General features: G+C 51.0%; 6 protein-coding genes, 1 long non-coding RNA gene and 1 other non-coding gene across 18 annotated transcripts; 4 read left to right on the top strand and 4 right to left on the bottom strand.

The window, feature by feature from the left end:
* Positions 1-15,476: 15,476 nt before the first annotated feature.
* INAVA (innate immunity activator) lies at positions 15,477-40,106 on the top strand. 4 transcript variants are annotated; one of them, XM_063597957.1, is made up of 10 exons: positions 15,477-15,884; positions 22,786-22,849; positions 23,865-23,989; positions 24,496-24,612; positions 25,329-25,551; positions 32,236-32,289; positions 33,121-33,334; positions 33,618-33,791; positions 35,818-36,502; positions 37,902-40,106. In XM_063597957.1, the coding sequence occupies exons 2-10, from the start codon at positions 22,795-22,797 to the stop codon at positions 37,992-37,994; spliced, it is 1,740 nt and encodes a 579-aa protein (XP_063454027.1). In that variant the 5' UTR covers positions 15,477-15,884; positions 22,786-22,794; the 3' UTR covers positions 37,995-40,106. The 4 variants fall into 4 exon arrangements, with proteins under 4 accessions (XP_063454027.1, XP_003823100.2, XP_063454022.1 ...); XM_003823052.4 differs by lacking the exon at positions 15,477-15,884 and adding an exon at positions 15,894-16,089 and having other exon boundaries at positions 22,701-22,849; positions 33,124-33,334; XM_063597952.1 differs by lacking the exon at positions 15,477-15,884 and adding an exon at positions 15,894-16,089 and having other exon boundaries at positions 22,701-22,849.
* An 8,844-nt stretch (positions 40,107-48,950) lies between these two features.
* On the top strand, positions 48,951-81,630 carry LOC100978719 (maestro heat-like repeat-containing protein family member 7). The gene is made up of 10 exons (XM_057301265.2): positions 48,951-52,751; positions 53,259-53,394; positions 54,220-54,308; positions 56,601-56,750; positions 61,511-61,662; positions 72,199-72,343; positions 72,804-72,979; positions 73,632-73,769; positions 73,867-73,981; positions 81,448-81,630. Exons 1-10 carry the CDS (start codon positions 52,434-52,436, stop codon positions 81,607-81,609), a joined length of 1,581 nt encoding a protein of 526 aa, XP_057157248.2. The 5' UTR covers positions 48,951-52,433; the 3' UTR covers positions 81,610-81,630.
* LOC112438296 (U6 spliceosomal RNA) lies at positions 57,678-57,780 on the bottom strand. Its single transcript, XR_003026753.1, has one exon. It is a non-coding gene; the product is annotated as a U6 spliceosomal RNA (small nuclear RNA).
* Positions 81,631-82,014: 384 nt separating the features above from the next.
* LOC134730184 (uncharacterized) lies at positions 82,015-90,776 on the top strand. The gene is made up of 7 exons (XM_063603499.1): positions 82,015-82,062; positions 82,206-82,375; positions 82,892-83,192; positions 84,485-84,586; positions 89,130-89,232; positions 89,809-89,868; positions 90,483-90,776. Exons 1-7 carry the CDS (start codon positions 82,015-82,017, stop codon positions 90,632-90,634), a joined length of 936 nt encoding a protein of 311 aa, XP_063459569.1. The 3' UTR covers positions 90,635-90,776.
* Positions 90,777-93,499: 2,723 nt separating this feature from the next.
* KIF21B (kinesin family member 21B) lies at positions 93,500-147,619 on the bottom strand. 7 transcript variants are annotated; one of them, XR_004667464.3, is made up of 36 exons: positions 147,248-147,600; positions 133,149-133,371; positions 132,648-132,830; positions 129,578-129,727; positions 129,341-129,475; positions 128,799-128,966; positions 128,373-128,488; positions 127,619-127,814; positions 126,195-126,384; positions 124,749-124,812; positions 124,422-124,640; positions 123,915-123,996; positions 123,381-123,498; positions 122,414-122,605; positions 120,227-120,426; positions 116,386-116,493; positions 115,761-115,829; positions 115,020-115,252; positions 114,679-114,826; positions 114,241-114,435; positions 114,045-114,146; positions 112,869-113,034; positions 112,596-112,647; positions 112,399-112,456; positions 111,094-111,299; positions 110,942-111,016; positions 108,936-109,049; positions 107,135-107,173; positions 105,056-105,192; positions 103,631-103,811; positions 101,307-101,471; positions 100,871-100,988; positions 99,594-99,764; positions 98,809-99,008; positions 98,103-98,293; positions 93,500-96,389 (listed from the first exon to the last, which is right to left on the bottom strand). XR_004667464.3 is itself a non-coding variant. In XM_034943381.3 (36 exons), exons 4-36 carry the CDS (start codon positions 132,804-132,806, stop codon positions 98,194-98,196), a joined length of 4,626 nt encoding a protein of 1,541 aa, XP_034799272.1. In that variant the 5' UTR covers positions 132,807-132,830; positions 133,149-133,371; positions 134,841-134,917; positions 147,248-147,600; the 3' UTR covers positions 97,537-98,193. The 7 variants fall into 7 exon arrangements, 5 of the variants coding, with proteins under 5 accessions (XP_003823096.1, XP_003823098.1, XP_003823097.1 ...); XM_034943381.3 differs by lacking the exon at positions 93,500-96,389 and adding an exon at positions 134,841-134,917 and having other exon boundaries at positions 97,537-98,293; XR_004667463.3 differs by lacking the exon at positions 93,500-96,389 and adding an exon at positions 97,542-97,680.
* A 234-nt stretch (positions 147,620-147,853) lies between these two features.
* Positions 147,854-167,294, top strand: LOC100983915 (uncharacterized). Its single transcript, XR_157484.5, has 5 exons — positions 147,854-147,990; positions 149,330-159,030; positions 160,176-160,357; positions 165,735-165,813; positions 166,734-167,294. It is a non-coding gene; the product is annotated as an uncharacterized LOC100983915 (long non-coding RNA).
* Positions 163,392-236,461, bottom strand: CACNA1S (calcium voltage-gated channel subunit alpha1 S). Its single transcript, XM_055109934.2, has 44 exons — positions 236,223-236,461; positions 234,109-234,214; positions 217,795-217,934; positions 215,864-216,006; positions 215,532-215,684; positions 213,151-213,356; positions 211,720-211,823; positions 209,332-209,477; positions 208,846-208,927; positions 207,050-207,210; positions 201,770-201,995; positions 200,811-201,018; positions 199,386-199,506; positions 198,399-198,513; positions 197,442-197,535; positions 196,651-196,720; positions 194,168-194,300; positions 193,369-193,498; positions 193,034-193,093; positions 190,779-190,885; positions 190,121-190,208; positions 189,730-189,837; positions 186,337-186,389; positions 185,819-185,965; positions 185,142-185,343; positions 184,533-184,691; positions 183,064-183,174; positions 182,283-182,366; positions 178,385-178,441; positions 177,339-177,467; positions 177,084-177,149; positions 176,433-176,524; positions 174,859-175,018; positions 174,264-174,391; positions 172,879-172,975; positions 172,458-172,560; positions 171,404-171,505; positions 170,994-171,118; positions 168,207-168,335; positions 167,160-167,410; positions 165,384-165,469; positions 164,502-164,593; positions 164,111-164,254; positions 163,392-163,962 (listed from the first exon to the last, which is right to left on the bottom strand). Exons 1-44 carry the CDS (start codon positions 236,372-236,374, stop codon positions 163,711-163,713), a joined length of 5,622 nt encoding a protein of 1,873 aa, XP_054965909.1. The 5' UTR covers positions 236,375-236,461; the 3' UTR covers positions 163,392-163,710.
* Positions 236,462-237,919: 1,458 nt separating this feature from the next.
* Positions 237,920-247,256, bottom strand: ASCL5 (achaete-scute family bHLH transcription factor 5). 2 transcript variants are annotated; one of them, XM_055109923.2, is made up of 2 exons: positions 238,578-247,256; positions 237,920-238,398 (listed from the first exon to the last, which is right to left on the bottom strand). In XM_055109923.2, exon 1 carries the CDS (start codon positions 239,384-239,386, stop codon positions 238,766-238,768), a length of 621 nt encoding a protein of 206 aa, XP_054965898.1. In that variant the 5' UTR covers positions 239,387-247,256; the 3' UTR covers positions 237,920-238,398; positions 238,578-238,765. The 2 variants fall into 2 exon arrangements, with proteins under 2 accessions (XP_054965898.1, XP_054965902.1); XM_055109927.2 differs by having other exon boundaries at positions 238,649-247,256.
* Between the last annotated feature and the right edge of the window lie 5,517 nt (positions 247,257-252,773).

Below are 252,773 nucleotides of genomic sequence, written 5' to 3'. Positions count from 1 at the left end.
GGCCCTTCCTATCCTCACTATTGCTCTCCGAGGCAAGAAATTATTTTTTCATGGGGCTGAGACCCCAGAATTTTCAGGGCAGGGAAGCTGATTCTCATCTGGGTTTGTGTGTGACAAGATCTCAGAGTACAGAGAAGGCACTTTTCTAGGCTATTGGGACTGAGCCCCCACCTCCACCCCTGCCAAGTTGCTGCTTCTGACTTACTGACTAGTTGAGTTCCCTGAAAACAGACAGGAAGAAAGAAGGCTTCTCCATGCCCTGGTGGGTTTTCGTCTCCCCTCCTGCAGTAGCTATTGAAACTCAGCATTCCCCTCCTGCTGTAGAACTCTGCAATGTGGAGAGACAGTTTCCGCCCTTTGTTTGAGTAGATCACGGAACTGGTCTACCTTGTGTCCTTTGGAAATTTTCACTTAAATTCAGACAAAAATGAAAGAGGATCAGTGAGCTCCCATCTCCCACTGGGGAAGATGAGGTTCAGATTCATCGAGGAACGGTTAAATGAGCATTCCCGCATACGTGGCTGGTGGGAGTAGATTCCTTTAGAAAGCAATTGTCAATCTTCATCAAGAGCTTTAGAACTTTTCATATCCTGTTTATTTAAAATGTTTATACCCTTCGACCCTGTAGTTTTGCTTCTGCCACTCTCTTCTAATGCAACAGTACTAAATTTAAACGATTCTGCACTGAGTTATAGAAGTTTTTTTGTTTTGTTTTTGTTTTTTGTTTTTTTGAGATGGGGTCTTGCTCTGTCGCCCAGGCTGGAGTGCAGTGGTATGATCTCGGCTCACTGCAACCTCCACCTCCTGGGTTCAAGCGATTCTCCTGCCTCAGCCTCCCAAGTAGCTGGGAATACAGGTGTGCACCACCACGCCCGGCTAATTTTTTGTATTCTTAGTAGAAATGGGGTTTCACCATGTTAGCCAGAATGGTCTCAATCTCTTGACCTCGTGATCCACCTGCCTCGGCCTCCCGAAGTGCTGGGACTACAGGCGTGAGGCACTGCACCCTGCGGCTGAGTTTTAGAAGTTTTTAAAGAGTTAAACCTGAAAGGAAACAACTTTAATGTCCAACAATAGTGTAATGTTTTTATTAAGATGAATGACTATTATGCAAATTTAAGATGTTCTTTAAAGAGAGATTGAAAAATGTTGACAGATAACTTAAAAGGGAAAAAAAGGTAAAATTGTATCTGTTAAACACACCCACACACTTCAAGTCTGGAGGATGTAACATGGTTAGCACTGGTTTTGTTAAGTAAAACATAACATGCTTCATAGTCCTTTTGATAAAAACGATCTTTTGCTGTTTTATTTCTCATAGCTCAAGTTTTGAACACTATAGGTATATCTCTTTTCTCTAGGTGCTAACTAATGGAATGCTGTCGATTTCTTTCTTTGCTTCTTGCTTCTCCCTCCTGTCAGGATGCGAGCTCCATGCATGCAGACGGTTTTGTCTGTTGGTTCAAGGCTGTGTTCCCAGTGCCTGGAACATGCCTGCACATCTCAGGCACTCACTAACTACCTGTTGAATGAATGATCATCAGGACCATGTCATGATATGAAATAATGTCATAGAATGTGAAGAGTAAAAGGAAGGCTATTGCATTTTATGTGTAACAGCTATGGTTTATTAAAGGACTTGCAAAAAAAGGCTAGGAAGAAATACAATAATCATTAATGATAATGATTGTGTATGATTGTGTTAGAGTAAGTGGATTTTAGATCCTTTTTCCCCTCCATTTCTTTACTTTTAAATGTTCTATGAGCCTTTTTTTTTTTTTTTTTTTAAAGAGACAGAGTCTTCCCGTGCAATCATAGCTTGCTGCAGCCTCCACCTCCTGGCCTCAAGTGATCCCCCAACCTTGGCCTCCCAGGGTTTGCTAGGATTACAGGCATGAACCACTGTGCCTGGGTTTATAAGCTTCTTTTTTTTTTTTTTTTTTTTTTTTTTGAGACAGAGTCATGCTCTGTCACCCAGGCTGGAGTACAATGATGGGATCTCGGCTCACTGCAACCTCCTCCTCCCTGGTTCAAACAATTCTCCTGCCTCAGCCTCCCAAGTAGCTGGGATTACAGGCTCCCGCCAATTTTTTTGTATTTTTAGTAGAGTCGGGGTTTCACCATGTTGGCCAGGCTGGTCTTGAACTCCTGACCTTAGGTGATCCACCCACCTTAGCCACCCAAAGTGCTGAGATTACAGGCGTGAGCCACCATGCCTGGCCCCTATAAGCTTCTTTTAAAGGGCAGTTAACAAATAGCAACGAAGCTGCCAAAGCACTGGAGCTCATAACAAGCTGCCTGTCCTTGGCCACCTCGCTTAGCTTTCTCGAGCCTCACTTTCTTCATCTAAAGGATGAAGATGATAATATCTCCTCAGGCTGCCTCACAGATCAAAGGAAATAATCTTGAAAGTACTTTGTAAGCTGTGGTGTTTTAGACAAACATACTGCAGGAGTTTTAGACAACATACCCTCAGGATTAGCTTGTTCCAGGCCGGGCTACCCTGTCCCCATCCTTGTAGCCATGGAGAGGAGATGGGGTGGAGCCACTCTGGGTTTTCAAAAGGTCAGCATCTAGGCTAAGGCTGGGCACACCGGCTGTGTGTGATTCTGATTTGCTTCTTGTGACTAATTCTGGGCTTCCTCCTCACCTCTCTCAACCCCTTGGGTGCTTTCTTGGGGCACAGTGTGGGAACCCAGGGCACTTGGGTTGATGAGTGATTTGGGGAGTTCAGCAGAATGGCAGAGCTCCAGGGGTGGCACTTGGTGATATGACTCAGCCCCACACCACTCTGAAGGCAGAGTGAGGACTCTGGACACTTGTGAGTACGTCTTGCTTGTTAGAGCTTACTGGGGCTAACTCCCTGTCCTACCTGGGCCGAGTGGCCACAAGACATACTTATCCCATCACCCCCAAATGATGGGGCAAAAGGTGCAAATGATGAAAAGACCAGGAAATGCTTGGGATGTGAGAGGAAAGGAGAAAGCAATGATGTGAAATCACCCCTCCTCTTCATCATCATGAAAATCAAAAAGTATTTATTGAGTGTGTAAGTACATCTTCCATGAAAGTGGGCACTGCCTGAGATTCATATTTACATCCATCACAGTGCTTTAAGGACAAAAGCTCATTTTGTCCATTCTGAGAATGAGGAGACTGAGGGCCAGAAATGGGAGTCACTTAAGGTAATAATCACCACTTATACCTGTGTAGCATATTGAAAAGAAATTCTTTTTTTGAGACAGAGTCTCACTCTGTCACCCAGGCTGGAGTGCAGTGACACGATCTCGGCTCACTTCAACCTCCGCCTCCTGGGTTCAAGCAATTCTCCTGCCTCAGCCTTCCAAGTAGCTGGGATTACAGGCACGCGCCACCATGTCCAGCTAATTTTTGTATTTTTAGTAGAGACGGAGTTTCACCATGTTGGCCAGGCTGGTCTCAAACTCCTGAGCTCAAGTGATCCGCCCACCTCGGTTTCCCAAAGTGTTGGTATTACAGGCATGAGCCACCACACCCAGCTGCAAATTTTTTAAAAGCAGCCTGGGCATGGGTAGCTCACATCTGTAATCCTAGCACTTTGGGAGGCCGAGGTGGGAAGATCGCTTGAGCCCAGCAGTTCGAGACTGGTCTGGGCATCATAGTGAGACTCTGTCTCTAAAAAAATTAAAAATGGCCAGGTGCAGTGGCTCATGCCTGTAATCCCAGCACTTTGGGAGGCCAAGGCGGGCAGATCACCTGAGGCCAGGAGTACAAGATCAGCCTGGCCAACATGGTGAAACCCCGACTCTACTAAAAATACAAAAAAATTAGCGAGGTGTGGTGTCGGGCACCTGTAATCCCAGCTACTTGGGAGGCTGAGGCAGGAGAATTGCTTGAGGCGGGGAGGCGGAGGTTGCAGTGAGCTGAGATCACACCACTGCACTCCAGCCTGGGCAACAAGAGCATAACTCTGCCTGAAAAAAAAAAAAAAAGACAAAACAAAAAAAAATTTGTCAGTTTGGTGTCTGCCCAACTTAAAAAGAAAATATTTGCTATCTTGTTATATTATTTCAAAGACAAAAACCTTTTATACATAATATCTCATTACAATATCCCTCTGAAGTAGGTGTCAAGATAATAGCTAATATTTACCGAGCGCAGTTGAGAGGCTCTGAGCTAAAGTTCTTACTTTATATATATATTTATATAATATTATTAATCCTCACAATAACTTTATGGGGTATATAATATTATTGTTTCTATTCTACAGATTAAAAAAAATTAGTTCTGGAGAGTTAATATAACTTTCCCAAAGTATCTTGCCTAAAGAACCTGTGTTATTATCCCCATATTAGATAGGAGAGTTAGAACTCCAAGAGCTCAGTTGACTTGCCAGGATCACACACACAGGGCAGGACTGAAAATTGTGGCTTCATGGGCCACAGCTCAACCCACCTTCCAACTTCCACCAGTTTTCTAGTGCCCGCTAACCCTGTTTCTCACTAATTGGTACTAAACCAAGTGTGCCAGAGTCAAGGCTGTTGCCCAGCATGGAAATTACCCCGCTTTTGTTCTAAAAAAAATCAGAATCCCTGTCCTATGGACATGGACAGTAAATTGTTGGGGCATTGGATTGAGAGAGAAATGGGGCTCTTCCCAGGGGTGATAGGGGCAAGACTGGGGAGAAACCCACAAACCCCAGGGTTGCCTGGTAGTCCCAGCAGTGAATGAGAGAGCTGGGGAAAGACGGGCAGGGCTTCGATGGGTTTCGATGGACCTCAGACAACAGCTGCCAGTGTCTGGGTGGAGGCTGTGGTTTGCCTCAGGGAGATGTGCTAGACAAGGGGTGATTAATTGCTGCCCTGCTCTGAAAATGACTGTCTTCATGCTGTGCATGCAACCATTTCTTTCTATTCATCATCTCTGCTTCTGAACCACCTAAAGCAAGCAGGTTGTGCCATGGGCTGCTCTTATTCTGGGTCCCACAAACACAGAGTGGCAGGATAAGGAAGGTCACAGGGCACTCTGAATTCCGTTTCTTTGTAGGCAAAGTCTTATTCTTTATATAGCCAATTGTCCCAAATCTTCGTAGGTTTCTTTTTCCTTTCTTTTCTTTTTCTAAGAAATGGGGTCTTGCTTTGTTGCCCAGGCTGGAGTGCAGTGGCACAATCATAGCTCACTGCAGCCTCGAAATCCCAGGCTTAAGCCATCCTCCTGCCTCAGCCCAAGTAGCTGGGACCACAGGCACACACACCATCACTCCTGGCTAATTATTTAAAAATTTGTTTTGTAGAGATGGGGTCTGTCCATCTTGCCCAGGCTGGTCTCAAACTCCGGGGCTCAAGCTATCCTCCCATCTTGGCCTCCCAAAGTGCTGGGATTACGGGTGTGAGCCACCGTGTCGAGCCTTCTCAGGTTTCAATTTCTAAAATTATTATTATCATAAAGAGAGAAAATATAATATCAAGAGTTAACTAACTCAAGATCCTGCACCCTAATTGCAATAATTTTCATTTTTGCCCATCCTCTTAACCCTTCTCCACATGGTCACATTTTACATTGCTGAGATCGTGTCGTGTCCAGCTTTATTATTTTGCAGAACATATTGTAAACATTTTCCTGTGCCACTATATAGATTTCATAGTTGTCATTTTTAAAGGCGTCATTCAGTGTATAGACCACAGTATAACTAACCATTCTTCCATGATTAGACATTTATGTTGCTCAGGAGCCTCTGCTTTTGTAAATATACCATAACAAACATCATTTCTATCTAATTTGGGACTAATTTTGAGTGTCTGTTTCAAACTGAAAAAATTCCCCTGCATCCATCACCCTCTTTTGGGTTCTTCCCCCTCACCACCCTGTGTGATTCTCTCGCCTGTTATGTATGTTCTCCTTCAAAAGATTGAAACCTCCTCAAAAGCAGTAGCTGTGGACTTGTGGAAAATGCACTTTGAAAAGAAATAGAGCACACTAGGCCAGGTGCGGTGGCTCATGCCTGTAATCCCAGCACTTTGGGAGGCTGAGGCGGGCAGACCACAAGGTCCGGAGATCGAGACCATCCAGGCTAACATGGTAAAACCCCGTCTCTACTAAAAAAGTACAAAAAATTAGCCGGGTGTGGTGGCAGGCACCTGTAGTCCCAGCTACTCGGGAGGCTGAGGCAGGAGAATGGTGTGAACCCAGGAGGTGGAGTTTGCAGTGAGCTGAGATCGAGCCACTGCACTCCAGCCTGGGCGACAGAGCGAGACTCTGTCTCAAAAAAAAAAAAAAAAAAGAAAAAAAAAGAGCATACTAATGAGTGTAAGTGCTTGTTAGTAACCATATATAGACGTTCAGGGCACAAACTCCAGTGCCACTAGCTGGGTTCAAGTTCCAGCTCTGCTTCTTACTGTCTTTGAGATCTTGGGTATGTTACTCACTTACTTTTCCCCTCGGGATCCCCCTCAGATCACAGGAGGAGGAGATGATACTTCTTAAGTCACAGAGTTTGTAAGAGGGTGAAATGTGTTGACTATGACTATCTGGCACATATTAAGCATTCTATGTTTGCTATAATTTTAAGAGTAAAATTGAATTCTACCATGGTTGTGGATTTCTCTTCTCTCTCTCTTTTTTTTTTGAGACCGTGTCTCACTCTGTTGCCCAGGCTGGAGTGCAGTGGCACGATCTTAGCTCACTGCAACCTCTGCCTCCCAGGTTCAAGCAATTCTCCTGCCTCAGCCTCCTGAGAAGCTGGGATTATAGCCGCCCACCACCATGCCCGGCTAATTTTTTGTATTTTTAGTAGAGTCGGGGTTTCACTGTGTTGGCCAGGCTGGTCTTAAACTCCTGACCTCAGGTGATCCGCCTGCCTTGGCCTCCCAAAGTGCTGAGATTACAGGTGTGAGTCACTGCACCCGGCCGGATTTCTCTTCTTAAATTCAATGATTCAAGAAACTTTCATTTTGCATTACTACCGTGCCAGGTAGGATATGCAAGACTGTGGGGCTAGAGAAATGAAAAAGACGGCCGGGCGTGGTGGCTTACCCCTGTAATCCCAGCACTTTGGGAGGCTGAGGCGGGCGGATCACAAGGTCAGGAGTTCAAGACCAGCCTGACCAATATGGTGAAACCCCGTCTCTATTAAAAACACAAAAATTAGCCGGGTGTGGTGGTATGCGATTGTAGTCCCAGCTACTCAGGAGGCTGAGACAGGAGAATTGCTGGAACCCGGGAGGTGGAGGTTGCAGTGAGCCGAGATCGTGCCACTGAACTCCAGCCTGGGTGACAGAGACAGACTCCGTCTCAAAAAAAAAAAAAAAAAAAAAGAAAAAGAAAAAAAAGAAAAGAAAAAAGAAATGAAAAAGACTCCCAGCTCTCCTGCAGAGCAACCATGAATAATTTGTCTCCATCCCACACCAAAAAAGAAATGGAAAATGTGGGCTTGTGTGGATCTTTTGTTTTGGGTAAAATGTTATTTTTCCTTTCCTATCTCTTTTTCTTGAAATTAAAAACCATACAAAGAATTCCATGATGTGAATCGGTTGCTTTTGTATATCTTTGATTTTTGGAGATCAGTTGGTCAGTGTGTCCCCACAGTGAAAGACTGTGAAAGACTTTGTCTCTCTGTCTGGGAATTTCCTGCCAGAGCCCAGAGTGGTCTCTGAAATGAGTGAGGCTGTGTGCTTAATCCACAGCGACAGTTTTGTAGCGGTGCTATCTATCTACAGACAAGGCCCCAGCACTGGGTGGGGGTTGGATAAGGAGACCTCTCTGATCCCTGTCAGCCCTAAGATCCCCAAATCCTTTGACTGTAGGCCTAAGCCTGTTCTTTAGAGACTTGTCTAGTTTATTGCTTAAAATTATTGTTTAACATTTAATAAAATGGACCCATCAAAAGGCTAGAAGCAGACAATCATCAATTAAAAATCAAATAATCAGATCAAACAATCAGGCAAAACAATTTTAAAAACCCATCCATTACTATGAACAACCCCATCAATAGGAGACCAAAGAAAGAGAAATAACTGACAGCACTTAGCGAGTAAAATACACTTATCAGCCCACTTAATACACACTTTGTGACATGTAAGAGCCTGATTCTATGTGGTCCTGTACCAAGAGAGATATGTGCACACATACTTTATGCATTCTCAGAGATTACGGTCTAAGGAAGACAACAGAACAGAGTTGGCAGAGGGCTCTCCAGAATGCGGTACTAACAAACAGGGAAGTTATTTTTAATACGTAATAAATCAATACGGGTGTCTTTATGGGATTCTCTTATATCACAAGCTGAATTTGGAAGCTAGATCAGTAAGAAGCTGATTGATCACATTTTATGAAGTTTATTGCTTTTTAACAGTAAAACTCATTTTAGTAGAAATAGCAAATCGCCTTTTGCAACCTCTAATAAAATAATTGATTCAGGCAAAAATCATCAATGGCTGCTAAAACCATTGGGTGAGAGGCTTCTGGGGAGCTGGACTATTGCAAGATGTCAACATGTTGCCCCACAGATTCTCTCCCAGTGAGAAGGGGGAAAATGCAAGATGATGATGGAGGGGTCAGGCTGTCAACATCTGAACCCACTGATGTACTTAGCATTGCTAAAAGAGGACAAACAGACATGACATGCTTCAGAGTAGGAGCAGGATGAAGCACCCAGCATTACCTGTGAGGTACTTGCCAGAAAATGATAAACCTGAATGTTTGCAAGCCTTTGGTGCTAATTTCCATGTTTTAGGAAATATAGGGGTTAGGAGGAGTTAAATGACAATGTGAGGACACAGACAGATAAAACAGAATTTAGGACATTTCATGAGACAACTGACCCGATTTCTTTAAACAAGTCACTGACATGATTTTAAAAGTTGGGGGCTGCGGGGCAGGGAACAATACCAGATTAAAAGAGCCAAATGCCATGTGTAGATCTTACTGGATTTAGATACAAACAAACCAAAATTTTATTTTATTTTTTTGAGACAGGGCCTCACTCTGTTACACAGGCTGGAGTGCAGTGGTGGGATCTCAGCTCACTGTAACCTCGACCTCCCTGGGTTCAGGTGATCCTCCCACCTCAGTCTCCCAGGTAACTGGAATTATAGGAGTGTGGTACCACACCCGGCTAAGTTTTGTATTTTTCGTAGAGACAGGGTTTCTTCATATTGCCCAGGCTGGTCTTGAAGTCCTGAGCTCAAGCATGGAGGCCAGCCCAGGCCTCCCAAAGTGCTGGGATTACAGGTGTGAGCCACTGTTCCCGGGCTAACCAACTTTAAAAGACAGTATGAGGACAACTGGAGAACTTGGAATATAACTTGGTATTAGGTGAGATTAAGAAGTGATTGTGATAATGGTCAAGCGATCATATAAGAAAAATGTCCAATTATTTTCAGAGATACATTCTGAAACATTTATTAGTCATATGTCACCACGCCTGGGATTTTCTTTAAGATATTTCACTAAAGAAAGAAATAGTCCCGGTGCAGTGGCTCACACCTGTAATCCCAGCACTTTGGGAGGCCGAGGCAAATGGATTGCTTGAGCTCGGAAGTTCGAGAGTTGCCTAGGCAACAAAGTGAGACCCTATTTCTACAAAAAATATAAAAATTAGCCGGGCATGGTGGCGCATGCCTGTGGTCCTAGCTACTCAGGAGGCTGAGGTGGGAGGATGGCTTGAGCCTGGGAGGCAGAGGTTGAAGTGAGCTGAGATTGTGCCACTCTACTCTAGCCTGGGCAGCAGAGCCAGATCCTGTCTCAAAAAAAAAAAAAAAAACAAAACAAAAAAAACAAGAAAAATGAAAGGTAATAAAGAAAAAAAAATTATAAAAAAGAAAAAATAATATAGGGAAATGTTAATCTTTACTAAATATACTAAATGTAGGTGATGGGTAAATGGGAGTTCATTCCATAGAACTGACTTTCCTGCTGAGCCCTGTCTCACCACTGCCCGAACCCACAGGGCTGTGAGAGCACCTACAACTCTTTGGTGCACATATTTTTGAACAAACGAATGAAACTGCATTGACCTAAATGAACCAATTGCAGAGGGGTGTGGACGAGTGTGGGTTGGGGGCAGAGCTCTGAGGAGAGATGGGGAAGAGGTCACACGTAGCTGGGTTTATGGACCATTTCAATGGATTTAGACAGCATCTGACCTCAATTAAAACCCTCCTTTCTTCAAAAACACACTCCTTTCTCATCTCTTTGAGTATTTTAAGACAAGGCAAAGGTATAAGGTACTAATTTGTTTTTATATAACCCATGCCAAGGCCATAGGCCCAGGCCTGATCACAGGGGGAGATTGGTCTTTTGAAGCCCCAAGTTGTTAAACCACAGGAAGTGGAACTTGGTCACCAGTAAACAGGTTTGGACCATTTAATTTGTAATTATCATGAGTAAATACTATCTTGTTTTTCCTGGGGGTTGGGTGTGAGGAAGAAGAAAAACTTTAAAAAAAAAAGATAATTTGGAAAACATCTTCTTTAAAAAACCCTGCCATTTTATTGGGTGCTTACTATGTGCAAAGCACAATGCTCAAAAGCATTTTATCTGCATGATTTCATTATCCTCACCACAGTCACGTGAGTGGGCCTTCTCATGCCCATTTTACAGATGAAGAAACTGAGGCGATCTGACTACAAAACACATATTTTAAAAGTTTCCCCCAAATTATGTACCTGAGCCACGCACTTAACATTCACAGGATAAATTGATAAAAAGCCCCAAATTGTTCAGGTGCTATTTATTTGTTTATTTTTATTTTTATTTTTATTTTTAGATAGAGTCTTGCTGTGTCGCCCAGGCTGGAGTGCAGTGGCACAATCTTGGGCTCACTGCAACCTCCACCTCCCAGGTTCAGTGATTCTTGTGCCTCAGCCTCCTGAGTAGCTGGGATTACAGGCGCTGGCCACCACGCCCGGCTAATTTTTGTATTTTTAGTAGAGACGAGGTTTCACCATGTTGGCCAGGCTGGTCTTGAACTCCTGACCTCAGGTGATCTGCTCGCCTTGGCCTCCCAAAGTGCTGGGATTACAGGCGTGAGCCACTGTGCCCGGTCTGTCAGGTGCTATTTTAGAGGGCACCTCCAGCCCAAGGTCTTTGAAAAATGCAACTGCTATTAGTGGTATTAAACAAAATTTATTGGAGGTCATTGATTTGGACTGACCTCCTGCTCTAGGCTCAACAGAACAAACCAAAATGGTGTCACTTATGCTAAAGTTTGATGTCACCAAACTGAAACTAAGTTGTTTATCTGACCTTCCAAGAAAACAGGAGAGAGAGAAAGATAATAGCCAAATCCCCAGCTAGGCCAGTTTTAGCCAGCATGATAAGAAGTCCCCTCTGCTTTAACCCTTACGAAGAAAGTTAACTGAAGTTACCTGATGCTAACTGGTTGCTTTTTGTTCTGATTCTGCTTTCTTCAGCCCTTTTCTGCCTGTAAAGCCAACCTCCTCTGCTCAGCTCATTGGAGCACTTTTTCTCAGTTTTTAGAGAAAAATGCTACCCAGCTTCATAAGTCACAAATAAAAGCCAATTACATCATTTAACTAAATTTGTCATAATTTTGTGTTTTGACAGAGGGCTAATAATCATCCAGCCCTCAGACCCCCGACACGGTGTCTTCACCTCCTGCCAGTGTTTCAGGCTTCCTGAGGTGCAGCCCAGCTGGGACGTGGAAATTCCCGACCCCACACACCACCGCCCGACGGGAAGGAAACATGGACTTGCAGCAAAGTGTCTTTACTGTGTGCCATCTGATTGCAAACAGAACTGGGCTTTCCAAGAGAAACTGAGGAGGACAGTGGAGAGCTTTTATCTCGAACCCGGGAGGTGGAGGTTGTAGTGAGCCGAGATCGCGCCACTGCACTCCAGCCTGGCGACAGAGCGAGACGCCGTCTCAAAAAAAAAGAGCGAGAGAATGGCCACAGAGGCCCGGGCATTAGGGCTTACTGGACCAGGGATGCTGCAGGGGGCTTGGGCTTGCGGTTAGAGAGGGGCCAGGTTTTGCTCTCCCCAAAGCAGGGGTCCAAGTCTCCCCAAGTGGGGCCACAGAAAGCAGGGGGCTCCAGGTTAAATTAGAGCCTCCAGGCCACCCCACACCCCGCTCTCTACCCCCAGCACTTTCACCCTTAGGTTTTCTTCCTCCAGGGCACACAGAAGAGCGGATTTCTGGCAACTGTCACCCCCAGGGGTCCCGCCCGGGAGAGCGAGTTACAAGAAGGGCAGAGGTCGGGGAAAGCGTGTCAGGGGCCAGTGCTCTCCATGGGCAGTGCGAGGTCACTGTCCTGTGGTCCCTGAAATCTTCTGGGAGCCCAGGCAGCCAGGATAGAAGAGCTGTAGAGGAAGGGGGAGGAGGAAAGAGAGAGAACAAAGGAAAAAAAAAGTGAAGAAAGAGAGGAGGCGGGGAAGGTAGGAAGAGGACCCTAACTTCCTGGAGAGGACCTGGGAACACTGAGAAACCAGCCCAGGATTGCTGGCCAGGAGGATGCTGGTGTGTCTCTGGGGAGCAGGCTCCTTTCCCATCTCATGCAACTCAAGAGTCTGAGCCCCAGTGATGGGCTTGCCCCTCTCCTCCAAGCAGCTCTCTAGATTCAGTATCCTGGACCCATTTGGGGGTTTTTCTTCCTTTGAAGCACTTTGAAGCAGCTGAGTGAGGCCCCCTGGCTGGACCTCCTAAGTCAGCTGTATGCGTTTCGCATAGCTACTCACCCGCCTGCAGCCCAGCCTGCACCCGATCAGTGGAGAGGGATCTGGTCCACAGAGGCTGAGGCCAATAGAGGACAGTGCCCCTTCTGCACCTGCCTCTGGCTGTGAGCTGCAGGATGCGGTCAGGAGAGGAAGCGAGGCCTAGGCCCGAGTCATTCTGGGGTTTCCAGAGAGCTTCTCACCGAGGGCATTGACAGGGCACTGTCTGGGTCTAGGCACGCCTCCCTCTCCTCATCCGGCCCCTGGAGCAAGGGTGGGGGGAAAGGGAGAGTGGGGAAGTTGAGCCTCCTCCCCCTCTTCCTCTGCCTGGCCAGAGAGCCTGAGGATTGTGAAATTGGACCAGGATAGCTCCCTCTGGGCAGGGAGAGGGCTCAGTGAGTCCCTCTACTGCGTATGGGGGAGGATGGTGCTTCAGGGTGCGAGCAGCTGCCCAGATACCATGCAGCTTTTAGAAGCTCAGCTAAGGACATCCAACTTTGCTTCCCTTTCTCCTGCCTAGCAAGAACTCAAAGTTTTTCCCCACTTCCCTTCCACTTCCCAGAAAACCCCATCTGACGGAGAATGCTTGCCCCTTCAGCCAAAGTGGGAAGGAGAGAGAGCTGATGGGGGCTTAGCGAGCTCTTCCAAATCGCACCTCCTTCCTTCCCCTACATGGGCTGAGCGGTCAGTTTCCAATGAGGACTCTGGTTTGTGCTTCCATGGTGCCTGCTTCTGAGGCCCTTGACCTCTTCCCTCTGCCTTTCACCCACTCTCTCCCCACTGCCACAACAGGAGTCTAGGCGCCATCACCCTCGCCTGCACTCCTGCCTGCCTATGCTTTCTCCCCACTCCAACCACTCACATGCCACTCATCTTCTAAAGGTCAGTTTGCCCAGTTCATCTCCTGGGTCAACATTTTTCAGCAGTGTGATAGTTAATTTTACATGTCAACTTGGCTAGGCCCAGTGCCCAGATATTTGGTTAAATATTTTTTCAGATGTTTCTAGACAGTGTTTTGTTGTTTTGTTTGTGTGTGTGTGTTTTTTTTTAGATGAGATTAACATTGAAATTAATAGACTTTGAGTAAAGCAGATTACCCTCCAATCTCTGGAAGTCCTGGTTGGAACAAAGTCTGATCTCCCTGGAGCAAGAATGAATCCTGCCAGCAGGTTGCCTTCAAACTTGAACTCCAGCTCTTCTCTGGATCTCCAGCCTGAGAGTCTATCCTGCAGATTCTGGATATGCCAGCTTTCACAATCCAATGAGCCAGTTCCTTAAAATCAATCAATCTCTCTCTTGCATTCTCTCTCTCTAGACATAGCTATCTATACATACACATCTTACTGGTTCTGTTTCTCAGAGAGTGCTGATTAATTCAAGTAGCTTCTCTTCAACTTCAGTATAAAAATCTTAAATCCTCACCTAGCCCACAAGGCTCTTAGTCATCTTACCTCATATAATGCCTTTGTACAAATTAGAAAAAGCCACCCTCTCTAGGCAGATACAGCTCTGACCAAACATAGGGCCACGTGGGTGGAGAATGGTGAACCTTCCCTCTTAGTATAGTGCACAACCTGGACAACCACATGGAGTTGCCTTACTTTTGTTTGTTTGTTTGTTGTGTGTGTGTGTTTTTAATTGAGACAGAGTCTCGCTCTGTCACCCAGGCTGGAGTACAATGGAGTGATCTTGGCTCACTGCAACCTCTGCTGCATGGGTTCAAGTGATTCTCATGCCTCAGCCTCCTGAGTAACTGGGACTACAGGCTCCCAGCACCATGCTTGCTAATTTTTTTTGTATTTTAAGTAGAGATGGGGTTTTGCCATGTTGCCCAGGCCATTCTTGAACTCCCGACCTCAGGTGATCCGTCCGTCTTGGCCTCCGAAAGTGTGGGATTACAAGCGTGAGCCACCGCGCCTGGCCATTCGTTGTGGGTTTCTTTTTGTTGTTGTTGTTTTGAGACAAGGTCTTGCCCTGTCTCCCAGGCCGGAGTGCAGTCTCGGGATATTGGCTCACTGCAACCTCCGCCTCCCTGCTCAAGTGATCTTCCCACCTCAGCCTCCCAGGTAGCTGGGACTACAGGTGCGTGCCACCACTCCTGGCCAATTTCTTTATTTTTTGGTAGAGACAGGTTTTCACAATGTTGCCCAGGCTGATCTCCAACTCCTGACCTCAGTCGATCCTCTGGCCTGGGCCTCCCAAAGTGCTGGGATTATAGGCGTGAGCCTCTGCGTCTGGCTGCCCTGCTTCTGGATGAGCCACTGACTGAGGAATTAGCCTCGTCTCTCTTCCATGTTCTTTCCCTTTACTCCTTCCTCATCCCAAACCCTAACCTCCCTGCAGCTCCTGGAACTTGCTGTGCTCCCTTGCTGCTGTGCTTTTGTACACCTGTCACTGCTGTTTCAAGTCCCTCTCTTATTTTCTGGTATTGCTTCCTCTGGCCAAGTTTTGCCGAGGCTCAGCCTGGGTCAGCCTTCCCTCTTCTTGCCCGGGGTCCTAGCCCTTACTTCAGGTACTGTGCTGCTTCATCACTCGTCTAGATTGGAGAATCCTCCAGTGAATGGGGCTTGAGCTTTGATCCATCGTGCTGGGCACTAGTAGGTGCTCAATAAATGTTTATTGAACAACTGGAAACCGGGAAGTGAATGAATGGATGAACGGGGACATAGCAGCTCGCAGCGGGCAGCAGGAGGCGCTCGCCGGGAGGGTGCTCCTTCCCTTCAGCCAGCCGGAGTTCAGACAGCGGGCCCGGGGGGAGGAGTGGGAGTGGGCCGGGGCCGGGGCCAGGGCCGGGGAGGGGGGCCATCCCCGAGCGACCCGCACGCCCGGGCTCCGCGGCCCGCAGCGCCGCACAGCGAGGGAGAGGGCGCCTGCGGGGAGGACAGGGTCGGGGGAGCGCCCTTCCGCAGGCTCCTTTCATTCTTCCACTTGGGGGTCTCCAGGAATGAAAACTGGCCCCAGCCAGGCCAGAGCGCGCGAATGAAAGGCGGCACTGGGACCAAGAGAGAAGCTTCGTCCCGCCTGGGCTGCGGAAACTGGCGGCGCGGGGGGTGTCCCACCGCGCGGGCGTCCGAAAGCGGGGCAAAAGGGACAGCCTCGCCCCTCGAGCGGTTGCTCCCGCAGCTCGCTCACCCCTGCGGGTACCTCCTCACTCCGCGTGCGGCCCCGTCCCGACTCTTGGATCGGACTCTTCAGTCCCTTCTTGCGTCTTCCCCTCTTTCCTCTGGGCCTTGGTATGCCCCAGGGGACAGATGTCTTGGGATCTTTAACATTTGGGATGCTGCAAATGCCGAAGTTAAATGAAATACCTCCGGGGAGGGCAGGCCGCAGGGAGGCTCGTGGGGAGGGAAGATGGCCTGGACAAACAGGTCCTGAAGCTGCGAGGCTGGAGTGGAGGGCGCAGGGGCAGGCGGGCGGCGCCAGAGCTCCATGGGACAGGTAAGCGGGAAAACTTCGGGGCACCCAGTGCGGGTGAATTGGGGCGGGGGATCGGGCCCCTGAACCCACGGTCTTCAGCCTTAGCGGAGGGTGCCCTACAGGGAATGGGGTAATTTTTTCAAAGGGGCAGGAATTCTGAGTTCCTACCAAAAATGCACATTTCCAGTCCCTCAACCTTTCTCCTTCGACCTTCTTCGTGCCTGTGGATCTTCCTGGCCAGGTTCCGGGAAGCCAGAAAGCAGCCAAACAAAAGGAGCAAAGTCTCGGGCCAGCCTGGATGTGGAGGGCGCAGTGGGGGAGGGGAGCAGGGTGGACAGGACAAAGGGGCTTTTTAGAGAAAGCCTAGAGGTCTCATTTCAGGGCGCATTCCAAGCTGGCTTGGAGTTCCCCTGTCCCAGCCCACTCCACCTTTGCTTAGTGGAGGCGAACACCTTTCCTAGTGAGCAGGGAGCAGATGCGAGTAAGAAAACAGTGAAGGAACCATCTCCTACCCCTCTTGCCTGGAGGGTCCCGGGCTATTTCACTTCTTCCTTTTTTCACTGTTGTCTCTAGCGCTGGCCATTGATTCCTTAATTCTTGAAGTAAGATTTTAGCAGTGCCTGAGACTACTTTGCTGGGGGCTGTTGGGGATGTGAAGATGGTAGGACGAGGCCCTTGCTTTAAAGAACTTCCAATCTGGTGTTATCAGAAGACCCTAAAAGAAGGAACTTTTTAAAAAAAAAAATGGAGAGTGGATGGCTACAGCGCTGGGGAAGAGTCTTCTGATTCGGGACTTTTCCTCAGGAAACGAAAACACTGAAGAGGTCCAGTTTCTCTTCCCTGGGGAAGGGCTCTTGTCTGCAAAGATCAGATTCCAAGTACTATAATGTTTTGCAAGGAAATACCACTTCCTCACCAACTGGTGGTCTGGACGGCACTCTGGGGTTTGGGGCTGGGGCATCAGTCCCCTGACTCCCCGGCCTGGCTGGAGTGGGGAGCTGTTTCAGATTCCCAGCTGGCCTCTGGAGTGCCCACCTCCCCCATTGGTATTTTGAATTGAATGACATGGCCATCAGAGAGCTCCAAGGATGGCTCCCCGGGGTTCTTGGCAGGAGGTTTGGTTTGCCAGCTCCCTTCCAAACCTCAGATTCTGCAAGGTTGGGAAATATTGAGCGTGAATTTGGGGGAGCAAGGTGTTTTTGAGAATTCCAAAGGATCAATGCAAACAGTGAGATTGAGCATCTGTATTAACCTCCCCTGAAGTCAGAGATGGAGGATTACCTGAGGGCAGGGATTCTTAACTGGGTTCATTGGCATTAGGCATCTGTAGATAGAATTCAGAGGATGTGTAAACTAGGTGAGGCAAAAAAAGATATCATTGTTTTTCACCAACCTTTAACAGATTTTAACATCACCTTTAGTTATGAAGACAACAAATCACAGTAGCATTGGCAGTACCTGTGACTTTGCCATTAATAGAATTCATAGTTTCATATCACACTGCAGTCACAGCAGTCTTGAAATATTGTTTACACTCAGCCCTTGTGTGAAATTACCCACTGCTAGACCCTGCTTAATGTTAATAAAGAAGCATATATATTGCTATGTTTTTATATTTTTAGAACTTTATTTCATATAATTGATTTTTTTAGTGATCTTCTTAATTTTATTTTATGCTCAAGAAATGTGAACTGTGAGCCAATTCACAGCTGGTAGAAACTTCCACCAACCCCCACCTGGAGCTGGAGGTGGGCAAGGTGGAGGAAGGGCCGCTTATGCCCAGAGTCAACCCCTCTCTGTTTGACTTTGTAAGAAAGTGCCAAGCCTCTATGGGGAGGGACGGTGTGTCACGGAGGACTGGGGAAGGGCAGGGCTGCAGGCTCTTTGGGAGACCCAGAGAACAAGCTCCCAATGGGGTGGGGGGAGGAGGAACTGTCCCCTCTTAGGGCCCCTCAGCCTCAGCCTGGGCAGAAAATGAGGTGGTCAGCCTGGAGCACTCTGGGGCTAGCATTGTTTGGAAAAAGGGTGTGTACAGGAATGTGAAGGTGTGCTGGGTGTGTGTACCGGAGCAGTGGGGGATGCTGGGGGACTCCAGCCCCATGAGTTCCGCTCCACAGGAGATGCCTGGTGAAAGCAAACTTCCTCTGTCATCCCTGCACTTGCGGGTAGGGAGTGGGGACAGGACTTTTTAGGGGCTGGGGGAGGGGAAGCAATCCAGACATATATTGAGGCACTGGAATCTGGGTGGGGGGAATGGTGGGAAGATCAGAGAGTGGGGGGAAAGGGAGGTGGTAAGATGAAGACTTGAGGGGTGCAGCCTGCTGGGGACAGGCCAGGCAACAGTCAGCATTAGCTCTGCTTCTGCCTTGAAATAGGCTAGATTCCAGTTTCCCATTTGCTTGGGGGTCGGTGGGATGGGAGACCTTGAGGCTTATTTTTTATAGGAAATAAGTTCCATTTTGGTCTCTGGCTCCTTGCATTTGGGGAGTGGACTTAGGGTCTGGGGTCACAGTGGACCTCCTGTGGAGTAGGAAACAGGACTTGGGCTCAGGTCAGTGCCTGTCAGTGCCCCATGAACATGCGTTGCTGGGGGATGGATGTAAATAATCAACAGAGAAGTGATGGCCTCGATACCCCTGGGGGACAATGTCTGGGATAAAAAGAACAGCCTGATCCTCTCTCTCTAGGATTCTAGAACTTCTGCATATTGGAATTCCAGCTGCCTTGCCTGAGGTTTTAAAATCCTCACTCGGGAGAGATAAAACCCAGGCCTTGGTCTCCATTTCCATCTGTGGGGAAGAGCAGTGACCCATCCCTGTCAGTTTGTAAATGTCCTGCTTGTTTTTTCCATGGACAGTGGACATTCCACCTTGCTTCCGGGGTGCTTAACAGGCCTCAATTTCTGGAAAGAGAAACTGAGGTCAAAGGAAGGCAGGGAGAGCCGGGGTCAGGACAGGAGGGCACGCAGGTACCTCACAGCTCAGAATGTTGTACTAGGGTCTCTTGAGGCCATGAAGACATGACTCTTGTTGTTGCCTTCTTTGGGGATTCCTCCATGGGAGCCCCTTTTTCCCTGCTACCCTCCTGCCCCCCGGAAGTGCAGAGGCCCAGGAGCTGCCTGCTGGCACCAGTTGCACGGGATTAGTTCAGGGAAGGACTTGCTCACCTGCTCCTCCCCTCTGACTCAAGTCATAACAAGTAACCTGGTTCCCCTGGCCCGGCAGCCTGGGAGGGACGGCAAGGTAGGCAGGTGAGCCGAGACGGACGGACGGCCAGCAGCTCCGTCGGCCGGAGAGAGAGCACAGGCCTGTGGCTTGGGAGACCCTGAGGCGACATGTGAGGGCCCTGAGCCCCCTGACTGGAAGCAGGGGCTGTTTTTCAACTCCTGGACTAAAGCCCAGAAGCAGGTGAGGGCAGGGGAGGTGGAATGGGTCTTTGGGGCTGAGAGCAGGCTGGCCTGGGAGTGGAGGAGCCCAAGCAGTGGCCATCACCCCCCTCCGACCCCCACCCCCGCCAGCCTATGTCTGGGGTGTAGGGATGACAGAGGGGTGCTGGTGGGCTTGGACGGGAGCCTGTTCTTGTGGTTGCCCAGGCCTTAGTTTCCACCAGAGGGAGAGCAAGCAGAGATGAGCTGGGACAGGCAGGCCTGAGACCTGGCTTTGGGGGACACACGGGATAGAGGAGGATCCCCCATGGCCCGGCCTGAGGGAAGGCGCTCTGGAGTTTCCCTCCCTCCCTCTGTGCCCCTTCTGGTCTCCTCTGCCTTTTTCTGGGGACATTGTTCAGCTGGGTGGGCTGCTTTTTAGGGCCCAGTACTGGAGCTTGAAGAGGTCCAGGAGGGATCCCTGTGTTGGGGAGGGGGTGGGGATGTTACCTGAACTGCCTTTATCTAAAAGCTATGCCTTAGACACTTAAGACTCATAGCCTCCTGGGTGGGGGTGGTGCCCTCGCTCTCACCTGTTGACTCTGGGGCAGGTTCCCTACAGCTGTGGAGGGCGGCCTCGGCAGAGGCAGATGTGAGGGTCCGCTACGTGGCTGTACGGGTTTCCTTCTTGGCCTGACATTGACCAAGAGGTCGAGATTCAGACCGGGGACCTGGAAAGGCTTTAGACACTGTGCAGTCTTTATTGTGCACAGGAGGAAAGGAAGCCCCGGGAGGCCTGGTGACTTCCCCAAGGTAGCACAGACCGCAGCAGAACCAAGCCTTGAGCCCACAGCCGGGGGCTCTGGGCATCTGACGCTGTTCTCTTTGCTCTACTTGGGGCGGCAAGTCATCCCAGAGAGGACCCAGCATCAGGCTGGGACCACTGGGAAGATCAGTGCCTCCCCTTTGATGCTGGCAGTCAGAGACTGGGCTGAGCTGGGAGAAGGGGAAGCTGGCGGAGACAGGAGGCGTGCTAAGGTACCCCTCTGTCCCTGTAAGTCCTCACTCCTCTGCAGCAGTCTCAGAGCCCCTGAGAAGCAGAGGCTGAGTTGGCCCAACTTTCCAAGGCAACTACTTAGTGGTTAATAATTAATTAGCAAGCGTGACTAATTAATGGCTTCCCCTCCCACATTACTTCCTCCTCTGTGCAAAGCAGACACACTCAGCGTGCTAGCTGAGACCACCTTGCTTCCTACCTCTGGCTGCACCCTGCTCTTGGCTTCTGGGGAGGGTGGGGGGATGGCTAGGGTGGGTGGGAAGGGGTGGGGGTGAGCTGCCTGCTCCTCTGTCCTGTTCTTATCTCTACGAGGGATAGAGTTTGGGACAGATGGACAGTGCAGAGCTAATAGTCATCCTAAGTATCCTGCGGGGTGGGGTTCCAGAATATATGGCCAATCTTTCAGAACTTTGGCATGTTTGCAAAGGCCTCCCATAAAGTTAAAAAAAAAAAAATTCTCCCATGCATTCTCTAGACTTCCTTGAATAATTGAAATTCCAAAGTGCAAGGTACATGTTGCTTTCAGGGCTTTGTGTTTGATTGTTGCTGCCTGTGATTGCTGTGTTGTTTATGTAGGTCTATAAAAGTTCTTGATCGTCCTGCTCTTATCATCTTGATGGGTGGAGAGGTATCACCGGGGACCTGGCTGACAGCAGTCCCCTCTCCCTGTTGGCCTTGCTTTGTTACCAGCTTTCCCAAGGCCGACTTTTCTGTCGTGTTGGCTGCCTGTGGAGGGGTGGAGCTCACCTCCCCCACCCTGCGGCCCCGCGCTCTGAGGAGGCAGGATAGGCTCCAGACAGAAACTCGGAAGGACTTTTGGACTCTTGCTCAATGGGCTGACTCAGTGAGGAGGTGGCTGGGCTCTCTTTCCAGACCCGACCGCCTGCATGGGCTCCGCCCACCCCTCCCACCCCTGCTGCAGCCAGCAGCTGCCGGGCCCTGGCCAGCTGGGACCCCAACCAGGGGTGTGGGTTGGTGAGGAGGGAGAGGGGGTGGGCACAGGTGTTATCTGGGTGACTGGTCCCTAGCTGAGCCGACACAATGGGATGGCACCTGTACAACCCAAGTGTTCTCCACCCCGAAGCAGGCAGAGGAGCAGGTGATCTCCTTTCTGTCCTTGCGCAGCTTCTGCTCTAGTCACTGCTTGCCCCTCTCCTGTCAACTCTTGGCAACCCTGATAGACACAGCTCTGGGTCTCCCCTGGCTGTGGGGTGTAGGGGATCCAGGCTGATTCCCCTTCAATGGTCTCCCAGGAGTAACTGATGGCTTGAAAGTTGTTTGAGGGCTTTGGGACAGCTCTCTGGCATACAGTGGCTGCACATATCTGCAGATGATGTGAAGTTCAGAGTCCAGGGCGCCAATTCAGAGAGTGGGCGTCCTGGACTTCGGAGGCCCCAGACCAGGGCCTTGGCCGTGTGCCTGCCCACTTCTTGAAGTGTCCTCAGCCACTGGGGCGTAGGACATGCCTCACACCTCCTGGGTTCTTGGGTTGAGGATAGCTGTGTCCCATAAAGATGTCTTCCCCTTCCTCCTTTCTTTTTTTTTTTTTTTGGAGACGGGGTCTCTCTGTTGTCCAGGCTGGAGTGCAATGGCGTGAACATGGCTCACTGCAGCCTTGACTTCTCCAGGCTCAGGCAGTCCTCCTGCCTCAGCCTCCTGAGTAGCTGGGACTACAGGTGCACACCACTATGCCCAGCTAAGTTTCATTTTTGGAGAGATGGGGTCTAAGTTGTCCAGGCTGGTCTTGAACTCCTGGGCTCAAGCTATCCTTCTGCCTTGGTCTCCAGAAATGCTGGGATTACAGGCGTGAGCCACCATGCTGGGCTTCCTTCCTCCTTTCTTTGTTATCCCATCCCATTTTTTGTCCCCTTCCTTTTTATCCTGTCTCTGCTCTTTTCCTTCTTGCCCTTCTCCCCAGTCGAGCGGCTCTTGTGGCTACCACAGCTGTCGACCCCCTTAAGCCTAGAGGACTTTGGCCCAGAGGGGAGCTAGGCTGGGCCCCTGATAGCCCACTGAGAACAGGGTTTGCTGGTGAGGCCCACAGCCCCTTCTCTCAGTCAGCACCCCCAGTGCCAGAATCTCCTGCCCCAGATGGTTCCTGAAGCACAGTCCTCCCTTCCACTCCCCTGCTCTCAAGCATCTATTCAGCTTTTTGTAACCAAGATGGTTCATATCTAGCTTTTTTGTTATTGTTCTCTTTTCTCTTTAAAGCTGGGGAAACTCCAGGCTACCTACACAACCTGGCCCAGGCTGGTCACGGTGTCCCCCCTCCCTGCTCTGTGCCCTCTCCTTCCAGAAATCCACCATGGAGAGTAAGGATGAGGTCAGCGACACCGACAGCGGCATCATCCTGCAGTCTGGTGAGTGTTCAGGGAAATCCCCCTGCCCTAGTCCCTAGTCCTTGGTCCCTGGTGTCTGGCCCTGACTCCTGAGTCCTGAGCCCCCAGGCACTAGGGCTGGCTGGGCTGAGACTCCCAAGGGCTGAGAGGAAGGGGAGGGAGAGGCCTCTGCTGGGAGGAGGGGGAGGTTCTGGAAGGGCTGGAGCCTCAGGGACATGTGGAGTTTTCCTCCCTGGAGAAAACTGGCTTGGAGTTTTGGTTCTATCTGGAAGAGGGATCTGCAATGTTCAACTTTAGCCCCAGCTGAGAAGTTGAAAAATCTCAGGCAGGCACAGTGGCTCATGCCTGTAATCCCAGCACTTTGGGAGGCCAAGGTGGGCGGATCACAAGGTCAGGAGATCGAGACCATCCTGGCTACCACATAGTCCCAGCTATGTGGGAGGCTGAGGCAGGAGAATCGCTTGAACCCGGGAGGCGGAGGTTGCAGTGAGCCGAGATCGCGGCATTGCACTCCAGCCTGGGCGACAGGGCAAGACTCCGTCTCAAAAAAAATATATCATCTGGCCAATGTGAAGGTCTTGCCTCTCTGTTTGGCCAGACCTGTGGGCCTAGTCTGGCCTAGTCTTGACAGAGGACAAGAAAGAAGAGGCTTATGTGTGTGTGCAAGAGAGAGGGGTAGTGGGGAGAGGGAGAGAGAGAGACAGGAAGAAGAAGGAGAAGGAAAAGAGGAAGAAGAAGGGAGGAGGAGTGGGGGGAGGACTGCACCGGCAGAACTCCCTCCCCTGCACTCCCCCACCGTAGGTCACCTGGTGGGACGACCCTCCCTTCTGAGTTGTAACATTTGTGCAGCCAAGAGATGTGGTGTTTTGTGGCTGTGACACAGGCCACAGCAGCCAGCCTGCAATTTGTGGGCAGGCATGAGATGTGTGTGTGTGTGCATGTGTGTGCATGTGCATTCCCCTAGGGGTGGTCAACAAGTAACGGAGGAGGCTTCCATCTTCAGCCTCCCTGAGCATGTGCCCCCCAACCCTTGCAGGCCCCGACAGCCCGGTCTCCCCAATGAAGGAGCTGACCCATGCAGTGCACAAGCAGCAGAGGGCCCTGGAAGCGAGGCTGGAGGCCTGCCTGGAGGAGCTGAGGAGACTCTGCCTTCGGGAAGCGGTGAGGCCCCAGCCAGCACACACAAGCATCGGGTTCATCTCAGGAGCTGTGGAGCCACGTGTGGGGATGCGGGAGCTGGGGAGAGGGAGCCCCATTCTTGAGGGAATTCTGGACATCAGGCTGGGGGCTGGGGCCCAGAGTCCCCATGATGCAGTGTTTGACCTTGTGCTGGATGGAGAAGAGTCAGACCCAGGCAGGGGCCCAGGCACAGAGAACAAAGTTCATCAGGGGCTGCAGAGGGACTGCATGGACATAAGTGCATATGAGTGCTGTAACCCGGGTCGGTGTAGCTCTGGAGGAAGTGATCAGAAAGAGGTCTGAAGGGAAAGGGGAGGAGTGCAGAGTGGGTCTGAAGACAGGAGAGACAGTGTAGAGGATGGGATGAGGTGGGGTGGAGGGTGGTCCCACCAGGGCTTCTGTGGAAGGCAGGCACATGCAGTGCAGGGGCCAGTGAGCCAAGTCTGGGCAGGTGGAGAGGACCTGGCTGGTCTCTGCTTCCTCCCCAGGAGCTGACGGGCACCTTGCCAGCGGAGTATCCCCTCAAACCAGGGGAAAAGGCCCCCAAGGTTCGCCGCAGGATCGGAGCGGCTTACAAACTGGATGACTGGGCCTTGCACAGAGAGGTGAGGAACCTCAGGAAGCTGCCAGTACCCCTCGATCCCCAAAGCTGATCACTGAGACGCCACACCTCAGCTCAGTACCCTGGCAGGTTCCCTTCCACCCTTTCACACCCAGTGAGGGTGCTTGGCTGCCTGTTGGTGAGGGACACCATGAATATGTAGCCCAAATGGCTGTGGAGAAGGGGCGCCACTAAGGAACCGAGAGCTGGGAGCTCAAGGGAGGACACTGGGTTTGACCCCATTGGGCAGAAGATCAGTTAAGAGCACCAGCCACCAACCCAGTGGGCAATAGCCTGCTCAGACAGGTTACTCTGGCCCCTAGGGCTGTCCTCCTTTCTCAGGAGGAGGTGGGGGCAGTCAGGCCCTGGGTGCCCTTCCCCTGTGGCGTCAATGGCAGCAGTTTCCCATGGGCCAGCCTGCCCCACCCTTTGGGGTCAGGAGGGAAAGTGTCCCACTTGGGTTCCCACCCTGCCCGGTTCAGCAGGCGGGCTGGTGGGTGGGTGCCCATGCCAGCTTTTCAGGCTGACAAGTTTGCTTTTCGGCTCCTCCCACTCCTTCACCCTCTGCTCCACGTCCGTCCATTGGTGCTGCTGTCTGCCTCTCTTCTGTCCTCAGGGCTTAGGACTGGGACCTAGAGCACTGTGTCAGGGCCGCTGTCCACCCTCTGGGCCCCCAATCTCCCTGCCTCTCTCTAGCCTCACTCCTGCCCCCTCTCTCAGGACCCCCTAAGCAGCCTGGAGCGCCAGCTGGCCCTGCAGCTGCAGATCACAGAGGCAGCCCGTCGGCTGTGCCTGGAGGAGAACCTCAGCAGGCAGGCTCGGCGGCAGCGGAAGCACTCCATGCTGCAGGAGGAGAAGAAGCTGCAGGAGCTCCAGCGCTGCCTGGTCGAGCGGCGGCGCAATAGCGAGCCACCTCCGGCTGCTGCTCTCCCCCTGGGCCGAGGTGAGCCGGCTGCCCTGAGGGGGGCCATGCTCCTTAAATGAGCTTTTGAGGGATGGTGGGCGCACAGCCCCGTGCCACTGCCTTTGCATTTGGCTCCAGCTGGGTAAAGCTGATTCTTGGGTTCAGCTCCACCCCATCCTGATTCTCTCCAACTCCAGCAAGGCTTCCCCATCCTGTGAGGTCTTCTTCTCCGTCTCCTTAGAAAACACCCTACTCTCTCCTTCCGTATCCTCCTCAAATACACTACCTTCAAGAGACTTCCTACACAGAGATATTTCTCAGCTGACCCTGAGCTGAATCCAAGGTGTATTCAACTGGGTAGCCCAGGCTGGCCCCGCTGCCCTCCAGGCCCAGAGGGTGATGGCGTCCCTGGGTCAGGATAGTGTGAGGCTCCCGTGAGCCCAAGGCTCTGAGCTGATGTGTAGTCCCCTGGCCTGAGTTAGGCAGCAAAGGGTTTGACGATTGCTATGTGTAGTAACACATAGCACTGAATTGATCACTGAATTGTTTCAGGGGCCCACAGCTACTTAGGAGATGTTCAGGTTGAAATCCAGCAGGACTGGTGCCACACCCCACAGCCCCTTAAGTATCTACAACCACCCTGGTCAAGGGTGGGATCCTTCCATGTCTGTTCTCTGCCCTCCTTGTGTCTGTAGTTCAATCCCTCAGCTCCTTGGCCCAGAGACTAGTGGCCATGGGGGCACCTAGTGAGTTGTTGATGCCCAGGTGCTGCCACATCACATCAGTGTGTCCACCACAGGTTAGCTTCCAACAGGTGGTTCTGAGCCCTTAGGTGTGACTGTTTTCCTTTGTCCTGACCCAAGGCCAGCCTATCAGGTCAGGACTTGCATCTCTCCATTCCAAACCCCACCGCAGCAGGCCCATGACTCAGCTCTGCCCCCCGTCTCTCACATGGGACCCAGACCTCCCTGGCTGCCTCAGAGGGAACCAGGAGGGAATGAGGCCGTGGTCCTGCAACAGAATTGGATTCAGAGGTCTCGGCCTTCATTCACATTCTCAGGCTCCCATCCCTGCATATCGTGTTGGCTTTTTGCCAAGACTACTCCTCAGCCTGGGAGCAGTCATGGGGAAGCTGGAAAGCCCTTGCTAGTCCCTGTGCCCTGCGGCCTATGCCTCAGGCAGGGAGTTATCTCAGCACAGGTCTCAGAAGTCCCTGCTCCCATCCATGGCCTCTAATTTAGGGTAGAAAGTGCGTGACCAGACACCACCCAGGTCACCTCCCGCAGCCAAGAGTAGGTGATAAAGGAGGAGGTGCCTCCATGTGACAGTTAACTCAGTAAACTCAGAAGACAGTGGGGCTGACCCAGGGAAAATGGCCAGACCTCCGTCTGGTTCCAGTGGTTCTGGCTTGGCCGCAGAACAACACTCCCAGTCTCTGAGGCTCTAATGGAAGACAAGTTCTACAACCTTACTCCACTCTCAACAGGGATCCCAGGACTTGACAGCAACCTTGAAAGGTAGCTGCTGAATTGGACATGGAAGCCCCTAAGGGCCAACTTGCTCTGTGCCTGCAGGGAGAGGTCAGGGTGGTGAGATATGCCCGTTGGTTGCAGCGCCTCCTGCTCCCCGGTCCAGCCTCACACTGCTCAGCAGCCTTCCCTGGGGAACCTCCCACCGGGGCTGCCATTGCTGGGAGCTTCTGCCCATGATGGGTGGCAGGGGAGTGTGTCACCCTGATGCTGCCATTGTGACCCATAATGCTTCTTGTTGGGAGTCAGGAGCAGGCCAGGACTGGCCTGGGGCTCTGTGGAAGGCAGGAGGATGAGGTTCTGAAACCTTGGAGCCCTCAGTACAGGTGAAGACAGATCTGTGGAGAGGAGACAACTGGTGTAGCTGCTGACTTTCCCACATCAGGAATCAAGACCCCACTGGCCAACTTCAGGCCCTGGGATCTAAAGTCCGGTCATGAGAGCACAGAAGGGATCAGTTCTAGACAAGTAATTTCTGTTTTGTGGCTCCTCTGCCCAGCCGAGCCCTCCTAGAAAGGAGGAAGTAAAGCAGAATTATTAGTAGCTGAGGTGTTTTGAATTAAAAAGGGAAGGCCGGACACTGTGGCTCATGCCTGTAATCCCAATACTTTTGGAGGCCAAGATGGGCGGATCATGAGGTTAGGAGTTCAAGACCAGCCTGGCCAACATAGTGAAACCCCATCTCTACTAAAAATTAGCCAGACATGGTGGTGCATGTCTGTAGTCCCAGCTACTCAGGAGGCTGAGCCAGGAGAATCCCTTGAACCTGGGAGGTGGAGCCCAGGATCAAGGGAGCCGAGATCGTGCCACTGCACTCCAGCCTGGCGACAGAGTGAGACTTTGTCTCAAAAACAAAAAACAAAACAAAACAAAAAAACAGGAGGCCAGGTGCAGTGGCTCACACCTGTAATCCCAGCACTTTGGGAGGCCAAGGCGGGTGGATCACTTGAGGTCGGGAGCTCAAGACCAGTCTGACCAACATGGAGAAACCCCATCTCTACTAAAAATACAAAATTAGCCAGGCATGGTGGCGCATGCCTGTAATCCCAGCTACTCGGGAGGCTGAGGCAGGAGAATCACTTGAACCCAGGAGGCGGAGGTTGCGGTGAGCCGAGATTGCACCATTGCACTCCAGCCTGGTGACAAGAGCGAAACTCCGTCTCAAAAAAAAAAAGGGAAAAAAGCAAACAAACCAAAAACCGAAATAAAAAACCACCCTGCCCCCTTGGGCTCCATACAAGGGTAATTTAGTTTGGAAAGTAACTGCTAGGTGAGAGTCATCAGCCATACTTTGCAGTGGCAGGGAGCAGTCAGGTGTTGAGCTCATTTACTAGAGTGAACCCCATGAGGGCCACCCAGCACCCACCTGTGCAATGTAATAGGCACTCTGGATGCATCTGTTGATCAACACCACCAGCCATTAGCCACATCCTCATAACATTTTTTTTTTTTTTTTTGAGACGGAGTCTTGCTCTCTTATCCAGGCTGGAGTGCAGTGGAGCCATCTCAGCTCACTGCAACCTCCACCTACCGGGTTTAAGTGATTCTCCTGCCTCAGCCTCCTGAGTAGCTGGGACTGCAGATGCGTGCTGCCACGCCCAGCTAATTTTTGTATTTTTAGTAGAGATGGGGTTTCACCAAATTGTCCAAGCTAGTCTCGAACTCCTGACCTCAAGGGATCCTCCCGCCTTGGCCTCCCAAGTGGTGGGATTACAGGCGTGAGCCACTGCACCTGGCCGCTCATAGCATTTCTGAGATGGTGGAAGTGTTCTCTATCTGTGCTGTCCAATACAGTAGCCACTCGCTGCATGTGGCTATGGAGCATTTGAACTGTGCCTAGTGTGACTGAGGAACTGACTTTATTTAGTTTTAATGAAAATAGCCACATGCGGCTAGTGGCAACTGTGTTGGACAGCATAGCCTTGGGGGAAGCTCAGCATTTTTGAGTAAAATCTCCACCGTTACCCCTCTGTCTGGGGTGTCCTGCGATGCTGCTGCAGGGCAGGGGAACGCTGAGCTAGGGCAGGGTTGGGACAGTTGCTGAGATAGTGAGCAGCTCTCAGAAACCTGAATCTTTTTTTTTTTTTTTTTCCAATCTTTTTAGAGACAGGGTCTTGTTCTGTTGCTCAGGCTGGAGTGCAGTAGTGTGATCATACCTCACTGCAGCCTTGAACTCCTGGGCTCAAGTGATCTTCCTTCCTCAGCCTCTAGTAGCTGGGACTACAGTCATGTGCCACCACACCCAGCAAATTAAAACAAAACAAAACAAAAAAACTATTTTAGAGATGGGATCTTGCTATATTGCCCAGGCTGGTCTCAAACTCCTGGTCTTAAGCAATCCTCCTGCCTCAGCCTCTGGAGTAGCTAAGATTATAGGTGTGCCTGGCCCAATGAAAATCTTTATTCCTAAGGTTTTTATAAAAGATCAAAGGCAGGAGACCAGAATTCAGTAAGAGGGGGTCTCTTTAATTGAACCCTAAAGCAAAGGCTACTTGTGAGCCAAGCAAAGCATGGGTTGGCTGGCTACTCAGGAGTCAAGCCCAGCTCCTGGCACTGTATGTCCTACAAATCTACTGCCTGCTCTGGGTAAAGATTTTTTCATTAAATTGCGGAGCAGGCTGAGCATGGTGGCTCAAGCTTGTAATCCCAGCACTTTGGGAGGCCAAGGCAGGAGGATCTCTTGGGCCCAGGAGTATGAGACCTGCCTGGACCACACAGGGAGACCCTGTCTCTACAAATAACTAAAATAAAAAAAATTGGATAGGCATGGTTGTGGACACCTGTAGTCCCAGCTACTCAGGAGTCTGAGGTGGGAGATTGAGCTCAGGAGGTCAAGGCTGCAGTGAGCTGTGATCGGGCCACTGCACTCCAGCCTAGGCAACATTGTAACAACCCATCTTTAAAAAGATGGGTTAAACCTTTGTGGAGCAAAGGTTAACAAACTTTTCCATAAAGAGCCAGACAGTACATATTTTAGTCTTTGTAGGCTGTTTGGTCTTTATCACAACTGTTCAACTCTGCTACTTCAGTGCTAAAACAGCCAGACATTACATAAACAAATTCATAGCCCTGTTCCAATAAACATTTATTTATAAAAGCAGCTATTGAACTGGATTTGACCCCTGGGCCATAGTTTGCTAACCTCTGTTGTAAGGGATTTCAAGATGGTTGGAACTTTTTACTTTTTTTGAAACTTCCTGGGCAATGCCCGTGCATTTGAGATGCAAGCTCACAGGGGAGAGCCCATAAAGGGTTGTGGTTAAGAGCAGACTCCAGTCAGACTGTCTGGGTGTGAATTCTGACTCAACCACCTTTGTTGAATGTACAACCTAAACCACGTTACTCAACTCCTCTGAGACGTGGTTTCCTCAACTGTCACTTGCAGATGATAATATCTACCTTACGTGGTTGTTATGAGAATTACCTGAATTAATATATATAAAGTGCTGTATTTAGAAATGTATTGGCACAGTAGAAACATTAGCAATTATTACTTTTTCCTCATCTTCATTCTCAAACACAGTTGAAAGTGTTTCGTGAGTTCCATCCAGGTCACTTTAGGCTTATTCTCAAGATCTGAAGGCCTGGCCGGGCGTGGTGGCTCACGCCTGTGATCCCAGCACTTTGGGAAGCCGAGGTGGGTGGATCACCTGAGGTCAGGAGTTCGAGACCAGCCTGGCCAACCTGGCAAAACCCCGTCTCTACTAAAAATACAAAAATTAGCCAGGCATAGTGGTGGGTGCCTGTAATCCCAGCTACTCGGGAGGCTGAGGCAGGAGAATCGCTTGAACCTGGGAGGTGGAGGTTGCAGTGAGTCGAGATCACGCCACTGCACTCCAGCCTGGGTAAGAGAATGAGACTCCATCTCAAAAAAAAAAAAAAAAAAAAAAATCTGAAGGCTTAAGTTTCTTCAAAAGCAATAGCACAAATGAGTTCCCTCTGATTTCTTAGGTAAAAAGTGCTGCTATACCATGAAGTAAAGTCACACTGAATTTCCTTCAGGTGACTTGCCAGATCACCAACTGAAGAAACTTCCCTGGGGCCAGCTGGCCAGACCTTATCTTAAATTCAAATTCCTACCTTGCGTTCCTCTTGTTGTTGGTAACACAGGAGGTCTCACATTGGGATCTTTGAATTGTGTTTGTGATGTGAGATTATTATACAAAAGTTAGACTGAAATTCCCTTTTTTATATTTGAGACAGGGTCTCACTCTGTTGCCCAGGCTGGAGTGCGGTGGTGTGATCACGGCTCACTGCAGCCTCGACCTCCCAGGCTCAAGTGATCTTCCCATCTCAGGTTCCCAAGTAGCTGGGACTACAGGCATGCACCATCTTGCCTGGCTAATTTTCGTATTTTTTGTAGAGACCAGATTTCACCATCTTGCCCAGGTGGGTCTTGAACTCCTGGGCTTAAGCCATCTGCTGCCTTGGCCTCCTAAAATGCTGGGATTACAGGCATGAACCACCGTGCCTGGCCATGAAATTCTTTTTATCCTAAGGGCCTTCCAAAATGACCCTTTGTCTTTCCTTTCTACTGCCAAGAAGCCCTGCCAGAGGACACCCTTTTTCTTTTTTTTTGACAGGTGGGGAAACTGAGGTATAGAGCATTGAAATGGTTTATTCAAGGTTGCATAGCTAGTATCAGAGTCAGGATTAAAATCAGGTTTCCTGTCTCCTAGCTCTGCCTTCTATTTTTTTCTACTTCCATGTAGTAAGTTTACAGCCAGGCCAGGCACAGTGGCTCATGCCTATAATCCCAGCACTTTGGGAGGCCAAGGTGGGATGATCACTTGAGCCTAGGAGTTCAAGATCAGCCTGGGCAAGACAGCAAGACCTCTTCTCTACAAAAAAAATAAAATAATTTAGCTGGGTGTGCTGGCATGCCCCTGTGGTCTCAGCTACTTGTGAGGTTGAGGTGGGAGGATCCCTTGAGCCTGGGAGGTCAAGGCTGCAGTGAGCCATGATCACACCACTGCACTCCAGCCTGGGCCACAGGGTAAGACCCTGTCTCTTAAAAAAAAAAAAAAAAAAAGAATCACTCCCAATGTGTATTTAGCTCACAGAGCGTATTTCCTCATAACTGATGCTGTCCTGGGGGAGTGATCAGGCCTGAGCTGCTCAGCACTGCTGGTTACTCATATCTGTTTGTTCATTTCTTCACTTCCTTCTCTTCTCTCCCCTTTGTCTTTCGCAGAGCTCAGTGCCTCTGATGACAGCTCCCTGTCAGATGGGCTCCTCCTGGAGGAAGGTGAGAAGGACGTTTGGGGGACTATTGTCAAGGCTGGACTCCTACTGCAAGACCATGGGGTTTGGGCAGTTTGCTGGTGTGGAATTTAAGTGGGAGTGAAGGCTAGGGTGCCAGGCTTAGGGTTTCCGCTTGGACTTCATGTCAATTTCCACATGTCCTTGCACATGCTCAGTTGAAGATGGGGAATGTGCGATCATCTCCCATTCTGGAAGCTCATTATTTTTACAGGGAAAGGAAAGGTGAACTCCAAGGAGCTGATCAACCCCAGATGTCCCTCCTTCACCCTTGGGTGTGATTTCAAGATGCACCAGTCAGAGCCAAAGAGCAATCTGCCCACAATCATTGCTGTTTTTTAAAAGAAGGGAGCAGGAAGGAAACACAAGTCTATAGATTAAGAACCCTGTGTACAAACCATGAGGATGCCAGGGTCAAGGTGGATCGAGAAGCTGTTACAGTCCTGCCCAGGGGAGTGCCCAAGCCAATAAGGAAATAGGCCATATGGGCATGGCAGGAACAAGAAAAATAGGTAAACAAAAGATAACTGCAGACATGGTACCAGGAACAAAGGTTAGAAAGTGGAGCACTGTAAGCCCAAGAGAGTCAATCTGGGAGGCTTCTTGAAGGAGGAAGGCATAAAATAGGGCTGTGTTGGAAGGAGTAAGTCCCAAAGGAGAAGAAAACATGTTTGAGCATCTAGGGCTGGAGCCATGGCCTGCAGCAGCTGCACAAGCCAGCATGGGAGGGAGAGCGAGGCATGGGCTGTGGTTTGTGGAGGTTCTTGTTGGGCCGGTTCCCCCAGCCTCTGGCCTTACCAGGTTTCTTTTACTCCAGCAGAGGAATCCCAAGTGCCAAAACCTCCTCCAGAGTCCCCAGCCCCACCTTCTCGGCCTCTCCCACCCCAAACCCTTGAGGGTCTGCAGCCAACAGGACCTGAGGCTGGGGGCCCAGAACGGGCTCCAGTCCAGAACAGCCCCTGGAAGGAAACCAGCCTGGACCACCCCTATGAGAAGCCCAGGAAGTCTTCTGAGCCCTGGAGCGAGTCCAGGTCAGGATCAGGGGGAAGGGAGAAGGGCAGGGCAGGGCAGGGAGTCGGTGGGAGCTATGCTGGGGATGGCTATAGGCTGGGCAGATGGAAAAGTGGAAAGGTGGAGGAGAGAGCTCCTGCAGTCGTAGGATGGAGGTGTGAGCCTTGGTAGTTCCCCAAGGGTGCTGGCAGTTTGCCCCACTAACTTTGGGAGCCCCTTCCACTGCATCCCCATTCTTCTGCACCTCTTGAGCCCCTGAATGGAGGCATTCCTGCCACTGACCTGTCTCTAATCCTTTTGCAGCAGCCCAGCCACCACACCACAGGATGGGCCCAGTGCCTCCAGCCTGTGGCTTCTGGAGCCTGCCTCCTACCACGTGGTTCCCATCCGTGGTGTTCCTGGCCAGTGGCAGGGCCGCACCAGTGCCCCAGCCACCCCTGAGATACAGGGGAGGAGGGGCCAGTCGCAGTCTCTGAGGTAAGAGACAGCTTCCCCAGAGAGATGGGGGACCCACTTAGAGCTTATCTTTGGAGGGTGGGAGCTCCCAGGACACAGGTGGGACAACCCTGGGTGACACATGGCTAGTGCCTTGACGTCTCTTAGGATCTCTTCTTGGGGCGCCTCTTGACAGAGAATGCACTGCACCCCACTAAGCCAAAGGCCATCCATGAAGCAAGTGGTTTTGTTCCAAAGACTCTAGTTTTGTCTTTTTGCATAACTTGATTCAAATTTTCTACCCTTGCCATGTTTCCTTGTGCTGGTAGATTATTATTGGTCACTGACAATAGGCAACTCACTTTTTCAATTGATGCACAGTTGATTCTCATTATCTGTGGTAGTTATGTTCTATAAAGTAAAATTGACGCAAATCCTGAATTAGCAAATACTGAACCCTTGCCCCTGGGGAAATATAGGGTTAGGTTCCCGTGAGCCTTTGGTCACGACATTTTGCATCAACTGATTAATATATAACCTTGTGTTATGTGAGTTTCTGCTTAAGGACACCTTACTTAATATGGGTTGTTGATTCATTAACTCATGGCCAACAGCACTGTAACTCATACCCAGATGAAGCTTACCTAGCACACATATTTTCTCCATAAGGCACACCACAGCCTTTTCCCAGTATGCCTTAGGGAGGAACAGTAGACAGCACTTCGGCACTGTATTTGGGGGCATTTTAAACAGCAGAATCACCAATCAAAGCAAAAACACACACAGTACATAAATATGCCACAAAAAGGACACTGTGCTTACAGCATGAGAACTGAAACATGAGGGCAGAACATGGCCTCGTTTAACCTCAGAACTTAAAGAGACTCAAATTTGTCACTTTTCTGCAGTGTCCAAGAATGACCATGAAAGCACTGTGTATATTGCTTTGGGGATTAAAAATAAAGTTTAGCAACTAGGAAAATTACAAATACTGAATCTGCAAATAATGAGAATTGACTGTATGTTACTTTCTAAGTCATCTGCTACTTGGTAATAGTTTAAATGGCTAAGCGTTGACAGGCAGTATTGGCCATACCATATGGGGACTGGGGCACCATGAAAGCACTGCTGAATTCTCCATCAGCTTAAATTGCCTGGTCAGGCAGCACTGAACTGGGGGCAGCTTGGGACAACTGCTCTCAAGTAAAGCAATGGATTTTGTTTAATTTTTAAATTTTTTTTGAGGCAGAGTCTTGCTCTGTCGTCCAGCCTGGAGTATAGTGGCGCAATCTTTGCTCACTGCAACCTCCGCCTCTCAGGTTCAAGCGATTCTCCTGCCTCAGCCTCCTGAGTAGCTAGGATTACAGGCGTCCGCCACCACACAGCAATAGATTTTATATTTTACATGCTACGAGGGCCATTTTACAAACCATGCCTTTGTGCAAATTAGGAAAAGGCAGACACAGCCCCATACCTGGGTGCATTAGTAGAGTGAAGTGAAGGCTGGATTTCAGCCCCTGCTGGTCTTGGGCTGCAGGTAACTGCTCTGGGTACCACATGACAGCTTTTACACGTTCAAGTGAGGTACCTGGCAGTGCCTACCGAACAGATGCTGTGGATGATCTGCCACTGGACACGGTGTACCTAAGCTGAAAGCACTTAATGTAGTACTTTAAAAAAAGTAGTTAATGTAGTACTTTAAAAAAAGTAGTTAATGTAGTACTTAAAAAAAAGTACTTAATGTAGTACTTTAAAAAAGTACTTAATGTAGCACTTTAAAAAAAGTACTTAATGTGCTACTTGATGTAGCACACTTTACACGAATCACAAGCTTGTGAATGCAGCAGGAACACATTTGCACACAGCGAAGGAATGCGTTGCACCCACGCAGCCCGGCAGAGGGTTTGTTGGTTTGCTTTGGGAGACTTGACCTAAGACCCTTGCACGAGGGCCATGCTTGGGCCTTGAGGTAGAGCAGGACTCACCTGTTTTAACTCCACCTCGCGCCCCAACCCCAGTGTGGAGTTTCTGCCCCCCATACTCAGAATGCCTCTCTTTCCCTCTTCAGGGTGGATTCCTTCCGGGCGGGTCCTGAGGGCCGAGGTCGCAGCGCCTTTCCCCGCCGCCGCCCCACTCACTACACGGTGACAGTGCCAGATTCCTGCTTTCCCGCGACCAAGCCCCCGCTGCCCCACGCCGCCTGCCACTCCTGCTCAGAAGACAGTGGCTCTGACGTCTCCAGCATCTCCCACCCCACTTCGCCGGGCAGCAGCAGCCCCGACATCTCCTTTCTGCAGCCTCTCTCCCCTCCCAAGACCCATCGTCACCGCGGGGCCTGGGTCCCAGCCGGCAGCAGAGAGCTGGTCGCCCACCACCCCAAGCTACTGCTGCCGCCTGGCTATTTCCCGGCGGGGCGGTACGTGGTGGTGGCTGAGAGCCCCCTGCCGCCTGGCGAGTGGGAGCTGTGCCGCGCAGCCCCGGGCCCTGCTTACGAGGAGGAGGGCACTCCCCTGCGCTACCAGCGTCTGGTGCCCTCCCGCAGCCGCATCGTGCGGACGCCCTCCCTGAAGGACAGCCCGGCAGGCCGGGGGCTCAGCAAGGCCGCCGTGTCCGAGGAGCTCAAGTGGTGGCACGAGCGTGCACGCCTCCGGAGCACCCGCCCCCACTCACTGGACCGCCAAGGAGCTTTCCGGGTCAGGAGCCTGCCCCTTGGGAGAGAGGGCTTCGGGCGAGCCCTGGGACCCCGGGCACAGGTACGGCTGCTCTGGAGGGACCCCGGGGCCAGGCAGGAGGGCTGTTTTGCTGGGGAGGGGCTGCAATTCTAGTATGTCCAAGGGTAGAGAGGCATCAAAGCAGCAACCTAGTGGCCGGGTAATCCCCGTCTAGGAAGAACAGGCCAAAAAATCATTTCCTCTTGGCTTTGGAAGGCACTCTTGGCTTCCCTGGGGCACCTCCTAATTTTGCCTGCCATGTCTAGCTCAAGAGCATATACACTGGTGGAGATGATCCCCGAAGATAGCTGAGACTTTTTCCCTCCCTAAATGATGATGCACAAAGCAGATAAGCCTCTTCATAATCAAAAGTCCAGTCCAAATCAGCCCCTCAGATTTCCATTTGAAGGTCTAGGACAAAGGGAGAGTAGGAAATGAGTTGCAGAAGCCAGAACCTGTGATTTTCTGGGCATCAGCATCCTCCCTGACACCCCTCCTCACCACCAAGCCGAGAAGAAGGGTGGCATCAGAGTTAAGAGCACCCACCCTCAAGCTAGACCACCAGGTTCAAATCCCAGTTCTGCCACTTACGAGCTGTATGATTGGGCAAGTTACTTAACCCCTTTGGACCTAGTGTTTGCTCCCCTGTGAAATGAGAGTAGTAGAGTACCTATCTCATAGGGCGGCCAAGAGGCTGAAATGATTAGAGCAATGCATGGTAAGCGCTAGATATGTGATATTATTATCATCTGGGGCCACAGAGGCCAGGGAGCAGGCTGGAGGGTAGTATATAGGATAGAGCACCCTGACACTGGGTAGGGTGGCAGCCTTGGTTTCCTTGGCCCCTATGTCTTCATTCTGGAAGTGGGGAGCCACACACAGGAATCCTTTCTTTATTCTTTCTCTCTGGTACGGAGGGCTCTGCAGGGGATGTGCTCCAGAAGTTACCAACAAGCTGCTTCTTTGAGACCCCAGATTCCCAGCAGACCCAGCTGCGTGTCCCTCCCCCACCCACGGTTCTTTGGACTGCAGCTGGCATCCTGGGCCTGGCAGCACCCTGGCCCCGGTCCGAGGCCGCGCCCTCCAGCTGACGTGCTTTTCCCTTTCTGCGCGCTTGGGCCTGTCCTTGGCTGGATAGACCCAGCCCATCCCAACGTGCCAGACAGGGAGGGTGATGAGAAGTGAGCCCAGGAAAGGTGGGGGAGGAGGAGGTCAGGGCGCCTGTCACACCCCAAAAGAACCTGGAGGAAAATGTGTAAAGGGGGTCCCTGAAGAACAGAGAGCCTCCTGGGAGGAAGGGACTGAGTGCCAGGGCCTGCTGCTGCTGCTGCTTCTGCTGGTCAGTGTCCCTAAGGGATAAGGATGGTGTAACTGTGCCTGCTGTCCCCGCTTTTCTGCCTGGTTCATTTACCCACCTGTCCTTTCTTCCTGACCCTGGCAGGTGCCCACAGTGTGTGTGCTGCGGAGATCGCCTGACGGGGCCCCTGTGCAAGTCTTTGTACCTGAAAAAGGAGAGATCATCAGCCAGGTGTAACTCTGCGCCCCATGCTGGAAAAAACTGTTTCATAGAGGGGCTAGGCTGAGACCCCCCCACCCCTGAGTGCCTCTTTCAGCTCCCCCATCCCCATCGCAGGCCGATGACCTGGAGCTGAGACCTTTTATTATTTTTTTTTTACACGACTTTTTTCAGAAGCCCTGACCTAAGGATTTATATATGTGGATTGTCCTCAATACCCCTGTGATATGATTATGTTTTATCCCCCAGAGTTTGGCCTACTGGACTTAAGGCCTTGCCTGTCTGACTGACAGCCTCTATCTCCTTATATAAGACAAGTGGCAAGGGACGAGTGAAGCAGAGTGGGCCACCTTGGGAGTTCTCCAACGCTCTGTGCTCTGGTTCCAAGAAATTCCCTGGGGAACTGCCCCTGGCCCTCCTGTCCCACTATTGCTGGAGGCTGGACATGGTACATACTCATGCACATGACTCTCCCCCATTTCCCAGGTCTCTGGGTACCCCAGCCTGGGCTGGGGGAGAATCTCTTCCCCCTTTCTAATGTGCTCTGTGATGCACACACCAAGTGGTAGGTCAAAGGTCAGTATATCCCGGTGGTGTATTGTCTTGCTAGACCCTGCTATTTTCCTGACCCCCTAAATCCTCTTTAGGGACCCAGTCACTATACCCTGTCTATGCCCTGTGGGCTCCCAGACCCCTGAGCTTTGAGTCAGTGGCATCACAGTTTGTAGCCTCAGGGGGTCCGGCTGGGGGCTGGTCCATGCTTGTGGTTAGTGGACAGCAGCCACCCTTTGACAGCTACCTCTGGGCATCTCAAGGACTTGCAGCCCCACTGCTCCTTCTAACATTTTGTTTGTTTTTGAGATGGAGTCTCGCTCTGTCGCCCAGGCTGGAATGCAGTAGCAAGATTTCGGCTCACTGCAACCCCCGTCTCCCGGGTTCAAGCGAATCTCCTGCCTCAGCCTTCCGAGTAGCTGGGATTACAGGCAAGCACCACCATGCCTGCTAATTTTTTATTTTTAGTAGAGATGGCGTTTCATCATGTTGGCCAGGCTGGTCTCGAAGTCCTGACCTCAAGTGATCCACCTGCCTTGGCCTTTCAAAGTGTTGGGATTACAGGCATGAGCCACCGCACCTGGCCCTTCTAACGTTTTTTTCATCATAGTCCCAAAAACCAATACTTTACAAGTGGTTTTGGAAAGGCACCACTTTTGTGGCATGTTCTGGTTGGGAGAGGGAGTCACAGTTCCTACTACCCCCACCAGCTATGCTTCTGCTCTGAGAAGGTGGTTATTTATACAAACATGGACATACTCACTCCCAAGGGCTGATGAGATGCTGAATTTTCTTTGGGGGCATTCATTAATTGTCCCAGCTGCAGCGACTGGAGCAAGTCTGGAAGCTGCCTGTGCTAAGACCACCCAGCTGTCCCTGGGTTCTCATCCTAGGGCCTTCTTTGCTTCCAGGTCAGGGGACCTGCTTCAATGAGAAAGCAACTGAATTGAGGCTAGGAGAGGTAGGGAGAGCTGAGTTCTGACTTCACCTGTGCAGAACTCTCTGCCCCCCCCCCATGTTACCTGGACTGGAACAGACTGTGAATATAGCAGAAGGTTCCAAGAACTCTGGTGTCTGACCTAGAAGAGGCACAGTTCTCTCTACTGGAAAGAAAACGATGTAGCCGATTGCACAAGGGTGCCAAGGGAAGACCCAGGATGGCCCATCAAAGGAACCTGGGGGAGGATGCAGGAGGCTGAAGGGATGCACCTGGCATTTCTCTCACTGTGCTCTTACCGCATCAGCAACCCCCAACTTTTGGGCCTACTCTGCACCCCATGCGTGAATACCCTGCTTGGATGCTGTGCTTTTCCGGTTTGTCTCTAAGCCCCTTTCTCCAGGGCATGTTGGTTTCCCTGGCCTCTCAGTGTCCTAACTGGAGCCCAGAGTGCCTTGGTCTGAGCCAGGAGACGGCTGAGCACTGGCCCTCCACACCTAAGCGTCCTTTACATTAACTTATTGGTCTTGTATAACACCTGGTGCCATTGCCAAGTGGCTATGTCCTCAGCTACAGAGCTGGAATTGTGTGGGGTTTAGTGCTAAATACTTCAATAAAGTCTGTTTTTTGTGATTGGCTGAGCTGGGGATGAGGGATTTTTTTATTTTTATTTATTTTTATTTTTTGGTGTGTGTGTGTGTGCGCGCGCACGCGCGCGCCAGGTTTCCTGAGCAGAGGCTGAGCCCGGCCCCCTGGGCTGCCCGCCAAGGTGGCCAAGTTGCCCAGCCCCTCCAGCTGGTCTGGCCAGGTCCCTGGGGAGCTGGTGTGATGGGTTGGGTGGTAGAGGGAGGCTCTCAGATTCTCTGCTTCCGGGGCAGGGTGGAAGCCAGCACAACCCCTGTCAAAGCTCCTTACAGCCTCTTCAGCTTGAGGAGCTGGCCTGTGGGAGTCACTTCCCCAAGGACAGGGCACTGGCCAGGCAGAGGGTAGAGATGGGTGGCTCAGCGCCTCCAAGCCATTCCTGGACCTTTGACTGCCCGGAGCCCAGGCTCATGAGAAACAGCCCCTTCCCCATACCTGGAAGACTGGGACCCCTCCTTGGGGTGGTGAGGAGGCGGGGCTCTCCGCAGGCCCCTCCCCCATCGGCAAGAGTGCCCACAGCCCATCCGCTGCCTGGGGTCCCACTGAGGCCAGGGGCGGGGAGCGCCACCTTGGACACTTCCGTGCCTGCCCTGCAGGGACCGCTCCAGGGCCCCGGAGCACAGCGCCCCCTGGAGAGGCTGTGCCCGGACCTGAGGCGCCGGCGTGTCAGGTAAAGGGTTCCCCCTTCCCGCCAGTTCCCTCCACAGCCAAGGAAGGGGCGGGGAAGGGCCCCGGCCCTCGCTGCCCAAGGGGCGCCTCCAGCCTTGCCTGGGTGCGGCCCTGGGGGCCGCGGGGATCTGTGGGCCTCAGGGGTCTGGGGCACTCCATTCTTGGGGAAGGTAGGGGAGGGGAGACGGCTCCAGGGTCTCTGGAGAAGTTGTGGGGTATCCTGATCTCAGACCTGAGCGCTTCGACCTATTATTTGTGGGGAATGGGGCGCTGGATTCTGTATTTTAGACGACGGTGAGTTAGGCCCGGGGAAAACAGGGTGAGCAAGTTCCCAGGGGATGACCTGTCCGAGGGGCAGCTCCCAACAACAGGACAGACAGAGACCAGCTAAGAGGGGGGATACAAAAGAGACGGACACAGGGGCAGAGCAAGGCCCTTTAAGGCAGTGAGCGATGGGACGCGCCCGTTTGGGGACCCGAAGTGCAGGGCGGTGAGAGAACCAGGTTGAGCAGCAGTTTCTTCCTGGTCCACCAGCAGGCTTCCCTGGGCCATGTCTGGGAGGGGCAGACATGTGGGGGCTCTTAGCTCCCCTACCATAGGGCAGAAGTAAGGTTATGAATTAGGGGGTGGGGACAGAAGCCTCTGGGAAGAGGGGACCTCGGGATTTTAGCAGCAAGACTCCCAGAGGCAATTTGGCCTGGAGGCAGAGGGATGGCCACTGTGACCTAGGAGCCCACCTGTGAGTCTGAGATTCTCTATGCTGGAAGATCCCAGAATGGAAGACTACTAGGCAAATCAGGAGGGACCAGGGCCCTTCAGAGGGTCCCGAATCTTCCCATGGGGAAGAAATGGGAAGCTGACCCTGGAACCCGGCACTGGCCCTACTCAACCAATTCCTTTTGTGGTAAATGGGCAGGGTCTGCCTCCTGCAGCTTCCCCCTGGAGTGAGTGCAGAGGCTGTATCCCCAGGAAGGAGTATCTTACACCAGGCCTGCCCACTGTTCTCATCGCAAGCTGCAGGCTGCTGCCCCAAGTGTACAGATGAATCCGAGTTCTAACAAGCGAAAACCAAACAGAGTAACCTTTGAACCATCGACATTACAAATCTCTTGGAAGTCCAACTTACCGGGTGAGCAGTTGGTTCTGTCTCTCAATTAACTGCGGGTGCTCAGAAGTGGTGGTGATTGCACAAGCCCTCGCTTGAGGTGTACCTAATGGGCACACATCTGCCCACTTCTGGCTACCCCTGTCACAGCTCTAGTCTCTGCATGCCTGTGATTTTTCAGGCCTGCCTCCCTGAGAAGCCTGGAGCTGAGCCAGGAACAAGACATTGCCTGAGACTTTGAGTGACACCTCCTCTAGCTGACAGCTGTTCAGGAGAGCCAGAATGCGCGCTCTCTCTCTCTCTCTCTCTCTCTCTCTCTATATATATATATATATAAAATTTTTTTTTCTTTTGAGACATGGTCTCATTCTGTCACCCAGGCTAGAACGCAGTGGCACCATCATACCTCTCTGCAGAGGTATGACCTGGGCTCAAGCAGTCCTCCCACCTCAGCCTCCCAAGTAGCTGGGAGTACAGGTGCGTGCCACCATGTCCAGCTAATTTTTGGTTATTTGTAGAGATGAGGTCTCACTATGTTGCCCAGGCTGTTCTCGAACTCCTGGGCTTAAGTGATTCTCCCACTTTGGCCTACCAAAATGCTAGGATTACAGGCATGAGCCACTGCACCCAGGCAGAGAAATCTTTAGATAACATCTACATGCCAACAATTCCCAAATTGGTATCTGCAGTCCAGATCTGCAATTCTGGAATTCCAGGCTCTTACATCCGACTGCCTATTGATATCTCCACTTTGATGCCTAGTAGACATCTCAAAATTAATATATTCCAAACTGAACTCTTAACTTTATTCCCAACTGCAAATTTGTTCTGTTCCCCACATCAGTTAATGGGAACTCAATCTTTCCAGTGTCTCAAGGCCAAAATTCTTGACTTCTCTCTCTCATACTCACATCTAGCCATCAACTATTCCTGTTGGTTCTACCCTCAACATGGATACAGAATCTGATCATTTGCATCTAACCACCTCCCTTGGTGTGAACCACCGTCTCACCTCTGTATTATTGTCATAACCTCCCAGTTGGTCTCTTGCTTCTGCCCACACCCCATGCCATTCTCCACCTCTACTCCTGATCTATTCTCAGCTGAACAGCCAGAGTGCTGTTGTTAATCAAAGTCAGACCACTTTTATTCAAAACCTGCCCAGGGCTCCTGTCCCCAAAGCCAATTGTCTTTACAATAAGCTACGAGTCCCTCATGATCTGCCCCATTACTGCTTTACCTTCACCTCCCACCACTCTTCCCTGCTCCTCCCATTCCAGGCGCCCAGGCTTCCTTGCTGTTCCTTGAGCTTTCCAGGCACGATCCTGCCTCTGGGCCTTCACACTTGCTATTGCCTTGGCTTAGAATGCTCTCTTACCAGATATATAAATGGCTTGCCATTCACGTTCTTCAAGCCCACTTAAATTCAATGAGATTTTCTTTGACCTCTGTGTATATACAAACCCAAATGGGCAAATACAAAATAAAAATTCTTTTAGAAGGGTAGTTCCTATGAAGGAACTCCCTGGTGTGTAAGAAGCTCTGTGACAGCAAAGATTATTGTCTCTTTTGTTCCCTGATGTGTCTAGGAGAGTCCTTTTACATAGTAGGTGCTCAATAAATGTATGCTAAAGAATGCACTCCTTGATTTCCTACTATATGCCAGGAAGCATTCTAATTTTTTTTCACATATTAATTTATTTAAATCCACAACAATAATAGATACTGTGATGATCATCCCCAGGTTAAGATGTCAGAACTGAAGCTTGGGGGATTTTAGTTTGCTCAAGATCACTTCTTACATGTATTAAGACTCATTGTTCATTTAATCCTCAAATAATAACAGATAGTATCATCTTCCCTGTCATACAGATGGAGAAGGTAAAGTTGACAGAGTTTAATTTGCTGGAGATCACAGAGCTGATGAAGCAGAGGAGCTGAACTTGGAACTCATGCAGTTTGGTGCCAGGGTCATTGTGTGTAGCTCCCGTGCTTTGGGTCCAAGTCCTATTCTGAGAGGCTTTTCTTGCAGGGCAGTGTGAGAGGGCAGCAGCAACTTGAACTCAGGCCTGTGTCCCATGCTGCTTTGGAGCCCAGTGGTGTCACCAGCTCCTTCCTCTTGCTTTACCTTCTCCCGACTTCACTTGGGGCAAACAGGCTGTATTCCTGGCCTCAACCCTCAGGCTCAGGGAGGCATGCCCTGAAGGCTGTGCCAGTCCAGTTGGCAAAGAAGCCTCCCAGGCTGACTTGGGGTTTCAAGTCCATTCGCAATCAAAACTTTCAAAGTCAGTCTAGGACAGCCCTAGAAATTTGTGGCCACTGGGAGTGACTTAAAGGTCTCCTCCCAATTGTTTTTCCATCCCGGGCCATTGGGCCATACCTGATGCAGAAAGTCTTTTTTTTCTTTTCTTTCTTTCTTTCTTTCTTTTTTTTTTGGAGATGGAGTCTCACTCTGTTGCCCAGGCTGGAGTGCAGTAGTGCGATCTTGGCTCACTGCAACCTCTGCTTCCTGGGTTCAAGCGATTCTCCTGTTCTCCTGCCTCAGCCTCCTGAGTAGCTAGGACTACAGGTGCATGCCACCACACTCGGCTAATTTTTTATTTTTAGTAGAGATGGGGTTTAACCATGTTGGCCAGGCTGGTCTCGAACTCCTGACCTCGGGTGATCCACCCACCTTGGCCTCCCAAAGTGCTGGGATTACAGGCATGAGCCACTGCACCCGGCTGAAAATCTCTTATCTAGTCCCCACATGACGGCCTTTCCACTTCGGCTTCCATTGGCCTAGAGAAGCTGGTTCTGGGGACCCTGGTAGCTTCTGGGCCTTCTTGGTGGACAGGAAGGGAGGGGGAAGATGACTCTGCCTTCCTGTTCCATCTGGTGGAATCAGCTAAACTCCCCCAACGACATCCCTTTTCAGGATTGCGCCAATCAGAAAGAGAAGGCTATGAGTTCATAGTGGAATTTCTAGAAGAAGAACATATGGTAAGAAAGTTCTCTGGACCTTTGTGTGAACTGAGGCGGAAAGTAGAAAAAAATAAGAGGGCTTATGCCTACTTGGGTTTTGAGTACCAGCCCTGGCTTGGAAGCCACCAGATACTCAGCCCATTGTTGCCTCGTGACTGGGCAGATCTTTGGTGGCTAGGCCACTGGACAGGGTGTCTAGGGCTCAGATCTTGCAGTTCCCTTCCTGTAGGAAGGATCTTTGTCAGAGATCCTTAGCCCCACTGTCCTCCAGAGCCCTACACAGGTGGCCAGACATTGGTGAGCAGCAGTCCTGGGGACAGGGACATTGCACTGAGAAAATCAAGTGAGCAATCCATCCTTTGGCCTAGTTGATGGGAATCTGGGCTGGGTGTGAGGAGCAGGGGTGGGGTGTAGGTCTCAGGTGCTGCCTGTGGGCAGAGCTAAGGGCTGAAGCCCAGCTTATGGGCAGCAATCTGTGTATTGTGTCCTAGTCTGAGTTCACCAAGCTGAAGTTCCTGAGAGCTGTGGAAACCTTGAGTAGTGCTGTGCATGGCCAAGCAGATGGCAGTATGGACGATTACTATCCCAAAGCCATCCTGGCCAAGAAAATTGAGGTGAGAAAGACCCAAGCTCTTCTGGGAGTTGGTCATTCAGGGATGAGGATGACAAGTCCCGGACCTGAGGGCTGGCATCTCTCTCTGAGGGGGGTTCTTGTTTTTTTGTTGTTGTTGTTGTTTGTTTGTTTCCTGGCCTTTCTAGATACTAATTCTTGAAGAATCCACTGAGATTTTGATGGGCAACATGCGTCAGCAAGCCATGCTCTGCATCGTGGCGCTGAGGTGCCTTTCCTGCTCTTACCCCCTCAGAGCGCCTGGGTCTCTGGTGCTCAGAACATTTGGGTTGGGAGGAAGGGCAAGGTTTGGGGACTTAAATTTTGGCCTGTGGGTGGCATAGCCCCCGTGTCTGCCACTTTATCTGCCTGCATCCTTGGGTGGAGGGGGTGTTCTCCAATTGTACTTTTGGAAGCCTATTAGGACGTCCAGTGAGGGAAGCTTCCCTAGCAGCCCAGGCCCTCCTTCCCTGGAGGAGAGGCCATTAGAAAGTGTTTGGGGGCTCAGATCCCCACTGTTTCCTGCATCTCAGAAACAGCAGCAGAGCACATTCTCCCAGAGGCTCCCAGTCTCTCCCAGGGACCCCAGAGCCACTTGTCATTCCCTGCCTCTCCCTGCAGTCAGGTGAATCCACCATTCCACTTGTCCCAGAAACTAGATCTGGTAAATGTGGGCATCTCCAGCCTGTTCTCTCTGCCACCTATCGTGCCCAGCCTGTACCGAAGAGACAATGCGAGTCTCTACCTCCAGGTAATCCCCACCTCTTCATGGAGAGCTCCACGGGGAGGTTTTGTCTTTGGAGTCACCTCTTGCCCTTTAACTCCCCCTCCTTTCTCCTGCTCTGACCTCTCTGCAGAGCTCTTGGCCCCCTGTTCCTGGGGCTGCTAAGAAGCACTCCAGCTGTCATACCCTCACCTGTCTTTCCAGGGATTGGCCCATGCTCCCACCCTATCCATGTCCTTGTTCACTAAGGCTCACAGCAGCCTCAGTCATGGGAGGAGACAGTCTGATAATAAAACCCACAGATACTGTGGAGCAACTGACCAGTAGACTGCCAAATCTTCCCAGGGGCCTGTAATTTTTTATTTCATTTTTAATTTTTAAATTTTGAGACGGGGTCTCACTCTGTTGCCCAGGCTGGAGTATAGTGGTGCAATCATAGCTCACTGCAGCCTCAACCTCCGGGGCTCAAGCTATCTTCCCACCTCAGCCTTTGTAGTTTTAAAAATAGATGTGTCCTGGACCCAACGGAATGAATCTAATGCGGAGAGTCCCACGGGGTCTGGCTTTCTTGGGGAGAATGGCCCAATGCCTACATTTCACCAATGGGCTCACAATTTGGGCTGGACCTGGTCCAGTCTTCACTGAGGCCAAGAAAAGTCAGCACCAAGGAAGATCAGAGTGTGGCTGGCCATGAGAGAGAGACTGCCGGGGGTGGCAGAGCCAGGCTGGCCCCACTTCCTTCCTCCAGAGGTAGGGGACAAGGAGATGGAGTGCCCCCAGGGAGCCAAGCTGGCACTGTGGCAGTCTGTTCTGGACACTCCCTGTCTCTTCACTTGTCAGAGGGTCCAGGCCTTAGACAACATGTTGCAGGCTCTTGTGATGGACAGGATGAACCCTAACATGCTCATACTACAAAACTTCCTGGAGGTAAGTGGCTGTGGAAATCAAGGAAACTGAAAGTCCATATTAATTCTAGTATGTTTGGGAGGAAAGGAAAAGAATATCAGGATAGCCTAGGTGTCATTCTAGTCCAAAGACCATCGGTTCTCAAGCCTCAGCATGCATAAACATCACTTGAAGACAAATTTCTGTATCTCCCACGAAATATCATTTTGAGGATCACAGTTTTGGAAACATAGCCCACTAAGCTGAGGACCCATTTCTGCCCAGGACTTGGACATATTGGGGCTTCAATGGTAATAACATTTATATCTGTGCCAGACTTTAATCTTCAAAGTATTTTCCCCTTTTGCAGCATCTGCCATTGCTCTGTGATAAAGAAGACCTCAGTGCTTAACCACAGGCTACTCTTATATCCCTTAATGTAATCCCCACCAGAGACTCATTGTACTTCTTTAACTGTCTTTAGAGCTTCAGAGCATTTCAAATATTCTTAGTTATGACAAATTGTTATCTCCTGAGGGTAGCTGAGTTGGGGAAACAGCCAAGAATCACTTGAAACCGACTTTCATGAACACGATGGTAATCAATTACGGTAATAAAATTTTGCATAAAGCATTAGGTGTGACTACAAAGAAGGAGACAAGATTGCCCAGGCATCTTATAAAAAGACCTTGACAAGGCCAGGTGCAGTGGCTCACGCCTGTAATCCCAGCACTTTGGGAGGCCGAGGCGGGTGGATCTCTTGAGGTCAGGTGTTTGTGACCAGCCTGGCCAACATGGTGAAACCCCGTCTCTACTAAAAATACAAAAAAATTAGCTGGGCGTGGTGGTGGGCACCTGTAATCCCAGCTACTCGGGAGGCTGAGGCAGGAGAATCTCTTGAACCCTGGAAGCGGAGGTTGCAGTGAGCTGAGATCACGCCATTGCACTCCAGCCTGGGCAACAAGAGTGAAACTCCGTCTCAAAAAAAACCCTCCAAAAACCCAAAAAGACCTTGACAAGGGCTTTAGCTAGAGGGAAATTTGTCCACATTTGGATGAGTGACATAGTTCTTTTGGAATGTATCATCTCTGGTATGTTTGTTGAGAAGGATTTTTGTGCTTTTTAGACAACCTTGCTATAAATGTAAGAACAAATGTTCTGTTGTTCTTGGAGTCTGTGGGGAACAGAGATGCAAAACTTTGGTCCTGGTCAGGGTACAGTCTTCAAGAGATCCATTACTGGGGTTCTCATTATCCAAAGATAAATGATGCCCTGCAAAATTACCACCTGAAACAGGTTCCAACATTTTGTATAAAATAGTGGAGGAATCAATTTATCTTGATAAATAAAATTAAAAGTATAAAAATAAGTTATTTTTATGCGAACAAAATGTATTTTTGCTACTTTGAGGTAATTCTCAGTCAAGTGTGTATATATTTTAGACATATTTTTCCTACAAAATGACATGATAGCATAATACAACATCATTTATTTCACATTTGACTTTGCAGAGCTGGATCAGAAAGGTCGAATTTGAGGGCTATATAGTTTTCTTAAGGGCCCTCCTTTTTCTTTTGTCTTCTTTTTTTCCGTTTTTAAATTAAGGTATAATTTACATATAGTATAATTCAGCTTTTAGTGTGTAGATCTGTGGGTTTTGACAAATGCATGCAGTCCTGTAACTACAGCCACAATTAAGCTATAGAACAGTTCTATCACCCCCCCAATTCCCCCATGACTCTATGGTCAACCCCTTCCCCATTCCCCATCCCTGGCAATGGCTGATTTGTTTCCTGTCCCTATAGTTTTGCCTTTTCTAAAATGTCATCTAGGTGCAGTGGTTCATGCCTGTAGTCCCAGCACTTCAGGAGGGCGAGGTAGGGGGATCACCTAAGCCGAGGAGTTTGAGACCAGCCTGGGCAACATATGAGACCCCGTCTCTACTAAAAATAAAAGAAATATATTAGCTGGGCATGTGGTGTGTGCCTGTTGTCTCAGCTACTTGGGAGGCTGTGGTGAGGGGATCGCCTGAAGCCTAGAGGTTGAGGCTGCAGTGCGCTGTGATCATGCTACCGCACTCCAGACTGGGCAACAAAGCTAGACCCTGTCTCGAAAATAATTAATTAATTAATTAAGATAATTAAAATGTTATCTAAGGCTGAGTACTCCAGCCTGGGGAACAAAGCGAGACCCTATCTCAAAAATAAATAAATAAAATAATTAAAATGTTATCTAAGGCTGAGTACAGTGGCTCATGCCTGTAATTCCAGCACTCTGGGAGGATCACTTGAGCCCAGGAGATCAAGACCAGCCTGGGCAACAGTGAGACCCCCATCTCTACAAATAATAAAAAAATTATCCAGGCGTGGTGGTATGTACCTGTGGTCCCAGCTACTTGGGAGGCTGAGGTGGGAAGATCACCTGAGCCCAGGAGGTCGAGGCTGCAGTGAGCTGTGACAGTGCCACTGCACTCCAGCCTGGGCAATATACAGGGAGACTTTGTCTCAAAAAAAAAAAAAAAAAAAAAGACATCTAAGTAGAATTATCCAGTAGACAGTCTCTGGAGTCTGTCTTCTTTCATTTAGCATAATGCATTTGAGATTTATTCATGTTGTTATGTGTATCAGTACTTCGTTTCTTTTTATTTTTTAATTGAGTAGATGGATCACAGTTTGTGCATTAATTTTCCAGTTGAGGAACTTTGGGGTTGTTTCCAGACTGGGATGATTACAAATGAAGCTGCTATAAATCTTTGTGTGCAGGCTTTTGTATGAACACAGGTTTTTATTTCACTTGAGTAAATTTCTTGGGGTGGGACTGCTGTGTTTTATGGCATGTGGATGTTTCACTTTATAAGATACTTCCCAGTCCAGCGTGGTGGCTCACGCCTGTAATCCCAGCCCTTGGGGAGGCCAAGGAGGGTGGATCACCTGAGGTTGGGAGTTTGAGACCAGCCTGACCAACATGAAGAAACCCCATCTCTACTGAAAATACAAAATTAGCCGGGCGTGGTGGCACATGCCTGTAATCCCAGCTATTTGGGAGGCTGAGGCAGGAGAATCGCTGGAACCTAGGAGGTGGAGATTGCTGTGAGCCGAGATTGCGCCATTGCACCTCAGCCTGGGCAACAAGAGCAAAACTCCCTCTCAAAAAAGAAAAAGGTGGGGGGGATACTTCCAAAGTGTTTTCCCACGTGGCCATTTTCCACTTCCACTAGCAATGTGTAAGAGTCCCAGTTGCTCTGCATCCCTGCCAGCATGTGGTATTGTTAGTGTTTCCTTTTAGGCATTCTTATAGATGTGTAGTGGTATCTCTTTGTGGTTTTAACTTGCGTTTCCTAGTGACTAATGTTGGGCACGTTTTCATAGTCTTATTTGCCATCTACATATCTGCTTTGATGAAGCGTCTATTTAAATCTTTTGCCCATTTTTTTATTGGGTTGTTTTCTTATTTGGGGGTTTGAGGGTTATTTTATTTTATTTTATTTTATTTTATTTTATTTGAGATAGAATCTCACTCTGTTGCCCAGGCTGGAGAGCAGTGACACCATCACTACTCACTGCAGCCTCGAACCTCCCCGAGAGACCTTCCCACCTCAGGATCCTGAGTAGCTAGGACCATAGGTGTGCACCACCATGCTCCACTAATTTTTGAATGTTATGGGCCAGGCACAGTGGCTCATGCCTGCAGTCCCAGCACTTTGAGAGGCTGAGGCGGGTGGATCACTTGAGGTCAGGAGTTCAAGATCAGCCTGGCCAACGTGGCAGAACCCCATCTCTACTAAAAATACAAAACTTAGCCAGGTGTGGTGGCATATGCCTGTAATCCCAGCTACTGAGGTGGCTGAGGCAGGATAATCTCTTGAACCTGGGGGGAGAAGGTTGCGGTGAGCCAAGATCATGCCACTGCACTCCAGCCTGGGCGACAGAGCGAGAATCCGTCTCAAAAAAAAAAAAAAAAGAAAAAATTTATGTAGAGCTATGGTCTCCCTATGTTGCCCATACTGGTCTCGAGCTCCAGGGTGCAAGCAATCCTCCTGTCTTGGCCTCCCAAAGTGCTGGTATTACAAGTGTGTGAGCCACCATGCCCAGCCTTGAGAGCTCTTTGTATATTCTGGATATAAATATTTTGTCAGATATGTGATTTGCAGACATTTTCTCCCATTTTGTGGCCTGATTTTATACAGTGTCTTTTTTTTTTTTTTTTTTTGAGACAGAGTCTCACTCTGTCGCCCAGGCTGGAGTGCAGTGGCATGATCTCAGCTCACTAAACCTCTGCCTCCCCGGTTCAAGCAATTCTCCTGCCTCAGCCTCCTGAATAACAGGGATTACAGGCATGTGCCACCACACCCAGCTAATTTTTGTATTTTTAGCAGAGACAGGATTTCACCATATTGGCTGGGCATTCATTGAATGCCCACATCGTGTTGAACTCCTAACCTCAGGTGACGCACCCACCTCAGCCGCCCAAAGTGTTGGGATTACAGGCGTGAGCCACTGCACCCAGCCCTGGCCACTCTTAACAGTATCTTTTGAAGAGCAGGTAGTTATTCATTTTGATGAAGTCCAAATCATTATTTTTTTTTTATGGTTATACTTTCTTTGTATTATTTAGGAATTTTTGCCTCCCTTAAGTATTTTCTCATTTTCTTCTAGAATCTTATCATTCTAGATTTTAAGTCTGTGGTCAATTCTGAATTAACTTTTGTATTGGATGGTCAGGTACACGTTGTAGTTCATTTTTCTTTTTTTGGCACATGAATGTCCATGATGGGGTTCAATGCTCTGGGAGAAAGGCTACCCTGAAGGACACCTGTCCAGCAGCTATGATACGGGACACACTTTCCCAAAAGTTTGTAGCAAGCAGGACACAGGCCTGTCTTCCCTGGTGGGATCTCAACCTAGTGTGGTAATAATAACACTTACAGGGAAGTGTTGTTATGGGAGGATAGAGTGCATTATTCTATTCAGAATACTTACCTGTGTCACTATTATTATTAACCTCCAGAAATGAATGGCTCTGAATCTCATCCTTCAGAGACCACTTTACCCCTTCCCCTGGCCTAGCAGGTAGGGGTTTGCATGGATATGCCACCAAGAGAGCCCTGTCTCCCCATCTTATCCCATTCCTGCTTACCCACTGCTTTGTAATTCTACATCTAAGGCACAGCACTGTCTTTAAACATTCCTGTCAGAAGAGACCCAGAAGGTAGCAGGTGAAGCCCCGGAGACTTTTTTTTTTTGAGACAGAATCTCACTCTGTTGCCCAGGCTGGAGCGCAGTAGTGCGATCTCAGCTCACCGCAACCTCCGCCTCCCAGGTTCAAGCCATTTTGCTGCCTCAGTCTCCCGAGTAGCTGGGACCACAGGCATGTACCACCACACCCAGCTAATTTTTTGTATAGCCCCGGAGACTCCTAAACACACCTTTGCTTTGCCAAGTTCATGGGGCCGTGTGCTCTGGTGCCTGGCACAACTCCCTCCTTTTTGTCTTTTTAGCAGTCAGAGATGTGGAATTGAGAAGGAAGGGAGCAGCACTCCCACAGAAGGTGTTCACAAGGTCTCTTTACTCCTTTTCCAGATCATCTTACCTTGGTCATTACTGTCAGACAAAGTGCACGAACAGATGCGGGCCTTGGGCACTATTTCCTGGCTGCTGAGGTTTATTTGCAATTTCCCCGAACTGTCAGTGAGTGCTTGGAGTGGGGGGAAAGGCTGACCCAGTGGGCCCTGCTTCTCTGCACATGGGGTACCTGAGAACCTGTGGTTCTGCAGGGGGTTACTGGGGGGTGGGCGGTCAGAGTGTCCCTCTTTTTTTGCATTAGTGCCTTTTCTGTTCCTATGGGGGAAGAGGCTTAACTTGTTTGCTTGGTTTGCCCTTGGCCAAGTGAGTTTCAATTGGCTGGACACATCTCAGCCTTGTTGGGGGACCTTGGCCTAAACAGCTGGGTTGGGTCCACAGCTTCCCACTGGCTAACATATTTTAGGGATCTGGCTGCCCCATTTCCCTGGGTGCTGCTTTGAAAGGTTTTTCTTGGGCAGGGAAAGAGTGTGGAGCTGGTGTGGTGAGGGGATACATGCAGGCAAATGATTTAGTGGTGTAGAGGGGTGGGGAGTTGGAGAGGGATGGTGGCCACAGTATGGGGAATTTCCTTTTGGGGTGATGGGGAGTTAACCAGTTTCCTCTTCTGGGCAGCACATGGAGGAATTCTCAATGAGTGGGAAACTGATGAGCATCTTCGGCCTGTTCGTCATGGGCTGCAACCATGAGATCAGCATAGAGGCATCAGAGGCGTTGCATTACCTGTTCAAAATCCTTGTGTTTCAGAGAAGTAAGCAACATGAGCCTGAGTGGCCACCGGGCTACAGCCGTGGGGACCCATGAATAACAACAGCATATAAGCACCGTTCATTGAATGCCCACATTGTGTCAGGCACACGATGAAGGGCAGTTCCTTCTCATGAGGGCAATGGAGTAAATATGCTATGATGCCCCAAGATGAGGGATCCCTGTTACAAGTAGATCTGGAAACTTTATCTGGATGAGCTCCAACCCCATTGCTGATGCAATGCCCTCTTGTAAGAGATTCTAAGAGATTCTCGGGGAAAAGGGGAGCTAGGCTTGCAGCCACCTGTGGAATCAACTTGGATACTCAATATTTCCCAGTGGTCTCAGCCTTACTGCTAGGCCTAAGACTGGGAAAATGAACATCTTTTCTTAGGGAACAAATTTGGGAGTCCCAGATTGAGACCCTCTTTGCTCAAGGAAAACAAAAAATACAAACAGTCACACACGCTTACAGAGGTGCCAGGAGGATTTGCAAATATCCCTAAAAGGAGTTTCAGAAACTCTGACTTCTCATGGTTCAACAGGGCATACTTCTTATAAGGGCATTTGCTCAGCACCCACGGGTAGAACAGTCCACATTCTGGCACAGCGCAGGAACAGCTGCAAGGACCAGACTGAGTCCCCAGCCACATTCTCCCTCCACCCATTGGCCTGGTGCTGGGGAACTCTTCCCATTCTGTTGAGCAAATGTTATTTCACCCATTTCACTCTGTTGATCTTCTCTGAGGTTTGGAGGGGAAATAAAGAAGGGTGTGTTCCTATTTCCCTGTTAAGGCCCTGCCCCTTAATTGTTGTTTTTGGATTGAAGGTGTGAAACAAAAGACAGAGACTATCCTGAAGGATTTGCAGAAGCATTTCCGTGGAGCATGGCTTGCCAGCCTGCAGGATCTAACACTGGTAACCCTCACTCTCCACAGTGCATGAAATGCCCAGATGGGGAGCCATGACAGGGAAGAAAGAGAGCTGGGGTGGGGAGATTGTAGAGGGCCTGGGTGGGGCCACAGAGGAGTACTCCTTCACCCAGGGGAGTGTCTCCAAAGCTCAAGGTCTCATGGAGAGCAGGCTGGAGGGGTAAGATTCATTCCCTAGCTGCACTTGAGTTGACTGAGGCTTGAGGTCACTGAGAGAGTTCTTTTTTTTTTGAAATAGAGTCTTTCTCTGTCGCCCAGGCTGGAGTGGCATGATCTCAGCTTACTGCAACCTCTGACTCCTGGGTTCAAATGATTCTGTAGCCTCAGCCTCCCGAGTAGCTGGGATTACAGGTGTGTGCCACCACGCCCAGCTAATTTTTGTATTTTTTAGTAGAGATGGGGTTTCACCATGTTGGCCAGGCTGGTCTCAGACTCCTGACTTCAGGTGATCCACCCGCGCTGGCCTCCCAAAGTGCTAGGATTACAGGCATGAGCCACTGCACCTGGCCAAGAGAGTTCTTTAAAAGAAGTATAGTCAACCCTATTCTCCTCCTACAGATTGTGCCCTTGTACCTTATTTGTAGCCTAGCCTTAATTTTTTTTATTCAGTAAAGATGTATTGGTTGTCTTAGCTGGGCGTGGTGGCTCATGCCTGTAATCCCAGCACTTTGGGAGGCCGAGGCGGGTGGATCACGAGGTCAGGAGATCGAGACCATCCTGGCTAACATGGTGAAACCCCATCTCCACTAAAAATACAAAAAAAAAAAATTAGCCGGGCATGGTGGCGGGCGCCTGTAGTCCCAGCTACTTGGGAGGCTGAGGCAGGGGAATGGCGTGAACCTGGGAGACGGAGCTTGCAGTGAGCCGAGATCAAGTCACTGCACTCCATCCTGGGCGACAGAGCGAGACTCCATCTCAAAAAACACAAAAAGATATATTGGTTGTCTTAGATATGGTGTCTCCAGGCTCAATCAACTCAAATCACTACAGTCAGAAATCCAGGAGTCATCCCTTGCTCTTTCCTCTCCCTCACTCTTCACATCCAATTCAACACCAGGTTTGTTCATTCTGCCTCCTGGATAGCTCTTGAATTTGTCCACTCTGCTCCAGCCCCACTGTGGGGCCCCCAGCATCTCTTGCCTGGGTCACTCCAGCAGCCCCTTACTGATCATCCTGTTTCCAACTGTGCTTCTTGTCACATCACTTTCTATGCTACAGTCAGAGAACTGCATTTCTAAAATGCAAATGCTGAGATGTAGTATTCCCTTTCAGACTGCATTGAATCCCCACTGTCCTCATTCTAAAGTCCAAACTTGTTCACTTGACCCACAAGACCCTTCATGATCTGGTCCCTGCTGTAACTGTCCTGCCTCATCTTGTCTTAGTCTCCTTTTTCCACCTGGCCCAGGTCTCCCTTGCAGGACACAGTAGTTAGGCTGAACTTCCTTCCACTCCAGGCCTTTGCATATTCTGTTCCCTCTGCCTGGAACTCTGTCCTTCTTTTTCCTTGGGTCTGAATCATGGCGGTAGGGGAACCAAACACATCCTTCTTCACATGGCAGTAGGAAGGAGAAGTGCTGAGCAAAGGAGAAAACATCCCTTATAAAACCATCAGATCTTGTGAGAGCTCACTCACTATCACAAGAACAGCATGAGGGTAACCACCTTGACACATGGGGATTATGGGAACTACAATTCAAGATGAGATTTGGGTGGGAATACAGCCAAACTGTATCACTGACATTGCACCATAACTGCCTGTTTACTTGCCCTGACTTGATGGTAAATTCCTTGAGGGTAAAGGCATTGTATGTCTTAGTCGCAGTTGTCCTGAGCTCCCAGCAATAGAACCAGGCACAGAGCTGGGCCTCAATATTGTTTGAGTGAATGAGCTTCACGTGGATATGCAGGTGCAGGCTCAGAGGCATGAGGCATGTCTGCTGTACATAATAGCACTCCTACTTGCTTTGGAATGCTGCAAGCTCAGTAAACGTCAGAACTAATTTCCAATGGACTCACTTGCTTGCATTCCAAATGGAAGTAGAAAAGCCTTTTGCATTGTCCTCTGTATCAAGTTGTCAGGACCATTGCTCCTTCCTGGAGACTTCAGAGCTGGTGGCACTCTGAGGCTTGGCTCACACCACGGAATAGCCAGATGCTGACCAGGGGCTGCCTCCACTGGCCCCTGGTTGATTAGTCTCTTTGGAAGCCAGAGGCTTTGGGGCAGACCCAAGTTGGGATGCTGACATTGTGGAGACAGCTGTTCTTCTTTCTTCAGTTCTTCAAGAAATACCTGACCCCTGAGGAGAGAGCAGATATGATCACGGTGAGCATGGAGGCCATGACCAACACCAGCAGGCGTGACATCTCTGCAGCTTCCAAGATGTTAAAGATGATCCTGAAGTACACGATTCCAGAGATCGGGAAGGTAGCAGCTCTGGGGGACCTAATGGCTCAAGGTCAATTTAAGGATTCTTCCTTTCTGTTCTGTTTTGGGTCTTGTTCTATCTCCTACCAGTTTGAGTTTAAAGAATCACATGCTTCAACCCAGAGGAGAAAAGGCTAAATGAGGAGTTGTGATTGTGGAAAAGACTCTTCTTTGGGAAGGGTTGACCATCTGGCTTCCATCTCCACCAGGATGGGAAGAAGAATTGAGTCAAAGCTATAGCAGACTGCTAGGGCCTGCTAGGACCAGGAAAGACCACAGTCATTCTTCCTGCTTCCAGACAGTATTTGATATGTTAGATCTATAGGTGCCTTCTTGTTTATTTAGGAGGGATAATTCAGGGGTGTGTGTGTATATAAATATAAATATAATATATATCCATAAACTTGTGACACACTAACATAAATAGAGATGAAATACAGAGACTCCTTTATGAGAGCTGGGACTGGTTCTCAGTAAAATTGAGACAGCGTAGGGCTGGGCGTAGTGGCTTACACCTGTAATCCTAGCACTTTGGGAGGCTGAGATGGGGGGGATCACTTGAGCCTAGGAGTTTGAAACCAGCCTGGGCAATGTAGCAAGACCCCATCTCTTAAAAACATTAATAAAAAAATTAAGACAGCACAGTTTAGCTGTCCTTTTTATCATAGTATTTTAAAATACCTGATGGACTGATGGAGTCCCTCTTCTTTTAATGGCCTAACCCACTTCTCTAACTCACTTATGACCTCTCCACTATAGGTCCTATGAGCAGTTCCAGGATCTTACATTTTCCACTTCTCTGGCCTGGATTGCCTTTTGATTGAATGCCTCAGAGCAGACCACTGATAAGTTGAAGGGGGCCCCAAAGGTCAACTACTCTAACTCCCCACTTGATGCTTGTAATCTCTTTTTAAGGTTTTAAATCTATTTTGTATGGAATGCTTCACGAATTTACAGGTCATCCTTGTGCAGGGGCCATGCTAATCTTCTCTGTGTTATTCCAATTTTAGTATCTGTGAAGCGAGCACAATGCTCGTAATCTCTTCGAGAGCACCCCAGACCACTGGACACCCAGATGGTGCTGAAAGCAATCTTGAGGCCCTCGCTACCTTAAACCATAGCTCATTTGTATTTGTAAATGACTTTCTTTTTTAAAAAAAATAATTTTTAATTTACAAAAAGGATATATATTTATGGCATACAACATGATATTTTGAAATATGTATACATTGTGGAATGGCTAAACCAAGCTAATTAACATATTGATTAACTCACATACTTTTTTTTTGTAGTGAGAACATTGAAAATCTACTGTCTTAGCAAATTTCAAGTATAGAATAGTCACCACGTTGTACAATAGATCTGAACTTATTTCTCCTGTTTAAGTGAAATTTTGTATCCTTTGACCAATATCTCCCCAATCCTCCTCACCTCCAGCCCCTGGTAACCACCATTGTACTCTCTGCTTCTATGAGTTTGACTTTTTTAGATTCCACATCTAAGTGAGATCACCCAGTATTTGTTTTTCTATACCTGGCTTGTTTTGTTTTTCAAAACAAAACAGGTTCATGTATACTGTTAAATGACAGGGTTTCCTTCATTTTTAAGGGTGAATAGCATTCCATTGTGTATATGCCACATTTTCTTTATCCATTTATCTGTTGTTGGAAGCTTAGGTTCTTTCCCTATCATGGCTATTACAAAAAACGCTGCAATGAACAGGGGAGTGCAGATATCTCTTCCAGACACTGGCTTCATTTTCTTTGGCTATATACCCATAAGTGGTATTGGTAGTTTTACTTTTAGTTTTTTGAATAACCTCCATAATGTTGGAATTTTCCATAATGGTTGTGCTAATTTACATTCTACCAACAGTGTATAAGGGTGAACCACTTTCCTTATCTAAAAGTTCTAACTTACAGCACACTGAAGTCTGCATCCCCATAGTTTCTAGTCCCTGGCCCAAGTTTACCTTCTTGGGTTATGCAGAATTCAATTAATATTCAAGTGTTACTAATGCTAGGTGCTATATACTGTGCTAGTTTCTTTTACATATTCTTGTATTGAATTCTTACAACATATCTGTTGTAAGAATTATTTTCTCTTTAGAAACGAGAAGGCCAGGTGCAGTGGCTCACACCTGTAATCCCAGCACTTTGGGAGGCCCAGGAAGGAGGATCGCTTGAGTTTGGGAGTTCAAGACCAGCCTGGGCAATATAGTGAGACCTCATTTCTACTAAAAATCAAAAGCATTAGTTGCGCATGGTGGCACACACTTGTAGTCCCAACTACTAGGGAGGTTGAGATGAGAGGATAGCTTGAACTCACGGGATGGAGGCTGCAGGGAGCTATAACTGCGCCACTGCACCCCAGCTGGAACACCAGAGCTAGACCCTGTCTCAAAAGAAAAACAAAATGAGAAAAGGCTCAAAGACGCCATGAGCCTTAATTACTGAAGTTTCGTCAGCAGTTACTAGGTAACAGACACTGTTCCAACCAATTCAGATGCATTAACTCAGAACTGTTGATTTGGGTAAAATCGTCCTCATATTTTGCGTGAGGAAATAGAGCGCAGAGGATGAAAAGCTTTCCCAAGCTCACACAGTTGGTAAGTGGGGAGGTGAAATTCACATCCAGGTAGTATGACTTTAGAGTTCATGCGGACCACCACCTGTTGCCTCCACCCCACATGGCCAGTAAACAGCAAGGACTGACTCTTCTCTCCCTCCATAATAGTCTTGAGACCATTCGGAGGCAGCAATCCTATGCCCTCTGGCTTCCTCTCTCTAAGTTACTCATCCTTAGATTCTTCCTTCATTCTTCATGACATGGTTTCCAGACATGGTTCTGGTCTCCCCTGGCTGCTCTCTATTTTGTCCCTCTTAAAATATGGGGTCTGTTCCGTGGTGGGCAGGTCTGTATAAAGCTACCCTTAAAATCCAAGGAAGCTGAGAGGTCAAAGAAAGAGGTTGATGAATCCAGTTTCTGAGAAAGAAACTACTCCGGAGGCAGAGGCAGGAGAATTGCTTGAACCCAGGAGGCGGAGGTTGCAGTGAGCCCAGATTGCGCCACCGCACTCCAGCCTGGGAGGCAGAAGGAAACTCCGTCTCAAAAAAAAAAAAGACCCGGCGTGGTGGCTCACGCCTGTTATCCCAGCACTTTGGGGGGCTGAGGGAGGTGGATCACCTGAGGTCAGGAGTTTGAGATCAGCCTGACCAACATGGCAAAACCACATCGCTACTAAAGATACAAAAATTAGCCGGGCGTGGTGGCGTGTGCCTGTAGTCCCAGCTACTTGGGAGGCTGAGGTAGGAGGATCACCTGAAACCGGGGGGTGGAGGTTGCAGTAAGCTGAGATTGCGCCACTGCATTCCAGCCTGGGCGACCGAGCCAGACTCCGTCTGAAACAAAACAAAAAACAAAACAGAAGCCATGTCCCAGGAGGCTGCGAGATGAGATGGTGGACCCCCCAGCCATCACCCACCATGGCCCAGGGCTTCTATACAATAGGAGTCGGACATGGTGGGTGTGCCTCTAGTCCCAGCTACTGGGAGGCTGAGGTGGGAGAATCACTGGAGCCCAGGACATCAAGGCTGCAGTGAGCTATGAGCATGCCACTACCCTGTCTCTAAGAAACTAACAAATATACCTTAGAGAAGGAATGTGTTGGGCAATTAAAATCAACCCCTCAGGAAAAAGCAAGAATGCTACGCAAATCTGCCCTAAGGGCAGGATTTATGGTAAGGGTTGTTTCGACCTAAGGACAGGATTTACAGCAACAATAGATAAAGTAAGTCCGGGCACGGTGGCTCACGCCTGTAATCCCAGCACTTTGGGAGGCCGAGGCGAGTGGATCAGGAGGTCAGGAGATCGAGACCATCCTGGCCAACATAGTGAAACCCTGTCTCTACTAAAAATACAAAAATTAGCTGGGCGTGGTGGTGAGTGCCTATAGTCCCAGCAATTCGGGAGACTGAAGCAGGAGAATCTCTTGAACTCAGAAGGTGGAGGTTGCAGTGAGCTGAGATGGTGCTACTGCACTCCAGCCTGGCGATAGAGCAAGACTCTGTCTAAAAAAAAAAAAAAAAAAAGATCAAGTAGAAATCTTAGAGGTATTCTGGGAACCGAGATTAATCAGAAGTCAATATGGTGACCAAAACGAAAAGAAAAGGAAAAAATTAAACAAAAAGAAAAAAAAGAAGTCAATATTGTAGGCCAGGCGCTGTGGCTCATGCCTGTGACCCTAGCACTTTGGGAGACCTAGGTGGGCAGACTGCCTGAGCCCAGGAGTTCGAGACCAGCGTGGGCAACATGGTAAAATCCTGTCTCCAATAAAAACACAAAAAAATCAGCCGGGAGAGGTGATGTGCACCTGTAATCCCAGCTACTCGGGAGGCTGAGGCACGATAAAACCCAGGAGGTGGAGGTTGCAGTGAGCTGAGATCTCACCACTGCACTCCAGTTGCATGGGCGACACAGCGAGACTCTGTGTCAAAAAAAAAACAACAACAAAAAAGTCAATATGGTGGATTAGCATCCAACATGGGGTTGTTTCAGGCCCCATAGGGTCCAAGACAGTCCACAGTCCTGAGGGTATGGCCTGACCAGAGCAGAGTGCAGTGGGACGGTGACTTTTTTGGTCTGGGCATGCTATGTGTGCATCATGTGCAGCTCTACAGGTGAAGTGGGTGCCTAGTTATGTGGATGCTGGTGAGCTGGTGTTGAGTGTCTGGAAAGAACCTCCTTTTCCCTCATTTCAGGTGCCAGAAATCATCCAGTACATTCACTACCACATGAACAGCATTACAGAAACCACAGCCCAAAAGACCATTAAGAAGATCCTGTATCTGCTGTCCCAGTACTACACTGAAGTTATCCTGACACTATTGAAGATAGCAGATCAGTCACAAAAGTAGGTGACTTTCGATCCCACAAGTACATGCCCCCAATAGTCTATTTGCTTCTTCTTAAAACATATTCAGGACCTGAGCAGGGGCTCACTTCTGTAATCCCAGCACTTTGGGAGGCCCAGGTGGACAGATCACCTGGGAGTCAGGAGTTTGAGACTAGCCTGGCTGACATGGTGAAACCCCGCCTCTACTAAAAATACAAAAAATTAGCCAGGCATGGTGGTGGGTGCCTGTAATCCCAGCTATTCAGGAGGCTGAGTCAGGAGAACTGCTTGAACTTGGGAGGCAGAGGTTGCAGTGAGCCGAGATCACGCCATTGAACTCCAGCCTGGGCAACAAGAACGAAACTCCATCTCCAAAAAAAAAAAGGAAAAAAGTAGCGGCTGGGCACGGTGACTCACGCCTGTAATTTCAGCACTTTGGGAGGCCGAGGTGGGTGGATCATCTGGGGTCAGGAGTTCAAGACCATCCTGGCCAATATGGTGAAACCCCATCTCTACTAAAAATACAAAAATTAGCCAGGCATGGTGGCGGGGGCCTGTAATCCCAGCTACTCAGGAGGCTGAGGCAGGAGAATCGCTTGAACCTGGGAGGCGGAGGTTGCAGTGAGCCGAGATCGTGCCACTGCACTCCCGCCTGGGAGATAGAGTGAGATGCTGTCTAATATATATATATATATAGATAGCTGTTCTAACAAGTGTGTGGTGGCCTCTCATTGTGGTTTTAATTTGCATTTCCCTAATTCAATTGCAACTAATGATGATGGGCATCGTTTCATGTCTTTCTTTGCCATTCATATATCTTCTCTAGTCAAGTATCCAAGTCTTTTACCCATTTCATTGTTGGGTCGTTTGTTTTCTTATTGGTGAGTTTTGAGAGTTCTTTATATATTCTGTATACAAGTCTTTTGTCAGATATACAATTTTCATGTATATCTCCCATTTTGTGGATTGTCTTTTCATTCTCTTAAGAGTTCAAAAGTTTGTAATTTGATGAAATCCAGTGTTTTGTTTCTTATGGATCATATTTAGAGTCATAGGTATTTCTTTCCATGATTTCTTCTAGAAGTTTTAACTTTTGTGTTTTATATTTATATTTCACTTTTACTTAACTTTTTAGAAAGCGTGAGGAATGGGACTAGGTTCAGTTTGTTGCATATAGAAGTCTAATTGTTCCAGCACCATTTGTTGCAGAGATTATCATTTCTCCACTGAATTGTCTTTGCACATTTATCAAAAATCAATTGATGGCTGGGCGTGGTGGCTCACGCCTGTAATCCTAGCACTTTTGGAAGCCAAGGTGGGCGGATCACTTGAGGTCAGGAGTTCGAGACCAGTCTGGCCAACATGGCAAAACCCCATCTCTACTAAAAATACAAAAATTAGCCGGGGATGGTTGCTTGCACCTGTTATCCCAGCTACTTGGGAGGCTAAGGCATGAGAATCACTTGAACTGGGGAGGTGGAGGTTGCAGTGAGCCAAGATCACACCACTGCACTCCAGCCAGGGTGACAGAGTGAGACCCTGCCTAAAAAAAAAAAAAAAAAAAAAAAAAATCAGTTGACAGTATTTGTGTGCCTCTAATTATGGGCTGTCTTCTGATCCATTAAGCTATATGTCAGTTCTTTCATCAATACCGTACTGTCTCTAATAGTGTAGTTTTATTTTAAGTATTAAATCAGGTAGGATGAGTTCTTCAATTTTATTACTTTTTTTTTTTTTTTTGAGATAGAGTCTGACTGTCACCCAGGCTGGAGTGCAGTGGTGCAATCATAGCTCACTGCAGCGTTGAACTTTTGGGCTGAAGCAATCCTCCCACTTCCACTTCCTGAGTAGCTGGAACCACAGGCACATGCCACCTCACCCAGCCTTTTTTTTTTTTTTGGTAGAAACGGGGTCTCGCCATGTTGCATGGCTGGTCTCAAAACTCCTGAGCTCAAATGATTCTCCCGCCTCAGCCCAAGTGCTGGGATTACAGGGTGTGAGCAGTTGCACCTGGCCTATAACTCTTTCTCAAAATTGTTTTGGCTATTTTATTTTGCTTTTCCATATAATTTTTTTTTTTTGAGACAGAGTCTCACTCTGTCACCCAGGCTGGAGTGCAATGGCATGGTCTTGGCTCACTGCAAACTGCACATCCCAGGTTCAAGTGATTCTCTCACCTCAGCCTCCCAAGTAGCTGGGACTACAGGTGCGTGCCACCACACCCGGCTAATTTTTGTGTTTTTAGTGAAGATGGGGTTTCACTATGTTGGCCAGGCTGGTCTCAAACTCCTGATCTCATGATTTGCCTGCCTCGGCCTCCCAAAGTGCTGGGATTACAGGCATGAGCCGCCACGCCTGGCCCACTTTTCCGTATAAATTTTATAATTTAAATAGAATATTTATTTATTTAAAAATATGCTGGTGATATTTTTATTGGGATTATGTCGCATCTATAGATAAGTATAAGGAGAATTGACAACTTCACAATATTGAGTTTCTGGTCCATGAACATAGCGTATCTTGTCATTTATTTAGGTCTTTAATTTCTTTCATCAGTCTTTTGTATTTTTCAACACACAGATCTTGCGAATATTTTGTTAGTTTTATACCTAAGTATTTTTGTGCAATTGTAAATGGTACATAATTTTTTTAAATTTTTTAATTGTTTACTACTGCTACATAGAAATAACATCAATTTTTGTATATTGACTTTCATTGACTTTATATCCTGCAATAAGTGAGGTTTCACTTATTAGTTCTTGGAGCTTTTTAATAGATTCACTGGAGTTTTCTACATAAACCATCATATCATCTGTAAATAGAAGCAGTTTATAGTGTTTCTTTTTCTTCCAAATTTGTGTTTCTTTTTCTTGCTTTATTACACTGGCTGGGACTCCTAGCATAATGCTGAGTATGGGTGATGACAGTGGACATCTTTGCTTTATTCCCAATCTTAGAGGAAAAACTTTCAGTCTTTCACCATTAAGTATGGTGCTAGATGGTAGGGTTTTGTTGTTGTTGATGTTAGATGTCGTTTATCAAGTTAAGAAAGTTTCCTTCTATTTCTAGTTTGTTGCGAGTGTTTACCACTAATGGAGATTATCACAAATGTTTTTACTACATCTATTGAGATAATTGTGTGGTTTTTCTTTTGTATTCTGTTAATATAATAAATTGCATTTTTGACCGTGGAGGCAGTCTTGCATTCCCAGGATAAACCCCATTTGGTTGTGATGTATTATCTTTTTAACATATTGCTGGATTCGATTTGCTAATATTTTGTTGAGGACTTTTGTGTCTATTTGGTTGAGGATTTTTTCATGGGAGATATTTGGTCTGTAGTTTTTTCTTTCACTCATTTATTCTTTCTCTTTTTTCTTGTACTGTCTTGGGTTTTTGTGCCAAGATAATGCTGAACTCAAAAGATTGTTTTGGGAGTATTTTCTTTTTCTTTTTCTTTTTCTTTGTTTTTTCTTGAGAGACAGTCTTGCTCTGTCACCCAGGCAGGAGTGCAGTGGGACGATCTTGGCTCACTGCAACCTCCACCTCCCAGGTTCCAGCGATTCTCCTGCCTTAGCCTCCTGAGTAGCTGGGACTACAGGCATGTGCCACCACACCCAGCTAATTTTTGTATTTTTTAGTAGACAAGGGTTTCACCATATTGGCCAGGCTGTCATCAAACTCCTGACATCATGATCCGTCTACCTTGGCCTCCCAAAGTGCTGGGATTAATGGAGTGAGCCACCGTGTCCAGCCTATTTTCTTATTTTCTATTTTTTGGAGGAAATTGTGTAAAATTGGTATTACTTTTTTTCTAAACATTTAGTGGAATTCAATACTGAAACCAACTGGATCTAGAGTTGTATTTGTTGGAAGTTTTAAAACTATGGATTGAATTTATTTAGTAGTTAGGGTCATTCAGATTATCTATTAATTTGCTCATCTTCTTCTAGTCACTTAAGGTGGAAATGTAAATTACTAATTTGAGAACTTTCTTCTTTTTTAAAATAAGCATTTTTATGCTATGAATGTTCCCCTAAGCATAGTTTTACCTGCATCTAACAAATTTTGATATATTGTATTTTCATTTTCATTTAGTTCAAAAATTTTTTCTAATTTTCCTTGAGTCTTTTTCTCTCACCCACGAATTACTTAGAAGTATTGTTGATTTCCAAATATTTGTGGATTGTCCAGGTATATTTCTGTTACTGATTTCTAGTTTAAATTTATTAAGGCCAGATAACATACTTTATGGGATTCCTATTCTATAAAATTTGCTCAGATTTGTTTTGTAGCCCAGAATGTGGTATATTATGGGGAATGCTCATGTGCACCTACAAAGCATGTGTATTCTGGCCAGGCGCAGTGGCTCATGGCTGTAATCCCAGAACTTTGGGAGGTCAAGGTGGCTGCATCACCTGAGTCCAGAAGTTCAAGACCAGCCTGGCCAACATGGTGATAACCTGTCTCTACTAAATATACAAAAATTAACGAGGGACGGTGGTGCACACCTGTATACCCAGCTACTCAGGAGGTTGAGGCAGGAGAATCACTTGAACCTAGCGGGTGGAGGTTGCAGTGAGCTGAGATCCCACCACTGCACTCCAGCCTGGTGACAAAGTGAGAGCCTGTCTCAAAAAAAAAAAAAAAAAAAAAAGGATGTGTATTCTGCTGTTGTTGCCTGGAGTGTTCTGTAAGTTAGGTTATAGAACAACACAGTGTTGTTCAGGACTTTTATAACCTTGCTGAATTTCTGTCTACATATTCTGTCAGTTACTGAGAGAGGAGTGTTGAAGTCTCCCAATATGCTTATGGATTTATCTATTTGTTCCTTCGGTTTTATCATTTTTTGCTTCATGTATTTCATTAGGTGTATATACATTTAAGATTGCTACATCTTCTTGATGAACTGACTGTTCTATCATTAATTAATGTCCCTCTTTGTCCCTGGTAATACTCTTTGTTCTGAAGTTCCCTTTGTCTGATGTTAGTATGGCCATTTTTGCTTTTCAAACAGTTTGTATTTGTGTGGTATATCTTTTTCCATTCTTTTAACTAATATGTATAATTATATTTAAAATGTTTTTTTAATATAGCATATGGTTGGACTTGTGTTTTTATCTAACCTAACAATCTCTACCTTTTAGTTTGTGTATTTAAATCATTTATAATTAAAGTAATTAATAATATGTTTGGATTTAAGTCTACCATTTTATGATTTATTTTGTTTTTCCCCTTTGTTTTTTATTCCCGTGTTCCCCTTTCCTGCATTCTTTCAAATTGTTTGAATTTTTTTAAGCATTCTATTTTAACTTATCTATTAGATTTTGATTCTTTGTACCAATTTTTAGTAGATTCCTGGGCATTTATATACCTAAAGTTTTATAGTCTACTTACATACCTAAATTTCCATAGTCTGCTTAGAGTTAGTATTTCACAATTTTGAGAAAATGTAGAAGCTTTCACTATACAGCTTCTTTTACCTTACTTACTTTTTTTTGAGACAGAGTCTTGTAGGCTGGAGCACAGTGGCACGATCTCGGTCACTGCAACTTCCGCCTCCTGGGTTCAAGCGATTCTCCTGCCTCAGCCTCCCAAGTAGCTGGGATTACAGGCGCACGTCACCATACCCAGCTAATTTTTCTATTTTTAGTAGAGATGGGGTTTCACTATGTTGGCCATGCTGGTCTTGAACTCCTTGAACCTCAAGTGATCCGCCCGCCTCAGCCTCCCAAAGTGCTGGGATTACAGGTGTAAGCCACCTTGCCCGGCCCAATTTTTGCTTTCAATAGTCATACATATTTTTAAACTTAAGAGGAGAAGAACAGTCTGTTACATTTACTCATATATTTGCCATTTCTGTTGCTTTATCTTCATTGTTAAAATTTCAACTTTCACTCTGATACAATTTCTTTTCTGCTTGAAGAACTTCATTAGCATTTAATTTAGAGCATGTCTTTGAGCGATAAATTCTTAGTTTTCTTCCATATGAGAATGTTTCAATTTTACCTTCTTTTTTTTTTTTTTTTGAGGCAGAGTTTCACTCTTGTCACCAGCTCTTGGCACCCAGGCTGGAGTGTAATGGCATGATCTCTGCTCACTCCAACCTCTGCCTCCTGGGTTCAAGTGATTCTCCTGTCTCAGCCTCCTGAGTAGCTGGGATTACAGGAGCCCACCACCATACCCAGCTAATTTTTTTGTATTTTTAGTAGAGACGGGGTTTTGCCATGTTGGCCGGGCTGGTCTCGAACTCCGGGCCTCAAGTGATCTGCCTGCCTTGGCCTCCCAAAGTGCTGGGATTACAGGCGTGAGCCACTGTGCCCAGCCAATAAATTTCTGTTTATTATAAATTACCCGGTCTATGAGATTTTGTGATAGCAGCACAATACAAACTGAGACAATGGCAAAGGGGCTTTTTCAGCTAAGAATCTTGAGAAAGGGAGATTATTGTGAATTACTCAAGTGGGCTCTTAATGTAATCACAATGTGTCTTGTGATTGATGTATCTTGTTCGAACTTCACTGCACTTCTTGAATCTGTAAATGTATGTCTCTCACCAAATTTGGGAAGTTTTAGGTCATTATTTCTTCAGATATTTTTTTCTGTACAAGTCTCTTTTTCTTTTTATAAGATTTCAATGACATGAATATTTGACTTTTTAATGGTGTCCTATAAGTCCCTGAAGCTCTGTTAATTTTTTTCTAATTTCTTAGTTCTTCAGATTGGTATAATTTTTATTGATTCATCTGCAAGTTCATGAACCCTTCTCTCTGCAATCTCCATTTTCCTCTTGATCTCATCCAGTGAATTTTTGTTTCAGATATTGTGTTTTTCAGTTCTAAAATTTCCATTTGGTTTTTTTAAAAAATAGCTTATTCCTCAGCTAAGAACATGAGAAAATCCGTCTTTCCACTTCTTTCTTTGTTTCTTTGCTTCTCTCTCTCTCTCTCTCTTTCTTTAGTTCTTTTTTGAGACAGAGTCTTGCTCTGTTGCCCCAGGTAGGGTGCAGTGGCATGATCATAGCTTACTGCAGACTCAACCTCCCAGGTTAAAGCTATCCTCCCATCTCAGCTTCCTGAGTAGCTGGGATTACAGGGATATGGCACCATACCCAGCTAATTTTTTAAACTTTTTGTAGAGACAGGGTCTCTCTATGTTGCCCAGGCTAGTCTTGAACTCCTGGGCTCAAGTGATCTCCCGCCTCAGCCTCGCAAAGTGCTGGGATTACAAGTGTGATCCACCACTCCAGACCTTTCCATTTATTTCAGTTATGTACATCTTTACCTCATGCAGCATGATTAAAATGTCTACTTAAAGTATTATTATTATTATTTTTAGACAGGGTCGTGCTCTGTTACTCGGGCTAGAGTGCAGTGACGTGATCATAGCTCACTGCAACCTAGAACTCCTGGGCTCAAGTGATCCTCCTGCCTCAGCCTTCAAGTAGCTAGGACTACAGGCATGTGCCACCATGCCTGCTATTTTTTAAATTCATTTTTTAGAGAATGGATCTCACTATGTTGCTCAGGCTGGTCTTGAACTCCTGGCCTCAAGGGGTCCTTCTGCCTTGGCCTTCCAAAGTGTTGGGATTATGGGTGTGAGCCAATGTACCCGGCCATCTCTCAGAGTTTTAGCTGCCTGTGCTGCTACAGCTGCACAACTGGATCTGGCTTCAGGGTGATGAAATGAGAAAAAAGAGAGAGAGAGAAAAAAATAGCGCTTCCCCCACCCCTACACTCAGTGGGCCACAGTGCCCTGTGTTGTGTGCTTTTGTTGCTGCCCCAACTGCTTCTACTGTGCAGCTCTGCATCTGGACTCACTCTCAGGACAGAGCTTGGGAGAGGAAAGAGACAAAGAAAGAAAGAAAGATTCCACCCATACTTCTCCAACTCACAAGGACCCATTTTCCCAGTCCTCTGGCCAGAGAGACAGAGTTTTACTAAGAGATTTTGTTGCCTGTGCCTGCTGCATAGTTCAGCACTCGGGTCACCTTCGGGTCAAAGCTGGAAGATAATAGAGAAAAAAGAATTCTGGGAAACTCACTCAAATGTTGTTTTTCCAGTGTTGGGAGGTAGTTGCTTTTTGTATTTGTCCAGTGTTTTTAGTTTTAACTGGTGCGAGAGCTGGGCTGGAGTGGACTTGCTCTGTCCTAGCAGATTGTGTAGACTCTCTTACTAGGGAAATTAGGATTGCTTGTTGTTAATTTCCTTTATCATGAGAAGGAAGTGTCTTTCTAGTCTATATCTGCTGAGTATTTTTTTTCCACTCATGTGGAATTGTTTAATAAAAGGTTGATATCATATAATTAGAGTGTTTTCTTTTGGGTCGGGGGTGGTTTGAGACAGAGTCTCGCTCTGTAGCCCAGGCTGGAGTGCAGTGGTGCAATCTTGGTTCACTGCAACCTCTGTCTCCTGGGTTCAAGCGATTTGCCTGCCTCCCGAGGAGTTGAGATTACAAGCCTGTACCACCATGCACGGCTAATTTTTGAATTTTCAGTAGAGATGAGATTTCATCATGTTGGCCAGGCCGGTCTCAAACTCCTGACCTCAGGTGATCTGCCTGCCTTGGCCTCCTGAAGTGCTGGGATTACAGGGTGAGCCACTGCACCCGGCTGGACAAAGTTATAATCTGATAGGAAGAAAAAGTTCTGGCATAGTAGAGTGACTGTGGTCAACAGTAAGGTATCATATATTACAAAACAGCCAGAGGAGAGGCTTTTGAATGCTTTCAACACAAAGAAATGGTAAAATCTGCTGAGTTTTTTGAAAAATAAAAAATAGGCTTTGAAATACCAAATGCCATTACAACATCTAATGACATATTTATACAAATGTATACAGGTTTCTTTCTTTAACCTTTTAATTTCCAAGTGGTTAGATATTTTGATCATCTTTTTCTAGTTTTATTGGATGATAACTGGAAAATATGATCTAAATGTCTTCTCCTTTTGAGAATGTGTTGAGGGGTTCTTTTGTGTGTATAGACCAGGAAGATTAATGTTATCAATTTTACTATATGTTTAATGGCTATTTGAAATAAATTTATATTCTCTACTGCATGCAAAGTCATCTATTAGACCAGGCTTGTTTATTTATTTATTTTCCTTTTTTGTATATTTTTCAAGTACAGATGGGTCTCACCATGTCACCCAGGCTGGTCTTGAGCTCCTGGGCTCAAGCAATCCTCCCTCCTCGGCCTCCCAAAGTGCTGGGATTGCAGGTGTGAGCCATCTCACTCAGCCAGACCAAGCTTATTTAATTGTTTTATAATATCTCATTGTACGATAACTACAAACTTATTTTACCCATTTTTTTTAATGACTATTTGTTGTTTCCAGCTTCTTGCTATTATTAACAGTGCTGTTATGCTCATTCTTACTCTAATATTGTGTTTAGATTTATAGGCATATTTACCATTTTATTTGCTCACCATCCCTTGCACCTCAAACTTTCCTTAGGAAATTATTTTTCTTTTCCCTAAATGGGAAAGAGAAAACAATACCTCTAAAGGTATTATTTAGGAGTTTATCCTCTAGCGAGGCTCTATTGATCAAACCATCTATTTTTGTTTATCTACAAATAAAGCAAATCTGCATTAAATGATAGATTTGCTGGGAACTTGTGGGTTGATGTTTATTTTTGTTCCACACTTGGAAGGTTTATCCCACTGTCTTCTGCTCTCCACTGTTTCTGTGGAGAAGTTGGCTGTCAGTCTCATTGCCATTCTTTCACTGATGACTCATTTTTTCTCTCTTGTTTTTGTCCCCAGAGCATGCGTGTATTGTTTGCCAGCTGTGAAAGTCTGTCTTCACCTTTTATCTCACCTTCATTTCCTCAATGCTTTCCCCTCCTGTTTCAAAAAGGCCATGACTTCTTGAGGACATTAAGCAAATTTTCTTAAAATTTTATGTTATTTGTAGCAAATGCTTTTCAGATATGTACTTTTCTTCTGAGTGTGATTTTGCCAGGTAAAAATGAGAGGGGAGACATGGTAGGCAAAGGGAAAGGCATGTGCCCAATGATAGAGGAGAGAGAGCTTGTGTATGGGGTGAGGCTGGGGGTGCTGTGCGGGGCTGGTGATCAGACCTGGCCTGAAGAGGGGTGTGGTCATGCTGGGTATTAAGGATGACAGGGGAAAGCCTGGAAGACAGATGCAGTGGTCTGAGGGTGGGTGGGTAGTGAAAGCTTGGACAGGCCAGAGAGAAGGGACCCACAGGGAGGCTCTTCTCACTGATCTGACACATTCAAGTGTGGACAACAAGCTTTGGCCTCAGATATTTTCTCAAACCAGGTTCACAGACCAAGTGAACATTTCCAGATTTGTGTGAGATGACAGAGAACAGGGAGGTCTGGAGGTGATGGCAAGATGAAAGGAATAGAAGGAAAAAGAGAGAGGGGATAATGAAGAGAGAGACAAGAAAGGAGGAAAAAACCAGGGGAGCTAGGGGCCTGGGCAAAGGAGCCTAGAGTCGCCTCCCCTGGAAGCACTGTGGGGCCTGTGGAGAGTGGGTTACCTGGAGTGGGTAACTGTGTCCGTGGGTTTCTGACTCTGCAGGGGGGTTTGCAAACCCTGGGAAATCCTGGCATCCTTCCCCAAAGGCTACGAAATGATCGTGGACTACCTGCTCCAGAGGCTGACTCCACACTGGAGACCAAAGGACCAGGAGCCCAGCCACAGAACAGAGATCTCACCATTGATTGTATGGAAAGGCCAGCAGAGGGGGGCCGGGGTGGGGAAGGGGACTCCCTGCTGTCCTGTTCTCGGCTGCCTTGGGCTCTTTGGCCTTGACCTTTTAGGTATCGGTGTTTGGTAGAACAGTATAATGGCAGTCTTGGAGTTGGGTTGCAGGGAGGGTTTTCCAGTTAACTTTGCTTTGTCAGGGAGATAGAAGAACTGGATTTCCCAGCTGCTCTTTAACTCTCAAAGATGGTAAGAGACTAAAACAACCACCATGATTAGAAGAGCGCTTTAAAACAATGACATTCTAGAAATTGCCCTTTATTTTTCTGGCTCACACTAATTTAGTCTTCACTTGCTCTAGCAGCATGGGTTTTACTGGGCAAGTCTGTCATGGTGATGGGTTGTGGAAAGAGATTTCCTGGTGACAGGACCTATGAGTTGAAGATACGATAATGCTTCACTCTCCTCCTCCCTCCAAGGCCACCAGGGCCATCCATGAGCTCCTGCTGGAACCCAGTTGGCAGATGGAGGTGCGGTCCTTCTTCTCCTCCTTGTTCATGGCCCTGCTGTTCCAGATCTCCTTTTTGGTGGTTGAAGGGGACACTGAAATAAGCCAGGATCAGCAACACATAGCTGAATGGATGGACCCCATAAGGTACCTTTGGTGTTTGCTAGTGATTATGCTCCAGGGACCATCAGCTTAGCACCTTTGCCTGACTTGGTGTCAGCCTACTGAGCCTGAATACCCTCTGTACACCCTCCTGCCAGGGCATTTAACATGTTCCCCATGCATCATTTCAAGAAGTGTCCCTGGGCTTAAAAAAATTATATTTTATTATTTTATTTTTTTAGAGACAGGGTCTTGCTATTTTGCCCAAGCTGGTCTTGAACTCCTGGCCTCAAGCCATCCTCTTCTCTCAGCCTGCTGTGTTGCTGGGATTACTGGTGCGAGTCCAGCTGTCTGGACTTTTTAGAAAAGACTCCTTCTTTAAACCTGGCCTACTAGGCTGATGCAGAGATTCTGCACCAAAATGAGATCAATACTGTGGATAAAACACACATCTGGGTCCACAGACCTGGATTGCATTCCTACCCTTCTGCTGGCTCGCTGTGTCACCTTGCAGATGCCACATCTCTCTTGGCCTCAGTTGCTTCACTTGTAAAATATTAGCCTGGATCTCTGGGGGCTGTCCCACCACCAGCAGTTCATGATCCTGAGAAAGCTTTGGGAGTCGGGCAGGTGGTCAGTGAGGGAGAGGAGCGCAGATGGTGAATGACTTAGTATCTGTTTTCGGCCCTTTCTCCAGTTCTACCATGGAGGCCCTGAAGACCTTGATTCAAAGTTCTGGATATGGGGACTATGTGTCTTCTATTCAGAGACATGGGGTCTGGGGGCTGCTCGTCAATCCTGAAAGACACTATGACGGAGTCACTCTGCTGGCCAGGTGAGCTGCACCTGGGTCCATGGCTGGAGGGCTGTCCATTCACTTGGCCCTCTCCTGCGGCCCAGGCCTCACCTGAACACTGTGCTCTTGTTGATAGGTCCCTGGTCATCAATAACTGTTGGCACAACCGCCCCCTCTTCAGCTCCATCATCAGGTTCCTCCAGGACCCAGACTGCAAGAATCACTTAACGGCCCTTGTGTTCCTGACAGAGGTGACTGGCTCTTGGCGGGAGGGGGCAGGTGAGGGTGATCCCTCTGTGAGACAGCCACGTCCAACAGACACCTCCTGGGAAGGCCACTGATTCACTGCTAGGAAGGGTTGGGGGACATGGCTAATGGCACTTGATTTGGTTACCTTGAGCCGGGGGCTTTGGTGCCTCCTTGAATCTCATGGCAGTTTGACTCTGCCCTGACTTTACAGAAGAACACAGCTCTCTCCTTCAACCACCTCAGCCTTGAGCAGCCTTTTAAAATTAATCCTTGCTTAGTGTTCCTGATTGACTCAATATAATTCAGCCACCTGACAGAAAAAAAATAGGAAATTTAGAAAATATGGAAAAGTATATCAAAAATTATAAAACCATCACTAAGCATAGTCCCCAGAGGAAACCATATTCATTCAGGTTTTTGCCTGTATACAGGTTGTGTGCGTGTGTGATAGTTGAAATCATTTTCTACTAATATTCTGTATCCTGCTCTATTCAAATATCTGTATATGTCATTACATGTTCTTTGTAACATACATTTTTAAATTTTGTTTTATTTTATTTTTTGAGACAGGGTCTCACTCTCTTGGCCAAGCTGGAGTGCAGTGGTGTGATCATGGCTCACTGCAGCCTCCATCTCCTGTTCTCAAGTGATTCTCCCACCTCAGCCTTCTGAGTAGCGAGATCTACAGGCATGTAGCACCACGCTTGGCTAATTAAAAAAAAAATTTTTTTTTAATATGGAGAAGTGGTCTCACTATACTTCCCAGGCTGGTCTTGAACTCCTGGGCTCAAGTGATCCTCCCATCTCGGCCTCCCAAAGTGCTGGGATTACAGTTGTGAGCCACCATACCTGGCCTATAAACATAAATGTTAATGGTGATATAATGTTTCATCACAAAGATGATCTGTAATTTATTCGACATTCTGTTTCCAATTTTACACAATTATAAATAACACTTTAATGAACATCTCTGCGAAAGTTTTTGCCCATATTACAGATTATTTCCTTAACTATTGAATATAATAAGTGGAACTATTGGTTCAAAAAATATGAATGTCTTCTATAACTTTTAACAATAATGCCAAATTGCTTTCCAGTAGAGCTGTACCAATTTAGACTTCCACCAACAGTGTTTGGGAGAATTTCAGAGTTTCTGACCCACTACAGCTTTAAATGGGATCCTTTTAAAATTCAAGCCACCTGATTTTTTTTTTTTTAACAGAGGCTGGACTACTTTTGAACATAACCACAGAGATAGAAGATAATGCATTACTAATACTAGGATGTAAACTGATGTTATCCCAGTGTGTCATCGTGTGCCCTTATGTGGATTACAGGACATTGGTGTCTTGTTGGAAGGTGTCCACTGCTAGAGGCTGATCTGTACATGTTGGTATGGGGTGCTGAGATACACATTCAAGGATATATGTCATGTTGGCAGAACTTTTGCTCAGGGTATGGGAATGAGACATGTAGGATTCAGAACCCTGACTGGAAGGGGATGGCTCAGTCCAGTGGATCTCGATAATTTATGAACTTCATATCTCAGGGAAGCTGTTTAAAATGCAGATTCCTGGGCCCTGTCCCCAGAGACTTGGATTCAGGAAGTCTGGGGTAAGGCCAAGAAGCCTTTTTTGCTGGTGGTGGTTTTTTTTTTTTTTTTGAGATGGAGTCTCTCTGTCACCCAGGCTGGAGTGCAGTGGCATGATCTCGGCTCACTGCAACTTTTGCTTCCCAGGTTAAGCAATTCTCCTGCCTCAGACTCCTGAGTAGCTGGGACTACAGGCACGCACCATTACGCCCAGCTAATTTTTGTATTTTTAGTAGAGAGGGGGTTTCACTATGTTGGCCAGGCTGGTCTCGAACTCCTGGTCTCAAGGGATCCGCCTGCCTTGGCCTCCCCTCCCAAAGTGCTAGGATTACAGGCATAAGCCATTGTGCCCACCCTCCAGAAGTCTTCATTTTCTTTTTTTCTTTTCTTTTTTTTTTTTGAGGCAGAGTCTTGTTCTGTTGCCCAGGCTGGAGTACAATGGCACGAACTTGGCTCACTGCAGCCTTCATCTCCTGGGTTCAAGTGACTCTCCTGCCTCAGCCTCCCGAGAAGCTGGGACTACAGGCATGTGCCACCAGGCCCGACTAATTTTTGTACTTTTAATAGAGACAGGGTTTCACCATGTTGGCCAGGCTGGTCTCGAACTCCTGACCTCAGGTGATCCGCCTACCTTGGCCTCCCAAAGTGCTGGGATTACAGACGTGAGCCACCACATCCAGACGAAGTCTTAATTTTCTAAAAGTACTCCAGTGGTTGCTGTGCCACAGGAAATTCTTGGACCCAGCTTTGGGAAACAGTACAAGGCACAAACCCGGGTGGACAGGAGGCCACCATGAGATAGCTGCCACTCTCTTTAGAGCAGTAATTGGGAACCCTGGCTGCGTATCAGTATCCTCCCTGGAGGTTTCAAAAATGCTAATGCCAAGCCCCCACCCCGTCCCTCACTCTCTGTCAAATTTTTCTATTTGAATCGATCTGGGATGGGGTCTAGGCATCAGTTCGTTTTAGAAGCTCCCAGGTTTAAAGGGATGCTCTAAAATACAGCTAGGATTGAGAATCACTCTAGAAGTTCCCCCAAGTGTCTGATACCCAGCTGAAACAAGGGGACACACGATAGAGCGTTTGCTCATCTGCCACTCTGATTGGGGTTTCGGGCTGATAACGGGGAGGGGAGGTCAGCATGCTTGGGAAGAGGCTGGAAGGAGCACCCCAGTAGCGAGATGGGTGAACCCCATTCTTAGCAATCAGAGAGAGAAGCAGTAGATTCTAAAGTGGAAAGCCAATGGGGTTTTAGGTACCAGGTAAGTAAGTAATTCAAGATCTGTTAAGTGAGAGACCATGGCTAAGAAAGCTTTCTAATATTTCACAGCCTTTGTCACTCCCTGTTTGTTGCTTCATTATCTTTATTCATTTCCTTGAGATGATCACAAGTAGAAACGTTTAAAACAGAAAAGGTCGTATGCTTTTCTTCAGTGTACTCAAGAAACAGCAGAGCTCTGTTATTTTAATTCTCTCTAATTCTGTGAAAAGGGTGTTATTTACCTCTATTTTGTAGAGAACGAAAGTGAGGCTCAGAGAATTTAAGAAGTTACTTACTCAACTAGAGGGTAAATTAGGGTGGTGGATCTGCCTGACTGCCAATCAAAGACAGATGAAAACTGCTGAGATGTTAATGAAGACTTCTTTGCCATTTTATTAACATGTAAATGTACATTCATATGTGCATGCATACATGCACACTAAAGCAAGTACATATATTTTAAATGTATCTGATTGAATTTTGGCTTTTTAAATGTTATTTTATTATTTAAAAGATATTTTCTATATCACAAGTCATCAAGCAATAAATGTTATTTAAAATAATCTATATACACATATAATACGAATAAGTAAATTAAACCATGCAAACTGTTTATTTTTTTATTTTATTTTATTTTTTGAGATGGAGTTTTGCTCTTGTTGCCCAAGTTGGAGTGTAATGGCGCAACCTCAGCTCACTGCAACCTCCACCTCCCGGGTTCAAGCAATTCTCCTGCCACAGCCTCCTGAGTAGCTGGGATTGCAGGCGCCTGCCACCACACCCAGCTAATTTTTTGTATTTTTAGTAAAGACGGGGTTTCACTGTTGGCCAGGCTGGTCTCAAACTCCTGACCTCAGGTGATCCACCCGCCTCAGCCTCCCAAAGTGTTGGGATTACAGGTGTGAGCCACTAGGCCCAGCCTATTTATTTATTTATTTATTTTTGAGAAGGAGTATTGCTCTGTTGCCCAGGCTGGAGTGCAGTGGCATGATCTTGGCTCACTACAACTTCCACCTTCCGGGTTCAAGTGATTCTCCTTTCTCAGCCTCCTGAGCAGCTGGGATTCCAGATGCCTGCCAGCACGCCTGGCTAATTTTTGTATTTTTAGTAGAGACAGGGTTTTGCCATGTTGACCGGGCTGGCCTCAACTTCTGACCTCAAGTGGTCCACAAACTGATTTCTTAAGTGCAGTCTTTTTTTTCTCTTCTACTTTTGCCTTCTCCCCTCCTACCACATTACGTCTATACCTCCACCTCTTCATCTCCCCAGTATCTCAGATGCAAGCAACCAAGTATGTATCCTTCTGCATGCTCAAATAATCACACACACATAATAGATGTTGACAGATGGTTTTCCAAAGAAGCACTAACAATTCACATTTATCTCAGGGAAGTGTGAGAGAACGGTGTCTCTATCTCTTCCAACAACAAAGCTTAACTCTTTTTAGATGTTTGTCCTCCTGGCAGGTATAAAGCAGGGGTGTCCAATCTTTTGGCTTCCCTGGGCCATATTGGAAGAAGAATTGTCTTGGGCCACACATAAAATACACTAACACTAATGGTAGGTGATGAGCTAAAAAAAAAAAAAAATCGCAAAAACCTCATAATGTTTTAAGAAAGTTTACAAATTTGTGTTGGGCCACATTCAAAGCTGTCCAGGGCTGCGTGGGGCCTGTGGGCCGTGCGTTGGACAGACTTGGTGTAAAGCAGTATCTCATTGCTGCTCTGGTTTGCATATCCCTGGCTTCTACTGATTTTGAACATTCTGCATATAATTTTGTGATTTGGATTCGCCTTTCTGTGAATTCCTTCCCATGTCCTTTGCCCATTGTCCTATTGAATTGTTTGGCTTTTTCTTGTCTACAAGACTAATTTAACTTCTGATTTTCCATTTGCATGACTACACATGTTTTTCCATTGCAATGTTTTCCATCACGTGCATGCTAGTCTATTTTTAAACAGAGTGCATGCCAGGCTGGTTTATCCAGGTGAATGTACTGATATGTGTAAGTCTGAGCCAGCCTACCTGTGCAGACTCAAGGTGTCCATCTGGCATGTTCATTCCAAAGCATGTGCACTTAGAGCAGGAGTTCTCAACCCTGGATGCATATTCATATCTCCAGGAGAACTTACACTAATACTTGGGTGCCAACTCAGTACAATTAACTCAGAATCTTGGGGGTGATGTGGGGTCCAAGAATCAGCATTTTTAATAGCTTTGCAAGTGACACTAACATGCAGCCAAGGCTGACTGCCTTGGAGTCAGCATCGCTTTTCGATATCACCCAGCAGAGCCTGGAGTCCCCAGTGCTGTTGAATGATCATTACAAGGGTTTCTTTCTTTTTCTTTTTTCTTTCTTTCTTTTGTTTTTTGTTTTTTGTTGAGGCAGAGTTTCGCTCTTGTTGCCCAGGCTGGAGTGCAATGACACGATCTCAGCTCACTGCAACCTCCACCTCCTGGGTTCAAGCGATCCTCCTGCCTCAGCCTCCTGAGTAGCTGGGATTACAGGCATGTGCCACCACACCCGGCTAATTTTGTATTTTTAGTAGAGATGGGGTTTCTCTATGGTGGTCAGGCTGGTCTCAAACTCCCGACCTCAGGTGATCCGTCTGCCTTGGCCTCCCAAAGTGCTAGGATTACAGGCGTGAGCTACTGCGCCTGGCCGACAATGATTTCTTAATAATTCTCCTTTTTCCCCCTCCCTTTAAAAAAGTTATTATTCTAGGGGACTGTCTTTGACTTTTCTCTTTTGCTTTTTCAGCACGTCAGTAAATCTGACTAATACGTGCTTTGCAGTGTTCTTCAGGGTCATCCTTTCTCCATTCCCACTACCCTGGCCTAGTCCAGACCCTTATTACCTGTGCTTGAAGCAATTATTTTAACTTTTTTTAGAGACAGGGAGTCTCACTATGTTGCCCAGGCTGGTCCCCAACTCCTGGCTTTAAGTGATTGTCCTGCCTCAACCTCCAGAGTAGTTGGGATTACAGGTGTGAGCCGCCACAGTTGACTAGAGCAACTCCAAAAGATAACATGCTGATCTCTCTCCTCCTAGGACCTTCTGTCAACCCAACACATTTCCCACGCCCAACATTTCTTGCCAATGGGATCCTCCTCTGGAGTCGGGCCAGCACCCAGTTGCCCTTCCCTCAACTACATTACGCTTAGCTTATCCCTACATTTCGCCCTTGTTTTGCTATACCCACCTTTTCCCGTTAAATACACACATGTTTACGTTCCCCTCCCATCTGCTCATTGAAGTTCTCTTTATTCAAGTTCAGTTCAAGTTTTACTTCTTTCTTTCTGTTTTTTTTTTTTTTTTAATTTTTTTTGGAGACAAAGTTTCGCTCTTGTCCCCCAGGTTGGAGTACAATGGCATGATCTTGGCTCACTGCAACCTCCGCCTCCCGGGTTCAAGCGATTCTCCTGCCTCAACTTCCCAAGTAGTTGGGATTACAGGCGCCTGCCACCATGCCCAGCTAATTTTTTTATTTTTAGTAGAGACGGGGTTTCACCATATTGGCCATGCTGGTCTCGAACTCCTGACCTCAGGTGATCCGCCCACCTCGGCCTCCCAAAGTGCTGGGATTACAGGCATGAGCCACCACACCTGGCCAAGTTCTACCTCTTTCACAATCTTTTCCTAGATGAATCAACACCTGTTTATAATAATTTTTTACTTGCTTTTAATTCGTGTAGTATTGTTATTGCCTTGAAATGTTCACTAGGTCGTTCATGTACCTAAGTCTTGACTCTCCAGCTGAATTGCTAGGATCTTTGAGGGCAGAGTGCATTTCTTACTTTTATCTCCTGCAGTTTCCCTTATCAAAAATGCTTAATGGGGCTGGATGTGGTGGCTCACACCTGTAATCCCAGCACTTTGGGAGGTTAGGCAGGTGAATCACCTGAGGTCAGGAGTTCGAGACCAGCCTGGCCAACATGGTGACACCCCACCTCTCTACAAAAAATACCACATGCCTGTTGTCCCAGCTGCTCGGGAGGCTGAGGCAGGAGAATCGCTTGAACCCGGGAGGTGGAGGTTGCAGTGAGCCGAGATCGTGCCACTGCACTCCAGCCTGGGCGACAGAGTGAGACTCCATCTGGAAAAAAAAAAAATGCTTAAGGGGCCAGGTTTGTGGTGGCTCATGCCTGTAATCCCAGCACTTTGGGAGGCTAAGGCGGGTGGATCACCTGAGGTCAGGAGTTCAAGATCAGACTGGTCAACATTCTGAAACCCCATCTCAACTAAAAAATACAAAAATTAGGTGGGCGTGGTGGCACATGCCTGTAGTCCCAGCTACTCAGGAGGCTGAGGCAGGAGAATTGCTTGAACCCGGGAGGTGGAGGTTGCAGTGAGCCGAGATCATACCACTGCACTCCGGCCTGGGCGACAGAGCAAGACTCCATCTCAAAAAAAGAAAATGCTTAAGGAAAACTTGGAGAATGAATAAATGACGTCTGGGATGACAGGTGCAAATTCACCCTTAAAGCTTTGGCCTCTCTACCAATTCTAAACCCTTAAGAACATTTCCCTACTAGTGAGTAGGAACCTAGTCCAAAGTCATTGAGGATTTTTCTTTCTCCTTGCCCACCTGTCTTTCTTGGTCTCCCTTCCCCAGCTGCTTCAGTGCCCAGATGTGGCAGCCTTAGTGGATGACTTCACCACCTGCATTCTGGCAAACTGGTTCAAGAGTGAGGAGCCAGCCACAGTGAAGCCATTGCTGCAGATGCTAGAGGTCTTTGCGAAGCATGAAAACATGGTAAAATGGGGCAGGGGCTAAGGGTGTGCGCTCAGGAGATGTAACCAGGAGAAGGAACATCTGGTGTGTCCAGTTATAGATAGGGTGGGACACACTCTTGGGATAAAAGAGAGCAAATCCTCATGAGGCCAGTACACCACAGACAGGAGTTGGGGCTTGAGCCATTCATGATTTCTCCCTCCCAGGAAAGGTCTCCTGAGGAAGTTTTTTCATGGGTCATTTCAGAGAATAGACCAAGCTAACCCCAGGATCTCACACATGTCATCCAGGTCCCTTGGAGATTGCTGTCATCATCAGGGATGAGAAGCGCAGTGGCGATGGAAACTTACAGTGTAGTGGGAGGAGGGGGCCTCCTCTGTTTTCTCCCCTTTCCTCATGATGGACACAAGGTACCTCCCCAAATGCCCTCCTGGGCAGCTCACTCCGATGGCCACCCAGATGCTGGGCCAGTCCCAGCTCTGGAATGAAAAAGCAGTAGAGTGTGGCTCTCAATTGTGGGGCTGAATTGACTTGAAATGAGAATTCATTTCAATAACTCCTTGGCAGGAGTTATTTCCCCAGCTCCCCATTCCCTGAGCCACTGTCTCCCGCAGGTGAGGCGGCTCTGAATCCTCCAGCCCTATGTGCTGAACTGCTGCTACTCCTCGAACAGCAACATCGTACTGGAGACTTTGCTGGTGCTGAAGAATCTCCTGAGCCACCTCACCTGGCAGCACTCCTCCTCCTTCCTGACCCAGCTCACCTTCACGCTGGTGCCCTTCTTTGAGGAGGTGAAGGCCTCTCTGGGGTCATTTTCTTTCTCTAGGCATCTGTAAAATAAGGGAGTTGGCTGCGTGTGGTGGCTCACACCTGTAATCCCAGCACATTGGGAGGCCGAGGCAGTGGATCACATGAGGCCAGGAGTTCAAGATCAGCCTGGGCAACATAGTGAGGCCTCGTTCTAACAACAACAACAACAACAACAACAAATTAGCTGAGTCCGGTGGTATGCGCTTGTGGCCCCAGCTATTTGGGAGGCTGAGGCAGGAGGATTGCTTGAGCCCAGGAGGTCAAGGCTGCAGTGAGCTGTGATCGTGCCATGCACTCCAGCCTGGGCGACAGAGCGAGATCCTGTCTCAAACAAAACAAAAAACAAAACCCCTCACAGAGTTGGCAGAATGATTCAAGGTCGTTCACCTTGAATACGATACTGTTCTGTAGGGACTTGATTGCTCCTGCCCTCCTTGTATCTTTCTGAAGGGGTGAGATGGAGCAAGAGAACAGAGCACAGCAGGCGGGGGTCAGAGCAGGTCATTTGAGGGAGCGAATGGACACAGGAGTGTGGGGTTGGCGGGGGTGGAGCTCAGGTACGTGATGGCTTCTGCTTCCCCACGCATGCGTGTCTTCTCTCCCAGGTGTCAGAGCATCTGCGGTTGGCAGCCTTTGAGATCTATGGGAGTCTCTTGACCAAGGTCAAGAAGAGGGGCCTTGTCTTCCCCTTGAAACACCAGATCCTCAACTTGCTAGTCCCCCTGGTGCTCCACCTGAGGGACGTGAATACCGATGTGGCTCTGGTGAGAGGCCAGGCCTTGGAGCCTGGTCTTCAGTCCCCGTTTTCATGGGAGGTAAATGCTAAACATGTTGAGTGCTTAGGCAGGGCTGTGGCAGTACTGGATGGTGCTGAAGGAGTCAACTAGTCTCTGACCTTGCAGAGTTTTAGTGAGAGACTAGAGATGAACAGACGCTTTCACTAAAGGTTTTTTTTTTTTTTTATACTTTAAGTTTTAGGGTACATGTGCACAACGTGCAGGTTTGTTACATATGTATACATGTGCCATGTTGGTGTGCTGCACCCATTAACTCGTCGTTTAACATTAGGTATATCTCCTAATGCTATCCCTCCCCCCCTCCCCCCACCCCACAACAGGCCCCGGTGTGTGATGTTCCCCTTCCTGTGTCCATGGCTTGCACTAAAGTTTTCTCCAGCTTCTGGCTCCATCCGGTTGGCCACTGACTCCCAGTGGAATACTGTGGGTGTTTCTCCTGGGAGGAAAGTCTCATCGACGAGCAGCAGTCCCTCTCTCTGCCTCCCTGCCTGTGGCTCCAGGGGCCCCCTCTCCATGCTGCTGTCTGCATACTCTCTGCCTGTGAATAGAGACAGAGTTCCCTGGGTCGGGAAGACCCCGTGGGAGGCAGTGTGGTGGGCAGAATAGAGACGGCCTGGAACTGGCCTTCATTTCGGAATGAATGAGTCCAGCTTTGAGCCCAGGAGACCCAGGAACGTGAACTGCAGCTTGAACACTTGAAGACTGGCTGACTTACTCTGTGACAGGACACCTTGTTTCCACAGAGCAGGCTACTCTGCCGTCACTGAGGCCTCTTAGGCGCATCTGAGGCCGGCTGGGCAAGCGATTGAATGGGGATATTATCTTTGCGCGGGGGTGTCCCACCGGTGAACTCAGCCGTGGTATTCCTGACAGAGCCAGCCCTGATTTAGAACAGTGACCACCCAGTTGGGGGATTAAGACTTTGGGGAAATTTGTTTTCAGAGAGACTGTTTTGTGGGGCAGGGAGGATGGGGGGGCGGCGGCGTGGGAAGCCATGTCTCTGGTGAATAAGGCTCTGAGCTGGATAGTTCCAGTGCTCTGGGTTGCAGTGTCACAACACAACAATTGGGAAAATTGTTAGAACTGTAATTTTTAAACTTCTTATTAGTGGGAAAAGGGGGTTGTAAGTAGAGCCAAGCTGCCTGGACCTCTGCCTTTTTCCTAAGCCCTGGATCCCTGTCGATTCACCAGTGAGATTTCCATCCCATCGAGGCTGAATGTGATGCTGCTTGTCTCCGTTTTTTGCACCCCTCCGTGTCCCTGCCCAGTGCCATCCCCAGCTCCTCATGCTGAGCCTCCTTGTCTCCCAGATCTGCCGGTCTGCCCTCTGCCACACAGCTGCTGTGCTGGGCTGGTCAAAGCTGAAAGCAGTATTTGCAGAGAAAGATGTGTGGAACATTCTTGGAGCCCTGGTAAGCCAGCAGCTTGCTCACTGTCTGCCCCTATGCGAGGGAGGGTGGCATCCCCAGCGGTCTAGGTCCTTTTCCTGCAGCTCTGGGGTTTGCAGCAGTAGTGGCAGCGGGCAGCAGCAACAGTTCAACGATGAGATACTCATTAAGCACCTACTTTATGCTCAGCACCTAGATATGGTTCCTGCCCTCCCCTTGTTTCCTGTCTGAATTGGGGAGCTAGGCACACAAGTAGACAATCCCAGAATACTTTGGGAAAGGCAAAGGAGGGGTACCCAGCACAGTCTGGGAGTTGAAGGAAGGCTTCCTGGAGGAGGTGTCATCTTCAGAAGGAGAAATAGAAGGCAGGGTAACAGGCAAAGGGACGGAATCAAGAGTGCAGGCCAAGGTGATGCTGTACACAGGGGTGTGGAGCAAAGCACTCACTCTGTTCCAGGGACTTTGCACACATTATCTGGTATGATTTGATCCTCACAACCATCCTGAGAAATAAGGGCAGAAGGGCCTGGTGTGGGGGGAGCTATTAATATAAGTGCCTTGGAATCATTAGAGCAGGGGCAGAAAAGGCAAATGCTTACAAGGCCATGCAGGAAACACTAACCAGAGGTCAGACTGGGTGGGCCCGGAGGAGAGATGTAGGCCCCAAGGCCCAGCACAGGCAGCCTCCTCAGCATGGCCAGAAACCACACACCGTTGTCACAGCACACATTTAGTGAAACCACCTTTACTCTCCTAAAGTGAAATTCGTAAATAATATCCTCTACCTTTGCATATTTCCAAAATAAGTAATATAATGCCCTAACACCAAAGGAGAAGTGAAAGTAATCTACAACAAAATAATCTGTATGAATATATGGAACACAATATAGCATAACACAATATAATAATAGAAAATAAATACTATATGTAAATGCTTGGGCCAAGTTACTTTTTATTTATTTATTTATTTATTTATTTGAGACAGAGTCTCGCTCTGAAGCCCAGGTTGGAGTGCAGTGGCACGATCTCAGATCACTGCAACCTCCACCTCCCGGGTTCAAGCGATTCTCCTGTCTCAGGCTCCCGAGTAGCTGGGATTACAGGTGCTTGCCACCAGGCCCGGCTAATTTTTGTATTTTTAGTAGAGACGGGGTTTCTTTTTATTTTTGAGACGGGGTTTCATCATGTTGACCAGGCTGGTCTCAAACTCCTGACCTCAGGTGACCCGCCCACCTCAGCCTCCCAAAGGGCTGGGATTATAGGTATGAGCCACTACACCCTGCCAGGGCCCAGTTACTTTAGAAGAAAATGATGTGCATGAATCCTTGCCCCTCTCCATAGAATCAATGTGAATGGATCTGCTACAAATGCAGAATGTTATAGGAGTTGGAGACTCATACCACAAGAAGGGTCACCGTTGGTGATGGGACTTCCAAAACGATTATATTAATAGCTCCCCCCACACCAGGAAAGTCTGATTAGACCAGAAAGTCTGATGACTTTCTGAACAAGATGAAGTATAGTCTTTGATGTCTATTGCAGATGCATTCCTAGAAAATCCAGTATGTAGTTGAACTGTGAAAAAGTTCTCTGTTATCTAAAAAAGCCAATTTCTAGGCATGGATTATTATAAGTAGGTTTTTGATAGACATAAATGTGTAATGGGATATTAGAAATAGGTGTACCCCCACTCATCATTTTGAAAACCATAAACATCCCCCAGTTCCATAATTCCCTCCACACAGTACAGTCCCCAGTTGAGAACCCACCAATTGTTTCTAGGAAAGTGGCTCAGGATTGTTAAGAGAAGCAGGAAATCGATGCCAGGTGCGGTGGCTCACGTCTGTGATCCCAGCACTTTGAGAGGCCAGGGTGGCTGGATCACCTGGGAACAGGAGTTTGAAACAGCCTGGCCAACATGGGGAAACCCTGACTCTACTAAAAATACAAAAATTATCCAGGCGAGGTGGTGGACGCCTGTAATCCCAGTTACTCGGGAGGCTGAGGCGGGAGAATCGCTTGAACCCAGGAGGCAGAGGTTGCAGTGAGCTGAGATCGCGCCACTGCACTACAGCCTGGGTGATAGAGCAAGACTCTGTCTCAAAAAAAAAAAAAAATTAAAAAAGAAAGCAGGAAATCCTGATTGGGGTGAAATTTCCCCCATTAATGTTGGCAAATAATTTAAAATGTAAAATGCTGCGTAGATCAAACAAAAAAAAATATCTTCAGGCTGGCTTTGCTCATGGACTGTCAGTGTGCAGTCCGGTCTGCGCAGGAGGCACCAAGCAGGAAGCAGGAGGCTGGGCCACACTGTGCTGTGGAGGTTTGGGCCCAGTGAGGAGCAGGACTTGAGGCTGTAGGCAAGGGGAGTTGTTGAAGCGTTTTAAGCAAGTGGGTAGCATGGTTACAGAGCTGTGCATTTCACACAAATCACCCAAGCTACAGATCAGAGAAACATTCCCAAGGGACGGAATTGGAGCCTGTGCTGGAGAGTGTCTGGGGAGAAATGATGAAGTCAAGAAGACAAAGGCATGGGCGGGATTAGCTAGTTGTGGAGATTGATTTGATGTGAACTGTGAAAGTAAAGTTGCCTCTTGGCTTCTGACATGGGTGAATGCTGGTGTCCTGGACTGAGGTCAGAAATACAGAGGGAGGAACAGGTGTGGAGGGGAAAGTGGTGGCTTGATTTTGTGCATGTTGAGCTTGTAAAGTCTGTGAGAATGCTAGTACATCTATTCCATTGGAAGTTAGATATGTATCACTGAAGCTTGGAGAACAGGGCTGTGTTTGGTGAACGCTGAGCATACCATTGGGTGGTAGATGGAGATTGCAACCCTAAGCCCAGACATGCTCTCCTAAGGAAATTGTGTGGTGGGAGGAGTATGTGAGTCAACACTGAGATTCCAGGAGACATCAGTTCCAAGGATCCCACAGAGGAGACTAGAAAAGGAAACCAGGCAGAAAGTCAAAGGAGGACAACAAGAGAGGAGAGTCACGGTCACCTAGGAAGGACCATGACCAGTTTCAGGAAGCAGTCAAGGGTACAAAAACCCAAGGGTTTCTCGGGTAACTTCAAAAGATGGGAGAGATGAGCAGGCAGGCTAGGCTCAGCCTCCCCACCTCCTTCAACCCAAGCAGCCCCACTTCTCCTTCTCTTTCTCCTTCTCCTTCTTTTTTTTGTAGAGACAGGGTCTTGCCATGTTGCCCAGGCTGGTCTCCAACTCCTGAGCTCAAGTGATCCTCCTGCCTTGGCTTTCCAAAGTGCTGGGATTACAGGCGTGGGCCACCACACCCGCCCCCCACCCCTTCTGTTAGTTTGGGATATTGGGTTTCCAGTTAAGATTTCTTTTTGAAGAAAAGATCCTGTCAAAAGAAGTTGGGAAAAACCATGGATGTAGCCTTCTGTTTTAAGAACTTAGACTGCAGAGTGAAAGAGGAGAGTTAGGATCAGAGCTAGGAAGCAGATGCAGGAGATGGGGTTTGGGTTAGTGGTTGTTGCAAAGGGAAGGACACATCATCCTTTGAACCTTCAAGGATGGAAGTCTGATGAATGCAGAAGGGGCTGCATTCCTAGGCAGGCGATGGAGGATATGAAAACACGTAATTACATGCAGCACTGCTAGGCTCTGTTATTTTTATTTATTTTAAATATTTTATTGTATTTATTTATTTATTTATTTTTTGGAGACAGTCTGGCTTTGTCACCCAGGCTGGAGTGCAGTGGTGCGATCTCGGCTCACTGCAACCTCCGCCTCCTGGGTTCAAGTGATTCTCCTTCCTCAGCCTCCTGAGTAGCTGGGTCTACAGGCACACACCACCACACCCATCTAATTTTTTGTATTTTAGTAGACATGGGTTTCACCATGTTGCCCAGGCTGGTGTTGAACTCCTGAGTTCAGGCGAGCTGCCTGTCTTGGCCCTCCAAAAATGCTGGGATTACAGGTGTGAGCCACTGTACCCGGCCTATTTTAAGAATTTTAGATTTGGGGGTGTGGGTGCTGGCTTGTTACATTGGTATATTGTGTGATGCTGAGGTTTGTGCTTCTAATGTTCCCATCCCCAAGGAGTGAACATAGGCCATAGGTAGTTTTTCAACTCGCCCCGTTCCCTTCCTCCTCTTTTTTGGGATTCTCAGTGTTTATTGTTCCCATCTTTGTGTTGATGTGACTAAGGCTCTGCTTAAACAGAATGCTGTAGGCATGATCTTTTGCAACCTAAAGCATATGACTTTGAGATTGAAGATTTAAACTAAGATAGAAATAAACAGGATTTAAGCAACAGGGTTCACTCTATTGTTGGGAGTAGGAGAAAAAAATGTATGAGCCAAACAGTGGGGCCAACCTCTTATGAGTTTCATGCTCAAACTGGGTCAAGGCCAGGGAGTATGATCTCTGTGGCATGTTCAGTCCAGGAAGGCTTCATGAAAGAAAGAAGATTTCAGGAGCCGGGGTAGGAGGGGATGGAGAAGGAGACGGTTTTGACAGATTTTTGCCCTCAGGGGATGGCTCCAGTGTAATCTCAAAACTGTCTGAGGGTCCCTGCCATAATCTGACACCTTTTCTTACAGCTGGATCAGGAGACAAACAAAGCCCTCTGGTTTCTGAAGCAGCGTGTGGCTCTCTTCAAGAGCCCACAGGTTCCCATCCGCTGGGCAGCTGTGTGGTTTGCAGGTATGGCCTTTTGTCTTCTTGGAGCCACTGTGTCCTTGTTGTAGGGTCCCTTAAACAGACTGGGCACCCAGGACATGAGGACATACAGAACCCATGGGAATTATGTTGGGTGGTGGGACTGGAGGTGGGAGTGCCTACCTGTGCCTACCTGCTCCCTCCCCTGCAGGAAGCTCCTGGTCGGGTTGGGTGGTAATCTTCCTACAGCAGAATGTGCCAAGTCCTACGAGCCAGCAGAGAGACAAAGGGTGGGGCATCCGGGGTCTGGGAGCTGCTCAGTGGGGGAAGTTCAGAGATAGGTGGGGGACTGCCTCAGATCACCCCAGGGAAGAGCTCTTCAGGGCAGAGGAAGATCCACTCCTTCACCCAGCCCTATTTGCTTAGAATCCTTCAGAGAAGCAAGGGACACAAGTTTGACTTTATGGGAAAAGTCCAAACCTGAGGCTGGTGGCCAGGGGAGGGAAAGACAGGAAAAAGGAGGGAATAGTGAGTGTCTGGGAAGGGGGCCAAGAGTACTTGCAGCCAGGGCCCCACTGATTCCTTGTGGGGCCTCTGAGGTGCTTTTGTGTGCTCCTGTAGGTCAGATTATCCAAACCCTAGACTTGGAAGAGATCGATGAAATTGAGGAGGCATACACAGGTGAGTGGCAGCCCAGTCGCCCCCTCCTTGCATCTTTTAGTGGCACCGGTGTTGGTGGGGAATGCTCAGAAGTTAGGAAAAGTGAGCGGATGGACTCACAAAAATGATCATCCAGACGTGTGAAAAGGCAGGCTCATCCCCAAGGTGCTTAGGTTTTGAGGTGCTGGTCAGAGCCCTCCTGCCCCATGTTCACTCACACCCTCACCACCACGGAGCCCATTCATCAGCCAGGAGGGTCCCTTGGGTTTCTTGTAGGAGAGACAGTTTTGGGCTCCCATGTGTGGTCGAGTCCCTGGCTGCAGCTCTTTTTGAAGTCAGAGAACTTCACACACAGCTATTCTATGGGAAAGAGAGGACGCAGGGCCAGGGAGGGGCAGTGGAGAGGAGTGAGTGGGTTGGTAATGGGTGTAGGGTCAGGAGCAGGTGGGCCTCGCATCTCCCTGTGCTCATGGCAGCTATGTGGTCTTGCTTGTAATGGAGCATTGTGGACTCCTAGAAGAAACTCTTGCTCATAGTTTAAAATCCACCAGTCCGGACCCCATTGCCCAGTACATCTCTGCACCACAGGGCCTAGGCCCTCCTACCCAGCCCACTAGCCTTTCTCTGTGTTTCAGCCCTACGGCACATGCAGAGAGACTCCGACCCCACGGTCAGCTGCCTCACCACGCAGACTTTCCATATCCTGGAAGCCAAGAAGAAGCGGCTACTGGCCAAGCCCCCAACCTCCTGCTTCTGCAGGAGGAGGCCCCAAAGGCACTACTTCTGAGCCTGCATCCTTGTGTCTCAGATGTAGGCCTGGCCATTAGACCCTGTGACAATGGGGCCAGATTCCTGGGTCCTGCACTAGAAATGGAAGGTGTATCCCTGCACAATCTTTGTAATAAAAGGAAAAAGTATGCACCTTTGTGAAAATAGCTATTATGTTGTCTTTCCAGTCAATTCTTGGCCTTCTGGGGTAGAGCCACTTGTAAACCGCCTTCTTGCCTATGCACATCTGGGTTAGGCTGACCTCTCCCTGCTCTGCCCCTCTGTTCCCTTCTCCCATTCAGCCATGGGTCTGAGGCCAGAGCCAGCCATTTCTTTTGAACCAACTTCAACTATGAGCCGAGGGGGAAGTGATGTTGGCACACATGAGGTGTTCTAGAATGCAGTTGTAAGCAACAGAGTCCACTCCAGTTGGCTTAAGAAGGAAAGTGATTTATTAAAGGATTGTTTGTGAAAAACATCCCAGAAGATCAGAGAGTTTGGGTACCACAGAGCCAGGGACAGCACTGCTCTATAGAAACACCACCATGGCTGGCCCTTGGCACAGCCCAAACCACACCCCAAGCATCAACACTCAGGCCTGGATACTTGCCCTGCAGTGCCCTGCCTCTGCCAGGGCAGTTTTGCTTTGTTACAAGCAATGATAAAAGATAGATCTTATTAAAAATCTATTAACCGGTCAAGTGCATTGGGATGAGACCCACTTTAAAGACTGTTCTGACACCCCCACAAGTCACCCCCTCACTTTGGTCAAGCATAAAATAATGAATACAAGGAAAGTAATGCATAATGAATGCATGGAAAGTAATGGATTCTAGGGCCATCTCTGTCCCAGGATGATTTTGGCCAACTCTGTTGGCTTCTCTGGGCCTCAATTCTGTAGAATGTAAATTTATAAACAGAGAGTTGGAAAACATTATCTTTGTTTTTAAAACTCAACTTCAGAGGCTGAGGAAAAGATACCTTTAAGATGCCACCTAGTTCTGACAACTGAATGGCTCTTACCAAATTCTGAGAGGTGCCATTCCCTTGTGCCTGGGAAAGCTGCCCCATAGCTTATATCCTAAACGGGATTTTTCTTGACACTCTTGCTTTCCAAATTTTCTAAAGTAAGCAGATATTATTCATGTAATCTGGAAACAAAACAACACCCCACATTAAAAGAAGAAAAGAGTCTCTTAACCCAGTGTTCCTGTCCCCCACCGCACCCTGCAGGAGCCTTGGCATCCTCGAGAGACAGGGTGAACTACAGTTGGAAAAATTACCTTGTGCTGCAAACTTTCTGGAGGGTGCAGGGAGGAGCGCAGTGGCAAGAAGGAACCAGATGGCTGGAGTCCACTCCAGGTCTGGCCCATGACCAGTTCCCCAGTGGCCGGTCTCTGGGTCTTGCCCACACACCCTGCCCAGTCTGCAGCTGGCCATGCCCAGGTGTCACTTCCTGCAGTTCACAGTGGGCTCTTCTGTCCCACTGTCAGGCAGGATCCTATGCAAAATATGGACCTGTGGGGAGCGAGGGTGGGGCGGGGAGTGGCATGGGTGATGCCGGGTCAGCCAGCCAAAAACAACTGTCCGCAAGAAGCCACCCTGCTCCTGGGGCAGGAGGCTCTGTGCCTGCCAGCGGGGCTGGCAAGTCAGGGCAACTCTGCCCACTTGTGTCTCCCTCCATGGCTCAGGGTCCCTCTCTCACACACCAAGGCCTTTCTGTTTGAGGACCAGAAGCCTCTCTAGGGGAAACCTTCCCCAGGAAGCTTCGCCCTCCCACCCACGGTGACTTCTGCCTCCTACAGACTCCAGGAATTCCCTGGCCAGAGCACCTGTCACATCCATAAGTCTGGACAAACAGCAGGGGACCGGTGCAGGCTGAGGAAGCAATTTGGTTTTATATTTGGGAAACAAAGCAAAGAGAAACCCTATTATATTCCTGATACAAATATCAGGAAGTTAAGCTTTTTAATCAGTTGTGGCTGGTGATGAAGATGTGGATTCTCCCCGAGGGGCCTCTCTGCCCAGGGGATGGGCCGGAATCTCCAGGAGTTGGTGAAACAATTCATGGTTATCAAAAGGGAATATGGGTTCTTAAAGACTGAAAAGCACTGATCTAGGACAAAAATCATGGTGAGGCACAGTGACTCACGCTTGTAATCCCAGCACTTTGGGAGACTGAGATGGGAGGTAAGGCTTAAGCCCAGGAGTTCGAGACCAGCCTGGGAAACATAGTGAGATCCCATCTCTATTTAAAAAGAAAAGAAAAGACCTTTGTAGAGCTCTTTTCTTGTATGATCTTTTTATAGTCTTGCCTTCTTTCCATAAGTGGCAAGGGACCGAGATGCGTTTGGCGTGCACCACGCACAGCGTAGTCCAGGCCCTAGAGAGGTACATGTTACGTTAGCAAAAGGCAAAGGCTGCTGTGGTTGGGGAGGTCTAGATGCAGATCCTGGCTCTGTCCTTACTAGCTGTGATCCTGGGAAAGTCACATCCATCCCGAGACCTTTCTCATTTCATAAAATGAGAATGTCACCTGTCACACAGGGCAGTGAAGACACAATGAAAAATGCTCTGAACAGTGCCTAGGATATAGCAGTTGGTCCACAAATGCTGCTGCCCACTCTTCCAGCAACTGCACCTGCCTCCGGAGACAACATATGGAGTCTGGAGGAGAATGTGACGCTCTCAAAGCTCTCTGCTTTCTAACTGGTGAAGCCCCAAACTCACAGCTCAGGAAGTTCTCATCAGGCTGGGCCCAGCCCCAGAGGCCTGCTGCACCCATTCACCCACCCACCCACCACCACCACCAACTCCCTCTCCAAAGGCCCCAGCCAAAAGTCAGCAGCCCCCTGGAAGGGGACAGGGGACACCTCCACAGACATTGGTCATTCAGGTTTTATTTATGACAACTTCTTAGAACACACACATCCAATCTAGGAACAGAAATGTACAACATGAGGCTTAAATAACTTTCATACACTATGTACAGCCATCGGCAGAGGTACAAAACATATATACACCTTGTGCTAGTCACATCATGGAGGACAGCAGGAGCCTAATGAAGCCTGCAGCCTGGGCAGGGCATGATTGCTAGAAAAGAGTTGGTGGGCAGGGCAGGGCCCTGATTCATCTCAGGGGTCTTCTCTGATCCTCGGCTCTTTGTGGAGGAGTTTCTATTTCCTACTTCCCTGCAAGGCCCTCAGGACATGGTTCACAGGACTGAACTAGGGTGTGATAGGGGCTTCAAGATCATGAGTGCTGGGGATGGGGCAGGGGACAGAACAAAGGTATCAAAGAAGAAACAGAACTTTCCCTGCAAAATCTGTCCTTGCACATAAGAGGGCAGGGAAGGATCTGGGAGTCAGGAGAGGAGGGCCAGGCCCAGGAAGGCCTGTGGGGCATTGGCCACTGACCAGGAGGCTATGCCAAGCAAGGAGAGCAGCAAGCAGTTGCCTGTTTGGGATGGCAAAGGGACACATACCACAGGTCCGGGACACACAGTGGGAAGAAAGTCACTGCTCCTGCAGGGCAGGCTCTGCCCACACAAACACGATGGTGAACAGACCAGGCACAGGCAACAACCAGGGGATATGCCTGCTCCCAGCCCAGACCACATCGGGGGATGCCCCCCAGAGCTGAGAGCTAGCAGGGCAAAGAAGTGTTATGTTCCCTAACGTCACTGCAGCCACCTGCTGGTGTCTCCCTCCACCACATCAGGCACATGAGAAAGTCCCCGCGACCTTGTGTTTTCCCCATGTGGTTTTGTGCTTTAAACTGCCCTCTGCCCAGGCCACACATCCCCAGACAGGCAGCAGGGCTGGGCAGCTGAGGGTGAAGAGATTCCTAGGCTGAATCCAGGGTGAGGCCACTCCCAGATCCACCGCTGTCCCTTCCCAAGGGGCTGAAGGTGGCACTCTGACCACCTCAAAGGCTTGGGTGTGCCAGGCTCCGCCTGTTAATCTTTCCACCTTCCTTGGAAATCTCGCAAGGCAACTCCACGCGCTGCCTTTGAGAGTTCTGGCTGCTTCAGAGGAGTCCGCCACTCACGTGAAAGCAAATACTGAACTGACTGATAGTGAGGACAGGGCCCTGGCACAGGACTATGCTGAAGAGGCCCAAGGGCAGTGGGGATGGAAGACTCCTATCCAGGGAACCCGCTCATAAGCTTCGAAAGCACAAAGTGGGGCTTGACCCAGGAGACTGGGAATCAGTCCAAGCTCTTCAGGCTCACTAGGGCTAGGACTCAGCCTGAACTCAGGCGTTTAGAGATTTGGGGTGCGGGGTTTAGAGAGCGCTTTACTCCTGGTCCCATGGCGTAAAGATGTGGCTGGGCCTGACAAGGCTCAGCCTCCAGTCTTAAGATGGGCACAGAAGGGCAAGAAGTAAGATGACGAGTCCCAGAATTAGGACAAGCCATGAGCCAAGGCCTGGTCTGAGCAAGGGCAGCCCCCTGTCCCAGACACAGGCACCCCCAATCTCACTTTGGACAGAGCCAACGTGGGAGGAACCTCCCGGGCCCGGGTCTGTCAAGTCTGCCTGCGAGACCCTGCCATTGTGCTCAAATCACAACCATTTTGTGCTTCCAACATTTACGGTGCTTGTGCAGTGAGTGGAGCTGGGGGCCTGCCCCCTAACATGGACCTTGGACATCCCTGAAAGAGTGGGCAGAGAATCCAACTCTCATGAAGCACAACTCGGGGTGTCTCATGGATGTTGGGCTCAGGGCTCCTGAAGGACTTCAAGTTTAGAGAGTCAATGACACTTGCCAGGACAGCAGAGCTGGCCCCGCCGTGAGGTAGCTGACCCATCAGAAACAGCAGAAAATGGGCAATGATGATGAGCACCTCTCGCAGGGCCATAAGATCACACTTCGTGCAAGAACACGCCTTGCAGCTACAGTGCAGTCACCCCAGGTGGGGCATCCCCGGCCCGGGGGTGGGAGCTCAGGGGACAGAGTCTTATGTGTTTCTATCGCTTGTAAACAGTCATGCGGACGGATTCTTTCTTACAGGTTGCAAGGTCAAAACTTCCTGTTCAGGTTGGGGGGGAGGAGTGGGAAGAGATTTGTGGCCACATCTTAGAGCTAAGGGGGTTGCCCAGCACCCCCGGGGTGGCCAGAGGAAGAAGGATTTCCAGCCATTGCTGACAGACTGTTCAGGTCCCAGGAGACCAGCATCCAAGGGGGTCTCCTTCCTGCTATCAGCTGCCCCAGACTTCAATACCACATCCAGCAGGGCCAGCACCAGCAGGACAGCCGTCTTAGCCTCTGTGGCAGCTCCGAGGAGGGCACGGGGAAGGGACCAGGCCTCACTCAGCCTCCACTGGAGCCTGCCTCCCCCCAACACTGGGCGCCACATGGAGAGGGCTCCAAGTGCCCCGGCCCAAGACGGAGAGGAGCCAAGGGCAGAAACACAGAACCACCTCTGGAAAGTCCAAAAGTCACTGCGTCCTCTGAAGGGAGGTGGGGCTGGCTCTTGGCTCCCAGACTGAAGCGGGAAGCACAAGACCAGCGATGCAACGGAAAAACAGGGTGGGCAACTTTGGGTGGGGGTGGGGCGGGGGAGAGGGATGGAGCTCAGTCCCCGCCAAGGCCCACTCCTGTAATTCCAGAGTTTCCCCAACAGGGGGCGCCAGAACACTGATTTAACAATTTCCCCGGAGCTCCGCGTCCCCAGCCCCGGGGCAGAGAAACTCTGCCAACTCTTCCTTGATAATTTTCTGCAAGGGAGGGCCTGCGCTCCATGCCAGTTTTAAGGCCGAAAATGTGTCTCCTGAATAACCAGAGAGAGAGAAGCTGGAGAGACTCCCCGGCCCAGTGGGGGACTGCAGGGCTGTGGAGGGGCGGGGGTCAGGGTGCCGGACTGTCCTCCCCATCCAAGCCACCTCCCAGCAGACACAGCCCCCACGCTGCTTCCTACGTGGCCCACGCAGGACTCTGGGGCAGAACCCCGGGGCCTGGGCTGTGGGGTGAGCGCCCCCGCCTTCCCGGGGGCGCTGGGCACGAGACCTCGCGAGTGAGAAGACACATGTGGTGCCGCGGGCATGGCTGGTGTAAGGCTGCCCAGCACGGGTGCCAGGCCCCGGAACGGAGGAAGGCACTGAGCGTCAGGCGGCCTAGAGGCCAGGGGTAGCTAGAAGACTCCCTGGGGGCTGTGTCGGGGACAGGCCTGAGCTGCACAGTCGAAGGAGCAGTTCCCTCCTCCGCAAAGCAAACAGAGGAGGCGGCCCTGGAGGGCCGGGGCAGCGGACTCCCTTTGGGATTTCTGGCCCCCAAGAGCTGAGGGAAAGAATATAGGGGAAGAAACTTCAAGTCCGTTTCCAGGAGGCAACAGCAAAAAATAAAAATAACAAAATAATAAATAACTGAAGTATTTCTGACCATCTCCCCAAAGGAATCTTTCCAGCAGCTCCACCTTGGCCCCATCCAAAAGGGACCCCAGGGAACTGTTGGGGCCAGTTGGGGCTATCTGTGGGTTGCCAGAGGGTTAAGGGTTAGCTGCAAGGCCCAGCCGCCCACACCTGGTTTCCTTAGCTACCTGAGGACTATCTTTTTGGGCTCAGAGGCAGGTGCAGTGGCTCTAGAGGCTGGGCTGGGAGAAGCGGGGAGGCCAGCTCCTCGGAAGGGTGGGATGGGGCCAGGCTGCTGCACCTCCTGACAGGGCCCCACTACTGGGCCAAAGGCCTGAGAAAGGGGCAGAGCCGGTTCAGCAGGAGACAATGTGGCCACGACTGCCAGGAGGGGAACAAGAAGGGATAATGCCCTTTGGCTTCACAGCTTAATTTCCTCCCCAGCCTCTCTCTCACCCAGAGGCTCCTGAGAGGCAGGGGAGGGATGAGGGAACAGTGTCCTGTGGGAAGGCCAAGGGAGAGGGAGGAGGGCAGGAGAGGGGGCCATGCCCTCTGTCCCCAGAGCAGCTGGCCCCATCGGCCGGGTCACAGCTTCCCTTCCATGGTGTCCAGGCTGCTGGGGTCGAGGGTCCGGGGGCATCCCTCTGACCTCACTCCTAGGGTGGGCCGCTGTGGGGTAACCGCCGGACACTCCAGAACTTCACCGTCAGGTCACTGGGGTGGAGGACAAAGTGGAGGGGTGCCGGTCAGCTCTTGCAGTGGGCTTGGCTGGCTGCCCCCAAAAGTAGAGGATGAACTGGATTCTCCAAACTCCCCAAATGTGGTTGGGGCTGGGAGGCAAGCATGGCTTACGGGGAGGTGGACTGCAGGTGGTGGGGTGCTGGGCAGATGGAGAGGCCTGTGCACTCAGAGGCCCCCGGGGGAGCTTTGTCATGGGTTTTCTTTTTTTGGGGGGGTGTTTCGTTTTGTCCAGGCCTGAAGGCTCCCCCTTCTGCTCCCTGGCACCCATCTCCTGGGGCCTGTCCCACTGTTCATGCTTGGAAAAGGACGGTGGGTGCAGGAGGGACAGGCAGGGCACCTCTCTGGGCCAGGCAGGACAGGAAGGGAGAGGAAGAAGGAGTAAAATAATCTCATACCGTTAAGAAGCAGCTCAGATCGAAGTGGGGAAAGAGAGGGAAAAGGAAAGAGGGGAAGAATGAAAGAGGAGACAGGGAGAGATGGGGAGGGTCAGGGCAGGGTGGTGGCGCGGCCCTTTATGGCCAGGACTCGGCGAGGAAGGCAGGGGGTGAGTCCAGGGACGTAATTCCACAACTTTACCCGGCAGTCACTGTGGGGGGAGAGAGGCGAGGACAGAGAGGAGAGGTGGGAGGAGACGGGAAGGGGAGGGGAGAGAAGGGACAAAGTCGGAACAAGAAAGAAAGCCATCTGAGTCGCACCCCATGGGACAGAGGGCCTGGCTGCTCCCCACACAGGGGGCCAGAGCGGGTGGGTGGGGTGTAAGAGGCGTGGTCTGGGGCTGGCAGGGCTGCTCTGTGCTCTGAGAGATACCTGCACGGGGGAAGACAGCCAGGGCAGGGGAGGGTAGGAAGGGCTTGGAGACAAGCGGGCAAGGCTTGGCCCAGGGCCCAGTACCTTCCTCCTCCCCTGCCTAGCGCAGTGCCCAGCACATGGTGGGCACTCACTGAAGGCTGGCACAGGCTAGGTATGCAAAGGAGGCCACCATGGAATCTGCTCTGTGAACCGAGCCTGCGGGGACAACTGCAGGGCCCTGAGCCTCCCAGCCTCCCCTGCCCACACCAGGAGATGAGGGAGCAGAGGCAGACCTCTCTGACCAGCACCCACCTGGAGGCTGTGAAGATATGCTTGGCATTGGTGCAGATGGCATTGATGGGACTGTCGTGGCCCTTGATCTCACCGATGGGTGTGAAGTTGTCCACGTTCCAGACCTTGATGACACCCGCACGGCAGGCGCTGAGCAGCATGGGGCGGCCCGGGATGAAGGCCAGGGCGCACACCCAGTCCTTGTGCGCATTGGGGATTTGCTGTGAGAGGATCAGGGCTGGTGAGGGCTGGGGGAGGTGATGAGGGAGAGAACCTGCCCCAGGGCCCCTCTTGCTAGTAATGGAGCTACTTCCAGGCTCCCCTGGCCTCTAGACCTGCCACACGGGCGGGTGACACTGGTTCTAGGAGCCATGCTGGGGTGGCCTGTGCTGTGGGCTTTAGGGGACCAGAGATGGGTCCCTCTGCTCTTCTTCCCAGGTTCAAGCCTAAGATCCTGCCCTGGCAGAGAACCCTTCAGCCCTCACACGGGTCAGGCTAAAACACAAATGCTCCCAGGAAAGGAATTGGGTAACTGAGCTTCACATGCAAACCCAAGAGCTGAGAGCAAAGGCTTTGCTGAGAGCGGGTTGCCTAAGAGGGAGATGTGGCATCAGGAGAGGCCGCGGGTAGGGAAGAAGGGAGGATGGAGACAGAGGAGGAAGAGGGAGAACGGGAGGGCTTGGGGAGCTGTGAAAACCGTCTGGCCTGGGGCCCGCGAGTCCAGGCCCCAGGGTCTCCAAGGCCCTGCGTGGGCTATGGAAACCGCCCTACCCGAGTCTACCCTCTCCCTTTCCTCCTGACCCCACCTGGATGAGCTCCTGCTGGTCTAGGTCCCACTTCTTGATGCCGTTATCTCGGGAGCCACTGAACAGGATGTCTCCCTGGATGGCGAGACACTCGATGCCATCGTAGTGCGGGGGCTCGAAGTTGTGAGTGGGGCCGATGGTGCCCGTCACACACTCGCCTAGCTCGAACATCTGTGGGAGGAGGGGCCAGTAGGGAGAGGCCAAGTGGGAGGAGGGAAGGCAGGGCCTACAGCACTGTGGACCCAGAGGCCTGAAGACCCAGGAGTCTGGCTAGGGTGACAGCCACTGCCCTCTGGGGAGAGGAGCTTCCCAGCAGGCGAGGGTTCCTGGAGGTGGGGCTGCTCCTTCTAAGGGACTGGGAACACGGAAGGTTCAGATCTTGACCCTTCCTGTGGATACTGGGGCAGGGGTGGAAGGAGACCAACTCAAGTAATGCAGGGGTGAATCAGCTCATCACGCCGAGACCCCACAGCTCAACAGGCAGCTGCTAAGGAGAAAGGTGGGTTTAGGGTGTGAGCCTCCCTCTAGAATTCTTTTGATTTTTACTAAATATTCACTATAATCCCACCACCCCTGAAAACCCTACTTCTTTCCAGTTTCTTTTTTGTTGGAGACTGAGTCTCACTCTGTTGCCCAGGCTGGAGTGCAGTGGTGCAAACTCGGCTCACTGCAACCTCTGCCTCCCGGGTTCAAGCGATTCTCCTCCCTCAACCTCCCAAGTAGCTGGGACTACAGGCGCCCGACACCATGCCTGGTTAATGTTTTGTATTTTTAGTAGAGACAGAGTTTCACCATGTTGGCCAGGCTGGTCTCAAACTCCTGACCTCAAGTGATCCTCCCATCTCAGCCTCCCAAAGTGCTAGGATTACAGATGTCAGCCACCACGCCTGGCCTGCTTCCTTTCAGTTTCTGACTGTGTATGGACAGTTTTCAATGGCATAATCAGAGAGCAAACAAATTAGTGTTTGTATACATCATGTTTGGTTTGCTATTTATCATTTTAATAGCTGCAATGCATCCCATTTAGTGGATTTTCCATAATTTGATTGTTATTCTACCCTTCAACATTTAAGTTATTATGAATTTTTCACCAGTTACAAAATAATGCTACAATCTATAACTTTCTACACATAAATTCTTGCCTTCTTTGGGGTGATTTCTTCAGCAGACATCCCCAGAAGTCTTATAATTTTTCATGGGTACTCCCAAGGCAACAGAGGGCAAAGATTGGGGAGAGTGGAAGACCAGCCCCGACCCAGGCCTCATAGCTGAGGTACCTTAACGTAGTGGTCCTTGGAGCCAGTCACCACGAGGTCGTGCTGGCTGGCCGTCTGGGTGACCGTCAGGCACATCACAGGGCCGATGTGGCCAGTCAGCTTGCCGACAGGCTGGAACCTGCAGTGGGAAGAGGCCCAGCCAGGGGTAGGTGAATTAGAGGGGACCCTGGGTTGGGGTGGGGTGTCTGCCCCAAAACAAATAGGCCTGGTCAGGGTACTCACCCTCCCCTCTCGCTCAAGGCAAGATCAAGAATCTAGACATGAGCTACCCTGCATCCCAGCAGTCTCACTGGAGAGGGCATAGGCCCAGCAGCATGGGGGGAATAAAGGTGTTGCTGAGGTCCTACCCACCCTGGGGTGGGTCCCCCTGAACCAAGACCTGGGGACCTTGCCTGGGAATGCCAAACCCTCCTCCCTCCCCAGGTATCACGCTGACCTGCTAAGCTCCCAGATGCGGACGGCATTGCCCGAGGCAGCGTACAGCATGGTGCCCGAAGGGCTGAGGGCGATCTGGTTGATCTGATGCTCGCCCTGAGCACTGGTGATGGCACGGGTGGATGTGGCGGCACAGGCATCCCCTGAGATCACCTGGCCCGAGGACCTGCCCATCGGAGAAAGGCAAGGCCAGAGGTCAAAACAATCCATGTGCACAGTGCAGGAAACCAATAAAACGTCACTAAGACCAGCCCAAATAACCCACTTCTTCCAGGAAGTCTCCCTTGACTGACAGAGAACAGCAATAGCTTCTCCCATAAGTGAGACCCAGGGGAGAGCTCCACTCTAGTCCCCTATGAGTCAACTCCCCATGTGGCCTGCCCATGTGCCTGGTCACTGGCTTGGAAAGATGGTAAGGCTCAGTCATGAGACTGGGTGTGAACATGGATCTTCCGGAAATCAACCTCTCTGAGTCTCGGGTTCCTCATCTGTTAAAAGAGGTGATTATATCCATTCTGTTTACTATTTTTTTTTTTTTTTCTGAACGGAGTTTCGCTCTTGTTGCCCAGGCTGGAGCACAATGGCGTGATCTCGGCTCACTGCAACCTCTGCCTCCCGGGTTCAAGCGATTCTCCTGCCTCACCCTCCCGAGTAGCTGGGATTATAGGCATGCGCCACCATGCCAAGCTGATTTTGTATTTTTAGTAGAGACGGGGTTTCTTCATATTGGTCGGGCTGGTCTCGAACTCCCGACCTCAGGTGATTTGCCTGCCTCAGCCTCCCAAAGTGCTGGGATTACAGGCGTGAGCCACTGCACCCAGCCTGTTTACATTTATTTATGTTTGTCTGTTTGTTTGAGATGGAGTTTCACTCTTGTTGCCCAGGCTGGAGTGCAATGGTGTGATCTCGGCTCACTGCAATCTCTGCCTCCCAGGTTCAAGCAATTCTCCTGCCTCAGCCTCCTGAGTAGCTGGGATTACAGGCATGCGCCACCATGCCTGGCTAATTTTGTATTTTTAGTAGAGACGGGGTTTCACCATGTTGGTTAGGCTGGTCTTGAACTACCGACCTCAGGTGATCTGCCTGCCTCGGCCTCACAAAGTGCTGGGATTACAGGTGTGAGCCACTGCGCCCAGCCTTGTTTACTTTTTTTTTTTTTAAGACTTTATTTTTTTTTTTAGGCCAGTTTTAGGCTCACAAGAAAACTAAGCACAAGATAGAGATTTCTCACATGCCCCTGCTCCCACACAGGCACAGTCTCCCCCATTATCAACACCCCCCACCAGAAAGCTGCCTGTGTTTCGATTATGAACCCATGTTGACATATTGTTATTGCCCAAGTCCATAGTTTATGTTAGAGTTCACTCTTGGTGTTGCACATTCTAAGGGTTTGAACAAATGTATGATGGCATGCATCTACCATTACAGCATCATACAGAATAATTTTACTGCCCTAAAAACCCTCTGTTTACTTTATTCATTATTATTATTTTTTGAAACAGGGTCTTGCTCTGTCACCCAGATTGGAGTGCAGTGGCACAAACATGGCTCACTACAGTCTCGACCTCCTGGGCTCAAGCAACCCTCCCACCTCAGCCTCCTGAGTAGCTGGGACTACAGGCATGCACCACCATGCTCAGCTAACTAAAAATTATTTTTTTGTAGAGACAGGGTCTCCCTGTGTTGCCCAGGCTGGTCTTGAACTCCTGGTCTCAAGTGATCCTCCTGCTTCAGCCTCCAAAATACCTGGGATTATAGGCATGAGCCACTGTGCCCAGCCTGTTTACTTCTTAAGGATCAAATTAATAGACTGTAGCTTACAGTGTTAATGTAAGGATGTAGCATGACTTCTGCTAAAAAAAACCACTTTATTTTGCAAGGCTCTTGGTCTCAGTTCTGCCTCCCCTGCCCTATGCCTGTGTGTCTGAGACTGTCGGGGCAGGGCTCAGGGCCATGACTGGGTGGTCGCCTACACAGGCAGTGGCCAGCATGGCTTTGGAGGCTCGCCCTGTTTCCTAGCTCCTCTTTCAGACTCATAGGATGATATCTAACACACCTCAAGGGGCAGGGCTTGGGGGACTGGGCTGTGGGTGGAGGCCAGGCAGGCCAAAAATTCCTCTAGTGGTGCTGCCCCAGACACTGTCTCCCAAACCAAGAGATCTCACCTTGTACCCCAGGGTCAAGCCAAGTTCATAGGCTGGTAATGGTCTCTGTGCCCATGTAGCCGGGCTGTGCTGTGCTGAGTGGGTCACTTGGGCTGGGAGCATCTGTACCCAACACAGCCTGCTGCAGCCGACCACTGTGAGGCAGGTGGGGGGTACTCACGTGAGAGTCCGAATGCACTTGGCCGAGTCCCGGATGTCCCACACCTTGATGTAGGAGGTGGACACAGAGAACACAAGCCCCGAGTGGCTGCAGTACTTGATGGAGACCACGTTGTTGGGGTGGCCCTTTAGAGCTGCGATCTCCTGTCCGGTAACCAAGTTCCACATCTTGCAGCTTCGGTCTGCGAGAGATGGGAGGAAGCCACAGGGAGGGGAGGGATGTCAGCCACTAGGGGGCGCAGCTCCACCTCTGCAGGGGCTGCCCAGGATAGGGGAAAGGGATCCACAGAGCTCCAGAGGACGGAGCTCCAGGTCTGAAGAGGTAAAAAACACATACACATGTGCTCACTGGCATGTGTGTGCTAGTAAAAAACTCAGGGAAGAGAGAATTCCCGCAGAACTTCAGACCAGGGTTCCTCAAACAAACTTTCCACTAACACCAGAGTTTTGTGAGCCATACTGCTAAGGTGTCCAGGGCTAAAATAAAATTCTTAAGCTTTTATGGTGCCTGTTCCTCCAAACACTAATTGCTGACAAAGCAAATGAACCAGTGCAAGCAAATGTTATGGGAAAACTTGGAATCAATCAATCACACCTAGATTGACAGCTATCCCCCTACTGCCGTGGAGAGCTATATTTATGCTTGTGTTATAGTATGCGTGTCTATTACAGACTAGTTCTTTCTGTTGGTAAAATGAATGAATGAATGAGTAAATAAAGAATTTTGTATTTGCTTATTGAGATAGGGTCTTGCTCTGTTGCCCAGGCTGGAGTGTAATTGCACAAACACAGCTCACTGCAGCCTTGACCTCCCGGACTCAAACGATCCTCCCACCTCAGCCTCCTGAGTAGCTGGGGCTACAGGCACATGTCAGTGTGACTAATTTTTTATTTTTTGTAGAGACAGGATCTCACTATTTGCCCACGCAGGTAGTCTCAAACTCCTGGGCTTAAGCAATTCTCTTGCCTCATGCTTCCAAAGTGCTGCAATTACAGGTATGAGCCACTGTGCCCAGCCTATCTGCTGGTAAAATGTTTGACTTTGTTGCTGTAATCAGGTGAGCGTGACTTTGTAAAGTGCTGCTGCTGAGATCATAGGGAGTGCCTAGATGTATGAGCTGGGGTGATGTCGGGCAGTGCAAGTACAGGTGGGGCACCCAAGAAGCTTCCTGAAGTTTCCCTGGAAGGTCTGGAAGGAAGTGCTGGATGGAGCCACCAGGTCAGGTATGAGGGAAGGCTTGGCCAAGGATGCATGGGATGGGGGCCTTGAGCCAAGGTAAGAAACAAGGGTAGTAAGCAAATAGACCCCATATCCTCAACTCCTGGGGGCTCTATGTTCTTTTCTCCTTCACAGACCACTCTGACAAAGGAAGCAGGGGTGAATAGGAGACCCCAACCCTACCTGGCTAGTTGGCGTTCCACATACCTTTGGACCCTGTGAATAGCAACTCATCTGTGGCATCCAGGCAGAGGATGGGCTTGGTGTGGCCTTCGGCCATGGAGACACACTGCAGTGGGGCCGTCCGTGCACCCTTGGCTCCTCCAACCGGGGAGATGATGCCCCTTCCCGGGAGAGAGGGAGAGAAGGCATGCTCGTCAGCCAGGGAGACTGTGGCCAGGCTGATCAAGGCACGTGTGTGGGATGGGGACAGGGCAGGGAGGGGATGAGGACCAAATAACAGAGACTTTAAGGACTCCAGCCAAATTCCACCAAGGTCTGAGAGCCGGGAACGGGCTACACAGAGTGGAGATAGCCTGTCTTAATCAGCAATCATCAGTTGCCATCCTGAGCACTTCTGGGGAAGCAAACCCCATGTTAGGCACAGCTAGAAGGTGCAGGAGGTGTGGGCTCTGTCCACAGAGAGTTCCTATCTGACAATGTCTGACCCAGATCCTGAGATGTGAATGCGCCCGGGTCCAGCTGGGCAGGGCAGAGGCCCAGGGGCTGGAACTGGGCCCTGTAGCTTCCACCAGAAGCTGCATGCTGCTTCAGTTAACCGAGTGTGAGGGAGGGGTGCTGAGAGGGAGGGTTGCTCAGGCCGTCACCCCCATGCACCCTGATCCCAGTAAACCCTTCTGCTGGTGACTGCCTCTGAGGTTAGCATCTTCCAAGCAGAGAGCCATGTGTACACATACACACTCCTTTTGGACCAGCGGGGTCAAACTTGTGACTGGCATTTACAAAGGGCTAAATCCCTTTGGGGCTGGCTTGGCTTTGGGTAGGAGGTTTGGGGCTCTCTGGAATGGGGCTGTATGGACCTGGAACAACACCTCCTCGCTCCCATGATGCTAGGGGAGCGAGAAGGAGGCTGGCCCAAGTGAGCGTGAGGATTTTGCCACATCCAGCTTCCTGAGGTTCTGAAGATGATTTTTTTCTCGGTGAGGGTCTTCTGGGATGAGACCCTGGCTGAGTCATGTCTGAAAATATATCCTAGCTTTGTTTCTTTTCCCAAGAGAAAGCTGCTCCTGACAGTGACTCTGGCCAAGGGTCTACTGAAATGATCAAGGTTTTGCCTGTGGCGCTTCTGGCACAGCTGCCCCCAGACTCTGCCAGGCCCACCCTTGAGGATGGTGGTCGGATACGTCCAGCTGCCAGCCAGGTGCCACACATGCACAAATAGCTCCCCAAGCTGCTCCAGCACCCTGCTTCTGACAAAGGTTTGGCTTCACTGCATGGCCACAGAACTATGTCAAAGGGATCACGCTCCCCCCGATGACAGCCTGGCCAGCTGGCTAACATCTTGTGGTGGCAAAGCCTCATGATTCGCAGTAAACCAGATGTCGACACTCAGGGCTGGAGGCTCAAGGAGCTGAGACAGCCCACCAGGAGAGCCGAGGAAGCTCTCAGCCCATGAGGGGCCCTTGGCTTGTCAGGGGCTTGGGACCCCAGGTCCTGAGTCTTGCTCCTCGTTGTGCGGTGTCATGCTCGGCTGGCTGGGAGAACCAGCCTCCAGCCATCCCACAGGCTGCGGGAAGGGGAGGTACCCACACATCTGTGTGCTAACAGGTGTGGGCAAGGGGCGCTGCCCCCATGGTGCCCCTCCCAGAGCCAACGTCTGAAAAGCTCACCCCCAGCACAAGCTGAGGGAATCAAAGGACCCAGAGCACACCACCGGCACCCCCAAAAGGAGCAGCCTTCAGCATTTCCCCTGCCTTCCAGTCGTGGAGAACTCAGCCCCAGCCCAGCATCCCCTAGGCCTCCATGCTGCGCCCCTCCCTGCCCAGGTGAGGAGGGAGAAGAGAACAGGGCCTGCGACAAGCAACTGTGCACCCTCCCCAAGCCCCCAGCTCTAGCCGGCGCAGTCCAAGGCCTTGTGGCCACCCTGAGAGAGAGGAACCATGGGGGCAGGAACAGGTCTGGAGAAGGGGGCAGCAGGAAGGGGAGTGGAGGGGCCGCATGCTGAGGACACGGGTGTCAGGCGGGAGGGATGCAGCGAGAGACAGAGAAGAGAGGGTGCCGAGAGTGAGAGTGGGGAACCAAACACGAGAGACATTCTGTGTGTACCTCAGGACCTCCGACAAAGAGGAGTCGCTGTCATCAGACCTGGGGAGGGCAGAAAATTAGCTGGATTAGGGGGTGAGAGGAGACACACACAGAGGGACGCAGAAGCGGCAGCAGTGTGTGGGGTGGTCAGAGGGCAGGTTATTCTCTTCCAGGGGAGCAGAGACAGGCAGAGGAATGAGGGCCTCGGGAGAGCAGGGGAGGAGGTGGGTGGGCTGGTCTGGGAGCTGGGACTCTCCCCCAGGAGTGGGCTGCCAGGGTCTCTCGGCTGGCAGGGGAGGAGCGAGGAGGGGGCCACGGGGAGACGTGGGAGCACCAGCCCCACACATGGGGAGACGTTTCCGGGGCTGTTTGCTGGTTCCAAGCTCTCTGGCTGCCCCATCGCACAAGCTGGGGGCACCTGCCCCACCCCAGCAATGCTCATACCTGCCCAAGGCTGAAGGAAGCCATGCCTGATCCTACCCCTCCCTGGGAGCTGGCTTCTTCCAGCAATTCCTCAGGGGCTCACTTATTTACAAAGCCCACTATCCCTAGGGGGCCCACTGGGACAGTGTCTAGAAGTTGGCTGTGCACCATGCAGGCTCCAAGACCTGGACCATTGGACAAGACCAAGGCCTCCAGAAGACCATCAGGCTGGGATGGGCACAGTCCTGCCCCAATCCTACCAAAAAGGGGACCTGTTGATTGTAACAACATGGAGATGGGCTAGGAGTGATCCATGGCTCCCCCCACAGCAGCCTGAGCCAAGATAGGTTTGGGGAAGGAGGTGTCTGGAGTGCCAGGTCTGCAGGGCTCTGACTCCTGGGCTCAGCATTCATCAAGTAGTATTTTGACCCAGGAAGGGGCATTTCTGTGGAGAGGTGGGGAGGGTGGACGTCAGGCACTAGGTACAAGGACAAGTATTTTCTAGTGTGAGACTCCCCTGAAGGCCACAGCACTGTCACCCCTGGGGCAGGGAAGCCTTCAGGGAGCTAAGAGAGGAGCCCTCTTGAGGGCTGCAGAGAGCAAAACAGGACCAGGGTGGGCCCAGCAATGCTGGGGAGCCCAGAGCAGCACATGGAGGATAGGGTCCTCCCCTTTCCTGAGGCACAGCAGGCAGGGGCTGGAAGTCCCAGGCTCTGGGTGCAATTCTGCCACTTTCTAGGTGAACATCCCTGGCTCCCTCTTTGAGCCTCATTTCCTCTTATGTGAAATAGGGAAGACAATTCTCGTGGTTGTTTCATAGCCTAATGAAATCACATATATGAAAGCAGGTTGTAAAGCACAGGGAGAAAGCCTGAATGCAGGGGAGGCTGTGAACATAAACCACACCGTTAGGCAGTAGAGTCTTGCATCAGGAGCTGTGAATATAGGTGGACCTGAACCTGCCTGAGGAAGGCAATTTGGGGGTCTGGTCTCTTTCTGCTGGGAGAATGCACAGAGAGTGGAGTGGTTGAAGCTGAAGGAAGGGGCTTCAGAGCAGACTCAAAGCAGCAACAGAGGTGGATTAAAGGGCAGCTCTGGAGAGCCCTCAGGCACCGGCCCCATGCGACCAGCCCACCTGACTGCCCGGCCCCAATCCCTGTGGCCTCCTTCTTGCCCTCTCCTGAGGTCCTGGCATTCTCAGGGGAGGAGAAGGGCCCATGGTTAGTACAGGAAGGAGAGAAATGCCAGGAGAGGGCATCAGGGCCTCAGCTCTTGGAGGGGCTGGAACTTCAGGCTGGGGTTGGCTTGGCCACCTGAGCCCTCCTCCAGCAAGGACCATTCACAGGCTCCCCATTGCCACCTCAGTGCCCTCCCCCACTTGCCCTCCAGCCCCGCTTACTTGTCCAGCGCTGACCCCTGGCTCTGATTACTGGTGAGACGAGAGAAGACATTGCGGTCATTGCGGGGCCGAGTGGGAGGGGATGATGGGGGTGTGAATCCCACATCTGTGGACCTGGTGAGTCGGGACAGAGGGCAGCCTGTTAGTGACCACCCCTGCCCACAGGCCCCTACTTGGTGCTGGGCTTCCACCTTCTGCCTTGGCTGTGAGGCCCGCAGGACAGGGTCTGCTGTGCACTATTCTCAGAGCTCAACACCCAGTGAAACTCCTGGATGCTGTCTTTAAACATCAATCCTCATCATTCACAGATTCCATATTTGGGAATTCACCTATTTATTAAAATGTATTTGTGGCCAGGTGCAGTGGCTCACGTCTGTAATCTCAGTAAATTGAAAGGCCGAGGTGGGAGGATTGCTTGAACTTAGGAGTTTGAGACCAGCCTGGGCAACGTGGTGAGGCCTCAACTCTACAAAAAGTAAAAAAATTAGGCGGGCATGGTGGTGCATGCCTGTAGTCCCAGCTACTTGAGAGTCTAAGGTGGGAGGATCGCTTGAGCCTGGGAGGTGGAGATTGCAGTGAACCCTGATTGTGCCACTATACTCCAGCTTGGGTGATGGAGTAAGACCCTATCTCTAAAAAGAAAAAAATCCTCCTGCCTCCCACCAAGGCAGGTGGCAAGAGGCCATCTTGAGCCCCTGCTTTCCCACTATTTAGCTGTGTGCCACCAAACCTCTTAATTAAGTGCATGGACCAGAAAACCCTGAAAGTCATCCTTCGATCTACAGAAGCTCTGTGGGCCTGGCCCACATGTGGGTGACCAGCTGGGGACTTCCCTGCCATTCTGCATTGATCTCTTTTTTCCTTTGAATTTCTTTCTTCTTTCTTTTCCTTCCTTCCTTCCTTTTCCCTCCCCCCCTCCCCTCCCCTTCCCCCTCCCCTCCCCTTCCCCCTCCCCTCCCCTTCCCCCTCCCCTCCCCTCCCTTCCTTTCCCTTCCCTTCCCTTCCCTTTTTTTTTTTTCCTTTTCTTTTCTTTCTGAGACAGTGAGTCTCACACTGTCACCCAGGCTGGACTGCAATGGCGTGATCTCGGCCCACCGCAATCTCCACCTCCCAGGTTCATGCAATTCTCCTGCCTCAGCCTCCCAAGTAACTGGGATTACAGGTGCACACCACCACGCCCAGCCAATTTTTTTGTATTTCAGTAGAGACTGGGTTTCACTGTATTGCCCAGGCTGGTCTTGAACTCCTGAGCTCAGACAATCCACCTGCCTCAGCCTCCCAAAGTGCTAGGATTACTGGCGCCCGGCCTTTCCTTTAAATTTCTAATCTTCTCTCACACCATAAGGCCTTAAAAAGAACTGAAAGCTCCCCAGAACCTATGGTCATGAAAAGGGGCTGAAGCACATCAGTGCAATGACTAATCCAAGCCACTACAAAGCCACTTGTGTTGGGTGCACATCAGCAAACAGTTTCCAGCATCTGGCTCGGCTATGCAGTTTAAGGTGCGTTACAGAAATTACATTTCTTTTTTTTTTTTTGAGACAGAGTCTCTCTCTGTTACCCAGGCTGCAGCGTAGTGGCATGATCTCAGCTCACTGCAATCTCTGCCTCCCAGGTTCGAACCATTCTAATGCCTCAGCCTCCCGAGTAGCTGGGAATACAGGCATGTGCCACTATGCCTGGCTAATTTTTATATTTTTAGTAGAGATGATGTTTCACCATATTGGCCAGGCTGGTCTCAAACTCCTGGGCTCAAGTGATCTGGCCATCTCAGCCTCCCAAAGTGCTGGGATTACAGGTGTGAGCCATCACGCCTGGCCCATTTCTTCAGTCCACACCTGACAGGGTGGGGAAGGGACCATTGGGTGAACCTGAATGGCTCAGTCAAGCCGGCCCAGGTTACACTGTGTACAAGATGATCAACAGAGCAGAACATCATAGCCACTCATGTAACCAAGAACTAGACTGGTGGTGACTCTGGAGCAGATTCTAGAACATGATCTCACCTAATGGGCTGCCCTCGGTCGTAGGACTTCCTTCTCGTCAGCGGGGACGTCTCTGTGGCTCGAGATTGCCTAGGGCTACAACAGAAGAGTCCAGTGAGGCCCAGACCCAACTCCACCTCCACCCCAACCCACATTCCTGCTCCCATCCTTACAAAGTGCTGCCCCGGGTAGGCAGACTGACGGTGCGCGAGACCCTGTCCCGGTAATAGGGGTCTCGGACAGAGAAGCCCACTCCGTCCTCTTTGATCTCAACGAGGGAGGCCAGGGACTTGGTGATGTTCTTGGTGGAGATATCCAGTGGGGGGCCCAGGCACTCGGCCGACACAGCTTTCATTTGGGCAGACAGTTTGGGCTCGCTCTGGGAAAAGAAGAACAGGGTGGATCAACTTGCCCAAATTGCATGGCACATAAAGGGGAGCCAGGGGAAATTCTATTTTTTTTTTTTTTTTTTGAGACAGTGGTGCAAACATGGCTCACTGCAGCCTCAACTTCCTAGGCTCATGCGATCCCCTCACCTCGGCCTCCTCGAGCAGCTGAGACTACAGGCACGTGCCACCATAGCCGGATCATTAAAAATTTTTTTTTCTGTAGAGATAGGGTCTCGCCATGTTGTCCAGGCTGGTCTTGAACTCCTGGGCTCACAAAATCCTCTTGCCTCAGACTCCCAAAGTGCTGGGATTACAGGCATGAGCCACCACACCCAGCCCGCCCGGAAATTCTAACAAGAGAAATGATGCCGTCTTGGCCTAAGGTAGAGGACCTGATGGAAGGACCCAGACAGACATCACCTGTGCTCCACAGCTAAACTCCCGGGTTTCTGGAGAATCCAGAGCAACTGAAATGGTTTCACGGCCCTTAGTTGGACTATGTAAACACAGAATGCCCAGCCTGACTTCTTTGCTGGTCACCAGCTAATCAGTTTACCTCAAAACTATGCATAATTTGCTATTCCCAGTCTGAAGCTTTTTCCCTCCTTGTCTCCTTAATAAACCCTGCATCTTGCTTCAGTCTAATGAAACTGATCCCTCATTATTAGGTAAACTTCCTTATTTTTGACTCCCATATGGTTGAATTGACTGTGTGCACGTAAGATAACCAGACATTTAGAGGTAGGTTTTGACTTAGAGTGTGAGGCAGAATCATGGGTGGGGGAAAGGGGATATTTTTGAAAGCAGGGCCCCTGGTTATGGTGCTGTTGCTAGCAGGGTGGCAACAGAGGCTAGCGGTGGCTCCAGCCACTTCTCCCACCTTCCACCCACCTCAGAAGGAATGGGCTGTAACAGGTTACATATCTGGACAACCCCCAATTCCAGACTAAATTTTCTTGGCACCTCCCTCCCAGCTGGGGACAACATTGTGTTGTGGCTGAGGGTGGAGCAGAGCCACAGTAAGCGGTGAACAGGCTGTGTGGAGGCTGGCCCTGCTGCACCCACTGCCTGACTTCCGGCGGGGCTCACCTTGAACTTGAAATCGTCATGGCTGGTGGAGCCTTTCATGGTGAATGACTGGGAGAAGCTGAGGAAGAAGCAGAGAGAGTTCAGGATCCTGAGGAGCCCCCAAATTCAGGCTCAGCCCTGGGACCTATGGCAACTCCTCCCACCAGCCCCAGGTACATGCTGTGAGCCAGCCTCTCACTCCCAGCTTGCAAACTCACCTGCCCTCAGAGAACTCTGAGATCTCCTCATCTGTGCTGGCGTAGCCATTCTCTGTGGGAGGGCAGGAGGGAGGGAAAGGGGTTGAGAAGCCCTGTCCAAGTGTTGGGGGAGGGATGATGGTCTCCCTCCTATATCTCACCCACTGGAATCAGACCAGGGCTCCTGGTGGGGGTTAGGGGTGGTTCTGGGGAAGTGAGGGCCTTGTGGGGGTCTGAGCCCAAGAGCACTGGAATGCCAAGGAGCTGGCAGCTTCCAACCGCCCCTACCCGTACCCTGCTGCACATTGTAGATGAGGGCCTGCAGCTCGGGGTGAGCTTCAGCCTTCTCACGCAGGGCGTCCAGGAGCAGATGGTTCTGGGAGGAGCCTGCCATATCCGTCTGCCTCAGTCGGCCCTCCAACAGCCGGATCTGGGCTTCCTTTTGTGCCACTTGCAGCCCCTGGGGGCAGGGAACAAAGCCTGGAGTTACCCCTCCTGGGGGTTGGGAGTCCCCCATATCACACAACCTGCACCCCTCAAGACACCTTGGAGTGCTCTCTTCCAGCTCCCAACATCACCCTTGTACCTGGCACAGACCTGAGAGCACTGCCAGCCCCCTTAGCTCCCACATACACACATTAAGTGAAGGTCACCTTAGGACATACCCTATTATGGGCTAGGTTATGTCCCCCCAAAACTCATATTCATCTACAGCCAAGGAGAGAGGCCCCAGAAGAAACCAGCCCTGCCAACACCTTGACCTTGGACTTCCTGCCCTCTCTTGTTTGAGGCTCCCAGACTGGTACTTGGTTATGGCAGCCCTAGCAAACTCATAAAGTCCCCAGACACAAAGCGGAGCTGAGAGGAGCTCAGTGGGGCCCAGAGGAGGGGTCAGGCAGCAGAGTCTCCTGCCTCCTTCCAGAGTTACACAGATGCACACCATGTAGGGTCTGTCCTCAGAGACCACAGGCCCCAGGAGGGAAGGAGGCACATCCTCTGCTTAGCTCTCTGTCAAGGAGAGAGAAGAGGAGCCCAAGAAATGTCGAGGGACACCTGATGTTCTGGTGTAAACCCTCCTGGGTGGAATGTGGTCTGTCTGTAGTTCCCCTACCCCCACATACACACTCTTCTCCCTCCACCTCCAACAGACTCAAGCCTAGCACTGCTTTGGATAGGCTTGGGCCAGACACCCAGAGTCAACTTTAACAGAGGCCCTGTTGTGTACCAGGTGCCAGGCCACATCCCTTACACACAGCATCTCGTTAAAGCCACGCAACAAGCTACAAGCTTGGTATGGTCGTCCTCTCAGCTTTACAGCTGTGGCATGGGAGGTGCAGAGGTTAGGCGGCTTGTCCTAGCCTGTGAGTGACGCAGGTGAGGAGGCGCCAGGCCCCTGGGCTTCACACTAGGGTATATCACAGAGGCATCTGTGCCCATAGAGCCCCCTGCCCAGGTACGCTCCCAGCTTACCTTGTCAATGGATGCCTTGAGGAAGTTGTCTAGCAGGAGGCGGGCTTCAGCCAGGGAGCAGGAGCTGATGACCACGGATGTATCTGTGGAGTCCAGCTCCTCCTAGGACCGGGAGGCAGAGAGCCCCGTCACCTGGGGCTACCCCTGCCACCCATCTCTCCCGCCTCCGCCCCAGCAGGCCCAGCCCTGCGGATACCTTGGTCTCCTCCAGCTGCACGATGGTGGCCTGGCAGTCGGTGATGCTGTCATTGATGTAGTCAATGTTGGCTGCCAGCACCTCGATCTCCTCGGCCAGCTCCTGCAGCCCCTTCTCTTCCTCGGGGCTCTCAGCCTGCAGCCGCTCCCGCTTCCTCCGTAGTGCCTCCTGCAGGAGGAACAGCTCCTCCCTTTTCTGGGGTTAGAGGGGAGGGTGGTGATTGTGATGAAGGAGAGGCCTCAGGTAGCTGCCCAGCCCTGCCCATAGCTTCCACCACAGGCTGGCCTGTGAGGTCCCCCCAGCACCTCTGGATTCCAGAGCAGGCAAAAGGAGCAGAGGGAGGTGGGGCAGGGAAAGGTCTGAAGAGCCAGAGAAGTTGGAGGTGTCAGAGGACAGGCAGAGGGGTGGGATGGAAGAGAAGGGGGAGGCAGGGCTCACCTTGATGAGCCGCTCCATGTCAGCCTCCAGGTTGACAATGGTCATTCTCTGCATGACGATGTCAATGATCCGTCGCTCCAGGGACTGCCACTTGAGCCTTGCCGCCTTACTGAAGCTCTGGCTGGCCCCCTTCTTCTGGAACTTCTTTCTGGGAGACATAGGCAAAGGGGATTGGATGGGACTCCTTTTAACCTCTGCAGCTCCACTGAGCCCCCATCTGGAGCTGACAGCCACGGGGACCCGGAGCACTCCCCAGAGCTTCCCTCTTCCTCACCCTGGCCCTGCCCCATATTCCCACCCCCTCTGCCTGCACAGGCCAGGGGACTGCCAGTCCACCTTACCGGGCAGGACGGGTGCCATTGACAGTGGGCGCAGGATGGTCCCCCAAGAAGTGGTTGATTTTGCGGTTCCACTGGCGCACGATGCTGGAGACAGAGCGGGCCCCTGATTCAGCCTCAGATGAGGTAGTGCTGGCCGACACCTCAGCCCCAGAGTCCAGCATGGGTGGCTTTAGTCCTGCACGCCCTGCCACCCGCTCAGACATGGGCTTGGCCAGGCGCCTCAGTGCAGAAACCTGGGGCAGCAGGGAGAAAAGAGGGAGCCGGTGAGCAGGGTGGCCTGGAGCCACACAGAAGGGCCCAGGTTGGGGTGCCGGGCAGCAGGAACACAGAGGCTGCTCTGTGCTGGCCTGGGCTTGGGCTGCAAAAGGGCCAAGGGGTCTCTGTTTGATGTGACATGCACACAAAAGAGGCTGCCACCTTCTTTTTTTTAACGCACAGCTCAGGCATTTGGGAACTGGCCTGCAGTCTGCCCTGCAGCCTGAGCTCTTGTTGAGAAAGGCCCTTCTAATAGGTTGGACACAATTTGGACACCAACTATGCTTGCTGAATGGAAGGAGGGAGAGCCAGGGCCACAGGCAGGGCTTGCTTCCCCTCCCTGCCGGCTCTGGCAGAACTGGGAAATACCGCCTTTATTCCACCGCCAGGAAGTTGGAGGCCCAAAAGAGAAGGCAAGCAATGCACACATGCACGCACACATGTGCAGCAGGGCCAGGGCCTCGCCAGCCCCTCGAGTGAGCTCACCTCCTGGGTCTTCCTCCTCAGGACCATCTCCTGCTGCCGCTTCTGGGACTCCAGAGCTCGGATCTGAAACTGTGGGAGACAGAAGAGGGCTGGGCTCCACACTCAGGCACCTTAGCCCTCTCTGTCTGTGCACAGGCTGGCTAGCCCTGTAGTTGAAAGCCTGGGCTTCAGGGTGATTCTCATGCAGCCAAACTCTTGATAAAGTGGGACCCAGAGTTGAGCTCCCCTCCCCAGAGGTTGCAGTGAAAACTGCTTTCTCCACAAGGACAATTTCCTTAGCCTCTTCTTCCCTCCAGTGAGGAGGAATCCTGGAGCGGAGGGCTCAGCCCTACTGGGGCTTCTCTGCAGGGCCTGAAGCTGCACATTTCCAGCTTGCTGGTCACCTTGGGCAAGTTCCTTCCCCTCTCCAGGGCTCAAGTCCCTCCTCTTAACATGTGGGGGCTGGACCAGAAGCCACAGGGTCTCATCTTGCTCTGACAGGCTGTACTGTCCTCCAAGCATGACCATTACCACTTAGGACAGTGGAGACTGAGGCCCGCTTGGTCAGGAGGGGCAGCCAGGTGCACCAGGAGGCTGGGAGTGCTAGGGCCAAAGGCTCCTGGGAGGCTCAAGGGCCACCCCTCACCTCCTGTCGCCGCTGCTCCTTCTTGAGCTGTGCGATCTCCCGGTTCCTCTTGGTCTCCACTAGCCGCCGCCGCTGTTGCTCCTCACGCATCTGCTTCATCAGGGCCACCTGGGATGGGCAGAGATGATGGTGGTGAGACAGGGCTGGGAGGCAGGTGGCCCACACTCTCCAGGGAGGGGCCAGCTCTGAGGGCATGGGGCAGGGATAGTGGCTAGCCAGGCAACACTGGCTCAGGGCCTGGGGGTCTGAAGTGAGGGGTTCTACCTCCCACTCCTCCATAGGAGCTTAAGCCACCTGGGCAAGCTGCCAAAAGGAGTGGCCTCACAGCCAGCCCAGCAGTGCAGGTGCCCCACTCTGCAGGGCCCAACTGTGGCCCTTGCTGCTTGGAATGCCACAGACCCTGGTGGCCCTCACCCACAGCCACTGTCCTGTGTCTGGCCATTCCAGAAACAGTCTGGGTTGCTGGAGGCAGCTAATCCTCTCCCCTGCTGAAGGCTGAGCTGCAGACAGGGCTGAGGTGAAGATCAGGGCCCTCATGGCCAGGCTCACAGTGACAGCAATAAAAACCACCATTATTTACTGAGATCCAGCTGTATGCCAGGCACCCTCCTCATGACAATCATGAGAGAGGCATTATCGTTCCTGTTTTACAAACAAGGAAATGAGCCTCAGAGAGACAAAAGGACTTAAAGTCATAAAACTAGTAATGGATGGCCATATTCCGAAAACAAATCATCGCCTCCCAGTCAGCTCTTCCTGCAGCCCCAGGGATGGCTCCATGGTAGGTCAGCAAAGCTAAGGACCAAGCACAGAGAACCTGGACCCCAGAGTTGTTGGAAATGTAGCCAAAGGCACAGAAAGCACCATTAGTGCGGCCGGAGGCGACCCAATGTGCTGGGAAGCCACTGACCTGGGGCCCTGCGGCATCTGCCTCCCTATTCCTGGTGCCCAGAACATAGAAGTGTAATGTACACAGGGCTTTGGACACCTTCCAAGTGACAGGGGCATAAGGAACACATGACAGTTGATCCTTCCTCTGCCACTGAAGCCTCGAACATCACCAGGAATGTCATCAATCTGCCCTGCCCTCAAAACAGTCAAGAAAGGAAACAGGCCGAGCGCAGTGGCTCACACCTGTAATCCCAGCACTGGCACTTTGGAGGCTAAGGTGGAAGGAATGCTTGATTCTAGGAGTTCAAGATCAGCCTGGGCAACATAGTGAGACTCTGTCTCCAACAAAAGTAATACAAAAACTAGCCCGGTTTGGTGGTGTGTGCCCATAGTCCCACCTACTCAGGAGGCTGAGGTAGGAGGATTACTTAAGCCCAGGAGGTTGAGGCTGCAATGAGCTGTGTTAGCGCCACTGCACTCCAGCCAGGGCAACAGAGCAAGACTCTGCCTTTAAAACAAAACAAAACAAAAAAAAAAAAAAAGAAAGAAAAAGGAAATGGCATGAGGGAGTGGGCTAATGGCCAGCAGGGTCAGCTTCTTTCTGGGAGGGTGGGAGGGCAGGCAGGCTCTGTTGGGGTGAATCTGCAGAGAAGAGGAGGGATTGCTTGCTGCTGGGGCTTTGGGGTCTAGAATGAGTGTTCTCCCAAAGGACTGGAAGAACAAGTCAGACCCTTGGCTAAAAGTGGACCTGAAAACTCCAGCATCCCAGGAGCTGTGTGCAAACCCAAGGTGTCAGGTGTCTTCTGGGGTCAGGGGCTTAAGGCTTCCTGGGGAGGTGCTATGTCTTCCTGGTCAAAGACTCATCCACCCGACTTTGCATGTGTAGCCAAGCACCATGGTGGCTACCACAGAGGCAAAGGTCTCAGAACAGGTGAGCACATTCCAGGCACATGACAAGCGGAAACATGCCATGGTACCCGAGACCAGCATCACTTCGCAGGTTTAAGGTAGAAGGCATTGTGGCCTCTCCCTGGGAGACCCTGTGGCTGCAGGCCCCACCCCAGTTCCATTCTGTGAATCGCTGGGGCCCTGTAGCTGAACAGCCATGGGAGGATTCTGAGGCACTGGCTCTCACAGTGTCTGATTTGAATCCTCGGCTGCTGCACCTTCTGTCCCTCCAACAGAAAACCTAGGCCCCTCCTGGGATGACCCAAGGGTGTTCCTCTCTGCTTCTAGCTCTGGGTTCATAAGAACACTGTCAATGTGGACAGAGCCGGGCACGTGGCTGAAGGAGCTCAGCAATCCGGAGACTGAAACACAGGTCTACACATGAGCCTTCTGTCAGATGCATCTTGACGTTACATTCTTTGCCAGGCTTCAGAGCCATACAAGGATCTTCCCTCATGAGGCTCTCCAGGGCCTCCGCAGCTGAGATGTGAGCTGGCCAGGACACGATGGGGTACCCTGCAATGGCATCAGCTGGGAACTCCCAGGGAGACAGAGTGGGGACGCACATAAGCGTACCCCAGAAGCTGCAACAGCATGTGCAGGCCCCTGTTGGGAGTGCTGCTCCACCCCAGAGATAATGAAGGCCCACCAGCCCCTCCCTCTAAACCATCAGCGGGTGCAGGGGCCCTTGGGTGATCTGGGTACTTGAGTCCACACTTGAGTCTCAACACCCCACAGGGTGAACGCACCGAAGGAGATGGTGCAAACAGGGCTCCTTGGGGCCAGCCCAGGCCAAACAGGTCTGAGCACAGCAAGGCAGGGACTTCTCCACTCTAGTCAGGTTGATGAAGCCTCCGGACCTGCAGCCCAGGCTTGGGCACAGAGCCTGCCCAGGTGAGGTGGCTGGGCCTCAATGACAGCTATGGGTCCACCACCTCTTCTCAGAATCTACATCAGCCACCACTGCATTGCCTCTCTCCTCTGCACACTGAGTCGGCTGTGAGCGTGTAGCTACCGATGGCTGCTAGATGCCCCATCAGCCCCAAGCACTGGGGAGCTCCCCTTTCCTATGTCTCTGTCCCCAAGGCCAGCCCTTCACAGCTTGCTGGGGCTGCCACCAGTGCCCAGGGCCTAGCCCAGGGCTGTGGGGATCTGGGCTCCACTGAGGGCTGAGGATCAGAGCAGGCAGGAATGTAGGACTTGGAAGGTCCAAGGGGAGGGAGGACTGAAAGGGAGCATGGATCTGCTGAGCCCCAGGCAGGAGCCAGAACACACCAGACACTGGAAACACAAGACTTGAGCCCTGAAGTCAGAAGCACAGGGGCAGGCCCCAGGCCCCAGAGACTAGAGCACTCTGAGTGGTGGCAAAGTAGAAAAGGGAGGCATTGTGCCACCCGGAACACACAGTGGCTTGGGAGCCAGAGAACTCAGTTCAAATCCCAGTGCTACCTCTTGGAAGCTGGAATTAACTTCTCTGAGCCTCACTTTCTCATACATAAAAGAATAATAATAGACTTCTTTCAAGAGGTTCTTCTAAGGACTGAATGTGATCATGCGTGTGAGATGACTAGCCTGGAGCCTGGCCATAGTAAATGTTCAAGTGATGGTAACTGTTACTATTATCACTCAGGGCCAGGTTGCACCAAATGAGAGGCCTCACGTGCGCTTTGCGCAGACCCGAAGCGAGTGTGCTGCAGCCTCCCCAACAGGAAGCAGCACCAAGTGGGGTCCCCTGAAATCCTCACCTGCCCTGAACACAACCCCTGTGCACCCCAGCATCCCCGCACACTGGCCCCACTACTGGGCAGGTTGTTTCACCTTGGACGATGCACTCAGCTAAGAGGACCGTGTCAAGGGCCAAGACAGGGTCAAACTAGGTAATGCTGTGTGTTGAGAAGAGAATCCACACTTGACAGCAATGATTATTTTTACCATGGTGAGTGGATTCTAAGAAGATGTCACAGGCACTCCAGGCCCCACTCCTCACACCCTCGGCCCCTACCTTAGCCTTCTTCATCTCAGCCACCTCGGCCTGTAGCTTCTTCAGCTCCCTCTCATAGCGCGACTGGTTCTTAAGCAGCCGGGCGTGCTCTTTCTGGGCGGCCTGCAGCTTCTGCAGGTCCCGGTTCATCTCCCGCAGCCTCTTCTCATAGTCTGCCTTGATCTTGTTGGCCTTCTCCTCAGTATAGCACTCCATGGTGCCTGAGAGCAAGGAGACACAGCTGTCGGTGCTGGGTCCCTAAGGGCTCCCACTAAATACAGGGTCATCAAGGGGGAACGCAGGAACCCTCTGTTCCAGTCTCATTGTATGACCTTGGGCAAGTCACACCCCTCTCTGAGCCTGTTTCATCATTTGAATGAGGGGGTCAGACTAGTTGATGCCCAAGGCCCCTTCCTGCTCTGACATCCTATTGAAATGGGCAGGGGTGTTTTCATCTTAAGATCTCTGAACCCCTGGTCCCCAACTTCCCACGAGGGTCCTGTAACTCACTCATGCTGGCTGGGTTCTGACCCATGATCCAGTGTTGGAGGAAAGAGCTGGGGCCCGTGGGAAGGGGAAGAGTTTGCAAGAGAAGACAGAATGGTGTGGGCCAGGGCAGAAGGAATAAGCTGATTCTCCACTCTTGGCCTCTCCTACCAGAACTACCAACAGACATCTCCAACTTAACAGGTACAAAACCCAACTCCTCATTTCTACCCCTCTCCCATCTCAGTACACAGCATCACGCTCCTTCCAGAAGCTCACACCCTGAGGCATCCTTGGCTCCCCTCTCCCTCACATCTACCTCCCAGCAAGCAATCAACAAAGCCTTCTGGCTCAACCTGAAAAACATATCCAGAATCTGACTTCTCACCACCTCCTAAGCCACCTCTCCTGGGATCTTTAGAACAGTTTCCTAAGTGGTCTCCAGCTTCTACTTTCACTCCCCCATGCAGCAGCCAGAGTAGTCTTTTAAAAATGCTTTTAAATTTGGTATCACGTAGCTCTCTTGAAACTCCACACATCCCGTCTCCCTCAGAGTATAAGGCAATGTCCTTACAATGACATTTTTTCTCCGACCTGTCCCCTCTCACTGTGCTCTAACCATCCTGGTCCCCTTATCGTTCTGCCAAAATGCCAGGCACATGGCAGCCTTATGGCCTTGGCATCTCCTGTTCCCTCTGTCTGGGACGCTCTTCCCCTGGTTGGTGCTGCTCTAGCACTATCAACTCCTTCAAGTCTTTGCTCAGTGAAGTCTTCACGACCATCCTTTAAAAAACTCCAATTCGGCCAGGCACGGTGGCTCACGCCTGTAATCCCAGCACTTTGGGAGGCCAAGGAAGGCGGATCACAAGGTCAGGAGTTCAAGACCAGCCTGGCCAATATAGTGAAACCCTGTTTCTACTAAAAATACAAAAATTAGCCGGGCGTGGTGGCGGGCGCTTGTAGTCCCAGCTACTCAGGAGGCTGAGGCAGGAGAATCGATTGAACCGGGAGGCAGAGGTTGCAGTTAGCCGAGATCACGCCACTGCACTCCAGCCTGGGCAACAGGGAGAGATTTTTGATTTGTTTTGTCTCAAAACAAAACAAAACAAAACTCCAACTCACTCTTCAGTAGTTCCTGTTCCCCTTCCTGGCTATACTTATCACCATTTGACACACTATAGATTCTGCTCTTTCGTTTATGTTTGTCTTTCCCCACTAGAATGTATGCTGCACGAGAGCAGGGATTCTGTCCACTCCAATATCTCTAGCACTAGAACAATGTCTGCTCTGTAAGACATATTCAACATGTGTTTGCTGAATAAGTAAATCAATGAATGAATAAAAAATGGAATGAATGGGCTGAAGAGCAGCATAATGAAGATAGAATGTAAGAACGGTTACAAACAGGTCCAAAGAAAAGACCCAAGGAACTGAGTGAAGGAGGAAAGGCTGGGAGTGTCATGTTCGCGTGCCTAGGTATATAAAGAATTCTAATACATGACGTGACAGCAAAGAAAAAAAATCAATTTACAATGTTTCATAGGAACTAGGGTTAGACGTAAGAACCTTTAACTGTGGGTCAAAGGACCACAGTCAAAGGTTGGGAAGTCCCTTGCCTAGAAGGCCAGGATAACCCCAACACACCAGCTGCTTTTGACAGAGGAGGGGCTCAGGGAAAAGGGAGGGTCCGGATGGGGTGGGGGGGCATGGCGGTGGCCTCACTGAGGTTCTGCAGCACACGGTCGCGCTCCAGCTGTGTGTCTCGGATCTTGTTCTGCAGCAGAATCAGCTTTTCCTCATACTGGTGCTTGAGCGTCTGCAACCGCCGCTGGCTGTTCTCCAGCTCGTCGATCAGCTTCTGCTTGATTTCGATCTCACAAGTCAGGTCGGCCAGGTCCGCCTGGAAGTTCACCTCTACGGGGGCACAGTCAGGCTCAGCCCAGCGTTAGGGCGAGGGGCAAATTGGGGAGCAGATGTGCCAGTGCTGGGGAGCTGGGACCCTCCTTTGGTCAGCCATGACCAATCAGTGACCAGAGACTGGGCAAAATGATAAATCCTAATGCAGGTAGAATGTGGCCAGAAGGAGGAACACATTTAAAGAGCAGTTCCAGAAAGGCAAGGTAGGGCTCAGGAGCTGGCAGGGGGGATCTACACGTCCTTCCCAGCCATTCCTGAGGCCAGCATCCACCTGTTCCAGATGACATGGGACCAGCTTCAGTGGAGGAGGGTGAGATGGCTGACAGCAACTTACAGGGCTAGGGCCAGGGCTGGCAGCAGGCAGGGCTGAAGGGGCAGGCATCTCCATTTAGAGGAGAGGGCTTTGGCACCAGTCAGGCCTACATTCATGTTTGCTCTGCATGGACCACACTGGGGAAGGTCACTAAACCCCTGTGAGCTTGTTCCTCTCGGGTGATATAGGGAAGCTCACCACCCCTATGCATACAGTTGCAGTGAAGACTGAAAGAACCTAGCCGCTCAAAGGGTTAAGGTAAGCACAGTGCCTGGCACCTAATGAACGACCAGGAAGTGTTTGCCATCATTCTCATCATGACTGCCTGTTGTCATTGGTTTCACGTCTGGGAGTGCTGGGGCCTGGACACCATTATCTTTGAGCAGGGCCCGACCCCACACTTGGGCACTGGCAGCCAGGCATTGCATCCCCCACAGCCCACAGCTCAGGCCCACGCACCCTTCTCCTCGGGGTCTGAGTCTGAGTCCACCAGGCTCTCTTCACTGCCCGAGTCCTCATCTTCATCCTCGCGCCCTTCCTCCTCCTCACAGCCACTCTCGTCTCGCTCTTCCTCCTCCTGGGCACCAGGCACCATTGGGGTGGGCCTGGCCTCAGAGAGGGGAGCCCAGAAGCAGAGGTGCATCCCGACACAATGCCTCAGGTGTGTCAGGAGGGTGGGGACTGGGGCAGGCCACAGCTGAGCCCCCCTGCCCACCCCCTACTCCTGGAAGAGTGCCGCCTCCCCCAACACCACCGCAGAACCCCTCTAGGAGGGCCTCCCCACCTGCATCATCCGTTTGGGATGAGGTGGGGTCCTAGGGGATGGAGATCACCATGGTAACCAGTCAGAGATATAAGGAAGTACAAGGATCAACTGGATGCAGACCCAACCGCCTCCTTCACTCCATACAAGGATGCGGATGGGGCCCCCCCCAACCCCAGCAGGGACACAAGGCATGCATGTGGTGAGGTGGGGTGGCCCGTGCTCCTCACCTCCTCCGCCTCGTTCTCATCCGTCTCCTCGCTGTTCTCCTGTTGGAGTTTTGCCCTCTTTTTGAAGGCTTCCTTCTCGGGGCTGCTCAGGGAGGACAGGGAGGCTGGATTAGGAAGGCTGCCCCTGCCTTGAGCACATGGGCAGGACGGCGGCAGCGGCAGAAAAGGAAGGCTCTCACCAGAGGCCGGGGAGAGCACTGGCTCCTACTCTGCAGAGAACCCCACTGCTCTTCCCTAGGGCCAACCAGAGCTGACCTTGGCTCAGCTCAGTCCTTCCTCTCCTTGGGGGAAAGCAGATGGCATGGGAGAACGTGGGGGAGGGAGGTTGCCCAAAAGGCTGAGCAAATCTGCGCCATGAATTCCCAAGCAATACTGAGGCAGCCCCTGGGGCTGGGGGCGTGGAGGTTCCCTCCTAAACACTGGTGGGCAGCAGTCCTCCTTGGGGACGGGCAGGGTCCACTGGGGCGGTCTGAGGGCTCTCAGGGGCGGAGACGACACTCCACTCACCTCTTCCTCCGCTGCCTGACCTCCTTCTTCTTTAGCCGCTCCAGGTCCTGCTTGGCCCTGCGGATCACCTCCGAGGCATCCTCCATGGAGCTGGCAGGGCTGCCCCCGAAGGCCGGGGCGGCTGGAGAAGCACCCAGGGAGTAGGGGCTCCTAGCCGAGGCCCGTGAGAGGCTGCGGCGCAGGGACTCGTTCATGGCTTCACTCTCTAGAAGCTTAGTCCTGCACAGGAAGAACGAGTGGACGGGGCCGAGTGAGCTGCCACAGCCCTTGGCGTCACCTGGCCGAGGCCCCCAGCCCGCGCACACCTGCCGGAGCTCACTCACTCACCGTAGCTCCTCGATCTCCCGGATGTAGTTCTGGATCAGCGCACCAATGGCCTCATTGCCATCGCCTGGAGTGGGACGGCGGGAAGAAGGGTGCGATAAAGAAGATAAATAGGCCAGCGCGGTGGCTCAGACCTATAATCCCAGCACTTTGGGAGGCCAAGGCGGGCGGATCACCTGAGGCTGGGAGTTCGAGACTAGCCTGGCCAACATGGAGAAACCCCGTCTCTACTAAAAATACAAAATTAGCCGGGCGTGGTGGCGCATGCCTCTAATCCCAGCTACTCGGGACGCTGAGGCAGGAGAATCGCTTGAACCTGGGAGGTGGAGGTTGCGGTGAGCCAAGATCACACCATTGCACTCCAGCCTGGGCAACAAGAGCGAAACTCCGTCTCAGAAAAAAAAAAAAAAAAAAGATAAATAGCAGCAAGGGTCTTCACCACCACTGATACTACTGCTCTTATATCTGTGCCTCTAATAGGGCAGCTCATATGGGCCTTTTCCAAAAAGAAATCTATAGAAAAAATACTTTGCACAGAGGTATACAAGCACTGTTGGCAATAGCAAGAAACTGGAAACAACCTAAATGCCCATCACTAGAAGGCTACTATAATAAATTTATTCATCATTGTCACATATGGGACACCATGGCAGAAGATTAAGAGAAGTAGGTTTTTTAAAATTTTTATTTTTTGGTTAGAGCCAAGGTCTTGCTCTGTCGCCCAGGCTAGAGTCACAGCTGACTGCAGCCTCAGCCTCCTGGGCTCAGGCAATCCTTCCATCTCAGCCTCCCAAGTAACATGAACTACAGGCATGTGCCACCACATCTGGCTAATTTTTGTATTTTTTGTAGAGACTAGGCGTCCCTATGTTGCCCAGGCTCGTCTCAAACTCCTGGGTTCAAGTGATTCTCCTGCCGTGGCCTCCCAAAGTGCTGGGATTACAGGCGTGAACCAGAAGTAGGTTTAATATGGAAAGATTTATAAAACATAATGCTAAATGAAAAAGGGAAGTCTTAGAGCAATATATATAATCTCATACATAGAAAAAGTAGTCTATATCATACACACATTTAAGAATGTATATGAATACATATTCATACTTGAAACAAATACTGAGAAAGGTGTGGGAAAATACACACCAAGCTGCTCATAGAGGTTCCTTCTGAGAAGTAGAGAGGGCTTGGGGTGGAGGGTTCAGGGAGAGGCGATTTTAATCTTTCACTTAATATAGTGATGTATTGTTTGCATGTTGAACAAGAAGGATGTGTTCATGTATTACTTGTGCCATACAAAAATGTTTTAAAATCAAGTGAAAAAAAATATGCATAAATGAGTTGAACTATGAATTGACTGGCTGGCTTAGTCCACCTGATACTCTGGGGTGGATGTCGGGGGAGGGAGTCCTAGCCCGTTGGTGCTCTGACCTGGCCTGGCACAGCCCAACTCACCGGCCTTGGCTAGCAGCAGGTTGGCCTCCTGGCTCATGAGCTGGGTGACGCGGTTGTTGATGGCGTCGATGGCCTCCTGCATGGCTTTCACCCGCAGCCGCAGGGCCCCATTCTCCTTCTGTAGCATGGCATTCTCTCGGAACAGATCACTATAGCCCTCGGCGCCATCCTCTCCTATCACTCGCTTGCCCTGGGAGCAGGGGCAAAGGGGAGCAGTCAGGCAGCAGAGCTCGCGGTGGGGGGGTAAGGGGCTGATGATGCCCCTCCCTCTGCCAGCGCCCTGGCCTTCCCCTGGATATGGCGCATCACCAGTCTCCCCTGCCCCAGGTTTCCTAAAACACAGCTACTGGCCCCCAGTGATCAAAAACCTTACACAGTTCTCCTTGACAATAAAAAGTCCAAATTTTGTAACCAGCCACTGAAGGCCTCTCACAATCTTACTTGACCTAACTTTCCACAGTGTATTTTCATATCTCCATAAAGTCTAGTCCAAGGGTCAAAACCCTCTCTGCCAGGCAGTTGGCATAAATGAGTCAGGCTGGTTGTAAGACAATAGGGAGTGGTAGAGACTGGAACTAAGAGAGTCCCAGACTCAGTCTAGAAGGGGCAGCCCCTATGCCTCTCCAGCCAACTTGGTACCATGAGTTGTTAGATCTTTAAAATTTTCTAGCAAAACTGAAACTCCCTGATTTTCAGAAAGGTTGACAACTAAGTTGTATTCTTTTAAAACAAGTGCAAGCCAAACCTAAACTCATCTATGTGCCAGATTTGGGCCATGGGCTACCAATTGGTGACTTCTGTCTTAGTCACATAGAATTAGACATTTACCCCAAAGGACCCATTTTTTCCCACTCTGTTCCTTTGTGCATGGCTTGTTCTTTACCTAGAATGGCTGTCCCATCTCATTTTGCTGTTACCTCATTCATTCTTCAAAATCCATATAAAAGGCCCCTTTTTCCATGAGGCCCTCTCTGACCATCCATGCAAGTAAGGCCAACTCTCTCCTCTGCCCCTCTGCAGCACACTGGATACTCCCGTGGGCCCCTCTATCAACGATTCTGTGCCAGTCTAGCAGTCTTATCTGTTCCAACACAACACATTCAGCAGACATGAAAACACCCTGGAGAGTGTCTGCCCTGTGCACAAGATCTATGCAACAAAAGCCGGGGAGCCCTTCTTTCTTGGACTTAGTATTCTAAAATCTTGAGGGCTCAGACTATGCTTGATTCACATGGGTGAATCCCTAATAGTAAGCAGCATGCCTGGCACACAACTGATGCTCAAGAGTCATGTCCAAAGTGGATGATGGTAATAGGGAGGTGGGAGGGATGCTGAGGAAGTTAGGGTGAGGCTGCAGGGCAGAGGGTGCATATGGAGCACTAGCTCCAAGGGGAGTGCTGGGCAATGCCCAGGAGCATGCTCACCGCCTTATACTCCATCAGCTCCATCTGCAGCCGAGCAATCTCAGCCCGCAGTGCACTGATTTGCTGGCTGGTCTTGTCCTGGTTCACTACCACCTTGTTCTTGATGTTGCGGGCCCGATTGGCATATTTGAGTGTGTTGAGGGTCTCCATGAAATCTCGGTCTGAGGGGCTCACACAGGCGATCATGATGGTCTGACTGGGGGTGCAGAAAGGCTGTTGTGAGGGTGAGGGACACAGCCAGCCCCCAGAAGCATTGCCTCAGGGCAGAGGTCCTGCTCCCATCCCATTCCCCTACTACCTTAATGCCCAAAGCACGTGGGCATTCAGGACAGAACCTGGGATGTGGGGAGCTGGACCATCTGGCCAGGAGTTTTCACTGCAACAGCAGGTAACCATAGTAAAGGCAGCTACCAAGGCTGGGGAGGTGGTGATGCCTAATTGCCAGAGTCCTTTGCTTGGTGATGAGGATGAGTCACAGCCCTGCATTTTCTAGCATTTCCCATCTATCATCTCATCTGGGTCATATGACTTCCCTTAGAATGTCTCTCTCTGTTTTACTGATAAGGAAACTGAGTCTGGCCATAGCTGCCTGAAGGTCATAAAGCACCTCAAGGTTCCTGCCTCCTAAACCTGCAGCCTAGGATGGGAAGGCCTCCTCCTCCTGGGGCAGGCTTGCGCCACACCCACACAGCACTATTTTCCAGGAACCTCCCTGCCTCCCCTGTCCCTTCCCTGGGTGTTGGTCACCAGATACCTGTTGCCCCCCAGCGAATCCTGGAGGAGCCGAGTGAGCTTGGAGTCCCTGTAGGGAACGTGCACCACCTTCTTGCTCTGGTCGCCTAAGGCGCTGATCACATTGCCCAAGGCCAGCTGTGGGAGACAGACCCTGGCACTCAGGAGTCACTCAGGGAGCGAAGGGTAGGGAGGGACAAGAAAATTCCCAACTCATCTGTACCTGCCTCTTTGGCCCCAGCAGCCCTCTTGCTCCTTGGGTGGGTTTATAGGCACATGGATAAGTTGGTGAAATGGGGAAGCTGGGGACAGGGGTGAGGCCTGAGAGTGAAGGGCTAATTGGCAAGATGTCCAAGGAGGACTCAGCAGGTGTAGGACTGCAGGGCCTTGGAGGGGTCTGAGACTGAGCTGTGCGGGTGCTGGGGCTGATGACCCACCATGTGCCTACCAGGCCACAGTTGATGGAGATGCCCTCCTTGGCCCGCTCGCCAGTAGCCCCTGTCCGCTTCAGCCGCTCTGAGCCGGCCAGGTCCACAAAGTGAAACTTAGCAGTGAGTGTCTCATACTCACTCGAGGGAGGTGTACCATCAGGAAGCCCAGTCACCGCCTCATTCACCTGCAGCAGAAGTCAGCTCTGACTCACCCAGCCCTCGCCCACCTCACTGGCTCCCCTGATCACAGTACTGCCATCCGGGAGAGGCACGGTGGACGGCCAAGCGCCTTGCCCTTTGCACATGCAGAGCATCTGACAATGTGCACAGTATTTGCACAAGCCTGATTTCCATTTAATCCTCACAACACCACGATACAGAGATCATTAAGCCATTTTACAAATTGGGCAACAAGGCTCAAGAAAAATATAAAAATCAACAAATGGCAGAGGCCAGCCTCAATCTGGTTTGCTATTTCTGAATCTGTGGCTCCTCATCTTGCCCTTCCCGGGATACCCCTGCAGCAAGCTGGCTCCTGGGCCCCCTGCAGGCTCCTCACCAGGTCGGGCTGGGTGCACATGCGCATCTGGCACAGGTGGATGGTGAAGATGGCGTGGGAGCGTGAGCTCTGCACGTTCATCTGGGTGCTGGCTGTGGTGCGGGACAGGGCCCCCTGCTTCAGGCACTGGATCAGCTGGAAACAGAAGCAGAAGTGAGGGCTTGGGACTACCGTGGTGCCAGCCCCTGCCCTTTCAGGATGCCCTGGACCTGCTCCAGACCTCCAGCAGAGGCTCACCTCCTCCTGGGAGTGGATGAGGCGAGAAGTGACGCCAGTGGTGTAGATGCCACCGTTTGCGTCCTCATGGATCTTGATGTTGGACCTGCGGTGGCGGGTGTCAGGGTCACGGGTGCTGTCAAACAGGTCAAGGATCTCCTCGTTGTAGAGCTGTGCAGGAAGGAAACAGCTGAATTCATAGGGCATTCACTGGGGCCCCAGGTGGCTGCCACATGCCTATAAACCATATCTGTTTTACAGATGTGGAAACTGAGGCTGTGGGTCCCCTCTGGGTTTTGAATCCCATGACCTTTCTGCAGGACAGGGGCAGGAGGCAGCTGGGCCCTGGGCAGAACTAGCTGGAGGCTGCACACTGTTCCTCATTCCCCAAGGAACCAGCAGCCAGCAGCTCGGTCCCAGCATGGGCTGAGGACCAAAAGAGGACAAAGGGACACGGGTCCCAGATGTAGGAGATAAGGAAGATGTGGCCACAATTTGAGAAGATCCTGTCGTATTCCTGGACTTGGAAAGAGTAGATGGGGACGTGATTCCAGATGAGGCAGGGCAGAGACAGAGCTCAGTGGAGACCAGGGGAGCTGTGCCCTAGCCCTGACTGTCTCTGAGGTGACGACAAGCTCTCGAAGGGGAGGAACACGCCTGTGTGCCTTGCCCTATGCTTGGCAGCGGGTGGGCATGGAGAGCACGCCACTGTGGCCTAGTGTCCTGGAGAGGGCCTGGTGAGACCATCGTGGGGAGGGGGCCTGGCCAGGAGCAGTCACCCCATTTCAGGTGGTCTCAGCCAAGGAGATTCCTGTGTTTGGAACTGCTGGCATGGAAAGTGTCACCTGCTGAAGATCTGGGATGTTCAACAGGCAGGGAGCTAGGGCTGGGGAGTGGAATAAGGGATGGGGGCAGCTAGGGCAGCAGCCAAGAAAATGCTGTGGGACTAAGGGGGAGACTGCAGCCCTCTGACATCTGGGGCTTTGACAGCCCTAAAGGGACAGAAATACCCCACATGAATGGGGAAGAGGAGATGGAAAGGATGGTGCAGATGGGGGCCTACAATATCTGTCTGTCTGTCTGTGTTGGGGTAGACACACACTATTATTTGACCTCTTGTGGTTCACCCTATGGAACTGATTTTCTAGGAACCTGCTCTTCCGGGCTTCTCCATGGCAACAGGATAGGGAAGGGACAAAAACAAAGAGATGTGAGAGAGAAGCTTATTGAGATCACAAGCAGCAGGACACAGACACAGACACGAACACAGACACACACACAGAGACACCCACATAAAGACACAGAGATACACAGACACGGACACAGAGACACACAGACACACACACGCAGACACCCACACACAGACACAGAGATACACAGACACGGACACAGAGACACACAGACACACACACACACAGACACAGAGACACATAGACACACACACACAAAGACAGACACACACAGACACACACACACAGACACAGAGACACACACACACACAGACACAGAGACACATAGACACACACACACAGACACACACACACAGAGACAGACACACACAGACACACACACGCAGACACCCACACACAGACACAGAGATACACAGACACGGACACAGAGACACACAGACACACACACAGACACAGAGACACATAGACACACACACACAGAGACAGACACACACAGACACACACACACAGAGACACACAGACACACACACGCAGACACCCACACACAGACACAGAGATACACAGACACGGACACAGAGACACACAAACATACACACACACAGACACAGAGACACATAGACACACACACACAGAGACAGACACACACAGACATACACACACAGAGACACACAGACACACACACACAGACACCCACACACAAACACAGAGACACACACACAGACACACATGTAGACACAGAGACACACACAGAGATACACACACACAGACAGGCACACACACACACACACAGACGCGCACACATAGAGACACATAGACACACGCACAGACACACACAGACAGATGCGCACACAGACACATAGACACACATACACACACACACATACACAGATGCACACACACAGACACACACACAAAGATGCGCAGACACATAGACACACACATAGACACACAAGACACAGAGACACACACAGACATACAGACAGATGACACACACACACAGATACAAACACACAGTCATACACACATAGGCAGTCCATTTATCAGAAGCAAAAGTCCAAAGGGGCAAAGAAAACCTCCAAATTCTAAAATGCAGGATACCCTAGAGGGCAAGCCACCACCTGTGTGCCCAGGAGGGAGTAGCTGTGTTGTGGTAGGCAGGGGCTGGGGTTGGGGAAGGCCTGGAGAGGGCCAAAGCCACATGCTTCCCTCAGAAGGCAACCTGGACACAATCAGAGCAGCAGGGTTTATGGGATAAGTGCCCTTACTGAGTGGGAGCTCAGCATAGGCCCAATGGTCAAGAGCACAGAGACCCCCTGCTCCCCACTAAAAGCCCCTCCCTGGCTGCCACAGTCTGGGCCTGATATTCTCCCAGAGACAGGAAGGGCCAGGTGCACAGAAAGACCTTTCCTAGAGGACCTTTCTGCCCTGGGGTCAGAGAAGACTCAGGGGGCCAGGAAGCATCTGAGCCAGAAAGGGGCAGGATAGGATGCCCTGAGGCTGAGGGGGAACCCAGAGAAGGCCAGAAGGAAGGGAGAGAGCCAGGGTTCTCACAAAACCCTAAGGAAACAGGTACCACCCCATTTTGCAGATGAGGCTCAGTGTGGTAAATGACTAGCCCAAGGTCACAAGGCTAATCAGTGTCAGAGCTAGAACACGTCAGGGTGTGAAGGGATCATACAGTCATCAACTCAAGCTCCATCTGATGCAGGAACCCCTTTTGAGTGTCCCACCAAGTAGTCCTCCAGCCCTTGCTTGGATTCTTTCAATAGCAGGGAACTCATCACCTGGAGATGCCCCCATGGTTCCCAGGGCTCATTCCACTGCACTGGAGGAAGGCCCAGCTTCCATGGTCCTGTTGTCCACCAAGCCTCCCACCTGCCCACCCCATGGGGCCACAGTACCTCCAGAAACTGGGCGCTGACTTTGAACTCAGGTCCAGCCACGCCCTGCTCCCGTGCCCGGCGCTTGCGCTCGGCAATGCCCCCAAAGAGGTGTGCGATGGCCCTCGGGATGATGCCCTGCTCCTCCTCCGACGTTGCCATGTCAAAGCCAGTGCCCATGGTGTACGTCTTCCCGGCCCCCGTCTGCATTGGCAAAGATAGGAGGGTGTAACCCTGCACCCTTTGGGGGCACCAGCAAGCCCTGTACCTGGGCCAAATCCCCTTAGCTCATCTACCTCCCAGCCCGGTTCCCCTGCTGCTTTCTTGGTCCTGAAGCCACACTCTGGGGAAATCACTGACTGACAGCCCTCCCTCTGCTAACCAGCGGTGCAACGGCCTCCTTAGACAATAGACAAAACCCTGAGGCTGTGTTTCAGCTGCTCTGAAGGTGGAGCTTTCTCTCCATTGGATGCAGGGAGACCAAGGCTGGAGCCGCCATAGGTGGGCGTGAAGATGGCTTACCTGCCCATAGGCCAGCACCGTGGCATTATAGCCCTCGAAGCAGCCCTCGATGAGCTTGCTCACACAGGTGGAATAGATCTGTTCTTGCCAGGTGTCCAGGTCGAAGACAAAGTCATAGGTGAAGGCCTTGTCCTTCCCCAGCAGGACCTGGGGCTCTCCCGGGGTAACAGAGGTACAGATGTGACAGCCCTCAATCTTCTCCTTCGACAGCTGGGGCCGGATCCTGCCCATGATGGAGAGAGCCCTGGGTCAGGCCCAGCTGGAAGGGGGCTGCCACAGGCCCCTCCCTCACACTGCCTGCCAAGCTGCCACTTCCCCCATGAGCCAGAGGAAAAGGAAGGAAGCTTAGGTGCCCCCAGAGGACATGGGCAACTTTTGTAATACAATAGTAATAACAATATCAACATCATCAAAACAGCAGTTGTTAACATTTATTGAGCATTCAGTATATATCAGATCTGTGTTCAGAGTACTTTCCTTAAATTAATTCATGCATTCTTCACTCTAAACTTGTGAGGTACCTATTATTTGCCTAATTTTACAGATGAGAAAACTGAAGCTGAGAGAGTTTAAATGACCCTGCCCAAGGGTGTATAATGGAAAGTGATGGCGCCATATCCAGGTCTGTCTGACATAAAAGCACATACTCCTGATTGGACCAGAAGCCCTAGAAATCAGCATCTCGTCAGGGGAGAGAAGGCGGCTTGTCCACTGCTGGGGAGGCAAAGCACAGGGCCAGGGCGGGGAAGAGAAGGAACTGGATGCTCCCACAGCTCTGGGCCACATTCCCAGAGCCAGGACTAAGTTCTAGAGGAGGCCAGAGCCTCTGCCAATGCCCATGGGGGCTGCAAGCAGGAGGCCGGGAGCTCCCCTCCCTGACACCAGACCAGGAGCCCCCTTCCCAGATGCCAGAGCCTGGTAGACATTCTCAGGCTGGAGCTCTGCTTCCTTTCCAGGAGTTGGGCGGGGGAGGGCAGACCTGCATAGCTGGGCCTGACCAGGTCAAGTCCCAAGTTCCCTTGTGAAGGGCAGGGACCTCTAGAAAGGACGCCAGGCCAGCCTGGGGTGCGCTCCCAACCCAGATTCTGGCAGGTTTCCCTGTAAAGAGGAAGAAAAGCGGCATCAGGACTGAGAAGCCAGCCATGGACACAACTATCTCCATCCAGCCACCCCTTCCTTTCTCTCCCAAGCAGCCATAACCACGACATGGTTCCCATGGCAACCAAGCAGGAGTCAGCAAGCATGCGTGTACAGGGATTGGCGGAAAGCACCACCCCCACCCCAACTCCCTAAAGTAAAAGGGGCTGGGGGTTAGGCTCTCATGCCCATGGGCTCACACAAGCCAGCCCATCAGCAGGCACTTACAATGAGCTGCTTGTCAGGCCTCCTCTCCCTAAGCCAACACTCACCAAGAGAAGAAACAATGCCAGGGGCCAGGCCAGCACCCATCCTGGGCCCAGAGGCGCCTGGTCACAGAGTCTAGGGCCTCCAAGTCGCCATCCTGTCTCTGTCTCCAGCTGCCCCAGCCCCCAAGGCCCACTCAGAGCTGTAGGCTGGGAAAGGTGCTCACCTGAGCCTGTTTCCAGCACTTCCACGGCAAGGGAGTTAAAGGGGAGTTAAAGGGGACTGGGGAGGTGGGGAAAGCCCAGCGGGGAGGGGTTGGGGGTAAGCAACACCAGGCTCAGTTCCTACCCACAGATGGGAGTCTGGGCCTTCTTCAGAAGTGATTCCGGGGTGTGAACAGGTTCTTATAGGTCAGTGGTTCTCCCCTAAAAGGGATGGAAGCCCAAAGGAGGTCACCACATTTATCCAGCTGTCTCGCCCAAATTGGAATGGCAGCCCAGCTTCTTCGTCTCCCAACTGAATTGGCTTCTGCCTGGGAAGAGATTGGCTGATTCTTGCTCATCCTTCTGGACCTCCAGACCAGAAACTTGAGTCTCCAGTAAGAGCTCAGGGTCAGCAAGGCTCCTACCTCTACTTCTACCTCTACTGCTAATAAGGGCAGCGGACATGCACTGAGCACTCACTCTATGCCAGGCAGCATCTAAACACTACCATGGATTAACTCTTGGTCCTCACAACACTGGGAGGTGATGATTATGACCCTCGTGTATGGATGAAGAAGCTGAGATGGCACACAGCCAGAGTCACAGGTCACAGACAGTCAGGAGCAGAGCCAGGGCTTGAACCTATGCAGTCTGCATGCACTACCCTTTCAATGGTCTTATGCTACACCATCTCTAAAGACCAGGGTTCAGAGTGCCGGGGGGAAAGAACATCTCATATATGCAGGGAGAGACAGCAGGAGCAACCTTAGAAGGAGGAGCGTGGCATTGCACACAGGTACTAAACAGGAAACTGTCTCTTAGACCTGGCTCTGCCCCTGGGCTCTTGGGACCCAAGGCTAAGCACTTCCTCTCAGAGCATCCAGGTATTCCTAGGTAAACCAAGTGCCTGGCCTGGGCAGCCTCTGAGGACCCTCCAGCTCTGCTGGCTAGCACCAGTTCCTGAAGACAGCTTCCCTACCACGTGGCTGCCTGAAGTGGGATTTCTGGATTCAGTTCAAATACCATTTAATTACTGTAGGCAGATGGCAATGCTGGTGATTGGAGAAAATCGAATCATCATCCCTGGAGACAGTGGAGCAGGGGAGGGGGAGCAACAGCCCTGCTTGTCAGAGCCCTTCAATGAGAGGGGCAGCTTCTGCTTCAGCAATCAGCCCCCGGACCACCTGGGGAGCCTGCCTTCCAGGATCAAGATAGTGGGCAGAACAGTCTGGGGGAGAGGATATAGAGGAGGAGACCCCAGGGTTTTAGGGTCCAGGAGTTGCGTGGTCAGTTGGGCATTCAACCTGGGGCCCTTTTTTGGCCCAACACATCCTGAGATGAGGGTCTTTGTGTTCAGAAAGAGACGTCCAGCCCAATGCTGGTCCACTCTTAGCACCAGACTGCTTTGCCAGGGTGCAGGTGAGCATGCCTGAGCAGTGTCACCCAGAGAAACTGATACTGGCTGGGAGACAGGGGGGCATGGACCCTGGTTGAGTCACCAATTCCCCAAGCAACTTACCTGGAAGAGGGAGAGACTGTTGGACTGACTGAATGAATAAATGGAAATGGAAGCAAAGGAAAGCTAAGATGTCAGGGATGCTCTCCATGTGCTAGCGCTGGCTCAGGCACCTCCACAGGTTACCTTGCTTAAGTGATGCTATGACCTAGGGATTTAAATCCCCATTCTTCAGCAAGGAAGGTTGAGGCTTGAAGTGGTTAAGCCACACACACAGTAAATACAGTGAAGTCGGGCATCAACTCCTGATCTGGCTGACTGAATGCCCTTCCATTCCTCAAGTTGCTTTCTGTCAGAAAACTCTATGTATGTATGTATGTATGTTTTTGAGACAAAGTCTCACCTTGTTGCCCCAGGGTGGAATCCAGTGGCGCAATCATGGCTCAATGCAGCCTCAGCCTCCTGGACTCAGGTGATCCTCCCACCTCAGCCTCCCAAGTAGCTGGGACAACAGGCACGCACCACCATGCCCATCTAATTTTTATATTTTTTGTAGAGACAACGTTTTGCCATGTTGCCCAGGCCTGTCTCGAACTCCTGAGCTCAAGCGATTCTCCCACCTCGGCCTCCCAAAATGGGATTATAGGTGTGAGCTACCATGCCCAGCTGAAAACTCTTAATCCTAAAATCACTAAATAAAATTCATCCCACACCACCTCCATCAGAGCCATGGGGGCTCTCTAGAAGGAGTCCTGCATGTCTGTTCACATATGCTCAGGGCTGGGCATCAGGCTTGCCCTGCCTTTGAGGGCTCACAGTTTGGCGGTGGCAGACACTGTCTCAGTCATCCTGGGCTCACTCTTTACCACACCCTGCCTAGTGGCAAATTCAAACTGACGCCCCACAGGTAGGAGACAAGAGGGCTGGGAGACATGAGACCAGGGTCCTTGCCAAGCCTCTGCCCTGGCTCTCTTATGGTTTACGAGCCACTGCTTCCTTCTAGGTTACCTAGAAGGTCTGTTCCTGCTTTCAACTTTCTAAGAACTCCATTGCCCATCCCTCCAGCAGCCTCTTCTCCCGGCCCCACCCTTGGTGAGGTCACTTCTGTGGGCTGCCCTGAAAGTGACAGTGGCCTACTTGGCCCCAGATAAGCAGAAGGAAGAAGCAGTGTGGCGAGGATGGGCACCATCTAACAGTCCTTTTCCTCCCTGGGGGCATGGGAGGGGGGTCAAGGATCTCTAAGGTCTTCCTTTTTAAAACGTTTTTGCAGAGACAGGGTCTCACTATGTTGCCCAGGCTTGTCTCAAACTCCTGGGCTTAAGTGATCCTCCTGCCTTGGCCTCACAAAGTGCTGGGATTACAGGCACGAGCCACTGCATGTGGCCTCTAGGGTCTTCCAACTAAAATACAGGTCCTAGAGGCTGTGGACCAGAGCCAGGACTAGGGTGAGGCATTCACCCTCAGTACAAAATTTAAGGAGGCAAGGAAAAACCTCAGTAATCAAGATAAATTACAACTTAGTGCAATATTTTAAAAGTCAAATTAGCAAATTGTGGCCCACGGGCCAGCTGCCTGTTTCTGTCAGTAAAGTTTTGCGGCCCAAACATCTAGTGTCATTTCTGTCCAGGGTACCTGGAGGTCATCTCACTCCAGGCCCCACCCCTCCAATCTTCCGTCCATCCCTTCTCAAGTTTCTGCCAGGAGGGAGGGCGGGCTGGACAGCCCCACTCAGAAAGGCCCCCGGAATCTCCCAGAACAGAGCCGGGCCTATTTGCCACTTGGCAACCCGGAGGCTGAGCGGCGGGTAGAGCGGGCGCGAGAGTGAGGAGAAAGGGCCCGGAGCTTTTCAGAGTCAGGATCTGGCACAGGCAGCGAAGTTGCTGAGCTTCCTCTGTTCACAATTGAGCAGGAGCGGGTGTGATGTGGGAAGCCGTCCTCCACCCCCGGAGAAACGCGCACGCGGAGGCCAGGGACATGCGGGCAGCTGGGGAGCCCCCATCCTCCCAGGCTGACCCCACCCCCTGCCCCTGACCCGCTGGGTGCCTGCGGTGGCAGCGGGACAAAGGCTGCGAGCCTGGAGCACAGAGCTGCAGGAAGAGCTGAGCTCAGCGGATCCTCGGCTCTTAGGGGAGCCAGGAGGACGGGGCGGAAGGGGAGGACAGAGGAGACAGGGAGGAGGCAGCCCAGGGGTATGCTGAGAGACTGCCAAGGAGAGAAAACTGCAAAGGGTACTGACTGGGCACATCTGGGCACGTGCTGGGAGCCCGCACCCTATCCCGCGGGCTTAGGAGGGGGAGGATGGCCCTAGCCGGGCCTCATCCCTAACCTGGTCCTTAATGACATCACACAAAGCCCACCAATCAGCCCTCCCAGGAGCTCTGCCCAGTGACCTTGGACTCCTAGGCGTTGGCTCAGCTTCTTAGGTGAAGTCAGTCCCACCCAATCAGCTGGCTAGGGTCCCTCCCTTGGTTCCTAACTAAGCTGCCTCCAAATCTTTACACTGAGGTCCCCATTGGTGCAGTCCCAGGCTCTTTCCACTTGAAGGGTCTGTCTTCTCACTGACGAGAGGTCACAGGCTATGGTATTAAAACAGCTAACCAGAATCCAAGAATTTCTTACAAGTATGGTGCATGATCTGTGATTCCTGATGCCTTTTCCTTGCTAGTAATGGTAACACCATCACACTTGGCTTACTAAACTTCCTCAATTAGTCACCACCAACACATTTATAGAGCCAAGACTGCCTCTCATAGACACTATCTAGGGTGCTTTGCACATGTTAGGTCATTACATTATATCATTTAGTTCTAAGGTGGGTGTTTTTGCCCTTAATTTACAAATGAGAGCTCAGAGAGAAACCGATAACTCGGCTCAAGGTCACATAGCTAATATGCAAAAAGGTTTTCACCTTTATTAGCCATCAGCCCTGAAGATTCAATCCAGGGGAAATCTGGGGAGAACTGGCATGCTCGCAGCTGCCCACTTGTGTGTAATTTGCACTTTAGGGATTTTAGGCTGGCAGACACCCTCTTCCCTACCTCAAAGGCTTTGAGAAGAACCAGACAGCTGGACTAGAATCACCTTTCAGATGGCCAAAATGTTAGTCCCTTCAGAAAAAGCCCCAGGGGGGCTAAAAGCATATCTGCTCTTTTCTGCTATAAGACCCCTGATGCCTTTCTGGAATCTTGAAAAGGAGCTCTTAGAAGCTGGTGAGACAGCCTAGGGAGGGACTGCAAAGTCAGCAAGCCTAAGGGGAAAAGCAATGTCTGCCCTGATTCCATGATCTCTGCTTGTGCCCAGCCTCCAATTGGCATGCCTGGCTCAGCCTGGGCAGCGGGGCAGAGCAGAGCCAAGCTGCTGTATCCTCTGTGGCGGATGAGTGAGTGTATGGAGGGGACACAGAGATAAGCCCGGTGATGGCTAGTCTGCCTGGCACACAGGGGTCACTTAGCCATGTGGTGACTTACCAGGCACCAGCTCTTCCTCATCAGTGAGAGGGCAAGATCAAAAGGGAACTCAGCTGTAGCAGGAGGGATTTAGATAAGCTAGCAAAAAGAACTTCCTGCCTGCAAAGATGATTAAGCCTGGGAGAGGAGAGGCTGGAGGGGTCTGTGCAGACTTCTTCCTCAGAAATCATTCGTCATTGATATCCCTCTTGCCTTGTTCTATGTGTTCTTCACCACCTAGGACTTGTCTGATGAGGACACATACTACCTAGTACTTTTTAAGAGCCTATGTGCCAAGCTCCTTTATGTACACGAACACATGAAATGTGTTAAGACAACCCTGTGAAGCCGGGGATATGTGCCCCATGTTACCAAGGCTCAGCAGGTGAAATTTAACAAGCTCAAAGTCACACAATTTGTAATGGTGGAGATGAAATTCGAACCAAACCTGCCTGTGCCCAATCCTGAAGCATTCACCAAGCAGCTCTGCACCAGGGTGGGAAATAGGTTGGCTTGGAGAAAAACGATCCCTTCAGAGAATCTCCCGGACTGATCCTACCGACAGCTGCCAGCAGTGCCACAAGCTGTCTGCTGGGAAAGCATTTTCCCTGTCTCATGCTTAAGAAAGCTGAAGCCTGGAGCAGGGAGAAGTATGGAGTCGGGAACCCAGGAGGCTGATTCCCTGTCAGAGGAAGGCGGCTTTCCTCTGTGGCAGAAAGAGGACGTCTACACCCCCACTTTAATGAGCCTCCTCTCCTCCTCCCCATGGCAGCCTGCCAGCTCTGGGGAAGGCGGCTGGAAGCAAAATCCCTGCTCTCAGGGGAGTCTGGCTCCCAGACACCCGGGGGCTTTTAGCTGACAGCCCAGACAAAGCATCTTCCCATAGAGACCAGTCTTCTATAAAACAGGGTGGCAAGATCCAATTTGGGGTGCTTGCCCTTTTAGCTGCAGGGGTAAGGTGTGGGGAGAGCCCAGTATTATTGGGGGCAGTGCCATCAGAGCTCTGTGACAGCCAGAGGGTCTTGTTGCCCTCCCATTTGTCCCTCTCCTGGCCTCTCAGACCCTTCCCCAGGCCAGCCCTCCTGAGACTGCCCTCAGGACTCTGAACCCCCAAACAAGAAGGCTTTGTATTATGGAGCCAAAGAGCATGGGTTTAGGAGGCCTTGGCCGGCATGGTGCAAGCAGTCTGTCAACTCTCTCTGCCTGATTTTTGCCCCTAATCACTTTCCTGTCCTGGGTGTGATACTCCAGGAAAACCTACAGGAGGCCTTGGGGTGTCAGCTTGGGATGCTTGGGGTTCAGGACTCTGACCCCACCCCCTCGAGTGTCCTTGACCTTACTCTTGCAGTTCTTCCTAGGGTCTTGGCCACTGGCTTCTGAGTAACGCTAAGGATCAGGCAGGCTAACAGGGGAGGGGGTGCCTGCCATGAGGCATCTTGAGAGTCCTGTTGTCTATGGCCCTCCAGGGCATCAGGATCTCAGCCGTGCAGAGGAATCGGGCCAGCAAGGAGAGTAGGGTGAAATGCCAGGGAGCAGGGATGTGCAGGAGGAGCTGAGAGAAGGGGCCAGTCCCTGTCCTGAGTTGGATATATCCCCAGCCTGCCATTGGCCACACAAGCCTGGCTGTGAGCAGGAGCCAGGAACTTCCTGGGCCAGGGTCGGACTCCTCCATCTCTGGGGCCTGGGAAGAGGGTAAACCCAGCCCAGGGAAGTACTGCTCAGCTGTGCTGCAGCGCCACTCTCCCTGTCCCACCCCCATCTCGGGGCATCTGGCAGGGGTTTCCCATGACCTCCCCAGAGACAGGAGACGCTGCAGAGTCAGGCTTCGCCCAGAGCCCAGAGCTGTGACGGTATTGGCATCTGCATCTGGTGGGGAATGGCCAGTGGGGACTGGGCCCTGGGGATGCTCCCCTGCTGAGGAATGCAGAGCAACAGAAGGCTGGCTGTGGAGGGCAGCAAGCCTCTCCCCACCACACCGGCCCTGGCCCCCTGCCCTGGCCCCCTGCCCACACTGCATGCAGGACAGCTCTCCAGGGTGCACCTTAAGTCAGCCTCAGGTGGGACCAGCCCAGCCTTCATAAAGGACAGGGGGCTTCACCTCAGGAAAGCAGAGGGATAGACACTCAGGCATTTGGGGATGGGATGGCAGCATGACCTCCTTTCCACACCCCAGAGCAGCTGGAGGTGAAAGAGAAAGTCCTCCAGAAACAGGGTACTGCAGCCAACACTGCTGCCGCCTGCCCTGGAGCTTCACATAGGGATTGAGGTGGGTGGATCTCTGGGGCCAAGGAAGAGCCGTTCCAGTCCAGCTTCCCTCATGGCAGGGAAGCAACCTCTGACCCCCACCCAGCCCAGCGCCCTCTCAGTGCCCCTCTGGCTGTTCTAAGAGGGAGGGGCACAGAAGACATTGCTTTCCTCCTCAATGTTCTCAATACTTTCTAGAGGGTAAAATGAAAGGCTAGGAGACCTAGCACACATGGGGTTCCGCCCTTTGGTGTGTGTGAGGTGGGGGGCCAGCAAAAGACTTGGCTGCCCCCAGAATATCCTTCCTGAGAGAGTGCCAAGGTGGAATTCAGGCAGGAAGACACATGCCAGGGATGGCTGCAGTGATCTAAGAAAGGGAGCATGTGGCGGGAGAAGCTCCCCAAACACAAACGATGACAGCACGGATTTAGGAGCTAGGACCATGGTGGTGCCAGGCAGCCCCATGCTGCTAAGCAATCCCATACAGGAGAATCTGGACAGCCTCAGCCCTGCCACACATCTGCACAGCACCATGTGCCTTTCCATTTTCACTTTCCCACATTCATGTTCACGGCCACTGTGTGTAGTAAAGCATTTGAAGAAACTGAGGCATAGAGACTTCAAGAACACAGCTAATTAGCACCTCAATTAGGAGGCAGCTTAGAGTTGCATGAAGAGCATGTGTTCACAACTGAGAATACCCTGGGTTCAAATCCAGCCTCCTCCATTTACCACCTGTGTTTGCGCATCTATATGATGGGAATAACATCAATCACCTAGCCAGCTGAATGGGATGCTGTAGGCACAGAGTAAGTGTTCAATACATTATAGTGCTTAGCCACCTCCTGGTTCATACTCCTCTCCACCACACCATGCATTCTGCTCTAAATTAATATATTAATCAAAGGACTGGAGGTGAATTCAATTTACTAAATAGTTCACTAAAGCTTAAATTACAGAGACATCTCTTAGGTACACTTACATTAGGGCCTATTTTATTTTATTTTATTTTTGAGAAAGATTCTTGCTTAGTCACCCAGGCTGGAGTGCAGTGGCGCGATCTCAGCTCACTGCAACCTCCGCCTCCCAGGTTCAAGTGATTCTTCTGTCTCAGCCTCCTGAGTAGCTGGGACTACAGACATGCGCCACCATGTCCGTCTAATTTTTGTATTTTTAGTAGAGATGGAGTTTCACCATATTGGTCAGGCTGGTCTTGAACTCCTGACCTTGTGATCCACCTGCCTCGGCCTCCCAAAGTGCTGGGATCACAGTCATGAGCCACTGCGCCTGGCCTAGGACCTATTTTTTTTAAAAAACATTTTATTTATATTCAATTCCTCAGGAATCTACTCTGCATTTTGTTCCCTCCAAAGATTTTATGTCCGTCTTCCTCCAAGCCACTGCTCTTCACAAATGAACAAACCAGAACACAGCAGTTCCCATTTTCCAGTGGGTAAAACTGAGGCCCACAAAAGACAAACAGGGAAGGTGCCCCATGACGAAGCCAGTGGATGAACTGCATCAGTTCCTGCCCTGCCCTTTGCCCCCAGGGTTGCAAAAATAAGCATGCCAGGCACATATCACCTCTGCCACCTCCCTGGCCCAGGCCTGGGCCCCGCCTCACCTCCACTTGGAGGTTTTCAAAAGCTGAGATCCAATCAGGCAGGCAGGCTGGGTGGTGCAGGGGGAGGTTTCCGGGGCCTGTGGTTACTACACTCCACTTCCTTATGATGACATAAACCCTATTTCTGCAGCAGGAGGCCACCACCAAGATTCTCAGGTCTCCACACAGCCCACATGAGGCCCTGTATGGGCCTCAGTTTCTGAGATCTGTAAACTGGACACAGGTGGCATTGATTGGCATTGACTGGCTTTGGGACTCGGAAGGCACCCCAAATACCCATTCCCCCACAGTTTCTTCTGTCTTCTTCAGTCTTTCTCTCCCAAGCCACCACTGCTCTTGGTTCAAAATTCAGACAGTCATTGACCAAGATTTCAGAGTAGCCTAGAACTAGGGAAATAACTGCAGCTAGAGAACCCAAATGGGAGAGGGCTGGGGTGCAATCTAACATTGTCCCTTGGGTCCCTTGGATCCCCCCCCAAACCCCTACCTATCCCCTACTTAACCCTGTAGTATCAACAGATGGATGCTGGGCTGGCCAAGCACCGCCAAGCAGACTAAAGGAAGGAAGCTTAGGGAAGCCAGGCAGAGATAAGAGGGGAGGGGGCTAGGCAACACTGAGGTCTCCCCTCATGGTGGGGGCTCAGAGCTGGGGACTTGAAAGGGTCTTAAACAAATTTGCCATGTGACTTAGCTTCCTTCCCCAATTTCAACTTTGCCAACTTGCATTTCTTAACAGCTACCCCTTTCTCCCCCCATTTGTCAGGCCTATATCTCTGCAGCCTGGGGCAGGTCACAGCTCCGCCCCACCTCTCTCTAGCCTTGCTACACACCTCCTCCCCCAGGTGACTGCCAGTTCTAGTCCAGCCCAGGAAGCTGAGAATCTTTACAGTACAAGGGGATTAATGGATAAAGGGATCACAGGGCAGGCTGGAGAGGCCAGCCTGGGAATCCCTTGGTGCAAAGCCGACTAGCCTGGGTTCAGGGACAGATGGGCCAGATTCCATCTAGCTGGGGAGGCCACAAGGTGGGGCTTTTGGGGTCTGCTCACCCCTGAACTTTCTTCCCTTACCCTGAGCCCCAGGTCCTGAATGTTTCCTCCTCTGGCTCTCCAGGAGCCCAGGCCTTCACTGAAGCGTTTCACAGCCAGCCAGCTTCGATCTCTTCATCCCAAACAGATTGCAGGGCCAAGAGCCTTAGGCCTGGCACTTCTCACCTAGTCTAATAGCCCTGGGGCCTCTCTCCTCTACACACACACACACACACACACACACACACACACACAATCAGACCACACCTGTCTCATTCCTGGCCTTCCCTGTCTGAAGAGCTGGACTCCAGGCTCGCTATGTTATTCTCATGGAAATTCAGAAAGCACTTCAGTTGGACACAAGAAAGGACTTCCAGAAAGTCAGAAAGACAGCTGAACCTGGCAGGAGGTAGTGAGCCCTGGGGCTGGACTAGGCCCTGGGCAAGCCTTGCCCTTCCCATAAATGGTCTACTGTAGTGCAGCCCACCACCCAGTCTTTCAGGTGAGAGAAGTGATTTCTGGGGGTGCTGCGGGGGAGGATGGGTAGAAGAGGATCTAAAAACAAGGAAAACTCCCCCTACAGCCCATCACTGGCACCATCTGCTCTCCTTCCCAGCCCAGCCCAGCCCCAGCTCAGTCCTAAGCTCTCTGATTAGAAACTGGGTTCTGTCCAGGCATTGTCTGCCTTCCACGGCCGGCTGCCCATTGAGGTCTGGCGTGTGCCGGGGCTGGGCGCTCATGCTGGGGTGGGAGGGGAGGAGTGGGCGGGGCCCTTACCTTCCCGGAGACCCTGAAAGCCTGACTTCTGATGCTCAAATGCCCCACCCCCAATCCAGATCAGCAACTGAAAGGCAAGGCGTGGGGGCACCCAGACCCCACTTAGGGCAATCTGACTGGGAACCAGAGATGACACACATGGTCCTGAACTGGGTGCAGAGGGCAGGCATGATCCCTTCTCTGCAGAAAGGGTCCCGGGAAGCTTCTAGAGGTGGCAGTGGGAAGAGAACATCAGCTTCTCCTCACTGTGCCAATCCCATGAGGCTCCCCGGGTGGGAGACCCACATCTTTTCAGCCCCAGTCCAGCCTGGAGACCTGAACAGAGGTAGGGGGCCTTTGTTTAGCTCTCTCCAGCAAGATGGAATCTAAAGGAAACCCCCTGTGGAAAGGGCACCCCCAAGCCCCTTCCTTCCCAGCCCTCATTCACAATGGGTGGGGGCCAGAGCTTCATTTCCCTTTTATGGTGTTCTCGGACTCTCCCAATCTGCTGCAGATGCCATATTTACATTTCTCACTCCCACCCCCCAGCCATGCACCCCTCCCTCGACCTCCACAAGATCCTGCTGCAATGTCAGCCCCAGCAGCAGCCTGGCCCCGCCCCAGTCAGCCCACCAGGCACCTGCAGGGCTCCTCTTTGTCTCTGGCTGCTCAGGGCCAGGAAAGCTGTGCTCAAGTGATTCTTGAGTGCTGCCTAGGGTGCATGGGTGGGGGTGCCTCAGTCTCCTTCCCTCCACCCAAGCACTGATCAGTGTCAGCTCCTCTTTGGGCTGCAGAGGCCTGGCCAGGTGGCCGTGGCAAGGGGCATCTGCCCTGGGGCAGGAAGAAGAAAGCTTTTTCATTGCCATCTCTGACTCTGTCTAGGAGCAACCTCCTAGGACCCCTGGAATCTGGGTCACATATGACCCAAGGGATCTAGAGACCTGAGAGACCTACCCTAGACCTGGACAATCCCCCGCCCCCTCCATCATACAGGGCTGGGGCAGAGATAGATGTTCTTGCCACATCCCTACCTTGGTGAGCAGCTCCAGATTGGCACTCTGCTGCCAAGACACCCCTCTCAAAGAGAAAAACCCAAAGCAAAAACTGGGAGAAGTGGTGAGGTGTGAAGCGTCTCCACCCAGCACAAAGAACACAGATGGCTCAATTTCACAGCATTTCCTGCTCCTGCACCTTTGTGTACCCCTCCCAATAGAACCCACCCAGCCATGTCCTCTCCCTGTCTCATTTCTGCCGGCTCAAGTCCCGGAGCTGTTGAGAATGTAACCCCAGATAAGTCTAGGCAACCCTCCCCTGCTCAATTTTATCTGAGTGCCTGAGGATGGGGCATCTGCATCACACCCTCCTGCCCTCTCAGAGAGAAGCACCTCAGATACACCTCTTCCTCCCTTCCTAGGCCCATCTCCTCTTGGGACAGGACTGGTAGGATTCTCCCCCAAAGCCACTGACTTCCCACAGAAGGCCAAGGCATCATCCCAGCTTTTCCGTTGGTCCCCGCACCCGATCTTTGTCTGCAGATCTGGCTCCCAGGGTGGGTGTGCTGCCTTTGCTAGCTGGACCAAGAGCACATAACTAGCTGACTCCCATGGATGAGGGGAAATTTCCCTCTCTGGTATCCCCGTATGAGACAGCAGCCTCGTGGGGAGGCGAAGAGGAAACGCACAGACGCTCCGGCCTGGGCCAGAGCTGGGTGTGAAATACCGGATTTCCTTGTTTATTCGATTTTCTGATCATTAAGGGCTCCCAAGAGGGGCCCAAAATTACCACCCAAACAAAGCCACCTTCCAGTAGTCCGCGGGGTCGCCGCTCCCCCTGCGGCAGACTGGCCAGCGCGCGGCGCCCTCCATCCCGTCCCACGCCGGCCCCTCCTCCGGGAGTGCAGGCTCCAGCCCAAGCGGTGCTCGCGCCCCCCGCCCAAAGCCCACGCGAGACAAAGCCCGAGCCTTCTCTGCGCGCCCCCTTCCCCGCCCCGGGTCCCTACCTGACGGCCACCTTGACGCAGCAGTCCCCCTGGCCGGCCATGGCCCTCTGGCGCTAGGGTCTGGGCGTGGATCAGAGGCGGGAGTCTGGGGGCCAATGCCCGAGGCAGCGGCTGCGGCTGCGGGAGGCGGGGGCGCGGGCGCGGCTGGCGGAGGCTGCGGCGGCGGCGGCTGGAGGTGACATGCTCGCGGGCGGCAGGCCGAGGGGCTCACCCGCGGCCGGACCCCCGGGGCTGGGCCCGCGCGCCTCCTCGCGCCATCGGGCGGCGGCGCGGAGCTAGCTGACAGCCGGCTGCGCGACCCGCCGCTCCCTACGGCGCGGCACACGCGCACGCACCTCCCACCCGGCAGCCACCTCCCGCCGCAGCGCGAACAAAGGGGGCGGGGGCCGATCCGGCCCCGAGCCCGCCCCGAGCCAGCCCCGAGCCCACGCCGGGCCCCGCCCCGCCCAGGAGCCGCCAATCGAAAGCCCTAATGAGCAGTGGGGGCGGGACTCGCGCCTTTAAAGGGACCTCTTGGCTCGCGGCCACGGGGTGGCGGGGGGTAGGGGGCGGGATTGAAGGGTGGGAGTGGGGGTAGGGGTGGGAGTAGGGGTGGGGGCGCTGGACGCAGACCACGTTAGAACCTCGGCTCCTGGAGTAGCAGAACCTCGGCTTCAATGGGACCCTCATTTCATAAATGAAGAAACTGAGATTCAAAGAGGGGAACTACCGAAGGTTACAGAGCGAGTTCGTGGGTAAGCATGGTAAGAACCCTGGTCTCCCGGGGATCCCACAGCGATTGACGGTTTATAGTTCAAAAGAGCCAGGAAAGCTTCCCTTCTGCATTTATTCCAGTAAATTCGCCAACCCTTCTCGAAGGGAGTTCTTGCTAGCCCCTAACTAAAATTTCCCCCACCTCCACCCTGCAGCATTTTAAAGCTCATGTTTTAGTTGATTCCTGGCCAGGCTCCTAGCCCAAGACTAGCCCCTCCCTACTGCTAGACGACTGTCCCATTGACCTTTATGACCCACAGATGACCCCACTGGGCCTGGCTCACACTCTGCTTGTTGTGGCTGTGGGGCCAGAGGGTCAGTGTGGGAGGCCTGAGCTGCCCTGGGGGAAAGGAGGGAACAAAGGGGGCCCTCAGTTCCGAGCACCTGGGTAGAGAGGCTGGGCGGTGAAGTGGGTGGGGAAGGGAAGAAGGAGGGCAGCTGCCTGCAGGAATGGGTATAAAGGACAAGGAGGACCATGGAGACTTTAACGCTGGGCCTGGATGGAGGAGGAGACCAGTGCTGCAAAGTCACAATTCCCTTCCCAGTCCATCTCCCTCCCTCTGAGCCCAGACGCCTCTTCCCTGCCCCCTGCCTCCCAACATTGGGGCCATTCACAGGGCCCCTCACCAGCTGCCCTCACTTCACCCAGCTCCCTCCCCTGGAAAGGGCCCAAGAGGAGGACCCAGCTGCAGCTCCAGATGTGGATGGGGATCTCTGGGGGAGGGGAGGAAGGGGAGTCTGACTCCAGGCCTCTTACATTACCCTCAGATGATGAAACCATGTCAGAGATTTTGGCAAGGGTGTGGACTGGGGTCTGAGGATGCATCTGTTGGTACCATCTTCCTCCCCTTCCCTCCTCCACTCACACCCCCCTCCCCCCCAATAACTGCTTCATGCAGTAGCTCAGATCCCTGTTTGGCTTGACCTGTTAAGGTCAAATCAAAACCAAAGATAATTTCAAGGGCAAATTTCAAGGGCCAATCAACACATCCTTTTCATCCCCATGGCAAACAGGAGGAGCACCGCCAGCAGTGCCCCCATGATGGGGGCTGGAGAAGAGGTCTTGGTGGTATCCTGGACCTTTTATTAGCATTTGAATCTAGAGGAAGCTCTCCCTGGGGCCAGGGGATCACCTCTCCTGGACCAGGAGGTTAGCAGAATGTTGCAGTCATATCCTGCAACATTCCTCCCCATCTTCCAACCAAAATAATTCGTGGGGAGGAGACTAACACATATGGACCACCTACACAAGGTATTTTATGCACATATTCTCATTTTTTCCCTGTAACCTTGTAAGCTAGGCTTTTTTATTCTTTTTAAATTTTGCAGATGGGGAAACTGAGCCTCACATGTATGAATTCCAGCATATAAGCAACAGACTCCAGATTTGGACATGTATATCTTGTTCCAGACTTCCCAGATGACCACCAAGGTGGAAGGGATGATGATGTCCAGGCAGAAGGGAGCTAGGCCGGCCCAGGCTTTTCCTCTAGGCACAGCGGACTCCAGGTTCAGCCTTCCCGGATGGTAATGTTGCATTCTGAAGAGCTACTTTCCCGCCAACTCATCTCTGGACTTCTCTGGGGCCCAACTCTGGTTTCCTGCCTGCAGGAGGTCCCCTCTGACTTCCGACAGTAGATGACCCTTCTGACTCACAGTTCTACTGCTGGGAAATGCCTCCAGAGCTGCTGCCCACCCCCTCTGCATCCCTCCAGGTCACTGGGTGTCGAATCAGGGGAAGCAGGGATACACACGGGCAGGAAACTCAGGCCTCCTAAATGTCAGAGCCTCAGGACTTCGGCTACTCAGAAGTAGCTCCCTCCTGGGCCACCAGGGAGCAGCAGGGCAGCCAGCATCCAGACATCCCCCCTGGGCTCTGCTGCTCAGAGGCTAGATGGAGAACCGAGGTGGGAAAAAGGCTTAAACCACAGCGTGGGGAGATTTAGGTTAGATGGGTCAGAGGAAGTTTAGGACAAGCCTTGCCCTTTTCAGTTTCTGTCCAGCTTCAGCACAGCCATTGCTTCCTCTCTTTGGTTTTTACCCATCCCCCTCTCTCCCACCACCTCTATCCCCTTCCAGCTTTCCTTTCCTTCCCTCCTTCCCAAACCCCAGAGTTTCTCAGGATTAGCTGCCCGTGTGCCTATCTCCCCCACCCCCATGCTTTCCTCACTGTCTCACAGAAACAGGCAAAACACACACACATGCATACAACCATGAGCTGGCCCTGAGAGTTCTCTGACTGGACTGGGGTTGGAGCCCCAGCTCTTGTCCTGAGCTGAGGCCCTTCCCCCAGGTATCTTGGGGCTTCCATCATTTCTCTTGACAGGAGCTGTGGGCGTCTGGGCAGATGGGAACCTGGGGGAGGTGTGGGGAGCCCTCTCTGAGGCAGGAAGCTCCCACGCTACTGTAGTTAAAATACTCCGGCAGCAACTTGGGGCAGCCATCTGGGATGCCCAGATCTTCCAGGACACCCAGCTCTCAACAACAACCCTATAGGAACAAATCAAAAACCTAAGAGATACTTATAGGCCCTGGAAATGTCTCCCAAAAGTGGCCTGAACTTGAGCCCTGTTTCCTTTTATCTTCTTCAGGTTAGCACTGGGCATTGGCATTTGCAAAAACTCTCTAAGCATTAAGCAAAACTTGTAGGAGTGGAAGATACAGCATTCTGGACCTCCAGTCCTAATACCCAGCCACACCCCAGCAGCTATGCATGGTTCCATGGGAGAGCAGGCATAGCCCATCCTGCTGGCATATAGTCCAGCCATATCTTCCAATGCCCACCTGGAGACTGAGCCCAGTTCTGCCCAGCAACAGGAGCTCAGAGCTCCAGAGAGCCTCTCCTGGGGTGCAGACTCAGGAGATCTTAGCTCAGGAGCAGACTTAGCCTGACTTCCTCTTTTATAGGAGGAGACAGACTTAGTTACAGAGGAAACCAGAGTTGTTATAAATAGCAAGGAAGGGAGAAAACTGCTATGGATTACAAACACGCCATCAATCTTAAAACAAACTATTTTTAGTTTCAAATAATAACGAGAGTCTAATTAATGCTCTGTATAACTTCAAATGTGGGATCTTTATCTGCCTTTCTACTTTGTGATGCTTTCTAATACAGTATTAGGGCCAAAGGCAGGAAGAGATGTAGGCAATTCTCAATGTTACCAAATCCTAGATATGGAAAGAACCTGAGAAATTTAGTCCAGCCCTTTCATTTTCAGTGAAGAAGCTCAGGCCCAGAGAGGTAAAAGGACTTGTCCAAAGTTGCATAGTAAGGTAGGGACTGAGCAGTGACTAAAAGCCTAGTCCCTGTACTCCAGAAGCAGGACAGTTTCCACAGCAGCACAATAGAACCCAAAGGCTAAACATCTGTGGTTGGGCAGTTGGTGAGTTTGTAGCCTGGATAAAAGTCAGGTCTAAGCCAGGTGTGGAGGCTCACGCCTGTAATCCCAGCACTTTGGGAGGCTGAGGCAGGTGAATCACTTGAGGCCAGGAGTTTGAGACCAACCTGGCCAACATGGCAAAACCTCATCTCTACTAAAAAATACAAAAATTAGCCAGATGTGACGGCACATGCCTGTAATCCCAGCTACTCAGGAGGCTGAGGCACGAGAATCGGTTGAACCCGGGAGGTGGAGATTTCAGTGAGCCGAGATCGCACCACTGCACTTCAACCTGGGGGAAAAGCAAGACTCTGTCTCAAAAAAAAAAAAAAAAAAAAAAAAAATTCTGAATGAAATAGCAAAAGACAGCCCAGAAGCTGAAGTGTGGTCTTCTGAGTCACAGAGTTTTGGGTTCACATCCCAGCTCTGCAACTGACTAGCTATGTAACCCTGGGCCTGTGTGTAACTACTCCAAGCATCAGCTCCCACATCTCAAAATGAGAATAATCACACTCACTTCATTACAGGACTATTATGAGGTTTAAATGAGGTAACGTGGGTCAAGCATCCAGCACAGTGCTCGGCAAAATATAGATGTTAATTTCCTTCACATTGCCCTCGGATTCTCTACCCCTTCTTCAATGGATTATTATCCTCTAACTGGACAGAAGGGCAGATTTGTCATAAAGCAGTCACGTGAGGGATAAGAAGTCTCAGATGAGTGTGAATGAGGCTGGGGGTGGGGGCGTAGTTTATGGCAATGAAGTTTGCATGGCACAAGTGGTCAGTGTCAGATCCAGAGGGTGGGAGAAGACAGATTTGCAGAAAATTATCCTTCCTCTGCTAACCACTCAGTGACGGGCCTCAGGGTTCAGGGTCAGTGTTTACAGGGGAGGAGGGAGGCTGGGCATGCTGGGTCCTCATTGTACACAAATACCCCGGGCCTCAACCTCACCCATGTGCCACACTGTGCCAAGGGTGTTACATAACATTTCTCTTTTAATCCTCACAACAATCTATGAGGCAAATACTGTTCTCGTCCCCATTTTGCAGAAGAGGAAATGAGCTCAAAGGTCACTTGGCTAGTGTATAGTCATTAGTGCTGTCTCCAAATATTTCCGGCTCTCTGCCTTCTGGCACAAGGTAGGACTGCATGTTCTCACTCTTTGATGCTAGCTGTGGACATGTGACCAACTTTAACCAATAAAACGTGGCGGAACTGATGTGCGTCAGCTCTAGTGGAAGCATTAAGACTCTGGCACCCTCACACCTATGTTGTTCATAGAGTGTAAATGAGAAATAAACTTTTATTGTTAAACCACTGAACTTACAAGTTGTGTGTTGCCATGGCAAGCCTGGCCTACCCTGACACAGTTAGGAAGGGGCAGAGCCAGAGTTCGGAGGCCTGGTCTGTAAAGATGCCAGATGGCGTAAGTACCTTCCAGAGATTGACCTGCTTGCCTAAGACACACAGGAGCCCCTTTTTGGGCTACTTAGAGCCCTGTGGGGCAGGGGAGGAGGGTAGGCAGCCTCCCTACCCTTATCTCTTTCCCCCCTGATTTGACTGTGATTTTGTGGGGTTTCCAGGTTGCTGAGCCGGGGGGACTGACTAAATGAGTGTGGTTTTGTATGAACCCTTAGGGGCTCATAGTCTTCTGGTTGGCTGTGCTGAGCTACTTATCAGGACTCTCCAGGAGACACTCTGAGAAGTAATTGGAAAATTCCGACTTCCTCTCTGCCCATCACCCAACTAGGAAATAGTTGGGTATCAGGACACGCCTGCATTCACTCCCAAATCAAAGATCGACCCTGTCAAGTCACTCTTTGCTTTGGGACTCAGTAACTCCTCTGTGAAATGGAGCCACTTCAAAGGGTTAGGGTAACTGCTCGGAGATTCTAGAGGAAGCCCATTTCGGATTGTATAGATCTTCTCAGAGGTGCCTGCAAAATAAGAACAGATACTATTTCTGAACATTGTGCTGGGCGTTGCACTAAATGCTTCAGATCCATACAGTCATGGAATGCTCACACAACCCATGGAGGTAGGAACATAAAGAAAACCAGGACACCAAGAGGGGCACAAGGTCACACTGCAAGTGGTGGGCAGGGTTCAAACTCAAGCATGCTGCCTGCCAGTTTCATCCTCTGCTGAATTACAGGGAGGGAAAAGGATGAATCTTGTCTTGGCAGCTGCTGAGCTGCCAAGAAAGTGAGCACAGCCCCCTAAGGAATTATGTGCTTCACGTGTCTACATAAAGACTTGCCCATGAAAGACCCCAGCAGCTTTGTCATAGGCCCAAACTGGAAACACAACAAATGTCCATCGACAGGGGAATGGATTAAGAATCTGTGGTATATCATATGGTGGGATACTATTTAGCAATAAAAAGGAATGAACTATTGATACATGATACAATATGGATGAATCCCCAAATTAATTATGCTCAGTGAAAGAAGCCAGACCAAAAAGAGCACATGCTGTACAATTCCACTGATATACAAATTCTAAAAAATGTAAACTATAGTGTCAGAAAGCAGATCATTGGTTGCCTGGCAAGGGGAGGGAACTGGGAGGGGTAGGAGGGCATGAGAGCATGAGGAACGTTTTGAGGTGGTGGGTATATTTATTCTTTTTTTTTTTTTTTTTTTTGAGACGAGGTCTTGCTCTGTTACCTAGGCTGGAGTACAGTGGTGCGATCATGGTTCACTGCAGCCTTGAGCTCCCTGGGCTCAAGGGATCCTCCCATCTTGGCCTCCTGAGTAGCTGGGACCACAGGTATGCACTGCACCACCATGCCTGACTCATTTTTGTATGTTTGTAGAGACGGTTTCACCATGTTGCCCAGGCTGGTCTTGAACTTCTTGGCTCAAGCAATCTGTCAGCCTCAGCCTCCCAAAGTGCTGGGATTACAGGCGTGAGCCATTGTGCCTGGCATATTTATTGTCTTGATGGTGGTGATGCTTCCATGGGTGTATGCTAATACATTTGTCAGACTAATCAAATTACACACTTTGAATATGCGCAGATTATTATACATTAATCATATTAAATACCTCAATAAAGCTGTTGAAAAGTAACTTGTCCCAACTTCTTCTTTGTTCAAACAGAGGTGCAGAGTGGTTGGTGACTTCTCCTGGGCCATGAGGACAGTCAGTTAAAGTCCTGGCTACCTCTCCCTGAGCCCACATATCCTATGGCTTCACGGAAGGTCCCACCTCCCAAGAAGGGGCTAGTGGCAGGGAATTTGAGAAACAGAGAGACGGAAAGGTGGCATAAAACCAAAGAGGGGGACACTGGAGAGGAGCCGGCAAGAGGCCAGGCTGGGGACGTCAGAGAAGAGGAAAACAGAGATGAAGCCACAGGCCTGGGGACAAGGGAAGATGAGAGACAGGAGATGGAACCCCTTCCCAGACCTGGTGATGAGGAGGAGGCTCTGAGGAGTCCTAGCCAGGCCCCAGAGAAGCCATTCCCTTCCTTTGACAGATGCCACCTGTGTACGCCCCTGCCCGCGATGAAGTTAACAAATCACCACCACCACCCTGCCCTGGCCTGGTTGCTGTTGACGTTCAGTCTCCAGGATGCATCATTTTCTTGGATTTTAATAGACAATTGCCTCGGCCAGACCCTGCAGAGCAAATTGCCAGCAAATGTTCATTGAACACTTTAAAAATCGAGGGGAAGAAGAGAGGGCTTGGAGGCAGCATGTGGGGAGAGGTCAACCTCTAAAGTGCCAGCTCTCCAGAAATGCAGCCGGACTGAAGGTTTGCAGGGATGGTAGTGAATGGAGCACTCCAGGCAGTGTGTGTGCTGAATCTCAGGGCGGTTTTAGGAGCACTTCAGAGGCCTTTTTGACCAAGATATTCACGTTGGCCTGAGGTGAAACAACTCTTAAAAAGTTAGTCTGTGTCCTCCCTGCAACCCTTGTATTTCCTGACACTTGTATCAGTAGACAGAGGAGACCCTTTGCCTTAAGGAGAATTTGGGAATTAGGATCTAGTGAGGATGTGGAGAAGTAGGAAAAGGCCCTTTTTTCTCTTTAACTTCTAAACTCGGAGGATCCAAATAGCAGGCCAGGACTGGGTGGAGCAAAGACTTTAAGTCATAACCAAAATTAAAAAGAACGTAGAGGAAGAGGCCCTTTTCTCCTACCCTCTAGTGATGAGGGTCCCTTGGCCTGGAAAAGGGGAAGGAGGAGATAGGGGGCTAGGCCTTGAAGGAAGTCAAACCCTAAGACAAGAGGATCAGATTTGGGGTGCTGTAAGAGGCGAGGGAGGTCTTCCTGGAGAGACAGTCAAGTTCTGACAGTGGCTGGTGCTAGAGTGGCTGGGCCCCCACCTGCAGACCACTCCACATTATCACTGAGTCAGCCTTCGCCTCCCCGCTCAGAGGGGACTCAGAGGGGGACCTCTCAAGGTGGTCTCAATGAGAAGAGGTACAGAAAGCCCCCAACAATTTCGGTCTGTATACTGCCTAAGAACCACCCTCCTTGGTGAGCCCCCATCCTAACCCTTTTGTGTGGTCAAGAAACATGTAAACTGTCCCAAAACAAAAGACAGAGAGCAGAGACTACCAGAGGGTGAGTGGAGGTACTTGGGTGGGTCTGGCTAGTGGGGAAACACCCTCATTATACCAGGTGAAATATAAAGTTACCATTTTGTAGACAAGAAGGCATAGAATATTGGCAATTTCAAATGATCCCATCTAATATGTTCTATGTAGCAGTCTCTTGCATTTGCCCACCTTTCCTCCCTCTCTCCCTCCCTTCCTGCTTTCCTTTTTCCCTTCCTTCCATTTTTTCCTTGCTAGGAATACAAAGTTGATAAAGATTCAATGCCCGCCCTTGAGAAACTCACAGTATGCTTGGAAAAAACAAAATACAAACCCCTAATTAGGATATAGTGTAATAAATGCCAGAAGAGAGTTATCAGGTGCTCTAAGAGCACTAAGGAAGCAGCAACTAAGTTTACTTGGGTGATCAGAAAAGACTTGCGGGAGACACTGTCAGGCTGAGACCCAAGGAGGAGTTTGTTGGGTTCAGAGACACTGTCAGTAGAAGCCTGAGAGTGTGTGACCTGTGCAAGAGGGAGTTGTTGAGTTGCGTGTGGTTGGGCTGGTGCTTGGCAGGTTGTGCAAAGGGTTTCAGGCCAGATTAGTGGAGGTTGAGTGGGGATTGGAGGGTAGGGGTGGATTGTCATGTGAGCCTCACAAGAATACAAGAAGTAAGAGGCTTAAGAATAGTGGCCAAGCTCCTGCTAGACACCTGGCTTCACCATTTCAGGGCCAAGTGACTGCAACTAATTCACTCCTCCTTTCTGAACCTCCGTCTTCTCATCATAAAATGAGATTAATAGTAATACCTATTTTATAGGTGTTGCAATGATTACATGATATGAAAGGCAAAATGCTTAATGAATCAGGCTTAATGTATGTTATAGCCATTATTGTTCTACAGATGAGGAAACCAAAGGGCAGAAACATTTTTAGGAGAACATACAAGTGGGAATGGGAATTTGTGTTCTCCAAGTCCAGGGCCTCACTCTGCTGCACCCTGCACGTTTCAGGACAGCCTTTCTGAAGCTTGGTTGAGGGAGCCTGGGGTCTTTTCCTGGCTCTTCTCATGAACTTAGTGATGTGAGGTACATGGAGTTCTTTCCTTCCCCAGGTCTTCATTTACCTTTTCCCACCATGGAGTCTCCTCTTTCTTCATTTGACTTTATTTTTATTTATTTGTTGAGATGGGGTCTCACTCTGTTGGCCAGGCAGGAGTGTGATGGTGCAACCATGGCTGACTGCAGCCTCGACCTCCCAGGCTCAAGGGATCCTCGCACCTCAGCCTCCCAGGTAGCTGAGATGACAGGCACACACCACCATGCCTGGCTAATTTTCTTTGTTTCTTTCTTTCTTTTTCTTTTCTTTTTTGTTTTGTTTTGTTTTGTTTTTGAGACAGAGACTCACTTTGTCACCCAGGCTGGAGCGCAGTGGTGTGATCTGGCTCACTGCAACCTCTGCCTCCTGGGTTGGAGCAATTCTCCTGCCTAAGCCTCCCGAGTAGCTGGGATTACAGGTGTGCACCACCACGCCTGGCTAATTTTTGTATTTTTAGTAGAGATGAGGTTTCACCATGTTGGCTAGGCTGGTCTTGAACTCCTGACCTCAGGTGATCCACCCACCTCGGCCTCCCAGAGTGCTAGGATTACAGGCATGGGCCACCGCACCCAGCCTCCTCGGAACCTTTCAAATCCCAGTGTCTGTCTCACCAAGGTATGTGACACCATCACGTTTTCAGCTGACACTGAATACCAGAATCATCACTTGCCCCTTGTATTTGTGGCCAGTTTATTTTAAAAATGTTTCTCTGCTTTGGTTTCCTCAACTGGACTTTAAGTTCCATTGAGACACACAGTTATGGACCACAGGGGAAAGTAGCCATGGAATTAGAAGGCTGGAGGGCACATCCCAGATCTGCCACTTACCAGTTATAGGACCTTGCCTGTCAGTGGCCTCATCAGGAAAATGACAGGAGGATGACCTGTGGTGGGGTTGGCACTGTGAACTGTCAGCCCCAAGGCTGGGGTGACATGGTACTAGGGATCAGATGCCAGAAGAATGGGGGCAAGACCTTGTGAAATAGGAGTTGGGGTTAAGGTCAGCCTTGTGTTGGCAGTGTCTTCTCTAGCAGTCTGGGGCAGGAGCCGGCCTCTACATCCACGCCAGTTGGTGAGAGCTGGCAGGGCCTCTAGGAGGACGAGGCCTGGTGCTGAGGTGTGTGGGCTGCCCGTTGCTGCTGCCCCGTGTCCCCTAAAGTGCCCGGGAACCCCCAAGGTTGGCTTCCTCCTGTCTTACAGGTCTGACCCCATCATTAGCCAGCATCAGACAGAATCAAAACAACAGCTTCCTTCCCTACCTGTGCCAGGCCCTTCCCCTGTGACATTCGTATCTCACAACCACCCTGGGAGTAGGAATGACTTTCCCATTAGATAGAGTGAGGAGCAGAGACTTCAAAGGGTTTTATGAACTGCCTGACCATCACTCAACATGGACACAGGGGAAGGGGATTCGGGCTTCCAAGGCTCTGCACGGAAACACCTTGCAGACAACAGCCACCTCCCTGCCTTAAGAGCCCAGGAGAGGCAACTTGGCAGGAGGCCCTCAGGGCCAGGGAGCTCCTCCCCATTCTGAAGACATACGGGAACTGGGGCCCACCGTCTTCCACCTTTCCAGAGACCCTCCAGCTGAGCTCCAAACCCCCCAGATGGAGGGCTCCCTCAGCCCCCACAGCCCCAGCATGCAGCTTTGTGACTATCCCTCCTGCCAGCCACACCCCGCCCCTTCTGGCAGATCCCCCCACCCAGCAGCTGGGTCCCATGTCTGCAGGGAACTGTCAGGGAGAAGACAGGGGTCTGGCACACACTGTCCCTGGCCAGTGCCCCCAGGTAACAGAAGGGAGCCCACCTGCTCCTACGGGTACCCTGTCTCTGTCAGGGGGTCCTGCTGAGGGGCGTCTGTCTTCTCTGTATTTGCCCACTTCCCCTCCCTCCCACTTCAGCCCTCATCCTGCCATAATTTGTTCCTTTTAGGCTTTATTTGAGGAGCCTGGCAGTCCTATAAGGGGAAACCCACCTATTACTTCAAGCAAAGCTGATGCAGAGGTAGGATTTTGCATAATCTGATAAATTACAACATCTTATATGTTGCAAAGGAAAATGCCTGAACTTTTCCATAGGGTGAAGACCTAATAGGAAAGTTTCTCAGAGCCTGTGTTTATACATGTTATCTGTTAGTTAGGCAGGGAGGGACGGCATGGATTTGACAAATGGTGTACAGTTAAGGACATGGAATTGGATGCTAAACTGCCTGGGTTTGATTCCCACCTTGGCTCTCTTACAAGTTGTGTGGTTAGGCAAGTTACATTTGTTCTCTCAGTGTCTTTTTTTTTTCTTTTTTTTTTTAAGAAGGAGTTTCACAGTTGTCGCCCAGGCTGGAGTGCAGTGGTGTGATCTCAGCTCAATGCAACTTCTGCCTCCTGGGTTCAAGCAATTCTCCTACCTCAGCCTTCCAAGTAGCTGGGATTACAGGTGTACACCACCATGCTAGGTTAATTTTTTGTATTTTTAGTAGAGACGGGGTTTCACCATGTTGGCCAGGCTGGTCTTGAACTCCTGACCTCATGTGATCCACTCACCTCAGCCTCCCAAAGTGCTTCGATTACAGACGTGAGCCACTGCACCCGGCCCTCTCTGTGTCATTTTTGCAAAGTGAGGATGATGATACCTTTCTTAATTGTTAAGAGGATTAAATAAATTAATATATGCAAAACCTTTGGAAGAGGGCCTGCCATATAGTTAGCTTTTTTTTTTTTTTTTTTAGAGACGGGGTCTCATTTTGTCACTCAGGCTGGGGTACAGTGGTGCAATCATAGCTCACCTTGAACACTTGGGCTCAAGCAGCTCTCTCACCTCAGCCTCCCAAGTATCTAGGGCTATCAGATCGTGCTACCATGTATGGCTAATTTTTAATTGTGTGTGTGTGTGTGTGTGTGTTTGTGTGTGTGTGAAGTCAGGGATCTTGCTACATTTCCCAGGCTGGTCTCGAACTCCTGGCCTCAAGCAATCCTCCCACCTTGGCCTCCCAAAGTGCTGGGATTACAGGTGTGAGTCACTGCGTCCAGCCCTAGTTGGCACTCTGTATGTGGTAGGCATTACTATAAGATGTTCAGATCCCTCATAAATAAGAGTGTCCTTTTATAAAACTTTACAGCATAGACTTATGTTCCATTTTATCTTGTCTTCCCTAGAGATGAGCCAATTGAGCAGGAGACAATGTAAGCAGCTGTGGGGGTGTCGAGTACTCCCTCCTGCCTGTGGGAGCTGCACCGTGGAGTCTAGCTTGTCACCCTCCGGAGGCAGAGCCCCTCCTCCCTGCCTCCTCTTGGTCTAGATGGACAGCCATGGCAGCGGAGGCTGCAGAGCTGAGCAGGTGATACTGGGCAGCGACCCTGCTGCGGGCAGGGTCCACACCCCACAGCTCTTTACTGCATTTATTTAACAAGCGACATTGAGCCAGCAATCTCTGCTGAAAAGTGCTCAGCCCTGGAGAGAGAACTGTGAACAACGTGGACACAGCTCCTGCTTTGTGGAGCTTGGTGTCTGGCTGGGGTAAAAATAAACAAGCAGTTACAACACAGTTACGATCCCTACTGTAACGGAGGAGAGACGGCAGCCAAATTTCTGGGCCAGGCTACAGAGAGTTTGGGGGTGTTCAGGGAAAGCCTTTTGCAGGAAGCAATAGCAAAGCTGAGGTTTGAAGGGTGACTAGAGCTCAGTCAGGTAGAGGGCTCAGAACATTTCCAGAGAGAACAGTACATGTGAGCTCAGAGGTGAGAGCTCCCTCTGGGTGGGGTGAGTAGGAGACTTGGGCAGGGTCTGATCTGGGAGAGGCTTGTGAACCCAGGCAAGGGTTTTGCTCACTATTCAGAGGGCTTTGGGGGTGCCTTTAAAAGTTTTCAGCAAGGAGACAAGATGAGTGGTTCTTCCTTTTAGAAATATCAAAGACAGATGGGAAGGAAGAGAAAAGAGGAGGCTGGAGGCCCGTTCAAAGGCTGTCACAATAGATAAAGCATGAGATGATGGTTGAACGAGTCAAGAAAGTGACCGTGAGGATGAAGGGAAGGGAGACAGATGTGAGAGATACTTAGGAGGGCAAATGTGCGGGGCATGGTGGGAGAGGGAGGTAGGCATCCAGGACAACACCCAGACTTCTGGTTTGAATAAGGATTGGGCTTCCCCGAGACCAGCAATACCAGAGGAGTAGCAGGCTTTGGGGAAAGGATAAGAGGCCACCACTGGACAAGGTGAGCATTAGGCACAAGTGAGACGTCTATGCAGAGTTGTCTGGGAGGAACAGGATACAGAGTCCTGGAGTTCAGGGGAGATTTTGACTAGAAATATGGATTTTGGAATTACTGGCACATACATGCAACTAAGATATGAATGTGTACTACATGAGAAGAAATGGTCAAGGAGACAGAGTCTACCTGAGAGGTAGGCAGGCCAAGGGGGAACTCCCAAGGAAGCTTCAAGTTGGAACACTCGAGGGGTAAGAGGAAATTCAGGAGATCTGACACTCGGGGGATTTTCAGGCAGGGAGCGGGCTAAATTGTATCTCATGCTACCTAGAAGTCAAGTAATGTAAAGATGTGAGAGTCCACTGGGTTAGCAACCAGATAGTTAGTGACATTGGTGAGCGTGTTTCCAGAGAAGCGGTGGGGCAGAGGAGGATTGCCTAGAGAGGAGAAATGAGAATGGAAGGAGAAATAGAAATGTGGACAAGGAGACCACCCAGGTAAGAAGTTTGGTCCTCAGTCAGCAGTGGTGGCTCACGCCTGTAATCCCAGCACTTTGGGAGGCTGAGGTGGGTGGATCACTTGAGGTCAGGAGTTCAAGACTAGCCTGGCCAACATGGCAAAACACAGTTTCTACTAAAAATACAAAAATTAGCTGGGCATGGTGGCACACACCTGTAGTCCCAGCTACTCGGGAGGCTGAGGGAGGAGAATCACTCGAACCCAGGAGATGAAGGTTGCAGTGAGCTGCACTCTAGCCTGGGTACCAGAGTGAGACTCTGTCTAAAAAAAAAAAAAAAAAAGATAGATCATAGATGATGGATGGATGGATGATGGATGGATGGGTGGATGGATGAATGGAAAAACAGAGAGGGAGACAGAAATAGGGAAATAGGATGGCTGCAGGGTCAGGCTGCTAGGAGGGAGGCACCTGGAATGTGTTCCATGCAGCTAGAAGGGGCCTGTGGAGAGGCAGAGAGAGGGGATAAGGGCTGGGGTAGAATCCGAGCAGCTGGCAGGAGAGAACTGGCTTCCACTGGGTCAGAAGGGAAGGAGGAGAATGAGACAGCAGAAACAGGTGGGTTCATCAGTGTGGGGACAGGAGCTGAGGGAGGAACCTTCTGGTAGCTTCTATATATTTTTTTGTGTGTGTGGAGAAGGGAGCAAAGCTAGCTGCTGGTGTTGGGGTTTGAGGAGAGAAGGGCGTTGAGATTGCTGCACTGACAGGGACTAGGAAGCATTGGGGCCCTGTTGAGACTGGGGGCAGGGACGTATAGTGCATTAAGAATGCGAGCGTCCCTGCCCTGCATGACTGATACCCTAGGCCCAGCTGAGAAGCCCAGAAGCCGACTGGGGGTTCGCTAGGAGGCTGCATGGGGAGGCCAGCGTGGTTTCCACAGCAACAGCCACAGAGCAGGCACTTGGCACAGGCTTAATGATGGAATGGCGAGAAGAGCAAAGAGTCCAGTGAAGGGGGAAGGATGCTGTGGGGACATGGAGGGCCCGGTGCAGAGTCCTGACCTTGCCTCTGGCTGTGCACCCCAGGGCTGTCCCATCACCTCTGCATGCCTCCATTCCTTCATTTTTAACGTGGAATTCACATGTACTTTTCACGGTTGTGGTGGCAATAAAATGAATATTGTACATGAAGGTGCTTTGTAAACAACGTATTGCAGCCCCTGGCATGAGAGCAGGTGTGTAGGTGGCACGCAGGAGGCACTTGGTAAATAGTAGCTACTGTTACTCATAGTTACTTGGTGTGGCTAAGAGGAGCCATGGAGAATGTAGATCTTTGATATTCAAGGCAATAAACAGGGGGCAGTTGAGGGCTCTGAGAGCCTGTGTTGGCAGTGGACTCTGGCCAATGCAACATGGTCGTAGCTTCGAAGATGTTTGGCCATGGTATGACCTGGGGTGTGCAGCTGCTTCTGAGACCACCAGTCCTTTCTGGGGCTGCTTGGTCCCAGTCAGTGGACTTGGCTGTGGACTTCAGGAGAACCCACAACAGGTCCCTCTCTGCCTCATGCAGAAAGATAATCCAGATGGCCCCTCTGTGTTTCTCCACAGCCCAGTCTCCCAAGCCCATGGGCAGGGTTCCTGGGGAAGGGACTGGGGGAGGGGGAAACACGGGTGTAGAAGAGTCCAAAAAACTGGACAAGCAGAGGCCAGTTGCCAGTGTCACAGGCCTGGAGATTTTAATGTCCTGCAGGTGGGAGTGGCCCTAGGCCAGACAGGCACTGACCAGGCCTTTTTGAATGACATTAGAAGCTCCATCCAATCATGCCTCTTGCTGGTGAGGGGCAGGGCCTGTCCAGCTACTTCCTCTGCACTTTTTGAGGTGGTTCCTGACCACCCTGCCTCAGGCCATGCATCTAGCTGCTGAGAGGGAGGGAGGCTGCTGCGGTGGGCTAGCCCTTCTCCACCCCAGCAACTTCCCCACCCCCATTGGTCATGCCAGCTCTAAGCCCATGCTGATGCTGTGTGGGCATCACAGCCTTGGAGGAATAAGGGTCTCCTGGGAGCCCTGGTGTTGGTCGAGGCTGGCCAGGGAGGACCTGAGGTTCAGGCATCCCAGGGAGCTGGCCATGCCCTCTGGGGCCTCTCGTCCTTTCAGTAGCTCTGTTGCCATGATCTCCACTTCCTCTGGTTCCATTTGGCAGGCATCTGCCAGGGCCTGGCCTGTTGCCATGATGAAGTTTGCATCAGCCGCCAAGGTGCCCAGGCCCCCTCGAACCAGAGCCTGCAGGGAGGAGAGTAGGCTGAGTGGGGTCTTCCTGGGGAGCCACCTTTGGGGACCTGCCTCTGTTGGCCCTACCCTCTCTCCACGCCAGGCCATCACAGGGCCACCACTCAATGCAGCCACTGCTGTGACCCAGCCCCTGGCTCACCTCTTGGATCAGCAGGGCTGTAGCTGGTGCTGAGCACCTGGAAGTATTCTCCCCAGTGCTCCTGCTGTGGGGTGTCTCCTCATGAAGAGACCCTGGTGTGGAGCTCTTTCTGTCCTCAGGCATGGGGGACTCCACCCTGGGGCACTGTTCCAAAGGTACAAAAGCAAAGACCCCCACAGGGGTGCTGGAGCCCACCAATGAGCAAAATTCCAGATCATCTGAGGGCAACTCAACCAAGATCCACAGAAAGGGGAGGATGGAGGGATCCCGTCCCTTCTGTACTGTTGGACACATTGCTGCCACAGCCTTCCCCTGCCATGATCCCACTCCAAGTATCAGGCCAGGCAGGGTCTCTGTATGGAGTTTGCTCCCAGGCCTCTGCCACTGTTACCTGGCAGGGGGCAGGAGGTGCCTGGCCTCTGGGCATTGCCCTCTGGGTCAGCAGTCCCTTCAGCATCTCCACACAGGGTTTGCTGTGGGGTCCTGTATGCAAGAAGGGGCAAGGATAAGAGGGGCTGCTGACTCCTGCCAGGAGCCCCGAGTCAACAGAGGCCCGCTTGGCTGGCTAGCCACACTCTGTGAGAGCTCTGAGATTCTCAGGGCTGCAGAAGGTGTCTTAGAGGGTGGACACATGATGAGGCCCAATCAACTCCAGGCCAGGCAGGGCTGCCCCAACTTTACTGGCCCTGGTCGCTGTTCTTGAAGGTTTGGGAGAGGGGATAAGGGCCAGAGTCTCTGGCCAAGCTGGTCCTCTGTGGTCCCTGGGTGTGTGCACATTAAAGTGAAAGTGTGTTGGGGAACACAGCAGTATCCTTATTGCCACTAGCCCCCAGCATCCTTGGGGCTCCTACTGTCACACAGCAGTCTAGGACATACTAGACTACAAGATCATTTGCAGAAGGGCCCCAGAGTCAAGACGTCAGTGTGTCCAGGGGCTGCCCTTCCAGGGACCTGGGGCAGTGTGGGGACTCCTGTGCTGGAGATGGTGTAGGGGGCTGTGTGAGTTTCCTGGGAGGCCTGCAGAGGGCCCTTTAGCATGAATGGGCTTTCCCCCTTCCACCTCGCTCAGCCACCTAGATGGTGCCCTGCTTCCCCCCTGGACAAGTAGTTGGTCCTGATGGCTTCCCCATTCCAGGGCCCAGATGATTGCCATTGTAACAAGCTCCCAAGCCAGCCCTCCCAGCCAAGTTCCCAGACTCTAAGAAAAGAGTGGGGCTTCCCAGAGTCCTCTGGGAGAAGACTCAAGCTTCTTAGATGCACAGAAGGGACTGACCCAGGACCCTGCAGGGTTGGCCAAGGGCTCGTCCTCTGGTAGCAGGCGTCTCTGTCTCTTCTGGGAACTCCCTTTCATAGTGGACACTGAAATGGAAGCAAGGCTGGGTGAACCAGAGAAGGCTGCTAGCTCTCTCGGCATCCCTGCCTCTCTGGCCCCAAACATCCTTTTCCCTCAGAGCCTATACAAGGCCAACCTAGTGTAGCAGCCGTGACTCTAGGGCTGACGTTCCCACCACTGTGCCCCAGCCAGCCCTGACTCTCTAGGAGGAAGGAGTCCAGAGCATTCCTGACTCCACTCCTTTGCTCAGTTGCTCCCTCTACCCTTTCTACATTCTGTTCATCTTCCAAGGCCGAGCTGCAGCCTCCCAGCCTTTGGAACCCTGCTTCTCCATCTTGGCCACACATAGGATCACCTGAGGAGCTCAAAGGTGAGTGGTGGCTGAGTCCCACACCCAGCATCTGTGGTGAGGCCCAGGCATTGGGATTTGCAGAAGCTCCCTGGATTATCTAATGTACAGCCAAGGCTGAGAACCATTCTAGGTCTTTCCAGCCCATGGTGATCCATACCCCCTCTGCACTCTCAGGATACTAAATATCTGTTATTATTTGGTGTTTTTTGTTTATTTGTTTTGTTTTGTTTTGTTTTTTTGAGACGGAGTCTTGTTCTCTCACCCAGGCTGGAGTGCAGTGGCACAATCAGCTCACTGCAACCTCCACTTCTTGAGTTCAAGAGATTCTTCTGCCTCAGCCTCCCGAGTAGCTGAGATTTCAGGCATGCGCCACCACACCTGACTAATTTTTTGTGTGTTTTTAGTAGAGACAGGGTTTCTCCATGTTGGCCAGGCAGGTCTCGAACTCCTGACCTCAAGTGATCCACCTGCCTAGGCCTCCCAAAGTGCTGGGATTACAGGCATGAGCCACCACTCCTGGCCTCTGTGATTATTTGGTCCCAATCATATCACATAACATACGACCCAACAAGACTACAACCCCCTTCAGGGCAGGGCCCAGGGCTGATGCTTCTGTATTTCCACGTTACCTTGCACCATGGTGACCCAAAAAGGTACATGCACCCTTCAAGGCTTGTGGGCTGAATTTAAGGGGTCTCTGTGACTGGAAGGGGTGCAGGCAGCCCTGGCCATGAAAAGGGGCTGGCTGCTGCCCTGTCCTGCTTATTCCTGAGGCCTGGGACTAAGCCTTTCCAGGCCGAAGAGGCCTCCAATCAGCTGACCTCCTGTCTAGAATAGAAGCTTTGCCTGAGCCTAGCCCCTAAGTTATGATGCTGAGAAGTTCTCCCCCTCATCCTGCTGTTTTTTATGACACTTACGTAATCACAGATTATATTTAGTCTACAGCCCAAGGTTGGTGAGATGGGAACCACCCAGCACAGCGGGATCTCCTTGGAACCTAAATCCAGTGATGGAATCTTATTGTCCACAGTCTTTTGTGGTATGTGCTACCACCGAAGATCCTCTCCTAACCTATCATGTGTTCAATACGTCTCAGCTCCTAGACTTGCTGAAGCCGACGGAATAAAAGAACCTCTCATCACTGGGGCCAATACTGACATGACGTGAGGCTTCCCCCTGCTGGCCAAAGAAGCCTCTGCCATCGAGGTCGGCATCTTACATTAAGGTTCAGGATGGATTGGGGCACAAAGGCAAGCAAAAGACACCTTACAAATTTGGGGTATCCTCTTCCAATCCAACCTGGAACCTGCTGACATTGTCCTCCCAGTACCTCTACACCCAGGGATGGCAGTGGCCGCCACTACCTGGAAAACACATGGCTGTTGCTATGGTTGCTGTTGCCATAGGTGACATTGGCGTTGGCATTGTTGGTATTGGCACGAGCCAGGGGGTTGGTGCGTGGATCTTGTGGGAAGTCCTCCAAGAAGACAGGTGACTCCATCTCTTCCATCTCTATCTCAGCAACCTGGAGGGGTCTCTGATTGGCCATGACGGGGGGCAGGGAGTTGGTCCTTTCCAGGAAGTTGTCCACCTGGCCAAACAGGCCTCCAGTCCTCTAAGGGCAAGGAGAAGAGCAGTGACTGGGGGTGAGGGCAAGGAGGGCATGGGGGGCTGTCACTCTGGGACAGTGGTATTGGGAACAAGCAATAGTATTGGGAGACAAATCTTATAAGGCCAAAGGAGGATGGACTGAGTGGTGAGATCAAAAGAAGAGAATTCCCACCCTTAGAAAGTTCTTTGTTTGATGGGGTAGACAGCACACACCTAAGGAGGTATATAGGGAACACAGGCACACAGAAAAGAAGTGTGGTGTAGGGGAGAGAGGGCTGAATCGGGAGTCTGCAGCACTGGGTTCTAGTCCCTGCTCTGAAACTGATTTACTAGGTGATACTGGACATCTCACATGATCTCTGTGGGCCACTATTTCCTCATGAATAACCCAAAAAGACCTAACTAGGTGTCATTAAAGACCTTCCAGCAATAAAGTGTTATAAGAAACATGAGACAGAGCTAAGGATGGAGGACTGGCCTCAGTGGAGGCAGGCAGGGCATTTGATCCTGGAGGGCCTCTGGGAGATGGGTCGTTGCCTAGGGTTTGTGGGGAGGAAAGGGAAAGGGTGAGATTTGTTAGGGAAAGGTGGGAAAGAGTGTGTTGCATTTGACACCTCTAGTAGATCAGGTCATTGATTCTGAGTCCCAGGAGAGGTGGGTGGTGAAGTGGAGAGACAGAGCGGGGTATCTTCAGCTCCCATGTCCCCCTCTCGTGTGGCTGGGCTCCCGACCCTCCTCTCTGTGAGACACTGCCACTCATGGTGTCTAGACCACTAGGGGTGCTCCTGGCTCTCCCTCACCCGGAATATTCCCTCCTCCATCGCAGCCTCCACCATGGCTCTCTCCAGCTCCTCCTCAGCAGCCAGGTCTCCTGAGACTGTGCGACGGATCTCGGGGGCTGCCTCTTCCTCAATGGTCCGCAGCCCTGCCTGGGGATGATGAAGGGACTCAGTTATCTCTCCAGCCCAGGAGAGGAGACCAGAAACACTTTTTTTTTTTTTTGAGACAGAGTCTCACTCTGTTGCCCAGGCTGGAGTGCAGTGGCACAATCTGAGCTCACTGTAACCTCTGCCTCCCGGGTTCAAGTGATTCTCCTGCCTCAGCCTCCTGAGTAGCTGGGATTACAGGCATGTGCCACCACGCCCTGCTAATGCTTGTATTTTTAGTAGAGATGGGGTTTCACCATGTTGGCTAGGCTGGTCTCAAACTCCTGACCTTGTGATTCACCCACTTGGCCTCCCAAAGTGCTGGGATTACAGGCATGAGCCACCGTGCCTGGCTAGAACCGCTTCCTATGGCTTACTTGTTTCTTATCACTGTACCCAGGGCTCTCCCAAAGCCCCAGCCTAGGCCCCACTCTCCCTCTTGGGTTATTGAATGTCTCAGGTACCTGAGAGGCCACCAGGTCCTGCTCTGGCCTCTGGGATAGCCCACACCTTAATTGTTCCAATTGAGTCATCTCTTGACCCCATGGGTGGAAATTTCATGCCCTTCCCAGGCTTCCAGGTTGAGAAGTGTTCTTACTCAGTACAGTCTTCTAGATTGGTGATCTTTATTGATTGGATATGTCATATATATATAGTTGAGCAAAGTTAATATCACCAGTAATGGGACAAGTCAAGACTGGTGTCACCTAATAGCTTGTAATGAGAACACAGAATCATTTCTGTGGCATTCTTATCCAAGATGCATATCCTAGTAATCAGACAAACCCCAACTGAGGGACATACTGACCTGCAGTCTTCAAGTGTCAAGATCGTGTCAAGGAAAGACTGATGAACTCTTCCAGATGGAAGAGATGAAAGAGATAAGGCAACTCAATGCACTGTCTGATTCTGGATTGGATCCTTTTGCTATAAAGGACATTTATTGGGACAGCAAATGAAATTTGAATGGGGTCTGAGGATTAGAATGTAGTAATGTATTAGCCTGGCATGGTGACTCACGTCTGTAATCCCAGCACTTTGAGAAGCTGAGGCAGGCAGATCACTTGAGGTCAGGAGTTTGAGACCAGCCTGGCCAGCATAGCGAAACCCCATCTCTACTAAAAATACAAAAAGTAGCCTGGCATGGTGGTGTGTGCCTGTGATCCCAGCTACTCAGGAAGCTGAGGCATGAGCATGGCTTGAACTCAGGAGGCAGAGGTTGCAGTGAGCCAAGATCATGCCTCTGCACTCCAGCCTGGGCGACAGCGAGACTCTGTCTCCAAAAAAAAAAAAAAAAAAAAAAAAAAAAGGCATCAGTGTTAATTTCCTGATTTTGGTGGTTATGTTGTGGTTACATAGAAGAATTATGCAGGATAACGCCCTTGTAATACACATTTTGCCTTGAATACACATAATGCCTTGAAATATGCATTAAAGTGTTTTTGGATGATGGAACATCATGTTGGAGTTACTCTCAAATGGTTCAAAAAAAGGTTTTATATTATACTTGCAACTTTTTAAAAGTATGAGATTATTTCAAAATAAAAATAGCCATTGAAATAAATTTTTGAGCACAGCTCAAATGCATGTGTATTTGGGGGTTTTATAAATTATGTGCATTACAGTGAACACAAAAATAGAAATAAAACCAGATAAGATAAAACAAAAAGTTCTAAAGTTTTCTTTTCACACCCAATGGGACATTTTTATTTATTTATTTATTTATTTACTTATTTATTTATCTTTTGAGATGGAGTCTTACTCTGTCACCCTTGCTAGAGTGCAGTGGTGCAATCTCACCTCACTGCAACTTCTGCCTCCCAGGTTCCAGCGATCCTCCCGCCTCAACCTCCCAAATAGCTGGGATTACAAGCGTATGCCACCATGCCCAGCTAATTTTGTATTTTTAGTAGAGATGGGGTTCTACCATCTTGCCCAGGCTGGTCTCAAACTCCTGACCTCAAGTGATCCGCCCTTCTTGGCCTCCCAAAGCACTGGGATTACAGGTGTGAGCCGCCGCACCTGGACCCATACCCAGTGGAACATTTTAAGAGCCCTTCATGGATCGCCTTTCTTTAGAGAGAACTGTTCTTTTTTTTTTCCTTTTGAGACACAGTCTCACTCTGTCACCCAGGCTGAGGTTCAGTGTCTCAATCTCGGTTCACTGCAACCTCCGCTTCCAGGGTCAAGTGATTCTCACGCCTCAGCCTCCTGAGTAGCTGGGCACATGCCACCACATCTGACTAATTTTTGTATTTTTGGTAGAGATGGGGTTTCACCGTGTTGGTCAGGCTGGTCTTTAACTCCCGACCTCAAGTAACCTGCTCACCTTGGCCTCCCAAAGTGCTGGGATTATAGGTGTGAGCCACTGCGCCTGGCCTAGAGACCACTGTTCTTATCTAACTTGTCTCTCCCTCGAACAAATCCTATTTTCTTTGGTCCTATCATCCAGAGATGAAGCACCCCGGTTCTTTTTTTGAGGTTGAAACATCTTAAATCATGGACTACCCAGAACTGTCTTGACATTTTTTCACTCTTCTGGGCTTCCTTTTTCCCTCTATGTCTCCATCATTGGCCCCTCAAGGACATGGAAGGATAACTAGAGTCTGGAGACCTGGCTCAGTGGGGGAGCCCCTTGGAACGTACCTGGATTGGGCTTACCTGGATCTGTACAATGTCCTTCTTGGGCCGATAGCCATAATACTCCTCTTGGCGTTTCATGAACTTCCGGAAGTGCTCCTGGATGAGGAATGTGGCGTAGAACTTCCCCACTGTCACCTCATCATCTGCAGAGGAGCCAACAAGAGATGCCCTGAAGGCTAGTGGGAATCTGACACTGGATTCAGAGTGGGAGCCAGCTGTAGCCAGGCCCGGGCATGCAAGCAATCCTTTGTCTTGCTGACTTGGTCACTAGGCACTTTCCATCCTGAGGTTGGATGCCCGTGGGATCTACCTAAGGCATTTATGGAGGATCTGGTCCATTCTCAGATTCCCATGGGGCTCCTTGGAGAAGCTCCCCACTCCCATTCCTTGGCTGCTTCTGGACTCTGGTCCCCCAAAGTAGCACCTACCTCCTATTGGAGGAATGACCTGGTCCAAGAGCTTCATGCTGGTTCTCTTCCAGATCTTCTTGATGATGGCCCTCAGCTCCTCGTTGGCCTGCTCAAAGTTACCTGGAGCAGGATAAAGGCAAAAGTTACCCAGATCACACCAACTGCACTTGACAAGGCCACCCAGTTCTTTCTGAACCTTTCAGACAGCCAGTCATTTACTAAGAAACATTGGCTGAGTTTTGCGGCAGCTGCCTTGCTGGGTACTGGCAATGGTGGGAGGGCATCACTGTCCCCCTGAGGCAGCCCAACATTTGGGTCATGTACTTTCTCCCCACAGGCCTTGGCTTCCAGTGCCCAGAGTGGTTGGTTTATAGGCTGTCATCTCCTGCTCTTCTTCCAAAATCTTTCAATTCCCCAGGCACTGTGGTCTGTCTCAAAACCCCCAGGCAGACTTGCTGCAGCTCTAACCTGCTCCTTCCTGACTTCTGGCCTTCCTCATCTTGCCCTCCTAATGAAGCTCACCCTGAGGTTGTCTCAGACTCCTGGAGTGGTCCCCGTGTGGGGATGGACCTGATACAGCTGGAGACTTGAGCTTGATACAGTGGGAGCCCTGAGCAAGGGCTCAGAGACAATACTGAGACCCCACCCTGACTCCTTCCCCTGCTCCCACCATGCTTGTCTTCCCAGTAGGTGAGGACCTGCAGATTTAGTGGAGTCGAATGTGGACTCCCGTCAGCCTGCCCAGTGCTGCCTGAGAACCTCCTCTGCTCCTGCTTACAGCCAAACTGCAGGGCACCCCTGACACCTGTGCCAGCACTGGCCCTTCTCTGGCTCCCAGACACAGCTGAGGAGTGTGGGAACAGACCCTTGATGATTTTGCCCTGCAGAAAACCCTCAGGCTCCCTCTGAGCCCTGAGGGGCATGAGGACTTTGTGCCCATGGCCTGGGGTCCTCCCTCTACTTCTTCCCACAGTTCTTAAGAGCAATCTTGAGCTCTGAGAATCTGGCAGAATCTGTGCCAGATACAGCCTCTGGGAGAAAGGAGGGGGCTCACATTGGAAGGCACTCTCACCTTCCGTCTTGATCTTGAGTGCCGTGCGGACCAGGGCGAAGAGTGTGGCATTGAAGGTGACTGTGCCGTCGCTGTTCAGGGGCATGTTCATGCCCACCAGCCGCTGTGCAGGGAGAGGCAGTGGCTTGCTGCTGAGCTGGGACCAGGCCAAGCTTGGCAAGTCATCCTCACCCGGTCTGTGGACCGGGAGGGGATGGGACATGAGGGCTGGGGGTGTCAGCTGACCAGGACATCCTTTGTGAAGGGACAGAATGATGAGTTGGGTGACATTGCTGAGACTTCAGGTCCTTTGGGAGGAACCTGGGGACCCAAGAGATCCCGGCTCTAAAATGCTTCACTCCATCAGGTCCTCACCAGTTTCCCTCTGCCTCAGTGACTCTTCCCCTCCCTGGGGCCACCCATCCCTGGCAGCTCTGGTTACCTTACAAGCTACCCGATGTGGGCAGAACTTCCCAAAGCCCAGAGGGGGCTGAATCCTTCTCAGCAGGGTCACCACGTCCAGGTGTTTGATTCTCCCCCTGCGGGAGGACACACAGACTTGGGTACCTGCTACCCTCCTCCGCTGCCAGAACCTTTCTGCTCAGAGGATGGGCAATGGGAAAGAAAGCCAGGAAACAGGGGAGCATTTCCTTATTTTCCAACTGTGTTTAGGAAGTGGGAGCCCAGCTCCCTTTTAAAAGAAGAGACAATGTTAGGATTAACTGTTGTCTACAAAATGGGTACCCCAAAATAGGCTCTCTCCTTTGGGGCATTCCCTCAGATATGGGATCACCAGGTCTGGAATCCAGACCTCATTTTCCCTATCAGGATCTTTCTTAGGTTTTGGTCAAGTTAATAGGGGCCCTTGGGCTATATTAATAGAAGTAGTGGGTGTAGATCAAAGGAGGTGGAAGCCCACTTCCAGAGGCTGGTCCAGAGCTGGAAACCACATTTTCATTGGCACTGTGACTCCCAGAATAGACATAAAACAGAACAACCAGGGAGGTCAGATCAAAAGACAAGCATGGCAAGAGCAGCTTGTGAGTGTTGCCTGAGAAAAATCATTTTGGAAAGTCCTACTGGCTTCCTCTTTTCTTTGATGGGCAGGCTGTGAAAAAGAGATGAAACATTCCCCGCCTGTCTCCAGAGGGCTGAATGAGGACTTGTGGGTGGCTGGTAGAGGCAAGTAGGTTTGGCTCCTGCTGATGGAGGCACTTTAAAGCACGGTTGCTATAGGCACCAAACAGACCTGCACTGTATCTTGGCACCATCTCTTACCAGTTGCATGGCCTGGGGCAACTTACTTAACCTCTCTGAACCTCAGTTTCCTCATCTGAGACTGAGAACATCGGGAGATGTCTATTTCCTACTGGGAAGGAAAGTAAGAGAGCCGTGCTCTCCAAGCTTTAAATGCATACGAATGTCCCAAGGCTCAGGTTCAGAGCAATGCAAGAGTTAGATTCAGTCAGTCTGGGAGGGGCCTGGGATTCTGCATTTTAATCAAGCTCAGATTCTGCTGGTCAGAGGACCGCACTTTGATTTGGGGTCTAGAGTGTCCAGTGAGGTATATAGCTTCCTACTCCTAGAGTGTTCAAGCAGGAGCTGGATGACAATTTCTCAATAAAGTCAAGGGTGTTTCCACCCCGGAAAGCTGTAGGATTCCCTCCAACCTGGAGAGACTCTGATTCTCTGATCTGAGACCTCAGATGAATGAAGGGGGAAGGAGAAGCCCACTCATACTGAATAAACTGGAGAGTGACTCCCTGTGAGACGGTAGGAAGGGTCTAGAATGGAGGGCCCAGCACAGAACCTACAGATTGGACTCACTTAGCCTCTGGGTCATACTCTGCCCAGATGGCCTTGAACTCATCCAGGTGATGAGGGCCCAGGATGGACCAGTCCCGGGTGAGGTAGTCAAAATTGTCCATGATGACAGCCACAAAGAGGTTGATGACCTGCAAGAGAAGAACCAAGGGGTCCCAACACAGAAAGGCAGGTGGTACAGGGTTAGGGTGGGGGAGCTGGGAGGTGTCCACTGGACCACAACTTCTCGCTTCCTGTGCCCTTGGTTCTAGCCCTTCTGAACCACCCACATCACACACACAGCAATGCTCTGTCATGTCTCTGTGCTCTTGCACAGACAGTGCTCTCTGGCCTTGCTAAATTCCTTTTGATGAGTGCTAACCAAAACAAAAAAAAAAAGTAAGAACTTTTGGCAACCTCTCTGGAGTATGAAAAAGCACCCAGGAAACAAAGCCACACTCAGGATGACCAGAATGGGGCACAACCTAACTAGAGCCTCCTGTGTCCCCGAGATGAATCCCAGGAGAGGTGGAAACTGGCCAGGAAGGGGCAGGCAGGCTCCCCCATGCCTCAGCTTATCAAAGCCCTCTCCCTGCCCCGCAGGCCCTCAGCGTCTCACCAGGAAGGCGCAGAGCATGTAGAAGCTGATGAAGTAGTAGTATGCAAAGTTGGTGCCACATGTGTACTCCTCCCCTGGGGCATAGTCCGACTCTGGGTCACACAGCTTCCCATAGCTGCAGGCCAGTAGGATCTCCTGCCAGGCCTCACCTGTTGCACACCTAGAGGACAGAAGAGGCTCCTGTCACCTATCTGCTCCTGCCTGGCCCCTCAGAAGGCTGGCAGTCAGGTGGCAGCAGGGTATGGACAGATGAGCAAACTGGGGCTGTTGTCCAGAGGTAAGGAGGTCAGATCTTCATGTTCACTGTGTAGCTCAGTGTGAGCTGGGCCTCAGTTTCCCCTCTGTGCTGCAGCCCTCATGGGGTGTTACAAGCAGGAGCTAAACTTTAGAGAAGAGGGCAAGATCAATCTGATTTAAGTTACTAGAGGGATGCACTGTTCTGACCAAAGCAAGGCAGGGTCAGACGTCACAGAGGCCTCAAAGAGATTAACTGACTCCACTCCCTGAGGTTACCCCACAGTTGAACCCAACTGGCTGAATTCAACTGCCACCCACTCTGGCTGAGTCACAAAAGCAGCCCTTAGATTTCACACCTTGTGGATGTGTCGCTGTCGAGTGAAGAATCTCAATGCATCCGAGGTGCATACGCATGACATGTTTGCATTTTTCCAGTAACTGCTACCACCTGCTCTGTACATAACCTCCCTCCACCTCTCCAGCTGGGAAGAAGTGCCTCCCCTAGTCACATTCAGACAGACTACATAACTTCCCACTCCTTTGTGTCTAATAACTGTCTCATTTCAGCTAGCTCCCTTCCTTCCTAGAGCAGGCAGTGCAGGGTGGCCTCGGGTTTGGAGTTGAGGTGCAGAGCCGGGGCAAGGTGGGAATCTCTGCCTGCACGTGGTGAGGTGCCGGTCTCCTTTTCACAGGCCATAAGGGCTGCAGGCTGCTGTGACCTCATGGAGCCTTTGACACACTGTGCCAAGAAGGGGCCCTGGGTGTGGGTGTCCCTAGGCCTTGTCTGGTCTCAGTAGAGCATTCCACTGTGGGCCAGGAAGCTCACCTCTCCCACCTGGCTCCTGCACGCCCAGCAGGCCTGCAGCCCAGGATCCTCGGTTGCAATCCAAGCTCTAGCTCCTGTGCCCTGGCCAAGCATAGGCCCCTGCGCCCTACCTGTGGCAGCGCCCCCCACCCCATCTGGAGCTTCGCTCTGCCTTTCCCTGCATTCCTGCTCATGCTCTGGGAGCGACGAGGGCAAATGTCCGGGAGAAGATATCTGACCTCGGTCTCTCGCTTCATGGGGATGAGATGGGAGGAAAATGCAGCACTTCAGTCTGTGGAGGAGCCCAGTGCAAAATAAAGCTGTGGGGCCACTTGTTCAAAAATGATGAATATCTTCAAGGCAGTGACGGCAGAGCATGCAACCAAGCAGGGGACCCTTCTGAGTGTAGGACCCCGTGTGGCTGCACAGGTCACACACTCATGAAGCCAGCCCTGGCTCCAGTGCAGATTAGAACAGAGCAAAGGCTGGACTGGTCAGTGGGGTGGGGGTGGGGGTGGCGGGAGACTCGTGCCTGAAGAGCAGTAGCACAGCTTGTGGGAAGGTCTGGAAGTTGTTGTTCCGGTTTATTTGGGTCCCATCCACCAAGGCGATCTTCCCAAACATCTGCAAGTCACAAAGGGCCCTGACTGTGGAACCTAGATTAAAGTGTCCCCTCAGCTTATCCCCCACTGCCTTCTCCTGCCTGACCCCTACCTTCGCCCCTACTTCCCCAAAATTCCCTTCATTGCAGGCCACATCAGACCTGAAGCCAAAAAAAACGGGATTATTTTCTAGATCAGGTAAAGTCCTTCCTAGCAAGCCAAAGAAAAGAGGGAGGGTAGACCCGTTTTCCCAGCAGCAAGCAGACCCGGTAAGTCAATGTGTGGGGGAAGTGCTCTCAGGGGAGGGTAGACAGAGGCCACCCAGGGCTCCAGTCAGGCCTTAGAGACACAGCCTGGCCCCTGCTGTCCACCCACATGCCCAGGTTTCTCCTGGCTGGCATCCAAGCATCTGACACTCCAGCCATCCACAATCAGGGAGGTTGTCCCTCCTTCTTTCTCATGAGCAAGGCAGGAGGGCAGAGGGTCCAGCCCGTGTGCTGCTCAGGCTCCTCAGGGTCCACTGATGCCCCCTCTAACTTGGCCAAGATCCACGCTTTGGCCTGGGCCCGCCTGCCTCTCACCTGCATGCCGATGACAGCGTAGATGAAGAAGAGCATGACGATGAGCAGAGCCACGTAGGGTAGGGCCTGCAGGGCGGGCGGGAGCGCCAGTCAGTGTCTTAGGGCTCCACTGTGTGTCTGCAGCCCTGCCCTGCCCTCTGTTAGCTCCCCAGGGCTCTGCCTTGCCCCGGGCTCCCCTGGGGCCCACCCTGGGCTGAGGCAGATGTCCCTAGTGGCCTCCCCAGGTACGTGCAGTTTCCAGGGTCCCTGTTGCACCTGGAAGGACTTGATGAACGTCCACAGGAGGGTTCGCACTCCCTCTGCCCGGCTCAGCAGCTTGATCAGCCTCATGACACGGAACAGGCGGAAGAAGGCGCTGGAGATGCGGGCACTCTCATCTGGGTCCTGCGGGGCAGCAGCCCCAGAGGTCAGTCTGGGGGCAGCACCTCAGAGGGGTAAGGAGCAGGGCGGGGAGGGAGGTGCACTGTGTGTTTTGGGGAGATGTTTGTGGCATGGAGGAACTCCAGCCCCGCCTCTGGCTCCTGCTGTCCACTAGTTCGGGACCATCCTTGGGCACAGGGCTCTGGGGCTGTTCAGCTGGGAGGCAGGGAAGAGGACGTGGGGCACCAGGCAGCGTGGTGAAGCCCACACTTGGGAGCAGTGGCAGGGATTTGCCCTGGGGTGTGGCTGCACCCAGGCCCACTGCCTGCCCTCTGGGACCTGCTGCACATCTCACAATCTCCTCAAGCTGCCACTGAGTCGAGGACCCTGGTGGCCCTCCTAGGGCCCCTCCCCTGGCGTCCTCCCAGTGCAAAGATTTCCCAAAGCTTGGCTGCTCTATTGCCACAAACTCAATGTGGCTACTCCCCATCACTCCCACCCTGCACGCGGCTGTTCTAAGCCAGGCAAGCCTCTAATCTTGTGCCAGCCTTAGATACACGAAATACTCTGGAAGGGGGGAGCTGCCCCTGCTCTGCTTCCTGTGTCCTCAAAGGCCTTGTGCCCAATGAACTGTCACTAAGGTCCTTTGCCAGCGATCACAGTTCTCTCTGGACTGTGTTTCCATCTGCATAGAGGGTGCCAGAGAGAACCCGCACTCCATCTCCCAGGGCTCTGAGGAAGCCGCTATATCCATGCACACTTGACTGCAGAGCCTCTGCCCCCACCCGAGCCTAGCCTGGGTCCTCAGCAGGGCCTGCCCTGGGGAGGGAGCCCTGAGTGCTGATCCACCCCATGCAATCCACGCAGCCAGGCCCATGCATGCAAGTGGCAGGGCAGGAGCTGGTGAGCGTGCCAGGCAGGCTCGTGCAGCCTGAAATTACAATGTTCCCGCAGCCTCCACCCAGGCAATACAGTCCCCCGCTGGAGGCCAGGAAAGTCTGTGGAGAAAAGAGACGAAGGGAGGGGAAGGAGAGGAGAGAGAGGAGGAGGGACATGTGGGAGGGAGGTGAAGAGACGTGTCAGAAAGGACAGACACACAGAAGAGTTAAAGAGAAAAAGAGGCAGGGGCTAAAGACCCCACATGGCTGTCAATCAGGGGCGGGGTGGGTGGGAGTGAGGACTGAAGCTCTGTGGGAACTGTGAGGCAAGAGGCGGGGGACAAGGAAATAAGAAGGGGAGGGAAGGCTGGACACAGACAGGTCCCTTCTCATTTTGGAGATGCAGCTACCGGTGGCAAGGGTTTGGGTTTTTCTTATGTGTTTGGGTTATGTGATGCTGGGGACGTCCCTAATGAAGGCGCATTGGAAAATGCCTGCTCATTGTAAACGGATTCACATCCATAGTGCCCTGAGGCCAGGGTCTGGGCCCCTGTGGAAGTCCCATCTCCCAGGGGCACAGCTCCTCTGGGGGAGTCTGAGATCCCCACAGCAGATGTTTCTCTGCCCAGGACTGGACCTGGGACCAAGGCTTCTATCTCAGTATTCGGGCTCTTAAAGAGCAGGTGGGTAGGTGTGTGGGAGCAATTTCTTCCTGTTCACTCCCTTGGGCCACACTTCATGAGAAGCCCTTGTTCTGCAGCCCCGGGTCAAAAGAAGTCATTGTTTTATCTTCCAATTATCCACAGGTAGACTGCTCCCTGGCATACTGGTCTTCTCATTAAACAACAGATTTTCCCTGGGGCAGATTTTCCCTGGACCACTGGTTCTCCACCCTGGCTGTATGTCAGAATCACCTGAAGAACTCGAAAAACACATATACCTTTGCTGGGTCTGCACTTAGGTCAATTAAGTCAGCTTCTAGGGGATGGGGCCTGGCTTCAGAAGTTTAAATGCACCCCAGGTGATTCTCATATGCAAGCAAGGATGACGACCAGTGTTCTACACCTGTGCTATCCAATATGGTAGCCATTAGCCACATGTGACTATTTGAATTACAATGAAAATTGAATAAAACCAGAAATTTGGTTCCTCAGTTCCTCTAGCCACCTTTCCAGTGACAAGTAGACATGTGTGGCTAGTGGCTACTCTATTGGACAGGGCAGACCATTTCTGTCCTTGCAGAAAGTTCTAACCAATGTGCTCCCCTAGTCCTTTCCCTGGTTTGTACATCAGGTATGTAAATCAATCTTCACGTGACTTTAAGCAAACACTACTGGTAAGGGACATCTGCTAAAAATCAAATAAAAACCAGTGACACACTCCTGGCCTCCACCACCAAAGACACTGTTTTGATATATCCAGGCTTCCGCTACACAGACCTCAAATTTTAAGAAGTAACTATTTTTAGTTTGGGCTGTTTATTTTGGCTGTTTAGATTTCTCTGTTCTGGCTGTGCTGGTGAGAAGTGCTGCTGTCAAACCATGGAGGCTTTTGGGATACTACTTCCCAGCAAAAACTGAGTGTGGATGGAAATACACAACACACACAGACAGACAGACAGACAGACAGACAGACACACACACACACACACACACACACACTGGTTTTGCTTAGAGTCCACCCTGCCCCTCGCTAGCTCAGCGCCCCCAGGGGATCTGAGCAGATGGGGTTGTCTGTCACTGTCTGTTCTGTGCATGGAGGGTGAACAGGGTTCCCACCCTGGCCCTCCCCTAGCACATCAGACAGACGATGTGACAGCCAAGTCCCTACTCCCTGCCAGAGCTCAGCCTCAGCTGAGGGCTCCTTCCTCAGAGACTCCAGACTTTTCCTCAGCCATTCCTCTCACCCACACCCCACCTCAGGCATCTCCAGTGCTGATCCTTCCACCCCTATCCCCAACTCACCCTAAGGTTCACCCCACAGGCTGGCACAGCCTAAGGGCTTTCTGTTGAGCAGTGGGCAGTTCAGAAGAAAGCCCTATGCATGGGTGAGCCCCTAGCTTTGGGACCAGTCCCCTGCTGGGATCCCTCGTGGCCAGATCAGCCAGCCCTTGGGTGACATCCCACCATGGCTCAGAAAGAAAAATGCTCATCTTTCTCTCTCTTCCACTGTGTCCCTCCCAGGATGCCACTTGGGCAACTGCTTTTTGATTTTGGCCTCCGACTCTCGGATCTTCTCCACCCTCCTTCGTTGCAGCAACCTTCAGCTACAGACCCCCGGCAAGGCAGCCTTTGGAGGGCTCGGCTTCTAAGGTCTTGAATGTGGACCTCTCTAGCTGGAACTGCCTCCCTTCTCCTTTCATCCCCCTCATAAGGCAGGTCCTGCTGCTGTTTCTCATTCCACCTCCAAGCCCTCATCCCCTTGGTCCAGATCCTGGGAGCCTTCCTGTCAGCTCAACCTTCAAAATAGATCCAGACACTGACCCCTTCTCACAGCCTCCACAGCCAGCCCCAGCCCCCATCGCCTCTCACCTGGATCACTGTGGGAACCCCCTGACTGCTCTCGCTGGGTCAGCCCTCTTGTCCCCTACAGTTTAGTTTGTTCGCAACACAGCAGCCACAGTGATTGTTTTAGAACTAAAGTCTGTTCACACTTAAACCCTCCAAAGGGTTCTCATCTCCCTCAGAATAAAATCCAAGATCATAACCATGGCCTTCAAGGGCCTAGATGATCTGGCCCCTGCCTTCTCTCTCTTACCTCATCTCCACCACTCTCTCCTCCAGCTACTAGGGCCTTCTGCTCTTCCTCAAACTCAGCAAGCACCATCCTGCTGCAGGGCCTTTGCACTGCTGTCCTGTTCTGCCAACACTCTGGCCCCCGTTCTGGCATGGCTCATGCCCTTGCTTTCTTCAGGCCTCTGCTCCAGTGTCATACGGACACCACCCTCCCATTCTCTTCCACTCTAAGCCTCTAACTCCCTTTATGTTTCTGTATAATACTATGTACTTGTCATACCTGTCATATTAGAGATTGATTTATTTATTGCCAGTTTGTTGCACAATTTTGTTCACTGCTGTATCTCAGGCAGCAAGAACCATGCCTGGCACATGGGAGGTACTCAGTACATATTTGAGAAATAAATGAGTGAGTCTTCTAACTGGGTCTCTTAATTTTAGTCATTCTCACTTCCTGTTGCTCATCTCCAGGTTAGCTTTTTAGAAGCAGGGCTCTAAGGGCTCAGCACGGTGGCTCACACCTGTAATCCCAGCACTTTGGGAGGCTGAGGCAGGTGGATCACTTGAGCCCAGGACTTGGAGACCAGCCTGGGCAACACGAGGAGACCCCATCTCTATATTTCAAAAACATATTTTTAAAAAAGAAGTAGGACTCTAATCCTCCCACTGCCCTGTTTAAAAACCTTTAGTGACTTCCCACGGCCTACTCCATAAAGCTGAAGACCACTCTCACCGCTTAGCTCTCCAGCCTTGCCCTCTCTGTTCTCTTCTCTGCATGTTCTTATGCTTCCAATAAACTGGACCACTCAGCATGCCCTGAACCTTCTTTGCATTTCCTGCGCTGTGCCTCTCCTACAGTAGCCCTGCCTGAGGTGCTTGCTCTCCTCTCCAGCTCCAGTCACCACCTCCCTTTCCTTCAGGCAGATGGCACCATCTCCATGAAGCCTTCTCTGACCACCCCACCCAGAGACGACTTTCCTTTCCATTACAGCTCTTGCCTTTGATAGCGTAGTAGGTACGCCCATTGTGTCCCCCTGGTATCTGAGTTACCTCTCTGCCCAGCAGGATGATAGTTCCTTGAGGGCAGAAGCCGCGACTCGTCATTCCATCTTTTTAACCCCTGGGGTTCCATGTTGTACACACAGTGGGCACCCCACAAATATCTGTGGATTGAACACATGCTCTTGGGCCCACCCTAGTGATGGCTCTGCCTGCCTGATACTCACGTCGATCTCGCTGAGGATGACATCAATGATGCTGCCAATGACAATCAGGAAGTCAAACACATTCCAGGGGTCTCCAAAGTAGCCCTGGGAAGGAAAAGGATGGGAAAGCGAGGGGGTGAGCTTTGGGAGGAAGGAGCTCTGGCTGCTGGCAGAGGACAGTGTCCCACCCGAGCTAATGCGGAGCTGCGGGTTAGGCCAAGGTGGGGTGCCCATGACTCCACCTCCCACTGGTGCTCCAGTGGGCTCCCCCAACTCCAACACTCCTCTCCCCTTTGCTCTTTAGTTCCCTTCCTCCAGAGCAGAAAGTAGTGGTTTGGGGGAGGGGAGAATTGTTGGGAACTCAGGATTTGGGGTCCTGGTCCAGATAGAGATCTCTTTCATCCCCTGAACCCCACTGAACATCCTATCTGGGGCTTGACAGTGCGGAACTGACAGGGCTGTGCTGGGGACCATGGGAATGGACTTGAGAACCAAAGAGACAAGGCAAGATTTTCCCCCAGCCCTGGGCCTGTTCTTCAGAAACTTCAGGGCAGGCGAGAATGTAAGAGAGGCTCCAAGGAAGAGGCGCCCAGAGACTTTCTGTCATTGTCAATTCTGGCCGCATGAAGATCTGCCTGCCCTGTGTCTGAAGGTGGAAGTGGGCAAAGGGGTGAGCAAGTTGGGAGCAGAAGTGCTGGGCAAAGGAGCCCTGATAGGATGAGGGATGGGGGTGGATGTTCCACTGGAAGGCCCCACCCACCAGCCCCAGCTTCTCTTCTGGACCTGCAGCCCCCACACTCACCCTGGCCTTGAAGGCCATGAGCTTGAGAATCATCTCCAGGGTGAAGATGATAGTGAAGGCCACATTGAGGATGTCTGAGATGTGGTTCATCTGCTCTGACTGGTTGTAGTGCTGTGGAGGGGACACAGGAGCAGTGGATCAGGGGCGCCGGGTTTGCCCACCCTGTAGATTGCATTCCCAGAGCCCCTGCCTCTTCCTGGGCAGCCCCCAACCCTTTCTTGGGCCCCCTGCTCACTTTGTTTTAGCTCAGAAAACTAGAAGCTGCTTTAGCAATCCCCTGAATTCCACCAAATTTTATGAACACCCTTCCCCTACCCCACCACCACTAAAGAGGTAACACAGGAGGGGAGGGGCTCCAATTCCAAGTCCTGCTGAGTGCATTCATTTACATGCAGGGCTGCAAGGCCAAAGCTCGTTTACATATCTGCTTTGGGAGGACCAGGATGGCAGGTCATCCAGGCAGGGCTCTGTGACAAGTTCTGTTTAGTTATTTGGGTACAGGACTGGGAAAGAAGACCCCTGGATTCCATAGTCCATGTTATCACTGGCTACTAGTGGGAAACTGAGAGCTCACCAAGCTTACTGTGTCTGCACACCACCCCCAGTGATGATGAGGCATGATGGTGAGGCCCCTGTCACCTACCATTATGACCCTCCTTAAATCTACTTCCTTGTAAGTTTTCCCAGGGATCTCTTACCCTTTTATTAGAAAGTGGATGAAATTCTACCTCTTCCACAAAACCTTCCAGGTAGTTTGGCAGGATCCGATGGCTGCCTCCACCCTGCCCTGCCTTGGCAGGACTGCCCAATTCTGCTGCCTGACTCAGCCCCAAACACAAGCCAGTGTTGATGATCCTCTGCGACCTGGGCCTCCTGGCTCAGTGATTGTCTTTCCATATCACCATGACCTAGCAGTGTGTGTTCTTATCATTGGGTGTGTCTTGGGCTTCTAGGAGCAGTGAGCCTAGTTGCACCATCCTATTTATACAGGGCTTAAGGAATCAGATGCTTAATCAAGGCTTGATAACGATGCTGCTAATTATGATATTGTCTATAAAGGGTGCTCAACTCCCAAGAGAGACATCTGTTTTGCAAATACTAAACCCATTTTTCTTGGGACCAGAGCCAAGATTCCAGCCAACTCAACCATCCAGATTTGCAACAGCAGAAGAAAAACAGAGAAAGCACTTTCTGCTTCCCACACTTTCTCCTCCTTCTGTGGTAGCTATCTCCTGTTTGCAGAATTACCGTACTATTTTTATGCTTGAATTACCTCCTTAATAAACCATAAGTGCCTGGTGACAAGGCCTGTGCGCAGTTCACTTCTGTATTCCATGTAGCACCTCAGCACACAGTGCACAAGAAATGTCTACTGGGGGGAATCCTGGCTATCCTGCCCTACTCACCCTGCCCTACCCAAGGCCCAGGTCCCAGTCTGATCAGACATTTTTCTCCTGGGGAGCCCTTACCTGCATGCCAAGGCAGATGGTGTTGAGCATGATGAGGGCAAACATCAGGTATTCAAAGTAGGAGGAGGTGACAATGTACCACACCTGATACTGGTATGGGTTTTTGGGAATGTAGCACCTCAGTGGGCGGGCCTTCAGGGCATACTGTACACATTGGCGCTGTGACACATACAACAGGACAGGTCAGCACCAAGAGGCCCCTCCCTCCCTCTCCACACCCACATCCATGGGATTGACGGGCAAGTCAGGAGCAGCTGTGGCCAGGGGCTGTGGCTGAGGACTGTGAACTGTTTAGGGGAAGAATCCCGTTGGGCTTTGGGTTCCCCTTGAGTTATCACAGCCCATTCCCATGGGTGCTATAGACTAGACTGTGGGTCTGAAGGGCTTCCTTTCTCTGGGCATCATGAGGTTCCACAAGAAGACCCACTCTACCAACTTGTATTGCTTCAGTTTGGAGATAGGGTAGGGTGCATGGAGGCTAGGGCTTGGCATCAAATGCAGGTTCTGGGGTCACCCTTAGGCCTCTCTTCCCTGGCTGAACCTAGGGCTTGGGCCAGCAGGAGGCCTGCTGGAGCTCTGCCCTCCACCTCTGGCAGGCAGCCCAGGCACCTGGTTCTTGTCCAGCTCACAGTTCTTGTACTCAGTCTCTCCCTGCTCCTGGAAGGTGACAATGACGAAGCCCACAAAGATGTTCATCATGAAGAAGGCAATGAGGATGATGTAGATGATGAAGAAGATGGCCATCTCCACACGGTTGTTGTAGATGGGACCCACATCCTCCTCATTGGAGTCTATGGCCTTGTACAGCAGCCTGGGGGTGGGCAGAGAAGAGAGGACAGACTGGGTGGGGTGACAAGGCAGAGAGTCAGGCTGGGAAGGATGGGCTTTATCCCACTGGCTGTGGAGAGCCAAGAGAGCCTTCTCAACAATCAAGTTACGGGACAGGAGTTAGGTCGGCGCCAGGAAAGACCAGACCCAATCCTAGAATGGCCCTGCCTTTCAAGAGGTTGCCCCATCTATCCCTAATCAATCAGTATTAACAATCTGCCCTGTGGGCAGAGAGGCATACACCCATGGGGGACTGCGTGCATTTTGTCAGAGCCCCCTGGTCAGGCCTACTTTGGAGTGACCAGTCAACATACCATCAAACCATCAGAGAGTTGGTGGGTTTGTTGGACGCCTGCCACAGGTAGCAGTAGCACCGTGGGGGCTGCAGAAGGGCAGGCTGGCTGCCTGGTCCTACCTGACCATGTCCATGAGGGACCTAGGCCCCAGCCATCACTCACTGAGGCCATCCCTCGAAGGTGGAGACCGTGAAGAGGGACATCATGGCTGAGAGCACATTGTCGAAGTGGAAGTCGCTGTGTACCCACTCGCGGTGACGCAGCTCTATCTGCATGGGGTCCCCGTCCTTGTACACGTAGTAGTAGCCCCTGTGGCAGGGAGGCCCAGTCACTCCACAGGGCATGGCTGGGCTGCCTTGCCCCACCCACATCCTCTGGGCCCTGGGTGGGGAGTGTGCAGGAGAAATGAAGTTCCAGATCTGGGACCCAAGGGGACACCGCTGGGCGAGTCCGAGGAAAGGGGCCTCTGTGAGTGTCCCTCCTAAGCCTAAAGGCTGAGCTTCCTCAGTTTCCAGCTTGAAGGGCCGTCATCCACCAACACACAGTCCCCTGTCCTGTGATCGTCCTGCCACACTCCCTGCCCCGTCACCGTAACCCTCCCACAGTGCTCCCTGCCCCGTGACTGTCCCACCAAGCTCCCTGCCCCGTGGCCGTCCCACTGTGCTCCCTGCCCCATGTACCTGCACTCCTCCTCTGTCATCTTGGACAAATCGGTGCACCTGAAGAACTTCCCCTGCAGCCAGGAAGAGGGAGGGAGGGAGGGAGGCATGTTGTCATGGAAACAGGATAGAAAAGTGGGCTCTGGGAGTGAACAGTGGAAGGGGGGAGGGAAGGCAGGCATCTGAAAAAAGGAGCCCAAGCCCATCTCTTCCTCTCAGAGGCGTGAACTCGCCCTTGGGGCAGGGCCCCAGAGCAGCCTCCTTTCTTCACCATCGTTCATTCCCACAGCTCCCCCAGGGCTTCCCCACCCAGCCTAGATGCTGCCAAGACCGAGAAGGCAGTGCCTCAGAGAGGCATTTACTGAGTGCCCCCTGATGGGCTGAGGGGATGGACATGAGTGCAGCTTGGCCCCTGCCCCTCCCTCGGGGAGCTGAGCCTCTGAGCCCCTTACCTCCCCCACTGCTGCAGGAGGCCTTCTGTGGTCTCCCATTATGGAACAAGGAGGAGGGGCTGCCCACCTCCCACCTCCATCCTCCTGCCAGTGGGGCGGGAGCAGCAGAGTTGGAGCCCAGCTGGGCTCTGATGACTCAACTTGTCTCAGAGTCAAGCGGGGTCCCATGTCCCAGCCCAAGGCCCAGGTAGGGGGTCTCTGTGCTCCTCTGCACTGACTTTGGCCAGAGCAGTTACTCCTTTTTTTTTTTTTTTCAAGGCTTTGCAGATTATTTATTATAGAATTTTTTTTAAAAATTATACTTTAAGTTTTAGGGTACATGTGCACATTGTGGCAGTTACTCCTTTTATCTGTGTCTCAGATTGGGGCCCTGAGCAACATGTTTGAAGGAAAGTAGTGGATGGCTAGGTCTTTTTTTTTTTTTTTTTTGTTTGTTTGTTTGCTCACTCTGTCGCTTAGGCAAGAGTACAGTGGTGTGATCTCGGCTCACTGCAATCTCCGCCTCCCCGGTTCAAGCAACTCTCTGGCCTCAGCCTCCTGAGTACCTGGGATTACAGGTATGTGCCATCATGCCCAGCTAATTTTTGTATTTTTAGTGAGAAAGGGTTTCACCATGTTGGTCAGGCTGGTTTTGAACTCCCAACCTCAAGTGATCCGCCCGCCTCGGCTTCCCAAATTGCCGGGATTACAGGCATGAGCCACCGCGTCCAGCAGGATGGCTAGGTCTTAAGGAGGCTAAATCAGGCTTGAGATCCACGGATTCTGGTGCAGTTCCTTCAAAGACCCAGATAGGGAAACTGCCTCAGCCAAGGACACAGCACTAGTTGAAGACACAGCTGGCCCTTGCCCCCCACTGCCCCTGCCACACAGGTCTGTGCTGTTCCTATCACATGCCCTTTTTATGGTTGCTGGAGCAGAAGGTGAAGGTGAGGCGGGTGGTACTGGGGGTAAGCAGAGAGTGGATAGAGCTGCCACTGGGCAGGGTCTGGGCACTTAACACCAAATGCCCAATTTACTATGGAAAGCAAAGCTTGACTCTGCTATAATGTGGAATGCACGTGGTGTTTCCACAGAGTCAAATGCGACATCAAATGCCAACTGGAACTGTTATGTTTCTAGAACCTCCTGGAAGGCAGGAGCTGGGGGTCTTTTAATGAGAGACAAAAGCATGGCGAGAGTTGGGTGTTGACAAGCAATTGCTCTTGCTTGTCTGGAAGGGACGTGGAAGCCAAAGGGAGGGCAGCGGCTCATTCATTCCTTCAGGGAGCGTGTCTGGTGGGCCTCCTCTGCACCAGGCCCTGGGCAGGGGGCCAGGCAAAGGGATGAGGCAGACACAGACACTGCCCTCAGGGGATTCTGGGGACCCAAGCTTGGCAGAGGAGGGGGCTGGGGAGCAGGAGGTGGACAGCCCTCAGTTGGGCCAGGGGGAGAAGGCTGCACGCAGCTGGCAGAGTGGCCAGACACAATAAACACTCCCATCCCTCCCATCCCTCCAGGACAGGGACCAACAAGACCTATTCCCTGCGAAGATTCTCTGGGGGCTCCACGCTGCTGCTTCTCTCAGAGCCTGTTCCCTGCCCTCAGGGAGGATTTGGCTTGTAAGGCCCTCAGCTCTAGCAGAGGCCCTGGCTCAAGTATGGAAAACATGCTCCATACATGTTTGTTGAATGAATGAATGATTGTAAGATGATGACATTTCATGTCTAAGACTGACTGAGGTTATGTAATTATGACTTTGAAAGATCGTGCTTTGGTGATAGGAGGAGCAGCTGGGTCATGCAGGAAGTATCAAGGGTGTTGGTGTATACTTAGGAATCAATTTCTCTGTCCTGCAAATGATCTGAGAGCCAGAGACATCCGGAAATCAGGGTTTGTGGGAGGGACATCTTTGTAGGGCTAATTCCTAGAGAGGAACTGAATAGCTGTGTTCTCCTAGGAAAATGAGAAAAGTATAAGGTTGGCTCCGGATGTGAGATGATGAACTCCCAGCCTTAGAGGCTCCTGGTAGATGTGGATGATGCCAGACATACGAGCTAGGAAGATGGGCTGCCGCAGCCCAGCTGCACTGACGGAGGCGGAGTGTGGGGCTGGGATAGGGCGTATGCTTGGCACAGGCCTGGCAGGATGGGAGGAAGCGGGCAAGGGTGGGAAGGGAGAAGAATGGCTGTAGGGCCCTGGGAGGAGGGGCCTCCCTCCCCAAGGAAAAGCCACGTGGGGTAGGGAGAGAGCAGATACAATGGCAACAGTGGTCAGCAGTCAACCAAGAGGCCCGGGATGGATGTCACTGAGGAAACTGGATCTGGACTTGCCATATATTAGCCTTAAAACTCTGTGCATTCAGTTGAAGCAAATTCACTTTGAGTCTCAATAATGTGTTGTGTTGCTTGTGTATTTAATTTTTAAAAGAGCTTAAGATAGTTGCTGTCAGGTTTTCATTTTAGCTTATTAGATCTCTTAAAGCTATTAACCATCATTGAAAGATGGCTGTCTCTTAAAAGTTTGATTTAGGAGAGTTGTATTTATAGATTGAAGTTTCATAGTCATATTTAAAAGATGGACATCAAACTAACCGTTTTCTTGTTTTGTTTGATAGAATTCTAAGTGCATGACAATAGCTTTAAGAGATGGGGCTTGAATTGTATTTTAATTTCAACTCAGTAGACACATGACCCTCTGCTACCATTTCAGTAGTGTTAGAAGCCCATTGACTGTTTCTGAGATTATCATTGGGCTGCTTTTGTGGAACTCAAGGTGCTATTTAAATGTAACGATGTCTTACTGGCTTTCTGCAAACTTATGTGTTTGGTGTGGTGAAGACCTATTTTTCAAAATAAAATATACTCATATGGAAATCTGTGCATTCAAAGACATCTGTTTTCACAATGTGGGGCTCCTTGTGCTTGAGAGTGGGCACCAGGGCTGGGAGCGGGAGGGGGAGCTGCTCACGCAGGCTGGGGCTCACCTTGAAGAGCTGGACGCCGATGCAGGCAAACATGAACTGTAGGAGGGTAGTGACCAGCACGATGTTCCCGATGGTGCTGATGGCCACGAACATGCACTGCACCACGTGCTGGGGACAGAGGGGCCAATGGGGGCTGGGGGTGCACCCACAGTAACCCTGCTAGCCCAGTTGAGGAAACCCCAGGAGTGCAAGACTTGCTGCCTCCTGATGAGTTGGAGGTGGGGAAAGGCTGGTGGGGAAGCATAGCTACCCTAGCCTCATCCTTACCCCTATCTGCCCAGGGAGATGGGACAGGGGTCCCAGCCATGGCTGGGCTGAGGTTTCTGGAGTGAGGAGGCCCCTGTAACCCCTCCCATTCCTCTCTGGGGCTCCTGCCCGGGCCCTCTCTCACCTTCAACCCCTTGGCTCTGTTGATGGCTCTGAGTGGTCGGAGCACCCTCAGCACCCTCAGGATCTTCACCACGGAGATGGTACTGGACCTGGGGGGCGGCAATGGTGAGGGGGCTGAGGGCAGCCTGCTCCAGCCAGCCTAGTCTGCGGTGGAGCCTCCAGCCATATCCTGCCCTCCACACCAGCTGCCCTTCTGCCTGAAAACACTCCCACCTTCCCCTTCCCTTTCCTCCAGCTGTGAGAGTGTGCCCTACTCCAGGGCACAGCCACCCCTGCTATCTGGACCATGCTCTCATGGGTGTGTCATGAAGCAGAAGACAGCCTTCCCCTGTGGGTGGCTAGAGGCTCCGTCCCTCCCGTCAGACGGTGAGCACCCCAAAGGCAGGGGCTGTGCTCCCCACAGGGTCGGGGAGGGAGGGACCACTTCCTCCTCTCTGCATCTCCTGCCAGTCTCTAGAACAGAACGCTGCCCACTTCACTGGTGGCAACCCACATTCCAGCTGGTGACAACCCACAGGACCCCCTGCCTCCATCGGAGGCCCCAAGAGACCCTCCTCTTGTGGCAGGGGCCCACCAACATGGGTGGGACTCCCACTACAAAGCCCTGGCACAGAGCAGAGGGTGGTCTGTGCCCAGGGCTGGCCCTTGCCGCTGCTCACTCAAGTCCCATGGAGATGAGGGACACGGCCACCACCAGCAGGTCCAGCATGTTGAAGTAATTGCGGCAGAAGGAACCCTTGTGCAGGAAGGCTCCGTAGGTCGTCATCTGGGGAGAAAGAGGCAGCAGCCTGGATGGAGGAGCTTGGAGAACAGGCCTGTCTCCCACAGACAAGGGCTTCTCGCCTCTGCTCAGGAGAGCACTTACTGAGGCAATAGCCTTCCAGAAATCTCTATATTTCACTCAACTCCTTGCAGTGGCCTAAATGCATTTCCTATATCTGCTCGCAGTTGTTGAAATGTGAGGACTTCTCACGGGCAGCTGGGCCAGAAGTCTCTTTCTTTACATGCCATAGGGAACCCTGGGTCTCCTTTCCCATGGGGCCACAGAGTGGGGGAGCCCTGGCCCTACTGTCTCCTGTGGGACATAAAACTTCTCCTTCCTGGAAAGCTTCTTGGGCAATCCCCTCTGCCTTGTGGCTTGCTAAGTCAGGCTGAACAAGCCCTCCAGGACTCTAGGGGTCCTAGGCCCTCTCTCCTCCCTCTCCACCTCCTTCCCATCACCTGCCTTCTTGCTCCCCTCTCAGCTTCTTTGATATATTCTCTAATAATCTCCCATGCCTTTGCACAAATGCATTTTGCCCTTAAAATCGAACAGGGTTGAAACCTTTCCCAGCATTCAGGGACCTATATGATTTTGTCTTAATTTGCCTTCCCAGACTCGGCACCCAGGCCTCCTGTATGTGCAATATATCCCAGCCCAAAGGGGCCACTTTAGCCTCTCTGACAATGTCCCCAGATCTCCTTATAATGCACTTGCTACTGTCTGTCCTAGGCCGCCCTAGCTATCTCTACCCAGTGAAGGCCTGTCCAACTTCAAGTTCTGGCTCTCATGCCCCAAACTCCACAAACTTCTTGACTTCGAGGAAGCCACCATCTCCCTCTACTCAATTCCTTCAATAGTTGAGGCCCCGAAATAAGGTACTGTCCTGATTTCACACCACAGCCTGCTCTGAGCCTGTTCCTGGGGCTTGGCTAGCTTCTCCTCTCTTAGTTCGTGAATGTGCACACTGGGGCTACTGGGTTTCAGTTATAGATGGGTCCTCCCTCTGCCCCCAGAGCCCACCACCCCCAGGATGGCTGGAACCCCGTGCATCTGTGTTGGGAATGGGTGAGCAGTGACGTGCTGTGGATAAGGTGTGGAAAAGGCGTGATAGGGCAGAGCTGCCAGGAACCCAGCTCAGGGCAGCAGTCACTTCTCTGGGGACTCTTGGAGGAAAAGGCCTTTCCAGTCGCTGTTAAGAGAGGTCTAGGGACGACAAATCACACAGCTCCCCGGCTCTGCTCTTTTTTTTTTTTTTTTTTTTGAGATGGAGTCTCTCTCTTGTCACCCAGGCTGGAGTGCAGTGGCATGATCTCAGCTCACTGCAACCTCTGCCTCCCAGGTTCAAGCAATTCTCCTGTCTCAGCCTCCCGAGTAGTTGGGATTACAGGTGCCTGCCACCATGCCTGGCTAATTTTTGTACTTTTAGTAGAGACGGGGTTTCGCCATGTTGGCCAGGCTGGTCTGAAACTCTTGACCTCAGGTGATCCGCCCGCCTCGGCCTCCCAAAGTGCTGGGATTACAGGCGTGAGCCACTGCGCCCGGCCACCAGGTCTGCTCTTAAACTAACTGTATGGAAGAAAAATGCCAGAGTTCGCTGGACGAGGTGGCTCATGCCTGTAATCCCAGCACTTTGGGAGGCTGAGGTGGGCGGATCACAAGGTCAGGATATCAAGACCATCCCAGCCAACATGGTGAAACCCCGTCTCTGTTAAAAATACAAAAAATTAGCTGGGTGTGGTGGCAGGCGCCTGTAATCCCAGCTACTTGAGAGGCTGAGGCAGGAGAATCGCTTGAACCTGGGAGGTGGAGGTTGCAGTGAGCTGAGACAGTGCCACTGCACTCCAGCCTGGTGACAGAGTGAGACGACATCTAAAAAGAAAAAATAAAAAGAAAAAATAAAAAGAAAAATGCCTGAGGCTTCAAGACATGGGCTGTACTCTGTGGATGGGGGAGCCACAGGCTGGCTGGGCTTTACTTTCCAGCCCTCCATCCAGACACTTGTGGGCCTGCCGGTGTGCTGGGTCCCATGAGTCTTTCCTGCCAGTCTCCACCTCTTTTCTGCTTCTCTCCAGCCCCTGAGTTCAGTGTGTGTAAGCTGGAGCCACATCAGGTAAACTCCCTCCCCAGGGCTGCCCCACAGCCTTCACTCACCTTGAGGACAATCTCCACAGTGAAGACAGAGGTGAACCCGATGTCAAAGTGTTTAAGGATCTGGGGACAGGGCAGGGGCGGGAGCAGCCAGTGAGAGGAGGAGGGGGCAACAGTATCAGCAGCAGCAGCAGCATAAAGCAGGCAGTCAGAGCCATTCTGTGCCCCAGCCTGTGCCGTTCAGAAGGAGTGGAGTGGGCAGTCCTATCCCTGAGGAACTGAATTCTAAGAAACTCTGATGCTTGTAGCCACATAGAGGATACAGCTGAACCCTGGGCACCAGACTGAGGCTGGAGGGGGCAAGGGTGCTGAGTGGCAGAGAGGGTGAGGCCCGTCACCTGATTTCTCATGGAATCAGCCCGGATGGGGTCTTCCGCAGCCAGTGCAGCGCTGCTGAGCAGGATGAAGAGCAGGATGAAGTTGGTGAACCAGGTGGCATTGACGATGCGGTGACACAGGACACGGATCCTGGTGGGGCGAGGTAGGGAGGGCAGGGGAGCTGTGAGCTGCTGGAGGCTCAGGCCTCATCAGCTCCATCCTGCGGACGAACATGGAATACACCTCCTGCTCCTCCCTGGCCAGCAGAGAAGTGCAGCCCTGCACCTGTAGGGTCCTCTGGCTGGACACACAGGGCGCCCTGACCTCTCACTCTGTTTCTAAAGCCTTAGTTCCTCCTCCCAGCCAAGCCCCTCCCACCACCTGCCCCTTCCTGCAATTATGGCACCACCCTGAGGTTTCCCATCAAATGAAAATGGGACAGGCTGGTCTCTATCCATGAGGCAGACAGATGAAACTCCACAGAGACTATGGCCTGTGTATAGTTTAAAGGTGTAAAATTATGAACCTGATAAAAACTATAGCTTCCCTTGCTCTCTCCCCCTTGACCTGTCTAAAGCTCTTCTCTCAGAAAGGAATCAATAAACAGGTCCCTCTTAGGTGTAAATAACTGATTGGGTTTAAAGCATTACTTTTCCCAGATATACTAGCATTTTAAACAGGGCACAAGATCTTAAGCTAAAACACTGAGTTTCTCATAGTATAATTGTAGGCATGGAGAGTCAGACAGGGTTTTTTCTAGGGCAGGGAAGCAGATGAGAGCCACATCAATCACCCCCACAGCAGCCAAGGGGCACCCACTTATTGGTGGGGCTGAAGATGAAGAAGGAGCTGGCTTCTGGAATGGGCACGGCCTTCTCTTTCAGCTGCAGCTCAGCCAGGGGACGTGGTCGGGGGCTCAGTGGGATCTCAGGCTCATCTTCCTCGTCATCCCCTGTGGGGAGAGAGGGAGGAATTAGGGGTGTCTTCCCATGCTTTGCTATGCCCGTGGCTTCTGTGCTCAGAGCCCTTCTAGGAGCCCCTGCAGCCAGTAAGCAAGGTGGTACCAGGCTGACTTGGGACCCTAGGGCTTTGGCAGAGTCCAGCCCGGGCATCTCCTTCTCTTCACAGTGAGCAGATTTGAGCGTCAAGGGTAGGTAAGGGAAGCCCACAACCTTCCAGAAGTGGGGCAAGGAGCAAGCCCAAGTAACTTTGTGGCTGCATGTTGTGTCTCAAGGCTCAATCCACACAGCCTCAAATATCCATAGGCTGGGGGATGGAGTGGGAAACCCTGCTTCAGAAGAGGAGACCTGGGTCCTAGTCCCAGGTCTGCGTCTAACTTGCTGTGCAGTGCTGGGAAGGTCTGTGCCCTTCCTTAGCGTCAGTTTCCAATTTGTGAAACCGACAAGGGGCAGGAGGGTTGTTGAAATAAAAGGGCTCTGTGATCCTCTCCTGGGCTAGGATTTTAAAAATAGTAACTTCACAGAGAAGCTTCTTCCAGCATGGAAAAAAGCAATCAGAATTTCTTGAGCTTCACCCAGTCCCCAGGATGCAGGCAGGGGATAGGGGATGAAGAGACAGACATTCCAAGCACATTCACTGGGTCTCATGACCTCAAGAGGAAGCTGAGTACCCAAAATCCTCAGCTCCCAGCGTGGGAGAATCCCGTGATCAGACGGTGGGGGCACTATTCAAAGCTGGGGTTTCTCTTGGTTCCCTCCCCTGACAGCTACCTCCTCCCTAACCCTCCTGGCCCCTGGCAGAGGCCTTGAGGGAAGCCAAGAGCTACTGGACTCTACTGTCTCCATCATGGCCACCTGTAGGGGTTCTCAAATCCACCAAGTCACATTCCAATTTTTCTGTTCCCCCGAGAAGCTAGAACTCTTATTCCTTGGAATGAGTGTCCTAACGTGACACTTTCTGTCTTGCCCAGCCTGCCACAGACCCCAGAGACACATTTCACGCTTAATCGCAGAGACCATTAATTCTTCGAGTTAGCATATTTGCATCTTTCCCCCGCCTTCTTACTTCCTTCACCTATGCCCAGTTTGTTAATTTCGTTGCACATATCTTTTGCTGTAAGCCATTTCAAACTATTTTTAGAAAGAAGCAGGATATAAACATATTCAGTCCCCTTGGTAAGACTCTCTTCCTGCTGTCCAGCCCACACCCCCTCTACCCCTCCTCTCCTTACTTCTTTCCAGCCCCTTCCTTGTCCCTGACCTCAGATTTCCTGTCAGCCACCATCTCACCTGCACACAAGTCACTGCCATCTAAGAGGTGATAACTGTTAGATGAAACAACTCAAAATGAGTTATTCTAAAACACAAATATTCATTGCTGGTAGATATTTGGAGAAATTTCATTATTCTTATTTGTACCAGCTCCATTCTCCCCATACTTCACTTTGCAAAATTCTTTCATGCATTCATTCATTCAATTTATTGAGTGCCTCCTCTGAGCCAAACACTGTGCTGTGTGGAACACAAAAGTCCCCCTGGAGCTTAGAGTCACTGGGGCAAACAGATGCTAATCAGCTGATTCCATAAGTAGACATACAAGTAGCTGATCAGCTGATGGGACAAGGAGATCTAAAATTGCCCCACTGACCCGGTGCTCCGAAGGACCCAGGACTCAGAGAGTTCTTGGGCCCCAGGGCTCTGCCAGGTGGCCTGGTAAGATTAATTCAGCCTGGTTCTGCTTGTCCTCTTCTTGGTCCAGATAAATGGGATTTCTGCAGCAGTCACTGGCTATTTGCATTTATGAGATGTTTGTGGTTTATCCACGGTTGTTTCTTATCCATGCTCCCCCTACCCCACCATTGTTTCCTCCTCTTGGACTTTCCCACATTGCCTGCCATGGTTCTATCCATCCCTGTATCCTTCCGGCCCCCAGCCCTACCGGACCCTGGATAGTGAGTAATCTGCCTCATCACGACATATATGGGCGTGTCCTCATTTATGATCCATTCTGCATGACTGGCAGGGAAGACTTGTATACCCACGTGTCCCTGTGCTTCTTGAAAACTGAGTCCTTGGCAGTGAGGCACATAGCTGGCACTCAACAAATACTTGCTGAGTTACATGAAAGTAAAATGTATGGGTTTTTCTGTTGTGTGCATTGTTGAGAGAGACAAGCTGGCAGATGGCTTATTTGCACAGAAGGGATGTCTCCGGTGTTCTGATCTCCACATGGAGGGGTACAGGTAGGGACACACAAGAGACCGCCCATGGGGAGAATTCAGGACTGGCACACCCCTACTTCACCCCAGCACCCTGCTCTAGTCCAGTCTCCAGCATCCTCACCTGGGAAGTCGGCTGAGGGGTAGGGATCCTTCACCTCATTGACATTAGATTCAAACTCATCGATTTTCAGCTGTAGGAAGGAACACAATGACTATAACAATGAAAAAGAAGTTGCAATTTCCCCTCAATGAGCATATACTGGAGAGCCTGTTAGCGTTCAGCTCACTTAATCATCCCTACAGCCTAAGGAACAGGGAATATTATGATCATCCCCATTTTACAAATGAGAGGCCAGGCCCAGCAAGGCCAGACAACTTGCAAAAGCTTCCACGGGGCAAGGCCTGAGCCCGCCCTAGCCTGTCTGACTCTATCTTCACACACCCACTGCTTGGTTCTCCAGAAGGGAGTTGAGCTTCCCCAGGCCAGGACCTCGAGCCCCTCTGTGCCCAGTTCCCTGACTTTTTGAACTCCACTTCCTCAGTTTTCAGGAATGGTGAGCAGAGCCAGATGGGAATGAGCAGGGCAGGGCTAGCAATGGTGGAAGCCGATCTGGGCCTCTCAGTGGAACAGCGGGTGTCAGGGAGAGGAAATACCTCCTTGGTCTGGAGTGGGAAGCTGCTACGCTGGAGAAGTCTGGTTCCCAGATTGGGAGGTCTGTGCCTCTCAGTGCAGGAGTCCCTGGAGATGGATTCGCTGGCTCTCCCTCCAGTCGTACGCAGGGAGATGCCCTCACCTGGCTGATAACTCTCCTACCTCCCCACCCTACCCCACCTGTACCCTGTGGTATGAAGGGAACCATGGATTGGAAGAGCCCCCAGCCTGCCTCTAACATCCCCACCTGAGGTGCTCACCTTGGCAGTGGTGGGGATGCCCTCACCCTTGGGTTTCTGCTCCAGCTTCTTGGCCATCGTTGACTTCTCCTCTTCTGACTTGTCTGGGAGACCCCTGAGTTAGAAAACCCAAAGTGGAAGCCAAACCAGAAAGTTCTCAGGGATCTGCTGAACCTGACAACACCTTCAGGAGGATCCCACACCAAGGGCTCCAGGGGATCTGTAGGAGGAGTGGCATCAGCCCCCAAATGGGAAGGGCAGTGGGCTCAGGCAAGTCCCTTCTCTGTGGTGAGAGGGCCCGACACACAGCATGGGCCCATGGCTACCGGTGGCTCACTGGTCAGCCATGTTTAATGTTGGTTGATAGTGAATGGGTGGAGTGTGGCTTTGTACTGGGTTTATACAAGATTCATAGAGTGGAAGCATGGTTTGCCCAAGATGGCTCCAACTCTTTAGAAATGTCTGAACTCCATTGCTGGTCCCTCTTGTTCCATCTTGCCTCCACAGGAACGGGTGTCCCATTCCTGTAGGCATGGGCATTGGAAGAAGCAGAACTCTGTCTAGAACCTAGGTACTTGAAGCATAATCCTCCAACCAGCAGCATGGGCACCATCAGGGAGCCTGTTCGATGTAGAACTCCAACCCCGCCCAGAGGCATAGCGACTCAGTGACAGGGTTGGGAGGGGAATTCCCAGGATCCCTCCGCAGGGGAGCCCTGCCCAACTGGCCAGGCTCTGAGGCTCTGGCATTCTACATCCTGAGGCCTGTCTGTCCAGAAGGCCAACTTGTCTCTGTTCTTGCCCCCAGGGAAGGATCTCAGCCACCCCCATGTGCAGGTTACAGAAGTTTGCCCACTGAGGTGGGTGTCACCATGTCAGGGACCCTGATCATTGGGTTACAGGGAGGCCCTGTCCAGAGCCGGAAGGCCATGGCCACGACTGAGCATTCCAGGTCCCTTCCTGCTAAGGAAGCACTCACTTGGACATCTTCCTGCGTTTTTTCTCCTCAGCCTTGGCCTTCTGGGCAGAAGTCAGGCTCTCCGCCTCGGCCAGGTTGTCCACGGCAATGGCCAGGAAGACATTGAGCAGGATGTCTGAGCGGGTTTAGCTAAGGAGCCTTTGGTTGTAGGTGGAAGGGAGCCTGCAGGGCAGGAGTTCTGTCTGCCTGCATGTGGGCAGGACCTAACCCCACTCCCAGAGCTACCCATGGGAAGGTGTGGATCCAGGGACATAGTGGGAGGCCCTCAGGGAAGCCTGCCTGCTGAGAGTACCCAGGAAGGAGCCTGAATCCTGTGGCCTTGAATCCCATCCGTTTCCTGTCCAGACTGGTCCCAGCTCCCACACTGAGCTGCGTGGAGAGCCAGTGAGGCAAAACAAGTGAGACCCATGCGAGGCACACATGAGTTGGGGAACAACGGTGCCCTTCCTCCCCACTCCCCACAGTATCACATTCCAAGGTGCAGGCACCAGGATGGCTCAGGCACTGCCAGTAACTCTCCGGCCCCATCCACCTTACCCTCATATCTGCTCCTCTAATCTCTCAGCCTGTTCTGGCTCCGTCCTTCTGGTCCCAGCGCTCAGACTGATCATCCCGGCCACAGGGTCCTGGTGGCTCCCTGCCTGCCTCTGAACCTTTGGAGAAGGCTGTCCCACCATCTTCATGCTCTTCAGCAAAGCTCTGTCCTTCCTCCCCACTGCTCTAGGCTCACTGACCTTACTGGGCTTTTAATTCCTCCCAGCTGTAGCCAAACACCCCTGTGAGTCTCTAATCTTTTTGGCAGAAAGAATTATCCTACAGCTATACCTGCATTTGCTATGTCCTACCCCCTACTGCATGGGCCTGGGAGCTCCCCTCCAGCCAGAGGGCCTGGCTACCTAGAAACTGGACACCCTTGACCCCCATTTTAAGCCCTTTCCCCCACCCCCTCCCTAAGCTCTTTTCTGCACCCTGCTCCCGAGAGGATACAGTTGCCACAGACGAAAAGGATGATGAAGTAAATGCACACAAGCATGCCAGGGTAGGACGGCCCGCCGTAGGCCATGATCCCATTGTACATCATTGAGGTCCAGTCTTCACCTGTCAGGACCTGTGTGGAGGGAGGATAGAGGGCTCGGGAACACAGAGGGGCCTGAGAGTCTTCTGTTGGGACCGCATTGACCGAAGTTCTCCTCCAACTCTGTGGTTCTCTCAGACCTTCCCTCTTTTCATTCCACAGTCTGGGTGGCCAGCCCCTGCTGTCCCCAAAACCCCTATTCCAGCTGGGGAATAGTGGCTCACGCCTGTTACTTATCACTTTGGGAGGCCGAGATGGGTGGATCATTCGAGGTCAGGAATTCGAGACCAGCTTGGCCAACATGGTGAGACCCCATCACTACTAAAAATGCAAAAATTAGCCAGGCATGGTGGTGGGCACCTGTAATCCCAGCTATTTGGGAGGCTGAGGTAGGAGAATTGCTTGAACCCAGGAGGTGGAGGTTGCAGTGAGCTGAGATTGTGCCACTGCATTCCAGTCTGGGTGACAGAGCGAGACTCCATCTCAAAAAACAAAACAAAACCCCTATTCCAATGTTCTAGAAGCTTATTGCTGCTCTCTATGGACAAGAAATTGGACTGTGGGCTCACCATTTCCCTGTTCTCTTCCTAACCCCCGGGCTTCACTGTGCTTCACCCACCCAGGCCTCCTGTTATTCTGGCCTTAGAAGTCCTGTGAAATGTCGAGTCTCTTGAAAGGCCAGAGGCCTGAACAGCCAGTGGGGCTAATGGAAGAAAGAGAGGATCGACGGACGATCACACACTGCCTTTCTCACTGGTACAAAACGGAGGTGTCACTCATGAAATATGGGCCACTCCAGAGAGGAATGTTTCCACGTCTACACTAAGAAAACTCCTCCAGGAGGCCAGGGACCCTGAAAGCTTCTCACTGGGCCACAGCCATGCTCCCTTGGGTGGCTGATAGTGAATCGGCTGTGCCGCCCCTGCAGAGTGAGAAATGGTTTCCATTTCTCTGGGGCTTTCTCAGCCTTCGGGAGAAAAAGCTCCCCTTATCTGACTTTGCCCTGAGACCCGAGTGGCACATGAAAGCATGCATCCGGACTCCCAGGCCATCCCTAACCCAGTCATATTATCCTGCAGTAGGCCAGCACTGTGCTGGGCACCAGAAACAAAGACTAATCAGACAAAGTAGGTGCAGCTGCAGTGAAGGAGACCCATAAGCAAGTGTTACAATGGAGAGAAGCACAGGTGATAGGGGAGCCCAGAGAAGGACATTGCACTCAACCAGCAGATCAGACAAGGCTTCCTGGAGAAGGTGATGCCCACCTTGATCTTGAAGGACAAGAAGCAGGATTCAGCAACCGTGCAGAAGGAAGGACACGCAGAGGGAGAGCCTACCTGGAAGACGCTGATGAGGGCTTGGGGAAAGTTGTCGAAGTTGCTGCGCCGTACTTCTGTGTCTTCAAAGTCATACCTCCCCCCAAAGAGCTGCATGCCCAGGAGGGCGAAGATGACGATGAAGAGGAAGAGCAGCAGCAGCAGGGAGGCGATGGAGCGGATGGAATTGAGCAGGGATGCCACCAGGTTGCTCAGCGACGTCCAATATCTGAAGGAGGAGGAGGCACAAGGTGGGAGGAGACAGACCCTCTCACTGGGGCCCACGAGGTGTGGACAGGCTTGGGGGAAAGACTCAGGACTGATGTGACACAGAGGGAGGGGGCTGCTTCAGGGCTGGAAGGCCCTGGATTCATGGCTGCATGCCCACTCTCTCCTTCCTGCAGAGCACTTGTCTGTTTGTAATTTCACGCTGGTTAATATGACTATTGATTAACTTTAGGTCCCATCACTGGACAAGAAACCCCGTGAGAATAAGGACAGCTTTTCTCCTGTGCACCCTCGACGCCCTGTGCTTAGCACAGTACCCAGCTCATGCAAGTGACGGATAAATAGTGCCAGCAGATGAACCCCTCTCCACTTCCCTCACCACCTCACAAAGACCCTGATTGTCTGTGTTCCTCCTTCTTTCTTATTTCCACCCCTTTCCCTACAGCTCTTCCTGTCCTCCTTCCCTCTTCCCATCTTTCCTTTTCTTTTCTTCCTTTCTCTTTTCCACCACCCCCACTCCCTGCCCTGCCATAGACTATGGTAAGAAAAAAAACAGAGAAATGAGTTCAAAGTGGGGAAGTGATTCTTTTTTCACAGAAGGAGGTTATTTCAAGGAGGGAGGGAAGTCTGGGCAAGGGGCCAGTGGTGAACCTGCACAGATCCCAGACCCCAGGAAATGAGATGGGTGTAGACCAGACTAGCCCGTGGTGCCGGCCGGGGACCTGGGAGTGCCAGCCGACCCCGGCACTCACTTGGTGATCTTGAAGATCCTCAGGAGGCGGATGCAGCGGAGCACGGAGATGCCCAGGGGTGTCATGGCGCCCGACTCCACCAGCAGGATCTCCAGGATACCGCTGCACACCACGAAGCAGTCGAAGCGGTTGAAGATAGACATGAAGTACTGGCGCAGGCCCAGCCCGTACATCTTCATCAGCATCTCAACGGTGAAGAGGGACAGCAGCACCCGGTTGGCAATGTCTGTAGGGTTGGTGGCACAGCCCCGGCATCACTCTCCTTCCCTTCTCCTGACTCCAAGCCTTGGCCGTGGCTGGGCCTCAACCCAGGACGCCCCTTCCCTTGTTTCCAAGGCACCATGGATGTTTTTTGGGGGTGCAGGGGGCAGGGCCTCACTCTGCCCAGACTGGAGTGAAGTGGCACAATTATGGCACACTGCAGCCTCGACTTCCCAGGATCAAGTGATCCTCCCCACTACCGGCATGCACCACCACATCCAGCTAGTTTTTTGTATTTTTAATAGAGACAGGGTTTCGTCATGTTGCCCAGGCTGGTCTTGAACTCCTGGGCTCAAGCAATCCACTGGCCTCAGCCTCCCAAAATGCTGGGATTACAGGTGTGAGCCACTATGCCCAGCGAATTTTTAAATTAGCTTCAAAAAAAAAAAAAACCCCCGGTAAATTTTGCCCATTGATTTCTTGCAAGCTAACTCATATCATATTTAACAGGAAGAGGATTTTATTACTCTTAATTCTACTGAAGTTCATTAAGTCTGCTACTCTCTCATTCCTATACACCTCCCTCCTGGTAGAGAAGGGTCCTGCCACCTACCTGAAGCCAATCCATCCTCCCACGCTTTGCCCCCTCCCCCTTTTCGGGAAGCTCCCTGTCCGTGATTCTTTTTCTTTCCTATATATTTAACTTCTTTCTTTCAAATGGACCCTCCCTTTGCCATTCTTAAAGCCAAAGTCTAGGCCGAGCGCAGTGACTCACACCTGTAATCCCAGCACTTTGGGAGGTCGAGGCAGGTGGATCACAAGGTCAAGAGATCGAGACCAGCCTGACCAACATGGTAAAACCCCGTCTCTACTAAAAATACAAAAAGTAGCTGGGTGTGGTGGCATGCGCCTGTAGTCCCAGCTACTCGGGAGGCTGAGGCAAGAGAATCGCTTGAACCTGGGAGGCGGAGGTTGCAGTGAGCCGAGATCAAGCCACTGCACTCTGGCCTGGTGACAGAGTGAGACTCCATCTCAAAAAAAAAAAAAAACAAAACCAAAAAACCCAAGACTCTCCCATTTTGCCTCTATCTTCTGTCCTAGCTCTCTCCTCCCTGTCACCGTCAAACTCCCGAAAGTTGTCTATATTGCTCTCTTCACTTCTTCACCCCCTGCCCTGCCACATTTGCTCTTCACCTCATCCCTACCTGGATGCACCCTCACTACTTCACCAACACTACTCTCTCCAGGGGCATCGATCTGCCACATCCAATGCTAATCTAACCCTCCTGCTCCTGACCTCCCAGCAGCACTGGGCACTGTTGACCATTCTCTTGCTTTTTCAAGCATTCTGTCCTTGGTTTCTGTGGTGCCACATCCTTCTGGGTTTCCTCTACTTCTCTGTATTTTCCTAAGCCTCCTCTGCAGATGTATTCTTTACATCAGCAAGTATAGGGTCTTCCAGTTCTCCCCACCCCCACCCTGCCACTTTCTTTCTGTGTCCTGACTGAAAATCGCAGAGCACTTTGACCGCTCTGGGACCCGCAGCTACAGGTTTTCCTCAGCAGGCTTGACCTCAAACTGGGGCCTTGAACATTCCTAGGCACTAATAAAGGTAATAGGTGTTGCCCCAAACATTGAAAGGAACTGGCCACAGCCCTGAGCCAGAATCCTTAAACCCTTATCTAAAGTCCATGCCCTGACCCCATTGCTGTGGATAAGTCTGGGTAGAACACCCCTTTTCTCTTGCTGTCCATCATGAGAATTGCTGCAACATTCTGTATAGTAAGTTTCCCCAACAAAAGCTTTGGACTGATCCCTGGCATTTAGTGCTTCTTTCTTTGGAATCGCAACCAACCCTATCTCAAGACTGTTTGGGGTAGTCCTTTGTGAGAATTCCCCTACCACAGCTTTTGGGGCAATTCCAGCTGAAGGTTCAGCAGGATGAAACAGCGAGTCATTGAATGCTTGATTTGAGTGATACCCTTGAGTATACACTCTCCCCTGGAGATCTGGTGTTATCTAAGACCACAGCTTCAGACCATCCCCTCCAATGCGTCCCAGATTTAGTTCTTCAGCTGAGACTGCTCTGCTGAGTTCCAGACCTATTTTTCCGTCTGCTTCCTTGACATATCCATTGGGATGTCTCAAAGGCACATCAAACTCACCATGCCCAAGACAAAGCTCAGGGATACTGCTCATCCTCCCCCACTACCCCAAATACTTGGTCATTAACCATTTTCTCAGTAGGTGGCACTACTAGCCATTTATCTGCATAGGCCACAAACCTCAAAATCACCCCTGACTCCTCTTGGTGGGCACTGTTCACATCATCTCCACATTTGGTCATTGACAGTGTTTTGACAATGACTGGCACATTGACGGTGCTCTCGAGAAGACTGGTTGAGATGAATGAATGAATGAATTCATCTGACCTGTAGCTAGTAATTTAAAACTAGCTTTGTTTCCTATTTCATTCCCATAGAAAAAGATAATCTTGTTTTCTATTTATTTTCCTTCTTTTACCTCTTTCATCATTTTAAACAGTCTCCTTTGTACTGTTCTATCATCTCAGGTTTTTGGGGCTGCCAGCTTCCATTGATTGTACCTGATGACTCTTTCTCAGGGTGGCTCTGTTCCTTATTTGGTTTGCAGTTTTTTGTTGTTGTTGTTTGTTTGTTTGTTTTTTTAATTGTGATCTCATCTTCAGGAAACACTTTTCCCTTCAGAAATTCTTTATGCCTTAGATTAAGAAGCATCCTTAAAGAATGGTTTATGTTTGCTTCTGTTGAGTACCCCAGGGATTTTACTTGTTTGCAACTTGATTTTTATGTTACTATCTTAGTTTAGAATCCTTGGACCATGAGAGGTAGTGTATATTGGACCCCATACCTATATAAGGCACTGATAGGATTTTGATTTTTCACTTGAGACATTTTTCCTTTCTCCCAGGGCCTCTAGCAGGAATAAACTTCCAAGCTCATTTCCTGGCCCAGTGAGATTTTGGCTTCCCTTCCATGGGGGCAGCCTTTCCAGGGCCCTGGCTCTATGTGGGTATGACAGTGCCAGTTCCCACCTCATGCAGGCCCAGGGCCCTGTCTCCAGCCCTGCACAGGCCTTAGGAACCCAGCTGCTACCCATTAGGGTTTAGGCCTAGGTCTAAAATGTCCTTGGAAGTCAGCTCACAAGCTCGCTGCTCTGGCTTTGGGTCACTTCTTTGTTTCTGCCACTAAAAGACTTCCTTTTCATTCCAGGAAACATCATTCTTATGCCTTATGCAGCAGTGTTACTTGTTTGTAGTGGGGAGGGCACTGAGTTTGTCCACCGTGTTGTTGGAACTGGTCAGTCTTTTCTCGTATCCTACTCATCTCACGGTCCAGAGCTTCACACCCAGGTGAACATCTACCATGTGGACGAGGCCGACTCACTGACCTTCCACCAAGACTGATCTTTCCAAGACTCAAGTCTGATCACATTATATCCCTGCTTTTAACTTCTCACTGGCTTTCCATTGCCTAAAGTGTAAAGTCCAACACTTTATTCACATATAAGGCCTGATATCGTTTGGATAGACAGCCCTGCCCAAATCTCATGTGGAAATGTAATTCGCAATGCTGGAGCTGGGGCCTGGTGGGGGGTGTTTGGATTGTGGGGACAGATTCCTCATGAATGGCTTGGGCCATTTCTTTGGTGTTAAGTCAGCTCACTCTGAGTTCACCACAAAACCTGTCATTTAAAAGTGTGTGGCACCTCCCCTCCCACTCTTTCTCTCTCTTGCTCCTGCTTTCGCCATGTGACATGCCTGCCCTCCCTTTGCCTTCCATCATGATTGTAGGCTTTCCAAGACCTCCTCAGAAGCTGAGCAGATGCCAGCCCATGTTTTCTGTAAAGCCTGCAGAACTGTGAGCCAACCAAACCTCTTTTCTTTATAAATTACCCAGTCTCAGGTGCATTTTTTTTTTTTTTTTTTGAGACAGAGTCTCGCTCTGTCACCAGGCTGGAGTGCAGTGGTGCAATCTCGGCTCACTGCAATCTCCACCTTCCAGGTTCAAGCGATTCTCCTGCCTCAGCCTCCTGAGTAGCTGGGACTATGGGTGCATGCCACCACGCCCAGCTAATTTTTGTATTTTTAGTAGAGATGGGGTTTCACCATGTTGGCCAGGATGGTCTCGATCTCTTGACCTTGTGATCCACCCACCTCAGCCTCCCAAAGTGCTGGGATTACAGGCGTGAGCCACCGTGCCCGGCCTCAGGTATTTTTTTATAGCAACACAAGAATGGCCTAACACAAGGCCCCCATGAGCAAACACATGTGTTGCCACTCTCTTAGTCACATGCAAAGTTGTTACGGCTTCATGAATTTACTAAACTGTTTTACGTCTTCATATCTTTGCACACACTGTTCCTTCTGCAGGATCCCCTCCTCCCTTTGACTTCCTAGGGCTTGTTTACCTATCCTTTAAGATCCACAGAGTTTCAGCATCTCTTCTGTGATTCTCCTCTTGCTGCTACCTTGTATTTACCTCTATCATTGCCCTCCTTCTATTGACTTGGAATTATTTATTAAGATCAGTCTTCCCCTCTGGCTAAGTAAGCTCCTTGAAGCCAGGAGTGGTGTATTAGTGTTCTCTGTATCCTGAGTTCTTTTCCTGTGCCTTACATGTAGGATGCACTCAATACATAGTTGGTGAAAGATTGTTGTTTTTGTAGAATTTGAACTTGGGTGCTTAGAGTTCCAAATTACTAGCAATTTTATGTCCAGTGATCTGTGATTGGAATAATCTGCCCGGACACCTGGGCAAGCACCTGTCCCAGCCTATTGCTTTTACTGACCTTGGTAAGTAACAAAGCCATGAAGAGGAAAATTGGGTATGTGGCTTTGCCACTTGAGGTCTCCGTTTTACCCCCGTGAAAGGAGCTGATTAGGTCATATAATCCAGCACTTATGGTCCATAATTTTTAGAAAATGATGTCAATATCTAATTGACCTCTTCTGCACAACCTGTGGTGCCATTGGCTGATTTTGACATCAAGCCACAGCCACATGTGCCCTCCTCCCGGCTTCACTCCGTTCCACCTCACCTTGCAAACGGGTCAGCCAGAGAGGCTGGTTGTGGTGCTCTGAGGCGATAGACAGGGTGTTGAGGGCAACGATGAGAATCACCAGCCAATAGAAGACCTTGGACTTCACGATGTCATGGCACTTCCAGCGAAAGATGCGGTTCCACTGCCTCCAGTGTCGGCTGAGGGAGGGGACAGAGGATGGCCTACAGTGCTGTGCTGTTCTACGCCCCACCTGTCCAAGCTACCTTCAGACAAACTCCAGCCATGCGTAGCCTGACCACCCCACTTCCTCCAGCCACATGAGAGAAGCTCAGGGCATGAGCTGGGGAGCCAGACTGAGTAAAATCCTCCATCTTTCACCGAAGAGTGATAATGACGTAAACCTCCAAGGCAATGGAATGAGAGGATGCACGCAAAATGCTTAGCACAAGTGCCTGGCAAGGAGCACACGCTCCGTGTGGTTTAATTTTAATTAAAGCAACTCTGAGATGCCACGTTTTGCCCCTTATCAAAGGCCACTGTTCAACAAATTAATAATATCTGAGGAGGGTGAGGGGAAATGAGCTTTGACAGTACAATCTTTTTGGGATGAATTGGCAGCACTTACCAAAATTTAAAGTCTATATGCTCTGTTTATTAATGTTTTATTATTTATTTATTTAGACAGGTCTTGCTAGGCTGCCCAGACTGGACTTGAACTCTTGTGCTCAAGTGACCCTCCCACCTCAGACTTCCGAGGAGCTGGGAGTAGCTATACCCTTTGACCCAGCAAGTCTATTTCTAGAGTTCCTTTGGCAGAAGTGGTCATACTCATCCACAACTGTTCCCTGCAGCACTGTTTGTATCGCCAAAGAGGGGAAAAATTAACTACATTATGGCATATTCATCCTGTGGAATGTTTTACATCCAAAGATACAAGAGGGAAAGTGAATCTGCTCTGAAAATTGCTCTCAATAGATAATTTTAAGTAAAAAAAGGTAAGTAACTAGATAATCCTTTATTGGATTATCCTTTAGTGTGTATTATATTCATTTATTTGACAAATATTTGGCAACACCTCATATGTGCTAGGCACTCTTCCAGTCCCTGTGGTGACAGTAGTTAACATAAACAACCCCATTATGTAAAAAATCAAAACAAAAACAAAAAAATCCTGGCACGTGTGTGTGTGTGTGTGTGTGCAAGACGGATGAAAGCACAGAAAAGATCTTAGAGGCTGCACATCTGTTACCATGGTTACCTCTTTGAAGGGCACTGGAGACCTTCATCTTTTCTTTGATGTATAGCTCTATTGTTTGATCTTTCAAAATCATAATTAAGTATGAATTTGTAAAAGGAAACAGCCAACCAAATAAACAAACCCTCCTCTTAAGACAATGGCGAGAGAGCATGGAGTGTGCTCTTGCCTCCAGCCTCCTTCCTGAGGGGCTCCCGGTTTGTGCAGCCTCTGCTGTGTACACTTTCCCTCTTCCCTCGCAGAGGTTTCCAACACGAATGACCTCACCGAGCTCTGCCCTGATCAGGGTGAAGCAGCAGCAAGCATGCTCACTGCTCCCGGAGGCTCCCAGTGTCCTTCTTATGTGCTATATAAATAGGTCATCTGCTCAGGACCCCTCTGATTGCACATTCCCCGAAGGTCTGGTCCCTGCGGAGTCCCTCAGAGCAGGAACTGGCCCTATTTTCTTAAAAAGGCGGCCTTTCTAAAGGATTAGACAAGTGACTCTGAAACCACTGAGGGGAAGTAACTGGACTCTACCCTCATGTCTCAGGGAGCTGGGGGTTGGGGGTTCCTGGGGCGGTGGGCAGATACTCACATGAACTGGATGATTTTGTTCAAGCCTGCAATTTCATACAGGCTCTCTGTGTCAGAGCCACCTTCATCCAAAGACAGTTTTCCTGGAGACAGGAGAGAAAGAGTCAGCCAGCCTTCGGGGACCCTCTGGGCTGGACACACCTAGGCTGGGCACCCAAGACAAGGGCCCATTGACCAGAGATATCTGCGACAATGGGTCCTAGGTAGGCCTGGATTGCTTCGTGCTTTCCAGAGACTGAGAGTTCCAAGAGCTAAAGAGCCCACTTTATCTGCAGGGGAGGGGCTGTGAGGATGGGCAGCAAGTACCTTTGGGAAGAGCTCTGGTCACACCTGGATCCTACCATTTTGAGCCATTTTGCTTTAGGCAAGTCACTCACCCTCAAAGGACTAATGTTGGACTTGCTCAGTGGGCCTGATTGCAAGGTATGACTCAGAGGTGGGAGTGAGAGAGTGGGGTGAGTGCTGACCACAGCCTTTGGGCCCAAACCTTCTCTGAAGTCCTCAACGTCCATGACCTCGCCCTGCGTGATCCAGCTCATGTAGCCCCGAAGGTCCTCATCTAGTTGCTGCTTCTCCCGGAGCTTCTGGAAGGTTCCCCTGGACTTGGCCTTCTCCCGCTCCTTGGTGAATTCCCTGAAATGAGATGGGGGAACCAGGAGAGCAGGAGAAGAGGGAACAGTGTCAAGGAAAGACTGAGCTTCCTGAGGACAGACAAGCCCATTCTGGAGCGCTCCTTTTTCTGGCCCCAGGGTGTTGCCTGGTGTCCAGGTGCCCCTGAAGGTGGCTGAGAGACAGCCCCTCTCACTTCCCGCTCACCTGTCCCCACCCTCCAGGAACATCCTGGAGCACTCCTTACCCCTTCCTCATTTCTTTCTTCTCATCCATCTCATTGTCTCCTGCCTTGTTTTGGGGTTCCCCTTGCACATTAGAGGTTAATGACGAGGCAGTAGTCCATTGCCTAACTGAATCAGCCACGGAGCCTCAAATTGGCCATACTGCCCCAACCCTTCAAACTACCTTAGAAATTTAGTTTTGTACAGACCAAAGGCCTGGGGAAAATTCTCCTTGGACTCCAAGGAACCAGTTGGCATGGCTGGAAGAAAAGGACCCAAGGCTCCGTGAGGGATCTTCAGGCCAGCAGAGGGCAGCCCTGGGCTATGGCCACCTGCCCTGTGGGGCAGGAGGAAGAAGACAGCACAGGCGTAGGCTCTGAGGAGCTGCGCCTGGCAGCCAGGAGGGGTTGGCCCACAGGGCAGGTCGAGTTGCCCTGGTCAGGTGGGGTCCAGGGAGGGGCTCTTGACCATTTTGTGCCATGGACCCTTTGAAAGTCCAGTGAAGCCTATGGATCTCTCTTCAGAATAATGTGAAATGCACAAAATAAAACCGTAGCATGACAAAGAAGCCAGTTACAGTTAGGCTTCACTTAATGACTGGGATGCGTTCTGAGAAAGGCATTGTTAGGTGACTTCATCTCTGTGCAGACATCAAGAGCATACTTGCACAAACCTAGATGGGAGAGCCGACTACACATCTAGGCTACATGGCATAGCCTATTGCTCCTAGCCTACAAACCTGGACAGCATGTTACCATACTGCATACTGTAGGTGATTGTATCTGTGGATCTAAACATAGCTAAACATAGAAAAGGTACAGTAAAGATACAATCTTAGCCCACCACTGTTGTGGATGCAGCCCGTCATTGACTGAAATGTCATCATGCAGCACATGACTGTATGTTAAAATATAGTTATCAAAATGCAAAAAAATTGTGATCAAGTAATACATTTGCTTTTTCATTAACTCATTAGCAAGATCTAGCTGCAGGTTTGATATCTACCATAATTTCAAAGTATGGAGTAGTTAGTGTAAATACTATTTGCAACAACTGTAATGTGACATGATTTCTATTAGGACAAGTCGTAGGCCCTGCTAATAGCACTGTGGTTTGTTGCCTATGTTCATTACTAAAGGAAACACTAAATTTCAGTTACAGTTGTGAAAAATAAAGATAAATGTTTCCCATGCAAGTTTACAGACTCCCAGAATTCTATCTATAGACTGCCTGGAAGGAAGCTTCTGGAATGGGATGATACCAATGGGGAAGAAGGCTGATGGTGACTTCTAGCCTCTCTGCTGTGCTTGGGTGGGTGGAGGGATGACAGCGGGACTGTCTCAAAGAGAACAGCTCTCATTAATAATGACCATTAGTATTTAGTGCTTATTTTGTGCTGGACTCTGTTCTAAGTACTTTCTATGTATTAACTTATTTAATCCTGACAACAACCCTATGAGATAGATACTGAAATAATTCTTAGGTGGCAGATGTGGAAATTAAGGCACAGAGAAGTTAGGTAATTAGGTAAAGGTCACGCAGCCACCAAGCAGTAGTGCAGGGATTTAAATGTGGGCATTCTAGCTCCAGAGTCTGTGTGCTTAACCGAAAGCCCCACCGCCTCTTAGTGCTGAGGCTCCACTTAGGCACCCCCGGGGCCAGGAGGCTGGAGTTTCAGGGGCTTCACTGAGGAGTGTCAAAACAGAGGGACGGGAGGGGTGAGAATGGGGGAAGACTTGAGGAGGAGGAAAAAGGCAAATTAAAAATTGAAGGGCTCCTGTGTGCCTCTCCTCTCTTCCTGCTCACCAGGAAGGAAGCGCTCTTGGCCCAACTGAGATGACAGGGAACCCAGGGATGAGCCGAGGGCCTGACTCACAGCCCCCTGCCCTGCTCCACTCCTTCCTCCTCCTCCCTTCTCTCCTCCTCCTCTCCACCCGCCCCCCACCCCTCCTGTTTCTTTTCCCTCCGTTCCTTTTCCTTCCTCCTCCTTCTCCCCTCCTCCTCTTTCTCTTTTCTCCCCTGGCTACCTTTGAATTTCTTACCCACTCAGGACACCCAGCACCAGGTTGAGGATGAAGAAGGATCCCAGCAGAATGAGGGTGACAAAATAGATCCAGGGCCACTCATTCCCGATGGCATCATTGACCTGGTCAGGACAGAAGTGTGATCCTCTGAGTTGAGGGCTTGGTTCCTCTTCCCCAAGTCTGCTCATTAAGACTCCACCCAACCCTGGGGGACAAGGAGAGAAGCCACCCTGGGATATTGAGGGGACATTTTTCCTAACCTGAGGACTAGTCTGGAAGGACTTTTCCAGCCTGAGGACTAGGAGCTGGTCTGGAAGGATCTCCCTAGGGAGACCTTGCTGACTGCCTACCTGGCCCGGGCAAGACTGACCTAATTTCCCTCCAACCAAGAGTGTCTCCTATCTGCCTCCCTCACTTGATCTCCCTCATAGACTCTATCTCCAGTTGATTTATTTAAAGCCAAGATTTTTCAAATGAACAACGTCTGTGACCCCGGACAAGTCACCTAACATCTCTGAGCAATATTCCCAACCATCTAATGGCGATAATGACATGGGCTATCTCTCCTCACAGGCTTGATACAGAGGTGAAATCATACATGTGACAGTCCTTTGACATTTTAAATAATTTGCTCTCCTAATGCACACTTACAATAAATATTTGTACTAATCCTTTGTATTTGCAAAGCATTTGACAGTTTTACAATCCCCCCACCCCCACAATAGGTGGAGTCATATTGTGGTTAATTCTGGATTGGAGCCAGGGGGATCAGAGTTCGATTCTTGGCTCTGTTGTTCACTAAGTTCTTAACCATGGGCAAGTTACTTTAATCTCTCTGAGCCTCAGTTTCTTTATCTGTAAAATGGGAGCAATGCCTTCCATCATTGAAGGATGAAATAAGAAATCTAGCTCTTAACAAACACCAAATAAATAATATACTCCAACAAAGAAACTCTTATGGAGTGTTGACTGTGTGCCGAGCACTGTTGTAATTCTCCCACTAACTCTGATATAGACAGTATTATTATCCTTATTTTATAGGTGAGGAAACTAATATCTAATAATAGTTATATGGGAAAGCAGTCTTGCAGAGGCAAGGAAAAAGACTCAAAGGGCCCTTCGTTCCTCAAAAAGTCTGAAATTCTAAGCCATCAGAATTGAGTCACTCACAGCCAGGTTTTTCCTGGTTTCCATTCTTCACCCGCCCCTTGGATCCTGCACAGACATATTGTATCATGGGGATTTCCCCATAGGATGCTGGGGCACATACCTGGGAACCAGAAAGGGACACACATCCTGTATAGATTCCCCAGGGAGGAGCAAGAGGGAGCTGTGGTCACTCAAGTCACAGACTGGCCTCCTGTGTGGACTGGCAAGCCCTCTCTCCCCACTCCCTTGCAAGCCTGTGGGTGAAGGGAGATGGTTCTGCAGGCACGGGCCCAGACCCACCCAGTAAAGGACGTCAGTCCATCCCTCCATGGTAATGCACTGGTACACGGTGAGCATGGAGAAGCCGAAGTTGTCGAAGTGGGTGATGCCGTGGTTGGGCCCTGGCCAGCCGCCCCGGCACTCACTGCCATTGATGGTGCACCGGCGCCCTGAGCCCGTCCTGGCGCAGGGCGATGGCTCTTCATTCTCCACCGTGGCCACGATATCTGGAGGCAGAAGGCAAAGGGAACATCAGACAACAGTAGTAGGTGGACAACGACAGGAGGAAAGGTGTATAAGAGCAGTTTAAGAGAATTGAGCAGTAAGTCTAAAGACACTCTGCCGAAAATGCAAAAGACAGCTTCACATGGAGCAGACGGTGACAGTGAAGAGGAATGCCTTGGGCTGAGGATGGCTACAGGCAGCGGGAACTATGTCTTGGGCCCCTGGGCCTCATGGCAGGGTCGGCTTCTAGGATTAATTGTCCTAAGCAGTGCAACCCGTGAAAGAGGAGTAATCTGAGTGTCATTTGTCCCTACAGAACTTTAAAAAAGAAGGCAGCTGCCTGGCTGGAGCAGGGCTGGAGGTGGAGGGCTCACATGTTCTGACTTGAGAGTTCTGTCTGGGAGGTGAAATTGGAGAAGCTCCAAAAGCACTGGGCAAAGCTTTACAAGATACCCAGCTGACGGGGCAGGGGTCTGCACTTAGGGGAAGTTCCCGCCAGGCCCGAGCCTGCACTCTCCTTTGTTCCCCTGGATGATGCTTTCTTGTCTCTAAAATCCTGTACTTCTGATGACATCCTGCATCTCCTTTTATCTTAGGATGTTTTACAGTCTCCTTTTGTGTTCAGAGATTAGATTGGCTCACCAGAACTGGAACACCCTGCCTTACCCATATTTATCTATTTACGGTGTAGGCTCAATGCTCTGAAGATGGAAAGGAGAGGACATTGATGGGTCTGTGGGGGCCCTGACCCCATGAAGTCAGAAGCCCCAATCCGAGAGGGGCTTTTGAGCACTGCTGCTCAGCATTCCTCAAGATCTCATGAGAACACCAGTGAGACCTCCAAATTTGGGTTGAAGGTGTGATCAAAGGTCACCTCCTATCCATCCTGATAATGCTTATGATAGGATGTAGATTGTGGTGGTGATGGGAGGAGGCTGAAATGGGAGGGGTCTAGGAATATAATCCCTGAAAGCTGGACCAGAGTTTACTCTTGTGAGTTGGGTTTAGGACTGGTGTTGACTGTCCCTTTGTTGTCAGTGGTCATGAGGAGGTGAGTAGAGTCTTCTGAGACACTGAAGGCCTAGAACAGTTATTCTGGTGAGTTCAATGCCAGGGCTTATGGAGGAGGCTAAGTCCCAGTGAGCTGCTGGCAGGGTAGAGCAGCCAGTCTCAGAGTGGGACCCGAGATTCTTTCAGGGTATTGGCCTGACCAAAATGATTTTCACAATACTGCTAAGACGTTAGTTGCCCATCTGTCTCTCATTCTCTCAACAATGTAGACTGGAATTTTCCAGAGGCTACATGAGTTGTGATTTGGCAGCACACACACACAGAAGTTGATGTGAGAGTCCAGCAGCCTCTATCAAGCCAGGCAGTGAAGAGATTTACAAAAAGTGTAAAATAGCGTCACCACTCTTCTCACCAAATATTACTGGTTTTGGAAAAATCTAGTTATTTTTTATTAGAAATATACTATTTATGTTCTCATGTCATGGGTTTCTTACTGTTCTTTAAAAGTGAATTAATAAATTAATATTGTGACATGTCCCTCGGTTTTCATTTCTCATACCATGAATATCAACAGATCAAAACCTATATAAACAAAAGCTCTCTGAGGTCCTCAGTAATTTATATGAGAGAAAAGGGGTCCTGAGGCCAAAAAGTTTGAGAACTGCTGCTTCAGCTCAAATATATCTGGGCTTCAATGTAGGTTATTTCTGGAAACTCAACAAATGACTCCATTTGGCTCTTGGGTGTTTTTTCTGAGGTCCCATTCAGACCCTATTCTGGGTGCCTGCTCTGAGGATCAGCTCAGACTAAAGCTAAAACTATGCGACAGGAAATGTACACATAGAAATTCAGGCTTATCCCATGCCTGTGTCTCCATCTGCCACAGGTCCAGAGAGCCTGGAACATACCACATTGTATGTGGGGTAGGGGGTGACGGTGTTTCAGAACCAGCCATGGCCCAGGCCCCTGCTCACTTTCTTGGCTCACTGACCCCAGTAGAGCTGTACTTCCTCCAAGTCCCCCTTATCCAGGAGAAACCCATTCTCAAGGTCAACAGATGTGGGCGGCAATGGCTAAGCTCCGGGCTCCTTCACCAGGTAGGGTGGCTCCCCCTTCTGAGCCATCCTAGGCCCTGCCCCACAGCCCCACTTTCCCTGGGAGCTCACCTGTGCCAGTGAAGTAGCAGGTCTTGTGCATCTTGCCCTTGAAGAGCTCCAGCCCGATGATGGCATAGATGATGACCATAAAGAGGACAAGCAGGGCGATGTGGAAGAGGGGGAGCATGGCCTTGAAGATGGAGTTCAGGACCACCTGCAGGCCTGCAGAGGCAGGCAGGGAAGGGAAAAGAGGAGTCACCTCTGTTTGGTCTCATGGCCCTCCCTCCCTATAAATCCTGGGAAGCCCCTGAGATGTCAAGGTAGGAAGGAGACCCAGAACTGGGGGAGAAGGGAACAGGAAGGGAGAGGAGAAAGGGGTCTGCAGGGACACTGCCACCCACTAGGCACCCCCGACACCAGCCGGAGGGGTCTGAGCACTCGGAAGGCTCTGAGGGCCTTGACATCCAAGCCGGCTCCTTTGCTGCTCATTGGGGCTGTGTGGCTTTGGATGACGTTAACCTGTTCCAGAATCACGGTGAAGACCCTAGAATGGAGAAGAGGGAGAGAGGGGGTCCAGGGGTTGGAAAAGCCACTGCCCCAGTGGTCTGAGGCCCTGTGTCCTGTCCATGCTTGAGCACCTGTGGAAAGGCCTAGGGGAGAGACGGCAAATACGGTTCATCAACTAACAAATGATCTGATCATGCTTATCTGGGGAATTTCACTTAAAAGGATTCTGACATCAAGTTCATACTCAGTGAAAAGAGTATGGTGCTCCACTTGTGAGGTCTACTTTGGGTGCTGAACGGGGGTGAGGTATGTGTGCCACAGGGACAGTCCCTGGCCCTGGGGCTGAGTACCCCCAACACGGGCTGGAGGTTACCTGTACATAGTCAGTGGTGACCCAGAGAAGAAACTCCACAGCAAGTTCTCCCTCAGTGCTTTTCCTCCTGGCTGCACTTTTTGATAATGCCCTTTATTTTCATTATCAAAAAGTAGGAGGCCTTTTCCTACTGGCCTCCTCTTCCTCTCTTAATTTACTCAAATTTCCATTATCCTTTGAAGTCTACCTCAAATTCCTTCGCCTCCAAATACTTCTAACGGCAGAACTCCCTGGGACACATTGTGTATGAAACAACAACGCGCTGTGAGGTACTGCTTTCTGCACTCTATTATTCTGTACGCATTTGTCTTGGCTTCCAACCAGGGCAGTTTGTAAAAGGCAGAGGCAGATTCACAGAATTCTTCTATTTTCTCTACTGAGCCAAAAGTAGCACTGGATGGTTAGCAGGTAACCAACACCATCCTTATGGAACTGAAGGACAGCATACTGGTTGAGCATGCAGCCTCTGGAGCCGAGACTGCTTTGGCTTGAATCCCAGCACTGCCACCAGCTAGCTGTGTGACCTTGGGCAAGTTGCTTGACTTTTCTGTTCTTTAGCTTCCTTATTTATAAAATGAGGGAAAACAGGATTGTGGCAAGAATTAAATGAGAGGGTACATGTAAGCACATATTAAGTGCTTGATAAATGCTATTGTTATCATTATGTGGTAGTTACTCATGGTAATGCTATGGGTAGAGATATGTTCCTTCTAAATTCATATGCTGAAGCCCTAACCCCTAGCACCTCAGAATGTGGTTGTATTTGGAGACAGGGTCTTTAAAGAGGTGGTTAAGATGAAACGAAGTTGTTAGGGTGGGCCCTCATCCAATTTGACTGGTGTCCTTATAAGAAGAGGAACTCTGGACACACAAAGAGACACCAAGGATGCACAGGCACAGAGGAGAGACTGTGTGAACCCAAACCTGCCAGCATCTTGACCTTGAATTTCCAGACTCCAGAACTGTGAGAAATAGATTCCTATTGTTTCAGCTTCCCAATCTGTGGAATGTTATTATGGCAGCCCTAGCAAACTAATACAGGTTAATAAATGTCCGTTTTTGTGAACCCAAATAACAGGTACTCAATACAGGTCTGTGGAATAAACTAATACATGACAGAGGCTGAGAAACTTATGAACATCCAGAAACTGCTGGCCAGTGGAAACATCCATATCATTTCCAAATTTGTGTGATGTGAGGAGGATAATGGAATTTATAGCATCTAGCAGGGGAAGGAGATTTGACCTGCGGGCAGGGTCGGGGGCAATGATCCACTCTCCACCAACATGGACAGCTCCCTTGCTGGGCCGGCCTCTAACAGAGGCTGCTCCATGCAGTGGTTAGCACAATGCTGGAATCCCACCCCACCTCTAAGATGCTGATGGTGGTGGCAGTGGGCACACAGTCCTCAGTGAGGGTCTGACCTTCAGTCTCCCCACACCCAGCTCTCACCCCAGGAAGACAATGGTGAAGTCCAGCACATTCCAGCCACTGCGCAGGTAAGCGTCCTGGTGGAATAAGAAGCCGTAGGCAATGATCTTCATGGCGGCTTCAATCGAGAAGACAATGAGGAAGAAATACTCCAGCTTCTCCTGTGGGAGCAAACGTGGTCACAGCATGCCTCTGTGCTCTCTGAGTGCACCCTTGCTCTCTTCCCTGCAGCCGTGCTGTGTTCCCTGCTGTTGCTCAGGTACGCCCACCTCAGGACGTTTGCACTTGCTGATGGAATGCCCACCCCCCCACTCCACATCTACATGCCCCCACACTGCCACTCCCTCACTTTCCACAGGTCTTTACTCCAAATTCCTTCACTGAGGCCTTTTCTGGCCACTAAGTGTAATGCGAGCCATCTCCAGCATTTCATGTTCCTCTCCTCTGCTTAATTTGGTCTTCTTAGCACTTATCCTTAGCTTAAATACCATATCTCTATATATATTATACATACAAAATCTTGTTCATTATCTATCTTCTCCACTAGAATATAAACTCCATGAAGCATGGGGATTTTTGTCCATTTTTTTTTCATTACTCGACTTCCAGATATTAGAATGGGTTGAATAAATGAAGGATCTGAGGTACCCAAAATGAAAGTCCCCAGGTGGTTTCTGGCTTTGGCACCTTTATTCTCTCACCATGCAGGGGATGGATGGTAGGAGATGGGGGTGGATTACTCAGAACTCCAGATGCCTTCCCTTGCTGGGCAGTGTTGCTCTTTAATTCATTTTCCTTTAGGGTCCCCTGCCCGTCCCACCTGCCCTCACATTGGCTTCCTTTAGGCAGCCCCTTAAAGGCCGTGACACTATTACGCAGGGTGAGTGGAGTGTGGGGTACACTGTGTGTGGGGAACACAGGTAAGAGGCTGAGGTTTCAGCTCAGCCCCACCCTGCAGAAGGCCCGGCCGACACTCCAGGCCCTGTCCCCGTAGCCTGATCCTCTGGGTTACCCTATCCTTGGCCCCATCACCTTTCCCCCTCTTCTGGGCCCAGGTGAGAGCTATTTCTAACTGAGGAAGCAAGTCTCTCTTGTCAGGACTCCAGGCTGAAACTGCTCTCCTTGCAGCCATCTGAACCCTGGCTTGGCAGCTTCTAAGAGCTCTGGCCTCCAGGCCTTCCCAGATAAGCACAGCCTCCCGAGGGGGTGCTGACCCAGCCTGCAGTCTAGGCCAGCCTGCAGCACGGCACAGCTCCAGGAGGTGTGTGTGTGTGTGTGTGTGTGTGTGTGTGTGTGTGTGTATACATATATATACATATATATATATATACACACATACATATGTATGTGTGTATATATATATACACATATATATGTATGTGTGTATATATATACACACACATACAGATCTATCCTGATTGGTGCTCTCTGGAGTTACACAAGGGGTTCTGTACCCCCACAACCCAGCCCCATCACCATTAGTCTGCAATACTCACACCCATGGAAGCATCTCCTGGGACCAGGGGCCCACCCCATCAGCACACTGCGGAGGCGTCATTCATATTCACAGTTCCTTAGCTGCGGAGCCAGACTGGGGAACTGGGCACTCCATTAATGATATGGAAGATAATTTATTTTTACTTCCAAGTGAGTAGGTATGGGAGGCAAGGGAAGAGGTCCCCAAATGGCTCACTATTGTGGATATGGCTCCAGAAACCTCCAAACTTGTCATTCAGAGAATTTTCCTGAAAGCATGATTTTCCCCTTCCAGATAGAAGGGAAAACTGCAACATACAAGGACTAGACTTGCTTTTCTTAATTTTGCCCTTTGTTCCTTCTATTAATTTGTGATCCCAAAGCTTTCCCCTTCTTCCAGAAAATGGTAATATGATGATTAAAATGCAAAGCCATGCCATTCTGTGAAAAGGCCTGTTGATGGAGACTGTGCTTGGCACTCTTGGGGAATCGTGGGGCAGCCGCTCCAAGGAGGAGAGCTGCAAAGGGAGGTCTTGGCACCCTCCCTGGCAAGAGGAGTGGGCTGGAGCAACTATGGAGGGATCTCCCTGGAATTGGGTGAGTGGTCTCCCCTCCTCTGTAGGACAGGTTTCCTGGGAGTCAGGTACACCATTAAGGAAAAAGTGTAAGGGAGGAGAGTGAAGTCAAGGCAGCATTTACAATTTCAGGTTGCTGCAACCCCAGGGGGATAGACAGAAGTGGGGTTGAGGCAAGGAAAAACAGGACCTGAAATAGTTTCAGTGCTCACAGGCTGGGCGGCCAGCCATGAACACCGGAGAACTGCCTGCACCTGCCACTGCCTGTCTGGCTGCAGCCTGGCTCAGAGAGAGCTTGTCAGGGGCTGTGGGCTTCAGATGAGGTCACTCAGTTTCCTCAGCCTGTTAGCTCCAAGGCCTGCCTCTTTCCACCATACTCCCTCCAGCCCAACCCTGGAGTGCCTGGAATTAAAACTCAGTACCATACAATCCCTGTGTGTGCACACAGCGTGAGCCCTCATTCCGGAGGAGAGGGAAAAGGGATGTGTCCACTCTTGCATCATAGGAACAGTGTCATCAATGTCACACTGGGTTGGCTGACAGCCTCTGCAGCCTGGGCTCAGTCTTCCATGGAAAAATGAGGGATAGTCATTCCACAGATATTTATTAAGCTCTGGACTGGATGCCCTGGGTAAGACCTGGCTGTCTCCCCAAGATCAAAGTCATCAACCTTCCTAAAACATCCTAATTTCCTGTGACACCCCCAAGCATCCATCGTGGGCAGGTGGGAGGCAGAAGATGTATGGTGTGATGGTTACCAGCTCTGCTGCTTTGGGCAAGTTCCTAAGCTTCTGTGAACCTCAGTTTCCTCATTTGTAAATCTGAAATAATGAGAGCTACCTTGAAGAGTCATGGTGAGGATTAAATGGCACCTTGTGAGTAAGTGTCTACCCCTGCCTGGCATGCACCAAATGCTGAATACATCACAGCTATTCTTATGAGACACCTGGGCCCTTGGTGAAGGTCTGTTTTCTGCCTACACTGTGTTCTATTGGTTTCCATTATGTTCTATTGGTTTTCACAGAGCTGTTGTTTGATGTAATGTCTGTGGGTGGTCACCAGGGCTTGGCTTCGACCCACCTCACACTCAATATGTTTGAAACGGAACTCCTTCTCCTGATAAACCTGCTCTTTCTCATGTGTCCCTGTCTCAGCCAAAGGCACTCAGTGGCCCAAGCCAGAAACCTCCAGGGTCTTTCTGGACTCCTCCTCCCTCTTGCTCTCCCCGGGTCCCAGTGTCCAGCAGGTCCGGGCCATTCCACCCCTACCGTCTCCTGCATCCAGCTCCTCCTCTTCGACTGCCCCTGCCATTGATTGCTCTCCCCTGCCTGCAGTGGTCCACCGCCACCCACGTCTCCTCCCCTGAGCCCTTCTCCATACAGACCCGGCTACTGCCTTGCTTGCAAGTCTGCAATGGCTCCACAACACCTACCAGAAAAATCCAAATGCGCTTCCGTGGCATGCAAGATCCTCCATAACAAGACCCTTGCTGATCCCTCTGGCCTCGTCACCAGCCTGCTGGCCACCCCGTCAATCATGTGGAATGACTTTCAGGTCCCTTAGCTCTCTAGCTGCCCCAGCCTCCACCTTTGCTCATCCCGGCCCCTCTGCCCAGAGTGTCCCTGAGGCCCACTGTCCAAGTAGACCTCTTGCCTCTTACAACCCTCTGACCCCCCACAGGGAGCACCAGCTCTGTGTCCTCACTGTCCCCTATAACCCTGTGCTTCTCTTTGCTGCCTCCTGACAGACCGCAGCTTCCTTGAGGCCACATCATCCTCACATGTGTTTCTAACTGTGGGGATTCTCCATGGTTTCTCTGCCCCAAGAACAGGTGACATTCCCTCATCAGTAATAGCATTTGGGCTTGGGGGCCAAGGTCACTCTCCAAAGAAGCCCTCTCGGAGTTGCTGCTGGTGGTGGGTGAGGGGAGGTTTTATGGCTTGAGAAGGCACCGCCAACTGGTGATTCTGATGCCCTTCCCTCAGTGGCATATGGTCCCCCGACACAGATGAAAATATTTTGGGCTCAGGGCTTCTGCCCTTGCTGTTCTCTCTGCCTGCAATGTTCTTCCCCAGATATCCTCATGACTCACTTTTTTCTTTCTTTCAGGGCCCAACTTGAAGGTCACTTTATCACTGAGACCTTCCTGGCTCCCACCCCCCAACTGTCTATCTTCTTAGCCTGATTTGTTTTTGTTTTTAGCTGTTGTCAAAACTTGACTCGCTATATATTTGTTAATTTATTTGACCCATCTCTCCTGACCTGAATATAACATCATTGAGAGCAGGGACTTAGCTCTGTTCACTGCTGTGTCAACTGCATCTAGAGCAGTGCCTGAAAGTCTGTGATGGAATAAATGAACCAGTGTCCCGGGGCACTGCTGCTAGAGGTGCAGGCTGTGGGCAGGTGCGGCTGCACACCGTCGCTATCACTCTGGGATGAGGTCAGTGTAGGCATTGAGTAAGCATTTGGAAAATTCTATGGCAATCTGCAGCCACTTCCATGCATGTGGGTGGACTATAGACCATTCTGGGTTTGTCAAAGTCACATGGCGAATCCCAGCTGGCACACACACACGAAGAGAACAGTGTCATCAATGCAGTACACCCATGCAGTAGGACCATGTATCAGGCCATGATGGAGTAGAAATTAAAAACGACGAACTGTGGTCTTTCCCTACAGATCATCTGAGAAGCTCTGCTATAGAATGCGTCATCCTGCCCAGCACACAGGAGGCTCTCAGGCTATGTTTGTTGAATAAATGAACAATGGAAAGTCACAATTTCTGCTCACCTTCGAACCAGGTGCAGCCTTGGGATCTGCATTCCTAAGAAGAGACACTGGACCTCAGGCCCTGACCCCAGAGCAGGAGGGCAGTGGCTGTCCCTGACCCCCGATCTCTGAGCTCAGGGGAGGACAGTGAGCCCGTCCAACTTTGTGAGGTGAGAGCTCCCTTACCTCAGCCCCCAACAAGGGCCTTTATTATTAAATGTCCCCTTCAAGGAAATTCTCATCCTTCCTCTAACTGGTGCTCCCTGGGGCCACACTTAGCTGGAGGTTGGCGTGGTGTGTGACCCCTGATGCACAGGCCTTGCACCTGCTCCCTGGGGCATTGAAGCCAGGTACTTCCAGAGTCTTGGGTTGAAAAAAGCAGGGCTGGGACCGCACATCCCCTCACCCTCCCACTGCCTCTATTTTCAGGCTGAGTCTGCTATCTCCAAGGGTCAGCCAGTCCTGAATACTTCTCCTCCCCTGGCCCGCATGGGGCTTTGTGGGAAGATGGTGAGAGCTGGTTGGGCTTTCCTCCAAAGGGATCTGCCCACCTCTAGTCTCCCTATCTGGGACCACAGAGGCAGCAGCTACCACACCTTCTTCCCCTGCAATCCTACCCCTAGCACAGTGGCCTGGTCAGGACTCCAGGCTCCCAGGCTCCCCATGTGCCCCGCTGGAGGGTTCTGGGATCTACAGAGCTCACTGAAAGGACCTTACTGGGCTGGCCTGGGAAGGGGCTGGCAGAGGCAGCAAAGTGGCTGCAGTTGAAGGGCTCCCTGGGAATGTGCACTGCCACCACATGACTGCCTGTCACCTGGGCCTGAAAATCTCCTTCTTTAGGTTCAAGGCATGGTGACCTGCTCAGGCATAAATCTCACTGGGACAGGGAGGCACTGGACTCATATTCGTTGTTAACTCTTTAAGGCACGTGTGCTGCATGGAGGCAAGGTGGATTTGGCTGAGGAGGAGGAAGCCCAGGGTGCTTGCAGGGAGCTCAGGCTGGGGTGGAGGACAGACGTCCTCAAATGTCCCCTCCCTCTTAGGAACCTTACAGGAAGCTCTCCACACAGGCTTGGCAGGTGCTACTATTAGAAGACAGTTTTACAATATTCCTGATTGCTTTCCTCCCGGATTCCCTCACTTTCTTGTTCCCTTAAGCTGACAGCCGGACTGGGCCCCCTTGCCTCAGGATGGGTTTGTGGCAGGGCCCCAGGCTTTTGTTTTTCAAAGCCTGAGAATCACTGCAGCTTTGGGAAGTCTCAGGGGTAGAGCTCACAGTTTGAAGGTGTGGCAGGATCTGGGAGGAGGCCCTGGGACCCCCAAGAAAGCAGGACCCAGCCTCAATTCCTGCCTTAAGAAGGGTGCAGAGGACCTATAACCCTGTCACCTGCACACTGCCTGAGACCCAAGGCCTGGGCACATTCCCCAGGCAGGCGGGATAACTGAAAGCACCAGAATAGCTGCAGTGATCCCTCTCCATCCCAGAGGGATATGTGCTCAGGATCCATGGAAAGTTGGTTCACAGGAAAAAATAAGTCATTTCTTGCACACCTCAGTTGTGGACGGAGGTTTGCTCCGGCTGTGCTGTTTTTCCTGTTTCACAGAGGTTGGAAGTGAGACTTAGAGGGGAATGAGGTGTCTGCTAAAGGCAAGGAGGCGTTGCCTGCTGTGACTGAAGCAACAGCGTTTCTGGTAGGCCGGCCTGATGTGCTGGCCTCTATGGCCAAGCCGCACACTGGGTGTCCAGGGCCCTGGCGTCTCCACAAACACCTCAGCCTCCAGGTTTGGAAGATGACCTGCTGAGGAGTGAGGGAAGTGGCTATGTTTAGCCCAACGAACACTCACCCAAATAGACGTAACTGGAATGGGTATCCCTTGCCATCCTACCTCTGTCTCAGGGGTCTCATTTCCCTCTTCCAGTTCCCTCTTCCCCTCCCTGTACAGCACTTCCCTTACCAGGGAACCAAGCTCCCTCAGGTCTGGGTGGGCCAGACACACCAGGGCTGACTAGGCAGAGGGACAATGGGGCTGAGGGTCCCAGTAGGGCTCTGCATGCTCAGGGTGAAGGGGGCTGGGAGAGAAAGGGAGACCAGTGCTGTCTTGGGTAATGAGGATAATAATAGCTAAGCTTTAGTAAGCACCCGCTTATGAGCCCGGCCCTATTCTGGCCACATGCATACATTTAATCCTCACTGAAACTTTATAAAGTAAGTACTTTTTTTTTTTTTTGCCTTTTCAAGTTTTTATTTGTATACATTTTTGTATTAAAAAGAAAAATAATCATCACAGATTACAAAGGGCTAACGCAGTAATAGAAGAATGAATGAATCTCTTTAGCCTAGAAAGCGGATACTCTCAATAGTATTAATGTCATAATACAAGCTCATCCAAGCGTTTTACATTTCTTTTTTTTAATGTCCTTTTAAATGTGATGTCCTAGCATGTAGTAAAGATCATGTACTATGAGTGTAAGATAGAAATTTCTCCACAAAGCCAGATAAGTTTTCCTCTCTAGTGAGAAATGGGCTATAATAAGTTCTTAAAAATTCTTATCTTCTCTGCCATGAATGAACATGGCTGAAGGTGGAGAGGCTGCAGGCTGGGGAAAATCCAGGGACCTTTCCACACAGGAGGTTCTCTGGGGTTCCATCCCGGAGGGTGTCACATAACCCAGATCACTCTACTCAGGCTTTTGACAAAAAACAACCCTCACCCTCCATAACTAGTCATCTTCCTTGCCCCTCCTTCTCACTTCCAGGGCCTTCTGAGATGTATCTTTCATAAAATCAACAATCAGGGAAGAGGAAAAAAGAGCTAGGATGGAACAAAAGTAAAACGTTTAGCAACTTTGACACAGGGGCTCGGCACCTCTACCTGAGCTGCAGGGGTCCCGGCTGGGGCAGGGCCGGGTGGCCCTCCTCTACTGGCAATGCATCTGCTCCCAGGTGCAGGAGAGGGTGAGAGAGACTCGCACCTTTCAGGGCTGAGGCACACACACCTTCTGGTGTCTGATGCCCAAAGTTTGTGCTGGCATGGACCAACCTTGGGAGCATGCAGGATGAACAGGGGGATCTGGGCAGGCTGCTGCCTTGTGTCTCAGGTCTTGGAGCCCCATGGGAGGATGGTGGGTGTGAGGTGGCCAGCCCCGATGGCCCTTGCCATGACAGCTACATTGGTCCTCAATTCAAGTGTCTTCAGAAAGTGAAGATGTAAACTTCTCTTTGCAACATTAACTTCTAACAAGTCCAAAAAAAAAAAAAAGTACAAGAAGAAAAGAAAAAGCATCCCCCCTCCTCCACCAGCCTATGTTGAGATGAAGCCCTCATCTCTCTGCCCCAAAGGGGCTTTCTCTTTCAAGGATGTGTGTGAAGAAGACGGTAGTCCCCTGGCCTGGGAGTAAACTCTAGATAAGAACAGTCTTTCACCACACCCCAAGGCTTCCTTGTGCCTCCGAGCCCAGTGGAGGACGAACACTGAGGTTTCTGTGGTGCTGGATACAGCACAGGGTGGCGTGACCTGAAGACAAGAAAGGGGGAGGAGGGGGTCCTGGAGTCCAGTGCCTGGTGAAGTGTGGGGCAGGCTCCAGACTGGGCAGGGAAAGGCCTCGGATCCCAGTGTCACAGCAGAGGCCAGACACTCTTCCTTGGTTCAAGGTGAATAGGTCACAGGAACTGAGACGGGCTTCCCACATACAACCACTGGGAGGGAAAAGGTAGGGAAGGGTACAGGCCGGAAACAACGAGGTGCCAAGGTAAGAGGCAGGCCCTCGTCAGCCTGGGATACTGTCTCCTACTCCCAACCCTTGGGCCCAATAGAGGAACCAGTTGAAAAGGAAGGCCCAACATATTTCCATCAGCAAGCAACAGGACCACCAACTCCTCCGTGTTGCCCAGCTCCCACTGAGAGTGGACATACAGTCATACCCATACCCAACACGCATCCCAGTCTGTGCGGGGCGGTCCATCATCATCCTCCCTAGCTTCGGACGACAGCCGACTAAGGTAGGTACTCTTATCCCGTTTTACAGATGAGGAAGCCAAAGCACAGAGGGATTAATTTCTCCAGGATCACATAGCTACCAAGAGGCAGAGCCATGATATGTATAGACAGTTTGATTCCAGACTCCATGGTCTCAACCACTATGCCAGGCAGAGGGGAGAGAAAGATACAGTATGCCTGGGACACCTGGGTACATTTGTCAGATCCCGCCCTCAATCCACCCCAGGTCTGTCTTTGCCCCCCGAGGCTTGGGTTCAGTGTGACTTCAGCTGTGGGCTGTTAGTGCTGGGAGGTCAGAGAAGGAAGGGAATGAACATTTATTGAGCAACTCTTGTGTGCCAAGTCAGACACGAGGTTGTTGCACTCATGGATATAACAGTCTTGAAAAGAAAGATATTGTGGACCAGCCTGACCAACATGGTGAAACCCCGTCTCTACTAAAAACAAAAAAAATTAGCCAGGTGTGGTGACGTGTGCCTGTAGTTCCAGCTATGCGGGAGGCTGAGATAGGAGAATTGCTTGAACCTGGGAAGTGGAGGTTGTAGTGAGGTGAAGTCTTGCCACTGCACTCCAGTCTGGGCGACAGAGTGAGACTTGGTCTCAAAAAAAAAAAAAAAGAAAGAAAGATATTTTGGTCCTCTGTTCACAGATGAGGTGATGGAGGTTCAGAGAGTTTAGGAAGCTGCCAACCAGAGTCTAGATTGGAGGCAGCTTGGTTTGACTTGAGAGCCCGTCCTTTCCTGCGACTCCCCGGGGAGCTAGCACAGCTTGGGCAAAGGCTTTCCTCCAAGGCTTTCCTCCAAGGCTTCTGTTGTTCAGCTATTACAGTGTCTGCAGCCCCTGTGCCTGGTGTGAAGGGGCATGGGTTGGGATGGGTTGGGGAGAAGCTAAGTGCCCTGAAAGGGGACCTGAGTTCTTGCAGTGGTGGGAGGGCAGGCTCCCAGGTGGGTCTAAAATCCAGGCTTTCATTCATTTCCACAGACCCTTTTGGAGAACCATCACTTCTCTGTACAGTGGCCCAGGCTCAAACCACCCTGTGCTCTGCAGGTCCTGGATCTCTAAGGGGTGAGGCCAGAGCTGCAGTCCTTCTGAGGCCCCAGCCTCCCCAGATGGCGAGGGGAATGGGCTGCTGGCCACAAGAGTTGGCGAGCGCATTCCAGACCCTATAAAAAGACAAACACCCTGGCTGCCAGAGGCTTAGGCTCCAGCCTCGTGGAGGACGCTGCAGCAACTTGAACCCCAGGAATGCGACAGGGGCCTGGTGGAGCCTGCTGATGCCTGAGGGGTGGGAAGCCACCCTGCAGCCCAGGAGGGGCCAAATGGGCAGCCATCTTGCAGAGCTTGTCAGGCCCTGCCCTGCCCTGCCCTCGAGGAGAGCAGGCACCATCTACTTAAGAAAAATCTAAATTATTCAGAACTTGGAAATAAAGCAAAGAAAGGATGCCATATCTTTGTAATATCATGTTGGAGCATTTTATAACAGGCCTGGCCAAGGATTATCTAATTATCCAGGTCAGGGTTTCTCAACCTCAGCCCTAATGATATTTTGGTCTGGATACTTCTTTGTTGGTGGGAGGGGGCCTGTCCTGTGCATTGCAGGGCCCCTGCCTCTACCCCACTAGATGCTAGTAGGACACATCTCCGCCCCTGCCCCTCCCCCTCACAATTCCAGTTGTTGCCAAATGTCCTCTGGGGCAGAACTACTTCCCCTCCCCAGTCCCTTGAAAACCACTGACCTAGGAGGGAATGTAACTTTGTTTAGCTCTCACTATTCTGTCCTCTAGAGATGCAAATGAATTCTGCCTGATAGGAAGATAACCCTAATGGTTAGAGTTTTATTGCCCTGTAGGACATTAACCAGCTTGGTATCTAACCTAGCAATCCTATTCCATCATTCTCTCTCCGGTGTCATAACTTCTGCTCCTCTAATTCCCTTTAACTCAGCTTCACACGCCTGCTTGTTCTCTTTTGAGTTGAACTAATCTTTGATATGTGTTCCTTGGATATTTTACTTACAGTTGTGTTTTCACTTTTTGAACATCATACTTTGACATAGGATTGCTTTGAGGGTGAAATGAGATAATGTAGCAAAAGCAATCAGTTTATCATGTCTGCCCAACAATTAGGAAGTCTGATAATTGTTTTTGCTTTTCCACATTGGTCACCTCAGCCTGGCCTAGGCTGGAATGGTAACCCTGCCCAATAAAGGATGTAGGCCTGCCCACAGAGCCACCTGGGCATGTGCAGTGATCTAACCTCTCTGCGCTGTGGTTTACTCCTCTGTACAAATGAGAAAAATAAAAGTACCTGCCTCATGGGCATTCAGTGTGATAACACATATAAGGCATTAGAACAGTGACTGACAATATGCAAGTAATCGATAAATATTGAATGTCATTGTTGCTGCTGCTGCTGCTGATTTGCTGGAGGACTGGGGAGGGGTGATCAGGAAAGCCATTAAGAAAAGTTAGGGGTTTCAAGGAGAGAAGACACAGAGTTAAAGAGAAATCAGGGACAAACGATGGGCAGGGTGAAGAGGAATTCTTTACCTGAAATAATCCTTTGGCATAACTGTTGGGGGTTAGACCCTTTGAATCTAGAACAACCTGGGGGTCTCTGTGACTATAGGCATTTTGGCTGGTGAGCCTGCTCTGTGGGGCCTGCATGATCAAAGTTCCTTCTGTTGATAGATAAAGCACTACAACTTAGAAGGTCTTCACTCATCCAGTTACCTCTCTCAAGTATACAATATCATCCCCATTTTATAAAGGAGGAAACTGAGGGAACAGAAAGGTTACATAACTTGTCTAAGATCACACAGCTAGTAGGTGAGTGGGCCTGGGCTCAAAAGCAGATTCTAGCTCCAGAACCCATTTTTATAACCACCATGCCATAATGGGCTGATTTCAGAGGCCCGTGCCACTGTGACATCCCACAGTTGGCCAGGATGTCAGCATCCTGGATCCTCCTCTTGCCACCCTCTGATCCGCTGCATATTCATTCCCAGGACTCCTTGCTCTCTCTGGGCCTCAGTTTCCTCTTCTATTCAGGGAAGATCCTGGGATTTCCCACTGACACAGAGCAGGCAGAGTCAGAGGTGTACCTCTAGCCCCAGGAAACCCGGGCCCCAAGTCTATTACCCTCAGCCAACGCTGGCAGAAGGGATATAGAGGGACACTGCCAAGGGAGCCTATTCCCACAGACAGCAGTCACATCCCCGACCCTGCTCGCACACACGGCAACTGAGGGAAGCCCTTCTTGCCCACAACCATCCCCGCCCCTGCCCCACCCAGCCAGTTTGGCATGTGCCAAAGTGAGGAAACCTCTGTCATAAAATGCTTGGACCTGCAAATCCAATTACCCATCAGTGGACACAGGCACCTGTATCTCCACACATCTGAAGTTGAACTCACCACCTTCCTCCTCCGTACCCCCACCTGCAGTCTTGGTAAGTGATACTGCCATCTGCTCTGTCCACTTCTGACCCCCAAGTGTCATCCTCCCCCTCCCCCACACCTCCATCCCCACCTCCAGTCCTCACCATGGATTCCACCTGGCAGGTCTTTCTTAAGGCCACCTCACAGCCATCTTTACCATCGCCAGTGCCTTGGCCCAGCCTCCCCTGTTTCCTGCCTGGATGACTTCCCTGGGCTCCCTGCCCCCTTCCCTGCTTCCCATCCCACCCCATGTCACCCCAATCCATGCTCCACATGGGGCCTGATTTTTCTAAATCCCCCCCTGACCTCTCTGTCTCTTGCCTCCAGCCCTTTGCCCACGTGGCTTCCTCTGCCCAGAATCCCTTCTCCCGCTTGGCCTTCTACAATGCGCTCCTTCACAGCCAGGCTACATAATGGGGGGCCCAGTACAAGTGAAAATGTGGGCCCCCATGTTCAAACAGTAGGAAATGAGTGCTGATGAAGGTACTAAATATAAAGCTTTTCCCTTTCTTTCAGCCCCTTTCTCAGCCTACTGTGGTGTCTTTTGATTGCTGTTCAGTGTTGTGCAGGGCAAGTGCAGACCGCCACAAGCACCTCCTCCTAATCTTCCCCCTCCACCCTCACCATCCCACAGCCCGACATCCTGTGCCCTGGCCAGAGGTGGAGGTGTGGAGCCAGGCATCTCCCCTTCACTCAGACCCACCACCTCAACCCATAGTGGACATCCGGCACCCAAGGGTGTTGCAATCTCTGCTTCCTGGGAAACAATAAGTACCCAGAATCAGGGAGGGCCTTGGAGGCTCAACCTCATAGGTCATTTACTGAATGGACTGCAGCAATGTCAGCCCAGGGTAGAGACAACAAGAGCCATGTCCTTCCCTGAGACACGGCCCTTCCCATTCTCCCACTCAGGCCTCTGCCAAGTGGCCCAGGACCCCAGAGGGCAAAACATAAAGCTGAGAGCCCCTCCTTAGAGGCAGGGAGATGGCAGAAGTCAGGACCTTTTGTGAGCCAAGGTTCCAAGCTTGAGGTGCATGTGCCATTGTCCCAATGGACTTCACTTACAAATCATAAATTCAAAGATAAAATTAATTAAAATCTCAATACTTTGACCACAGAGCATTCAACCCCAAATGTGGGGCCCTTCTGAGTGGGAGTCCTCTGGGACTGCATAGGTGGCACTTGTGTGAGCTGTCCCTGTCCTCAACCTTTAGGTCTCAGGTTAAACATCTCATCCTTGGGGAAGCCTTCCTGATCTCAAGACTAGCTTAGGTTCTCTGTCAATATGCTACCATAATGTCCCCAAATCTTGAACCTTTCCCATTTCATTTTAACTACCTGTTTAATTGGTTTTATTATGTTTACTTGTTTAATCCATGTAATGAAGCTCTGTGAAGATGGGAACTGTGTCTATTTGGTTCACAGTGATATCCCCAGTATGTGCCAGGGATGTGATAGACACTAAAGATGCATTCGTTAAATGAATGAGAAAGGTCATGAATAATTAAACCTTAGGCCTCCTTTCTTGAAAGCTATGGGTTATTCTGGATGACTGAAAAGACCCCAACCCTTCTCTGCTACCTACAAAGCAGCCAATAGGGCAAGAGAGAGAGTGCCTACTGCCCCTTTCTACTCTGACTCCTCTCATCTCCCTCTTGCTGGGTTTTGTGGACATGAACAGTGAGGACCCCTGAGCTCGAAGCTGGCTGAGCAACCTTGGGTATCACCGACTTTCTCTGGGCTTCACAATTAAGGGGTCAGGTTAGGAGTCCTCACTGAGCATTCATTTTCCATAGAGCTCTGACATGCCAGGTGGCATTTGCTGCTTTGGAAACATTTCTGATTAGGTTTCTGACTTGCAGGGAACTCATAATACTGTCTTTATGAACTCTAGGCCTAACCCAAGGTTTTGTAACTCCAGCCCACAAACTAAAGAAAAACATACACAGGACCACGTGAAACAGTTAAGGGAGCCAATTTTGTTTCAGGATGGAAGATGACATAACCATTAGGATGTAATTTTTTTTTTTTTTTGAGACAGGGTCTCACTGTGTCACTCGGGCTGGAGTGCAGTGGCATGATCTTGGCTCACTGCAGCCTCGACCTCCCAGGCTCAAGCAATCCTCCCACTTCAGCCTCCCAAGTAGATGGAACGAGAGGCATGCACCACCAGGCCCCACTAATTCAATTTTTGTAGAGACGGGAGTCTCTCTATGTTGCCCAGGCTGGTCTTGAACTCTTGGATGCAAGTGATCTTCACGTCTCAGCCTCTCAAAGTGCTGGGATTACAGGCATGAGTCACTGCATCCAGCAGAGGTATAATTTAATATCCTCCAAGGTGGGGCAGAGTTTTTTGCAAAAGTAGTCAATGTCACAAGGAACTGAGGCTCAAAAATATGAAATCCTGAAGGGTGGGGTAGACCCAGAGCTCTCCCTGCATTCAGGGACGTGGAGACTAACCCTATGGTGTAGAATGCCCAGACTTTAAGAAATGCCTTCCTTGCCGGCAAAGGTGGCATTGGCCCTGCCAACATTTAATCCCACTCTCCTTCCACACTCGGGAGCTCAGAGTGTTTTCCCCTCATAGCAAGCACACATTTAGAATCCCAGCTTCCCATCAGCTCAAGATAGATTCCCATGGAAACCAGCATAAAGGAAAGGCAGAGACGTGTCAGGCCCTGGACACATGCAAATATGCCTCCTCCCTCCCGGGCCCTGCAGTTTCAGTGCAGGAAAAAAGCCCTGTTGAAAAGGTGGTTCCATTGTACTGTCCCCTAGGGAGCCTGAGGCCACTGTTTCTAAGAGGGCTTCCCCTAGAAGTCTTTCTGCCGTCACCCATCACCTTGGCAACACAGCCTGTACAAGAGCAGGTTCTGGCTAGGTGTGGTGGCTCACACCTATAATCACAGCACTTTGGAAGGCTGAGACTGGTGGATCACCTGAGGTCAGGAGTTCGAGGCCAGCCTGGCCAACATGGCGAAACCCCATCTCAACTAAAAATATGAAAATTATCTGGGCATGGTGGCGGGAGCCTGTAATCCCAGCTACTTGGGAGGCTGAGGCAGGAGCATCACTTGAACCCAGGAGGTGGAGGTTGCAGTGAGCCGAGAGCTGAGATCACACAGCCTGGGCAACAGAGTGAGACTCTGTCTCAAGAAAAAAAAAAAAAAAGAGGTTCTAAAATCAGAGAGACCAAGCTGGAGGCCCTACCATAAGATTTAGATGTGGGTGACCCTGGGTAATGTACCTAAACTCTCTGAATATCAGTCTCCTTTGTCTTTTAAATGGGTCTAATAATGTTACTTACCCCACAGGAGTAGTTATAGGGATTAAATAATACAATAATGTAAAATATTTAGCACAAATCCTGGCATTTAATAAGCACTTACTAAATGCTAGCCATTTTTATTATTAATTAGCTATTGAGTAAGTAAGTCCCTGAACCTCTCTAGGTCTCAGTTTTCTCATCCATAAAACAGAATGAGGTGGGGAGGAGGTAGGACAGCTTAATTTTTGAATATCCCTTCCAGCCCTGGCATTTTATGGTTCCAGGTATGTGTTACTGATGAAGGGGTGAAGAGATAGTGGTATTATAGAACTCTAAAACATGTCCTTGCTTCAGATTCCTGGATAAAACTCTCCCATGAAGGCAAACTTAGTGGACACAAGTTTCTTATGAATTACATCTGGGGAAGAGAAATTAGCATTCAACCTCTGTGGCTCACTAGCTGACCTTACTAAGCCTCAGTTTCCACATCTGTCAAATGGAACCACTTTATGAGTTGGTTGTGAGGATTAAATGAGTTTACTCTCATCAGGTATTAGCACAGTGCCTGGGACCAATGAGTGCGTGCTCAGTGCTGGCTGACAATATCACAGAATCTGGAATAAGCAGGTTGACCCTGGAAACCCATTGAGCCACTCAGCCAGCCCTGCAGGTGGCTGGGGATGCAGGGCCTGCATCGTCAGGGAGTTGAACCACCAGCACCATCCCCCAGAACAGAGTCCACCAAGGGGGCCTCCCCAAGCCTGGGGCTGCAGGCTCGCAGGAAGGGAGATGGAAGGGCCAATCTTACCAGGCCGAGGTTCAGAGAGTTGTTGTCATCTTCTGGCATGGGCAGGTACACGGCCAGGGCCACACAATTGGCAAAGATGGTGAGCAAGATGATCGTCTCGAAGGGCCTGGAGCCAGGGTTAAGGAGAGCCCTCGAGTGAGGCAAGGGACTTACAGGGTTAAGGGGAAGAGGGCGCTGAGGGTCAGTCTGGACTGTGACTCTGATGCCAGGCTGCTGGACAGGCTCATGGACGCTCGCCCACACTGCTCCTTCCCTGAGCCCCTGCAGGGTACAGTGAGGACCAGGTTCCTGCCTTGACATCTGGCTCCCTCTCCTCAGGAACAAGTCACTTTCATGTAGACTCCTTGGAATGGCAAAGGTCTGGTCCCTGGCCGAGGGCTCCTCAGCTTTAAGGCCTAGGGGGTCTTCACACCGCTCCACTCTCAGTGCCTGTCCATGCCCTTGCCTGCTCCCAAGGAGCCATGACTTTGGCAGATTCTGGCCAATCCACAGAGGCTTACCCAGATAAATGGCATGGGAGGGTAAGGGTTGATGCAGGGTAAGGTTGAGAACTCACTGAGTAGGACTGGGAACGAGAGATGGAGAGATGAATGCTGAATTTCCAGAGCCATGTGCGCATGCTGGTGTGCACGTGCTCACACCCGTCACACCTCACCCCTCCCAGACACACCCACCCCGCCACAGCCATTTCCAGAGGGTACCCCAGGCCCATGGCTTTCTCGACTTTCTGGCCCATTAGGCAGCAAGTCTGGAAAGAGCTAGAGAAAGCAAGGGAGGAAGCGAGGGAGTTGTTTGGGGGTGGATGGGAAGGCATATTATGTAGTTGGGCTTGACAGAAAAATCCCATTCTCTTCCCAGTAACCTCCAGTATTTGAGAAAAGAGGAGGGCCACAGGGGCAGGGGGCTACGAGAGGGGAAGGCGCAGAGGAGCAGAGGATGGAGGAGAGGGAGAACCCACAGAGTAAACCTGATTGCAGAAGAGAGGCAAGGAGGGAGGGCCTAGGAGGGTTTGATGTGGGCGATCCACCGCCTGGCCGAGAGCGGGTCAGGGGAACAGGGCTGACCCTGACCCCAAACTATCTCTACTTGCCCCACGTTTCTCTTGTCCTTCCAGTTATCCCTCATTCTCCTTCCTTCTAGGGAACAGCTGGTAGGAGCCCAGCCTTCCAGAACTCTTCAGAAATATTTCAAATATGCCCCACCCTCGCTCTCAGAACCCACTTGACACAGCCCTCCCCTTCTCTCTGTCACTCCTTCCTCCCTTCCCCAAATAACCCAGATATTTTCATCATTCTCCCCGCTAGAGCAAATGCAAACATAGCATGAGTTTCAAAGTCCCTATCCCCAGGGTGGCACGTCTGAGCTAGAACAACCAGGCTTGTTTGGCCTGTGTCTTGGAGCCACTGAGACCAGGTGTCTTTCAGATCCATTTCTCCCCTTGGCTCTGTCCTCAGCTGGGACCTGCCCCCAGAGGAAGCCTTCCTTCAGCTCACCTCTGTCCACTGTCACCCCCCACCCAACCCAAACAAGGGAGAGTTTTCTCAAAGAGGCCATCGCATCTTTTTTTGGTCCCTATCCTATTCTAAAATGAGGCTGGTGCTTCAAAAACCTAGTGGCACCCCATGATAATGTGGATTTGGGCACACATGGGAACAGTCCCCATGAAACAGGCCCCACCCATAGGTGGTCAGTAGGCATCTCTGGTTGTCATCCAGGACTTGGGTGGCCCACTCAGGCCCAGGAAGCCCCACCAAGTCCTCCTTCTCTTCCTCCTCCTCCCCCACCCTCCTCCTCTTCCTCCTCCTCCCCCACCCTCCTCCTCTTCCTCCTCCTCCCCCACCCTCCTCCTCTTCCTCCTCCTCCCCCACCCTCCTCCTCTTCCTCCTCTTCCTCCGCCTCCCCCACCCTCCTCCTCTTCTTCCTCTTCCTCCTCCTCCTCTCCTGCTTAGCTGAGGGCTCCTTCCCCCAGCTCCTCACTCAATTCTGTGAGTTCACCCCATGTCTAAGTGCCAGGCCTCCCTGGCCCTCCTGTAGGAAGTTTGTGCTCTGTGATCACCCCTGAATCCCTCCCTCATGACGCACACTCCCCCCACGGCCCGGGCCCTGAAGGATACTTCCATTCTACGATGCTGATGCAGGCCTTCCTCAGGGGGTTCTCCAGGGTCAGGCAGAACAAGGCCCGGGGTGGCCTTGGCAGAATCTCAGGAACCGGCTTCTTGGGCTGTTTCTTTCTCAGGCCTTCATCCTGGGGTGAGGATGGCTCCATGGCTTCCCTGGGAATCTGGCTTTCTCCTGCTCCCCCACCCCAGTGGTTTCCCTTCCCTGCGTCCCCAATGCCCCCGCCTTGGGGACTAGGCTGGCTGAGGCTGTCGGCTGAGCCTGCCCTGCTGAGCCAGCCAGGGGGCGGGGGCAGGAGTGGGGGCAGGAGGATTACTCTCCTCGCTCCCAGCAAGTAAAATTAGCCTCCACTCGGCTCCCCGCTGCCGGGCCTGAGCTCCTGAGGCCAGGCAGCTGTCATTCCACCCAGCCCAGCCAGTGACTTCCCAATCTGTCCCCTGAGGAGGGTGGGGTGGGTGGGGGGAAGAACTTACACACAGGCCTGGGTTGGAGCAGGGGCAGTGGGAGAGGGAGACAGGATGGAAGGTTTCAAGCCTGGGGCAACAGAGGTCAGGAATAGATAGCCTTGGATATGGAACCTCAAACTGCAGAGTGGCCCCCTCATGCCAAAATTAGGCTTACCCCTCCTCAGCCCCATGACATTGTCTGGAGAAGGCACTGGGCAGCCTAAGTCAGGACAGCTCCACAGCAGCCCCTACCCATCTCAGTATCTGCACCATCAGCCAAAACTCCCCAAGCATACCCTCAACCCACCCCTACAAGCAATCCTATGTCAGAGAAACAGTAAACCCCTCTCCAGTGGGCTAGAAGGCTCCCAGAACAACCCTGAGTGTGCACACCTCTGGCATAGCACCTGCCTCACTGTGGAGCATCTGCTGTGTATCTTTCTTCCCCACCTCCTCCCATCCCTACAGGTGTAAAGGTTGTGTGCATTATCTCTGGGACTCTGGCCCCTTCTCTGCACAGTCCCCCTATGTACTATGCTCCCTGTAAATGTTCACTGAGGCCAAGCATGGTGGCTCACGCCTGTAATCCCAACACTTTGGGAGGCTGAGGTGGGAGAATGGCTTGAGCTCAGGACTTCAAGACCAGTCGGGGCAACGTGGTGAAACTCTGTCTCTACAAACAATACAAAAATTAGCAGGGTATGGTGGTGTGTGTTTGTAGTCCCAGCTACTAGGGGGGCCAAGGTGGGAGGATCAGTTGAACCTGGGAGGTTGAGGCTGCAATGAGCCAAGATCTGGCCACTGCACTCCAGCCTGGATGACAGAGTGAGACCTTGTCTCAAAAAGAAAAGTTCATTGAGGATAGCCACGGTAATCCCAGCACTTTGGGAAACCAAGGTAGGTAGATAACTTGAGGTGAGGAATTCGAGACCAGCATGGCCAACATGGTGAAACCTGCATTCTACTAAAAATACCAAAGATTAGCGGGCGTGGTGGTGTGCACCTATAATCCCAGCTACTCTGGAGGCTGAGGCAGGAGAATTGCTCAAACCCAGGAGAAGGAGGTTGCAGTGAGCAGGGATTGAATCACTGCACTCCAGTCTGGGCAACAGAGCAAAACCTGTCTTAAAAAAAAAAAAAAATTCATTGAACGCCTGAGCTAACAACACTGAATCTTAAATGTGCTGAGCTAACAGCGAACCCCACATACCCTCCCAGCAAGTACTCTGGGCTGGGAGTGGGAATAAGAAAGGGGCACCAGGAAGGGTGAGGGTAGACAATGATCTAGGAATGAGAAAATTCAATAATCCTTTTATTTAGCTCTTTGGTGCCAACACAGTGCCTATGTACCTATATGCACACCCCCTCCCCCAAGGCTTACAGTCTGAGGGAAAAAAACCACAGTCCCCACCCAACCTGGGACAAAACTAGACGACCTCATGGGGGGGATGCGGGGAGGGAGTAACCCCTCCTCCCAAGCCAGGAAGCCAGAGAACGCCACCAGGGCACACAGGTCGCCTCTGCTGAGTCTGTAGGTTCGGTCTGGGCTGAGCGCCGGCAGCAATCTGGCCTCCCATTCCTTCCTCTGGGTTCCTTTCTCGAGGAGTAAGCGTGCTCCCAAAGAAGTCGCTAGTATTTGAGGCCATCTGGTGGAGAGCAGTAGCATGGTAACCGAGGGCTCAAAGTCGGGCTCGCATCCCGGGGACTCGCAGAGACTGGGCTGCGCCTGCGGCAAGGAAGGACGGAGCAGAGCCACCTGAGGCCGAGCGGGAGCCAGACCCAGGGATGACCGTCCTGGGGAGCCCCTCTGCACCCCGGAGGGGACGCAGGACGCCCGAAGCAGTCCCAGGCCCTGTCCCTCGCTTCACCCACGGAGCTCCTAGGTCTCTATCGTGCCCATCGTACCCGCTGCCCTGCACTTCCGCCCCAAGCTGGTGGAGGAGGGAGGGTGTCGCAGACACGGGAGCGCCGCGGACCTCCTACGGTCACCGTCCTGCGGCGCATCGCGGGTGACCCAACAGCCTCCCGCTGCTCCCGAAAGTGGGACGGGGCCGGCGGATCATCCTCCAAGCCGGGGGCGGCCACAGGCCCGATCAATGGCAGGATTCCTCCGACTCCAAGAAAGGCGACCGGGAGAAGCAGGAGGACTCGGATGACTCCGGCACCAGGGAGGAGGGCGCCCGGGCCTCGCCGTCGCCAGGGCGGTCGGGACGGGGGGCGGCGGGCGGCGCGGGGCAGGGCCCGGTGCCCGGGAGGCCGCGGGAAGCGGGGGGCGTCGAGCCGTCGGGGGCCGAGCTCAGCAGCTCTTGCAGGTACTTTATGTAGCGGATGGCGGCGCGCAGCGTCTCCACCTTGCTGAGTCGCTTCTCAGCCAGGGCGCCGGGGAGGTGGCCGCGGAGGCGCGCGTAGCCCTCGTTGACGCACTTGACTCGCTGCCTCTCGCGCTCGTTGCGCTTCTGGATGAAGGCTGGCTCGAAGGGGTATTCGTAGACCCCGAAGGCGCCGGGGAAGGGCACGTAGGGGAACACCCCCGCATAGGCGTCGTAGTAGGGCGGCTCTGCTGGGCCCGGGTACAGCAGGAAGGGCACGTTGCCCAGGGGCTCGGCGGGGGGCAGGGGCGCCTGCCGGGGAGGGGGCACGACGCCCAGCTGCATGCAGCTGGGGGGCCCCAGAGGCCTCCGGTCCACCAGAGCCCGGCAGAAGTTATTGTTCATGGTGCCGCGTGGAGCTGGACCCAGAGCGAGGCCTCCACCGAATGGCCCCGGCTTGGGGTCTGCACCGTCTCCACCAGTGGGGCAAGTCACATCGCTAGCAGCAGCTCTTGGGTACCAGGACTTGCTAGGGCCTCTTTTCGCCCTTTAGGGTGGCTTCCAATGACTCCCTAACAAGGGCCATCGCCCTAGACAAGTGTGGCCCCTCTCAGGAGGTCGGTGCACGCCTTCTCAGAGCCAGCCCATGGCGCCGCGGAACTCTGAGGGCCCGCACCCCGTTCTGCAGCACCCATGGGCATGGCCACAGACCCGCGCGCCCTGCCTCTTGCTGCCACCCAACATGGGCACCTCAGGCCTAAACCACGGGCTCCATGTCCTCCACACCCACCCCAGCGCCTGGTCCTTGGTCCTCACGGCCTTCGGGATCCCCGGGCTGTCCGGGGTCCCCAAACTGATGGCTGCTGTTAGGAGTGCGCCAGCTCAGTGGAGGGAGTCCCCGGGAACATTTCTAAAGAAGAGGAGAGGAGAGTGAACATATCAGTTAGGAAAGACCTGTATTATGGGCTTCTTTGTATCATCCCCACCCGCAAACGGGATTGTAAGCCTCATGAGGAGAGGCGGTTGGCTACTGAAGGGGCACAGATCTGGGTTAAAATCTTGTGCCCACTCCTTAATAGTCGGGTGACCACTTTGAGTCGTGGTTTCCATAACGGAAGGGCAAGGGAAACATCCTTGACAGGAAATTAATAAGATATGAGAATCAAATGTGAAAAAATATATGCAAAAAACACCTCCTAAAGGGCATAGCTTATAAAAATGCCCAGTTTTGTCATGTCCCTTGAGAGTGAGGATTAAGTCTCATCACTGATCCCTTCCGGGGTCTTACATCTAGAAGAGGGTCTGAGACTGCTTATTGGATTAGCAGCAGCAGCCATCAGCCAATGAGGGAAGCCAACTCTTTATGGAAAGGAATGCCTCTTTGATAACAAGGTAGGTGTTGCTGGTCCATTCAAAGCCCTCTGTCTGGCAGAGACAGTCATCAAAGCCTTCCCTGCCCCAGTCCCTATGGTCTGGGATACACCCTCTCACCCCACCCTGGGTTTCTCCATGGCACCTAATGGAGGTGTCTATCTTTCACCTGTATGCCCTGAGCCTAGCCCAGCCCCTGTTGAGTATTAGATGCTCCACAAATACATGTGGAATAACAGAGAGAGGATTAGGCAGAAAGCTGGGTTTGTCAGGGTGGGACTGATTACACGTAGCCTTTCATAGGCTTTAGGAAGTTGTTATTTCAGAAATAATTGGTGTGTGTTGAGTTTAGGTGCCACCAAGTTTCATTGCATGTGGTTATCAGATCCAAGTTAGGTGCCATTTTGTCTAGGAAAACTCTCTGATCGCACTCCCCCCTCTTGTGTGTGTCTACAGTGTTCCATAAGTGCCATCTTAGCACTTATCACACTACTCTATTATTTTTTCCCTCTTCATAAAAGATGATCAGGACTTAGCAAGTGAGTGAGTGATGGGCAGCATGACACCTTGGCCACTGGGCACGGCCTCTCCAAGAGACAGAAAGGAGCTAGCTCTCTCCCTGACAGGAGGAGGTGGTGGCAAACTCAGATTCCTGAGAATGTCTCCTTCTGCACCCTCTCACCTCTGTCCTTTTTGCAGGTCCTGAGTCTGTTTCCAGCTAGCTTTGTCCTCCACACTAAATGAGGACCAAGAAAAATCAACAATGATTCTAAGCGTCATGGAGACTTAGATATGCTCTCAAAAGTGAAACCAGGCTGGGCATGGTGGCTCACGCCTGTAGTCCCAGCACTTTGGGAGGCTGAGGTGGGCAGATCACTTGAGGACAGGAGTTCGAGACCAGCCTGGCCAACATGATGAAACCCTGTCTCTACTAAAAATACAAAAACTAGCTGGGTGGGATGGTGGGTGCCTGTAATCCCAGCTAATTGGGAGGCTGAGACAGAAGAATCGCCTGAACCTGGGAGGTGGAGGTTGCAGTGAACCAAGATCATGCCACTGCATTCCAGCCTGGACAACAGAGCAAGACTCCATTAAAAAAAAAAAAAAAAGAGTGAAACCAAATGTCTGAGAATTCAGGACAAATTCACATATCCCTCCCCTTCTCAATGGCCTTCAAAGCCTCCCCATTGCTTTCAAGAGAAGGTTCTAGAAAATGTCTCCCAAACAGACCCTCAGATCTCTCGGGTCAGTCTTCTCTGGAACTCTTTGCTCTCCGGATCTCACACTTGGCTTGTGCTGGCTCCGGTCCTGGGGGCCCTCTCTACATCTCTCTGCTTTACCCAGAGTCCTGCCATCCTTGATTCCAGCTCCTGCCCATCCTGACTGCCTGAGCTCTCCGGCTTCCAACATGGGTTGTGCATTCTAAGATGGCACATTCTTTTTAAGGTTGTGCATTCTATGTCTTCAACCAGAATGTAAGCAGTCGGAAGGCAGGGGCTAGGGCTTTTATTTCTCAGGTAACACCTATCAGTCCCTTGCTCAAAATGATTTTCTAGCGGTTCTCTTTTATTGTACAAATTTGGGATCCAGACTACACTCTCCCATATGATCCCTGTCTATTCATATTTGACTTAATTATTTAAATTTAATTTGATAGGGGTCAGAAGTTTATGACAATTTTAACAAGTACAACTTACTATTTGTTCATGTTGATTTAATATTCATAACTTATTTATTTTCCTCATATACTATTTACCTTTTTTCATACAACAATTCAGAAAGGTGATTCAAACAAGAAACTTCACAGCTGGACTATGTATTTCTTAAGCCAATTCTGTCTTTACTGTTAGAAAAGAACTGATAGGCCAGGCGAGGTGGCTCATGCCTGTAATCCCGGCACTTTGTGAGGCCAAGGAGGGAGGATCACTTGAGCCCAGGAGTTTGAGACCAGCCTGAGCAACATGGCAAAACCCTGTCTCTACAAAAAATTTTAAAAATTAGCAGGGTTTGGTGGCATGTGCCTGTGGTCTCAGCTACTCAGGGGGAGGCTGAGTAGGGGAGGATGGCTTAAGCCCAGGAGGCAGATGTTGCAGTGAGCTGAGGCTGCACCACTGCACTCCAGCCTGGGCAACAGAGCAAGACTCTGTCTCAAAAAAAAAAAAAAAAAAAAAAGAGAACTCATAACCTATCTGCAAGATAGCATAAGGGGGTACACAGCTGCAAAGGAATTGTGTTCTGCATCTATCACTGAATACCAGAAGCTGAGGAACACAGTGTAGCATATGACCATTAAGCGGCATGATTTTCATTCAGTAAATATGTATAGAGGGTCCTGGATATCCTGGGACTGCTCTAGGTACTAGGATAGAACAGCAAACAAACATTGTAGTGAAATAATAATAATAATGATAATCATAGCTACACTTATTATTCATGATGTGCAAGACGCCGTGCTAAGAGCCTGATGTGAATCATCTCATTTAATTCTCACGCCATCCTTGAGAGGTAGGTGCTAATATTGTCTGGTTTTACGGGTGAGAAACTTGAGGCACATGAAGGGTAAGTCACTTTTTAAAGGCCCACTGTTAGGAATTCATGAACTAATAAAGGTTAATCCACCACCTCAGTTTCCCACCTCTTCCCTCAGTATTTCTACTAGTGACTTCTCATCTGATCAAAGGAACAGAGAGGTTTACACTGACCTAACAAAAGGATCTTAGTAAATTATTCCTGCTGGAGAGGAATTACAATTATAATGATAATTCCTGGAGGGGATGTCCCGCTGAAGATTCCAATTATAATGCTGTTATTTAGCTTCTGCTAAGAGAAGAACTAAAGGTCACCCCGGTCATCTTTTGGGAGGGTAGCACCCCCTTGAAGATGTGTTTGGAGGGTGGCCCATGGAGTTCTGCTGCTGGGAAGATACAGACTGGAGTATCATCAGACTGAGTCAAGCAGCAGGAGCCCCCTTGCCTGAGCTTAGAAAACCTGAGCAAAGGCCCCAGGAGGATCTATCAGTAGCAGGGAACCTACTCATCGGCTAAGTTCATGGGACTGGGCAGAACCAGCTATCAATAGCGCCACGGTGTGGTGGTGAGACGCAATGGCGGCAACAGGTTGATGAAATTCGCATCCCGACCCCACGGGTGTCGAAGTCATCACTTCTGTGACAGCTCCCTTTGGGGACTGTGGGTCCCTAGGTCTCCTGGAAAATTCAGGGTAAGAGAAGACCCCTTAGGAAAAGCTCCTGACTTTTCTGTCAACATCTACTAATTTTCTCCCTGTGTTTGTGAAGCAATTCGTATCACTTAAACTTTCACTATGTACACATACATAAAATATGTATTAATACAATTAGATGTATTTTGTTGTTTTGAATTAAAAATAGCAGTTGCATCAGCATTAGGCAACTTACTAGATAAAAATGTGGCTCTGAAACAGTGGAAGAGCTTTTCCTCTACTCTTAGCCCCCATGGTGACTGCTGAAAGAGCTAGTTGAGTGAACCCATTGATTGCATTGAGTAGGCACAGACTATTAGTTGCAGGCAATGCTGTCCACCTTTTTAAGGGGCCCTGGTTCCTCTCTGGGACCAGAGCCACTCCTTGCCCTCAGCAACCCCATTCATTACCAGCTGTACTCTAGTTTACTTTGCCCTGGGAAGCAGCCGAGCAGATGTGCTTGGCAGGAAGTAACTGCTGTTCCTCCCCAGAGCTTTCTTCGTGGTGCAAGCTACACTGAGCTGTTATGCCTGCAGTCTGCGCTCAGATGTACCATGTACAGTTAGTTTGTTTAGGGCCAGCTATCATCAATTGTTGTGCAAAGAACTTTCTAATCCTCAAATCTGACTTGCACCAGAGAGGGCGCATTGCCAGCGGGGGTCTCTCGGGCCTCGTTTGCAATACCTTGCCGATTCTAATTGTGTAGCATTAGTGTTTGCCCCACCAATATTAGCCCCTTGTTGTCCCTATTGCCAGAGGATCTCACTGTCCACACCCCTGGGGATGGCACATTATCATAACTTGCTGTTAATGGTTTCATACTCATCCCCTGCCCATCTCTCCCAGGCCTCTCCCTGGTGCTCAATGTTCACCAGGGCCCTGTCTCCCCACCCTCCTCAGCCTTATACTCTGCATGGGCAACAGGCAACCTGAGGTCCCTCTCCCCAGGGCTCTTCCTGTCACTGCCCCCAACCCAGGCTGTAAACTCTGAGCCCAAGAACTCTGGTCTTATCCTTCTTTGAGACACACAGTACATGCTCAGTTAAGTGTTTGTTGATTGACACTGGTGGGAAGCCCTGGGGAGGCAAAGGCAGATGTGAACTTTGAAGAAGCAGACAACATAATTCTACCTTTCAGGCTTTCCTCATTGTCTTTAGCAGGACTGGAACCAGAGTTGGGGGTCTGAGGTCAGGAATTGGCTGAACGTTGTCTCTTTCAACAGGGAACCCATGGCTCTGAAGGAAGTATTGGGGAAAGTGATTCCATAGTCTTCTTCTTCTCCTACCACTCTGAGAGATTTCTGAGAGTTGACCAGTCCATAATGCTGCTTTTGGGCAGCAACAGGGAGACTGCTTCCATAGCCTCCCCTCTACCCACTGCCGCCAAAAACTGGGAACATTTGTAAGGAAGTCCCAAGGACTCAGAATGACAGAACTCATTAGCTTTGTGGAATCCTCACTCATTCCCCTGCCTCCAGGCAAGGTGGTTGCTAAAACCTTTCCCCTAAGGGCTCCATAATTTGAGAAATGCAGCTCCCCGCATTTCCCTCCTTGGATACCCACATTAGCATCAGCCCTTGGAGGGCACGTTAGCATCAGAGGCCCTGGGAAGCCCTGCAGGTAAAGAAACCTGTTTGTATTTAACCCCCAAATTCCCAATGGAACCACAGAACACTTAAAAAATGGTCTTAAGCCCACTAGCATCAAATAGAATACACTTCAGGAAATTCTGCCTTTAAATCTCCAGGATAAATATATTTTTTTAAGAAACAAATAGGGGCTGGTGTGTGGCTCACACCTGTAATCCCAGCACTTTCGGAGGCCGAGGTGGGAGGATCGCTTGAGCCCAGGAATTTGTGACCAGCTTGGGAACTTTGTGCTTCTAGTCTTGTTTAAGTCTTACTCACCGCTACCTTTTCCTTTAGGAATTCAGTTTTGTGTATGGTTTCCAATAGGGTTCTGTTTTAATTTTGTAGACCAATAATTAGCAGTGTCGATTTATTTAGCATTCATTAAGCAGGCCATCTTTTTATCACTAACTTGAAAAAAATCTCTCATTAAATATCGTATTCATCTTTCATTAGGTTCTGCATACTTTAGTAGAGACCCTATCTCTACTAAAAATAAAAACGATTAACTGGATATGGTGATGAATGCCTGTAGTCCCGGCTACTCAGCAGGCTGAGGTGGGAGGATCAGTTGAGCTCAGGAGGTGGAGGCTGCAGTGAGCTGTGATTGCGGCACTGCACCCAGCTGGGTGACAGACTCAGACCCTGTCTCAAAAAAAACCCCCAAAACAACAACAAAAGACCAAATAGGAAATCTTACAATCTCCCTTGGGGGGTCTGTCACATAACCTGTAAATATTTCTAGAAGGATAACCTCACCACCCCCACCGTATACATAGTGAACACTCCAGACCACATATTCAACATAAGCAATCCTTTCAGAATCTTGACGGGTATAGTTTCAACACTGATGGGAGAAGGGGCAGCCAGGCCCTGTGACCATGAGCCCACATGGCACCTTGCTGGGTTAGAAAATGATGCTTCATGCTCTGGGTGGGTGTTGTGCAGGCGGGATTCCAGCCCCACTTGCCCCCTTAGCCTGCACTGAATGAGGAAGTACTGTCCATGGGCCCCAGAGCCTGCTTAGCCCCTCACGCTGCCCTCCACGCCATCCTCCCTGCCTCAGGTTTGGAAACCTCTGTTGCTCCCCAGCAACCTGGCTGCATCCAGTTTCACAAAGAGAAAAGCTCACAGAGCTTTGACATGGGCTGACCAAGCCAAGTCCTCAATGTGGCATCACTTTGCTGAGAGTCTTAAAGAAGAGAAACGGTGGAGAAGGACGGGCTCGCGTGGATTAGGTGCCCTCTGATGCTTGGTGCTTTGCGGCGTGCTCTGCTTTCCTTATCCCATGCTATCCTCACACCTGAGAGAAGGTATTACTGTTCCTGTTTACAAAAGAGGAAACAGGCTCAGAGAGGCTAAGAGAGCTGCTCAGGGTCACACAGCCGATTGAATTTACCAGGGTCTCATTGGGTTGATATGAGGACTTTCTTGGCCGGGCAGGGGTCCCCACCTTTTTTATGAGTAATGATTGTTACAGGATCTCCTGGGGGTGGAGCTGGGTGAGGAATTTAGTCCTTCCCAGTTCCCTGAATATAACCAGGCATTTGCAATGCGTGGAGTCATGGGAAGATGTTCCCAGAGGCAACCACCCCACTCCTAAACCCTGAGCACGGGCTTTAGATTAAACTGGCCGAGATGAATCCTGGCGCTGCTCTTACTGGCTAAGTAGCTTTAGGCCAGTTACTGACTTCTATAAGCCTGTTTCCTCATCTGAAAAGTGAAGGTAATAATACCTACCTTAGAGGTTACTGTAAAGACAAAGGTAATGTATGTGAGCCACGTGGCACCTAAAAGCAATTGAATTAATGGTAGCTCTTATTGCCGGTAAGGGACGGGTGACCTTCAGAAAAGCTCCCAGAAGCTCTAGGACCCTTGGATGTGGCTAAGAGAAGCCCAGGATGGCAGGTGCCCCACCAATATTGTTCCACCAATGCTTACACCCAGTAGCTTCCCACAGTCACATCTGTCCTGAGTCTAAAAGGAAAATTCTATGCATTAAATGTCCAATTTTTCCCCTCCAATTTTTGAATGAAAAGGGTAACTGAATTCAAATAATTCTAATAAATTGAATTTATTCAACCATGTGTTCTATCGCCTGTCAATCCACCTACCAAATAACATCTCCTGAGCTCCTTCAAGGAATCCTTCTGTGGGTTGGGGACCCAGCAGAGGACAACCTCAACTGCTGCCCTCAGTTTAGTAGAAGAGAAAAGGACTGCATCTTAGTGCCCACACATACCTAGCACTTACCTATATGCCAGCCGCTGTTCTAAGTGTGCTACAAAACTCTCATTACAATCTTATGATGTCAGGACTGATGGTATCCCCAACTTACAGATGAGAAGAACAAGGCACAGAGTGGTTAAGCAAATTGCCACAGGTCACACAGCTGATAAGTGTTGACCTGGGATTCAAGGGATCCTTTCTACACTCTGGGACTGGGGCATCGTCATCCTGTCCAGGAATGAGTCTTTCTTAGCCCAGAAGAATAAGACTCAGATTCAGAAGAAAGTCCATTCCCTACATTACTCCTACTACCCCACCCCACCCAAGGGGAGGAGGAAGAGTCTATGGCTCAGGAGCCTGACACCTGGACTCTTGTCCCAAAGCCACCAATAAGTGCTAATGTGACTCTACACAAATCTTACCATCAGATAAAACTGCTCCGTACTTTGCCTTTCGGGGAGTAGAAATACCTTCTGAGGAGTCCAACAACCTCATTGGGGGTGGGTTTTGGGGTTGCAGAAGGGAAAGGTGAGACCCTGGCCAAAATTGTGACTAGGAACCCAGTATTTAACTTGCTCTCTCTGGCTGAAGTGACTCACACTGCTGTGCAAATGCAAGTTACTGCAATTCCTGTTCTCATCATTGGTTACACACATAGGTGCTCAAGAGTGTTTCTGAATGCTTATGATTAATCAGTGTTAATTTCAAAGAAGACAAAGAGGAAGGAAAATCATCCTATAGACACAGTGAAGTCATGGTCAGAATGAACCAGGCGGTTCTGCAGATGAAATCAGTTTGAATCCCGGAAATTCAAGCTGTGCCTGAGCCTCCCTTGATGAGGAACAGTCAGCCTCAGAGCTGGGTTCACAGGCTAGGAAGCCAGAGAGGCTGGGGTTGAGGGGTGGGTACCATGGAAGCTGCCCCCAAGGGTGCTGCCTGCCAGCCTCTGCCCTCTGAGCCGCACACCCATCATCACTGTTGTCTCCTCCCTGGCCCTACTGCCCTAGGCTCCAGTGCCAAGCTCAAGCAGAGTCATGCCCTGGGGCCCATATTATTGCCAACTCAGGGGAACAGAGGAAAAAGGATTCTCACTCCCTTCTCTACAAAAAGGAGTATCCCTTGTAGGTGACGGCTATTTCATGGGGGAAAAAAGCCCTTAGGGGCCACAGAACAAAAGTTTGAGGGTTCCCAAGGAAGATGGGTCTGGTGGCCTCTGCAGATCATATTAATAGATCCAGAGAATTTGTAGGTGGGAAGTGACTGCAGCTGCAGGGCTGGAGGGGATACGGTGCCCGTAATGAGGGAAGGAGATTCATGAACCAACATTGTTCAGCGCTTGTGATGCTTCACACTCTGGATCTCAATCGAGCCTCAGGGTGTCCTTGTGAAGTGGGTGTCCGCAGCCCCCACTCCACAGGAGGGACCGAGGCCAGGAGAGCCTGGACCTGTGGCCAGGGTAGACCATGGCCCTGGTTCTCCACTGCCCCCACCCCAGTTTCCCCTCCTGGTGGCTGAGGCCCTTGCAGCTCCCTCTGTGTGCAGGCTGTCACTGGGATTCTCCAACCTGTCTCATGCATGCGGTTACCTGTATTTTAGAGGGAACTGGGGCTCTCTGAACTTGTCATACCTTGGCTTACGACCAGGGACTCTGGAGCCAGCCAGATGTGTCTGAGAATCCTGGCTTTGCCACTTCCCAGCTATATGACTTTGAGCAGGCCTATTCCATTTCCTCTTCTGTAGGCTGGGGAGAGTAACAGCACTCACTTCCTAAGGTTTCTGTGAAGTTCAAGGAGATCGTGCATGAAAACACGCTGGCATGCTTCGTGGCTGGGAAGTGCTCAGTAATCAACAGCTGTTCACACTCCCAGGCCCGGCATCTAGGTTCCCAGAAGTCTGCCATCCTTCTCTCCAACCTTCTTTTCCCCCATATCCCCAAATCAGCCCTCAGCTTCAGCGTGAACATAACTCTCTTCTCTCAAGCAGCCTCTGCGTTCTCCCCTCTAGCCCATGTTCACAGAGTTGCTCCTTTCCGGGAGAATTAGCCCCTTGCCTTTCCACTCATCCAACTCCTACTTCTGGAAGCTGTTTGGGTCTTTCTTTGTCCACAGAGCTTTACTACCCTCTCCTGTTTCTGCTCTTTCTCCTTCTCCCTGAATCCTAAAGCCTTGGTGCGTTGCTCTCAGCGGTCATAGTTCATTGGCGTGCCCTCGCCTTGCTGTTCACCTTGCTGTGCATTTGTGTCTTGCTCTTTCAAGGAGCAGGAGTTCCTTGGAGGGCAGGAACCTCATGCTCCCTCTGTATCCTGCGGGCCCAGCCCTGCCCCTGACACATAGGAGGTGTCCAAGAAGTAGCCTAATGTGGAGGGGTAATTGAATTGCTGCTGGATGAATGGCAATTGAATGGGCACAGGTGAGTGTCACCAGTCCATGACTGTTATAGCAAAGCAGGTGGTCTCACGAGCCGTGTCACCTTCCTTTAATGTCTGTGGTAGAGCAGCGATGCAGAGGTCTGAGCCTGAAAATACAAAACTTATCCATCCAAACTGCCTCCTCTGGGAGCAGGATAAAAAGCACAGGCACTGAGTGGGAGGAAATGCTGTGTTCTAACGGGGACAGAATCTTGGCTCACACTGTAGGGAAGGAGACTGTTATTTACTAGGCACCTTACCATGTGCTAGCAATTTACTTATTTAATCTCTTCAAGTTCCCTTAGCTCTTTTAAAGTTAATTTTTTTTTTTTTTTAAGTAACAGGATCTCACCTTGTCATGCGGGCTGGAGAGCAGTGGGACGATCATAGCTCACTGTAAACTTGAACTCCTGGGTTCAAGTAATCCTCCTGCCTCAGCCTCCTGATTATAGCTACACACCACCATGCTGGGTTGTTAAAAATTTTTTTGTAGAGACAGAATCTCGAACTTCTGGCTTCAAGTGATCCTCCCGCCTCAGCCTGCTGAGTGGCTGAGATTACAGGCATGAGCCACTGTGTCCCGCCCTCCCTTAAATCACTTTCTATTCCCATTTTACAGATGGGGAAACTGAGGCTCAGCAAGCTTAAGTGAGTTTAAGGGGGATCATATTTTTAGTAAATAGCACGATTAAAAACAACAAAAATATTTATCTAACATTTATTCTATGCCAAGTACTAGTCTAAGCACTTTACCCATTTGATTCTCACACAGTGCTGTGAGCCATATACTATTATTAACCCACTTAACAAGTGAAGGGACAGAGACCTAGATATGCAAATGGCCTGTGGTCCCATAACAATTAAGTAATGGAGCTAGGGTGTGAGTCCGCGCCATCTCTCCCGTGGCCAGGCCCCTCACCACTGCTCTGCACCTCCTGAGCCTGCTCCCAAGTTCAGACCCAGGCCCAGCTCTCCTCCTGCCTAGACCCTTCACGTCGAGCAAGTCCATGGGAAAATGCCCGCTCAGTGGCAATGTCCTTGGCAGCACAGCTGATCTCGCCTTCTCCCAGCACTGGTGGTTGCCGTAACCCCAGCTAGCAGGTGGCTTGGCTCTGTTTTCCTTTCCTTTGGGTAGGAAAGCCATCAGGGGTGACTAAGCCCTGAGTAAACAGTGTTCCTGGCCTCCCTCCTCCAGGCCGGGTGGGGCCATCACTATTTCAGGATCAAACTCGGGCACATCCCTCAGCCACCACCTTCGCACGGTTACCTCTCTGGGTTTGTTCCTCCGGCAGCGCTTATCCTGATCAGTGGCTCTTGAACCTCCTGGGGGGACTGCGGAATCTCCGGGGCTGCCCGCCTGCCCAGCAGCACCTTCAGCAGCCTCTGGCCGGGCTTTCCTGCCACAGCACCGGGAGCCAGGTACACTTTACCTGATTCAGCTTCAAACGGCAACACACCCAGAAGGGGAGGGAGGAGGGGCGGCAGGGGGTGGGGGCTCCTCTGATCTGGGATCAGCTCCCAAGGAGGAGAGAGGGCCACTCCTGGCCTCCTGTGATTGGCTGCCCTGAGTCTGGGCAAGCGACATGCAGCTCTGGGCTGGAGCCTAGGAGGAGTGGGGATGCTGTCCTCTAGGGCGCTGCCCTGCTGAGAGCCAAGGGAGGGGGACACATCTGGCCCAGCTGGCAGGGAGCCTCAGATAGCCTCTGGATGGAAGTCCATACAGCAGGAGGGACTTGAATTAGCGCGTAGGAAATGCGTCGTGAGCGTGAAGGGCGAGAGACCAGGAACACGCAGGGAGTCTCTTTTTATGGGGGAGGTCCTTATGGTCAGAAGACAACACTCTCTCTGGAGTGGCTTTCATGATACCAGTTTGGGGGTGGGGACTGTCAGGTGATCACTGGGCACTCCAGGGGTTGAACCGGGGACTAGGAGGGCTGCAGTGGCTCTCCAGGGACACAGTGCAGGGCTGGGGGGCACTCGCGCAGCCAGCCTCCGCCAGGGACTGCAGGGGAGCTGCACCGCACATGCACAAAGCTGCCTGAAGCCAGAGCTGGAGGGGCCCGTGGTGGTCACCAAGGCCATCCTCCCCAGTGGCCAGCTGAGGAAAGTGGCACCCAGAGAGGAAAGAGGTGTGCCCAGGGATACGTGGCCCACTAGATGAGCCTCTGGCAAGGCGAAGGCCCAGCTCTGTGTGGTGAGGCCCGCGGCTCTAGGGAGGAGGCCTGTGCTGGGAGCTGGGAGACCTGCGTTCTAGCTTCTGCTTCCCCACCCTCCCACCCTCACATTGTTTCTCTGCAGACAGAAAAAGCCTAGGGACTAGGCTGAGGTGCCAACAGGGACCTCTCTCGGTAGCTGTGGGGAGGCCCTCCTTTCCGCCACACAGTCACGTATTAGGAATGACAGAAAACCACAGCCACTCAGCACTCACTACATGCCAGGCCCTGCTCCCTACACACTCACACACACACTTATCCCTCGTCACACCCCATGAGAGAAGTTACTATTCTCATGTTTTAGTTGGGGAAATGGAGACAGATTGATTTGCTCAAGGTCACACAGTTAGGAAAAGTCAGGGCTGGGAATGAACCCTTGCGGTCTAGCCTCCCGGCCGACACTCCCGGCCGCTGCACCACAGTGTCTTTCCCGTTGTGGATCCATTCAGGACCTGGTCTGAGCTGCCCTCTCACCACTGCAGCAGCAGAGCCTTGGGCAAACCCTCTCTTCACGCTTTTCAGCCCCAGTTGGTCAACACACAGAGTGACATCTAGAGATTCTGTAGTGTACAGATGCAAGATCTGAAGGTTCCTTAGAGAGCGATTGGTTCAGGGCGCCCAAACTGGCATCGTCAGCACACAGCTGCTTCCATGGTTTCTGCCATTTATAGCATCATTTGTACTCGCTGTTTTCCTAATGATTTTCTTTATATATGCTCACTCCCC

This window comes from Pan paniscus, chromosome 1, assembly GCF_029289425.2.
Source record: "Pan paniscus chromosome 1, NHGRI_mPanPan1-v2.0_pri, whole genome shotgun sequence".
In the NCBI taxonomy this organism is placed as follows: domain Eukaryota; kingdom Metazoa; phylum Chordata; class Mammalia; order Primates; family Hominidae; genus Pan; species Pan paniscus.
The sequence above is the reverse complement of the archived record's forward strand: the minus strand, read 5'-3'. Positions and strand labels throughout refer to the sequence as shown.

What these genes read in the sequence shown, in the direction of transcription:
- INAVA (XM_063597952.1), top strand. Translation starts at nt 15,929, where the DNA reads ATGCTGCAAATGCCGAAGTTAAATGAAATACCTCCGGGGAGGGCAGGC. An exon ending in GCCAGAGCTCCATGGGACAG is followed by an intron (nt 16,090 to 22,700) that starts GTAAGCGGGAAA and finishes TTCTCTTTAAAG; the next exon opens with CTGGGGAAACTCCAGGCTAC. An exon ending in GAGCCCTGGAGCGAGTCCAG is followed by an intron (nt 33,335 to 33,617) that starts GTCAGGATCAGG and finishes ATCCTTTTGCAG; the next exon opens with CAGCCCAGCCACCACACCAC.
- LOC100978719 (XM_057301265.2), top strand. Translation starts at nt 52,434, where the DNA reads ATGTACCACCACACCCAGCTAATTTTTTGTATAGCCCCGGAGACTCCT. An exon ending in CGATTCCAGAGATCGGGAAG is followed by an intron (nt 56,751 to 61,510) that starts GTAGCAGCTCTG and finishes CCCTCATTTCAG; the next exon opens with GTGCCAGAAATCATCCAGTA. An exon ending in CAGAGATCTCACCATTGATT is followed by an intron (nt 72,344 to 72,803) that starts GTATGGAAAGGC and finishes CCTCCCTCCAAG; the next exon opens with GCCACCAGGGCCATCCATGA.
- LOC134730184 (XM_063603499.1), top strand. Translation starts at nt 82,015, where the DNA reads ATGGCCACCCAGATGCTGGGCCAGTCCCAGCTCTGGAATGAAAAAGCA. An exon ending in GAGGTGAAGGCCTCTCTGGG is followed by an intron (nt 82,376 to 82,891) that starts GTCATTTTCTTT and finishes CATTTGAGGGAG; the next exon opens with CGAATGGACACAGGAGTGTG. An exon ending in GGCAGCTGTGTGGTTTGCAG is followed by an intron (nt 89,233 to 89,808) that starts GTATGGCCTTTT and finishes GTGCTCCTGTAG; the next exon opens with GTCAGATTATCCAAACCCTA.
- KIF21B (XM_003823048.5), bottom strand. Translation starts at nt 147,288, where the DNA reads ATGGCCGGCCAGGGGGACTGCTGCGTCAAGGTGGCCGTCAG. An exon ending in CCGTGTGCTGCAGAACCTCA is followed by an intron (nt 120,427 to 122,413) that starts GTGAGGCCACCG and finishes CCTTGCTCTCAG; the next exon opens with GCACCATGGAGTGCTATACT. An exon ending in ATGACGATTTCAAGTTCAAG is followed by an intron (nt 111,300 to 112,398) that starts GTGAGCCCCGCC and finishes TTCTTTTCCCAG; the next exon opens with AGCGAGCCCAAACTGTCTGC.
- CACNA1S (XM_055109934.2), bottom strand. Translation starts at nt 236,374, where the DNA reads ATGGAGCCATCCTCACCCCAGGATGAAGGCCTGAGAAAGAAACAGCCC. An exon ending in TCGGCGTCCAGCTCTTCAAG is followed by an intron (nt 186,390 to 189,729) that starts GTGAGCCCCAGC and finishes TCCTGGCTGCAG; the next exon opens with GGGAAGTTCTTCAGGTGCAC. An exon ending in AACAGCCATGTGTTTTCCAG is followed by an intron (nt 165,470 to 167,159) that starts GTAGTGGCGGCC and finishes CTTCCATTTCAG; the next exon opens with TGTCCACTATGAAAGGGAGT.
- ASCL5 (XM_055109923.2), bottom strand. Translation starts at nt 239,386, where the DNA reads ATGAACAATAACTTCTGCCGGGCTCTGGTGGACCGGAGGCCTCTGGGG.